Source organism: Candoia aspera, chromosome 6 (genome assembly GCF_035149785.1).
Source record: "Candoia aspera isolate rCanAsp1 chromosome 6, rCanAsp1.hap2, whole genome shotgun sequence".
NCBI lineage: Eukaryota > Metazoa > Chordata > Lepidosauria > Squamata > Boidae > Candoia > Candoia aspera.
This window is the reverse complement of record NC_086158.1, coordinates 72,082,320-72,318,405: the sequence shown is the minus strand read 5'-3', so window position 1 is coordinate 72,318,405 and position 236,086 is coordinate 72,082,320. Positions and strand designations below refer to the sequence as shown.

Genomic DNA, 236,086 nt, shown 5'->3' with positions numbered 1-236,086 from the left:
CCTTTATATGTATGCTGACAAGTGAGAAATAATAAATCACAAATATATTAAGGGTTGCTAGGATGTAACTAATATTAGTTTTAATAATAAATAAACCTCATGATCTGTGTTTGAATATGGAAAGTTCAAGTACTGTATGATGGAAATTGGCGATCTTAATTAAACAATAGTGAATTTTCTTTATGTCCCAGATAATCTTTTATTTTTTGTAATATATCTCCCTTTTCACAAGAAGATACTTATAGTGTGTATTATATATGGAAAATGTGTATTTGAATTCCATATGGAAAAAAATAATATTTAGCTTTTGTCATCTTTTAAAGGCTGGAAGTCATAAGATTCTCACTTAAATTTTGCAATCATCTGTTTTTTTCCTATTTTCATTCTAAAAAGAAATACTAAAATACTCTATGACAAAGAACAACAACGAGATAATTCTTTAATACAAAGTATGTTGAAAGTATGGAAACAGATAAAATCTTTACGTAAAAAACAAGGCTTTATCAGTACAACTATAAAGCTGCAATTTCAAAGGTAAATGCATAAGGCACTCATAATGCAATTACTATTTGTCTGTTAATTCTCTATAAAAATTACTATCACAGCAATGGCAACATCTAAGCAACATTGAATTATCTTGAGAAAAGTATGTTTTGAGTTGGTTAGTAGTTGGATGGGAGACCACCAGGATGTTTCAAGGCTGTAGATGAGAGTGAGAAGTAGGGGAAAACAGCCCAGAACAATGTATTGGCAAATCATTTTCCTATCCTTGTAAAGAAAATAACATAAATGTATCAAGGGAGTCGCTAAGAACTGAACTCAACCTGAGGAAGGCTACCTTTATAGTATTTATTGTTGAGTTGCCTCTGCTTCATGTAAGGTAAAGGTAAAGGTTTCCCTTGACATTAAGTCCAGTCGTGTCCGACTCTAGGGGGTGGTGCTCATCTCCGTTTCAAATCCGAAGAGCCGGTGTTTGTCCGTAGACACTTCCGTAGTCATGTGGCCGGCATGACTAAACGGAACGCTGTTACCTGCCCGCTGAAGCGGTACCTATTAATCTACTCACATTTGCATGTTTTCGAACTGCTAGGTTGGCAGGAGCTGGGACTAGCAACAGGAGCTCACCCCGTTACACGGATTCAAACTGCCAACCTTCCGATCGGCAAGCTCAGCAGCTCAGCAGTTTAACCCACAGCACCACCGCGTCCCTCATGTACATAAGCATATTATATAAAACATAATTGCATAATTATAACACATAGTGGTTTAAGATATATTAAGTAGTGGAGGTTTCAAACTATTTCAGGTTTGAAATGTTCTGACTCTGAAATGACCTCTTCTGATCACTAGCAGCTTACCAAAAGCATTTCAGTTTCAAAAGTGATTGTTCTGACCTAACCAGAAGTGGTCCACCCGAAAACTGGCCATTCCAACCTTTATTTTGCAGTCTCCTTTCCGCTGAGATTGATGATGGAACAACCTTTAACATGCTTTGCACACCTCCATTAAACAGCGCTGACATAATCCTTAACATTAACAAATAAGCTTAGAAGGAGTGAAAACTGCATGTAGCAGAGCACAGTAAACAGAGAAATTCCTGGAAAGCTCAATAGAAACAATATAAATAGCTACTATTTTTTTTCACATGGTATGTGAATATTGAAGGTGTTTCTGAATATTATGGTTTAGTCCACATATATGGATTGTTAGGGTTTTTCTTAATATCGTACTGAACAAAGACAGTATTTGTTTTTCCCACACAAAACTGTTTTATGGTACAAATGGAACTCCTACCTTGTTCTACTCTCTTCCTATTACTATAAGTTTACAACTATTTCTGTCCTAACAGGAAACCACACTGAGACAAGGAATAGGTCTCTAGTGTTTTATTACTGCTACATAAGACAGAAAATCCTAACAAACTGAAGAAGCGTGGGAAAAACTCAGACAAATAAACCCCAAAAGTCAAGGCGGGTCTGATCTGTGTCTCTTTGAATGGCTGCTTAACTCCTCAGTACTACGCACGCGTTTTCCCCCCTGGATAGGGGCCCCTTCCTGCTCACCATCAGTACTCATGACAATTTCTATTCTTATTTAATCTATACATTTCTATCTCTATGTTCTATTTCTATATTCCTATTCCTATGTTTGCAGCAGTACCTTTTCTTATCCCAACTATTTCTTAGCTCTTTAAAACTTTCCCCCCAGGTCTTCAGCTCTTGTAGCGAATCTCAGTCCGTTTGTATGGGAAAACACTTGCAAATGGGCTTTTCTCCCTTGCCCCCCAGCACTCACAGTCCTCTGTTTCCAGAGCTCTGGCCCTGGGCTGCAGTGGGCTTGGTTTGGTTTGCAGGCTTCTTTGGGTCTGCAGGCTAGTTGGGCTCTTTTCCTCCCTGTCTCTCAGCTCTGCCTCTCAGCAGTCTTCCAGCTCCACGAATTGAAGCCTTCTTTTGTTGTCTGAAGACTGCTGCTGAGGTGCTTGCCTTTTGTCAGAGGGTGGTTTTTCCCAAGTCTCTGCTGTCTTCCTAGCTTTCTTGACACACCACCCACATGCTTGCTCTCAGTTTCCTTTTTATAAAACAAACTCTCCAATTAAGGGGCTACCTTCATCCCAGGTAGCCCCAAAACTCTGGATCCCAGGCGGGGAAAAAAATTCCTGCTCACTCCAGGTGGTGAGCTCACTCTTCCACAGGCTTGTTTCATAATTTAATTAATTTCATAAGCCATAACTAATGGCAATCGTAGTATGTTGATTTAGATGAAATAGCAAGCCACTTTTAAGCAGATGCTTCTGTTGCAACCAATGGATTGATTGGTTGATCCAAAATAAGCAGACCCTGTACTTGTGGGAAAAATGCTAGGAAGGGGGGAAAAAGGCTTCTGACCTTCAATTGCCCTTCCCCAATACATAGTAGAAAGACTAAGAGAACTGATAGAGCCAAAGTGGTGATACTTAACATGTTGGACGAGGAGTAGGGAGAGTCATATTCTTGTCCAGCTAATTGGGTTGCTTTTGGCTACTCACCCTCACAGGGGTGTTGGGAGGGAAAATCGTCATGTAAAATACTAAAATTAAAAATGCTATTAAACACTAGATTGGGAAAGGTGGAGGGTTCAGGTTTCTTCCTCTTGCATTAGATCAGTGTTTCTCAACCTTGGCAACTTTAAGAAGTGTGGACTTCAACTCCCAGATTTCCCTAGCTAGGCTGGCTGGGGAATTCTGGGAGTTGAAGTCCCCACTTCTTAAAGTTGCCAGGGTTGAGAAATACTGCATTAAATTATTGTTTGGGGCTCTGAAAGCAAACATTAGGGGAAAATACAATTTGTTTATTGCTAGAGATCTGATGTGGCACAGAGAATTTTGTAGGAGCAGACAGGCTGTGTGCCACCATCAAATGCCATAATCTCCCAGATATTTCTGTCCAAAGGAAACTAAGGCAAACTTGTGGCCTTGAAATTATTTAGAGCTTGGGGTGACTGTAGCAATATGTTAATTATATACTTCTGCTTTCCAGACTATAATTTAGTGATAATTTATTTAATACTAATAATTTATCAAGATTATATTTTACCTTGGACTATGTTGGGTGCTTATTTTTCTTGATAGCTGGCATTTTTAAATGCAAAATCATCAGTAGAAGCTGCAGTTGATTACACTGTGTATGAAGGGCAGTTAAAGGAATAAGCACTGCTCTCCACTGTCCCCATTTTTCCATCCTTAATTGCATTCTCTTCCCTTACCAAAAAGGAGGGAAGGAAATAATGTATAATTTGAACCTCAGGGTTGACTGTGCACTACTGAAAGTATATTGTTTGTTTTTCATATATGAACAAGGCAAACACTTAATTCTGAACTGGATGAATATGAGGCCAAAATATCAGAAGATGATGAAAAAGAGGTAAGAAAATAAACAATAAAATTAAATGAAAATAATATTGTTTCCTTTTTATGTATGTGTGATTAGAATCTAATATCTATTCTAGGAACCTAGATGTCTTGATGAATATTGTGAGGTCAGCAAACCAGTGTAGAATTTTGTATAAAATGTGGGGTTTTTTTGTTTCTTTGAAAAAAAAAGCCAATACGAATGCAGAAATTATCGTTTGAGAGAATATCAGTTATAAACAAAATATTAATAATGATTTCTAGGATTCTTTGGACTCGATTTGTGCCTCTCAACCTATAACAGACCTTGGAGAAGGAAAGAAAAATTTTTTCATTCCACATCTGACTTTTATACCAAAAATAACAGCAGGAAAATTATGCCCACTGTGAGTTCCACATTTTCTTTCTACTTTGTTTTACTTTTCAGCAGCTAAGTTTTTTTTTTTTTTATTTGCAGATATATCCTTTGGCATCTGTGAGTGAAATGGCTTCTTCTTCCTCCCTCTACCCCAGCCTCCTTTGCAGTGTAATTTTCTGTAGAATAGATCTCTCCTTGTATCACCTTCTGGGTAGCACCCAAAGCAGCCCAACTGAACTGAAGTTCATTCAAGCTTCCTAGAAGAATACTGTGGTTAATAGTACAGTATCAAAACCTATAGGAAGATCAAGGAATATTAACAAAATCACCCTCCCCTTTCTCTGTCCTGGTACAGATAATCCAGCAGGAGGACCACAGGCTCCCTGTGCCAAAATTGGGTTGAAATCCAGACTGAAAATTTAAACCCTAACTATAATCTAATCTTTGTTTATTTGGAATAGATTGTACCATTAACATTCAATACATTTTTATGTTCAGAACCTCAGTCTAGCAAATGTATAAATGCATGCTTCATTTATTTTTCTGCAGAAATTTGCCTGTAGTTCTTTTGTGTGATGGTATGTTTAAATAAAATATTAAATTTAATTTGTTTATTTTTAGAGAAGAACAGAAGAGAAGAGAAAAGGTCAAAATTAAGAAATATTTTATTAAAATATATTACAATAATAAATTGGTCTCTTTCACTCCAGAGTTTTCTCTTTGTGATGACTTTAAAGTAATATTTCAACAACATTTTAGAATTCAAATTTTAAACTGGTCTGAATCCCTTCAGTTAGAGGTATGACTATGCAGATGCAAATGGTTCAGTAGAGTGTTGGTACTGAAATCTAATGATGTTCTCTTTACAAAACTTCCATCTTAATGAAAGTTGATTTGTTCCTATTATTTTGAGGGGACTTTTTATATTTAAAAATTACATCTTGGAATGAGCATGTAGTTGACATGCTTGTTGAATGAACTTACTGTGTGTTCCATAATGTTTGAAAAGGTAACATGCTGTGATTACTAACCTATACATACTAACCTATACATTAGGCCAGTTGTTGTTCCTTTGCAAAATGTACATTGGAGATTGACATTACAGTGTCCGTGGTCTCCTTACATGGTATCCACTGACCTCCAAAATTAAAAATAACCCTGAAGAAAGGGCAGAATTTCATGTGATAGCCAAGTCCTGTACATTTTCTGTGTAACACATGAATTCAAAACTTTGTGTTTACTTTACATTTTGCTTTTTTTAGTATTTACAAAAATATTGTGTGTGTGCCTTCACTATAGTGCAAAATAATGCAATGCTGCCCTCTGTTTGAAAAACTGGTTGGCTCTAGATATGATTTATTTATTATTTATTACATTTTCTCTGGGTTTTTTTTTTTTTGAGAACTTAAGTCAGTGTACATAGGAACCTTTTCTAATTTTATTTTTCGCAACAATAACCCTATGAGATAGGTTGGAGTAAGGGAAAACAAATGTCCCAAAGCCACTCAGCAAACTGCACGGCCAGATGGACATGGGAACCTTGATCTTTCCAAGAACCTAATCATTATGCTACATTATCCCTGCTTATGTAGTAGCAACCCATGAAAAGTAACCTTCTTGGTACTAGATACATACAGTATATTTATGATATTAACTTTACAGGTTATCTATATAGAATTTTGGGGCATTCTTTGATTATGTCTTTTTTTTCTTTTACTTTGGTTAACTAGTTTGAATTCTTCTTTGGCACAGATTGCAATTCCTTTCTTTTATGTTATATGATATATTACATTTTAGATTATGGAATCAAATAAAAAAGCAAAGTTGCTGGCCAAAGTGTACTTACCTCTTCCCAATAATTGTATATTGAAAAGCAAGGATGTTTTGGATGAAGTAGAGTTTAGCTGTGAGCAGCAAGTTAAACCTTCAGATGGAGCTGTGGGAAGCAGTAAGTTAACCATATTTCTTCAAATTATATGGACAACTGCTGTTTTCTGCAGATGCTTTATGTGGATTGGTGTAAATCCACTCTGTTTTACTGCATGTTTTGCAAGGCAGATTTTCGGTTTCACTTTTTTTTCTCATCCAGATTTTAAATACAATATAAAACAAAATAAAACAAAGAAGTGTTTGGTATTACATTTAGAGGCAGAGAGGGTTTAGGTGTAGTTTTGAAAACTATGTTTCTGAATTTTTCCTTTTCTTCCTTTTATCAGTAAAAATAACTTGCTCATTCATAGCAGCTCTGGGCTCCCTACAGAGATTGCTGCTGCTTAGCACTGTTTCCTAGAATGACCATGTCATGCCATGCAGAGCTGTAAGAAAGAAGCGGCTTCCATGAAAGGCTGGCACTGCTGTAAATGTACTAAGGCTGAAAACTCTCCCAAACTATCTTTGGGTTCAGATTAAAAAAAAAACACCTTGCAACCCCTTTTCTAATCTAACATTTTTTTTTCTAAATTATTTAAAACTTTTCAGACCTTGTATTTAAAAGCAGGCTCTTATATACCTATTTTTATTGGTCAGATCCATTTTATTGTGACTAATTTGGCCCTAACATTAAGCTCCAAAGGTTTGTCATTAGAAAATGAGCAGTGTTTTTTTGTTAGTCCCAAAAGGTAGCACATAAATGTTACATACACCAATGACTATGTTGTGGCATTTGAAGTGAAATAATAGTAAAAAATGTTGCTTTTGGTTATGCTTATATTATAGATGTGACTTTTTTTCTTGGTGAAAATGAAACAGAAGAGTTACATCTTCTGACATCAGGAAAATTAATGTATTCTCTATCTTGGGCAGTTAATGACAAAGGAATTCCTTTGGCACCTATTTTTCAACATGCACACAGGTAGTAATATTTATATATTAGATTCACTGTTAGTTATTTGCTTGACAGATTTTCAAGCTTTTATTTTCATTTTTAATTTGCTTTTGCAAAAATTTGTCTATTCAATTTAAATTTTCTTCTTTTTCTGCAATGTATGAACTGCCATGCCATGTATCTCTTTTCTTTGTCTTGCAAGGAATCTATGAATTCTAATTCAAGCTAGATTGTGTATTTTCATAAATTGAGGAAATAGCTGTTTTTGCTTTTGTCCCAGTAATCTTGTGAGTTATACCTTGAAACCAGGCTGACAGAATGAGATTAATCTAGTTGTGTATATCTACATTACTTCTTCTACACTTCGGTTTGAAGCAGATATAAATTGCAGGCTTTGGGATAGCAAGATCACGCCTAGCTATTTCTACAGGGTCCTTGCCCCACACTCCAGAAGCATTTTTTAATTATTATTTATTCATTTATTCATTTATTTTCTGGAATTCTGGAAAACTCATACAGTTTCTCATGACTTATTCCAGTTAAATAGGGAGTGAAATGGATATAAATCTAGGTAGTCTTCACTCACCAATCACAATAGGGACTGGCAACTTTGTTACTAAGTGGTGGAGTTAAGTGCAAAGTTATGTGACTATGACAATACAATGCCAGTTTCAGTTGTGGTTGTTAAGCAAATCACTGCAGGTTGTTAAGTATGATGTCACATAACTGTGACTTTCAACTTCCTGCTGGCTTCCCTGTTGACTTTGCAAATGACAATCATATGACCATGGGATGCTGCGACAGTCGTAAATGTGCATCATTTGCTAAGCGCCTGAATTGTGATCACATGACTGTGGGGACACAGCGATGGCTGCAACTTCGAGGACTGGTTATCCATCTCTATTTTCAGTGCCACTGTAAGTTTGAACTGTCACTGAATGAGTGGTTGGTAAGCAAAGACTACGTGTAATACACTTGAGGATTTGCTCAGAAAATGGAAAAATGTTACCATTACGTTTTGGTACAGCATAGATCCTGGATACAGATGTCATATATTGCCAGTCCTCTTGCTGATGGCATAACCTGTCTCCAGCTAACTGGCTAGGAATCTATCACGGATGGCCAGTTGTAAGCATACCATATGTTAATTTGTTGCATGCTTAATAGCCATCATTGGAGGGACACTTGTCCTTGAGCCCTAAGCTGGACCTAAATGAAATTTCCCTGCTTTGGGCCTATACCAGATGCCCTCATTCTAGATCACAACTCTTTACCACCTACTTAACCTCAGGATCAGACCAATACTGCAAATGCCATGTATGTGTTCAGCTTATTGTCCTAGCTATTACTGCTACTAATACAAAGTTATTGTAAAACCACTCATAAATATAGATCTTGCCCAAAGCTAAGAGGTACGCACTGTTATTCCCAGAAATGACTACTTTCTTAAATATTTTTGGGTGCAGCACAATCTTGCTCCCACTAGCCAACATTTCAGGTATATAACCCTGTTGACTTCCTTTCAGGATCTTTTCCACATTCTTATGATTTAGGCCCCCTTTCTAAATCGTTATATTAGTAGCTCTGACCATATGATTTAAAGTCCTGGAATACGTCTTGTTGCTCATATACAGTGACTATTTTAAAGTGCTGAAAAGTCCATAATCTTTGACAGAGGCCCCTCTTTTTCCATTATGGCATCATAATGAGATTTTTGTTGTTGTTGTTGTTCTTTTAGTGTACCAAGGAATACCAGTTCAGGAAAAGGAACTGGAATTTGGTGGCATTCTGATATCCAGAAACTTATTGACTGGGCAAAAGACATCAATATTGACCCGAATGACCCTTCCTACTCAGATTTGTTTGAGTTAATTATGGTAATGATGAAGTTTTTGTAATTAAGTTTCAGCTTCTTTGAAGAAAAACAGTGTAATAATAGTATCTTCTTTATTCTAAATAATAATTTAAGGTCAAAGAAACACTGGCCAAGAAACTAAATCAGGATTTTCTAATAATTTTTGATAACTAGAAAGTTAGTTGTTCCTTATTAATTCTTAATGATTCTATATCATATGTATTATTATATAAGAACCAAGTTTACAGCTGTTTTTAATCCTTTTATCCAACTTGTTGCATTGTAGCTTTGATTCCTCCTTAACAAATAGGAGGGTACAAATAGGGTATACATATTTGGCAGAACAAAACCTTACAGCATGAGCAGATATAGAAGGAGAGCTTTTTCTTCTCTCATAATATAGGACATGTTGGTTACCAAATGAAATTGGTTGGCAATAGACACAGGACTGGTGAGGAAGCATTTCTTCATATAATGTGACTTAGGGACTTGACTGCCAAAATACATTGTAGTGATTAGCCCATAGCTTAGGTTTCTATAAATTATATTAAATAGGAGGATAAATACATATTTGAAATATAGATGTCCATTAACTATGATAGTAAAATGGTTCTCCAGAAAGAAACAGTATACTTCTGAAATATGTAGCAGATGTTCGAAACAAAACATCTTGCTTTGAATTCCCAGATGCATCTGCTTGACTACTATTAGAAACTGACTTTTGTTTGCCAACAAAAGTTTTCATGCATTTTAGCAACAGTTCTACTGTTTCAATACATATACATCCAAAAGAATACAGAACACATTTTTCAAAAACTGATTCTAACTGGAATTAGTCTCTAGTTTACATGCATTTTTATTTTTGTCTCAAGAGCTGTAAGGATTGCCTATCCTAAAACACCATCAGACTCATGAGCAGGATCACAAAGATATCTGATTTATTAAAGAACAGTATGCAGGATCACAAAGAAAGCTGAGAATGGAAAAAGCGCGCCAAATGCAAACTAAAAAACCCTCAGTACAAACGAGATCCCTCCCCCTGTAGAATCTTCCCAGGCTCACAATCCCAGGTGCTCCTAACGGCTCCTGATGGTCCGCGGGAAAAGTCCTTGAACAGAGAACATAACCCAAACACATTCCATTGAAATGAACACAGATACAGAGCTTGGCACAAGGTTTCACAGCAGCTCCCTCCCAAACAGAAATGTGCATCAGCGCCATGGCATGTGAAATGTTACGATGTACAGTGCACATTGAAACAGTGAACATGACAAGAGCACTATTTTTTTTAGGAAATTAAAAACCAATCATTTTCTGAATAATTTTGTCTTTCCAAAATAATTTAGCCCTCTTTATTCTCATTCAGTGGCAAATAATTATACAATAACATGTATGATGCCTATTATAAAATTCTGACATTAGCTTTAGAATCAAGTATCAAGTTCAGTTAAGATATCTAGAGGCACCAGTTTTCATCAAATTAGAAACTTTCTAAAAAAAAGTTAACCATGTCTGACAGAGATTTTAGAAATCAGATGAATTAGATCCATAAGATCTGTGCATCTCTTCTTTCTGAAAGGCAAAAGCTTTGCAGATTTAGTTACATTTTCTCCTCTTCAGCATATGAACACAGTGTTCAGAGCAGTAAAGTTTTTGTATTTATTCGTTGTACTTAGCAAAATTGTCCCAACTTACCTTTATTATTCTCTAATAGTATGCACAATCTCAGGAAAAAAGTGATTCAAAACACTTTCACCTGGAACAACTGCAAGAAGAGTTTAACTTTGTTACTGAAGAAGATATTCAAAATTGCAAACGTTTCCAGCTGTTGCAGCTTAGGAACTTAGGACAGTTGGGCTTCTACAGTTTTCAGCAAATTCCTCTCTTTGACAAAGAAATTCCAGACACAATTTTTCAGGTATTTTAGTTTAACAACAAATACTGAAGTTTAATTTTACACAATCTGGCATTAGTCTTGTTTATCTGTGATGGCATAAGAACTGGCTCTAACAAAAGGCCTGCATGGTATGGCATTGGGATAATAAGGGATTACCTTATTAAATATAATTTTGCCCATCCTGTCCTGACATCTAGAGACGGCCTACTCAAGATCCCAACTTGCATGGGAGGTAAAAGTGTGGGTTAGAAAGCAGGCCTTCTCACATTGAGAAACATGCTGCACCTAGAAGTATGCCTGGGTTTGGCCTTCTGTTTTGTTTCAGAGGACTTTTGGTCTTTGGGAGGAACCATAGGAAGTCATCTAATTCATATTATGATTACTTAGAGTATTAACGGTTTTCAATATTTATGTACACTGCCCCAAATTGTTTAGACTGGGGCAATATATACATGCTGTTAAAAAAAATGGAAATATCCCCCCTTCCTGTGATCTTCAGGCAGGAGGAGGGAGTGGTAGAGAAGCCTGGAAGAAGGAAGAGTTTTTCACTTCTACCATCATAGAAATAAAAATGGAAGCAGGGACACAGTGCCCTTTGGCACCCAGTTTGTGCACCTTTGGAGTTGGTTGTTTGCTTGCAGACTTTTTATTACCCAACTTGGTAACATCATCAGGCACTGACATTCCTGACATAATGAAATGTCTGCAAGCAAACAACCAAACTCAGAGAGGACCAAGAACTCCACAGGTCAAACTGACCTACATATATTCTCTTCTATTGTGTGCCTTCATTCTGATACAGCTTATTAAGTCCTAATAGCCAAGCCCTTTGAGCTATCTGTATTTTCTGATTTGCATCTGTATTCTCATAGTTTCCTGGTGGCCATCAGTACAGCTTGTAGGCTTAGTGAGCTCTGAAGTGAACCTATAGTTCTATCCTGAAAAGGCCAGATGTTACCTTCCTCCTGAAAATAATTTCAGAATTTCACATTAATCAACTCTACTTTTTACTAACTTTCTAGCAAACCCTGTCCTCAGAATGTTCCCTGTCACCTCTTAGAACTTCTCTCAGTAAATAGTGCAAACCATACATGTCTCCTACCACTTCAGAATCATAATTTATCATGGAACATCAAATGTAAGTAAATAACTGTGACTCATGCCAAGGAATTGTTCTGTGGGCAGGGAGGTTCTTCCTTCCAGATCTTTTTAAAACAGCTATTTCATTTGTCCTTGTCCATCTATTGACATCCAGAGTTAGCAATTAGATATGAATGAGAGTTAATATCTGCTTTCGTTGGGCAGTGCTAACATTTTTACTGTCTTGATAAACAGCAGCTCCTATTGGTGTGATAGAATGCAGATCTAACTCTGGGAATGGGGAGGAGTTTCAGAAAATATTACTTGGTCCTGGAAAAGAAGAAAGCATGAGAAACAAACTCAAAATAACCCTACCTTGTTTTTTTTAGGAATAAGTGAAGTAGAGAGAAACTTTGATAGGCTTTCAAGATTCTGTTATAATACCCTAACAACAATAAAAAGCATTCTTGAAATCCCAGCTGTTCCTATTTCTTGGCCTGGTCAAGACTGACAGTTGGGCCTCTGGGTAGGTGTTCATCAACACCTCCCTTCATGGGTATTTGGTTACTAGGGCAATTGCCTGTACATGTAATGCAAAGCTATACCTTACAAAGCAGAAAGACAAGTTCCTTACTTGTAACTTCGGCTGTTTGTGGGCTTTGTACATTCACACAACCTTCCCACTTTCACCTCTGCCAGTGCCTATGCTAGCTGATGTTGGCCTGGTTCTCAGTGATGCTGCAGCAGTGAGGGGAAGTTGGGAGCCACACCCAGGCACATTGCATGCTTCTTTGGAAGTTTTCTGATGATGGCTTTGTACAGGTGCATCAATCACATACAGAGTTGAGCACTTAAAGAATCACAATGATAAGTAAGCAAATAGATTGGGAAGTTGAAAAAACAGAAGAAGGTAATGGCAGAACACTTCCATATGGTGCCAAGAAAATTCCATGGAGTGACTCTGTAGTCACTGGACTTTGGGCTTAGCTTTTTAATAAAGAGATTGCCCAATCACAATTTTACAAATTCAGCTTTTCTCATGGATCAACATAGGTCCCTTTTGTTTTTTCTACATCTTGGATAAGTTAGTTAAACTATTTATTCATTCTATATTCAATCCTCACATTAAGAAGTGTCATAAGAATTACATGATAAATAAGTGGTGGGACATTTTCAAACACTTAAATTATATGTCAGCAAAAAATGAGATACTAAAAAATTAGATTTCTATAGGAAAATGTAGATATAACTGTACTAAAATGAATAGAAAGTACCATTCTAAATGCCAAGTACTTGTTACTTAAGACTACAAGAGTCTGTATCTTACAAGAAAGTAGAATATAATTATAGTTACTTTGATACTATCTTTTGTTTGGCTGAACAGTCTAATGTTACTTTTAATGGATAAAAACAACTTATTTCTTCTTTCAGGAACATGGAAGCCAATTAGAAAAGGATATGTTTATGACAGATATGGATCCTATTTCTGCACAAAGAAGTAGTTCTGCCAACTTTGTTAGGATGGTATGATAGTTTTAATATGATATTAGAAAATAAATGGTTGTAAACTACTTACTGCATTGAAAATGAAACAATGCATTGTTCCATTTGTATCAAGCTCAAGGATAACTATGTTATATATGTATATTTTTCTGTATTATATGCTCCCCAGGATATAATTGCTCTAACAGCATCAACAACACAATACAGACTGTTTCCCAGAGAGACATGGTCTAGATCCAAACTTAAATCATGTGGAACATAAATAAAATAACACTGATATACTAACATAAAAATTGTTTATCTGCTTTAATCCAAAGAATAGAGTGCTAGTAATGCATTGTAGTTATACTGTTAATACAAAAGCAGGATATTGAACAATACAAAACACATTTGTTCAAACCTTGTGCACCAAGGAAGAATTAGTCCCTATTCATATAAAGACTCACATTTTTCTTTAATTTAGTACAATACAGTACAACTTTATTATGTCAACCATTGATCATAAACAATGGATTGCACAAAACCATAATAGAAAATATATTTTCATAAATATATTTTAAAAAATTAATTTAAATAATTAGTTTTAACATTGTACATTTATTTTTTACCTAAAAAGTAACAGGATATTGAGAATACATACTATTATATTTTGTTTAAAGTTAACATGTGTTTAATGGCAGCTCATGCAAAACCTGTAAACTTCATCGCTATCACCTACAAAGGAAAGCTATTAAAAACCCAAACAGTCAGGATTAAGGGAAATGTACATTATCATTGCAACAAAGTTATATGCTATTTTCAAAAATCATCCATCAAGAACAGCAGAGGGCATTTGCTGCATTCTTAATCTACCCAAAGCAGCTTGAAGAATTGAGCTAAATTTATTTTCCAAATATATTTATTTTTTTATGTTGCATACTAGGGGCCAATTTTATTATTGGCAAATATACTCAGATCCACTTGTGGAGATATGCCATACATTCAGATTTTTAAAAAATGTTTATTAGTCAAATTATTCAGTAACTGAAAGTAATCTGTAAAAATTCAATAAAACTATATATTTAACAAGTTTAAAAAGCCAAAAAGAAAACAAGGAGATCCTAGTATCTGTTTCTTCCTTTAAACTTAGTTTAAATTACAGAAAGGAGGGAAATCCCATTACCTTAGTCCAGTTATTTAAAACTCTAATAATATTTTTTTAACTGGAATCAAATTAGTTTCTGCTCATAAGACTGGAACAGAAGTACCAGTTGGCCACTTGGAAGTGTTCTCAGCACTTTATTCTGAAAAAAATCCGTATCATATAAGTCAGTATCCCCACATTCCAGCTCCATAATTGATTTTAAAGAAACACTATGCAGATGAAATTGGTGTGTATTTTTTAAAAAAAAAATATCTGATCAGTCTTTTCTTTTTGTCCTTTCTAATGGATAAGCCAACTCCCTCACATGTAATTAACTTCTCACAGTTAATTATTAAAGAATATTTAAAACAGCATTGGGTCAAAGCTGATGGAACTCTACTCAGACATTCCTGAGTACTTGAAATAAAGATCGTATCATCAGTATAAATTAAAACCAATGGATTTCTTTCTCCTGCTTTGAAAATTTGTATAATGAATATACAAATAAAAAACAAGTAGGGAAAGGACACGGCCTTTCTTAACCATACAAAATGCTGCTACACTGTCTGTTAAATATGCTACTGGGTAGAATCTCACTTGAACTTGGGTATTTTCATATAATCACAAACCTTCCATGGAACTGCATGTTCCCGTTAGGGCTAGATACAGGCTTATTATATCTTATAATAAGGTGTTTTGACTTCTTTAGCTCAAGCAATTTGTTTTGCACATTAAAATTAATCCAGCTATGCTGGCACAGCACAACAATTCCTCCATTCCTGTTATTCTCTAAATTTCAGTACAAATTATATTGTGCTTTAATTTTTATTTCTTACCTTGCTTTGTTTTGTTTAACATTCAGCCTAGAAGTGGAATGTTCTAGAAATTGTGGCAAATTATTGCTCCTAATAATTTACCTTACTACTTTAATTTTTAGTGACTTTCATTTTAAATATAAAGCCTAATTTAAGATCTACATTTAAGAGGGTGCATAAGTGAATTGCACAAAATCCCACTTGCAGGTTTATTCTTGTTCACAAACTTGTTTCATTTCTGATGTAGTTTAATACTGAGGGGAGGAATTTGGCTACCAAGTATAATGAAATAAAATTTCAGAGGTTTTTTTGTATGCATGTTACCTCTCTCTCCTCTTGAAAGCAAACACTTTTTTCTTCTAAAAATCTGTATCTGTTTCCTTATATAGGATCTGGTCAGACTTGGACAAAAATTAATAACTCTGATGCCATTGTATTCAGCAGTCTATTTCCGACATAAGACAGCATGAAGATGGGTTCCTCTTCTGTAGATTTTTCTTTTACAGTATCTACTATGAAGGCTCCAATCTGGATAGAGAATAGGGTTGATAAATTGCTTTGAGCCTGCCTACTATTGAGTTCTAGGTTATCCTTACTTACCATTTTTAAAGGAGAGAAGTTCCCCATCTAAGCAAATACCTCCAAATGAGGACTGTAATAGGGAACAGAATCAAAGCCTCCTACTCCCATACACATAATGCCCCAGTACATATGTATATTGTACAGATATGTAAAAGGTATCTGTTGCTGTGGGGATCAAACCACACAGTACATGAAGTGTAAGATTTTTCCTTCTCAGCTAGCAAATGGGGACAGAAGAGAAGGAAAAAACTTACGTTTCATGTAGTGTGTGGTTTGATCCCCACAGGCAACAGATACCTTTTACATATCTGTACAATGTTTACTCAACCTACTAACTGCTTCAAGCAATGCCAGGACTAGATAATTTCCTCTAAATGTGGTGGTTTCTGTTGGCATTAACAACATCTAAATAAATTTTGTTTCTGTGCTTTAACTTTTGTTGATTATATTTTAAACTGAATTTATGTACTATTCTTTTTTTAGATGAGAAATCAAGTTGCAAAACAAATTGTGACCATTAGGCACAAATTTAATTTATCAGATCTTGTGAGTGACTATGAAGAAATTATATCAATGAGGTAAATAATTGTAAATAACTTATTTTCAGTTGGCCTGAGGTGGGTACAAATGCTTAGTATGAAACAATATAAAACTACATAACATTTTACTACATGAAACTGGAAGGTAAAAAAAGTCTGAAAGATGTCTTTTACTATTGAAATACTAGAACAAATACAGCTTTACAACACAGATGATATGTTTTGTAGTGTCTTATTTTCAAAATACTTCAGAATGATTACATAGTAAGCAGTATAAAATATATGAAATAAAATTGTTCAAGACTGCATTTTTATAAAACCAATTAAACTCAGTACACACCTTTGTGCATATATTTCAAAATCTGAGAAGTGCCAAGCGCCATTCCCTGCTACAGTATAATTTGCACTGTGACGTCAATGAACAGCCAGTTATCAGCAAGTAAATTGCAATAATCAGTATTAGAAAGCCGTTATGTACATATAAGGGCTTCCATGTGAGCTGGAACCAGCACTATCCACTGGGTGTGTGTGTGAAAAAAGTCAAGACAGTTGCAGCAGGGTGCTTGAAGCACCAGCCCTTTGTATGTGCATGTGGAGTCAACACATGTACAAAAGGGGTGGGGCTTCGATTACAGTGCTGCCACTACCAGCTTGACTTTTTTGACACCCTCTCCCCCTCCCCCTGCATGGATGCTGCTTGCTGGAACACTGCACAATCAATGTGCTTTAGAGAGGGGTTCCTCATAGTTCCTACTACTTTTTGCATAACACAGTCTAATAAACTCTAATTTATTTGTTTAGTAAATGTATTATAGTTGCCCGCTCCAGAAAGCTCTGGGCTGGAATCATCTATTATCCATTGCAATTTTATTGAATAGCACTAACAGAACTGAAAAGAGAAAAAAGGAAAAGAACTGTTAGTGCTTAACGATACTAGTTTGTACAGGTATTGATTTTACTATATGTCACAAGCCTTTTAGACTAGAGCAGGGTTTCTTAACCTTAGCAACTTAAGAAGTGTGGACTTCAACTCTCAGAATTCCCCAGCCAGCACTGGCTGGGGAATTCTGGGAGTTGAAGTCCACATATCGTAAAGTTGCTAAGATTGAGAAACACTGGACTAGAAGCTCTTTGTTTTATCTTGTGATTTTACACTTGTTTTTAATATAATATTGCTGTTTTCATCCTATGTGTGTACTGCATTTAGCTATAGGTACTGTACATGATAAATAAGTTTACTGCTATTAGGGTTTCAGTCTGATCAAAGTAACTTCTTTATTTCTTCATTTATTCTAGTCAATTGAGTAATGCAATTTTCAAGCTAGGTGAACGCAGAAGACATTTGAAACCACAAAGGAAAGAGAGACGAAAGGTTGCAGCCCAGGCAGTCTTGGATGGGGATGTTAAACTGCTTATCAGAATATTGAGAGCGTATAATATTCCTGCAAGAAAGGCACCAGCATCTAAGTAGGTGTAACATTCAATGAATGGAAAGAGGTTTTTTTTTTAAGTAATCTGTCTAGAGTTTGTCATGCACACTAAAAGGTAATTTGCAGAAATTTTCAAGATTTTATCATTTAGTTCTTTTCACTGTGAGGTTTTCAGATAAACATAGAACGTAACTATTAAGAATAGATTCTACAATACTGTTAAAGCAACTTAAATATCACCAAATGAAAGCAGATTGAGACAGACACATCATTTATGCTAATGGAAAAAATATTTATAAGCAAGTTTAATGAAAATCAAATATTAGTACAATTCTACAATATTGTGTTAGCTCTTAAAATTTAGGTCTCTGATTTTCAATATGGTAGTACCATTTTGTTATGTTTTTATCAAAAGTTCTACTCTGCTCTAGTTTAGTGTCCAGATACCATATCTAGAAAAGTCTGCTGAAATTATTCATGGTAGCATAAAAGTCACCAAATCTAAACCCATTCTTTTGCGAAATGAAATGTCTGGTAGAGTTTGAAATGAAGAAAGAAACCCATTTTCTTGAAATAATGTTTCACTTGAAAAGCATAGCTGTCTTTCAGATTTACTATTCCGGAAATAATTGGAATTACTAGAATATTGTACTATAATGAAAACAGAGCTTCCTGTCAGAGATTTTAAATAATATATAGCAACAATAATAGGCATTGGGGCACATTTCAAGATGTTTTCTCTGGATCACTCTCATTGACTTTAGCAGAATTCCATTTGCTAACCATATACATGAACAGAAGCAGTATTATTTCCCAAGCAGTCAAACATAAATAATTACCAATTTTGAGAACACTGACTTGGATAAACTTTTCTTTTTATTTCCCACAGTGCTACTGCCCCATATTTTGTTCATACCCACATTATTCAACAGATTCCTCATTTACTTTCCCCTGAATTACTCATTATCACCCAATTTCTCTAAAGTTGTAGGATGCAAATTGTCATCTCAGGACTACTACACATGGCCTTCATACCCCTTTTCTGCAACCTCCACAGCCCTCTCTGAGTATGAAACTTAATTTCAGCAGTTTCCTGCTATTTTGAAATGAGAAACACATACAAAACAGAACAATAGCACCTATTACACTGCTGTCCAGTTGCCAGTTGCCTTGCATTGAAAGAGGAATGAATGAATGAATGATGAATGAATGAACAAATGGATTTCTGTTTATTCCTCTTTCCCATATTGTCTGCATTATTTTGGGCGATATGTCTGACTGCACCCAGCTGTCTCCTATAAACAATATTCTTCAAAGTCTTTGTGTTGTCCCACATGCAGGTTCTGTGCTAGTGCAGAAAAAACATCTATAATTTGGGCAGGAACCCTATCTGCACACTCAAGGAGAATACTCCTTTTTTTCCCCCTAGATTAGAAAGAAAACTTGTATTAGATGACTTAGACATGAATGCATTTATCAACCCTGGATAATGATCCTTATGAAATCCCTAATCTTGAGAAAATATATGAAACTGAAGCATAAGAAAGTACATCACATTACTATAAATGAACATTTCTCCTGAATGAGTTATGAATGAATATGTGGCATTTTTCAGTTGCCTTATGTTTACAAGGGGAGTATCTAGGTAATAGTTTGCATTTATATAACTCTCCTGTATTTTCTGCGACTTCTATATGATTTATTGCTATAATGTTTTAAGAGAGAAATAAGTTATAGTGGAAAAATAACATTTTATTGATAGCAATAGATGCAATCTATCAGCAATATCCATGTTTAGCAACAAAATGAAGTTTTCTGAGGTGCCTCTTCTGATTAGACTTTTCCAAAGTAATGTCATGCCAACTCATATTTTATCATGGCCGTATAGCCTTGTACCAGCAAATCTGAGTTACAACTTTTACTCACATTTTCTTTATATCAACAGTTTACCTATCGTTATATATAAATAGACAGGATGTTGTGGTGCATTTTAATGAGAAAAACTGGCTGAAACATATGTAATACTCTTATTTAATATCCTAAGGGTTGCAGTTGCTTATTCACCATCTTACTTATCAAATCGTATGTCCCGAGGCAGACATATTCTATTAGGTAATTCAGCCTATAGTGCTGATCTTCTCTCTGAGGTAATTATGAATTTTTTTTGCTCTTAAAATGAATTTCCAATTTTTCCTGTATGTTATATAAGCATTTATGTAAGCCTTGAAGAAATCAATAATACATCTGTATGGCAGTAGGTTTAAAAATGTTGTTTTGATTGAATAAAAAAAATCCTTTAATTTATCATAACTTTTTTCTGTTTATTCTGCTAATGTGTATGTAATTCAGTAGATGGATTTTAATGTTTCATTATGGGGCATAGGGTTTGGAAAGCATCCAGCAAAAATATAACAACAAGGAACATAAAGGAAAATCCATAATTGGGTAGTATTTATTAGGGCCATCTCACAAGAAGATGTGCAGTCAATTCCTTTACATGTCTTAAGGAAGTATAAAATCTAGAAGACTGCAGAAGAAAATAAAATTGTGGTTATGAAATTTGCAGTTTGGACCTGGATTAAATATTGATGTTTTAACGAAATGATTAGTGAGCTTTTAAAAATGTATTTTTAGTGTGGATAAAGTAACAATGTTTCCGTGCTTTTACAGCAGACTAGGGTGATCCTTTTTCTAATATCATTTTTTATATAAAAGCTTATGGCTGTAACATTTACTCAAGTTTGGATATCAGACTCCTAGGCTGCCTACGAAGCACTTTTATGAGAATTTTTAAAGTATGTTTAAATTTTTCCATTTTGTTATAAACATATTGTTATTTGCATACAGGTTTTAATGATTGTTGAAATGTTATGGGCCTTTCAGATTACTTTCTAGTTTTCACCTAAATAAATAAATTTAGGTGAAAAGGGGAATGCCACTTGAACTCATATGATTTTAACTTGGATTGTAGTGAATTGTTTTATTTTTGATGTTGTATTTTATTGTTTTGTACTGCATCTAATTATAGGTGCATGAAAAATGAAATTACTACAACTAATAATAATAATTTATGGGGAAAAGTACTGAAAAGATCTTGAGATTGTGATCTGGCCAGACCAAAACAGCAAGGAAATCCGGGCACTGATCCCTGTATTAACAGAGAAATTATTCACTTTATCATTGGAATGTAAGAATATGAAGAAAGGAGAACTTGAAACTGTTGAAGTGAAAATGAATATGAGGACTCAGAAATAAATAAATTTAGGTGAAAAGGGGAAGGCCACTTGAACTCATATGAAGACATGATATACTACTTGGAGCATGACTGGATTAGAAACCGGAGACTGTGGTTCTCATCCTCCCTTAGGCATCAAAGCCAACTGGATGATGTTGGGCCAATCACTCTCTCTCAGTCTAACCCCCCTCAAAGAGTTATTATGGTGGGGAGAATAGGAGACAGGAACATTATGTGACTTCCAGAAGCCAGCTTTGTGTGCTTTCCCTACCTTCTTAAACAACATAACCCACTGCAGTGTTTAAATTAGGTAAAGGGGCTCAAGTTTCTTTATGTCTTGTCTCTCTGTTCACACAACAATTCTCTGAAAACAGAACTGGACTGAATTTGTGTGTGTATGTGGTGGGGAAAGCCAGCAAAAGAAATTCTGAGTTCAAAAATGGGCAGATCAGGGCCAGGGTTATGGAGACACCCCCCCCACCCCACCCCCAGTGCATCCCTATATGAGAGGCAGTGGCCTGGAACACTGATGACTGCTTCATTGTAATCCCCTCTCCCTTCTCCTTCCCAGTCACTTCACTGAGAGTGAACTATGTTTAAGAGGTTGGAAAGAACACTGGAAGCCACACTTTGCATGCTTTCTCTACCTTACTGTATTTTGTGTATCCTTGCAGCATAAGTAGAAATAGAAGAATAGCATTGTGTTAAAGTAAGAACTGGAGTGCATTATGTTCTGTCCACACTGAGAAGAGAAAGAGGTTGTTTAGATTTCATATCTGTTCTTCCCTTCCATTTTAATATGGTGAAACATTTGCTGCATGTCTGTATTTTAGGTGACTGTGCATCCTTTTGTAGAAGTTACATTTCAGAAAACAGTTTATCAGACTAGTACAGCAGATGGCTCTCATCCATGCTGGAATGAAGAACTTCAAGTTGATTTTAAGTGAGTTAACATTTCAATTTTAATAAAATTTCTGTTTTGATAAAATGAATGTGGTATTTAAATTACTCAGTAAAGATTCCATGTCTTCTGTGTCCACATACTTCTTGCACTGCAGTCTGTTCCATTTTCTTAGACATTGGACCTCAGTTGTATACAGGCTACATTCAATGGATGATGATTCCAAAGCAATGATTTCTTATTATTTATTGCCTGAACGTTAAGATGGGTTTGCTGTACAAAGAAAACAGAGGAATACAGTAAAACCTCAGTTTAACAGATCTTTCAGGGAAGGGTATGTCTGCTACATCTGAATGTCTGGATCAATCCAAACTTTTATCATTTGCATCAGTTCATGTCATTTACCTAATTAGGTAATTGTGCTATATCCTTTAAACTGAGAGTCCTGTAAATCCATGGGTCATTGAATCAAGGATGTTTTCATTAAATTGATTTTTACTGCAATGATGTCATTTAATCAACTTTATAATTGTGCAAATGATTTAAATTCACACAAAAGCAAGTTCAAAATTAACAGATGTGAATGGTCCATTAAATCAAGATTTTATGTATCAGATTTCATATTTCCTAAATCTAGGCTTGATTTCAGAGTTTCACTGATGGAAGCATATGTATGCAGTAGTAGGGAGGATTCACAGATTCTCTTCCATCTGCAGATACATAACCCCCAATTGCTTCAAGCAGGAATTCTTGAACATGCCCTAAAATATTGCACAAAGGTATAGGTAGTAGGTAAATGGTTAATGGATGGAATTGGTATCCCCATGCTTAAATGGAATCTTTAATCCAAGCACAGTATATAGTTTAAATAGCATTACTATTAAAATGAATATTTGAATATTATTTTTTAATTTGAATATGTTTAAAATAGAAAAAGTATAATTCTTAATTTCATTTAAAATATTTTTTCTTTGTTTCAGCTCTCCAGGACATGATTACACTTTTTCAGGCCTATCTAAAATAAAAGACAACATAAATATTAACATTTTTGATGAATTTTTGATTGAAAAGCATGAGGTAAATTGTGTTATTAAAAAAAAAATCATTTTAAATAAATGAAGAAATAAGACTGATTTGTAAATGTTTACAAGAAATCAGAATCAATAATATATTTTTTTTTTCATTTTGATGGAAGAATGGAAGGTCTACTAACTCCAGCATATAATTGTTGTAATAGTTCATATTATATTATTTAAGAAAGAGGATTTTATGCATAAGCGCTGTTTGGTATGCTCCTCAATCTAATTTTGTTCCTTGATGTATTTCTTCAGCTGTGATTGGTATACCAACTGACTGTTAGTGGAGCATGCTGAGTTGGCCAGTATGACCCACACTCTTGTCACTTCTCAGTTAGATTATTTTAATATTATTCATGGGACTACTCTTGAAGACCATTATATATGACACTTTTGAATGGCTTCAATTGCAGTTGGGTTTGGGTGCAATTCAAAGTGGTGGTCATGATTTTGGAAGTATAAATAGTTTAGGACATTTAAATATCTGTCTGCCCCTGCATGTTTCAGCCCAGCTTGTAAGGAATATGTTTTCTCCATGTTTGCCCCACATATCTGAAGATAAGCTAGTATACTAAAAAAGTGGACTTTTTCAGTGGCTTCCATTTTGTAGAATTATTGCCTGAAGTTTGCCTAACTCAAGCTGTTCTCAGTTGCAGGGCTGAGCTGACCTTCAGCCAGACCTCCAGACTTGTGCCTTCATTATTCACAATATGATGCCCCTTTCTATCATACCTTTCTTTTAGTAACTGTTCTTTATCTAGTCTCAGTAAATCTAAAACAACCTCCTATTACACATTAGTGGTGCTGGTGGGAATCTTTTCTCCTTATTAGGTATATGGTATTTGAAATATAAAAGTATCTGATGTTGAAAGACGTGTGTCAATATCCATTGGGATTTTCACTATTAAATGTTACCTCCTTTTTCTATTTACTGCATCAAGTCTTCACTGTTTTAGAACTATGGCTTAATTAATATTATAAATCAAATTAGATATTTTAGCTGGGGAGAATGAAGTGAATATTTTTGGAACCAAAAGTGTAGATCTTGTGTATATACAGTGATATACAGTATGTCCAGTGATTTCTGTTTTACCATGTTGTAACTAAGAAAACATTTTTGGTCAGTTAAGCATTTCAAATATGTAAATCAGCAATATTTCATTTGAATATGTTGCCATGGCACAATCTGAAACATATATGCAAGATAGATTTTGCATAATTGTGGAAACACTGTTGTTTTAAAATGCACGTGCAGTCTCTTGCTCTCTCTCTCTTGCACATAGATACACACATTAATCTAAAATACAAAAGATTAATCCAAGTTATGTATTTAATTAGGATGCCTGCCCAAATAGTTGCAGTGGTCATTCTTACATAAGAAAAAACTGGCTTGGATCAATTGTGTTTCCTTTCTCTGCTCTACTCGAACAATCTAAGGTAATAAGGGACAAGAAATATGCTTTTAAACATGTTGTACTGTCAGTACAATCCCTGTAATGCAGCCATCCCATCAGATGTTTACTTTGATTGTATTATGTGTATTTTTAAAATGTATGTGTTCACAGATCTGTGGTACATTTCAAATAAGTATGCCACCTGTTGTACTTGGATATACTTGGAGTAAGACATATGTACCCCCTAAAGAAGAATGTTTTGGGCAGAACCTGAAAGAATATAGCTTTTTAACCATCTTTGCCACTATTGAACCTCAATTATCCTCTGCTGAAAATAATTTAGAACTAGATACGGTAGGCATTTGTAATTATCTCATTTGATATATAAGATAATTTTAAAATAATCTTTCTTCTAATTACAAAATGCAATATAATTTGTTTGAAATTGTTAAATATTGTATTAGTTTTGAGTATATATTTAGTTTGCAGATCATGAAGCAGAAACACTATTGCAAAGAGCATATATTTTTAAGCAAACGTGGAAAGCGGTGTTTCCAAAGAGAAGAATAATGACCTCGGTTTTTAACAGTCAGGGAAGGAATATTTTAGTAACTAAGTATATTACCTCTTTGAATCCACCACAACTATTGTTAGATATGTATCCAGAAGATCCTAATTTAACTTCGGTAAGTATCAATTATTAATATTGAATGAAAACTTTCTGATTTGATTAAATATTTGTTTGATACATTTCAAATTATTTTTTCTTTTTAGATTTTCTGGTGTGCCAGTGGAACTTTTTCTTTACATTTCTTAATGAATATAAAATGTAAATGTAAAATGTAAAATCTCCCCCGTTGGGGGAGATGGGCAGTGATATAAATTTAAATAATAATAATAATTGAATAAAAAATATAATACAATGAATAGTTGTTTGATGCATATTATAATTCCAAATATAACAAGTCAGTTGTATTTGCTGTTTTGATTTCCTACTGATGAGATTTCTTATTTATTTTGTAGGACCTTATATCACGATTTGTATCTTTAATTCCTTGCATAGCTGATACAGTGGATGAAAATAATGATGTTGATGTATGGATGACATCAGAGGTAATAACCAAATTTTATAGTAATACTACTCTGCTGATTTCTAAAAATTGGCTTTATTTTTATGTAAATTGCATTGTTAGCCATCTAAAGTATTTATATGGAAGTATGGTATAAATCAGTGTTTCTTAAATTCTTTTTTCTCAGGATCCCTTCCCGCTTTTAAAAATTATGGAGGACCCCAAAAGAGCTTTTCTTTGTATGGGTTATATTTATCAATATTTACCATATTAAAAATTAAAACTGGTGCTTTCACTGCTACTATCTGATGGGATTTTAATATTGTATTATTTTTCATCATAGGCTGACAAATAATTTTGATGTTGTGGACCCCTGAGAGGGGGACCCCCAGGGGTCCTGGGACCACACTTTAAGAAACACTGGTATAAATAATAACTAAAAATAAAATGTTAATTCTAATTCTGTTTGTTCTTTTCTGAATTTAACTCTGAGTCTAAGAAATCTATTGAATTATAGAGAAAGTTTGTTATGGCTAGAGTGGAACCAAGAAAAGAAAAAGATCATTGACTGATGTGATATTTGTGAACTGGTGAAAGACTTAAATGTCATACTGCTTATCAGTTTACAAAAAAAATAATTAACTTGAATTATAAAATACTGTAGATATGATTTCCTGCAGTGGAGAGGATATTCTTAGAAATTGTCCTCACTTGCTCTGATAGGTCATAGTACACAAAAAGAAGTAGAAATTGACTCCCTAACAGAGGCAATCAATTTCCAGATTTGTTTTTGTCTTGTTCTGAGACAGGATATCATATCACCATTAGCTCGCTAGCTTTTCCTCTCATACTTCATGCAGTTCCCACCTACCTCCATCTCGTTAGTTTACTTTTTGTGCTAAGAATGAGCAGGAAAGCCCAGCGTTTCTTGCAGCTTTCTCAAAAGGTTCTCAGAAAAGGAAGAATCCAGCCAAAACCAGAAAAGTGGAGAGGCAAATAATTGGCTATGGAACCAAGTCCTCCCAATGTGGGGGCAATTTTGCCATCTGAATGTATAAAGTCAAAAGGCTCTGCTTCTCTCTTTTCTCTGCTGGTAAGGCTTAATAGCAGAGAGCCATCATCCCTCCCCACCAGCAGTATAGAAGTTTCTGGAAATAAATATGACAGAGGTAATCATCCGTACTTCACCCATCATTATAGGGAGCATATTAGAGTTACTCGTCTCTGAACTTTAGATTAGAAAAAATATAATTAAGAACAAGGCTTCAAATTACTCCCTCAGAGATCAGAAAATATTATTATATCTTGTTCTAGCAATTGCTTTCTCACTGTCTGAATAGCTTTCTTCCAACACAAAATTCCTATCGGGTATTTTATTTCAGAGAAGATGGCCAGAGTGGACCCAAGAAAAGAAAAAGATAATTGACTGATGTGATATTTGGGATCTGGTGAAAGACTTAAATGTCATACTGCTTATCAGTTTACAAAAAAAAATAATTAACTTGAATTATAAAATACTGTAGATATGATTTCCTGCAGTGGAGAGGATATTCTTAGAAATTGTCCTCACTTGCCCTTTTAATTGAACCTTCATTTTAGATATACAGATCACACGTTAGAGATTTGCCCAATTTTTCCATAGATAAAAGCAAGGGAAAAGAACAAGAAAGGAAGGGAGAGATTCTGGACTGAGTCTCTTATGATGAAATGCTAGGAAAAACTGAATCAATTCTGAGGAGGATTCTCTGTCTCTTTTCATGTGTTAAGGTGAGAGGGAGGAAGATCTTTCTGAGGCGGATATTCAGATGCAAAAGCATCATTTTATTGGACTTTTAAGTCTGAGGAATTACCATTTTTCTCTGAAAGCCATTCAGAATTCTTGCCCTCTATATTCCAGTGATCCTTAGAATGCTTTTCATCAAATCCTGTACTTTTTTTCAGGGACAATTACGGTTATGGCTGGAGGAATGGAGTTTTTCAAGACCTCCCATGGCTGCCCTTTTTTTAGATACAGTGTTTCCCAAAAAAAATTTGGAGAACAGGAAAGAGAGGCTGTTCTTATAAAAGTATATGAGGCTTCTGTTCTGGTTATAAGGATTTTCTCAATAATGTCCATAATAGCAAGAGCTGTGATAAATGTGGCCAAAAAACTAAGAAAATAAAAGGTCTTGGAGCACTTACAGCTTTAACAATGGATAGCCAAGATTGCAGCTTTTGTGGCTGATGCTAGTTCAAACATTATTCAGTTTTGTACTGAATGTGGCTTTTAGTTCAAAATCTTATTCCTTTCTTTGGTAGATTTTTAATATATTTATTTATCTTTGGTGGATGGCCTGGATATAGCTCTTTCAGAAATGCAGGGTTTAGGCCTTTATGGTGTTGGCAAAGAACATAATATAAGCAGCAGTAAAATGGAGGTTTTCAATAGAGACCCAGTATCTGCCTCACTGAAAGGATAATGTAAGTGTAGGATGAAACACAACAGGCATAATGCCAGCTATCTACCAAAATAGATAATTTATGCATCAGTGGGAGTGCTCAGTAATAGATCAGGAAGTGCTTGCAACCAACAGGAAAGTTATACACTAAATTTGGTCTCCCCAGCAGTGTTTCCAACGTTTTCTTCAAGGTCTTTCTGGAAAGAAAGTTATCTTTTAGTCCCACTGGCAATATGATATCTGTTGCAGGCTACCAAGGAAATTCTATCATCTCAAGTATCTTTAGGATCCTGCTAAATATTCTTCATTGTTCCCAAGAAGAATAGAGATTGGAGAGCAGTATTGGACTTGGAAAAAAATGAATCAAGATATCAGATAAAGTTAGTTTAGGATTAAGCTCTCTGTACATTCCAGGCAGCCCACACACCAAAGATTTCCTAACATCTTACAGTCTTCTGGATGAATTCACATGCCAATTCAACTTCTTCATTATCATTTTTTGCATATTAAAAGGAATATTGCCAATTCAAAGCCCTCTCCCTTGAGTTTTTTCCTCCATGCTTAAATTATTCACCAATGTTTTAGTAATGTTATAAATAATAAGTTTGGGTAAATATTGGAAACAGTAATCTCCGTCTCATACCAGAATTAGGGGAAGTACTCAATATGCAATATGTTGGAACAGCAAGATGAAGTCAGATCCAATTCTAGAAAAAGCCTAGAATTTAAACTTGGAGAATTCACATATATTGGGCTTTATATCTCAATTGTGTAGTAGGCCTGTCCCCTGTGTATATGTGGTTTGTTGTTTGTCTGCAAGCAGGCAACTAATGCAACTTAGTCTGTGAGTTCTGTTGTTAGTAACTTCCAGAACATGGGATTAAGTGCCTGGAATGCAGGGGTTTATTGCTGTGCTTGATGTGAAGTCTGACATGCACTTACCATTAAATTCCTTTCTTTTTTCTATAATGTACGGAGGATATCCAGGACCCATCCTCTCTTTAGTGAAGCTGAGTTTTTTACTGAGCAGAAATTACCCTTATGGTACTTAGCTTTATACCTTATGTTAGGGAGCTTTTTCTAATGCTGACTGTCAGTTTGTTAATAGGTTGGGAGATTGCTTCTATTTAAGTACAAAAAGTAGTATGTTACAGCATTGAAAAAAATCTTAGATTGAACACAGAGTAGTGTTCATTTGGAAAAATATCTCATAATGGTGAAACCAGCAAAGGATATTTACTTCTCTCCCATCATCCTATATATACAGACTATGATATCATTGCTTTTCCCTATTTTGCAGCACCTTCTTTACTAGGATGCCAGGAAGGTTGCTAGAATACTTGAAGGGTCATCCATTCTTTGCAGATACTTCAGCTCCTGCTGATGTGATCTCAGCAATTGCTTGTCATGTTACCTATTCTGGGCTCCTTTCAACTTCTGAACCTCAGAAATATAGTAGATGAACCAACTAACTTATTGAATCTGGGGAGAGGGGTATAAATCTTGTTACTTTTTGAATAATATATGGCTACCTGAAATATCTTGCTGCTTCCAAACTTCTTTATGATAATGACACTCTGCTATTCATAATGACATTTTATTGTTATTATGTATGAAGATGAACTATACACCTACTTTTTTTAAAGTAACTTTTTTTTTTTTGTAGCATTGCATCGAACTGGGTGTTGGTAATAAAGAAGAACATGCAGTACTTCTGTGCAATTATCTTCTGTATATTGGGAAAAAAGCATGGGTATTATTGGGAACATCTGTGTTAGAAGTAAGCCTAGCAAAATAATTAAAACTGTGTTTCTATGCTTCCCCAATAGTATAAACTACATAATGAGGGAATTATAAAGCAGATTGAGATTGTTATATGAAGAAAAGCATTAGCACATATTTTAAATTAAACAACTTAAGCTAAGGCGGCTTTTCAAGAATCTTTTATGGGTTTCTTTTCAAACAAAATGATCTGATCTTCCACAACTGAATTGGTCATGAGTTAAAATGGTACCTCCTTCTCAGTATTCATTAGTTTTCACCAGCACAACTTGAAATGTTTCTTGCTCATAAATAGTATACAGAATAAGTTGTACTGGAAATGGTTGCATAGAAAAAAGCATATATTTGTGAAGTTGTATAACAATTACATATTTATTGCAGTTTTAAAAAATAATTTGCCCAGAATGGTTCATGGAACAATTACTTGCATGCATACTGTACCAACATGATTTCATTTACAGTGATTTGCATGTCTGTACTAATTTATTTAATTTCCAGATTTAAAAAACTGTAGATATTAAGGATTTGTATCAGAACAAGTTATTTCAAATGTCTGTTATTTGGAGGGTTGCTTAATTTAAAATTAGGTAATTGTGAATTATCCTTAATATTTAATTGCTTCAATAGAACCCATGACAAAAACTTTCCAAATTTTATTTTTCTTTTGAATGTATATGATTTAATACTGAGAAATCATTACATACAGTAATGTCCTTTATATTACTATCTTGAACTAGTATGACCAAGGATGGTGAATCTGAAATGAAACTGGACTATGATGGCTGGACTGTTGGGTGTTGGAATTAACATTTAAAGAGCCACAGGTTTCCCATTTCTGCCTTAAATTTATCAGTGTTCTCTAAAACTTAAACCAGATATTTATATTAATGTATGTAACAATGGTTTTTCAAAAGAATGCTAAATTAATAATTTACTAATTAGAAAACATAAGTAAATGTAAAATTATTTATTTTGTATTTGGAACGGAACACAACATTTTGCTAACATAGGGGAAAGTAGCTTATGTCGCAACACAAGAAAACGGAGAATATTTTCTGTGGAATCCACTGAGTGGCAACTGCTATAAGCAGTTTGATGCATTTTGTCCCCTACAGAGTGTTGATTGCTTAATCAGTTGGGAAAATGTAAGTATTTATAATAAAATGGATTGAGAATGTATGTATAATCCTAACTGATCTAGTTGGACATTCCATGGTTATAGTATTAGAATTAATGGGGGAGGGGGAGAGATGAGAGAGACATCGAACCTTTATGATGCCTGTGATTTTTATAAATCTAATGTAAGCAAACAGACTGATACAAAATGTATCCTTGAAAGGAGCTTGTGCAACATTGCACAGCCCACTGCTACCCCATCATTTCTAACTAATAATTTCAGCTAGAAAGTGTTTAGACAGCTCTCTCTCTAGTTCAACTTTCAAACTTTCAGTGTTCTCTTGCTTTAGCTGGAGAAGTTTCATTTCTCTAAACTCGTAGCAAGTGTGAAGATTTGTAGCACAATTATAAATAATTGCTTGCTTTTTGGTTGTCACCAAAAATCATGTAAATTTATGTCAGACATAAAATGTATTTTGCAATCTTAAAAGCTTTGTAATTCATGACTGCACTGCTATAATATAATGGAAATCTGAGAATCAGAACTACTATTGGTTAAGAAGATCCTGCCTTCTAATGTTAGAAGTTAGTTTACGTTACACTGACAAATATTGTAAAGTAAATTATATCAAAACGTCTTACAAACATTTAATTTTTTTTGAGAAAGTAGCTGCCCATATTCCAACTGGAAGTGAATTAAGTGTTTTTCCACAGCACTATTCTCGTAGTGCCAAACCTCCACAGTCAATATTACTACAAATAGAAATTTCTGAAACAAATTTTCAGTGAGAAAATGGGGAGGAAAGGATTAACCCCTTTCCTGTACTTCCAGTCAAAATGTGGGCTCTACAATTACCATTTTTCAGAGGAAAGAGATTGAACAAGTTGAAGCATACATTTTAATTATCTATTTTATATGACATCTAGTTTAATTCTCAGCAGAAGAAACTTACAGAGGACTAAAAAACAAATATTTGTGTATATGAGAGGAATTAGTAATATGCGTGAGCAGATAAACATTTTCTAATATAGGTAAAATCTGTAAATTACTACTTTTTTAAAAACATATAAGTGACTACTTTCTAAGTATGATGTCTTTGAGCTGGAACTTGATTCTTTTCCTATTTTATTTCTATATATTTTGCTGATTATATTATAAAATGTATATGTCTAAATTATAAATTACAACTGCATTTATGTGCAAGCAAAAATACTGAGTGAGAAGACACTGAAAAGTTTGTGCCTTGTCAGGGAATAAGTTCACTACGTAAGTGAAAGACAGTATAATGAATATTAATTTAGGTAGGATAAATAAGAAATCTGTGGTAGTTTTTTAGACCTCTGACAAAGATATGAACTCAAATTACAACTTTCTTGATACTTAATTTCTTATGATACTTAAACTCAAAAATGTGATACATCAAAAAAATCTTTTAAAGATTTTAAAGTCAAGATTTAACATATTAAACTTAGTTTTTTAGACTGAGTTAGATTTATAAAATAATGTTTTGTAGGTCATTTAAAAAATAATATTTTATAGGTCTGGTTTAACACACAACAAAACAATTCTCCAATGTGCACCAATTTTGACATTTCAAAGGAAGGCCTTTGGAAACAATTGCTTCCATACAATTTCCAGAATTCAAAAGCACAAACGGTGCAGGTAGGAAGCATTTCAGTGTGTATCTACAAGTTATAATTTACAATTGAAGGAAGAAATTGGTTTGAAAATTTTAACATTGGGGGGAATTATTTCCTTAAAAAAGGGATCTCTGGAAAGAGGTAGATATAAGGAAAGTAGACTAAGGGCCCAGTGGAACTAGTATTGAGCAATTCCCAGCCACTCTGATTCAGGATAAGATGAGATAAATTTGTTTAATGTTTAATGAAATATTCTAGCAGCATCTACCCTAACAGTAATGTGTTCTCTATAATTGTGTGAATCATACTGCTACTTCTAGAAATACAAATGGCAGGCATGGACAGCTACAGTATGTGGTTTTTTAGCACTTTGGATTATGGGCTATATGCATTCTTGACAAGAGAAATATGGTAAATATAGCAAAAGAAGCACTGGCCACCTGATGTCTGGGACCAAGATAATGTGAGCCATGTGTCCATAATCAAAATTTAAGGAGCTGGAGCATACAGGCAGCATTGGGAACAGTTTTTCTGACTTGGGAAGGACACAGTACAGCTATCTAATGATATCCAAGGTTTTCTTAGCAGTTTTACTGCCACCCTCAGTTCTTCTTTATCAGACACTCTAGGCCACATGTGGAACATTTTTGCTGCTTATCCTCTGAAACAGTAAAACAAGGTCAAGAGCAAGAAGTCATGGGGAAAGCCTGTAAGATAGGAATGAACCTACAACGTGCTCTAATATTAAAATGGGGCTTCTTTATTTGTTGATGAAAGGGGTAAGGTTACAGATTGAAAATGGGAAAATGTCAAGAAACCTAGGAAAAAAATATAAAATCAGTCCTCAGTGAAATAAACTCTCTTACTATTTCTTACCATTTCTATTGGAGACAAAGTATATGACTCTGAGATCACTTAAGGGACATGTCCATCAGGTGATAATGCAAATGGAAAACCACCTTTTTTCCAAGTCAAGCTGGTTCTCAGCTGCCAGGAGAGCTCTTTCTACCTTCCTTCTGTTTGGGGAGAGGTCTCGCTCCTAGCAGCAACTCCTCATACTGCAACTGCAAGGGTATTTGGCTACATTACTGACTCAAATGACCTCTGATAGATAGGCGGGTTTAATAGCAGTAGCCCAGAAAGACAATTTTCCATACCCCTCAAACACTTTCAGAGCAGTGGAGAAGACACAGCTGATTTTCACTTCAGAGAGAGAGACTATTTTTGAATGGAATGTTAAGATTTGGGATGTCTGTTCCTGTATCACAGCATCAGCCTTGGCTGTCAGGAACATAAACCTTGGCAATTAACTGAATAAAATTCAATTTCCTTTCTCTATGTGAGGGAAGAGATACAGTATTAAGGAAAAAGAAATATGAAGTCTTTGCAGTCTTCAGAGTAAAACAGTAGTTTTTCATGTTAGGAAAACAATTGTGAGAGTTTCAGTTACTGGGACAAGTTTTTGTCTGTAATGTTACTAAATACTAAATAGTATCATTTTCCAAGCATATCTTTTTCAGTATTGAGAAATTATGAGTTCAGAATATCTTTTAAAATCCTGGTTCACTTGCATCTGAATGTTCCATGGTTGTGCAATTTCTTTTTATTCTGTTTCAGCCAGAAAAAATGTTTTATGTCTCTACTGATGAAAGTTTGGTAGATGAGTTACAAAATAGGTAATTACTCTTATTAATAATAATCTTTAAAATTGAGGGACTCAGTGCCAAACTATATATTAGTTTGATCACTTTAAAGAATGTTTTGGAAAAAAAATGCTACTGGGGTTGGATCAGGCCCCTTCCTTATTATAGTTTAGGAAAAGCTTCAAATTATGTATTTACCCAGGCCTTCTAATGCTACCATTTAGCTTTGTGGTTATATTTGTAATGTTTTTAATGTTATTTTTCCTGGATTCTTTTTATTGTACTTTTGTAATGAACACAAGGCTGTTAAGGTTATTCCAATTCTTTATTCTGGAGTTCTTGCAAACTATATCAACTTTAGTGTCACTTTCATTATTTATATAAAAAAATAATCTTAGAATTATGCAAAACAGCTTCTAATACTAACAGTAATTTGGGAGTTTTAGATGCTGCTAATGCATCTGGACGAACTTAATAGAAATAACTAGAAATAATTAATGAAATTTTTAGATGTCTTAATTGAATATACCACCACTTTGTGATTTTAGGCAATCCCCAAAATGTTAAAAATTGCCAAGTTTAAAGAGCGCCAGTTTGGTCTAGTGGTTAAGGTTCTGGGCTAGAAACCAGGAGTCTGTGAGTTCTAGTCCCGCCTTAGGCATGAAAGCTGGCTGAGTGACCTTGGGCCAGTCGCTTTCTCTCAGCCCAACTTGGTGCAATGTAGACTAGCCTCCTCGTGGTGCACCCCAGGCAACATGACTTGTCACGGCTAAATAGTCTACACATCTGGCTACTGAACCTCACAAGGATTTCCCAGCAAGAAAAAGCAGCATGAACACTGAACTGCTATGCCATACGATTTAAAAAAAAAAAATCAAGTTTAAAAATGTAAAAACTTGGTTGGTAATAATTGATCTAATACATTAATACTCTACTTGATCTAATATATTAATATTCTACTTTACTTTCCCCAAAAAAGTTTACCTGCAGTTTTGAAACACATTGTCCCAAAGAATACGAATAAGGGTCGAAAGTATATTTCCCTCTTAAGTTCTTTCAAATATGCCTTGCAGCCTTTAATGCCAGAAGGATAATAGAATTCTTGCTAAAATTAGAATCAGTCCCCTGCCGTAATATTAGAGGGGACTGATTTCTAATTGTGCCATAGAAGTTATTTATCTTGTCTCTTGTATTCCACAGAAGAATTGAAGAAAAAATATATGCCCCATGATAAAATTGAAAGCCATGAAAGGTAGACTCCCCATCATCATATGACAACTGTAATTTAGATAAAGAAAATCTAAGCCTTTTCCTTCCCATTGAATATATATATCTACCTGCTTAAAATTACATAAAATTATTAAGAAATGAAAACATATAGGTAAATATATCAGTCTTGTAATGTTCATTTTTACATTTGTCTCTCCCCACAGTTCAATGGGGTTTAAAAATATCTATGTCATTTTCAGGTGAGATAAATTATATATATATATATATATATATATATATATATATATACACACACACATACATATATATAACCATCCACAAATAAAATTGTCTTGGAATAATTATTATTGTTATATATTTAAAATAATTTAGACAAGTAAAATCCCAATTTTTACAGATAACCATGAAAACATTAGAGTTTATAGGAAGTATATGAGGCTTACTCCAATTAATTGAACAACCTGATATATTACCAAATTGCACAAAATCAGTACATTTTATATAGAAAATATATAATTATGAGGACATATCAACATATTATAACCATTTATGCTCAGCTCCACCCCGTTTACTTAAAAAATATTTCATCTATCTAATAATTCCTTTACTTCAGGCCAGACCTTTTCCATAGACAGATAAGAAATTCTTGCAGCTATTTTATATTGATATATCAAATTTATTCACCGCCCATCTCAGAGAGCGACTTTGGGCGGTGTCATCAATACTTAACTCCCAGATCTGTCAATGGGCTTCTTTGCAAATATCTTACATGTTGATGAAGGAAGGAGAGTCCTTTTGCCACTCTGCATATGTATGAGTCATTCAAATTAGTTTCAAATTTATCCAGTATCGCTTGTTCTTCTTCTGTAACTTCACTAACATACCATCTGTCTATCATACCAAGTAATTTTGAAGACAAATATTCAAAAATATCTATCAGAGTATGTTACTCATTCTGTACTGATGAGACAAATTTATTATCCTCTAGCTCCTAATATCAAATCTTCAAAGTTCCATTAACATGTTTTTTCTAAAAGAAACTCAAACAATCACCATTTCCCACCAGAAGGATTCTTCTACTTAATTTGAAATCCAGGGTGAGAATTTTTCTAATATTTTCAAAATTAAAATTCCAAATCCATCTGGACCCTTAATTTGTTGTTAACTTTCCAAAATCAATATTCTAAGCACTCTTTTGCTGTTTAATTAAAAAAACAATATTTTTCCAAAACTTTAAAATCTTATTTAAAAATTCTTTCTCCCAGGAGAAGGCAACTCATCCAGTGACTACTGTATAACTTGTCATTCCAAAAGGTCTTAATATTTCCAAGGCAGTGAAAAAAAAGAAATCCAAAGTGATTAAGAAATGAGGCTCAGTTGAGCTTTATGTCCTTTTTAATGGCTGTGTTGACTGTGAGCAAAGATGGTTCCTCCCTCTACTCCCAGCTGCTCAACTCATAAGCAGACCGCGAAACATCGATTCCTGCAGTCTACTCACGAGGAGTGGCTGTGTGGAGTCACGTGGGCTATCTCAACATCTCCCCTTACCAGGGAGATAACAGCAGCCAGGATCCTGCATCCAGCTGCCGATCTCTGTCAAAAACACTGTCCCGCCATGAGAGGGGCTTCTAGCTTGCCATGGCACTCATAGAAGTGTCCCAACAAAACTGACATCTGATGTCCCTTCACAAGTTGTACCTTGTTTTCAAAATATAATTACATCGGGAAATGGACACAGAATAGTTCAAAAGTTTTGTGATCATAAAGATCCTTCATACAAAACAGTATTTTTTTGACTAGTGGATAAATTAACAGTATAATGACTATAATGATAATAAAAATCCTATCTTTTTTTGAAAAACAGAATTGAAAGAACATTAAAAAATAAAATAATGGAATGGCGATCGCATCTTCCAACTCGATGGCATCGACACTGTACTAGTGTTTTAAGACAAATTCTTCCCAAGCTTGAGTTTAGAAATGAACATATAACCAGAGAAAAAGAAGAAAGTTATTTGGAGACTTTTCAAGAGCATTACTGGGTTAGTGTTTTGTTACTGTTTTACTGAAATGTTTACTTGGGGAGAGGGGCATCTGTCAAACAATGTTTCATAAGATATGAAGGGCTGCCATTGGAAGAAATATTACCTGTTCTATGCACATGGAAACATATTTTGCTTGCACATAGCAAGTAGAATTTGGATCCTGATTGTCAGTGGTCAGGCATTAACAAAAATTTATTAGTGGCTAAACTCAGAGATTTCAACTTGGGGGAATCAAACCTAAGAAACAGAAGATCTAGGAGGTAAAGCCAGGTACCAAACTACTGTATGAGATAAACCAGAGGAGTAAAACAAGAATAAGCCAGAGCCAGAAAAATTATAATTATCCAAAGTCCTCAACTTGGGTAGGTACCTTTATAACTTTTCTTATTGAGAAAAGCCAAGGATAAGCTTCAGGCAATTCCTTAGAGTACTTTGCTGCCCAAAGAGTTGTACCAATATTTTTATTTTTATTTCGTGTCCAGATCAAACTTTGTTGTTGTTGTTGTTTATTCGTTTAGTCGCTTCCGACTCTTCGTGACTTCATGGACCAGCCCACGCCAGAGCTTCCTGTCGGTCGTCAACACCCCCAGCTCCCCCAGGGACGAGTCCGTCACCTCTAGAATATCATCCATCCATCTTGCCCTTGGTCGGCCCCTCTTCCTTTTGCCTTCCACTCTCCCTAGCATCAGCATCTTCTCCAGGGTGTCCTGTCTTCTCATTATGTGGCCAAAGTATTTCAGTTTTGCCTTTAATATCATTCCCTCAAGTGAGCAGTCTGGCTTTATTTCCTGGAGGATGGACTGGTTGGATCTTCTTGCAGTCCAAGGCACTCTCAGAATTTTCCTCCAACACCACAGTTCAAAAGCATCGATCTTCCTTCGCTCAGCCTTCCTTATGGTCCAGCTCTCGCAGCCATATGTTACTACAGGGAACACCATTGCTTTAACTATGCGGGCCTTTGTTGTCAGTGTGATGTCTCTGCTCTTAACTATTTTATCGAGATTTGTCATTGCTCTTCTTCCAAGATCAAACTTTGCTTTGCCAAAATGTAGCCACCGCCATAGCTCTGTCATTAGCTTGCTGTAGGTCATTGACAGTACAAGGCCCCGGCAATAATTGGCACACCATCAGATGCGCCGGATCTTGGATTTCTCCACATTCACATAATATATTGCCGTCAGCCAGCAACCCCCACTTAAATAAATTTGTCTTACACTTTGGTACCCCCACCCTCATCCTCTTCATTGTCCTCCAAACTGTATACAGGAGAGTGCTTCCTGCAGCCATTTCTTCCTTCGGTAGAATTCTTAAACTGGTGAGCTCATTCCTCCATTTACTTATTCGACTCTGTTCTTTGGGCCCCTCTAGGGTTTTAGTTCTTGCCATAAAGCTCTTTTTAGATTTAAGTCGATGAATTGGAGGAGCGTATCCATTTAAAGGGTGATGAGAGTCAGTCTCTTGCTTGGTTCTTTCCAATATGAACACTGGTTAATCCCTACAGGACATGGCACAACTTTACACAGAGATATGGTTCCCAGTGCCTGACAGAATTCTTTATCTATCCTTGTATCAATAGTAGTGGTAGAAAGCATGGATTTACAGTTTTATAATAGATATGCTGGTTTAATTCTCCTAAGCAGTTTTCAAACTCACCCCTTCCAGGCCATTAGAAGAATAACTTAATATAAATGATTGTCGCTATCTGTTCTTTTGTACTATCATCAACTCTCCACACCATCTTCTTTCCCTCTGGAGAATTTGTCAGGTATATGATATCAAACCCCTTTAGAAAAAAATGTGGCATAAAAATTACTATTATCTCATGGTTTCTCCTTGTGTTTCATTTATGTGAAAGAGGAACATTTAGTGGAAACTTGTCTACACCGCTAGCACTTCATAAAACAGGCATGAAGAAATAATTTATTCCAACTCTGGATGGTTTTATAAGAAAATGCTTTCTTTTCAGCCCTGACTTAGTTATTTAAGATTATTTCAGGTGATACCAATTCTCTCAGGTTCAACTATTTGAAAACTGTTACTTTCCGTGGTCTTTAAATTACAACAGCATCATCCTTATTAAGTCATCCCCCTATCTTCCAGGTGCTTCTGGTAACATAAGGGAAATCGGTTGTCATTCTTTCTTCCAGATAGAATGAAAAAAAAATCTAACTATTATTCCTTGAAATACTCCCAAAGGGAGAAGTCTCCCAAAGGGAGAAGTCTCCCAAAAAGAGAGAACAATGCCACATAGCATTTCTACTTAGATTCCTGTTATTCCAAAGGAAGTGCCATCCCTTTTGATTCTGTTGACATCATAATCACAACTTCTTGAGTCTAATGAACTGACTCTTCCTTCACCTAAACAAACAAGAGCCAACACAATTGTGTTTCTTGGATAGTGAGCTTATACTGTAGAACCATTGCCTTTGATTTCTCAGCCAGTGACTTCTTCAATCTTTTCTCAGTCCTATTATCTTTAGGAGTGATCCCACCGCCTTATTAGGGGATCAACATCATTGCCAGCCTCCTACTGCATCCAACTACCCTACTGGGGAAACAGGTGCTAGGATGATTGCTCTTACAGGCCTTCTTGCTTTCTTTCATGGGATATGAATTTTTATTATTCGTTACAGAGAAGTATTACACTGTGAGATAACATTATATAGATGATCAGCATCATAACTTATATCCATTTTTCCATGGGTCTGAACTACACTAGACATTCTACTCTCATATATCTGCTGAGCCAGTAAGCATCCTCTGCCATGATATCAAGATTTTCAGATCCACCTGCAGTTTCAGAGTGTGAGCTGGCACAACAAATACTATTAATTTCTTTTCCTCTAGTATCTGTTCCTCTGGTACCAACAAGAGCTATGTCTTTATTTGTTTCACTAGTGTTAGTTCCAACACCACCAATGTCAGATTCTTGGTCATGCAATAAGAGTTCTTTGCCACTCCCTGTCCTTGTCCACCCTCCATTCTGAAGTCTCCAAACTCCTGAAGAAGCATATGATCAAACCAATTTTTATAAAATCTGTTCCATATGCATTCTATTCTCAGTATTTCCTTGTGAGAAGACAGAGGGTTGAGGCCAATATTAGATCTCCATGATCTAGACCTCTGTTCAGAATGAGAAGATTCCAGATGTTACTCTGTTCAGCATCCTTTCCTTGCTTTGTCAAGGAGACTGGTTCACTTAATTTTATCTACTTGCATTTATGTTGCAATCCATCCTTAGCATTAGGGTTTTTTCCCATTCCCTTGGCCAGATCTTCTAGTATCAGATGCTCCTTTTCAGCCTTTTCACTATACTGAGGATTTTCACTAAACACCTACCACCAGGCACTGCGCACCCTCTACCTTAAGTGAATCCTAATATACCTTATGGAGATGATTGGCTGATCATAGCTCAGTCACATTTTTGCTTTAAATTCACATTCAAAAGATACTTTCCATCAACCAGAAGAAATCTTAATTGCAGCCAACCCTGTCCATCCTCTTGGAATAATTTTGGATTTTTGTCAGACCAGAACTTTCTTTTCTTATAACAAAGCATTGAGCTACTCTTGGCTTGCAGCTGAGCTGAGACTCAATCTTGGAATTTCATCTCTGTTTTCTATACTCAGAAGCTTCTTGATTGCTGGCAGTGTCTTCATCACTAAAGCAATGTTCCAGACTTCCCATTAGATTATTTCAGCAGGGGGTCTTGTTTTCATCCACACACTATTTTCTCTATGCATGTCTACTATGACCTAGTTGGTAAATCAGTTTATTTTATGGGATTAGTATTAAGGATTTTGATGACGGGATTTTCCTTATGTATTACTCACCATCAATTCTTCTATGATGAGAGATTTTTAGGCTGGCCATTTCAGGATGGGTGAGTTTAGTCTTTACCTGAGCATACCAATCATATCAGCTATCTGGAACTATTTATAGTGTTAGAAATGGTGAGGTTCCTCAATCATCCCCTTCAGCACAAAGTAGTATTGCAAATAGCTTCTGAGTGTTGCTGAATATCAAGCAAATGGTAGCATATCCCACGCATCTTACTGTCCAGTTCTAGAATTAGTGCATCTACCATCACTTAGTGCCTGTGGACATCTGTTTCTCAGGCACAGATAAGGTAGATGCTTTCAGCAATTCAATCATGGATGCTAAATCCTACAGTTGCTCATAATCTTCACCAAATGGAATAATGCTATCTATTAGCCTGTTTGCTGCAAAAATGTAAATTTTGTAAATTGAACTGAGTTTGGGAAGCCCAAAACATTTTTGATAGGATGGAATGAAGAATGTTTCCTTGGTACCAGGAGTTGGAAGCCCCCAAAACGGTCAATATTTCCTCTTTAATGTGAAATTGCCCAAATTTGAAATAATTTTTTAAATGAATCGTGATCTCCCAGGGAACCCCTAGTGACCTCTTGCGGAACCCTGGGTGAGAAACCCTGCATTAGTGTACTTACTGAAAGGGTGTCCAAATATGCATCTGCTATATTAGCTGTTATTTTGAATCTGAAACAGCATTTCCTGGCTTGGCTGTGTTTTAAATGATACTTTATTGCAACAAGATTTTTTTTAAATACAATTGGTATATTGAAAATGGTAATTTGTAATTAAAAATTATATCTAGAATAATATGTTTATTTTATTTATGTAGGCTATCTTAGTTTGTACTATTTTGGATTTAACAGTACTGTTATAAGCAGATGTGTAACTTTTGGATTTGATGTCATATTTATTTTAAACAAAATTCTTTTTTTGTTGCTGCTGTTGTAGGTTACAGGATTTCCTTTACAGATGCCATACCGAGATATCCAGTCAATAATTGAGACTGTTTATCAGACAGGAATTCATTCTTCAGAAATTCCCTATACAGAATTTGCTCTTGCTGTGTATATTCATCCTTATCCAAATAAGATTTTATCTGTTTGGATCTACTTAGTATCTTTGGTCTGTCATCAGTAAGTAGTAGTAAGTAACTGACAAACTTCTTCAGGAATTATTCAATGTATCCATGAGTTTGATATTAGCGATCTCTGAATTTTTGTTCTTGTACATAAGAAACTAGTCAAAAACATTGCCAGAAGAACCCATTTGCTTTTTCATTCTTTTAAAGTAATAACTTTGATTTCTGTTTCCATAAATACAATAAAGAAAAATCTAATAAAATATATTTCAAGTTTAAACATCTAAAAGTATTCTGTCTTTTTGTAAATTCACAACTACATGGACACATCCATGTAGGGATCTTGGGAACAGTCTACAAGAAGTTTGCCATTGCCGTATTCTAGGATATTTTTTAACTTCCCAATCTTCAGCCTTGGATTTTCTCATGGTCTGTCACCCAACTATTGACTGGGCCTAACTTTGCTTAACTTCTGGATCCAGACAAACTCACGGCTCATTTCTGTATAGGATAATACATGTACCTTTTACGAAATTTTCATTGATTTAAACTGGCTGCCTGCTTGTTATACAATTCTGGGCAGCAAACAGCAAGTTAAAAACAATAACACATCAACAAAAATTGAAACCCATCACACCTGTGGCAACATGTGTGCCCACATCAAGAATCCCCTAAAAATGGGCTCAGCTATTTACCTCGTCCATTGCTTGGGGGAAAAGCCAATTTTTAAATGCCTTATGAAAGGCCATCAGGGTTGGAGCCATCAGGATGAGTATGGGAATATGATGTATCCTGAGGTTTATCTTAGTAACAATAAAATAAAACCTGTATCTTGAGATTTAATTTTGTAAGGTAAACATTCATATACACATTGCCTGTATTCTTATAATAAGCTCTATAAAGAGCTGGTTAAAAGATAAACCATGAGTGTCCCACCATCCTACCTTCCCTTTTGTCTGGGGCTCTTTAATCAAGATTTGTGGCTTACTATGCAGTCTGGACCCTAAATGGCTATTTTAGATTTCTGAAAGCCAAAGATGTTTAACCTACGACAATATTGCTTTACAAGTTCCAGTTTCAGGAAATCTCTAATTGCAGCCATTTTAGATTTGATTGACACAGTCATAAAGTTTGATTATAGGGCCATATGTGGGAGGGGATAAAATGCATGCATGTGCTCAGTAACCAAATGTTTCAGCTTAAGCTTTAAAATATTAAAATAGATGCATTACATAAAAGAGGTATCAGATGTAGAAACTCATGAAGCATGCATAATACAGAATATTGATGGTGTATGTCAAAGTGGTCTTACATTAGTGGAGATCCTAGGTCAAATGTAAGGAGTTGGAATCTAGCTTTATTTCATTAAATATTTCCCCTAGCAATCTACTGTACTTAATCTAACACATAATTTCAGTATCCATAATCTTGTTCAAATGCAGTGCTAAACTGGTTTAATATTTATGCTAAACCATTAAGTTTATGAGCATTCCTTTTCCTTTTGTTTAAATTTACTGGATAAATTCACACCCTTGGCAAACTATGGTTAATCTTAGCTTAGATTTATAATGCAATTTGGTTCATTTTCCCAAACTATAATTACTAACTACAGTTAAGGCCCCAGATCATCAGCGTAGAACATGGTCCAAGGTGCATTTCGCTGCAGGTATTGTGTGATGGTATCCATGACTAATGGCGACAGCTCGGAGCCTTGGAGTACTCCAACTGTCACCAGAAAACTGTCAGAGAGGCCAGCTGAGCATTGCACACGGCTATTTTTTTGTTGCCAAAATAGTTTACCATCTTAAAATCGATGGCTGGTAACCACGTTGGTGACCAAAACAGAGATGGCAAGACACCATCAATAAGGACATGCAAATTGAGGGTCTGTGCCCTGAGGATGTGGACAATTGGGCAAAGTGGCGTTTCAGGATACGAAAAGCAGACCCTGCGAGAGCAGGAAAATGCTAGGACGAAGAAGTTAAGGCCCCAGATATAACACTAGATCCTTGTCAATTGAAAATGGCAGCAAAGCCTCTGAACACCTCCTTTGAGCAGAGCTGAGGAAGTGGAAACTCAAAGCTTGCACACAATTTAATATACCCAAACTAGATAATTAATACCATGAATGCTGAACATTTCTGTATTGATCTCCATATTTATGTTCTTCATAATACACTGAAATGTGCTTATATTTAATGTCAAGGAATTCTGAAATATAAAAATCAGTCATTGTTTGGTAGAAAAAGTGCAGCTACCCAATGTGCTTCCAAGATGATTCAATAATCTACATTTCTGAATCCTTCCAAAAAAGCTTATCGATGATATAAAATTGACAAGTTACTGCAATTTCTGCATCAACCATTTTAATTATGGTTTATTAGTAACGTCAAGAATGCTTCATACTGCTTGAACCCACCCATTCAAAGCATGGTTTATTTCTTAGTGTTAATGAAGTGCCAGGATTGATTTTTCTGTATATAGTTAATCAAGCGTCTGTCTGATGACATTCCAGAAAATCTTTTTAGAGCAAATATTGCTCAGATGCCTCGGTACTGCAGAAAAAAGAAGCCTTTTTTGTAAAGGACATCTTGGCACTGCTAACAAGCATATGGTAGTTTTAAGTTGCAAAGGGGCTAAAATTATGACCTTGTGATCTTGAGGATCACCACATTGTCAGAGACTGTTGGGCCAGTCAGATACACAATTACGGAACATGGCCTGTTGATTTTGAGAGGGCTGCTTGCTGTATCGTGAGAGGCAGGCCTTTTAAAGGGAACTGAAGTTACACAATCTTCTGAGTTGCAATGAAGAGGCACTGACAAAAGGAGAGTTGCTGATTCTTTATGGCTGTTTTGCCTTACAGTCCTTCCCCTGTAGCATAATCTGGGTCAGAATTACAAGGATGAGTTTTAGAAATAAATTCAGAATTCACATTTAGTGTTTTATATATTGGTTATTGTATGAATTACTACTGTTGTTGTTATAGGTATGGCTCCTTGCCTTGTATGATGTAAATGTTCTCTTCTCTGCAATTACTGACAAATGGCAATGGTTGCGATACAACTAATAGCCAAATATTTTGGATTTTTTTCTCTGAAATTATGAACACTACATGCTACTCATACTACCCAATGGTGCTACACAATAGGGCTGTGCAATGTTTCAAATTCAGTTCCAAAAAGGTGCTTTGAAGCCCATGAGAGTATGAATATAGTATCGGTCTGCAACTGCAGATAGATACATTCTAGACTCACTATGTGCTGGATTGTACTACCTTTTGAGATGGACATAAACCATAGCAAATAAACCTTCTGAAACATTGCAGTCCCATCACATAAGCATCTTCAAAATTGGACCTCTATGACTGGAAGGTAGTTGGGTACGTATGCCACCACAATTCAGATATACATGGTGGCTGAGATTCATGCAGTTCAAAAACAGAAACAAAGTTTGTTGCAAACTCAGATATGGCCATCTAGTAGCATATAAACCTTACCTAGAAGTTCTATTTAAGTGGAGCATTTAGGTTTTTTTTTTTAACTAATGCTGCTAAATACCCACTTGGAGGCCACCAACTAGGGCGAATTAGCTATAAAATGTTATCAGCAGCACACTTTTGACTGGATGGCCAATACTAGTTGGAGGTTGAGAGACTTAACATCTTTCTTGCATCTAGGTTTTCAACACCAAATGACACAATGCCAACATTACTGAACATTCTTCACAGACCTGTGCAAATCCTTTGAAAGTGGCGCTTTGGAAATTGCTGGAGCAAAGATGAAGCACATACTTTTCATACCCTAATGATTCCTTTTCAGATACATACTATTCTGTGTCTGCATTTATCTATAGCAAATTTAATTTAGGGTAATGTCTAAGATGGCATGCACCAACTAGGAAATTGATTTTTGGATACTATTTTCTGTTCAGTAATGTCCTCTGTGCACAACCAGATACGGACTTTGCTCAAAAAGAGGAATGGGGTTTTCTGTAACTGCATTTTCTTGCATGCAGTAGTGCAAATAGCATTGCCTGGTAGAATTAAAATACAACTAAGCAATTTTTCAATAAGGTTGTTCTTTCAAGAGTATTCTAGCAGAAAGTATATGTGGATTCAGTATCATTCATAGTTATGATCATTTTCTATTGCTTTCACTTTGTGTCTTTTCCAGACAAGGAAGATTAGTGAGGAAGTACAAGAGTTCAGGCTTTTTGATAGATAATTAAAAAGAACACCCTTCCTGTTTCCTTTCATGTCTGTTGTGTGATTATAGTCGAAAATAAACCTGGAATGCATTGCAATATCACTATAATTATGAATGTAACTTTATTCAAGCACACACACAAGTTACGCAAAACTAATTTTATTTTTAAAAAGAGTGCATGGCACTCACCTGTTTTTTTCTTTCTCAACGTGTATTTCTTTCATCATGACACACATTTTAATTCCTGCAGCAGGAACTTCAGTAGTGTGTGGATTCAGTGAAGGTTGACCAAATACTTACAAGAAAGTAATAAGAAATGTTGCACAGTGCATATTCGATTGCCAATATCAATCTATAACATCAAACTCAAAAGGCTAAGTAATAAATTAAATAAGTAGTGAACCACAAATCTAGTAACATGTAGTGGATCCATTTTTAGCACGGAAGTCTAATGACTTAAATACCTTAAATAAGATACTCTGTTTTCTGTGAGCTTTGCTGGCTTAACTATACAAATTACCTCTCCCGCCACAATTCCAGTGTTAATTATTAGCTAATGTTTGAGTGTAAAGGCCTGAAAGATAATTTTCAGATGTATTAGGTGTCTGCTCTGCTGTCTCACATGTGGAGGATGAACCTGAAGGCAACGTAAGAATTTTAGAAACAATGTGCTATTATTTCAAGTTGTGGATCTCCACAAAATTGTACATTCAAAGTATTATTGAGGTAGTTAAAGTATGGAGAGTTTTATGAATAGTATTGCAAGCTGAAACAAGTATAATTCCTTTTCTGAAGTATTTTGCAGTCCTTCATCCCCACATAAAATGAAATCATGAGAAATCACATCATGTAAGAAGACACCTCAGACACTCAATTCTGTTAGCTCATCAATTTTTCCCCTCTTAGACATGTAAAGGGAAAGACAGTAACAATAAAATAGGCTTCGGAAAGAAGTAGCATGGCATTCCCCAGCACATAAAATGCATGTTTTCAGAATGCTTTACTTCTTTCTCTCAAAATTCCCCATTTTTATAAGGAGACATGCACAAAATATATTATGGCATAAAATAATTACCACCACAGAGGATAGCCTCTCCTCCAAATTAAAGAATATTTTCTCATAGAACAGTCAGCTCTAGGAGAGCCATTTTAAGGCTATTTTCCTTTAAATGAGAACTATTTAGGATGGTCCCTTTTTCACTGGGGAAGGTCTGTATTATTAATGTCTATCTTCAGGTTCTCTTATCACCTCCATTCTCAGCATCTCTTAAAACTTGAATCACAGACCACTGGATATAAGTACATCAAATTATTTGTTCCTTAATATTGAATGGTAGTGAGAAGATGCTCCGAATTCTTTACTGCCTATTTACTCAAGTAATTCTGCTTTGGGTAAGGACAGAATGAAAGAACTTAAAAAGACACTTCTGATGGTCATAGGTAGCACCCTTATTGTGACTGCTTAGCTCACACTATAAAAATACCTGAATTGCAGCTGATGTGGCAGAGGAAATAGAAATACAGTTGTCCTGGAAGAGTCTTAGAACTTCCATTTCTCATCTGCTCTGTGGCCATCATAAATAAGGCTTTATTTCTTGCAAGCATTTCAACTGAACCTTGAAGCCAGGAATCGATACAATGAAAAAAGAAACAGAACTTTTTGGACACAAATAGTTGCATAAAGTAGGATAAACTGCAAACAATAATCCATTGGTTATGGTACAGTACTGGCTTCATGTAAATATAACATGCCTATTCTTCTCTGTCTCATTGTAAAGCACATTTAGGTGAAGGGAGTACTTAGATGAGCATCTAAACTCCCTTTGGTATTTATTACTACAATTACCCTGAGGAACAGAACCTAAGATAACTATTTAAATGATACCTATCCTGTATCACAGTAGCTTTTGATTATTCCCTGAGTTGGTAGGATAATTTATCTCTACATAGTTTCAATGAAGACAAGAATACATGAAATAGAAGATTGAAGAACGTCAATCCAAGGCCATTGAAATACAAGTTCTCATCCATGGGCATGTCTAAAGAACTGAGCTGCTCATTAGGTGAAGAGGTTCTCTTCTCCCACTTGCCTCTCCATTTTCTGGAAAGCAATGGCACTTAGTGGACTTTAATGGTTTAGTATCTTACTCAATACTGCACAGAGCTAAGTAGAAGCAGCAGTGTCTTCAAACTCACATAGAATCTTTCATCTTCGCAGGAAAACAAACTTGAAGTCAGGACAGGTATCTCTCAACACAGTTTTAAGAGTATATTTTAAGCTGAGCATGTAGAACTACTGTGTGTCAGAAGAATTTTTTCCATCTTTCTCCATTATAACATACTGCTAGTAGGTATGTTCTTGTATTTGCAGTTTCTGCAACTGAACTACCTTTGAGAGAAAAAAATGGTGTTCCCTTTCAGCCATTTCCCATGTGTTAGGAGGACCAAAAATTGGCCTCTATTATTTATTTAACACTGGTAACACATAGAGTTCTACTGTAGTCGTCACCTCTCAAAGCATGGAGTAATACAAGGGTAACGTCCAGCAATCTGATAGGTTCGATTATAGGAGACATTTAAACATGGCTTCACCTCTATGGGGACTGCTAGTGACATTCCAGAAGACTGTATATGACCTCGAGCCTGAACACCACCTTGTAAACCAACTGGGCAAGTCTGCATTGGGTAGGCTGAGGTATGACTGTTTGACATAATTGGCTGACAGTTCTGTTGTGGGGCTGTTTGAAGATATGGTAGAGGAGTCTGATGCGCTTGAATATAATGGGGTATGTGCTGTTGTGGGGGTTGACTCGTTGTTTGAAATAAAGTGTTATGGGCAGCTTGAGAGCTATGTTGTCCTTTTTGCTTGTTGGCTTCTTTTACATCATTATCATGGGCTCTAGAATATAAAATTAAAATGATTATTTTCTGTTTTACTACAAAGGCTGAAATCTACAGTTCATCCAAGCCCATGTACAAGCAGAGGATTATGTTTTTTCATTCATGCTTGATGGGAATGGGCCAGTATTTCATCCTGATTGAACGTAAGCATTCCTGCTACAAGGAAGATCTAGGAAAACATATATACCACTATGTACAGCAAATAGACCATCAGCATTGGATCCTGGCCCTAGTTTTGATAGCCAGAACACGATATAATAGTATCAGCATTAACATCTTAGATGAAAAATTTGCATGCTTGTAAAACAATTGCATATGCTGTTTTAAAATGAACCTTTTCAGAAATATTTTATTTAGATCTCTAAAATAAGACACATTGAAAGTTTATTTACTGTAACCACCAGAAATAATATGGTTTCATAGAGAGTTAAAAGAAACTAGCTTGATCCAAAAGTCAAAGAAAAAATGGCTGATACACTGTTCAAACAAAATTCTAATGCCAATCTTCTTACAGTAACGTAATTTGGAACAGTAGCTGGAACTTACCATGAAGCACCTGTCTGGGAGGTGGTAGATGGACCTAAGAGGAAAGATCAACTGCACCTCTTCTAGCTAGAAAGCAGGTCTTAAGATTTCCTGTTGCCTGGTAGAGTAAACCCTCCCTTCAGCCACAAGCATTGACTTCAGTGGAGTGTGGTTCAACTCCTTCTTTACTGACTACATCGCTGTAACAACAAACACTTGTCACTGGCAAAAGTACAAGGGAATAGAAGATCGTGTAACATTCAGCATAAGACAGTTTTTTGATCCTTGGCTGCTTCCTTTCTCTTAACCTTCTTCCCAGAGATGTCCGCAAAGTACAGTAAAAAAAAAAAGTCAAGATGGTGGCCAGGGTGGTGCAGCTGAAGCTCTGCTCATTTTTTATGTGTGGTTTCACCATGGAGACTGCCATCTCAAACCTTTTGGCCCCATCTGCAGACACCCCTGCTTCTTTCTCTCCTAAGTACGGAGGGAATGTTGGGTACATCTTCTGGTGGCCAAAGAGGTACTTCACAGTAAGTCCAACTTTCATTCTTAGTCACTGAAGATACAGCCAACAGGAAAGGGATATACCTGACTCCTATGTAGGAAAGTAGCAAAGTAGAAGTGAGAAGTGGCACATGCTGGCTGGGGAATTCTGGGAGTTGAAGTCCACACATCTTCAAGATGCCAAGGTTGAGAAACACTAGAGTAGAGGGAGACCTTGCACCCTTGTTCTTGTTATAGCCTGGGAAGGCTGGATTCTGCCATGCTGCCTTTTCCAGCCTCTGGGTTGGATCCAATTGCTGCAGGGTCACTGCTGTTGGCCCTGCCTGATGTCTTTTCCATTACAAGGGGGTATGGGGGGGAAGTGTTCTTGTCCTGCCATACTGCTGGTGCCACCACTCACCTATTCCTCCATCTGATCACTTCTGGTTGCTGCTGCTTTCCTGTTTGGCCTTGGCCTGCCTGCTGGCCAGTTAACAGAAGAAGCAAGGGGAAAACCCACCAACCTCTGTTGGCTTTTGGATCTGCCACATAGCCCTTGCTAATAGTGCTTTTGGACATTGCTTCATTCTCTTTCCTTCCCCCCTACCCCTTGGCCCTCAAAATGTAGTCAGCAGTTCTTCCTGGAAGGCAGAGAATATGGCTGAAGGGAGAGAGTTTCTTCTATAGGAGAGAAAGACATCTTAAGCCCTGGTTTTTAGCTAGAAGAGGTAGAGTTAACATTTTCCTGTTGGCTCCATCTCTGGAAACCCAAAATGCTCAGTTATCTTAACTCAATCAAGCCATGATATTTACCCAGGATGACCTGAACTTTAAGAAACACACCCCACCCCAGTTAAAGAAAATAGAAAAACATGATGAATGCAGACAAAAATCCTTCAGTTTCCCCATTCTGTCAATTTATGATTGCTAACCCTAGCTGAACCCAGTCCTGGAGATTTCCACACTTCCCTGCCAATAAGTGTGTGCATCTGACACAGCTACATACTCATGTATGCCTGTGCTCTTGTCAGTAGCCACGCTCAAGAAACAAGGAAGGCGCGGACACAAAAATTAAGTGAATTACTTAATTGCCTATGAAATAACTTAAATTTACAATTAAACCTTATCTCTCTGTATCAACCGTTCTCTCCCACACACCAAAACATACAAATACACAGCCTCACATTCCTGTCTTCTACAGAATTGGCAAAAGAGAAAAAGGGGAAAAAATCAGGGTGGAGATGTGGTAGCAGCACCAGGAATGAAAGAGAACGGAGGAAATAAACCTGGGTGGAGATCAAACAAGGAGAAGAAATAACACAACCCTGAGGGAAAAAAAGGAAGTACACTGTTTAGGTCCTACAAAACTGTTAAATTTATCAGGTAAACAGTCATTCCTAAGTAAGAGCTGATCTTCAAAGACTTCCATACTTGGCAGCTACCAGCTCAGGCAGGTGCCTGGACTTCTTGCTCATTTCTTTGTTTTCAGCAGCATCTTTTATTTTTGTCCCCAACTGTAAGAGGACTCCCATCACAGATAATTGTGATCTGTTAAAACAATTCATTTTCCTATGGGTAAATACATTACACAAGAAGTTGGTTTTAATTTGGGACTAAAGCAGCAGTGTCTGCTGGGTATGGTTAAAAAAAACAAAGTCAAAATGGCAGCCCCAACAATGCAATTGAAGCTCTGACCATTTTTTATGGGTGATCACCCAGTAGGGGCAGTTGTCTTGAGCATACCTGCAGAAATCCCTGGATTAAGTAAAGGTAAAGGTTTCCCTTGACGTAAAGTCCAGTCGAATCCGACTCTAGGGGGTGGTGCTCATCTCCGTTTCTAAGCCTTGGAGCCGGCGTTGTCATAGACACTTCCGGGTCATGTGGCCAGCATGACGACTCGGAACGCCGTTACCTTCCCGCCGAAGCGGTACCTATTGATCTACTCACATTTGCATGTTTTCGAACTGCTAGGTGAGCAGGAGCTGGGACGAGCAACGGGAGCTCACCCCGCCACGCGGTTTCAAACCGCCGACCTTCCGATCGACAGCTCAGCGGTTTAACCCGCAGCGCCACCGCGTCCCTTTAAAGCTGCCCTTTAATCCCTGCAGAAATCCCTGGATTAAAGAATTCAACACTACCTACTATGGAGGAATGGTTGGTGAAATTGACAGGTCTTGGTGAGATGGATAAACTAACTTCTCCCATTAGAAAAAAGACACTATCTATACTTATTGGTGACTGGAAACCCCTTATGGACTTTTTGCATAAAAATAAAAAAAAAGAACTTGTGATTTATGGCTTTGATGATTAGACAGGATAGATTATAGAAAGAAGAGAGCCATGATCTAACTTTAGAAAGAGAGGCTAAAATATAATTGAACTTATAACTGCTTTTCAAGAATATTGGAAGCCATTGCTTTATATCTTTTTTCCTTTCTTTCCTTTCTATTTTTCTTTAATCTCTTTTCTTTCCTTGCACTTTTTTCTTTCTCTTTGCTTTCATTTTCTCTTTTCTTTTTTACTTTATATTAGTTCGCATTAGTATTTACCTTCTTTTTTAAAAGGTTTAACAAAAATTATATATAGAAATCCCTGGATTAAAGAGAGAAATGCAGAGTAACTGCTAGATGTAGGATGTAGGCATAATGTATACATTCAAGATTGAAATGGAACAGAATCAGGACCCTGTCATTGTTTTCCAATTTGGAAGCTCAATAGCACTGGCTGCACATAGAATGTTACTCCCAGCCATCAGATTGCACTTCATTAAAGTACACACTACATGATTAAGTGAGAAAAACCATTATGAACACTTACACCAATAGTCGTTCAATACACGGCAACAGAAAATCCCAGGAATAAGCTGTAAGGCGATGGAGTCGCACTGGCCAAGTTGGAGAAAGACGCAAGATAATTCTTGAAGACGCCACACACGCAGCAGCCACTAACGAAGGGGCATAATTTAAAAATGCATGATCTGGAGAGACAGAGGATTACAGTTACATCAAGCACAGGAACCCCCGTGCAGCTAAGTAACCATGGGGAGTTTGAACAAAGCCATAAAAATGCACCTTGCAGGGATACTTCTAGAAAGTAGTCAGCATATTTTGCCATGTACAGCTTGGTCTTCTCCAAGCAAATCATTGGCCACCCATCATGGAGGTCTGATTCGTGAACAGATATTGAGAGATAGTAGTCTATGAAGTGAGCCGCTGTGGGGAGGCACAGGTTCCACTGAAAGGTTTCTAGCAACAGCAGCTCCATGTGCAGCAAATTCTGCTTCGTGAGAACCAGGCTCATGTTCGTCATGCAACCCAAGCTGTTCAGCTGTTCTAACTTAGGCACACTGTCCTCCTTTTCTTCAAATTTGCCTTGAGTGAAACAAAATGGGTAGAATATTGTTAGAACACAAGAAATGATTTAAAAAAAAACCTATTGCTATACTTTGTAAAGGGAGAGTCGTCTCTCTAAAAAGACCCAGCGACTAATTAGCCATCAAGTATCATTGCTTTTGGCAAAAAGTGCATTACTGCAGAGGTGGCAGCACAGCTGGATGCATTTCACACTAATAAACTCTTATCATCTCTAACAACAGATCCATGGTGCCAGATTGGCGGCAACATTTCAAATCACTTTCTCATTCAAGGCTTGGCAGCTAGAATCTTTAAATGATTGGACTCTGTTTGTCAGAGCTACTCATGAAGTGGAAAGCAATTCCTCTTTTACTTAGGCTAAATGACATAGTGGAAAAAATGGTTTTGATCTCCACATTTTCAAGCCTAAAACAAAAGAGATTTCAGATTTGGGGCAGGTATGAATTTTTGAGAACTCTGTTTACAAGGGCCATTGGGCATATTGTGAAATTAATTAGTCTAATGTTTGATACAGGCAGTTTGGCATACAACACAGATGCAGAATGTAAGAAGAATGACACTGGAATAGTGCTAATTGACTGGACCTACCTATTAAGCTAAGGCATGGCTTAATTAACCTTGGTCTGTTGACTACCTACAATTGGCTGAGTTCATACATTATGCTAAGCTGCAAGGCATGATCTGCAAAGCACAATAAACATGCTAAGCCAAAACAAAGCAAATCTACTTTAGCACAATGTGCAAACCTGCTACAGTGGGGTGCAATTTCCATCACTGCCTAGGTCACTCCAGCTTACTGTGGCATCTAGGGTTGCATTCCAAAAGCTGGTGATGGCAGGCCCCATTTTGTTTCAGGAGTTTTAAGAGCTGAAATGGGTACCTGAACTTTATCACCTTAAACCTCTGGCATTCAAAAGGACAAAGAGTGTCCTTCACTTTTGGTCCCAATCATTTTGAGGGCCACAAAAGAAATGCTGGTGTGGGCTGCATGTGACCCCTGAGTTACATGTTGCACCCTTAGCTTAGCTTTTTTTTACATTCTGTGCAATCCTTCAATATACTGCAGCTTTCTGTATGGTTGCAGGCCATATAGTAGGTTTGAGAAATGAACACCTTAAACTTTGAAATCAGGGATATGGTAACCGTTACAAAATATCATAATAAGGTTATTACAATGGATCTAAAGAATAGAAGATACCATCATGTGTGAAAGACAAGATGTTCTGAGTTTGGGCAGCATCACATTTTATTTGCAAAACATATTAAGAACAAATTTTGTCTGGTATAATATACACTCTGCAAATATTTTGTCTGGTATAAAATACACTCTGCCCCCAACGTTATAGAATCAATTTTCTTCAGAAATCACTGCAGCTTAGCAAACAAACAACTTGGGTTTATGGGATCCGAGATGGGTCTCAGGATGGCTGGTTTAGTATCTAATTCCCAACATGTTAGGAAATAAACCTTTTGGTTTCTAGTTTGGGTAAGTAATTTCTACCTGTTGAGCCTGTTGCTTTGAACTTACTCGCCAAAAGCAAGCAGGAAAGAGCCACCACATGTAGCTGTTGAATGGAGATGTCATAACGGTCCATAAAGAGGTCCAGGAGGTAAACTGCAAGATGTCGGGCAGCAGGACAGAGTCGGAAGCGATTGCTCACAATGGCAATCAAGTCTGCAAAATATCTTCTCAGATTTAACTGGGGAGACTGGCCTTTATAAGAGGGTAGCTTCAGCTCCTAAGTAGAGAATAATAGGGTGGAGCGTGAAGAAGAAGAATAAGGAGGAGGAGGAGGAGGAGAAGGCAGCCACCGCTATATAGGAACTTGCATTGAGAATAATTACATCCAAATATTGATTGATTCATTCAATTTGTATAGTCACCCATCTCACAGAAGTGATTCTGGGTGGCTCACATCCATTAAAAACTTCAACAAAAACAACACAATACAAATAAGAAACAAACAAAACATATAAAACCACGTTAAAACCCATAAAACGTATTCAGCAGGAAAGTTACAAAAAACATTCACAGCATTCAGCATAACCATTGAACAGCCTCTACACTACTACTGGATCCCCCAAGCCCAATATATTTAAAATCATTTTAGAATTGAGGTCCCAAGGATTCATTGTTTAATCTCCCTAATATTCTAAAAAGAATACAGAAGAGTTTTAGAGTTCAGATCCCCAGGATTTACAGTTGAATCCCTCCTTTAAAAATACCAACAAGTGCAACACAGACATTAAAACTACACAACAGTTGAAAGGAATTGCAGCAAGATACGAACTCTGACACTCATCTTTGGGCATAGCTGTTACTGCTGCTCAAGGATACTCGAGTTTCTCTTAACTATTGTTATTACTACACTGGCAATAACTAAGACAGGAAGCCATGTGGGGTAGGCAACAGAAATGGTTGTTGTCAGCATCGGCACTTCCATCTTGCGGGGAGAAGGAGACAGAGATGCTAAGTGCATAGTAACCGTATCATCTACATATCTCAGTTCCATGGCAGGAGGCCAAGCTGCAGCAAAATGCTAACATGTTGAAATGTGAAACTGCACTGAATAATTAGAAATGGTCTGAACCAAGACATTCTAACCCAAAGGGAAAACTGGTCAAGTGTGTTGGGGGGGAGGTTCCTTGAATAAAGCATACAATTGATCTGAAGAAGATAACGTTAGGTATTTACTTTGCTATATTTGAAATACTGAGTAATCAATTGCCAATAGTTGTAGAGAGAAAGGGAGGTGATCTTGACAGAAATACGGAAGAATCATTACCCAGGCAAAGAGGACTGAAATATTCTTTAAGTCCTGGGAAGCAAGATAATATTCAAAAGCAGGCCAAGCAAACAACTCTGATTCACTGGGGTATAAGAAGGAAGGGTGTTAAAGCACAATCAGACTTGCAAGGTAACGTTATTATAGCCTAGCTCAATAAAGTATAGTCTAGTTTTGTTGTGGAGTTGATTTTCTGGTTTGTTCTACCTAGTGGGGCTGACAATCATAAGTTGTCTTTGGTGTGTCTCATAAGGATTTATTTTTGCTCGAATAAGCATATTCATCATTTTTTCTATCAGTGCTAAACCTGTTAGATTGTACGATGCAAACCCACTGCTAATAACCTATTTCAAGTTATTATAGCACAAAATACTGACGGTCAATATTTTGAGAATTATGGTTAGATTTTCCAATTTTTTAAAAAGATTCTCAAAAGGAAAAAAGGAGCAATTCCTTCAAAATGTGGAAGACAGGCACAATATTGATACCTCCCATCCCCCCTCCCCAAAGCCAATCAGAGCTAAGAGGAAACAAAAGATTGTTACTGAAGAAAAAGAGGTGGGTTAATTCTGATACCTAATTTTCCATCACAATCCTAAATTCACCCATTGCACCAAGTCATGTTTGGTTGAATAAATTGTAACAGTCAGCTTCACAGAGAACGCTAACAAGAAATCCATTTACAAATTGCAGTGGCTGAGCTCACCCATTGCACTAACTCAAAACCAAAGAAATCACACTGTGGCTTAATATATTAACACTGGAAAAAGTTGGCATGGTGAGCAATTCCTGCTCCTCCATCACCACCACCACAAACAATCTTAGAGTTCACTTTTATTCTTTATTGTAGTGCTTGGGTATAAATCAATTTACATCTTCTATTAATAATCCAGAACATAAGCAATCTATTAGGTATAGAAAGGGCAGGCTTTTCTAGTCTATTCTACATTGTTAGACAGTCTCCTACAGGGCTTTTCTACTATTATATTCATTCACACTATTTCTCTGCAATGAAAAAAGTTATGCACTTAAGTTCCACTTTACAGTTGGAAAACAGGATGGAGCAGTTTAACATGAATCACAGTAGCAGTAAATGAAACAGTGAACCGTCTTTCAATGTTGCTTGGCTTGGAGGCAATTCATGCTTCAGAGGCATCTAAATCTGTTAGACTGGAAGTATATTGGGACTACTAGCAACTGATGCCATCAGGCATCATATGTCAGTGGATCATTAATCTAGAAAGCTGCAGAAACCAAAAAGATGGACGCTGCTACAATTGCAATATGCCACAGGGAGGTTATTCCCTTCCACATATTTAGCTCTTAGTGTCACCAATAGTAAGATATTACTGAGCCATTCTGTGTCTTTTATCTTAACGTATTTTTGTTGTTGTTCTACTATGAAGAAAGAGAGAAGAAATGATGAGCAACAAGGCAGAGTTCCAAAACAGGATAACATTGTCTGGACTCCTGGTATAATTCCATGAATGAAGCCTAATGGAAACGCCTTGTAACTCCACTTCATTGGGAATCACCTGATATCCACTTGTGGCCATCATGGTTTAGGCAAAATTATTTTGAAAAGCAAGCCTGGCTTTTCGATTTGCTAAGCATACCAAACCCAACCACTGTAGTTTGCAAACCATATGGCTTAATATTTTGTGCGAACACCGGCAATTACAGTTTATTCAATCAACTGAAATAAATAACTGCTCTGATTCAGAACAGTCAACAAGACACCAATATCATGGATCTGAAGAAAAAAAATAACACGGGATAAGAAACTTCCAATGAAGAAAAGATAATTTTATAGTTAAAGAAATCAGAAACATACTATGTTCAAATAATGCTATTGATTTAACAAAGAGCAATATACAATTGTGGACTAAATTTCTCAGGTCAGAATTGTACATCAAGTTATTTACAGGCTTCTGACTGAGGTAGGGTAAGATCAACAAAGTCTTCCAAACTGATGGGAAGGCACAAAGGTAAATACTTATGAACAGGTCACAATTTGTGCTAAAAAGTTTCAGGAACATACATTGGTTTAATTTAAACAGGACTGACATTTCCACTGTCTATGGATATGTTTCTGTATGATGATTTGATTTGTAATGGAATTAACTAGATTTTCTGAACCTTAAAGCCACCACATGGACTGGGATTGCACAACATGGTGGGTAGTTAGGTTGGTAATACAAACACAGGCAAGGTGGTGGAGTGGGTTAAGTGCAAAATGTTGGGTTTTCTATTAACTGCCTTCACACAGTAAGTTAAATCATGGTTTGATAAGTCATGGCTTACTGGGAACACCAACATGGTCTTTACACAATGGTAAGTCATAAATAATGGTTTACAAGCCACAATTTCCGAGCTAACACATTAAACATCACCAAACAAAAACCATGTTATAGATTAGCACTAAGTCCCAGATTTTGAGAATGTGATCTTAAATAAAGAGACTATAAAGACTTCAAAGGTTACAGGCTTAGGTATACTGACAATTTACATCTACTGAGTTTGGGAAGATTTCATGCTGGGTTAAACAGGGTTATAGTCAAAGTGAAAGTTGAACACATTTCCTTTCTTGATGGGAACTTAAATCACACATGAATGAAAACAGTCTTCTAGAGGGATAATTACTGCAGCATATTAATGATCAGAGGCAACCACATATCAAAGAATTAACAGAGGATTCAAGCATTTACACAAGTAACAGAACTGAATCAGTATGTTATACCCAGTGGTTCTGCCATGCCTGCTCTAGAAAGATTTATGTTAAAAGCAAAAACCTAACTAATGCAGCTTTCTTTATCAGTACAACATAAAGACAAGAAGCTCCACCTGGTGAATATCCATCAAGGGCCTTTTTAAAAAGCCCCAAAGTCTCTCCAGAAACTGATAATCACACATTTATAGAGACAAGACAAAAATGACTGCTCCCAGGCCTGGTAAACACATCACTCTACATCACCTTAACCATGGTTCATTGAATAAACCATAATTGCTTGAATCCATGCAACATAGTAAGACATAAATGAACTATTATTACTTGGTTCAATGTCTGCTCTCAACCCCAGTATTTTATAAATGAAAACAGTAGGCAAAAGTTCCATAACACTTCAGTGCTGGGAAAAACCTGACCACTGCTGCAGACATCTGCAAAGCAATAAATATTATTTCAACAGATCCTTCAAATCCAGCTCTGCATGTTAACTGCAATCTGCCTGCAGGGAGAGAGACCTAAATAAGACCAGCAATTTCCAACTAAGATGCAAAGCGGCAATCAGCTGCTGATCTCCCTTCAACTGCCTCTCTGACAGTTGTTCCTGTAACCCAGCATCTATTAAATTTTCATTGTTTTTTAGGTTGCTAAGCTGTGGCCCTGGGAAACTATGTTCAACAACCCAGTCTGGGGCTGTCAATCAGCCTAGAAAACTTCAGGGATACCGACTAGAAATTTTTCCAGCCTGACCAAATGTCTCAAATAAAGAAGTCCCTCGACATATGTGTTTATGTTAGGTTGTGCTTTTATGGTGCTAGTATTATTATGACTATCTTGAACTTGCATTGGCAGTATTATTATAGCAGTGTTTCTCAACCTTGGCAACTTTAAGATGTGTGGACTTCAACTTCCAGAATTCTGGGAGTTGAAGTCCACACATCTTAAAGTTGCCAAGGCTGAGAAACACAGCATTATAGCATTCTGATAAATTTTGATTTATTGTAATGCATTGTGTTATTCTGTAAGCCACTTAGAGTCATGTGGGAGAGAAGCATTTCCAATAGACAAACAGGGGATGCAGCAGAAGTACTTAGCAGGATTTGGAAATAAGCTACCTTTTCTCACAAACCCCCAGATGGGCTACTCATTGACTAGAAGTTGCATCTGAAACTGCCCTTAAATTTAAAAAAAGATCAGGTGAAAGCAGAAAGGCTTGAATGAACTCTTTAAATCTGACCTATCCTCTTTTAATTCCACAGGTGTTGGAAAAGCAAGCAGATTCAATAATAACAACAATAATAAGTTATTACATTTACATACCATCCGACTTCCAGTGACAAGCATATACCTTAGAAGGACCATTTTACTTTATTATGCCACCCTGAACAAACTCTTGAGCGGAGGGAGAAGGACTGGATTATAAGAGAGAAGGGAAGTAGGCAGAATTGCCCTATATTACACCGACAGAGCTACATATCAGTGGGATTGGCTTCTGAGTGAGAAGATCTATTAACTTGAGGGTGATGTCTGGCCAGATCAACAATGCCGCAGCAATCACAACTCCCTGAAGCCCTGGGAAATTTCAGTAGGATCACTTCCAGGGCCTGGAGGAAGCTCCAGATGCAAGTCCTGTGGAAGAATAAGGAAACCCACCGGCTCGAATCTGGAGCTTCTGCCTCCCTTCCCCGGCCTGCGCACGCAAAGACTAATTATTTGACTCAGAAGGAGGCAGACAGGATGTATTCAAGAGCTGGGAGACTAGAAAGGCGAAGAGCCGGCCATTCTTTCCCCAGCTGATACAGACAACAGACGGAAAGAGCTGCTGCCACCCGCCTTGGCCACTTCGGCGGGGGAAGGCAGGCGGGGGCATCCGCCAAGCAAAACTTGAGCCCCGCGCGCCTATCTGCCTCCTCCGCCCGGCCGCGGACTCAGAGGATCGGGGTCGGGCGTTAAAGCGAAGCAGGGGCGCAAGGCGATCCGGCCGACTTACTTTGTAGCGAAGTGCTTGGTGGATGTCGGCAGCCAGCTGTCCTTTCCACCACTGCCCCTCCAGCTCCATGGGATGGGATGAGGCGGCCGGGGATCAGGAGCGGGGAGCCTGCGGAGCAGAAAGGGAAGCCGCGCTGGTTCTGAACAGCAGCTCATCGCCCGGGGGACGCCTCCCCAACTCCCAGGCAAGCGGCAGCGACGGGAGAAGCCAGCAGGAATTCCTCCCGCCCCAGCCGGAGTCCCAGACCTCACCGCTCGAGGGAGGGAGGCCAGCCGGGGGGCGCCCAGCTGATTCCCCTCCTTGCACCTTCAGCAGGCGGCAGGGGAGAAGGCGGGCATCGGGCGTGGGGACGGAGGCAGGGCCGGGGGCGCTGGTTGGGGACGCGGCCCCGATCACCCGAAGATCCTCCCCGGGGACAGCACAGCCCGGCTGATTCGGAGTCCCCGGGCTCTTCCCAAGTGGGAGCACGGGGCCAGCTGCGCTTGAACGGAGAGGGGGCGGCTCCTGACAGGGGCACCCAGATCGACCCGGCGAAGGAGCGCCGCCGCGACAGCCAAGCGGAGCCATCCCGCCCTTCTCCCGTCCCGCAAGAACTTCCAGCTTCTCCCGGCGGAGAAGGGAGCCCGGGCTGAAGCGAGGCCGCCACAACAAAGGGCTTGACACGCTTCCCCGTCCGGGGCTGCCCCGGACAGGCGCTGCTCCCGCTTTCCCCAGCGCCGCTCCAGCCGCCGTCGAGTTTACCGGAGTTCGCAGCTCCGCTTCTGCTCTACAGCCGCCGGGACGGGAGAGCCGCTTCCAGCATCGCCCCGGACATCTCTGTTAAAGGCGGCCGGGCAGCCACGGCATCCCTCGGGAGCTTTCGCGCTACTAGCCCCGTCCGGCGGAGCAGCTCCCTTCGCCCATTGTTAAAGAGCTCGGCGAGCGAGTCTGTATATACAAAGACGGGGAGCCAGACACATGCGCCCGCGCCTCCGCCAATCTCCTTTCGCCTTACAACTCCGCGCAAGCCGTGCTCTCCAATCAGCGCCCAGCATCCACAGGCCCTCTGCCGCTTCATTTACCCCTCTTGCTACATGCGAGGAACTTTTGGGCCAATTGAATTGCCGTAGCCGCTCAGACTTATTAAGACACACGCGCAGGGCGAAGGAAGGGGGCGTCACGTGGTCAGGTTTTGTGGGTGTAGGGCTAGGTGTGTGTTGAGAAAGGTGTCCGCCTTTCAAAAAATAACGAGGGCACGGTTTGCACCGAAGCAGCCTTTGCTTTTTCAGCCTCTGAGCTGCTGGCGGGTTAGATGGGCGAATGTGTTTTGAGCAAGTTATGTATTGTATCAGGAGTGCCTTAAAAGTTTAGGAAAGTTTCTAAAGTAAAGGTCGTGTAAAAGGCAGAGCGCGGGGATCGTGTTGATGGTTAAACATTCGGAGAGATTGTCTGCTCGCCCTGCTCCTTCAACGCCAGAAACATCATGACAATGTTCCCCCCCCCAAATGGACTTAATTGTAGAGCATTTAATATTTAACTACCTAGGGTATCCATTGTTTGACATAGTTGCTCTCTAGACATAAATTGTGCAAGACTTGTTTAATTTGCGGTATTTAATTACAGACGTAAAGCAGGGTGCATTACCTAATAAATACTGTTTTTAAAGACTACAGTGCAATAAGGATAATTGGGTTTCAATTGATGCATACCTATTGAGAGTAAATCCTGTCAAATGTAGTGGAACTTTCTCCTGTAGGTAAGCGTGTAATAATAATATAACTTTATTGATTAGTGAATTGACCATATCAAAAATTGGCGATCAGCTGCAATAAAATATAGTAACATAAGACAGATAAAATGCTGTAGGTAAGCATGTATCTGTCCCTGCTATAGGGCTGGATGCAGGAAGCATAATTCTGTGAAGATTACAAAATCTGTCTTAATGGTCTTTATTCTAAGGCAACCTTTCTCAATTTTTTGACCCTGGAGAACCCTTGAAATATTTTGCAGGCCTTGGGGAACCCTGCACATTCAGGCCCAAATATTTATTTTATTTATTTATTTTATCAAATTTCTCCACCGCCCAACTTGTATACAACTCTGGGCAGTTTACAAATAATAAAAATGACATATCACTAAAAAGATACAATATACATACAAATACAAATACATACATATATATATATATAAATAAATATAAAAATACAAATATAAATACAAGATGGCAAATCAAGATATTACTGTTGGCACCATCATGGTGCCAACCACCTCCATGAATGGCTATCCCCCCTCCCACCCCATATATAGGCCAGAAGTTACAAAATTACTATATTTGTCTTGTGTAGGCCTGTATATATGCATTAACAATGTTCTTAAATTAAAAATAAAGAATGAAGCTTAACTCTTTAAATGAAGTTTCCTGAATTTGAAATAATTTTTTAAATAAATCATGATCTCCCATGGAACATCTAGTGACCTCTAGTGGAACCCTAGGGTGCCACGGAACCCTGGTTGAGAAACCCTGCTCTAAGGTAACTGTCCACACTACTACGACAAGCTATATTGAATTCAGTGGGACTTCTCAATTAAATATTACTTGGGCACATCATCTCTAAATACAGCCTTTGGCAGTTCAGGCTGTAAGCAAGCAATGAATAAAATGGGAACCAGTGTGGAAATAATTGGTTTGCACATTTTTTTTTCAGCTGATGCAAGCAGATGGACCTTTCATGTTTTGTTCATAAAGTTGGAGGAGAAGACTTTAAGATTTCTAGTACAGGTCAGTAGATACAGGCTCATGATTCTCCCCATCCTGATCTGATCAAATACACTTACGTGGTAGTTTGATCCATTCTTTCCTTTTCACAACCTTGAATACATGTTTTCATATACAGTATATTCAGTTCTAATGAATATAGTAAGATCTGTGTGTGCAGGATCAGCCTGCTTTCCTGATGTTTTTCCATGCTACGAAAGACAGAATGGAGGCCCAAGAATCTTCAGGAATGTGTCATGTCATTGGAAATGCTAGGGTTACTGTATCTGGGCTGCAAAAATCCAGATGACCACTAGATGGCAGCATCTAGTGGTCATCTCTGAGTTCCTTGCAAGTCAGTTTTTACTTTGTAAGTCAAACTGGCATGTAGTTGCATTGATTTGGCCTTAGTCTTTTAACAGGGCCAAATCAATCAAAACTGCTTGAGAATAGTTTTCTTTAATGCTGTAAGTCTGAAACTAAAGACAGCTGAGGCCACTTAAGCTATCTCTAAAAATGTCAAACCCTGCTTATTTTATGATCTTCCAAATTACTAGGATGTATTTTAAGAAGAAGAGACAGTAAACCTTAAAGCTAAATTGGGCCAGGGATGAGAGATCTGGGTAGTTGCAATATGATTTGTGCTACAGCTTTTAAGAATCTCGGTATATTCTGGTGATATTACAGAAAAAGGGATATCCTGTGACCATGCTTCACAAGTATTGTGGATCATTTAATTCACAGAGGACATAAAAACATCTATGGGAGTAAAAGGGTAGAACACATTTTCTTTTATAGTGATGTCTCTGAAAGCACTGCTTACAGCAGTGTTTGTCAAACTTGGCAACCTTAAGAAGTGTGGACTTCAACTCCCAGAATTCCCCAGCCAGCATGCTGGCTGGGGAATTCTGGGTGTTGAAGTCCACACTTAAGGTTGCCAAGTTTAAGAAGCACCTGCTTACAGAAACAGGAGAAGCTTTCTCAAGGCTGTTCTAGCAAATGGTCTAAGACTGAAGGAATGCCTATTTTGCCAGGAAAACTTCAGTCAAGGCTCAATCAAACAGAGGTGACAACTGGGAATTAGAGTGTGTAGCTTTTCTGCATTTATTTTTCAGCCATTGTTGAAGTATGCTGCTTGTTTGGGAAGACAATTGTAGTTTTGTACTTGCATAAAAATAATGCTAATTCCATGTTGTGTTCAGTTTGAGTTGGGGTGCATAGATATTCTGCTCATGCTGCTTGGACAATATCTCATTCACAGTATGTGCACCAGCAGATGAAAGGTAGACTTCATTCAGCTTTGAACAGGACTCTGTGGAAGGAAGCCTTTCTGCCCTCCCTAAAGCTACAGTCCTGTTCTTACCTTCCTGGAGTAGGCTTTAATGAAAATTGCTTTGGGGGAGATTAATTTAGAATGGTAGTGCCTTGAACCATGTGGGGTGCTACGGTTTGAGACCTAACAATCTCTTTTCTCTTGCCAAGTTTGAGACTGTCAAAGGAAAGTTCTTAGAGGATTCTTCTCTCTTCTGTGAATCACATTATACAATATTTTACTCTCTTCAGTGACTGCTAACCTTTTGCAGCCCCAGTTCAGAGTGTGAATTTTCATTTGTAAAGTCCTAAATAACTTGGATCCAGATTACCTGAAGAAACGTATTTTCCGTTATTTACCTATATGAATCCTGAGATTTTCCTCTGAGGTTTTTTTTTTAATTTCAAGTGAAAGAGAAGATGAACAGCCAAAATAGTGGGGGTCTTTTCGGTGGTGTCACCCATAAGTGGAATTCTGTTGCATTAGCACCCCCATTATGAACCTGAAAAGTGGAAATAGGCATTTAAAAAGTATTTTAATGTTTCTGATTCTTCTTTGTGGAATTTATACATTACAGTTATTGCTGCTGACTTTATCTTTATATAAAACACAGAAAATACAATAAGATAAATTCAAAAATCTTCTATTCTTCACATCTTCAATTGATGTATACCTAGGCAAAAGAACTGCAGTTATTGTGCAGTCTAGAAATACATTAGCTTCAATCTGATCAAACCATTATGAATACAAGATAGTAACAATCTTTTTTCTTTAGGCATAGAGTAAGTACGTTCCCTATGCCAAAGAAACTGCTTTATTGGCTAGTATATTATACCTCTTGGGATTCTGCACAAGTACAGAAAAGCCGGTGCCTGATGCTAAATTTTGTTATTGAAAGTTTCAGCTTTTCTTTTATGTGTTTGCAACGTAAGATTCTATAAATTCAAAGCTTTGATCCTGAAAGGACCATTTTAACAGATTCTGTAGAACTTGCAAAAGGCAAAACTGAAAAGTTGATAGTACCGTAAATGTTAATAGAGTAAAACATGATGTAGTCATTTTGTTAAGAAGGGCAAATTGATCCAATACATCTGTATTGCCATTTTGAATTGGAGAAATCCTATTTCTTCATAGTTGGCAACCTCAGATAACAATTTAGGCTTAAGCAGATCATTGCTTAGTACTGAAATGATCTCTTTCCTGGCCTAACGTATCTCAAGGGGTTAATTCTCACTTTAAAGGGACCAACTCTCTGATTTATGCGGCTCAAAACTTTGATTTAAGGCAGATTTTGGACTAAATGAACTCTTACAATCCTTTGAGTATGCATGCTATTGAGGTCCGTTTGAGCTATCCCTTTCAGCACAACCAGACTGGTTCCACAGGTTTATTTCAGTGATTTGGGTACCCTTTGCGCAACAAGATGGTGCCGTATCTCCCTCTAGTTGAACAGTTTCTGACCTATGTTGGAAGAGAAGGGCAGAGATTAAACCTAATGATGCAGAAGGTCACCAGGAAACAAGGCAGTAGCAATTACCTTTTCCATTCAACTTGTTCTGCAGGAATAGAGTTCTGTTCACTAAGCTTCCAATGTGTAGATACATTTGACAAAGTAGTAGGGACCTCAGTAATGGTCTATTTTTTTTCATGACTTCATGGATCTCTTGACTCCTGACTTTCCACAAAAATCTAGCAGAACTGCTGCTTGGTGAAGAAGCTAGACATCCTGGTGAAAACTGCTGCTGGCTACAGACCTATAAAAGCATAATCTGAAGTAATTTTCTCATTATATAGGAATATATGTACAGTATTGACATGGTAGACATCATTAGAAATTTCAGCATCAGTATTAAATATGTGCATTGTTACCACACTTAAACATTGGCAGAAGCCAAGGAACTTTAAGAAAAGTACCTTGGAGGCATTGGAAGAGCATCAGAACATTTTTAGGAGCTGGCACCCATCTACAAAGAAAGATAAACCTGCCTTACAATCAGATTATCTTGCTTCTTGTCACATGTTTGTGTTGACTGAAGAAGAGAGTGGGTGCAAAATCTACGATCTGTATCTATGCCAGTCAAAAACTGCTTGTGTGAGCTAAGATGGCAAATGTTAGGTGGCAGGCAATGAAGACAAATGTATCATACTTGGAGGAATCGAATTATTCTTAAGTTCTAAGAACTTATCTCTTGTAGCTTTATATTCTTCCTGCTGACACTTCAGTCTTTTCAGATGGAGGCTTGTCATTCTGAAACTACTCTTTTCCAGCAGTGTGATGTTGTCAAAAGAAACAGGCAGTATTGTCCCCTACAAAACCCAGTATGTTCTGAAGACTATTATACCAATGGTATTATAGTCTTCAGAATATATTTATTTATTTATTTATATTTCAAAGTTCTGTCACTGCCCATCTCCCCCAAAAGGGGACAAAATAAACAAAACCGTAAGACATAAATTACAATACGAACCATCATTATAAATAGATAAATATAAGATTCATGTGGCGAAAAGCTCTCATTCAATAGGGAGGGCACTACAGTGCCAGCCACCCCCAGAAAGAGCTATTGCCCTTCCCATCCCAAGCAAGGCGGCAGAACCAGGTTTTCAAATTCTTCCAGACGGCCGGGAGCAAAGGTGCCTGCCTCCTTCCAGGGGCAGAATTTTTCAAAGGGCAGGTGCCACTGCAGAGAAGGCTCGCCTCCTGGATCCTGCCAGATGGAATTCCCTTGCTGACAGGGTCCGGGTTTTGTGGGGGACAATAGGTTTTTGTCATGAATTCTGACTTAAAACAATTAAGAAAAATGAGCTGCCATGTAGTGATGAATACTACAAATATGCGCTTAATGCATTGCATTCTTACCCCCAACCCTGTTTTCTCAATTTCTGCAGACATTCATGCATGTCATATTAATTTGTTTCTGCAAAACCATTAGTTATGTAGCACATTAAAGAGATTAAAAATGTATAAACTTCTCTGGGTGCAGAGAATTTGCAGAGGTGAGATGATTGATCAAGGTATGTTATTTCAACCTTGCAGCTTATTTCCCATTCATTCAATCAAAGCAGAAAAGCACCTTGAAAGTGTGCTATCAGATGTGGGGGCAAAATGGCTAATTTTCTACAATATGCTTTTTCCATGATCTTGGGTTTGTTTTTTGAGGGGTGGGTGAATGGGTGGGGAGGATGTTTTAAGGCTGAATGAAAGCACAATGCTTCTGGGGAACAAAATGCTCTCATGGCCAACCTGAAAACTTACAAGCTTCCAAAATTGGGTCATGAGATAAATTAAAACAGATATTTTTATGTAGGTAGTTTGTTTATGGGGTAGCAGTACAACTTGTTGAACCTTTCTGTGAAGATTCTGTTAATGTAGCCTTACAATAAAGTAGAATTAGCTCATCTGTCGTGTTTCCTGTCTGTTCTACTACATTCTAAAGTACAAATCTCCCACTGTCTCCTTTACAGCCTGAGAAGTGGGGGGGGGGGGGTCCCTTCTGAGCCTCTTCCATAGCTGTGGGCTATGCTCACTCTTATCTGACCGTCCCTCTTCGCCCTGTCTCTCAAGGTCTTTCTTACATACCATTACATGTACTGAATGGTGTTGCATAAACTTGTTTTAGCTATATATCTTTCTCTTTTTGTTATCTCATCCGTCAATTCCTTTGGCTTGCTCTTTCTTCTTTTCTGCACTTTGGCTCCCATAGCTCCCCTCAAGAGGATCTGTATCTGCCATTTTTATTTTATTGCTGCTAGCTGCCTTGAAACCATTGTGGAGGGAAAAGCAGAATATAAATCTAATGAATATTTTTCCCTGGCTTTCTTCAGCGTGTTCTGGTATTTCCATTCAGCTGGCAGTCTAACCTGAGGCATTGCTTTCTAAGAAGCGTTCAAGGGATCTCCTCCTCAGCAGAGTTCTTTAGTACTACAGTATAGGTAAAAATTGCTTTCTGAACAAGCACATGCCGTATTGTCTCAGCTGCTTAACATTATATTGTACACAACACAAACTCCTCCAGTACTTAATAAATTACACCACTCCTACAGTCAACTTCAACTCTCCCCCTCAGGTACATTTCTCTTCTTGAAATGTCAGGAGACTGGCTAAGAACTCAGTTGCTGAACTCTTCACTCATTAGCTGAAGACACAGAAGAGCAGAAAAAGCCTTCCTTAGAAAAGAAGTAAGAAGAATATTGGCTATTAATTTTGCTTCATCTGTCAGCTTCTAGAAGTGTCAGAGACTTGCTCTTAAAATGAAAACTAGGACTCCTGGAGATTTGGCTCACCTGAAGGGTGCCTCCCTTGTAGACATCCTTAGTAACTTTCCTAAAGCTCAAATAATTTCCTGTCTTGATCACAGACATGAGCAGTGGATGGCTACCCAGAAGCTACTGAATTTTAACTCCATGGCTCCTTGATGAGGAATGATGGAGATTCAATCCAATATTGTCTTGTGGGCCAGGTGGTGCTTAAGCCTCTGCTATTGGAATGGGGCAACTGATGTACCCGTTCACCTTTGAACCTTTCCTTCCTTTTTTCTTGTGTCTGCTTCTTTACAGGTCAGTGTTGCCCAAAACTTCATAAGGATGCCAACAGGGCAATCAGTTAAATTTCCATACATGTTATCTACTTTTTGTCTTACTTAATAATAAAAGTTGGAAGACTTGTCAGAATGGCTGAGTTTGTACAGCACCCTGATCCACAGTGGAGTTACTCAACCCATGTTTCAGTGTTTGCATGGCATCCTGCCCTGGATACCAGCCACACAGGCTGGGTTAGCACAATACCCTAGAATAAAATATGGTCAGTTAGTTCCCTGGTTGTTTTATACAGTACACTGGCTGGGTTTATACACGAGATCTTATGTTTAAAAGAACTGTTATTGGTGGCAATAAGGAACATGAAGACAGACAGTAAATCTTGGAAGAAACCTGAACCTAAATGCTAATGTTCCCCCTCTGAATATTCAGGTAAGATGCCAGCCACAACTTCAAGGGTTCATTTACCTTCCATGAACTGTGGCCCCAGGTGCTAACAATGCTCAGCTGTATTTCACACAGGCAAAAGAGTATTTAGACATAACAGAAACCAGAATGAGGACAGTTTGGCTGAGCTGAATACCCTGCTGGTGATCTTAACATTCTTGGGTAAGAGAAACTCAAAAAGACTCCATTGGGAAAATGCTGAACTGCATCTTACTGAGATGTGCTGCGACTTGAGGCCTGATCTGAGCTAATTGATTTTGATGCAATTTGGAGTGCATACTGACCAGATGATGCCAGGATGTCTCCTATAATGAACAGTGCTTTGTGGGTTGCCATGGACAGGCTTTATATACATTTAAGATTGCATGCCACTATCCTGCTATTCCTTTGCATTTAGTTTCCCTTTGACCTCATTCGTCCCATCCCCCCCTTTCTCTTTCCCACTTAGATATATATATACCTCTGTCAACTGAACTTAATGCTTCATTTATTTAATAAAGTGGACTCTGATCTAATAAGGTTTTTGAAGGTAAACCTTCCTAAGCTGGCATGGGATACTTTAAGTTTTATAAATGTCATATGATGTTGAGTTGCATTTGCTCTGTAGTGTTTTGTACTTTCTATTATATTCTTAAGCCCCCCCCCCCACCGCCTTTATTAGTAGCTCCATGAGTTACTTTAGGTTGAGCTTTAGTAACTAGCCCAAGCAATCCTGTAACTGAAAGCAGGTTTGAAAAGATGTGTGCTCATTCTTAAGCCAAGTCCTCTAATGCAGGAGTAGAAAATCCTGATTCTTAAGATAGAAGAATGCTAGCTGGCATGCCATCCCAGACATACTGGGAGTTGATCTTAAGCAGAGTATTGACACTTTTGAACTTTGGTTTTGGAAAAGGCTTCTGAGAATATCATGGACAGCCAAGAAAATGAACAAATGGATCCTAGAACAAATCAATCCAGAATTCTCACTCAAAGCACAAATGACCAGGTTTAAATTATCATACTTCGGACACATTATATGAAAGCCTAGCTCTCTAGAGAAGTCTATAATGTTGGGAAAGATGGAAGGAAAGAGACAAAGAGGACAATTAGCTGTAAGGTGGATGGACTCATGGCAGTGATGGATGACCTGAAGGACCAGGTTGGTCCCAAATCCTATGTGGTTGCTAGGAGTCAATATTGACTTGATGGCACATAATCAATCAATGAGAGGACTGCAGGCATCCCATCTCTGCTTTAACTATAATCTCAAATTATTTAACAGAGATTAGTTTATTTATTTGTCACATTTATAAGCCACTTATCCCAGCTCTAGGTGGTATCAAGTTAAAAACATTCAATTCAATAAAAAAAGTGAAATTCCAGGGAATTAAACATTAAGACAATGATAAAATCCACTCCCCACCCCACCCCCACCCCCTGGGGCACAGACTACCTAACCCTAAATGAGTCTTCAAGGCTTATTTAAAAAATGGCAGGGAGTTGGGGCTACACAAACCTCTAGGGCAGTGTTTCTCAACCTTAGCAACTTTAAGACAGGTGGACTTCAACTTACAGAATTCTCCAGCTTGCTGGCTGGGAAATTCTGGGAATTGAAGTCCACACATCTTATAAGTTGCCAAGGTTGAGAAACACTGATCTAGGGGAATGCTGTTCCAAAGGGCAGGTGCTATAACAGAGAAGGCATGTTGCCTGGGTCCCATCAGAGGACACTGTTTTAAAGATGGGACCTAGAGCTTGCTTGCTTTGCTAGATCTTATCAGATGCGCAGAAACAATGCTAGAAAGTCCCTCAAATAGCCAGGCCCTATGCCAATTATCCAAGGCAAATTGAAGGTGGTTACAGTAGTTAAAAGTATTAGAAGAGTCAATGACAGAAAATCAAGTGATTTTCTTAGTATTACACTGTGGAAGTTGTATTTTTATCTCAAATAAATTGATTTACTGAGTCACTATGAAGCTGGCATTTTGATTACGGTAAATGCCTCTTTTGGGCCAGCAATTCACTACAAAATCATCTTTGCCCTAAAGGAGGGCCCTATAATGCAAAGGTGGCAACTCTGGGGGGCAGGTGGGGGGTGAGGTCCTGAGGGCAACAATGGACAGGGACATGACATAAACTGGGCTGAAGTGGAATGTTCTATTTTCTCAGGAGTTTCTGACAGAGTTGCTATACTGTTGTTTAATTTTTAAAACTGTGTTAAGGGCATGAGAAGGTTGACTCCACAGTTTCATATACTTCCCACTCAAACTGGCAGGGCACACACCGACAGTTTTAGCAACATAGCAGTAACATCACTCTGCTCATATAGTTGGAGAGGACTCCAGAGGACATGAAATTGCTGCATTAAAGCCCTGGGGCCATGGGAGGTCACCTCTAGTGTAGGAGGAACTGACTTCCTTGACTCCTCCATGGGTATCCTCCCGTAGATCCTGTGGGTGGAATAAGTGCATGCCTTGTTAGCCTTGACAACTGCCACTGTGGCCATGTCAGCAGGGCATTTGCAGCAGTATTAAACAAGATGATCTACAGTATTTCCAGTTGATATTTATCTCAGAGAAGCCACATCCTCCCTCTTAAAAGTTATATGGAGATGATGGATTCTTCCTTTAAGCTGCAGTGACTAAATATATGGAAAAGCTGAAACATTTTCCCACCTCTAGAGGGACCACCAGGATCAATGATTAGATAGCTTCGTTCACTTTGGGAAAATCACACTGCTTTGTTAACGCCTCAGTAGCAATTTTGTTGGGAAATGCAATTCTTTCTGTATTCACTAGAACAGTGATAAAGACTTTAAAAATTAGATATGCCAACAAGGTCAAGGTTGTTTAGTTTGGCCCTCTTAATTTTTTTGGGGGGCAGTTTCTTATAGGGAGTTGTTGGGGAAGGGAAAGAAGAAATTCATGAAGGCAAAATATTACTCAGTTTACATGCACAAAATAAGCTAGAAAATAATGTCTGATGCCTTTACCCAATAAGGTTATGGCATACTTTAAGCCATGAGTGTCCAACCTTTTGGCTTCCCTGGGCCACACTGAGTGAAGAGGAATTTCTTAGGCCACACATAAAATATATAATATAGTTAATGTATATAAGTAATAAAACTTCATTTTTATATATTTTTATTATAAAATTTTTAAAAAGAGGGCAACATAAAACTAGTGGGATATTTGACCTTGTTTTTGTGAAACTAATGCATCAGTGTCTGGTTTGATGAAAGTGGTTGCAATTCTCAGTGAGTTCTCAAGGTGCTCCTCAGAAATTTTAATTCTAATTTTATTCTTCATGTGCTTCATCCTTGGGGTCGCATTACTAGCTGTTCAGGGCCACATGCAGCCCACAAGCTGTGGGTTGGACATCTGTTCTAAGCCATCATGTATTTAACCATCATTTACAGAATAAAACATAGTAGCAGAGTTCACACTGAACCATAAACCATGGTTTACAAACTGCAGTAGCTAAGTTCAGGCAACACATTAAGCTACAAGCAAGCAAACATTTTGACTGTGAACATGCTGTGCAAACCCTGTCTAAATATGTAAACCCTGTCTAAATGTGTTAATCAAATGAAGACTGTTACGAGCAAGAACCAGAAGTGGAGGAATATTACATTTACAATGATGGCTTATAGTCAACCCTCCTGTTGTTTGGATGACTGAAATGTATTGATGCTGAAAGAAAATATTAGCCTATTGCCTCTAGTCATACACTCTATTATTTGGGACAAACGTGTGTCTCCTGTGTGGATACACTGCAGTTTCACTTTAGTGCAAGTGAACACAGAATTTAATTTTAATTGCAACAGTGCGAGGTTCTAGTCCTTACACCACTTATGACAAATTCACAAGTACAATTATTGCAAATCTGTAATCCCCTGTATGTCCCAAAATACCTTTTTATCATACCTTTGGGTCATAGGACTTTCACGTGGATGTAACCTTAATCCTAGTTTAATGCTATCTAATTAAGTCTTGGGCATTAGTGCTTCTCATAGGGCAGGAGTACACAACCCATGGCCCCAAGACCAAATTCACCTATTCTTAGCCTTAGCAATTATTCTTAGCAATTTTTTGTAATTTTTAATGGAACAGAAAGAGTTAAAAATGTTAGACTTCTCTAGTCAAGCTTGACTCATGGGAACTGCATTCAGACAGGGTTTTGTGGTTTTATTTTTTCCATGACAATACTGAAGTGGTCTGCCACTGCCGCCTTCTAGGATGTTTAGTCAATTTGCCAATCCAGCTTCCCATGTTAACCATCCAAGTAAAAACCAGGGTTGATCCTCCTTAGCTTCAAGATCAGACCTGCTGAAGTTAGATATAAGGGGAAGAATCATGCAATTTAATTTTAGTCACATTTACAATCAAATCAAATGTCATTTTGTCCTGACCACCACATTGCAACATGCTAAGGAAAGCCAAATACAATTCTCAGCTGTGTACCCCTGCAAATTAAATCTGAAGCCCAATGGCAAGGATGTCTGTAAGGTGTGGTCATGGCTGACATCTTGACTTTTTAAATCACATCCTGCCCAATGGGATGCAAATCTTTATTTTTATTTAATTGGGAAAGAACCTAAGCATTTGTCTGCAGTTTATGTTGAACCTGAAAAAAACTGGCTTGCTATTTCAAAATAAGGGTTTCGTCAAACAGCACTACATGTGATAGGGTACTTCTGTTGGCTTCACTAGAGCCAGAGTTCAGAAATAAATACTATTTGGGAAGTAGTATATTGTTTGGACAATATGGAATTTTACTACAGCATGGAAACAATGTACATGTGTGTGAGATGACACAACAGTACAGATGACATTAGACAAAGTTACTGTCTGTTGAGTAGCATTATATCCATACTACTATAGAGATATACTATACTATACAGAGAGAAGAGATCTGTAAATTGATAAGAACTAGGAATGTAGCTTATTCATTTATTCATAAGATTTGTAAGGCCACTCAACCATAAAGATTATTCAGTGAACCCAAAACTGGGGCAGGAAAAGAGGATGCTTCAAGATTATGCTAAGATGGAAAAGTAGGTATAAGAATCAAACAGGCCCATTCCAGGGTATAGGTGTGAATATGAATATTGACAGGAGAAGCCAATCTAAGGGTTGATAGGAAGCAGTGTGTATGAGTACTCCAACACTAATAAAATAACAATTTTATAAAACTATAACACTTGCCTCATATTAAAATATTGTCATGTGAATTGGAAATGAACCAGCTGGTTCTGAGTGCTGGGCTTTCTAGCTGAACTGGAAAGCTCTTTACAGGAATGGATCAATTAATCAGTCAATCATCAAATGATTTAGTCCATGACTCCTTCTTCCCTCCCCTCTCTTCCTCACACATGGCTACAAGGGAACCAACCACAAACTATGATCAGCATAAATATTTGTTTATCTTGACTTGTAGAGTCTGATCATAACAGACTATTTATAACAACAACAAAAAAACATGTCTTACCGGAGCTCCCTTTCTTTTGCTGATGGGCATTTGGATTTGGGATGATGGGAGCTGCAGTTCAACCTGTATGGAGGTACCAGTGAATTGCTTTGTGGCAAAACTTTTGCCATTAAGCTTTTGTTTTTTCTGGTACATTGTTTCAGCAGATAGAAGCAGATTTTTGAAATAAATGCCTTCTTCCCTGTATGTATTAATATGTACATAAAATAGTTAAGAGCAGAGACCTCACACTGACAACAAAGGTCCGCATAGTTAAAGCAATGGTGTTCCCCGTAGTAACATATGGCTGCGAGAGCTGGACCATAAGGAAGGCTGAGAGAAGGAAGATAGATGCTTTTGAACTGTGGTGTTGGAGGAAAATTCTGAGAGTGCCTTGGACTGCAAGAAGGTCAAACCAGTCCATCCTCCAGGAAATAAAGCCAGACTGCTCACTTGAGGGAACGATATTAAAGGCAAAACTGAAATACTTTGGCCACATAATGAGAAGACAGGACACCCTGGAGAAGATGCTGATGCTAGGGAGAGTGGAGGGCAAAAGGAAGAGGGGCCGACCAAGGGCAAGGTGGATGGATGATATTCTAGAGGTGACGGACTCGTCCCTGGGGGAGCTGGGGGTGTTGACGACCGACAGGAAGCTCTGGCGTGGGCTGGTCCATGAAGTCACGAAGAGTCGGAAGTGACTGAACGAATAAACAACAACATACTAATCTATGATTACTAATGCATGTTTGTTTTAGAATGAGGATTCAAGTTGCTTTCAAGAAATAAAAGGGAAGTTACTTGCTTAAAGGGGGAATAAATAAAAGTTCCTCGATTTCTTTAACAAAAGAGATGCATGACAGTCCAACTGGATTTCCTGCCACTGCTGAATTTGTCTGGTTTAGGAGTTCTTAGGCTTAGATCCAAGGATTGTTCCCTTTGACTCACCTCCAGAAATGAGAGGAAAAGGTAGAGGATCCTTCTACCCAAATCCCAGAAAAACAACCTCATAAAACCTTTGAACATCCTGAAAATCCAAGGGGTTAACTGTGTAACCACGTTATCAAACCTCTAAATATAAAAAAGAGCTTATGGTGGAAAAGCAGGATGTAGGAAAACTAAGGGAAAGCAACATGCACCGAATTCCAAGTAAAATCAGTACAGTTTGATTAAATGAGTTACCTATTAGATGCTAGAATAAGAATTTAGATTTCAGAACACGTTCAGAGTTCATGGCAGAGGATGGCTTAAGAAAGATCATTTGGGTTTTCTGCTTCTCTTAATCCTCCTCCTCCTCCTCATCCTTCATGATCTCTAAGAAGTTACTTTGCTCAGTGGGTATTTAAGGCTATTATATTCTCCTGACTGGAAAGTTATTTCTTTTAGAGAAATTAGGCCACAAAGACAAGATGGAACATTCATTTTTTATTACTGGGGACCTTAATAGTTAGATCTCTTAAATTACTTAACAGGGACATTTGTAGCGCAACATTCAGGGTCTTTGGGTTGATATGGTGCTGAGTGGGAGGATTTCATGTATTTCCATCATATGTCCCTTGTTTTGAAGGTAAGTCGGGGGGCACCCTTTCCCCCCAATTTATTGAAAGTGAAACTGTTTCATCAGCTTCAGCATACAGTACTCTGAATATTTAAGGTGACGATGCAGTTTTTTTTCAGTATTCCTAGTAATAGGTAGATGTATTTTTTTAAAACCAAAAGAGCATGCATTAGATGAACTTCCTCTATGAGACAAAATCATTGTTCCTCTATGAGACAAAATCATTGTCATAACTTGTGGTTGTGACGTTTCAAAACACTAGCCTTTCTGAACAATCTCTGATATCATTATGACTGCAATCCTATGCATACTAACTAGGAATGGGCAACCATTTTCTGCCCAAAGCTTCACTCCTTTGGGCGTAGGGGGAAATGTGGATAATGATGACTGGAATTAAAGCAAGCTACATACAGGGTCAAGCATTCTCTGTTTCTGACTCACCTTCTGCCTCTATTTTTTCTCTCAAAACACATTCTACCCTCCTCTCCTAAGCCACAGACTGCCAGGGAACAGTAATAGATCTTTTATGAGGAATCTCAGTGGTTTGTGGAAGGCTTGGAAATCAGGCTGAGAATTGCGTATGGCTGTATGGCAGTGTTTCTCAACCTTGGCAACTTGAATACGTGTGGACTTCAGCTCCTGGAATTCCCCAGCCAGCATGTACTGTACAGTGTCAGGTTGCCCCTCACCCCAAGGGAGCAAACCGTAATTAACTTATTAAGAATGGCTTTCAAGTAAACAAGCTCAGGACTGGGCATGCCCTGTTTACCTTAAGATGATTTAAATGTGCTTAACTTTCTCTGGCTTTTGTGCAGAGTACAGTATGGCAAATCCAAGTGTCCATACCTTACCCTGAAAATAACAAATGCTTAAGTCCCATTAATTTTAATCTTTTTTTTTCATGAACAAATTTACTAAGAGATGAAAGAGTCATCCTGTATAGCTTTAGTTTCTCAATGCATTTTAAATGTCACTTGCAAGTGATACTTCTATGTACAATTATCTGTAGCACTGTGGCCTTAAAAAGGAATAAAAAGAAAAACAACCACATATATAAATATTAGTCATAAAGGATTGCCCATGGCTGGTCTAGAGGAATTTCTCTTAGAAGCTACCAGTATCTCTACATCAAAGCAGAGTATCCTCTCCCAGGTCAGTGAGTATCACACATGGTGGATGTTTTTCCTGGCAATTCTGATTAAGCAGGGAGGTCTGCATTCATCCTATGGATGTGATGCAAAATCAGATTGGGTGGACCCAGGAAGAGCATCAAGGAAGAAGAAGGGTGATGTTTCAGTAGATCCAGAACCTCATCCAAACTACTATATTGACTTTTGAGTCATTCTGGTCTAGTAAAGATACAATTTCTAGATTGAAGTGACTGGGTTTCTGAGTTTGCACACCACCACCTAGTTACATGATGTTTTGACTGATGATTATTGTTGGATTATATCCTGCCTTGCTCCAGGTCCTCTATATATAACACTGGCCTCTCCAATTTTCCTACATAATAACCTTATGAGGTAGATTGAGCCAAACCATCAGTGACTGGCCTATAGTCACCCAGTGATCTTTCCTGACTGAGGTGGATTTGAATGCAGGTTTCTAGGTCTAATCCACCACTTTACCACTACCCCACATTGACTTTCATTTAAGAGAAGAGATGAAGTAGGAAAGAACAAATCTATCAACCCTAACATTCCTTGTCCTTAACTGATATATCAAGACTCTCATTTCCTTTCTCCAAAATATGATCTTTTCTTTACCCCACATTTCTGATCCTTTCCCTCAGTTGATGACAAATTGACTTGCTGAGGAAGTGCTGGGTTTATAGAAATCCTATTAGCTCTTAGAGCCAGTTTGGTGTAGTGGTTAAGGCACCAGGCTCGAAACCGGGAGACTGTGAGTTCTAGTCCCACCTTAGGCATGAAGCCAGCTGGGTGACCTCGGGCCAGTCACTCTCTCTCAGCCCTGGGAAGGAGTCAGTGGCAAACCACTTCAGAAATCTTGCCAATAAAACTTCAGGGACTAGTCCAGGAAGTTGCCAGGAGTCAACACTGACTCAAAGGTACACACACACACACACACAAATCTCTACAGAAAAAGCTTATGTTCCAAGGATTCAGGGGTTAAATTTCATTTGCTGTAATGCTTGTGATTGAAACAAACTTAGTCCTTGATCTCCAGCTTCAGAGATGATGGTTGTCAGGACAGACTTCTTCCTATTAGGAGCTAGGCTCCAGCAGAGTTTCCACAACCATATCTAGAAAAAAAGGGGCACATACAAGCAGATGCATCTGCAGGAACTAGGTCAAGAGAGAGAAATATGATGAAAGAATGTACAGAAGGGGTGGGGTTTGCATCAGATCCCATGGATGCCTCTGCATGTAAGATTGGTAACCCCATCCTGGTATACTTCAGAAGTTGGACTGAAATTCCCCTTAGTCCAAGCTAGCCCCGAAGACACCACTTTGGAGATGAAGGAACTATTTTCCTAATGGGACACAGGATTTAAAAAAATAGATGTGTGCGTGACATCATCCCAGAGTTAACAATACACGTAAAAAGTTCTTCCCCAATGCCATAGCTTCTTATGCAAAGTAGCAACAATGTCTTGCTCATAAATGCATAGAAACCACTTTTTAAAACGGATATAATTTCATTTCCAAAATGAATCTGAAGTTATTGCTACATCAGGTTTATAACCAAGACTGGCAAAGAGAGAAAAATAAAATTGGTTCTTGCATGCAAACACCGACACAGAAAAATGAAATGCATACAGACACACAAACTGCAGCCAGATTTCCGTTGTCTGCATGCTTCTGGATGATCTATGGCAATAGAACCAATAAAATACCACCTTTTGCAAGGGGTTACAGTGGTACAAATAGGTGAGACAGGGAAAACATTGAAATAGTATCTACTTGTTTATACAACAAATGTTCCATTAATAAGGATATTCAGTACATACACATATACACCTACACATAGTATTTTAATGTGGCTTTTGCTCTTTACCTGCCAAAAAGTTTTTGCCCACCAGTAATTTTGCACACTAATTGACTACATCCGCTTATTGCAGCAGTCATTGTGATTTTCCCCAGATGGGTTAAATTTAGGGGTAGTGATTGATGGTTGACATCTGCCCCTGCAGATGTATGTACCTATGCTGTAATCGTTATAAGGATATCGCACCAACTGATTGTGTCCGTGGCAAGGAAAACCTTTCTGGATGGGAGATTTCAACACCATTGGTGGGCAAAAAAGGAACTCTTTTAACTCGATTTCCCTGCATGTTGGGACTACAAATCCCACAATGGCTAACTCATACCTGGAACTCTGGATGTTGAAAACCCAGTATGTATGGAGGGCACATAGTTGGAGAAGGTGACTCTACAAAGAAGCATGTAGATGCTCTTTCCTACCTTAGGATAATTTCCAGAATGCTGATTGACTTTGAAGTAAACTTTTTGGAAAGTGTACAAAGAGCATGTATTACCGAAAAGATTCATGGGTAAATTGGATTACATGGGCTGTTATTTTAAAGCTTGACTTTTTTTTCATTCCTATAGGTAAAACCGGTAACTTTTACAGCATGAGATACACATTGTTTATTACTTAATTACCAGCACTTCATGTTCCTATCTGTGTACTTTTAATGCAAACTAATGATTGGCATGAGTGCTTTTTCTCTGCTTACATTCAAAATACCTTGTTGGTTCCTAAATTATAAGAGTGCTTTTACTGTTCAATTATCTGGAATATGGCAAAGCAATCTGCACAGAATGTACTCTGAAAGCTAGTGGGATTGGGGAAGGATAGGCTATCAAAGATTCAGGGCTGAGCAAAAATATATGGTGTAATGCCAGTGTAATTTATCCTCTCTACTGCTGATATTTTATCACATTTCTACCACATTATTTTACTCTGTATGGCAACATTTTCTTAGTTTTCTGAGCATCAGTCAAAAGTGGGCATATTTTTAAAAGAGATGTTTTTAGCGTGCCCGTATAACAGCTAATAAAGATGAGGAGCTGCAACTGCAGTTGAAATGAAGGTGAAGTTTTAGTACTGAAGGATTTAAATTCTGCAGTGATCAATCTACAGTAATTGTATTTTTACATCACCAAGGATACACCTCATTGCGCTTAACTTCTAGGAGAGCTGGCAGTTAAGAGAAAGAGCAGCTTTGCTGTTTTGTGTTAGGGTGATTCTTTTCAATGTTTCATTTGTGGGGTGAAGTGGTTTTGGAGGTGGTATCTTTAAAGGTCCTGATTTCTCATCACCAATTGCAGCCAAAAGTTGTTATTAAGGAGACACTTTAATAGGCAAACAGGTCATGGCTGAATCAAGTATTTCACTAACTGGAGAACAAGAAGGAAGGATTCTGGAAGGCCAAAAAGTCAACTATCCTCAAATCAGTCCTTCCTTGCCAGATTCACATACTGTATGGTGAAGAGTCAAAATGTGGCTTGCTCATGATGAGTGGACCTAGTCATTGTGATTTAGTTAACACATTCACTAAAAACATAGTTTTGGCTTTGTGATTCCACCAAACCAAACGAACTATAGGAGAAGTATGCATATGACTTATGGCTTAGCATGTTTATAGCATAGCACGAGTTTACTCACCCACTGTGGCTTAATTAACAAATCATACTTAATACGATGACTTAGACACTGGCAAGGTTCACACAGCAGACTAGATCAAAACCATATTGCATGTGGGGTTACCTTATTGCAAAAACCCAGCTATCATGATTTAATGATGTTTGTTAATAATGTTTGTTAATGGCCAATCTTTCAACAACCCATGGATTAGCATGATATGTGTAGCAGATTACTTACTGCCACTTGATGATTTGACAGCTGATGATTACTAGTCTTTGACATAGCACTTTACAGGGGTGGTCTGTCCATATAAGCAAATTAGGCAGTCACCTGGATGCCACATTAAAAGGGGTGCCAAATTTCAAGACAAAAAATATCAAATCTGTTTTTTGGGGGCACTGCTTGCATAGATCTCCTGGGTGCCAGTTGCTGAATAAAGACTTTCATGGTTATATACTGTATATCCAATGCCTTGGAAATTTATTTGTAGCCTTCTCCTGACTGATACCTTCCAACAATGAGATCCCTTTGATGCTTTGTAGACTCTTTGCAGACCATGGCTTTGGCTGTAAGAGGCAACTGAGTAAATGTCAGAAAAATCCTACTAGAACAGCTGAACTTTATATGGGCTTGATCAGAGTCACTTTAACTGATGGCAGGTGTGTACTGACTATTTAACATCAGTTTGAAAGTGATTGGTTAATTCTAAACACAGCCACATCCCTACTTATAAGAGGGTGTGTACTTTATGCAACCACATTATTCTAGTTTTTTATTTTTTCGCCCTAAAAGATTTCAGTTTTTTTTCCAATTGAATTGTACAGCTTATATGTTATATTAAAGGTGGAAAAAATTCTGAAGTGATTTATCTTGGTCTGATTTTTTTACACCTCAAAAACCTGGCATTTTAACAGGGGTGTGTAGATTTTTTATATCCACTATACATAACAGCAGTATAACAGTACTATCTTTCCAAATGTCATAGGAGTTCGTTTTAATCCCTCCAGTGACAGCTAAACATTTAAAAAATACTCTTTACTTGGAGAAATATAACACTTCCCCCTTAAGAAAGTAATTTGGAAAACAAGAGTAGTGTTCCATATTCCAATATTCACCCTACTTTAAAAAAAAAAGCCTACTGCTGCTATGCATCAGATGAAAGCAAGCAAGCAAGCCAAGAGAAGAGCACTGTTTGGGCCTCAGTAATAGATTTGGATTCTGCTCTTGGTAATCTGTTTTTTTCCCCCTTTCTGTAAGGCTACATAATCTGGGCGGCAAAAATCCAGACAGCCACTAGATGGCAGCAAGGAGATACAGACAACTCTAACTCTTGGATGAATCTAGGGGTGGTCTAGATTCTGCCGCCCAATCTCCTCCACCTTTCTTCTCAACCATTGTTGTTTGGTCATTCAGTTGCTTCTAATGCTTTGACCTGATGGTCATCATTTTGCCAGGATTGTCTACCAGTAACTGTTTCTTTCATTTCTTATAAGCTCAAGCTTTTGTCATTAGTGACAGTACCCAACTACTCTGTCTTCGGTTGGCCTCTTTTTCAATTGCCTTTGATTTTTCCAAGCATCAGGATCTTCTCCAATGACTCTGGCCTTTGCATGATGTGTACTCCTATCAGTCTACCTGCAAGGAAACAAAAATTACTGAACCTCAGAAATGGCCCAATGTCATAGTGCATATCTGCACGTCTTCTTTGCAGTGTTAGTTCAGAGGACATCCCTTGTGTTCTCAGTGGCCTATCCAGTTTCCATTAGGTTCACTAGAGGACAATGGCAAGGTGAGTTCTGCATGAGTTTCAGTGCTCTTCGGATTGGAATTCGAGTTCTCAGCATTCTTGATCCATTAATCAACTCAGTAGTGGCTTACTTCTCATGAACAATTAATTTCTTAAAACACCTCTTTATTTCTTTATATTATTTATATATCAAATTTATATGGCCGCCCATCTCACAAGAAGTGACTCTGGGTGGTGTACAACAAAGATATAAAACAATAAACATGTCAAAAAACAGTCATTATTAGAAAGTTTAAAAAGCATAAGGCACACAAGAGATTAGATTAGCAAGGGAGCCACCTCAAGTTTTCACCGGTCCCCTGGGACCCCCAGGCCTGATGACATAGCCAGGTCTTGAGGGACTTCCTAAAAAGGAAGAAGGATAATTTTCTGCACCATACGTCATCTTAATTCCAATATAATAATTTATCTTATAGCCTGGAAGGCCAACTTCATCATTTTCTTCATTTTTACTTGTATCCTCTTGATTGTGCAATGTTACTTTTATTGAATAAACCACATTTGGCCAGATTTACTGTACATGACACACTAAATTATAAATTACAAACTAGAATGGCTGAGTTCACATATAGCATATTGTCTTATACCGATCATCGTTTAATTTATCATAATTCTATACATACCTATTTCAGAGTAAGCCCCATTCACTTCAACAATGTATGTAAAGACTGTAGTCTTAACTTGATGACTGATCATATTCCTCTTGCATATTTGATGTTCAAACTGGCCTGTTTTGTGAGGTTTAATTAGGTTTCTACCTTTTAAGGAACCTGTGGGTAGTTGTGCCAAACCTAAATCAAACAAAGAATTTGTGTGGGTGTGTAAAAATGTATTTACTGCATTTATATCATGCTTTTGTATCAAAATACCATCAAAGTAGCTGATATCATAACAAAAAACAAACATTCAGGTTATGATCTAAAAGGAAGAAAATGGAAAAAATAATGCTTCAGGCACTAGTTCTTTATTTCATCTTTCTATAATGAATAAGCTATGCTAATATGGTCTGTTAGGAAGCCCAGAAGCCCATCACCCCCAAATTTGTTTGTTTATTTACAGTATCCATGTAAAAAAATTACACCCATCTTATGTACCATAAGCCTTACAGACAAGTTGATAGTTCTATTCACCATCATAGGGCAATTAGTTCTGAGAGCTTCAGTAAGGAAGGGTCCTACATGGGGACAAATGGGACAGTCCATTCAGAAATGCTCTTGTGGCAAGGCTTTGAATTGTGAAACTTTGTTAACTTTTTGTTAAGCCACATAAACTTCGGCTGTGTGAGTGTATGGGCTAAAAACACAGGCAACCATAGATGATTTGCAAAACATGATTCAACCAGGTTATTCCAAATACTTATTTTGGGGAAGAATAATAAATCTTCTCTGCAGGATCAATGGAAATAGATATAAGAGCAAGCCAAATACCAGCTCTATATTAAAATACAATACAACACTATTTTACTGTTACCAGATATTGTATACATACAATCATAGAGTTAGAAGAGGGCATTTAGGTACTTTAGTTTGCATGAATCCAAACTAAAGCATGCTTGACTAATGGCTGCATAGCCTTTAGCTGAACATACACAGCAAAAGGGAGCCCATCACCCACACACCTGTATCTGTATCTATCTGTCTAAAAGTGAGTCAGATGATTTGTTGCACGAGTAAACTTTGTTAAAGGATATAAATCTCCATTAGTTCACTATACTTACATGACCACACAGAGTAGCTATCCCAAAGTGATAGTGATAAAGTTAGAGAAAATGGCTCGGAATTTCTTCTGTCTTCTTCAGCTCTTCATATACAGGTCAGCCATCTCTTTATTAAGTTCCAGCCTAGGAAAATATTACTGCATTCTGGAAAGGCTCTAATGTTTGGAAAGGTGGAAGGAAAGAGAAGAAGAAGATGACCAGCAGCAAGGTGGATGGACTCAGTTATAGTGGCGATGAGTGCACCATTGGGAGACATGAAAGAACAGGTTAGGCATAGATCATCATGGAGAAAATCTATCTATGTGATCGCTAGGAGCCAAAAACAACTTGATGGCCAATAATCAATCAATCAAGAAAAAACAATGGACCAAAAGTTCATGCTGCATCCGTACAGCACTCAGACTCCTAATTGATTCCCATTGCTGGTCCGTAACTAGTTATCAGATTTCCAGAAAGCTAGGGCTGTTGCAGATCTTCATTTTGAGAACACTGTACCTTGTGTATGAGAAACTCTAATGCCTGGGACACACCTTCATTATGAAATGTTGTTACTTTCTCAAAACATGTCCTTGCCTGTTCCAGATAATTCCAGCTTTTCACAACAGACTAGACAACCCATCCATCTCCAGTTTCATCTACATCTCTTTCCCTTGGTGTTTACTTGGCTTCTGCATAGACATGAGTTGTTTTTGGCATTTATAGTGGCTGTTCAAGGTCTTCATGAAAAGATGTTCTTGACCTTGTTTCAGCTATTTCAGAAAATTTCCACTTATTTCTTCATTCACATAGCTTAGTCTCATTTTTTTGGTATATAGTAGTATATATAAGATGTCTGTTAGTCTAGGGTGCCTAAATTCACACAAACTCCTGTTGAAGAGAGGGCTGACATCTGATAGATCTTTTCAGAAGAAACCAGGGGTTACAGCTGTTGACCTTCCTTGTGATGAACGGGTTATGATAGTCTCTTTTACATGTACTATTTTGTCATCCCTAAGAAGAAATGAGCAGAGCATTTAAGTTTGTAATTATATTCCGATATGCAATTATATATAATCACTGAAAAAAGTGCTCAGTTCAGATAACTCCATGCAACCACCTAATATGAATGTCAAGATGTCTAATTTTGCCCTCAGAAAACTTCTACATTCAAAATTCTCCAACAAACCTAATGACCTTGATGCACACTCATGCACACACATGTTCAGAGATACACACTTGCCTACAGTACACCAAACGCAGAAGCCGTGGAACAGCACCTTAAAAAGCCAGGAGGGAGAAAGATCTAAAATAACAGCCCCACACAGCCTGATTAATATGCCTCGCAGAATAACCCAGAAAATAACTTTATTTAGCCTGTTTTGAAATTACAGCCGCAAAGGAGTAATTGATCTGCTGTCATTAGGCAGAAAAATCAGAAAGCCTGGGGGCACAATTAACCAGCACGTGAGCACCTGCCGTCTCAAAGATATCCTTTGTAATCAAGAAGAGGGGCTGTGGCATTTTTGACAAGGAAATAACAATGGGATTCTAAAGTTTCATTCCTGCAGGATCTGACTTCAAATTAGCAAAGTGGGTGGGGAGTGATGTCACCCTTGTTCTACCTTGGGCAGAACAAGTATTTAATGGAGCAGTCACCTGTTTTAGTCATGGCTCCTGTTTGTGAGGATTACTTGTGTTAGGATCCTTCAAAAGAAAGGTAAAAGGCTGGTTTAGTGGTTGTGCACAAGCACAGGGAGACCCACGTACATAAAAAATACGTAAAGCAGGCCTTATTGCGTCACAATCTTTATTCGCCACTTTACAATAGTTTTAGGATTGCCACTCCAAATCTTAGAAAAATCATAGGATTCCACAGGTTCCTGGCAACCAAGGGATGGAAGGCTGGCCTGCTTTCCCTTTGTAGCTCCTCAGTGTTTAGTTGATGAGCTGAAACCATGCTTTTGTAATATCTACCACGTAAACCATCACAGGGTTTTTAAAAGTAGGAATTTAAAGTAGGAATTCATCAAGAACTCCTGCTTCCAGGGTTAAAAAACTTTAACCTGCCCCCCGTACCCTCAATTCACAATCCGAGAAGGATAAATCAAATGTTCCAATTGTGTATGAACTAGATCCATATGGATCTATGTATGATTACTGAAATTGATGTATTAAAGCTGACTTTTTAAAAAAGTCATTTTAATCATGGCAACTACAGTGGCTGAGGATTTAAGCTCCATGTGGAGGCACCAAGGGTGACATTGGATATGAAAAAGAGATGGGATCTGGAAATGTAAGACACAAATGAAGTGGCTGCATGTGCACACCTATGCAGAGACTGTCAGGAAGAACTTCTGAAACAGCCATTCAAGCCTAGAAAAAAAGGATATCTGCTTTAACAATTTGAAAAGGGGTGCTCTGCGCTCTGCCTCATTCTGAAGGACCTCATTTGAAGGATCTGCCCTAATATGTTATAATATGTACATCCATGTGCAGAATGTCCACATTTTCCACAAATCATGAGATCTGAATAGCTTGCATTCAGAACATTTGAGCAACAGTGAAATTGTTTAGTCTTTAAGGTCCATCAGATTTTAATCTCAGACACACTTCTGTAGCATTTGCAAAGACTCTCCTTTCCTAGGGACTGATTTTGAACTATGTTTTTTGAAGTCCTGTCTTCTGAAATGCCTCCTTTAATTAAGATACACCAATGGCATCCTTATTTTCTTGACTCATAAAAAAGATGTACTGGTGAAGTTCAATCAAAACTTTTAATAATTTTCATCCTACCCTTTACCTGAGCTTAGCTAGTCCATTCAACCATTTCATTCAACAAGGACAATAAGCTCAACTGAGCCCTACTTCTTAATCACTTTGGATTTGTTTTTGCTTTTTCTGATGCCTTAAAGGGATTAAGACCCTTTGAAATGGCAAGTTATACTGTATTTGCTAGGTGAGATGCCTTCTCCTTAGAAAAAGAACTTTTAAATGTGATTTTTAAAAGCTTGAGAAAAATATTACTTTTTGGATTAAACAGCAAAAGGGTGCTTAGAAAATGGACTTTAGAAAGTTTAACAATGGATTAGGGGCTCAGATGGACTTGAATTATAATTTTAAATGCACAAAAAGAGCTTTGAATTAATTAGAAGGAATTTTCCCATGGGAAAAATGGTGATTGTTTTGAGTTTTTTCATGAAAAGGGGAGCTTGAAGGTTGGACACTAGAGGGAGCTAGAGGATAAAGAAAATGGAGCAGAAATCTATACTATAAACCAGGCAATATTTGTCTGCCAAGCTTTTTGACAAATTAGATAGATTTCTTGACAAGATTGACAGAGCATATTGTAATAAAATTGCAGAACAAGAGCAAGTTGCAATGGATGATTCTGAAATTATTTTGAAGGAGGACTCAAATGTAACAAGTAATGCGAGTGATATGGAGAAAGACATGGGAACACAATTGGAACCAATGGATGACTTATTTCCAAAAGGAGATAGACGAATATTGAACCAGAAACTGACATGGATAATTTTTTTTTACTGGCTATACAAAAGAATTCTATTAAAGTTTTGAAGGACTTTATCAGAAGTGACAAACAAAAGGACAAACTTTACTCATTGGATATCCAAAAGAAATCTGCTAAAGTTCTGAAAGATTTTTGGCTTGAAGCACAGATGAACAGAAGACCAGCTCTGGGACTCTTTTTGAAGGGGTTAAAAGGTATTTTTAAAAACTCGGAAGGAATACAAGGTTGGCTTATTCGATCAGGGCTAAAGGAGAAAAATAGTTGTAGCTGGTTGCCCTTATTGGACTTTTGTTGACAAAGAAAGACTGATGAAGCATATGGATTTTTTTTATTCAATAGATGAGATATGGGATGAAGAGAGATTATGTTGTATTTAGAGATAGTGATAAGCTATTAGTATATAAGATTGTCTTTTCTTGCTGGGATGAAGGGGGAAATTACTTCTTTCTCTTTTCTTTTTTTCACAGTTTTCTTTTTCTTCTGTATTTTCCTGTTTGCATTTTTTGTAGCCTGTATGGCTTTTATTTTTTCATTTATAATTCTTAATAAAATTATTTCAAAAAAATCATTTTTGGATACTACTGTGAAAATACACAACAGAAATATAAGTGCACTTGCTGACTGCTCCATATGCTTACAACTTGTGAGCTTCCATCTAGAAAAAACAGAAAACTCCACAGTTTATATCCAGTCCTATGATACAGCTATCTTATGAAGATGTAGAAATATAGCAAGGGTGTTTAAATTAGGTATTTCTTAAACTGCAGTGCCCACTGAATCAAATGCAAAAAAGAGGAATTGGCTATGCCAGATTAGTACTAAGGAATAATATACTACCTGACCCAGATCAGAAAACAAAAGGCCACCACTTGTTAATGTTTACACTTCATGGTTAAAACTAGTGTAATGATGATCTGTGTGCTACAGTCCATCCTGGACAATGGCCATTCTTTTTTACAAGCCTTGTGTGGTAGTCCTGTACTAGCCTACAGATGCTCATCCAGCCTAAAGTAGCAACTAATCAATAGACCCTGCCAGAACAGCCCAATTTGGAGCCCATCTATTTTGGCCAATGCCTTTTTTTCGTGTCAACTTGACTCCAATGACTCTGGCTGGTCATCTCTGTGTTATTTTCTTGACTACAATATGGATGTCATTTGCCACTTCTTCCAGACCAGGATATTCTTTTTCTGCTTCCCCTTTTTAACTGACAGCGTGGCCTTTGCTGGTAGTCTCAAGTCCGAGTGCTAAGTCTGAGCAGTGGAAAGACAGACAGACAGACAGACAGACAGACAATATTAATAAGTGAATAAAAAATGGTTCAATTCCCAGGTTACTCTATCACTGACCTCAAAGTGTCAATGCTTGAAGAAATGGACTGTAACAATTGATTTTATCTCAAAGCAGAAGAACTGGAATTTAGAAAGGTTATCACTTTTTCCTTTAGTTTAAACAGAGACCAGGTTTCTTATCACACATGTTAATCAGTTCACAAATACCTTTAACGTGTTATTCTTTGTTGCTTTTCCCGGAATAGATTAATACAGTCAGCCCTCTGGCAACTATTGTCTTCCAAAGTTGCCATATGACTTCTCCAGTATTGGACTTAAGACTGGCCTTGAAGCTGAGACAGTAAACTCTTAATAAATTCATAGCCTAAATTCTGGAAGTTGAAGTCCACACATCTTAAAGTTGCCAAGCTTGAAAAACACAGATCCAGATTATTGCTTGAGAATTCCACCTTCACGACTTCTGGTGGGAATATGGCAGACTGAACAGCTGTGCCTGTGAGCTCCGCGGGCAGAACTGGCACCATGGCAGTTTTTTTGGGCTCAGGCTGGTTTCTCCTGTAGCCCAGAGCTTTTTTCCAGGGCAAGGAAAAAGCTTGGAATCGACCCATTTGTCCTCCGGACGGCAAGTTGCAGCCAGGAGATCATGGACAGCATGCGCGATTGACGGGTAAGACTTCACCAGGAGGCTGGGATTTCATCATTTCCAAGCCATGCTGCGGCCCTTAAAGGGAGAGTAAGTCCAGCCACCCCATTTCTAAAACACCCAATTTACTTTTTTCTTAAAGTTTTGTACCCTAACAGAGATTTTCTACAGTAAGAAGCAGCACACTCTCTTGGTGCTTATCGTTATTTCTGGATTACTTTTAAAAATCTTTTTAAGTTTTAGTTTGTTTTCCCGTTTAAAGATTAAGGAGGACTGAGAATAAATAATTGCCTTCCTGCTATTTTTTTTTTGGTACTGAATTTGAAGGATTGAATATTTTCCTGCACGTTGGATTTGCCTTTTTTTAACTTTCAGCTTTCTGTTCACTTTATCTGGGACCTGCCTGTCATGAGTACTGATGGCGAGCAGGAGGGGGCCTCTATCCAGGGGGGAAAACGCATGCGTAGTACTGAGGAATTAAGCAGCCATTCAAAGAGACACAGATCAGACCCGCCTTAACTTTTGGGGTTTATCTGTCTGGGTTTTCCCCACACTTCTTCAGTTTGTTAGGATTTTCTGTCTTATGTAGCAGTAACAAACACTAGAGACCTATTCCTCGTCTCAGCGTGGTTCCTGGCTGTTAGGACACTGCCTGTTAGCACATCTTCTCTTGTTTCAATTTCATTCGGATGCTTTGTATTAACTCATTAACTTCTATCCGCGTTAGTAAAGTATCTAAGGGACACCATAATCTACTGCCTGAAAGGTGGAGGATTTCAAAGAGGATTTTTCAGAGTTCCATTGGGAGCAAAAGCAGACCTTCAAAGAAATTTTATCAGAGTGCTGTCAAGCTATTCAGCAGAATATTCAGGACATTGGGGAAGAGATTATTTCTAAAATGTGTCATCTGGTTGAAAATGTTATGGAAGATGAAGATTTAGAAAAGAATGATGATCTTTCTACTGACAATGAGGCTGAAGTAATGCCAGATGAAGACTATATTTTGGTGCTGAAGAGGTTAAAGTGAAAGCTTGAGTTGCAGATTAAAATTGTTTTTCTAAGTGATTGTTATGACTTTGTGAGGAAATGTTATGGGAGAGAAGAGAATCTGCTTTGTGGGAGTTTTTTTGCTGAGAAGTCTGAATTTTTAAGGGGGGCAGTTGGGCTGTTTGATTTTTCCAAGAAAAATGCCTTGGGTCTAATTGGGAGATATGTAAATGATCTGGTTTACTTTGAAACGGGTTAAAAATTTAAGAATGTGTAAATGGATTATGAGGTTATTATGATTTTATTTCTTTTTAATGACTTGGATTAAGATTTAATGGACTTTTTAAAGGTTTGTTCGATTTGTAAGATTTATAAGGTATCTATAAGATATAATAATAATTGTTTGGTTTTTAGGTTTAATGAGGTTAAGATTGTTGTAGTATTATTAATCATAAAAGCAGACAATTTATATGTTTTTATAATTTGATTTTTATTATAGTGGATAGAAATATATAGAATAGTGGTAGGAAGGAAATAATTCAATGGATGTTGTCTTATGTGGGAGGGAAGTTGATTTAGAAATTTATATACACACAGACACATCTTTTTTTTCTTTTTATAAGGGGAAGGAGCAAGTGTATTAGTGATTTGTATATGTGCTAATGGAAGGATTTATAGAAATAATGTGATCTTGGTTTGATACAGAGTAAGGGATTGATTATGGAAATTGCTATATATTCTTGCTGTTGAAAGTTGGAAGTCACCTTTGTATGTAATCTTTAAAATTCTTTTTCCTTATGTTCCACACTTTTTTAGTTTTTTTGTAGTTTTTATCTTTTTTGTAGTTTTTTTTTGTAGTTTTTATCTTTGTCTTAAACTTAATAAAATTCTTATTAAAAAAAAGAATTCCACTTTCACTTAAGTTAATATATTCTGTGTACAGTATTCAGGCTTTCCTTGGGTTACAATAGAAGAAGTTTTTCAATAAAACTTCTTTCTGATTTGTTAAATAAGCTACAGTTGGCTGGTTTGCACAACAACAAATTATATTTATAAAATTTCACTGGGTTTCCACAATGTAAGTCAAAACCACATAAAACATATGATTTCTTAGCATGTTGTGTGAATATTAAGGAGCAGTATATTTTCCTTCCTAGTTATGCCTCACTTGTTTATGCTAAATGCTGACTCTTAACACCTTTGTATTTGGACTAAATTTACCTTTCTCTAATTTATACTTTGATGTGTTGAATAATCCATTGCTAATTGGGTTTACACATTATGCTAAGCCATAAAACATGGTCCCCCTCCCTTATATTTAGCTTCAATTCCCATAACCCCCAACCAGTCTTAGGGAAGGCGGCTGTAAATCGTGGAAGATCCTCCCTTAAGAGCAGCTTAATATTTTCTTCCTATTTTGATAAATCCATGTTTTGCCACTGCATTCAAACATAGTAAACCTTAGTTAGTGGAAGGCATAATCAGCCTGTAAACAGAGTTATATTCTGCCACAAATCTATTCTTTAATCTCTAAAGCTAATGTCCTATATTGACTAAACTGAGAATGCTATAGAACTTAAATGAGATTTAGAGTAGCACGCATAAGATGTGCTGAAAATTTGACAAGCCAGTATTTGTAGTCATAGCTGAAGCAAAGCAAGGAGCTACTAGTATAGAAACAGTTCTAAAACATCAAGGCTGATATAAATCCTTGGTTCAACCTGAACAAAATAGGAATTACATTATCTGTCTGAACATAAGCAAGAGTCTTCAGTGCTGAAGTTGACACCTACGGTATATGCCAATACAATATGTAAAAAGTAAATCCAAACATCTAGTTGCCATGTTACAGTGGTATTTTCATGTTGCCAGACAATGTCATCATGTATTATATAAATATAGACTTTTAAATATTTCCTACTTCTTCAGATATACTTTAAAAAACCATGATTTTATACTACTTAGTATGTTGGAGCACTGCTAAATTAAATATTCAGAATGTATACTGAAATAGTATTTGTCAGTGTGTTGTCTGATGAAGAGCAAAAAACATTTTTCTCATGGGGATATGGTGTTCAGATATAAAACAAATTCTGTAACCTCAAAAGTCATTTTTCAATGCTAAAGCTTGTATTAGAGATATTTTCAAGCCAATTTGAAGGGAACACTCTAATGGAGACCTATTCTGCTTAACAGAATGAATACATATTCTTGCCCAAGTGGGCATTTAGTAACAAAGCATTGTGTTTAGTTATAAATAAGCCCCATTGACTTGAATGGAATTTATTCCCAGGTATTTCCCAAATAATTACATTTTTCTGTTCTTTCTGATAAGCTGTTGAAAACAAAGGAACTGTCAGGACAGGAACAGGCAGGGGGTGCATAGGACTGTCATTATTTGCAGTGTGCAGAGACTTGGATTTGAAGATAAGATGTGATTCAGTGCATGTGTGGAAGCACACGGGGCCCCTGTTGGGAACATTGTAAAGCAGTTGCCATCTTTTCCTGGGCTCACCCAGTTCCCTTCTGTAACCGATGCGTGGTCTTGGGAAAAACGCTGTTGGTTTGGGATGTTCCCAACACATGCCATGTGTGCCCTAAATCACATCTTGCCCGTTGAATCTGGATCTCTGAGCAGCTGGAGTAGGTAGCCCTGCTGAAAAGTCTGAATGCCTCTGAGATTAACCAAAGATTAAGATTCACTTGGGAGGTGTTTGTTGCTGAACTGAACTCATTCTGTTACATCTAACAGGGCTTCCCTTCCCTTTCCAGGAACCTCTTCCTCATCTTCATCCAGTTTTATCCTCCCCTTTCCCTTCCCAGTACAATGCCTACTCCTTAACCTATCTGTGTCTTCTTTCTGCTGTTTCTCTAGAAGGAAACAGGGAGGTGTCTATGCTTCTATGTGCACAAGGGGTCTGTGTGTAGGAAAGAAAATGGTTCATGTAGGCAAAGAGAAAATGGTTCATGTAGGCAAAGAGAGGAATCAATTTCATACCTTAATTAATCGGTTTAGTTTTTGACCTGATCCTGCTTTCTTTTGGAGTGTCTGACAAGTACATTTACACACACACATTTATAAAGCAATGTGTGTGACATATGCACACACTTACTGGAGGAGGGGAAATTCCAGGCTTGGTAACCTCTAGAGTTGGCAAACCTAGGTTATCAAGGTGAGAATGAGGAATGCCGAATGTTGTACAAGATTTTTATCTATCCTTTTTCTTCCCATCTACTCTTCCTTTTGGTAGTGGTGGGGGGATCATTTTACAGTAAAGAGTTCACTGTGTCCTGTGAATGTAGCCCTATCTGCAACTACTGGGTTGGATCAAGATTTGATTCAACTGAGAAGCATACTTGAAGTCTACCCAGGGACTGAAGGAATCTATGAGAAAATCACAAGCAGGACAGGAGCACTACCTCATTCATCTTTTCAAGTTCCATCAAAGGAGATTCTGAGATGTACTATTGAGCCATTATGACTAGGAAGCAAGGATTGTCTTCATTCACTGATATAAGCCATAGATACTAGCAGTGGTATTTTGATATGAATACAGTACCCCATTTTTCAAGAAAAGAAAATCTTCATAAAGCAACCTACAATAAAATAACATGAGAATAATGTAGTAACAGTATAGAACCCTATAAAAACAAATGTACAGTACACTGTACAGATATAATTACATATATACAGAGTCGCTCTTAGTGAGATGGGCGGTGATGAAATATAAATAATAAATAAATAAATTTTAAGTTCTATCAAATTATGTAGTACAGAAGTTTAGCCGACAGACTTGTCATTCCTGTTCTTTTAGGAAGACGGAATATGGAATGAAAATAATTTTCAATTTGTATTGCACAATTTTTACTATTTTAAATATTGTGGCAGTTTTTGAACAGGTTTTATTTCACTTTAAACTCAGCTGTTGAACATATAACCAAAAGTCAAAATTACATATTGTATTTGTAAGATTTATGGTCTGTCTTTTCCCAAAGGGCAGTGTTTCTCAACCTTAGCAACTTTAAGAAGTGTGGACTTCAACTCCCAGAATTCCCCAGATGAGGATTCTGTACAAGTTCAATCCAGCCTTGGATCTATGTGAGCCCATTGTGTCAGTACTGTTCAAGGAGTAGTATTCCCAGGGATTTGAAACCACAGCAAAACTAGCATTCTCCTTGGGAATGCTGAGCTTGGAGACAGGTTTCTCCGCTGGTATGAAGTCTTGCCACATCCTACCTTCTACTCTGCAGCAGTTGGCCCTTTGCAGTAAATGGGGAAAATAAACAGAACCCTTGGAATTTCAGCCCAGTTTATGTTGTCTCTGTTGCAATAATGCTGACATTTTAGCCATTCAGTTTCAGAGTTCACACCGACTTTTAAAATAGAAACTAAAGGAATGGCATACTTGCAGCTGTGTAGTTCCCTCTGCGGCTACTTTATAATTAGAATTGTAGTCCAGATGCAGTTGAAGCAGTCAAATGTCAAAACACGTTAAGATGATCGGCAGTCAGCTGCAAAGGGTTTTGAGGGATTGTAGATTGAGAATGGTTGTGATGCAGAGTGAGGCTGTGCAATTTTGAAAATAATTTGGAAGAAATGCTTCAAAACTTGCATGAACTGCTACAACTTAGAGCAGCCCTGGTTTGTTTGTTTGTTTTCAGTTTCCACATGAAACTGAAAGAAGGTGGGCTTGGTTTAAGGAACTGACTCATGAAAACAACTCTTAAAGCAGCTGCATCTTTTTTCAAGCTCAGAGTAGCCTGGAAAAACATATGGCTGCTTTAATGACTAGCAGAAAGTTGTACTTGCATGAGGTCCAAGTACAACTTAATCATTTTCCTAGTCCTTGTGAGTCTGTCCTGTCGAGGCTGCATTAATGGAACTTATTAAAAAAATCAAATTTCAGTGGACTTGTTCTTTTAAATTATTTCTTTGATTAATCTTACTATGCAGATTTAACTGAGCTAAGACACCTCTCCAGATTTCAGAAAATGCACCAGACATGTACAGCCTTTGCTTGTCTTTTAATGTCATGTTATCCCATCCCTGCTGCTAATAACAATATTAGGTCTAAATAGCTGCTTCATTTCACACATTGTGCACAGCTAAGTTTTGATTAACCAGTTTTTTAAATAAACTATTATAGGCTGGATTTACACAATCTAAGCCAGAAACCAGGGTTTACAAACCATAAATATTGGATTTACAGAGTTCATAAACATTTAGCTGTCACAACTGTCAAGTCACAATATGTCTTATTGTTATATGTGAATCCTGTGTATTCCTCAAAACAAATCAAATGACTAGGAGTGTTATAATATATGTTACTTGCCAGGTTATGCACAATAGGTAATGAAAGCAGCTGGTTACTCAGACGTACAGTAAGTCTGAGTTTAGTAGAGATTACTCCTAAGTAAATGTGTACCCAGGATTACAACCTACACATAGCACATGCTTATATGGATGTAAGTCCCTGTGCACTTAATGGGTCTTAATGCAGAGCAAACATCCACAGGCTGGTAAGAACTACCTTTTTTCACCAGCATCTTAAGGCCCAGCAGTCATACAAAGTCCTTTTCTCACAATCTGCTCATCCAGATTTGCAGGAAAATGTAATAGAGTATTATGACATCTTAGACTAGCAAGTACATAGTGGCAAAGGATGAAGGACTACGAAGAGTTACAGGTACTCTGTGTCTACACATCATTGGAGTGGAAATGATAAACACAAGTGCAGGGAAAGATTAAATGGAGAAGTTTCATATGGTAAATATTAAGAATTTCTGCAATAAAACCACAAATATTTTGTGCCACTGTTACGTCCAACAGATTATTATGGCATTAGGGTTGTTTGGACTAGCCCAACTCACCTCACAGGGTTGTTGTGAGGAAAATAGGAGGAGGAAGGAGTATTAGGTATGTTTGCTGCCTTATTTATAAAAATAATAAAGGTGGGATAATAAATAAATAAATTCATTCATTCATTCATTCATTCCACTTCATCAGATTTGTAAAATCTACATTTGTTATTCCACAAATTTTCTTGATTTGATCAGCCTAATTTAGGAGCAAGAAGGGGTTAATTTTATTGTTGCTATACTAGCTGATAGCTACCCTTTCCTTACCCCGCTTTAATCCATTTAATTTGTACACGTTTTCTGATCCAATGCTTGTTTATTTGTAGGCCTTTTTCTATATTAAACTCACTTGGCCTATAGTCAGGTCACAGCATGATTGATTGATTGATTAATTAATTAATTAATTAATTAAAATTTGCCACCGCCCATCTCCCCCCAAAAGGGGACTCTGGGCGGTTTACAACAGAGATAAAAGCATTAAAATACCATAAATAAATATAAATACAAATATAATATTGAACATAAATACAGTATAAAATCCAGATGATGATAATAGTTGGAATATCACTCATGTGTATCTAAAGGGGCCATTTTAGGGCGCTAACCAACTCCAGGGGTGATTACTTCCCTTCCCGCCTGGAGCCAGGTGGCAAAACCAGGTTTTTAGTTGTTTTCAGAAGGCCACAAGAGATGGAATCTGTCTTATCTCTGGGGGAAGGATGTTCCAGAGGGCATGATGCTGTTATATGAATCAGTTGTTGCATCTGTAATTTTACTTTTGCTGTTCTGAGACTAGAAACCAATAGATATGTTGATATATTGTAGAAGATAGCAATTCAACAAAGGTACATGCAAATTAAATATTTTCAATGTTTATATTCTGCTTTATTCTTTTTATTCTCATATATTATGTTTATTAGAAAAACAAGTCAAGTGATCATAAGCCATACAGGACAAGTCAATAATCCTATTCTGTATAATGTTCTGTAAAATGATTGAAAGTGGAAATGGAGAAAACAACAGATTTCATAATTATTGAGCTATAACATCCAGAAGGTATGTGGAACAATGACTATTTTAGGGCTTCAGTTATATAGTGTAAACAATAATGGATTCATTTTCAGAGATGCTTCAAAGCTTATGGTGTACAAATGTAGCATTTGTTTGCAACTCTGTAGAGCACTGTGGTTTTTTAAGGTAACAGTTACTATATGATCCCAGGGAAAGACCCAGTTGCTTTAAAGAACAGCAGATGTGTGTTACATTTGTACCTTCACGAAGGTTGAAACATCTTGGAAACAAAATGCTGCAGAGCTCAATTGGGAAAAGGAGGGAAGAAATACTTGTTTCCCTCCTCTTTCGTAGTATTTCTTTCACACAGTGCATTGTTGAACTGTGAAACCTGCTACCACAAAAAGAGTGGACTGCCAGCTTGGATATAAGGGGGATTAGACAGATGCATGAAGAATAAGGTTATGAGTGGTTACTAATTACACTTTCTATATTTCATTTCTCGTATCTGAGTAACTTTGCCTTTGAATCCTAAGTCCTCGGTCTGATTCAGCGCAGCTCTTCTTAAGTTTTTATTTGTTCCTCCCACAAGGATGAATAAGCAAGGTGGGAGAAGGCATTCTTCTACCTGCTGAAGGCTGTTTATGGATGATGCAGAAGGTTTAATCAGTTATTCCACTGGTTATTGCAAAGTCAAAAAGATTGGATGGCAGTTATTCTGAATTAATGTGGAATAAAAGTTTTGTGCATGTATAACGTATTTTTAATAAGCATGCAGCTTAAAAAAGAAAAAAAAACAAGAGGAAAGAAGGCATGAAATATGTTCAACAGGTCCTGTTTGACAGACTTTGGTTTTGTTTTTGCAGCAGTTCCTCCCTTATGGGGTATGATAAAAGGCTTGCAAATGGACAAATTGAAAAATTGGTTTATGATATATATCAAGGACATTTGCTTATACAAAAGAAAGGATTAAGCAATTTTATTATTTGTGTGCAAGCCTTTGGGCTAGATTAAGATAGCTGTTTGTAACCTAGTCATGAAATAGCAATAAAACTTATGAGTTTAAATAAAAATCACAGGGGAAAAACGAACTATTTGGGGGCCGAGTTATTGAGATTTTGTGAGCAACTTTGAATAGAGACAAAGATGCCCTCTCTAGTGCAATACAAACTAACATCCTTCCTTTTATGTTGATTAGGCTGGTAGCTCAATGTTGGAGATGGGACAAGGTCTTTCACCACTCCTGAGATGAACGAAAGATAAAAGGCAGGCCATGTGGCACATAGTGTTCTAGCTTCCGAAGGAGGAAACTATGGGACATAGGAAAGGAAGTCAAGTATAGTTTAATAGATATAATAGAGACTTGGTAGATTGTTTCCCATGACTAGAATACAGAAATGGAGGGATACAATTTGTTTACAGAAAAAAAGAGGAGTTAAAAATATTCACTCAGAAATATAGGTAAATGGTGATAGTGAGGAGAACATTCAGGTTAAAACAACTAGAGGCATGAACAGAAGTAATACTTCTGTTGGTACCTCTAATGCCATCCAGCTAGGGAGAAGGTAAGAATTATACTTTCCAAAAGCAACCTGCAAATCTTTCAAAGAAGCATTAAGCTGTAGTGATTTAATTGCCTTGACATCTGCTGAGCATGCTTCTTCCAGGAAATTTCTAACATGTCCTGCTCAGAACTTTATCAGAGAATGATGGGAGGCCCAAGAGAATCAGCTATCCTTAATTTGATACTAATCAATAAGGAAAAATTAGTTGAGAAAGAGATGTATTGAGTGAAAATGACCATGCAATGCTGGACCTCTTGATTTACGTGAAGATAAAGCTAAGAGTTGAATGCATATCTCAGTTTTTATAAAAATTGATTTTATTAAAGTCTAAGGAATAATATGTAGGATTCCATGGCAGGAGAATCTAACTGAAAAGGAGCTACAGATGGGAGTTCCTAAAAATGTGATACCAAATCACATTTCCATAAGGAAACAAAATGGAAGATAGATGTCTAGGAAAGATGTGAAAACAATAACATTTGGGTTCAGATTAAAATTCAAGTTTATTATAGTCACAACCAATGTTGTATTGAAATCTAAGTTATAAAATATTAAAAAAAGTGAGAAGGGAAAAGTGTGTCAAAAGAGTTTAAGTGCAGTCTTTAAGATACTAAAAAGAGAATGAAATAACATGAGGAAATAAAATGTTAATAGCATATTGATAACATATAATTTCTTAGGTATTAAGAGGTAAATTAAGAGCCCCCCAAATAAAACTTTGTAAGCCATAACATCCCGGAATCAGAGGTAACAGTGAACTTCCATAAAATAAAAATAATTTTTAAAAAATCAGGGTTTGGTGGGGGGAACTTGAGTTAAAATTTGAAAGGCATTGGTCTCCACTTCCTTTAATGAAAACAACAAAATGCTAACAGGTAAAAAAAGAAAAGGCAGAGGTACCCCACTACTGTTTTTCTCTGTTTTCCCCAGAGAGAATATGTTTTCCACCAAGAAATTGTGAGGAGCAGAATGAATGAAAAGGAAGAATTGACATCTGAGATTGATAGAAACCTGGTCAGGGTTGGTCATATTTACTTCAAATGTATTTACATTTTCTGGATGAAATGAATTACATTGCAGGATTCTGAAGGAACTAACTGATTGCCTGGCTATACTGGTAAGTTTTATCTGTGAGAAATTCTATAGCACTTGTGAAGTATCAGATCATTGGTGGTGTCCCTATCTTTAAAAAAAGGAGGAAAGAAGGATCTAAGGAACTACAAATCAATCAGTCTTACACTGAACCTGGTAAGATTCTGGAGCAGAACTTAAAAAGATCAGTATGTAAGCACATTGAAAACAATGTCATTACTAGAAATCAGCATAGGTCTGTCAAAAACAAATCTTGCCAGATTACCTAGTCAAAAAATGTTGTTACTGTCCCTTCATAGATCGAGGGAATGCTGAAAATACGATATAGCTTGATTTCAGCAAATTATTTGATATTTGCCATGACATTTTGACTAGCAAGCCAGTTCCATGTGGGAATGGTTGACATGATAAGCAAGTAGCTACACAGCTGGCTCAAAAACCATATTGAAAGAGTGCTCAATAATTGTTCCTCATCTACCAGGAGGAGTTATGGAGTGCTTCAAGGTTCTGTCCTGAGCCCTCTGTTCTTTGATATTTTTATTAATGATTTGGACAAATGGGTGAAGAGAATGCAAGTTGTATCAACAGAAGTGCATATGGAATACTTTGGGCTGGTCAGATCCTATCTCAAGTACTATATCCAATTCTGGGCACCACACTAAGAAGGCACCAGAGAAACAAGATAACAAGGATAATTGGAGAGTAGAAAATAATTCCTATGAATAGAGTTGGAGGAATGAGGTATGCTTAGCCTTGAAAAAGAAAGGTGGAGGGGGCATATAATAGTACTTTTTCAGTACCTGAAATGATGTCACCGAGAAAAAAATCAAACTCTATTCTCTATTGTTCCTGAATTTGGGCCATGAAATAATGGATTTAAGTTACAGGAAATTTTAACAGTATAACCAATTACACACAGGAGTAGTGGTCTCCTCTTCGTGGTTATCTTCATGTAGAAGCTATACTGTATAGTCAGGGATATTTAATTTGGATTCCTGCTCTGAGCAGGGGATTGGACCTAATGGCCAGACTCTTCCAGCTGTATGAATTTGTAACACCCCATTCTCTGGGATGTTATCTGATGTGTCTACCCAGCTTTTCCTAATGAAAGGGCTGGTCATGAAAGAAAGTTTATTAGGTTAGATTCAGAGTTGCTTTATATGTGGTGATTTTATTTATCTTGAATAACACTTCTTTATTAAAAAAATGTATCAAGCATTTCTGTTCATTGCTGTTTAGATAGTGAAATAGAAACTTGCAAAAAATTTGTATCTGATGCCAACTTGTGTCAATAAAATGCATGTTGATAGGGCACTTCTTGCCAGTCAATACTGGCAAAACAATGCAAAGTGAAAATGTTCCAAAAGCTTTATTGCATTAACTGGTTTCTTGCTAGTTCTTTATGTAGTTAAAATATTTTGTTTGTACTGTAATGTACTTCTGCCAACAATTCTGAATGCTTAATAAACTAATTAGAAAGGTAGAATATAAGTATTTTAAAATAACTAACTCATCAAATAAAAATGTATGGTATTCAGATTCAGAATAATCTGCTTGCAAGTTTATATTTAATATATAAACATACTGGGTTTTTAGCATATTTAACTATATATTAAATATTAGAAAATCTTAACAACAAAAGAATTTAGTTTTAAATTAAATATGTATAGCCATATTTAAGGCAAATACTAATAATGTTCTACTTTAGATTCAGGCCACAAAAGAAGATCTTTATGATGTGAATCTAAAGTAGACTGCTATTAGCATTTGCATTAAATATGTTGCTACATGGCCAACACTTAGACATCCATTTAAGCTTGTAGGTGCCATTAAACCCAACAGAATTCCTATAAAATGTTGTTGCCTAAGTCACTGTAAAGTTTGGGAAATATGACTGTGAATTATTGAACTTTCAACTGAGTGTCTAATAGTATTATTAACTGTTAACGTAAGATTTGCTTTAAAAAAGTAGAACACAGAACTGGGATGAAAAAGAAACTGGAAGAGATGAATGTTGGTATCAGCCCCAACCTTGAATTAATGCATTGAAAAATCTGTTATTTCAGCGGACTAGAACAGCATTTCCCAATCTTGCCAACTTTAAGATGTGTGGACTTGGACTCCCAGAATTCCCCAGACAGCATGGTTGGCAAGGTTGTCAAATGCTGGACTAGAAGAAAGGCGATTTCACCATTTTGTCTGAGACACAAGTAGTCAATGGAGTTCTGACTCTCATTGCCTTTTAAGCCGCCACGTGTGCCCTGAACACCTTTCCTGTTAGCTTCCTTCCTTGTTATTCTCCCTAGCTTTATGCATTTTATTATACCTTCCAATGCAGATGTTGAATGCCACACTGAATGTACGTAAACTAGACCACAAAGCTCGGACCCTCAACGTCCTTCTGTACTTCCCAATGCTGAGTCCAGAGAACTTCCCTATTTGGATTCTCTTTTCCTTCTATGCAACCAGCTTTCAAACAAAGGTGCTCTGTTCTACCTGCAGTGCATTCTGCCCTCCTTCCTCTCCCCAAGGCAAGAGACACCGGCACATAAACGGAGGCCCCAGCCATTTTCTTTCCTTTTCCTTGCATGTAGAAAGACTGCGAACCATGAATCTCCCAGCAAGGAGAGGCTTGCAGATGAGCCGTCTCTCAACAAGAAGAGACGAGCTAGGAAGAGCCCAACAGGCCCTACTTTCTTTGCATACAAGAAGACGATCCTTTGCGCCGGAAGGACAAGCCTACGCCTAGTGCTCAGAGCTGGCTTTCAGACAATGGCTACGGATGGATGAGCAAAAGGGAAAATGGCGTTGTTCCTTGATGGAGGGAAGACCAAGCAAAGGGCGCCTTGCTTCCTTCCTCTTGGGGGGCCTTGCCTTTGTGTGCCTGCCTCGAGAGATGAAGCGCCCCAGGCCGCTTCCCCGGCGGCAGCCCGGGCGGGAGAGGCTGCAAGGGCGAAGGGTCCTTTTGTGCTGGAGTTACACCGAGCATTGTACTCCCGAGCCACCCCCGGAGCTTCGCGCGCCCGCTCTCCCTCGCGCACACACGCACATCAACAGCAGCGGGGGAAGAAGGGGAGGAGGGACGCGGTGGGGAAGGCAATGAGCGCTACTGCCTTCTTTACTTTCTACAGAAACTCTCCGCACAGCGGGCGCCACGGCCCCCCAGGCCGCTTTCCCGGCGCGGGAAAAGAGCGGAGGGCCCCGCCGCGGGGGACGAGGAAAAGGCGAGGGGCGGCAGGCCGCGGGGCAGCCCGTCGACCCGCACACTTGGTCGGGCCTCGGTCCCTCCGTCCCGTGCGCGGCGCAGATCCCTCCGCCGCCCTCACCCCACCCCTCCCTCCATTGCTGAGCTCGTCAATTCCCGCAGTCCCCGGATGGAAAGTGTAATGGCCGCCAATAGTGACTCGTCGGAGTATGGAGACGGGCGAGGTAATCGAGGCGCCCAGCGAGCGGAGCGGTTGGCGGGCGCGGGGGAGGCGCGAGTCCCTGGGCGCCCCGACGGGGAGGGGGGCCACCAACCCCCCCGCCGCCGCCGGTTGGAGCGAGAGGGGCTCTTCGCAGGACGGGCGACCTCGGTACCCGCCCTCTCGCTGGGCTGAGGCATCAAATAGTCCCACGCTCCGCCATCCCCTCCCGCGGCCGCCGTTGGGAAAGTTGGTGGCGCGCCCCCATTTCTGCCCCTGGGAAGCGGGGACGGCTCGGGACGGGCTGGCAACGCGTGGTGGGAGTTTTAGGAAGGCGGCATCGCGCTGTGACAGCCCGGGCAGCCATGGCCGCGCGGAAGACCGGGCAACAACAACGGCCGATGAACTTTGCGTGCGCGCGTGCGGTGGCGCTTCGGCGACCCCTCTCTTGGAGGGTGCATCCAGGATTAGGTCTGTTTCAGAGGGAGAACTGGGGATCCACCCTTGCTTAGGCTCACCTGCCTCTCGGCGTGTGGCATGGAAACTCTTGAAAAGCCGTCCCTTCTTCCCATTGGTATCATCCGGACATCTTTGTAGCAACTCAGGGTAGGATTTGCCTACATCCCTCGGCGTCCTTGTGCACCCCCTTATGCTGAAGGGTGCTCTTCACTTGCTGTATCGTTGACCCCCACTTTTAAAACGTCTGAGTGGGGGCTAAACACACCTAATCCCTGCAAGACAATCACTTTCATACTCTTGTTTCCAGTAGTTCAAAAGGAACCTCCCCAGCAGGTGAAGTGGTTGACTATACAGAGCATGGCACTTTAGGGTGCACAGACACATTTGTATCTAAAATGCCTCTTTTTCCAATTCTAGAAGGACCAAAGGAACTAACTTGGCAAGAATTCTTGCAGTTAGCCATTCAGAAATGTTACCAAGCTTTTCTTAGAAACTCCATTCAGTGGCAAGTCAAGTAAACTTTTCTATTAAATAGATACACCACCATTACCCTCCTCCATCTTTCAGGCTACAATGAAAGGAACAGAGACTAGAAATGTATAGAGCAGTCTTATCGATAACCAGTTAGAAGTATGTCCCTTAGTGTAGGATCGCACCTCAGGTATCATTGCAGTATTATGTCTTATTCTTATTTTACCACTCACCTAATGAACAAAGAAAGGTGGAGAGAAAAATGAGCTAAGAGAAATAGCAGGCATCTACTTTTGTCCAGTAATCAGCAGTGAGGGAAAGGCGCAAGGAGATGGAGATGGAGAGGAAGGGAAGGGAGTGTGCAGGTGACAAAACCACAGGAAAACTGAAAAGAGGAGACAAAATATTCCCTGAAAACTTTGCCACCTGGTGAACTCTGCATTGTGGTGGAGATTATTGTTGACCCTCTCTCAAAAGGAATAATGCTCTTCTTCCTTTCTCTATCTGATGGGGAGGAAAACTTTATATTGGGGTATTGGTGTGAAGCTGTTAGCTGAATGTTCCTGGATTCCCCAGTTTAAGTTCATGAGGACTGCTAGGGATGAAAGAAGCGAGTAAAAGCTATTTGATGAGAATTGAGGAATGGGCACTATTTTCACTACAACTAAGTTTTAATTTATCTAGGAAATTAAACTCGAAATGCATTATCCAAGCTGACTGAACTGCTGTCTTCTTTGTCTTCAGCATGTAAACTTTCAGTGGTAGATATCTTGAGACTGAAAGGTCAGCCTACTAGATTCCCAGTCTCAGTTGGATGTTTTAGTGGCTTATATGTTCCTGTAAAACCACTGAGAATCTTCTGGGACATGTTTTCTGAGTAGAGAGATCTTCATTTTAAATTGGAGATTTTCAGCATTTCCCTTAATTGTTAGTTGTAAGGAACAAGTTGAAAATCTTAAAAAGACTCTGTAAGGGGGTGAGTGGTTAGTAATTTAATTGTTGATACTGTTTTCTTTTATTTGGGTTAGTTTTTCACTCAAACACCATAATTATCTCTTGCTCAGAAGAGAGTAATGGCTGCTATTGTCATTCCAAAAGCAAGCATGATGTTGATGATGACCATCATCATTACAGGACAGAAGTGCAGCAGTGCATCTTGAAAGACACCATTGAAGAAATAAACCAAGGAAGTCATTGCTTATGAAAATGTCCTTAATATAATGCTTTTATAGCAAAAGAGAGGTGATGATTATTTCTGATGTCATGGGTCATTTTTATTAAATAATTGAGTTTCTAGATGTTCTGTCTTGATAATTTATAAGGTGTAGGTTTTATAGATTATTTGTATTATGTTTTAAGTCTTCCAGGCTTGCAGCCTAAATACATAGGCTTCTGTTTAAAATAATAATAAAAATATCCTTCAAAATGACATTATTATATGTAAACTCATTGTTTGGAAGATGTAGATGGCACAAATATTTTGCTGTATTTCAAAATTGTAAGACTTTTCTCCTTGCTGAATCTTGAACAGTTCCAAAATACAGGATATTTCGCACTGATAATTCATCAGTTGACTTGAATGCTTCTTTTTCATTAATTATATTACTTAGAACATTGAAATCTTAGATTTCTCTGGCAAAATTAAAATATTTTGGTATTTAAATTCTACCCTGTATAAGGATGTCAAGATTTTTCTAATTTTGTGGATTGTTTTAAAAGATAATATACTTTTGATTCTTGCAGAGTGATGCAGTCTTTGCAGTCCATTCCTTGGCTCATATTGCAGAGAACATTTTTTGTTGTTGTTCATTCTGACACATCTTGTTATGCACACTATCTCCATCCAATGTTTAAATATGCACCATTTAGAATATTCTGATTTTAAATAAAATGTTAATTTTACTAACAGTTTTAACCTTTTAAGGAAGCAGTATTATTTTAGTGGTAGTTATGTGCAGCACTAAAAAGAATATATCAGCATAACTACTTTCAGCATTCTTTGTATCTGTTTTTTTTTTGGCTACAGAGAGTGACAGCCTTTATAGTAAAATGACATCAGAATTTGTTCCAGTTAATTGAGCTTAGACACATCTGAAATACTAAAGACTTAAATTCTAATTTTTGGTACTTTTGTGTTTTAAAAATAATATTTTCTTTATTTTAGGATGTTTTGTACGTTGAATCCAACCTCTCTTGAATCTTGATTTCATGTTATTCACCTCTTGAGCAGGCTACTGGAAATGGAATCATAGTTTTTCTTAAAGAGTAAGTTTTATATCTTGGTTAAACTTTAAAAGGTTAAAATGGGATTTGGGAGATTTAGCTTAAAGTGTTGTATCTTAAATTTTTATATATGAATTTATATATCATAACTTGCCTGCTTGTTCATGGAAGGTGACAATATTTTGGTGACCAGGCAATAAAGATGAAGCATTTTCTTCATTTTAAGTTCTTACATTATTAATGTAAAATATTTCTATTAATTGACTGGGCCTACTGGCAATATTAACTATTACTTACTTAATGGCATTTTAGAAAGATGATGTTTGATAGTTCCTACCACAGATGCTCGAGGTCCCATCAGCCAAGGAGTGTTGGCTGGTGGGGACCAAGAGACGTACCTTTTCTGCCGGGTGCCTGCCCTCTGGAACATCTCCCTCCTGAGATTAGGATGTGTGGTGGAATTCTGTGCTGCTGCTGATTCCCAGGAAGGAGGGAACACATTCCAAGCTGATAAGAGGGCTCAGCTGATAAGAGGGCTCGCAGTCTAGAGAGTCTTGGCAGGGGGTCAAAGAGAGTCAGGGTAGCCCCGCCCTAGACTCTCCCAGGTTATTTCCCTGTAGGTTAGTTAGGATGGCTATAGTCTGGCAAGATTCTGTCTATACGGTGAGAACAATAAAGAACTAGAGTGCAGAATACACTGACTCAGCATTGTTCTTGGTCTGGTCCTGGACAGGTTAGCCTTTCAGAAGGCCTTGAAGATCTGGCTATGTGCCCGGGCCTGGGGTCCGAGTGTGTGAAAGTCCCTGTTTCCTGGCTGTATTGACACCGACAGATTATAATATCTCTTGGCTGCTATTTGTATTTAATTCCTTTTTTGTGTTGTGTTTTAACTGTTCTAATTGTTTTTATGATTGTTTGCTGCCCAGAGCCACTGGCTGAGATGGGCAGCTATATGAATAGATAGATAGATAGATAGATAGATAATAGATAGATAGATAGATAGATAGATAGATGATTGATAGATAGATGATTGATAGATAGATAGATAGATTGATTGATTATAGGCTAAAAATAAAGCAGACCTGAGGCCCTAAAGCTATATGTGGTCCTCAGAGACTCCAATAGCTGCTACTAAATTGTGATTTTGAATGTGACAGGGGGGTAAGTTATTAAAATGAATAAAGATAATAAAAATTTAATATTTGTACTATTCTAATGGATCTTACAATATGAGTTTTGAGAAAGGAATTCTTGAAGGGATAGCAATGACAAAAAGCAGCAGTAGGCATAATGAGTGGCAAGAAAGCAAGAGTGGAATTGTTTTAGGTGTTTTAAAGGTAGTGAAATCAAATAAATGAAAATCAGACGAAGGAAGGTAGAACAGTAAGGGGAACAAAGTAAGGCATTGCTTTTCTGTATCTTAGAACCAAAGAAGCACTCCATTCAGGATATTTAGCAAAATATACAGTATACTTGTTACATTACATCATGAAATAAAATCTCACTGAGATTTTCTGTTTAATCAGTTATTTGATTGTTTTAGTTTTTAAAGTTTTTTTAGTTAAATGAAAAAGGTCAGGGACATTGCATGAAAAAGATATTGGCAGGCCTTCTGAACTAGTTGGGGAGAGAATTACAGTAACGGCCAGAACAATGACATTTTGATGGAACTGCATCAAAAGCAGGTATATAATGAGAATAGCTGATAAGCATGAGGAACAGTTATCTAAAGGAGAATCAAAGACTCAGAGTGTAGGATGATCACCAGCAGATAAAAGTTCTTTTTGGTGTCCTGAAACTTGGCTATAAAGGCTAAAGCCAGAGAACTAAGAGCATGTTAGTAAACATGCAACACAAGTCCGGTTTTTTGTTTTTTTTAAAAAACAACTTTAATAGCCATATCCTTTTACCACTGTATTCTAACACTTATTGCCAGTATTATATGCTTCTAAAATGAGGCTTTGTTTGGGCATCTGTTTTCCTTTAAAATTTTTACAAATTAACTTGGTATTTTTATTTCAGATATGCCAAGTTAAGAAAATTGTGGAACTCTGGTAATAATTCAGCACAGTGTCTTTTAAAAGACGAAGATTGCAATAATAGTACATTACAAAAAAATGCCATCTGAACAAGAACAATTTTTTTGCATTCAAAAGACCAACTTGTTACAAGAAGATGAGTCAGATAGACTGTGTGTTCCTACATCTGATACTAGTATTGAGAAGTCTACATTTGAACCTACAATTTCAGATATTCTTGCCTATGGCCTAAAAAATGTGAAAGTAGAATTGCCCAGGGTAAATATCCCAAATGAAATAATTTTTAAACATGAAATTGACAAATATATGAAATTATTTCAGTGTAAAGGAAAACTCATGGAAGCGTCTTTCATTCAAATGGATATGAATGGAAGCAGTTTAAACTATTCTGAGATTTATACTCCACATAATAAACCAGGATTACATTATGAGGAGGGATTGAAAACATCAGCAAAAATACTGAATTTCAGTTGTACAAAATGCCAAAACAACATCAGATATAGCCCAAATGATCTACAGAAACATTTTCAGTTGTTACACCAGGGAGAATTGCCATCATACCCCTGTGAAATGTGTAATTTTTCAGCTAATGACTTTCAGTCATTCAACCAACATCGCCGAACCCATCGTAGCACCTTAGTAAAATGTGAAATCTGTAATGATGATCACAGATATACTTTATTGGACCTGACAAAACATTTCACATCTAAACATTGTGTAAATGGTCATTTTCAGTGTGAAAGATGTAGGTTTTCAACCCAAGATGTAGGCACGTTTGTTCAACACATACATAGGCATAATGAAATACAATATAATTGTGAGAAATGCCATCATGTAAGTTTTTCAAAAGAAGAGTTTCAAAAGCATGTTGTTTCACACACTGGCACATTTCCCTTCAGTTGTCAGTATTGTAACTACATGGCATCACGGAAAAACTACCTTTTAAAACATATTATTACCTTACACAGAGAACATCTCTATGCAAAAGATAAAATGGATACAGATGATAATGAAAAAAGGATGAAAACTTCAACAGGACTAAAACTTATCTTGAAAAGGTACAAAACTGGTGCATCAAGGAAAGCATTATGGAGACGCAAAAAAATGACCACTGATGGCTGTAGAACTGAAGAAGAGGATGAACACATTTTCAAAGACATGAAGGAGAGTCCATCTAAATCTGAAGAACTAGGTCAATCTGTAAAAGAACTACACTTACATGACATTCTTTTAAATGAAAAGCTTGTTAATAGTGGAGCAAAATCCTCTCCAGCAATTCAGTACAACAGATCAGAAGGTGGATTAGGTTCTGCATGGGGATTGATGAAAAAAGCAGTTCATGGTCCTACAGTGTTGATGGTTAAAAATAATAAAATATCTGTTCCTGCAAACTATAGTGCTAAATTTATGGGATTCAAAATGGTGGATGGAAAACAACATATAGTAATAAAACTGCTACCTACAGATAAACAGAATTTCCCAGAAGGAAATAAGGTTGATGGGATTAAAGATGGTACAACTGAATGCCAACAAGAGACAGCTGACAACTCTAATTTGCCTTCAGTTGCTGGATCTCATGAAATTAATAATCAAATGCCTAGGAATAATTCTGTTCACTCAATACCTCCATCGTCTAATCAGTTTTCAAGAAAAATTAAGCAAGAAGGTATGAATATGTTATGCTGCAATACATCACAGAATATTGTACCTCCTATTGTAGTGGTAGGAAAGTGTGCAACCCGTCTGCCAGTGAAACCTGAGACATCTTCAGTTCCTTGTGATTTGGTAGTCAAGAGGAGAAGTCCTGTTTCATGGAAAAATTGTATACCTCAAGACCACCTGCAGGTTTTATCCTCTTCTGGTTCACACATGCTTCATTATGATCCCATGAAAAAATCCTTTCTTCCAGAATTCAAAGTAGTAAATGGTGAAATAAACAACAATAATAAACACAATAATCTCTATTGTCCGTCAGCAGATTTTTCCAATCAGGCATCATTGCCTTTCCATAATTATTCCAAAATAGGCATTTTGGAAAAATCAAAAGAACTTACTTCCAACAAAACTTACCCTCTGCAAAGCAAGCCTATAAATGAAACTATGCCTTGTTTTTCACAATCAGTAACAGCATTAAATTTAGACAAAAAAGCATCATCACTGCCTCTTTATGGCTATGCAAATGGTGGTAATGCTTCAGTATTCTCAGCCAGCCCACCCAGTTACAGTATTGACAAACAGTGTTGGATAGAAAATCATCATGATAGACGATTGTATTTTAATACTAAGGCAAATCAAGCGTTGGAACATGTAGCTGAAAAATCCAAACAAGAAGATGATTCTAATTGTGTGAATTCGTCACTTATGCCTAAAATAACATCAGTCTTCTCACTTCAAAGTAAGCAGGCATCTGCCTATTTGTCACCTGAAGTAAACCAGTCATTACAAGATGTCTTGAAAGGACCAACCATCACTCAGTCAAACAACTGGGTTAAAACTAATCATGATCAGTCTTTTTCAAATAAATATACAAATTGTAAGACATTTACACGTTTTACAGATTCGTCAGCTTGGTGCAATTTAACTGATTTCTCGGATAAATTCAAGAGAGAGCTGAATATGAACAACACTGCAGCAAATAAAAGTGTATACCTGAGGAATGAAGGACAAATCCCTATGCCTCTTAGAACAGAAGCAATAAATTCAGCTTTGAGGAAAACAGGCATTGGTGCATTGCTTAAGACTCAGACAGATTCAATCATAACACAACAGTTGGCAAAAGACAAGGTGCGCTACAATATCCATGGCCCTAATAAAATACGACCAACTTTTCCAGAAGAGAGAACAGTACTACGGTCAACACCACCAAGATTTTTTGTACCTTTGCAGCTTGCTCGCAAGCAAGGATTACAAGTTATTTCCGGAAAGCCGCCTCCAAAAGTGAGTCCATCAGATGCTCAGGCAACCAGAACTGCAACTACATCTTTACTTTTAAACAAAGGACCTGGAATGATTTTGACGTTTGGTAGGGGATCACTTGGAACAGCTGCAATTGCCACTGAAAATAATTCTCAGGTTTCAGAGAAATTCGCATCTAAGGAGACAGTATCTTCAGAGATGGACCTGCAAACAAATGATTCTAGAAGTCTAAGAAATTCTAGTATTAATATATGTAGTCGGGCAGGAAATGCTTCATCCATTGCCATTCCACAAAATGAACAACGTAACATTACAAATTCAGAGAGCAGACTTTCTTCTGTGAAAATACTTGCTGGATTTCAAGGCAGCAAGGCTGCTTGTGTGGAGCCAGTAAAACAGCCTGAGGTTGGACAGGAACAACCTGTGTATGCACTTTTGCCCAACGGCAGACAAGCAGTTTTTCTTAAGTGTATGTCACCGAACAGGTCTCTTGTACAAAACCATAACATTTTTCAAGGTCCTGCTCATAGTCAAAGTTCTGAACCAAAGAAACATGGAGCAATGCAACAAAAGCTTTTTTTGAAAATTAAGACTTTTCCTGCTGCAGACAAATGTCAACCAGTTAGCAACCTCGCCTCATCTTTACAATTGAACAGAATGAAGTGTTGCAGTAGTCCTGCACTAAATCAGAAAAATACATCTCTCTTTTCTAGCAATGCCTTACTTTTACCAGGTAGCTTAATGCCAGCGAATGCCTGTTCAGCAAGTGATAAATCAAAAGATTCTTGCTCCTCTGTAAAACCAGTACATTCCTCTAGAGATGGAAAGACGTGGTCACAAAGGACCCCACCTGATTCAACACAAAAAGGAACTGCTAACAAAGGAAACAGTTTTGAAAATCAAGCAGCAACCACAAAAATTTCAAAAGTTAAGCGCCATTCAAAGCAAAATGATGCTAAAGTTTCTAATGCTACAGTTTCACAGAAGAGTAGGAATTTGAAACGGAAAACTAAGGATGACTTTCAGGGGCCTCCTAGAAAGAAAACATTGCATCGAAAATGTAAAGAAAAAAATCAAGTAGATGTAAATGAATTTGAATCCTTGTTTCAAGCCCCTTATAGACCAAGAGTATCGAAAGATGCTATAAGGATTCTAAATTTACTTCCTTTTAATTCCAAACAACTTGTCAAATGCCCCCGGAGAAATCAGCCAGTTGTAGTACTAAACCACCCTGATGCTGATGTTCCTGAAGTTGTAAATGTTATGAAGACTATTGCAAAATTTAAAGGACACGTTCTAAAGGTCTCTCTATCAAAGAGAACAATTGATGCTCTTCTGGAGCCAGCTGATTATAGCAACAGTTTGTACTTAATTACTAATGAACTGACTCGAAGAAAACGCAAAATGCTAAAACCTGTAAGTCCTGTAAAAGAAAGATTTGTTTTAAAATTAACACTGAAGAAGACTAGCAAAAACAATTATCAGATTGTGAAAACTACCTCTGATAATACGCTGAAAACTAAATTTAGCTGCTGGTTTTGTGGGAGGGTATTTGACAATCAGGACAATTGGGTAGGGCATGGACAACGCCATCTAATGGAAGCCACTCGAGATTGGAATTCATTAGAATAATTTATTGACGAACACAAAATGAAGTTCATCTGATTGCAAATTATTTTGGCTGATAGCATACAAGAACACATTGAAATTATGTTTTTTAAATCAAATTTCCTGGTAGCACCTAAAATGAACTTGTATGAATTTTAATTAAATAGTGCTATTGCAGTTTAATTTGTGTTTTGTTACTACTATCATGGCATATATTTGTATTTGGAGAATGAATTTCAGGGCTTTTCTGTTTTGTACATATTTAAACATCAAAGTGTGTACATATTTTTGTACTTTAGTTATTTGCTATAAAATCTTGCACAGGAATTGTATTTTCCAGCTCTGTGCATGCACTACTAAAAGGGTTTTCAGCTATACACAGCTATTGCCGTATTTTTCCTTGATCTTTTAAAGAATTTTTTTTTCCAGGGATTGATCACTGTTGTTAGCAAGTGCCTAAAAGATGTGAAGCAGTTTACTTTTTGTCAACTGTATAACCATAGGTCTATATAGGAGCAGATCTCCTAACAGTTTCTTTTAAACAAAGCCATATGTGAATGCTTTAAGCTATATTGCTATGCACATGACACTTGTACTATTTCTGTGCAGTTTGTCTACTTTCTTAGTGAAGTATTTTTCATACAAATCAATAAACTTGTTACTGTGTTTAAGCCTAATGATGATAACTGTTGAAAATATAATGTATTTCCTGTTTGTACAGCACGGTGCTGAGAATTCCAAGTGAAAATTTGTGATCCCTACAACATTGGTATTAAATTTTGTTAAGAATCTGATTCCGTAATTTTGCAATCAAATGTATGTAAAAGGCATTCTTAGGATTGTGACAATGGTTATACTAGGAAACAGAATTTGACTTCCTCTGTTGTTACATTTTTGACATTAGTGTTTCCTTTTAAAGGAACACATCAGTTGGGATATTTTAACTACTGGCATTGATGTTTCACAAACTTCTGTTGGAGCATTTGAATTCCATTGAAAAAAATCTTGTTTGGGCATACTTTCTTGCTTAGACAAAAATACTTGTCTCAGGATGATTGTAGATTTTGTTAGACTGTTTTTTTTAAACTCTTTGTACTGATAGTACAGCAGATGATTTCAGAAATCTTGTCAGGTTTTTACTGAAGCTTTTACTTGTGTGGGTACACAATCTACTGAACAAGCTCGTTTTCATAAGGCCTACAGGTGGTGAACTTTTTTTTTTTTTTGGTGGCCAATAGCATTACATAAATAAAACTTCTGGCCTGTTCAGATACTTCTACCTGGAAACAGGTCACCTTTCTCTCACCAAGGAATAGCTCGAAAAATACCTTCATTGTGCTGCATACCTGCCAAAAGAAGAGTTTTCAGCTTTGTATTATACAGCTTTCAAGTAAGAATAATATACCAAGATCAGGTGTAATGTAGACTCTTCCTCCTCTCTCAAGTGAAAATGATGGATAGGGGAATAGTATGTCTTAACCTTTTTTTTTTTTTTACCAAGTTGAGATTTTAAGTCAGGTCCAAACAGGTGCTGGGTGCTGTTAACTTGTATGTTGATAGAAATAACATATTAACCCCCCTTAAGAAAGTAAGTTGACTGATATCAAAGTGATATGTTTTGAAATGAATTACAATTCAGGATTACCTCTTAAGATTTCCCCTGCACATATTTCATGTTAATAAATTTGTTATATAGATATATTACTCTATAATTGTATTGAATAATTTAAAACTTTGAATAAAGCACAGGTATTTATTAATGTTAAGCAATTAGCTTGCTGATAAAAAATCTTGGTCTTTGATACTTGAGCTGACTTTCGGAGTACCCAACAGGTTAAATATTCTTTTAAATAGCAGCAATCATATCAAGATAATTGGAATAAAACACCTCCATGTTTTATATTCTGTATTTATAAAAAGAAAACATTCCATAAATATACAGGGCTCACCTTGAATTTAGGTTGAGTTTCAACTTGTTTGCAAAACAAAAAATTTTTTAGGTCTGTTGCCAGGCATGTAAAAATGCACATATGGAAGCTGCTAACGTGGCTTAATCACTTACATGGGGCCTAGCCTGTGCTACAGTATGGCTGCATGTCATGCTGCTTGAATATTTAAGCTGAGTAATTTTGCCACAATTTTTTTTGTAATGCCATTTTTAATTCTGTCATGGTTAATGTGACACAATCAAATTTTATTTTATTTTTTAAGATTCTGGATAAAATGTTTCAAAGTGTGGATGCAGTTAAGTAGCATTCCTTTTAAAGATTATGTTGTACTCTGCTGGAATAATGCCTAAAAACTTGCACTGAGGCCTAGGAACCAAAAACCCATTTCTTTAATTCTTTAAACAAGGCAACAGAAATGAATACTGGATAAACATGTCTTGCTAATCTAAATAGCATATTTGAGACTTTAGCTGCAAACCTGTGTCTAACAAAAATGAGACACCTGAGTTAAGCATGTGATATTGTTCAAATATGTCAAACTAATTAGAGGAAGACCAGTCTTTAGCATCTTTAAAAACAATTCTAGGTTTATTTTATCGTTTTACCGTGTACTAATTAAATCAGAAATCCAAACGCAATATTTTGTAATGTACTGATTGGAAGGAAAAAAATTATTTGTAAAACATAATTAAAACTTAGTGAAACTGGATCTAGACTTCCCATTAATGAATAGTAAAACTGTATATTACATATTGGGGAAGAAAATTCCTATCTTGACTTCAACATTCAGTATGCCCTATTACTGTAATTAAGTATTTAAATATTTTTTAAAAATAGGTATTATTTGCCTGAGATACTAAACCATTTAGTCTTTTCATCAGTTTTACAACAACAAATTGTAGAATTTGGAATGCAGTAAGTATCCTCATTATTAAAAGTAATGGGAAGCCAAACGAATATGTATACCTAAGATTTTAAAGCTTAACTATCCAGTTTACCTATACTGTACCAGGAGTCAGGGAATACAAGTTCCCATTTCTTGTAATTAAAACGTCATTAGTATCTATTGCTACCTTGCTGGATGCGGATCACAACTCTGCATTGTGACTCTAGTGGAAGAAAATAATTCCTATTCCCCAACAAACAGTGAATACATTCATGTGGCCAAGATATTTTACAACCCTGACACATTTTGCAGAAGCATGTAACAGTTGAGAAGTAGTTAAGCATTTACCAGCTCTGGATCATAACTGCATCCTGATAAATTACACAATTATTTTCATATTATATGTACACTTCATCAAAATGTAACAATAATTCCAACAAATACTGGTGGAGCAAGTACCAGTCCATTATGCTAAAGCAACATTCTGATGATTATTGTAGACTGTTGTCCCAGGAATAAAAATCCTGCTTTTAGCTTGTTACATAATGGCTCTTTGGAGTATAGACACCCTAGCTTTGAAAAATACAAATTTTAGTAGGAATTTACTTAAGGAAGAACAAATAAAGTACCACAGGTACTTTATTTGTAATGTCTTTTATAAAAAAAAGTTTTTCAAGTATACAACACTGGGCACTTCAGTGACTGGAATAGCACTTCATAAATGAATCCACTAGCTTGGTAATTGTATCAGGGTGGTTCTTGCTGGAAAAACTTCTGAAGAAAATTCTTCTAACAATTTGCATGTTTGTTCAATTGCTCTTGTTCTCAAATCCTTGGAAAATAAGGGCTAGAAGATACTCCATGATACTCCTTGATGCAGTTACGAAACTCTAGCAATATATTTTAGCCTGGTGGAGTCTTTTGTGTTGTTTTGACTGTCAATGAGAACGAGAGAAGTCCGCTGATGATTCTCTATTATTTCTGCCACACTGTCAAAGTACTGGATTGAGAAAACAAAGATGGTTTATTCAACACAAATCCTGCTGAGTCAGTCAGCAACTGTAATTTAAATTTAAATGCTTTTTTACACTCAGCTCTAAACAAAGTAATTCTGTTTGAGAATTCAGCATTTGTATGTTCTAATTTCAATAATTTCTAGCACTTTTGTATGTGAACTGTTTCCAGTGAAGAGTAAGATATGTGCTAAATGCAAGTAGTACTTCTCTCAAGGTTGGCCTCACTTAATTTTTAGAAAAAAAATCTAGTATTTTAAATGGGTTTATTCTGTTATTACCAAAATGGAATGTTAAACAGTTTAATGTCAGCATAATTTGAGACCAAACTTCAACAGATTCAAGTGGGATTTACTTCTAAATAACCAGATATGTAGGGTTTTCTCCCCTCTTGTGAAATAGTGGAACATGTGCTAAGGTATAATCCATACAGGACTCTTTCCAGGTAACCCTGGCAGAAGATAATAGGGAAAGTAAGCACTTTGCTGTTCGACTGTTGTGTAGGATTTCCTTTTCCTGTACATACTAAGTACTAATCAAAATGCTCAAATATGCACACACCTTAATTCTCCCCTAGGATTCTTACATTCTTGTCACCTCTACTCATTGTTCTTTATAAGAGTGGAGTTACTGCAATCAATAGAACTAAATTTAGCAATTACTAACTGAAATTTCATTGACTTCAGCGGGGGCACTTTAAGTGCAAGTAAATACAGATTAAATCCAAAGTAAATATTTTATTCCAAAAGTGGGCCAAGAGTTTCTTAACAGTAATTGTAACTTTCAAAATTAATACTCAGTGATCACCACTGAGCAGCATGAATAACTAAGGTATTATTCAAAAACTGCTTTACAGAACAGTAGATGAGTTTACGTAATACTAAGGGCAAGTTCTTTACTGTTTTTATCCCTTTGCATAAAATCACTTCTCCAATCTAGTGTCCCAAGTGTGTTGAACCTTCAGTGCTTTGTGGAGTTCTGGGGGCTATAGTTCCAATACATGTTGGAGGCCATCAGATTAGCAAAGGCTGGGGGTAAGAGCTTGAGAAGAAAATGGTTGGATTAAATGCCACTTTCTTGCACAAAGTCGAAAAAGACAACTGTATTTTGTTAATAAGGTCCCATTGGTAGAAATATCCCATTAGAAGCACACAGCCATAATTTGAAGTTTTAGGGTGGTTTTTTCATTCTTGTATTCAATTATGTCATGATTTGTTCCCCTAGAGAAGCTTTTTCCCTTACAATTGAACAACATCCCTTCATACAGGTAAAGTAGTCTGGTGTAGATTAAATTCTGTTCTCATTAAGAGTATCTACCACAAAGAGCTCCCAGTGAGAAATCTTTAATGAAAAATGGAGAGACCTTCACTGTTAAAGAGGATGGTAAACTGCATTGCCATTTTAATTAGGTCTCACGAGCTGAAATCTCTACCTGTAACGCTACTGTACATTTTTTATAAGCCTTTATAGATCACCACATCTCTAAGCAGTGTAACTAAATTTCCATGTATGTATGTAGAGTAAAAACCCAAAAGAAATCACCCACCTCCTCACCACTCTTCTCTCTACCCAGAGCGTATTGCCTTTTGGATTCAATAAATCGGACTGGAATGTTATATACTCTTTTGTTATAAAATACAACTAGTGTATATGGTTGCTTTAAATCCTGTCCAGAACTTTTCCTTACTAAGAAAGACCCATCCTAAAAAAGAGAGAAAAGAATGAGATTTCAAGGAGCAATTAGAACATACACAGTTAGTTCAATTTTCTTAATCCTTTTCTCTTTCTGACGTCTTAACTGATAAAAAAAAGAAAAAAACTCTCCCGTATTGGGCTGGAGTCTTTGGCTTTTACAGTCCCACAGCCTACTCTGAAGAAGTCTGGCCTGCTTCCACAAGAGATCCATACATCTTTTTGGATGTACATGGAGAATTATCTAGGAATATGAAGTGCATTCATTCTGCATTAGTTCCAGGGATTCTATTAACAAAGCTTGTTTCTATCTGGGAGAGGAAACAATTCTTTACATGAGAGCTTTAAATCAAGAAAGGGTTTTCGGAGTACGGCAGAGGTTCCCAAATTTTCTCGGTTCGGTGACCTTAGTGTCTCACTATTTTTTTCATGGAACCCTCAGGCCAAAAGAAATACCTAATGTTAAGTAGTTAGGTCCAAATTTAAAATATCCCACAGCACCCCCGTGAATTTGCTCTAGCGTCCTGAGGTGCTACGGTGGACAGGTTTGGGAACTGTAGAAGTAAGGATAATTTCTGTAGACCCCAGTTTCATAAGGACTAAAACAGTGCAGTTTAGAACAAACACCTGCCAGTCCCTTAAAAGATATGTAGTCCCAAATATTTTATGGAGCAGCCCACCAATTTAATTACATTTCTATTCCCTGTTTACTTTGTATTTCCTTTGCAGGTCACCTCCTTTGGTCTATCATCTTTTTCCTCCATACACTTAACTGATCTTACGCAACCATGCTTTTCTGGTCCATTCATTATTTATACTAGTAACATTTCAATGAATTTTTGCCATAATTGACACTCTTGATATCCTTGTCATTATTAATGAATGCATAAAATTGTTATTTTGTAACATTCAGAAATAAAGATCTAGGGTTATTCAAATTACATTGTATGAAGAAAATCAAATGCACGCCTTGGTCTGTTTGATATACTCCTTGTTTCAGATTCTTTCCTATGCTTCTGAAGAATTGTTACAAGCTGTGAGTTTCAAGGAAAAACTTTTACCTTGTTTGATTTATGTAATGCATCTTCGGCTATTTTCCGATCGCTAGAAGCCATGTACCATGCTTGACCAAGAACACCAGCATCCTGTAAAAAAAAGAGGCATTCCTATCTGTATCCCCAAAACCAAAGATTTCCTATGCTCTTTTAATAAACCTATCAATTGTATTTCACAGGATGTGAATATTTTACAAATGATGTGTAAATATGTAAATATTGAATTACCCTTTGTATAGATTTAATCACAAAATCTGTAATGTAAATGTATGATTTTCATAAACATCCTTTTGATAGAAAAAAAAATGAAACGAGCAGTTATTATTTAATTTTTTTTCCTATGAAGAACTTGAATTACCCAAAGGATAGCCATTAGATTTTGATCAACATTTGGTGGCATCTAGTCCCCTATCCCTTATTAAAAAAAACTTTATACCAGAATTATACCTGCTCTGCTGTCGTAGAACCACCTTGAAAGCTATTACTTCGTGTGCTTATGGTGTGACTCACAGGTTCTGAAGATCCTGAGAAAGAGAATATTACTTGTAGGCTTCTATCAATACAGTTGCTATCTGGACTTCTAAAAATGAGAGGACCAGTGATGCAACGTTGTCATCATATTCTTTACTTCTATTTGCTTTCTATTGAATATGTTTGCTTAGGATGGGTTGCTTCCTTCTAGATCAGTGACAAGGACCAAATAAGGAAAATCTTATTTGGAATGTCATGGAAATAATGGCCAGCAAGGTTTCTACTCAGATCAAAATGTATTAACTGGACACCAATTCTAAATTAAATTGAATTTAAGAATACTTACTTGACAAGATTGGTGGCTTCTGAGGCAACGGCCTAGGGTTAGGGTTGGAGATTAAAGAAATAAAGGATGGCATTAGATGTCACACTGCTATCTACATGCTGCATTTGCCCAGAATTAAATGATGTAAGAAAAAAAAAAAACAAGAATACAAAATATCTAATATTTATTGTAAGGGTCTCATGCTTTGTAAAAGCTCCTTATCTGCTGACTGTTAGGAAGATATATTTAAGGTTCACACAACTTGCACTGGACTCTATTATGGTTTGATTTAACCTAGGGGTGTGCATCTATTCAGTGGCAAAGTGGGAAAGATGCTTTAGATCTGGCGTAGGCAAGCTTGTTGTATTTCAGTGATTCCTTAAAGAAACCATGCCTTTTTCTCAACCTGCAGGTATTTGTGCTGTCCCAGGAAAATACATGTTTGTATTTGTATGCCATGAATTAAGGTGGCGTTAAAGAGGCAGTAATACAGGTCCTTTTCTACTTTGGAGTCTTAATTTTAGCACATTGTATAACCTGTGTTGGCTTGTAAACCATGGTTAAACAATGTTTTTGCTTGGTTGATGACCCCAGTGTGAGTTATCCAAAAGGATTTAAAGAAGAGCAGAAGGTATTCTTCCCTAAACAGCCAGCTGTTCCACGCTTTAACAATAGTTGGCAATAAAGGCTAACAGAACTTCGGGTTATGTCATGATATTTCCATCTTCCCGGCAACGTGTAACTGATTTTATGATGATATCATAGAGGAAACAAATTGTGATACTCTACGTGAGGCATAAAAGCCTAAATAACCAAGTTCCGTTTTTTTTTTTTGCAACCATACATTTGCTATAATGTTGAACTTAAGTCATTAACGTCTAAAAGCAATATGGAAGACTTCTTAGTGCCAACATACAAATGTGTCATCTCTTATCAATGTTTATATTCTTTTGAGCCCCTCCTCTTTAGAGTTAGAACCAACAAATCATGGTCTGTAAGAATAAAGCTGTTTTAAAATTAAATGACAGATGTTTACTTTTGAACGCTAGATGGGATGGGTGGAAGAGGAATATCATGACTGGAACCCCGGCGGCGTTCAGCAGGTATAGGTTTATCTGTGTTTGAAAAAGGACAGAGAAGTATAGTTAGGTAGGTTCACAAATGAGTCCAGCTTCGGTGGGACTAGTCCAACTTGTACTAGAGCAATGATTATTGCTGAGTATCAGATGTTGATCTTGCACTTGCTGATATGCCTGGGCTATAGTTGTATCCTCTACTGATTAAATAATTCCCTATATAAATAATACTTAATGCACTGACAATTAATGAACAGAATGTGATGCAAGGAGCAGTTCAGATAAGAGTACTAAAATTGGTTTACCGGTCTTTATTTCACAGTCCAAGTGATACTATGACTGGATTCACACATGTTCTATCAATACAGTTGCAAACCCAGCCAATTATGATTTATTCAGTAGACCATAGTTAAATAGTATAATGACTAACTATAATGTATGATCAGGCCATTATCTACACATGGAACAGAAATAGGCTGTTCTTTAGTAACTTTAGTAATCTTTTAGCATTATAGGCTAAAATTATAGGCAAAAGTTGCACAGTATCTTAAGGCAGGGGTGTCTGCAGCTTACTTAAATTTGGCATAATCTTCTCATCCTGTTTTTTCACGGTTACACACACACACACACACACACACAGTACATATATACATGATCAATGTATATATGTTACATTTAGAAAACAATAATGCATATACAAAGACTGCTATCTTATTTAAACAGACCATTTAGTTGAGCATTTTGCAAGGACCACAGTTCACCAATAATTGGACAGTGATACACTAATAGGTTAGACAACCTATGGCCCTCCAGATTTGGAGTCCATGTCCCACAATCTTTTGCTCTCTGAAGCTGACAAATTTGTCAAAGACATATGGAAGACATTGCTTACTCTTAATTGTTTACTGATTAATCTAGCACCCTTTTCTATAGTACAAAGGTGGAGATGAATTAAACAGTCCCAGACAATATATTTCAGATACTTCAGGGACAGATGGAAATTTTAGCAACCTGGCCTAGGTGAAAAAGTTTTCTTTGTTCTTAAATTGAGAACATGGGAATAGTCCTGTGGATCAGGCAGCATTCCATCTAGCCAGCATTCTTCTCATATGATGGCTCACAAGATGTATCTAGTGAGGCTACAAATGTAGTCCTCCTCCCCCCCTGTTGGAATTAATACCTATTTGTAGAAAGACAGTGAGATAATTTGTCTTATCTAACTCAGCCAATATAGTGCTTGCAACTTCTCTCCAAACTCAAATATACAAGTCTTTCAACTCACTGCTACTTGGCAGTAGCCAATTTCAATTCCTTGCTTTTACTAGGAAAGCAAGGAATTGGTAGAGTAATGCATATGTTCTACTACTGTTAGGATACCTTTCCCCATAGGAAATGTGGCAATCACTAATAAAATTAAAAGTGCTGAAAAGCAAAAAGCAATTTACCTTCAGTAATATTTAAGTGGTCTCTATCAGGTAAGCTTGGTTTCTACAATACAGAATTAAAGCAAATAAATGTAATAAGTTTTATTTTATTTATACATCTGCTCTTTTCTTAGACTTCTGATCAATGGAAAGAATGTCTGATACAACATACCTCAATATTAAGTCCTTCCAACAACAGAATTCAATTAGTCCTCTAATTGTTATAGATATTTACTACTTACTGTTCAACTATTAATGGAGACAGAAGAACCAAATATTTGATACAAAAATAAGTGAGCATAAATTTCTGTTGCATTCAGCAGTATCATTAAGTACTTGCTTTTCTGCAGAAGCAGAGTTATTTTTACAGGTAACCTCTTTTGCATTTATTAATAGGATACTGAAGATGATGATATTGTAGACAATCATATTGAAAAATCAGAATAACCTCTCTCAATCTGATGCCTCCAGATGTGGTGGACATCAGTGTCCATAATCCCTAGTCAGCATAGCCAATATCCAGTTGAGCAGCTGAAATGCAACCTATCCAGAGAGCACCAGTTTGGGCAAGATCGGTTTAAAATACTGTTATTTAATTTTGTGGATTGAAGGAATGTACAAGTCATTCCTGATCCAACTGGAATTATTAATTTGATTTGAAATGCTGACATATTTTCATTTGAAACATTCTGATTTGTATTTCAAAACACTTAGATTCAGTTTCAAGGTGTCAATCTAAGTCAAATTGATTGCTGAATTAACTACACAAAAAAGGCTGGGGCTTTGTTCACTTGGTCAGGGTTGCTGTCTTGACTGTTTGGACCCCCTGTGGATTTCCCTGACAAAAGCAATTGAATTGTCAAATCAATTTCTAAATTTGAATCATTCCAACAATTTGATTTCTTGAATAAATTCAATTTGTATATTTCAAGTAGTCATCTTTCAATCACATCTCCAAATCAAGACTCTGCACAGCTCTAGTAGGCTAATGCATTTAGAATGATTGTTTCTGCTTTGCACTCTTGACAGTAAGGTTAATTTTATGCTCACTGTAGCAAATTACAGCTTGGGCACTAGTAAATTGTGTTACTTAGCCACTGCATATTCATTATGTTAGCAATGGAATCCATCCTGAACCATAATTTATATTCTTCAAAACAGAATAAAAATAGAAAACAATTTAAATTAAATTTTTGGCAATACAGGTAGTCCTCAACTTACAACCATTCGTTTAGCGACCATTTGAAGTTACAATGGTGCTGAAAAAAGTGACTTGCAACTGGTCCTCACACTTATGACTGTTGCAGCTTCCCCGTGGTCATGTGATCAAACTTCAGGCGCTCGGCAACCAGCACCTATTTATGATAGCTGCAGCATCATGGGGTCATGTGATTGCCATTTGTGACCTTCCCAGCCAGTTTCCAACAAGCAAAATCAATGGGGGAAGCTGGATTTGCTTAATGACCATGTGATTCACTCAACGACCACAGCAAAAAAGGTGGTACCATTGGGCGCGGTCACGTGATGCCTCACTTAACAACTGCCTCACTTAGTGACCACTTAGTTATGGTCCCAGTTGGGGTCGTAAGTCAATGCTTATAATCTTGATATTTTACTATACTTGAAATAGTTCAAGTATATTTAACTTGAACAGAAGCTAAATATACTGAAAAAGGCTTTCGTGCTGGTAAGAGGAAAAATTTCAAAATCCATATTAAGGTAATATCGTTATTAGGCCAACACAAGGTCATAAAATAATGTGCAAGCTTTTAATAATGTGCAAGCTTTTAATAATGTGCAGGCTTAAGAACTCTGCATTAGGTAATACAGTAATAAAAATTTTCCAGTTAGGTCAGTATGTTTGAAAACAAACAACCTTGAATCACACAAATGGGAAATCAACCATTACATGCTTGTTTCTTCTTCCCAACATCAGTTGGCATAGTCCTGCTGCAACTGATCCCAGCTTAAACTAGCTGACAAGACTTAACTGACATCTCTAGAGTCTGCTCCCACATTTTATCTGAGCCTTTTGCTAAAATAGAGCCATGCCATCGCTTCCCCATTCTTTCTGCTTTATATAATTTCTTACTCACTTTGTTTCAAGTTGATAATGACTGGGCCTAATAAAGGCAATGCTTTTATATATAGATTTTGGGCATATTCTGACACCTTTGCTATGCCTGCTCTTTCCTATGCTTTAATCAACATATGTTTCAGCACTGCAATTTGGCCAGGGGCTATCACTTCACATTTTAGAACCTGCTGAAAATCCCAGATCATTTTGTAACGCTTGACACCAAATCTTGATTCCAATAATTCAAAGCGAAATTAAAGGCATAATATGATCAATTCAATCCAACAGAATACAAGGTAAAAGATATGTCTGTGTATGTTATATATGTATGTGGATAGATAGATATACAGTAGATAGTTAGATATATAGATAGTTGACAGATAAATAGACAGATAATAGCTAGATAGAACAAGGAGGTGATGATACAATTCATGAACAAATTTAGGTTGCCTTTAGAATTACTCTTCAGTGTGTGATGATTTTAAAAACACAAACTCACCAGCGGTATTGCAGGATTCATTAGTTTTTTTCTGCAGGAAAAAAAATGGATGCAAGGGTGTTATTAAGCTTCCCTTTTTTCGCAGTCTTCTTCCTAATGATCCAACCTATGAACACCCAAGTTTGGACGCCCGTATTTCTTTATACAAACACTTCTTTACACGCACTCTAAATGGAAGGCGCTCAGCACTACCTCCACGAATACTGATACAATGCATGGTAAAGGAAAGCTATATAGCTATGACAATCATACAATTTGTAAACACAGTGTATATCATTCTCATTGGTACAATCTGTGAGGAAAGCATTAGACCTGGTTTCAAGGGTCCTTCTACATAGCACCAATTCCATTTCTGAATCTCTCCAAACCATTTTCAAGTTGGCCCTGTCACCGTCTTTCCTTCTGACAACCCTAGAATCCTGGGAAGTGCCCCTTCCTGTCAGCCAGTAGTAGAGTACAACAGTCATCTAATCCTCATTCAGGAGCTGCCATCAGAGCAATAGTGGCAGTTCCTGGAGTAACAAAAATCCCCTTGCCCCTGTTTCCACAGAAGAGGAAAAACACGGCTGGCTAGCTAGCTAGCCAGTTCCATCCCTCCATGTGTTTGCCTGTTCTCCAAACAAGCCAAGTTGTTTTGGAATTGGAGCCATGCTTCTGCTGGGCTGCCCCCAAAAGATGACATTGTTCAGAGGGGTGGCCCTGATATCAGATCAGTCGAAATGCCAGATGTCAAGAAGTCTACAAACTTGTAGCAGAAAGAACTGGAATTACTGAAATTAAAAATATTAGTCATGGCGAAACTTGCTTAAAGTATGCCCAACTGGAAAGGGGTAAACAAATGCCTCCTCAGCAGAGTACTGTGGCAGATATTTTATACCAATGTGTTTTAAATAGCATTTCCTCATATTACAGTAGAAGTACAAAAGTTAACATACGCTGGGGTTATGTAGGGGTGGGTTAGTAAAGGTAAAGGTTTCCCTTGACATAAAGTCCAGTCGTGTCCGACTCTAGGGGGCGGTGCTCATCTCCGTTTCAAAGCCTTGGAGCCGGCGTTGTCCATAGGACACTTCCGGGTCATGTGGCCAGCATGACTCACGGAACGCCGTTACCTTCCCGCCGAAGCGGTACCAATTAATCTACTCACATTTGCATGTTTTCGAACTGCTTGGTGTGCAGAAGCTGGGACGAGCAACGGGAGCTCACCCCGCCGCGCGGTTTCGAACCGCCGACCTTCCGATCGACAGCTCAGCGGTTTAACCCGCAGCGCCACCGCGTCCCTAGGGGTGGGTTAAGCAGATCAAAACTCAAAGAAAGGAAAATTAGGTTGGGCTGAGGGGCTGGCTGTAATTTTAAGCATAGCTGGGCTCAAGGATATGTGGATTTGTTAAAGTTTGGTTCATGTTAGCCTTACATGGTTTTGTTATGCTTTAAAAAAAACTGCTGGGAAAAAACGCACATTATTTTCTTTTTCATGCATTTTCCCTGATATATTCTTTTAAAAAGAATACTATCTTTATATTGGAGGCAACTTTCCCAAAGATGTCCTTTTTAGGAATACAAATTTTCCAAATATATATATTTTTGATGGGAATTTTTAAATCGAAAATGACAGATGCTAACAAATTTTTTTATCACTGCAGCCAGTCTATAGTACTTTCACTCAAGGGTGTCTGGAGGGTGGAGGATGCGTCAAAAAAGTGAAGATGGCAGCTGCAACCACGTGATCAAAGCCTTGTCCCTTATTTAAATGTACATCACAGACTTTGCGCATTGCATTCTCAGGAGTCTTTAAAATAAACAAAACATTTCTTTATATCTATCTAATCTATCAGAACAGTAAGTACTTCAATAGTATTGTATATAAAATGACTGCAATCTACAATACTGCCTCTGGTAAATACTGCATTTAAGATTACAAAAACTGGAACAGTTTCTATAGTCAGAAGTAGACTATACCTATTTTTTTACAGAGTGTTATTATCACTTACGTGATCCTGGGAAATGGAGATGGAACACTAACAGGAGGAATTTTAAATTCTGGAGCACTATTGCTGCTATTATCTAAAAATGCAAATGCAGTGGTTAGTTCAAGGCACCTACTGGTTAAAAAAATGTTACATTTCTACAGTTTAGATTAGTTTGCTTCAAGGATAGGAACAAGACACTGAAAATCAGAGCTATGCAAATCCAGTGACAGAAGTGGATGGGAAAAAACAGGAGTGTGTATGAAGCACCTATTTCATACGATTTGCACAGTCCAGTTGAAAAGACCTAAACCATGTTGAATTCCAACTTAACTCTCCAACTTATTAAAGCATCTTGAAAACCTTTAGCATAACAATAAAACCTTGATTTTATAGACCAAGTGGGGAGAAGCAGTGTCTATAAAAGCCAAATGTTAGTTAAATTCCAGTTTACATAAACTGCACAAACGTTGTCTGGTGAAGCAGTTCAGATGCAATTTTTGACTGTCACATCTGAAGTCCACTGAATGGAGGCCCATAAAATCAAAGTTTTACTGTATACATCATACAGTACTTACAGGAAACCATTTGTGCATTATCAATACACAATTACAATCTTGGATAAAAAATAATGAAACTTGTGAGCATTTCATATTTTGTCAGTTGTACAATGGCTCAATATGGTGGGTTAACGCTATTGTTCCCTTAACACGGTAGGGAGAGGAATTGGGAGAGTGATTTGTCTAACGCAGTGTTTCTCAACCTTAGCAACTTTTAAGACGTGTAGACTTCAACTCCCAGAATTGGTGGCTAGGGAATTCTGGGAGTTGAAGTCCACACATCTTAAAGTTGCCAAGGCTGAGAAATACTGGTTTAAGGCTATATTTGTGGAAGAAGTGAAATTCAAAGCAGAGATTTCCCAATTGATAGATCAGGTTCTTATCTGCTATACTAACCAGCTTTATAAACTGGTGCGGAAGCTTTGGTTCTCTTGCTGTTGCTGAGTACAATTTCCATACAGTAATTCTCACCACTGATCATGCTTGTCAGGGCAGGTAGGGATTGTCGTTCAGCAACATCAGACGGCCACAGGTTCCTCACCTTTAAGAAATACTATAACAAAAATGAAAAGCTCGAACAATTCTTAGAAAAACTCAGAAAGATCTGTCACAGAAACAAATGCATTTTGAGAGACAGATGTCAGTGCTTTGTTCCTACACATTCCTAGGATCACGTGAAATTAGAAATTCGGCGTGAAACGCTGCTACTCTGAAGTAGCTTTGGTGCCTCCCAGTCATCTTGGAAGTCCCTGCACATTTGGCTTAAGGCAGAATATTCTTACTTCCATCAGAGGGTGTTCCGAGGCTCTCTGGCTCCTGAAATCAAAACATAGTTTTCAAATTATTTAACAGCTCTGGGCAATTTGTCCTCATCAAATTAATTAATTACAGTTCTAAACAAAATAAATAAAAAAAATCAATAAATGGCAGCATCAGTATTGAAGCTAACGCCTTTGAAATGTTAAGGTAGCTTATCGATCCCACCAGGCAGAAGGCTGGTTTGTGGAACGGGCCTAAGCTTTCAGATGTTCTTGCACCTATATGGGCATTCTGCATGAGCTAGATGTGTGACTTTTGCCCTGTTTTTCATAATCCTTCCATGCCCTTTGGGAACTACTTGCTTACAAACCTATAGCATCCCAGTGAGTTCAACAAATTAGTCTTCTCTTGCCAAACTCCATTTTAATGCTGCGGAATGCTGTGAGAAGCTTCTGCTGGCTCCCCATGATTCATTAGCTCATTTCTCTCTATACTGGAAGAGAGAATATATATGACTGTAATATATGTCTCTTCCTGCCCTGTACAGAGTCATCACATTACTCATCCATTTTTCATCTACCCTGTCTTCTTCCTTCTCAGCCATATACAAGTCCAAGGAAATTTCTGATTCTGATATACCTTTGGCGAGATATGATCAGAAGGCCCACAGCATTAATCTGCCAAATGACAAAATCTGGAGCCAGTAAAATTCTTCATTAAAGTACGCTACATACCACTGTATGGAATTGTACTTTCCAGAGTTATTAAGCTGAACTAAAAGGGAATCCCCCTCCGGGTAATAACTAACAATCTACAGCAGTGTATCTCAACCTCAACAACTTTAAGATGCATGGACTTCAACTCCCGGAATTCCCCAGCCAGAATGGCTGGCTGGGGAATTCTGGGAGTCGAAGTCCACACATCTTAAAGTTGCTGAGGTTGAGAAACACTGTTCTACAGAGAAGGCAATGATCAGCTTGAAAAACATGGGATTTGTTTTATTAAGCACCGTGTTCACATGGCACCAAAAGGAAAAGCCCAGTTAGTGAGCTTGGGCATAATACCATCCAATCCCTATTTTGGAACCTTTTTAAACAGAACCTCAGGTTTCTGTTTAACCCAGCGTAACTGCTGTATTAGATTTGTGAAAATCAGATTTGTAAGCATGGCTTGTTGTAGGTTTGAATTCCAGTTTCTATAAACCCTAAATGGCAGCCATTCTGGATCTGGACATAGGAATCTGATAAAGGTTTGTGTGCATATAACTGGGCATGAGCAAGTTGGAGCACTTTCATTATCCTGGCTTTTTGGCTGAACATGTCACAGCCCCAAATGTCTGCAGAACCCCACTGTTCATACTGCATTACCAACATGGGTGTCAAATACTTACAACTTTTGGTGAAGGGCGATGCCTTGGAAGTGGCAAAACGTTTCTGGAAAGCGCAGAAGATATGTTAGTCTTTCTTTTTGTCCTCTAAATAAAACTGCAATTACCTATTTTCTAATGGTTGTTTTTAAGGGTATTTGCCCAACGGGAGCTGAGCTGGGTTACCTATAAAGCAGATGTATTAAATTCAGCTCCTAAACCTGATGCCCCTCCAAGATGTACTAGAATATAACTCCCATCATCTTTAGCCACTAGGGTGCATTTCTAACTAGGGCTAACTGTAATCAAAAGATCAGGTTAAGAAAGCTGTTTTACTTTTATTGTGTTTCAGAGAGCATGCAGACATTTCTAATTTTCACAAAGCACCACTGTGCTTTCAGCTCTGGGGACCCACACTGAAGAAGTACATGGACGTTAAGCTGGATGGGTCTCCCAATCAAATGAAGAGCAGTGCAAGATCAGTCCAGCTTGTACAGCCTAGGGAATTTTGACTTCCTACAGTAAATGTGGCAGTGTCTTAGGGTAAATAATTTATTTAGATTGGCCTCATGGGATCTAGAAGTAGCCTTTTTAAAAAAAAAAATTATGTCCTATCCATTCTTGAATGAAGGCAAATTTGAATTTGGGTTCAAAGTTCCTTGAGTACATGGGTGGCTATATAAACATGATAAAACAAACCTGCATCTTCCTAGTTGAAAACCACATTAAACGCTCAACATACATTATATTCGTTAGCAGCGTCTTTAAAATCAGGAACTAACCTGTCTGATTTAAACACGTCTGGTGTAAAGGATTCTTTAGGTATGTTGCGTTCATGAGGATGTCCTCCAGCTGGCCTCAAAACTGGCTTTGGAGGAAGTGGCTTGGATATCCTTATTGAGAAAAATGCAAATTGGCTTTTCACACAGTGTGCCTACATTTCCAAATCATGTTCCCCAGAGATGTTCTGAAGTTCTGCCCCCTCCCCATGCAGTTCTCCAAAAAGATGCACAATGTGTTGACTGAGGCATAGTGGCAGCACATGGAAAAGGCTGTGCTTATCAAGTAAGGTTACAGCCATATTAGAATTCTAGCATAAATTGTCTCTTGCTTGGCCTCATACCAGCTATTTTGCTCTACATCATTCTACTAAAATTCCATTGTGTCATATTTTAAATTATATAGATTAGATTAAGAATTCTTTAAGAGAAAACAAAATTGGGCAAATAACCTCTACTATATAGCAATGTTTATTTAGAATTTCAGAGTGATTAGTAAGTTACCTGAGTAATGGAGGTGTTGACTTCTGCTGGAGAAAATGAATTGGATTAGTATTCACAAGTTGTATTAGGTTCTTAATTTTCTTAAGGAATATTTCCCCCAAAATGCCAGTTCCTATCATCTGGTAGGAGATGCTGCGACAACTACATCATATAAATAAACAAGTCAAAATTGCTGATCCAAGCTTTTATTATTTTTTTATTCTAGAATGCTAATGAGCATTGTTAAAATATTTTTCTTGCCAGTAGGTCGCTTTAAATTATTATTACAAAAAAAGTAAGATTTATTTTTTTTATTTTCGACTATATATCTATATCTATATCTGTATCTGTATCTATATATCTCTATATAAAATTCTTTAGACCTTAATGTATTTTCTGTGCTTTTAACTGACTGTACCCCACCATCCTTATGCTGGTCTTTGACTGTAATAAAGATTTGATTGAAGTAAGATTTAAACTTTGTTGATACCCTCATCTTTCCCAGGAAATGCATCTCATTGGTGCCATTTTTGGAAAGGAGATGAAAACTGCATTTGGCTTCCTTGAACACCACACATGAAATGCAATTTTGAAAATCTGCATGGTTTTCCCCTTTCCTTTGTACATGCATGCACCACATGCAGACTGATATTTCCCACTTTCTGCTCTGAATCTTTCTTCTCTTCCTAGGATCTTTCTGCACAGGTAAGACTTCAGGGTCTTCCTTGTTGTTTTTTTTAAAATGTATACAGCATCTTACCTCTTCCTCAGGAACTTCATATACATCTGAAAACAAGAGGACAGAAACAGAAATAAACCATTTCTGTGCAAAACTAGGCATATGAATGACACAAAGATTTCATTTTTATGTTAACAGTGCAATCCTTTATATAAACATAAAGTCTCCAAGTTCAGCTTTACTTCTGGTGATTTTGTGGACATGAATATGGATGTGCTTTGCTTATGCCTTCTTCCAGTTAGCTTTCTTGACTTTTGACTTCCCAGTCTAACTCATTTCCTAGTGAGCTTTCTGAGATTTGCCAAAGCTGACTAGATGCCAGGGCATTGAAAGAAATCCCAGAAGAAGACAATGGCCAACCACTTTTGCAAGCTACCAAGAAAACTCCTTCAATGCACTCCTCAGCAGAAGATGGCATCACCTATTATTTGCTCCAATCGTTGTTGAAATAAATGGTTCTACACTGCAAAATGCAACTCAAAATGGCGAAATCTAATGCTACTTACATACAGTAAATCTCTGGAGTACTTGTGGGGGAACACTCTTAAATGTACAACCCATTTCCCTTTTGAATTCCACTTTTCTCTAAGGGAACGTAACTGATTTATTTGCCTAGAATTAAAACCAAATTGATTTCACTAGCCACTGATTGTGTTTTTGCATGATTTTCATGACAAAAATGCAAACTCTTCATACTTAGCGTGGAAGGCGATGATACTGAACAGGGAGGCTTGGTCGATCTATTCACCACGGGTGCTTGAAATGATCAAAGCAAAGCATTAGAGCCCATAAAACATAGTTTAGAAACCCCCAAACTGATCAATTATCTTAAGTTTTACTTTTGCTCCATCCATTGAAAATTCAAGTTGCTTTTTCAAAAGGGTACCTGATATGCATGCTTTTCTAATTTCAAAGGCCATTTAGGGTGTGCCTTTTCCCAAATGTGTGAGGACACGGTTGGAAAAATCCACGCCTCCAGAAACAGCAGGGTCGTGCAGTACACTGGATGTGAAGGTGAAGGTGCTTTCAGGAGTGCAGACACAAACATAACATCTGTCTACAACTCCTTAAAGCAGCTGTACCTTTTCTAGGCTTTGCGCAGCTGCCTCTGCAGCTCCTGTATGATCCCAGGTACAAATGCATTTGTTTTGAAGGAGGTGCAGACAGGTGCTACGTATTTCTCCTTGTGCTTTGTGAAACACTTGTTTGCCTTTGAAGCTGAAGCTCTGTAAAACCCTAGAGCAGTGTTTTTCAAACTTGGCAACTTTAAGATGTGTGGACTTCAAATCCCAGAATTCCCTGAGGGAATTCTGGGATTTGAAGTCCACACATCTTAAAGTTGCCAAGTTTGAAAAACACTGCCCTAGGGCATAATATATATACAGTACAGTGAAACTAACAGTGTGCGCAAAGTCCCAAGAAGTTTATTTTAAAAAGCTGCCAGGAATCTAGTCCTCATTGTTTTGCAGCAATTTTCAAAATTTGTAGAAAGTATTTCTCCAGAAGCTATTTTGTTACTTGTCCCTAATTCTTTATCCAGTCTTCCATTCTTCCTTTTCAAGTCCTTACCTTCTCGTAAGAAAAGGAAAGCTTAATTTGAATACACAGTTCATAGTCCCCTCTACGTGTTTCAGTCAATGCCTTGGTCACATTCCTGGCTTTCTGAAGTTGCAACGAAAATCATCCAAAGACTTACGTTTTACAGGTTGTGAAGTGCTTTCTTCTGTGGGTTCTATATAATTATCTTCACCATCATCATCATCAACTGGCACAACATAATCTGCCTGAAAGAAAATGCAGCGATGATTTAATATTTGCATGTTTAATATAAGGCAAACAAGTAGTTTCCTCTCTGTGTTCAGTAAAGCTTTATGCATGGCCTAATGTTTTGACTTTGAAATGAATGGGACTTAAAAGCACCCATTTTCTGACTGATCCAGGTAACCAAGCGTTGACTGTGTTATTTTTTCTGTCTTGGCAAAAGTATTACCAGTTAATCTCATATGGCAGGGACCTATTTCCTGAATAAGCTGCATAGGTCTTCACCTTAAGGTCTCATAGAGAACAGCTCCTATATTAGATTTCTGTCCTTTTCTAAACATTAGCTATGTGTGATTGTTTTTAATAATGAAGTTTTTATCCTCCTGGATTTGATAAAGTGCACTGATGATTCATCTAGTCGGGTAATGAAACGTCCACAAGCAAGCAAACAAACAAGCTCAGAGAGCACCAAGGACTCCACAGTTCAACCCTGAGCTACAGATATTCTCTTCTATATAAATGTCCTCTAGAAGTGTGCTGTCTAATCTTTAATCAACAGTTTAACCCAGATTTAAGAAAGCAGTCTTTAATTACACTGAAAAGTTTTATGATGTCTGTATAAAGCTTTCTGGGAAGAAAGGTGGCAGCTTGTCACCTTCCTGGAGACAGATGCAGAAAGTACAGATCAGTAATTTATGTTAAACTCTGATGTCTGCTTCCCTGCCTGTTCTGGATCTCAGTTTAAAAAGCTGGTTTCAAATCTCAAATGGCCTTGGATGTGGTTTCCGGCAAAAAACTTGCACTGGGGAAGCTGCATTTGCTTAATGACCATGGTGATTCACGTAATGATCCATGATTCGCTTAACGACCGCTGTAAAAATGGTCGTAAAATTGGATCCGTCATGTGGTGACTCAACTTACGGCCGCAATGACTTACGATGGAAATTACGGTCCCAATTGTGGTCGTAAGTCAAGGGCTACTTTTTCAAAAGTCATGTGGAACAAAAGCAGGTGTCTTAGGACAGGCATAGGCTGCCTACTCTCGCTTTAGTTAAGCTGGTGGATTTAAGTAATTTTTCTTGCTATTTTTCCAGTTATGAGATGGGTATAATTTAGTAGCTTTGCAACTGAAACATCTATTGAGAGACAGACCGACAGACTTTTGATTCTCTGTGCCTCCTTCCTCTTGGACAGCCTTCTTTGTCCCATGCCTGTATCAGCAGCTTTAGATATGATTAAATTTACCATGCAACTGATGACAGAACGAGCAGAAAAGGGGAATATTAATGTTCTGTATTGGAACAGCAAGAGCAGATTTCTTCTGCCTTAGTTGCTCTGTCTCTCATGGAAAGTGGAGTCAGTGTAACAAAACTGGGAAGCATTACCTCATCATCTGTTGGCTTGGTTGGGAGTTTGGGCTTCTGAACAGCAGGTGGCGGTAGCGGTAAAATGGCTGGTTTCTTTGACAGAGGTGAAGATTGGTTTGGCAGAAGAGGTGGTGGCCAAGTCTTCTGTTGGTTAGATTGTTTGTCTGTGTATGGCAGAAAAAAAATTACCCATAATTAAAAAAATATTAAGTGCATCCCCTTCCATTTTCACATAGTTGTATTTCCTTGGAACCTAATCTTACTAATCTGTAACAAGTTCCATGCCCACAGCTCCCACATAACTGTTTTGGACTGCAAGGTCATGATATTTCTAGAGGGGGTCTCTATATCAAATTGAATGTTGCTTATATGCAACAACAGAGCGAATTTATTTCTGCAAAGAAACTGCACTAAAGGGCTCATACTCAATTGTGAAACTCAGTGGAGTTTGTGGATGGCTTATTCCTCCTTTTGCCAGAACACCTATTTCATAATGCCTGAACTTCCTGGCTCCTGGATTTCAGCTCTGCCGAGGGGAATGTTGGTTCAACGCCTCTAAAACTCCTGGGACTTTTGTTTGTTTCTTGGCACATGACATGCAAGATGAAGTAAAGACACAGATTGGGGTCGGGTGCGTTGAAAGCAAATGTTTTTACTTCCCTTTTGTATGGAATGGTGATGATGGGACTTTTCATACTGTATGATCTATGGCAGTTTGGAGGAAATAATTTGGCTCCTTGTTTTAACACGATGATGTTGGTGGCTTTGAAGATGATCAAGCTGTTTTTTTAGGGTCTGGGGAGTGGAAACTGTGGTCTCTGTCTCTGTACTGAATGAGATTAGTTTCCTTAGAGATGTTAAGTATACTGAGTTTCCTACTCTTTTGCACCTGCAATTTGACTTAAGAACATCAGATTATTCAAGGCTACATCTAATTATCACAAATATCACTTATTTTGCTTGATGCAGACAATGGGTAACACACTTTGTCAACCCCCCCCCCCGAAAATTTTTCAAGGACGTCTTATGATGCTATTGTACAACAAAAACACAAGTTACTTTGCTGGAATTATAATATACTACCAGCTACAGACATTATTTGGCAAGTGGATGTTGTAATGACTCTTCCAAGTAATGAAATGTGATTCATAAATATTTGACTCAGGCCAGTCAATTTTAACTAAACGGCACTGTTGAAACAATCAATTGCTTAAAATATATCCCATTAAATAAGTGGAATATATTAAATACATATCAGAATATATCTGAGTTTTTAATTATGGTTTAATTCATGTTTCATCTCTTGACAGTAAGTATAGAAAGTCCAATACACAATGACCAGCTTAAATCTACTTGTGTCATTGAAAAAGTGGTCATATCATCAGCCTATATTGAATCATTGATAGTTTGGAAGTAGAAAAAAAAAGCTGGAAAATACTGTTACTTCCTATTATGTTGTTTAAAGACAAGGTGAACAGAAAGGGCCCAAAAAGCATTCCTATTTAGTTTATTTTGCAGTAGGTATTTCCCCAGCCAATCAGTGAAGCCCACCTGAACCCATAATTCAGAATTTTAATATAACAATTTGGATAAAACAAATTCAGTCATTCAGATAAAAGCAGTTTCATTAAGAGTATTAGAGGCTCATCAGTGCTCCATCCAAAGCCATCTTAAGCATTTCAGGAAAAAAAAGAGCATAAATCATGATTACTTCTTTTTTTTTTAAAGAAGTAGTCCTCAAGGACAACTGTATCTTTGGGAACACCATATTTAGTTTGAGACTATACCTATTTGGCTGGGGCAAAACTAAAGCTTAGCACAGAAGTGGTCAATTTTTCCCAGGGTCGGGGGCCTTAACTTGCCCCCCTCAACCAGTTGGAAGGTCAGAAATGGTATCTCCAGGATGGTAGTGACACCACATCAAGGGTGGGATGTAACTTTTGGAATGCTTTTAAGTGTTTCTTGGTGAGGAGATGAAGGTGGGAATGAGAAAGAGAGCCTCTAGGGAGCAAATTGCCATCATTTCTACCCTTAAAAAATTTTATCACACCCAAACATACTGCATTCACACTGCTGAATTACAGTGATTCAATAGCCAAATTTCAGCATTGCAATTATGGGCCATGGAGATGAGAATGGAGAAAGCTTAAGGCGGAAATGGACATGATTTTCATCCCAGTTTCATTTCCACTCTTACTATTTTTAATCCAGAAGCTATGTTATTGAAAATTGGTAATTTTGCCACCTGAATTTCATGGTAAGACTTTAAGGTGCTGTGGAGAAGAATGTACATTGAGGGCTAAGGTCGGTATGCCTTAACTTAGAGGATAAGCTCCTTTTTAATGATAACAGAGAGGGCCAGTTTGGTGTTGTGGTTAAGGCACCAGGCTAGAAACTGGGAGACTGTGAGTTCTAGTCCCACTTTAGGCATGAAGACAGCCGGGTGACCTAGGGCCAGTCACTTTCTCTCAGCCCTAGGAAGGAGGCAAGGGCAAACCACTTCTGAAAAACCTTGCCAAGAAAACTGCAAGGACTTGCCCAGGCAACCTCCGAGAATTGGACATGATTGAATGGATTAAAAAAAAATGGTAACATAGTTTCCTAGTTCTTTGTAACAACAAGATCTTTGGTTCTCATCCTTTGTTTTGCTGTCCCTCAGACACCAAATAAGCTGCCAACAGAATAATGATTTCTCTTGAGATAGGATCATTAGTTACTTGTCTATCATGACAATACATATTGAACTGACAATTAATCTACTACCTTTCAGCCATGGACTGGACAGGGAGCATAAAAAGCTATATGAATAGAAACAATCTAATACAGGTAGTCCTCACTTACTGATCACTCATTCAGCAACCATTTGAAGTTACAATGGTGCTGAAAAAGGAGATGTAACTACCGGTCTTCGAAGTTGCAGCCATCACAGCATCCCTACAGTCATGTGATCGCAATTTGGGTGCTTGGCAACTAGTGCACATTTACGATGGTCGCAGTGTCCCGTGGTCACACAATCACCATTTGCAACCTTCACAGCCAGCTTCCGACAAGCAAAGTCAATTGGGAACCCAGCAGGAAGTTGCAAGTTGTGGTCATGTGACATTGCACTTTACAATCTGCACTGAATTGCTTAATGACCGCAGCCAGAACTGGTGTTGTAAATCAGTGCAATCATGTGACGTTTCACTTTACAGCTGTGTTGCTTAGCAGCCGAGTTGCCAGTTCCAACTGTGGTCGGTAAGTGAGGATTACCTGTAGACATAACTTGTTTGGCTTTCCACAATGCTTTTGACGGAGTATCTATCCAGGGGCCTGTGTGTTTGAAAAAAGTTATGGTGGTGGCCCACAGAAAAAAGGGCAGGTCTTCACCTACTCAGTTGCACCCCATCTTGATGTTTTTTATACCCCTCTACACTACAGACGCCTGTGGCTCTAACCACAGGGTCCATGGTATTATTGGAGGGAGATGATAGCTCTTCTTATTGATCTGTAACTGATCAACAGAGAATGTAAATTCCTGGGCAGTTGTCATAATTAAAGGACATTATATGAGATCGCGTGGGATTATTTAATCTGTTCATAAATAATCTGAAGCTGGGATAATCAGTGAAAAAGATTAATTTGCAGGTAATATAACAAAATGAAATTCTAATAGGATGAGAAGAGATTCAGACAAAGGCACTACTCACTGGAGCTCCCAAGTGCTAAACTGCGGGTAAGGTCTGAATGGCAGTGATTAAGTGGGAAAAAGATCATTGGAGTGAGAACCAAGAGTTGATTTAGAGCAGATTTAAAAAAGCACTCCTTCAGACATACAATGGACTTGCACTTGCATTGCACTAAGATATAGTTTTGACAACTGTGGTGATGGTCTCTAGGAGGCTGACATCATTTGAGTGACACTGGGAGGGGAGGAGCTTATCTGGAGCATTCATCTGGTGATTTTCCACAGTAGTAGAAGATTGGAAGTAGTGGTAGGATGAACCATACGTCCCAGAGGATTAAACAAATTCACAATAACTAGATGGCACCTTCTAATAGAGAAGCAATATAAATAACAGAAGCTGGGAAACCAGAGCATGATAGGACTGTTGTTTTTAAAAATGAGAACTTCCAGAAGCACCTATCGGGTCACTAAAGAAAGTAGAATGATGCAATGGGGGGACCAGCTGCATTTGATCACATGCTAACGGCAACAGAAAATACTGTAGATCATCCTGCTCACACCAGTTCTAATAAGGAGACAAAGAAGATTGGGTATGACATTTTTCAAGAGGGGGCTGATTGCCCTGGGCCTATCCACATGGAGAGAACCCCATCCAAAGTATAATTTAAAATTATCAGTATTTCTCATTCTAGGCAGTATAATTAATTTAAAAATATAAGGTCAAGAATTGTTTTTGCAACTTAGGTTTCTTCACATGCTCCTGATTATTGTGTTATTGGCTTCAATGGATCAAAAACCATGGAAAAAAATGGACTTAGGTGGAAGTATGTCTAAGGGTGAGTGTGTGTGCACGCTCACTGGAGGTTCTGCCCTTGGACCTCCCAGAATCTTAAAAAGCTCCTGCCTCCATTTGAAACTCTTCTGCTTCTTTGAATTCCTTATCACTGTTTTTGTTCTTGAGAAACAGGAGTGTGGACATTATGCACATACCTGCATATACTCCACTAGGGCATGAGAATGGTACTGGGATCTTCTTCTGCTCATGTTCACTTGGAGGAGGCTCATAACTGTCATCACAGTTGTCTTCTGTGGGAACCACATACATCTCAGAATCGGAGTGGTGATCTGGATTTTCATAATCGCTGTCCTAGAAGCAGAATATTGCTGAATTTCTTAGGAACTATCAAATGCAACTTTTAAAAATGATTCAATATATTATGAGCTCTGAAGCTCAACACCTAAAAGAATCCTTTACTTAATGACACCCAAATATGTGAGCCATTACCTAAAGTCCCATAATTTTGTGCCATACACGTATATTTATGATCTTCTGATTGTAATGTGAAATAATTATTTTCAGATATGAATAGTCTATCATAGTCTAATTGTGTGTCAGGCCAGTGCATCTATCTCCTAGATGGTGGGATGCTAGCAAAAGTCTTTGGGCTTACAAGATAATTTTTATAATAGAGATCATGGCTTGCATACAGTAGCATGAGCCTGCTAGGGATACAAGTGGGCTTTGGTTGTGCTTGTAGCATGCTGGCCAAAGTGTGTCCAAATTAGCTGACACTGTCCCTACTATTAGATGAGAATGCTGCCTGTGGCACAGTATGACTAGCCTGATGTATGCCGTCTCTATCTTACTAAAAAGCATTATGCGTAAGCCTTGATTGGCAAAAGCCATAATGGGTATCAGAGGTTAATATCTATGGGCCCATCAACCTTCATGGCATATGGAACACTGTGATTTAGAATGTAAGAGAAGTAAAGAGCCTGAATTAATGAATGAAGAAAAGAAAGAAGGTATGTTGTGGTCTGTGAAACTAAGGGGAAGAGTGTAATAGATCTGAATAAAGGTAAAGACAAAGGTTTATCTTGTAACATGGAGTTGATGAATGCATGCAGGGAAGTGAGGACGTTGGTTTAATGATGAATGAAAGGGCTAAAATGTATGTCAGAAAGTATAAATTGATATTATCTTATAGTTGCCTATGAAAGTAGGAATCTGTAAGTTGGTGATAGGTGCATGATGGTAATAGGAGCTGTGATAGTGGAAGAACCAGAGATGAGTGTGAATGAATGTGATCTGGCTAAAACAAAATTCTGCTAGGTGACATAGATTAATGGATGGGAACAAGTTCAGAAATACTGTGAGAATGATTTGGCCATCAAAAGAGCAAAGGAATGAGAATGTGACTCTTTGGGGAATATGTGCTTAGAAAAAGGTCTTCTTTCAATTCATGGTTGAAGCATGCCTATTTGTGCATCACATGGAAAAGGTGTGAATTGAAAAGCATTGATTTGATTGTTTATGAGGAAAGATGAGAGAATCCATGAAGGATACAAAAATATTAAGAAGGTCTGAATGTGGGACAGGCCATTATTTGGTAATGTCAGCAGTGGATCTTGAAAAGAATGGACATGGTAGAAGTGGAAAAAAGTGGAGAAAAAACAGTAACTGCAGGAAGAAAAATAATGAATCCCATATGAAAAAGTATTACAAGACAAATTACTCTCCCATCAAAATGAAGAGAAGGATGAAATGGAAGAGGCTATGAAGAAAAGAACTCACATAAGAGAATGACAGTATACAGATGTTAGAAGCACCAGGGCTTGATGAAATCAGACCTAGCTACATAGATACTTACTGAGCAGCTGGCAACTTACTACAGATACCCACATTAAAACAGGGCTTTGGCCTACAATGGAGTGGTTATCATCTTTCAAATTAACCCACATCACAGGACTATAAGGATTATATTGGACAGAGAAACTTCATCATCCACGTAGAGTAAAATTGGGAGATGCCTATCAGCTAATTTAGGGGCATGGGTATCAAGTCTCTGAAGCATTCTGAGCAGATCCTATATAGACAAAAAATTCTTGTTTCTAATTCATAAGCTATACAATAAAACTGGCCTTAGAGTAAGATGTTAATTGGGGAGGGGATCTTTCTGATTTTATTCAGAAGCTATTTCATGTTGCTCTGATATTCTCAGAGTAATAATGTGACCAAAAAGAAAACAGGAAGGAAGGAAGGAAGGAAGGAAGGAAGGAAGGAAGGAAGGAAGGACCTTGCTTCTCTTCCTTGATGAAACCAATAAATAAGATCAGCTGCAGACCAAGGATCTATGGCACTGAATTTACTGCAGCCATCTGGCTGTGAAACAGCATTGTAGGAGTGCCAGAGATTCATATGAGATGTTAAATGGAACCACAATTAATCACCATAAGAACATTTGATCTTCTTTTGAGTCTGGCTGAGATGGCATTTGATGCTCTGATCTCAATGCCAACTTTAGTTCCAGCTGTCTTCATTACAAGCATTTAGGTACTATATGTAAGGGTGGCTGAATACACATACAATATGGATAAGCTTTCTAAAAAAGTGTGTCTGCCCTTCAAAACAGTGTGATGTGTGGACTTTTTAGATGGATGGATGGATGGATGGATGGATGGATGAACAGACAGACAGACATGACCTAGAGCAATTTTCTTAAAGCAGCAGATGCCTGGAAATTTGGGGATCCCAACACATCCAGAAGACTCAAGTTGGGAAAAGCTAATATAGACTGAAAAATTCACACAATTTATGGCTGTGTACGTGTGATGTTTGTGGAGGAAGGGGAATCCACAACCTCACGACTGAAATCCTGCCTCTTTTTTTAATGTGTGATTAAATAGTCACTGCTGCCCTCTCTGTTTTGACTGCCCCTGCTGATGCTCTGGATATGTGTGTGATGAATAAACTTACAAAGTCATCTGACCACTGTTCTTCTTCTTCTGTATGGTCTAAAATAAAAATCAGAATTAATTTGTTAGTCAAAATATTTAAACAGTCATGTGAGCAAGATGTCATCGAAACTCCATCTACAAATGTCCCCATCTTAACTATTATACAGTTCTGTAATAAAGCTGGGATTACATAAATATTAATTCAGTATTTATATAAGTATATATGGAAAACCAGATAGATTGGGCCCAGTCGCATTTATGGACACACTAAAACATGTTCAACTTAAGCTGTATGGATTTCAACTGATTTATGGTCAGAAAGATTAATGTTGGATTCTACCCACTGAAATTAGTGAAAATAAATAACACAGTTAAATGGTTGGCAGTAAACTCTTTAAGGATTATTCTTCTTCTGGATTATATTCGTTTTTAATATAGGAGGCATACCAAAAGTCAGGCCCTATAGACAATATATTATATAAATTATATTAAATGTGTGAATTGGCTGCCATTTTCTTCTAAACACTTTGTTACTTGTTTGATGCATGACCTTTGAGCATTCCTAAGTACAGTAACATTTTCTCTGGAAAAAATTAATAAAAAATTGTATTGTGATTGGCCTGTGGGGTCTGACTTTTGATAAACCCTGTATGTTTTTGTTTTAAAATCAAAACACCAGTTAGGATAAGCAAATCAAATATTTTTTAATTATACTGAATTCTAGGATAATCTGTGTGGGGTGAGATTTGATAATCAAGTTGTACTGTATCTACAATCTTTGCATTTTATGGGAAAATATTTCCTCTTCTCTCTCATTTCTGGTCAGTTCTCATATGCCTAGTGGGATCTTTGTAGGGTTGAAAGCATTCCTGCAGATAAATTTAATGCTAGAAATTGATGTTTTATTTTGTTGCACACCAGCCTCCTAATTAACTGTTTAATTTAAAAATGTTATTTATCAAATCAGGAGCCAGGAGGAGAACTATAGTTTCCCATCCCCAGGGGAATACACAAGGAGAATTAAAAAGAAAAATCAAGATGGTAACATACAAAGAGAAAGGGTGGGGCTTAAATCATGGCTACCATCTTGACTTTTTTTGACTTGCCTTGCAGACATCCCTACTTATTCCTATTATATGCACTTAAGGATCATGGCCAAGTAGATGGGCATTTGCTCCCTGATCCATGCACAATTTGGCCTGCCGTTTAAGGAAGTAAAACAAACGAAACAAAATAAACACAACCACAACGATGAAGTAGTTACATTGATGGTTGTTCTATTATCTCAGCTACTGGTTATTATTTTGTGTTCCTTGCTGGTTTTTAAATACTGTCAGCTGCCCAGAGTTGCTTTGATGAGATAGGTGGCTATATAAATAATAAAATAAAATAAAATAAAAGGCTTTGCTGGGATATGAGCAAAGTAACTTCCCACAAGTTGAGTTCAGGAGTCTGTTCAGAAGTGTGACTAAAACTGCAGCTATAAATCTTGCCTGTGGAAATCTATTTGCCTGCCTGCCTGCCATCCATCCATCCATTGCCAGGTTGTTGTAGTGATTAAGGCATCAGGCTAGAAACCGGGAGACTGTGAATTCTAGTCCTGCCTCAGGCACAAAGCCAGCTGGGTGACCTTGGCCTGTCACCCACTCTCAGCCCTAGGAAGCAGGCAAGAGCAAACCACTTCTGAAATATTGCCAAGAAAATTGCAGGGATTAGTCCAGGCAGTCACTAGAAGTCAACACTGACTCAAAGGTGCACGCACACACCTTTGTTGGCCTTAGTCAATTACCGTTTGGAGAACAAAACTGCACATGCTCCATGGCCTGCCCTAAAGCTCTTCAACTTAGTTAGCTTCCTTTTGCAATGTGCTGAAGGAAGCTCCCCATTGTCACTCTTGTTAGGCCAGTTGGAATGAGAAGATACCTTGTCCTTCATCTTTCAAAAATGTCAAATTATTTATTAATCAAATCAAATCTTTATTATGGTCAAAGATCAGCACAATTTATTTATTTATGGTCCCAGTCCTTGTTCTTCAGAAAGGGAAGTGTGCTGGGTGACCTCAGTCACAATGGCTGTGCGCTGCTTCATCTGCAGCATGACTTCCTGGATTTAGGTTTTACAAATAATACCAAATAATGTGTGGGAAACTAAAACAAGTGTTCTTACAAGCACAAGTGACAAGTAGAGATGTTCTCTGGGCGAATATTCTTGTTATCTGCAAAGTGTTCCGTAAGACAAATGAGAACTCAGAGACAGCATCTTGCATGTTAGTTAGGAAAGCTAGAACTGAGATATAGTTAGATTATAAAGGATCTTCAGAGTGGATCTTCCTTAAATCACTCCCTACGTAGAGTAGTGCTTTTCTGCTGAGCTTCACAAATGGTGCTCTGAAGTATTCCTCCAAGATGTAGCTGAATAAAGGTTCCAGGTAATTTATTTTTATTTATTTTACCGTTTTATTTTTGTCCCGCCTTCATTATTTTTATAAATAACTCAAGGCGGCGAACATACCAAATACTTCCTCCTCCTATTTTTCCCACAACAACCACCCTGTGAGGTGGGTTGGGCTGAGAGAGAGTGGCTGGCCCAAGGTCACCCAGCCGGCTTTCAGGCCTAAGGCGGGACTAGAACTCACAGCCTCCTGGTTATCTGCTTGTTAGGACATGACCTTCAAGCTGATGCAACTTTCCATGGTTTACCCTAGTTTCTAAAAGCAGAGAAAATTATCCTGCTTTCTTTGTGGTGCTGCAGGATCTAAGTATGATCAACAGGACATTTATGACCAAGTATGCACTGAAGACACTCTTACTATATAGTATATTCTGCATTCACTGAGAGACGTTATCTTAGCAAGTGGGAAACATTTCTTTTGTGTAACTCCCATATAACTGAGAAAACATTTACACATTCTAGTCACGTAGCTCAACTGACAGGCACAACTCAGGAAAACTAGGGACTGTCTTCCACCCTAACTGATGTGATGCTTGCAGACACACACACAATCACCTTGAATCCTAGACCCATGATTAACACGCCTGCATCAAACTTAAGACCTAATAACAGTGTTAACAGTGTCAAGCTCATACCTGGAACATAATCAACTGGTGGTATGCTTGGTGGAGGTTTACTTGTTAACCTGTGGGAAAAAAATGTCATTTTTCATTTTGTATATAATGTGGGATGGCAACAGTTGGTACAAGAACTACAGCAACTACAGAAAGCCAGTAACAAAAGACCCATGCAGCTGACAAGAATTCCAGAGAGGCTAAGCAAAACAAAGATAACAATGCAAAGGAATCATGGCTTTCAGTCAGTGCTGGAAAAAAATATGTATATTCAGACATGGCTACTTCTGCAGAAAAGATGATAAACAGACAATTGCAGGTGTAAGATATGCAGGTTGCTGGTTAGTCAAGCCATAGAATGTAATATATGCAATGCAAAATAGAACATGGACCTTGTATTTTTAACAGGATGTGATAGAATTGGCTTCAGAATTTCTTGCTATTTAAAACAGGAGTGGTTCCTTCACTTCAATCAATATTTTGTAGTTGAAAAAAAGACTTATTGCCTTGTTTTCTAATTGTACTGGGCTTCAGAAAGACTGAAGGCCAAGTCTGATTCCTTTCATCATGAAAAATGCTACTGATTTATGCAAATCTGATCAGAGTAGGATCTCAGGTCATAAGCAATTTTAACTGAAATAGCCTGCTGAAGTGGATGCAACTCCTTCAAGACAAAACTCCTTCAAGATTTTGAAGGAGAAGACTGGACCCCATAACCTAGATATGCAGCATCCAAAAGTTGCAAACTCTGGTGTTTTCTTTGGGCCAGGAAACAAATGACTGGTGAGATCATGGCTTCCTAGCTATGATTGTTCCATCCCTACCCAGAAACCCTCGTTCCATGATTCTTAAATTACATTTTCAGCAGTCACCACTGTAAACAACCTTGGCTGGTCTTGAAAAGACTAAGTAGGTCCTATAGGCGTATGGGAGACCACAAGGAACTTCCAAGGTAGGTGAAACTGGGAAATTATTTCAAAGTTTAAAAAATAATAACATAACTAGTATTTGTATATTAATTTTTAATAACAATTATTATCAGAGCAGATGGCTGCTGACCTTAAAGAAAGCTAAACAGGATCAGACCTGGTCAATTTTTGGATGGGAGACATAAGAGACTTCCACGAGGAAGTCCCAAGAAAGAGCAAGAAGAATGGCTGGATTGGGAAACTGAAAAAAATATCCCAAGAGGAGAAGATGGACATGGAGTCACCGAAATTCAATCTTCCCTCAGGGGAGCTTTTACCTTGCATTTAATGTAAGCACCTTTTTTTTCTATTGACCTTATTCACTACCTTGAGCATGGTCAGCTGGAAAGAAAGGGAATGTTTCTGAAACAGATTTACTAAGTGCTTTTCAAAGTGTCCTCAGGCATGAACAAATGAGAATGATGCCAGGAGCCTAAGGCACCAGGGAACCAACAAAAAAACCTTCTCATGTTGCCCTCCTCCTGAGTTTCACTCTCCCAGAGCTGAATAGAAGCTCACTAGGAAGAATACAAGAAAGACAATTATTGGGTCAGCAAAGCATTTTTGACATTGTCTGCATCCTCCAGACTCACAGAAATCTATTCGAAAGCAGCATCTAAAGTCAAAGCCAAGAAAGAATGGGCATTTAACTAAGTCCATGCCAGTGAGGAAATTATTCTAATTAATTTACAGAACTAAAACTGCCAGAATTTGAATCCAAACTACTACATGAAAGCCCAAAATAACTCTTCTTTAAATAGGAGTCTACTGGAAAGCGCTTCTAAGATTGGGGTATGGCGATGGGGGTCATCTTTTTTTTTTTTTTTTACAATTGGGGAGAACTGCCCTTTCCAACTTTTTTTCCCAGCCTCCAGCAACTATAAGGATTGTGGCTGGTGGTCCAGAACACAGGGCCACCAAAAATCAGCATTTTTGCTGTAGTATTTCAGCAGTGAAATCTGGGAGTTCTCTGGAGGCAGCAAAAATCTGGCTGGGGAGAGCACTGTGCACTGCTTGCCCCTTTCCCACAGTGTGGTTAGTTTACTTGGTAATTCTGAATACCTCTTCTCTGGGAATAAATCCCATCAAACTCCACGAGGTTTACTTCTGTGTAGATACAGATACCATCATTGGGCTGTTAACCATGTTCAAGGAAGACAAACTTCCCAATTATTCCTTCCCCTGTCCTCTCCCCCTCTGAAAAGTTCCTGTAGAAGGTTAGAGAGTTAGGGTTGGATAATGTGCACAAATTGCTGGGAGAAATTTGATGGATGTTCACACTCAATTTCAGTCAATTCTTGCCCTATTCATTACATCCTGCACCTCGTAAGGAGGGTCTCTGACAATCTGGAGAAGTCTTTCTCAACCTTGGCAACTTTAAGATGTGTGGACTGGCTGGGGAATTCTGGGAGTTGAAGTCCATGCTTCTTAAAGCTGCCAAGGTTGAGAAATACTAATCTGGAGTGTATCACTGCAGAAATCAGACTGGTCAGAATTTGTACTTCTTCACTTACACCTTAAGGGACATAATCTTTTACCTATGGAGCTTAGCATACAGTAGAAGAATTCCTTGATCACCACATCAGATTTCTATATTAATTTGAGGCTGGCCAGTTACTTCTAGAGATGGGGTTGGCCTTTACCAAGCATTTAATGTATTTCGAGCTAATTGCTGAATTTAGAAAATACTTGCAGGTCCCCACATCTCCCCACATGCCTGGGGGAGATGTGCCCAACTGGAGTTTTCTGCAGCATGTGCTGAATCAGATCTGCTTATAAAAATAATATGTTTTTAAGCACTACATCATAAATTCCCAGCATGTATCATATAATAAGTGCTACAGGAGGTGCTCTTTTGATGAGATCAATATTCTAGACCCCTTGTTCTGCACCTGTAGGAAAAGGACACGGAGAGCTAGATGGATTAGCTGGGGCAAGAGCCTATGGATGGATCTGATGAAAAGGAAGGAAGAGAGAAAGTCATGCTTCTAATCCTTGCTCAGTAAGTGTGGGCTGGAGCCCACGCAGCAAATGCAAACATCATCACACTGAAAGCAGGCAACAGGACTTCATGCTAAACAATCAGCGCTTGTGCAATGCTAAATTGTCATACCGATCCCATGTATTTTTTCCAGTTTTGCATATTAAGGCCACTTGCTCATTTTGGAACCTAAACATTGACAGGAGAAAAAGGAATAAACAAAACAGTGTTTCTCAAGTAGACTAGGTTTGTTTGCTTATGAAGGTTTTTATCACTAATTTTATTTTTTTAATAAATGGAATTGCCTAAGACATGCATGCTACCAATTATTTTTGTAGTATTATCTCAAATACATCCAAAAGCTTAATGGTCACTTAAGGCAGCCACATTCACTTGGGATAAGTTTTTGTTGCTCTAGTTGGGAGCTGCAAAAATACTCCTTTTTAAAAACTCAAGTGACGTTTGGCAGTTGAATGAAATAAAGGGCAAACTCCTTCGAGTGTGTTTCCCTTGTACATAGGAATTTCAAGATTGCAGCCAAGGAATGCTCAGAGTCATGTACCCTTGTGACAATCGTCTACTTTCATGAGTTCTGCCATGAAGAAGAGTGTGGCTGGCTGATTAGGAAAGATAAACTTCGCTTGATTTGGTCTTTGACAGTAGCTTGTTCTTAAGAAATCAGCAGAGACATAAAAAGTTCAATGGCATCAATGCCAGCGGATAAAGAGCAGGGATAGATTATATACAAATAATGATGCCCTTCTTGCTAACCCTTATTATAAAACCCTCATCATATGCTGTATGATGTTTCCAGCTACCTGAGAGAATCTTAACCTTCGATTAGAGTTTCAGTACCATCAGGAGCTCTCTAGAGGCAGAAATTCCATGTTATATTACCAGTTCCCCTTTTGTGTTCAGCTCTGTTACAATTCATTGCCTTCCTTTTGATGCTGTTTCCTTTTTCTTCACATGCTTCCACTCATTACTCTGACTTGACTCAGCATAGGAAAGTATCTGTGCATTCTCAAGGTGCAATGTGCTGCTGGGGCTCACAGAATGGGTTGGTCAAGAAATGATGATTCATTCTCGGGATTTAAGGGGCACTTAAAAGCAAAAGTCTACCTTCCTTCTTTCCTCCTTTTCTTTCAAAAGTCAAAGTCTTTGGGTTGGGCACTGAATTGCAGTTGCTTTTGATACACCTCCTGCAGGCTTGATATCTTAACTCTGCAAATTGCTTAAGCAACTGCTGATCTTAGAGATGTCACTGTATCGAGAGAGGGCTAGTCATACAGCTTTTAAAATGTGCTCATTAACCAGCCAAACTTCTGAACCCTGAGAATGTTGCCATATTACCAGTAGGACTCTGATATTCTTTACATTTTGCCTAGGGGGGGGGAAAACATAAAATACAGCTTCTCTTATCGCTTTAGCAGAGAAGCCACTCCATCTTGTCCTTGGCTTCAGGAAGCAAAATATACTGAACTGGCCTCCTCACCCCCTCCCCAACCCACCCTTTTCTTGCAAGGCAATCCCATTAGCAAAAGACCTATACCGTATGTGACTGTGAGTTCTTGTTTCCAATATTATTTCTGGCATTGTTTCTCTGTTTTGAGTCAATATAAACTCTCTTTTGCTGTTTACCAAATGACAGGCACCTGCTTAGCCAACACCTGAACTAATAACCTTATGCATACTACACAAATAGAGAGTTGCAGAACTGCAGCAAAACTCAGGCTAAATAAATGGAGCCTCCATTGAAGAGTTAATATGCTTTTGCAGGCCAGATGTTGAAACAAAAAACGGGGGACAATTTTGACCACCTTCTTGGTCAGATTGTGAGAACCACGGGACCTCTGGCATCTTTCCACAAGGCAACAATTCCTTGAATACCTGGCCTTCTTGGAGAGGGGGGTATATGTATTGATCAAGGCCATTATATTTGGTGTGGTGAATCTTTTTTCTGCCAAGCACAACCTTCTCTCAGAGATAATTCCATTGAAGCCCACATGATAGGTCGAGTCAAAGCAAGCAGTGGATGGGCGAAGGACAAATGTAAGCATATCTTTCCTATCTCTGATTTCTCCTTTACATCCCTTCTTTGTTCACTTCCTTGCAACAGGCTGCAGGGAAGGAATAGGGTGGACCTTATCAAAAGGCTGAACTGATCTCCTTGCATCGGGAATCAGAGATTAGACTGAGTTTTGCAGATTTCCCTGCATTAAGTATACCTTTTCTTTCAAACAGCTGTGTGTTACAGATGGGCAGGACAGACAGAACCCCCCCTTACATGCAAACATTTCACAACTTGTCCTAATCCCTGCCAGGGAAAACCATTTTGGGGCTGGGTATTGCTGTCTTTGGACAGACACGAACCTTCCTTTCCTCATTAAAACCCTGGAAAAAAACTGTCCTGCTCGGCATCCGGGCTTGAAAAAAACTTCCCCTGAATTACAAGAGACACAATAGGACTGTGCAGTGCTTCATCTCCAAAAGGTGCTTTGGAGTGGGCAAAACAGAAGTTTGCACACCTCTTTCCCAAGAATGCACTTTGAAGCAGCTTTTTGGGTCAAATGTGAAGCACCACAGAATCCTAAGAAGCATTTTTAGAAAGTCCAATTACTGCAGAAGGCAGGGGAGAGTTAGACAGAAGAGGAGAGTCTGCAGAGTGCATTTAGACCACAGAAGCCCCCTTGCCCCTAAGTTAGAGTCAAGGAGAAGCAGAGGTCTTCACTAAGGGTGAGAGGAGCAGGCTTGGGCTTTGCAAAGAAAGTAGTAATTTCTGGAGGGAAGTATGAACTAATCAGAAAGGCTTCTTGTTCTGGAGTACTCCTCTGTAGATAATCTATATTTAGGCAACAGTTTCAAGGATAAATATAGACTTAAAAGTATACACAGCAGATGTGGGTGTGGAAAACGGCTGTTAGAAAAACTGCTGCAAGATCTCTGAAGGAGGGAAAACAATTGCATTTGTTTTGTTTTATTATGCCAGTTGCAAAAGAAGCAGACAAGTTGATATTATGCCAGTGGAGTAGGTAGGTGGCAGCTTAAATGCAGATGTTGAAATTTTGCCCATTAAGAGAATGTTCTGCAATAATTGAGACAGAAATGCAGACCTTCAGAGATGGTTTTGGACAGGTTTGGATATTGTAACATTTTAAAACCGAACAATCACTGGTCTGAAATGCTCACCTTCATGGGCAGTGTAGACAAGGGCTGGACTCAATTTAAAACATGGCTTGTTTAACCATGAATGACTGAATAAGCCAGAACTAAATGGGTTCAAACCATTTGCCAATTCCAAATAAACAGACTGATTTATGGCTTAATAGGTGAATAATGCCCCCTGAAAGTGGCACCTTGTATCCCAGATGGTTCCTGGTCTGTACAGGCCAGGTCACTCACAGTACAGCCGTAGTAGGTGGATTTTGCTATTCTGCCACATTGCCTCTAAAAGCAGAGAGGTGGGGTTTGCTATGGGGATGAATACCAGCCATTCCTATTTAGGGGAAAAGAGAGGAATGCATTTGGATAAATCATCTGAAAAGATGGTCAAGTCTTGCCTGTTCGTTCTTGTCACTCAGAATGTGAACATCCATGGGGAGGGGGGCAAGTGAAGAAACGTGCACCGTGACACTGCTCCTATATACCTGCCAGCAATGTCGTGACACACACAAAAAGGGCAGGACTTGTACTGTGGCATTCTGATACACGTTTCATCATTTTGGCCTCATTGTGACTAGCTGCAGACACCTGTGACTCAGACCGGAAATGTGAACTCTGTCCCACCATTCACACCGGAAGCCACTGAAGAGAGAAGCAATTATTTTCTGTACAGCAGTCTTTTTTATCCAGCTGAACTATGGGGTATGACATCTGAATGTGACAAGATCAGAAAGTAGTAGTCACATATATTAACAGTTAAAACCTGATTTATGTTATGGCTGAAAGAGCTAGAGGTGAGAGAATATATGCCTTTCCTCCATTCTCTCTCTTTCTCCCACTACAATCCTTTCCCTCAACCCCAAAGTGGGGAGGACCCTGTCTTCACTGTCAGTGAGCAGCATATATCCATGAAGGCTATATATTAAACCTATGGTGTAGATTTATGATATGTAGTCCTCCAGATGTTACTGAACTACAATTTCCAGCAGCCCCACCCAACCTAGCTAATAGTAAGGGATGATAGTCACGTGTGAAGGTTCCACCACCTAGAGGTTTGCTGAGGTTTCTCTAACAGGGTTGATGTCCTTTGGCATATGCTTTACCTTTTTCTATATAAACGAATGGCTTCCTAATGCTTGCTGACCTTATAGCTGTTAAAATGTTGGAACACAGCTTATATACATGTCACCAAAACAGATTCTAAACAGTTGGCTGGACTGAGCTTCAAGGAAAGTCTTTAGCATTTGATGTCTCTATTATTATAACCAAAAATGTTCCATATACTTGGACATAAGCCCAACTGAACACAGAGAGAACAACTATACATATATAGATATACTTGACATAATTATGGAAAATAAGCATCAAAATCAAAGAGAACAGTAATTCCATTGTGTAAATTACTCACGCGCATAACTTACTTTTTGAACTTGCTCATTATTCCACTATCATTTTTCTTGATATCATGCACTATTTTTTGAAGCTGCCTGTATGAAAGAAAATGGTAAGAATTACTACCAGATTACACAGTTAATCACATTACAATATATACTACAAGATGCTGAAATAAGTCAATGGCCAACCACTTTCATACTGTTGCCAGGAAAATGCCATAAATGTGCCCATTGAAGTTACTAGAAGTTGAGCATGACCCTGGACATCTTTATCTTTTTATACCCAACATAAAATATTAACGTTTGCCATTGTATTTTAATGTCTTTAAACTACTTATCTTTCTAGTGAATCTATTTATTGGGAGATGTCAGTAATCCTAGACACTCTGTCAGTGTCAATTCACACACTGAGGAACTTCCTAGAATGCGAATGTACAATTTCTTATTTAAGTGAATTATTATCATTATTATACAATCTCCTCCTCCTCCTCCTGCTGACCCATACGGTAGATTCTAATTTACAAGTGTACATAAAAGATTGTTTTAATAGACTGCAAGCAATAACTGATTTAATTGATAAGTTAAATATACTGAAGTCTTACATTACCATGTACTCATACATACATATGTGTATCCACTGCACTAGAAGACATGAATTGGATTATTGTCAAGGTATTAAATGCTTTCCTTAATTGGAAACAAAATGCATGTGTACTCTTTGTCTTTTATAACCAAAACAATACAAAAGACAGTTGTGGACATCCTTTTAAATATATGAAAATGCATTTTAACTCTAACATACAGACACTAAGAGTGGATAAGCTAGAAATTGATATTGTAAAAGCACTGGCAACTTCCAGAGTAGGTACAGGTAGTACTTGCTTAACGACCATTCGTTTAATGGTGGTCCAAAGCTATGACGGCTTTGGGAAAAGTGCTTTATGACCTGTACTTGCACTTATGACCGTCACACCACCCTTGTGGTCACATGATCTCAATTTGGGCACTTGGTAGCTGGCTTTCATTTACAACCAGTTGCAGCATCCTGAGGTCATGTGATCATGATTTGCAACCTTTTTTGCCGGTTTCTGGCAAAAAACATCCATTGGGGAAGCTGGATTTGCTTAATGACTATGGTGATTCACTTAATGACCCACAATTCACTTAAAGTCCATTGTAAACATGGTAATAAAATTAGGTCCGGTCACATGGTGACCCACTTAATGACCGCACCACTTAACAACCAATTTCCTGGTCCCTATTGTGGTTGTTAAGTGAGGACTACCTGTAATTCAATACAACCTACTTTTGTACTGTCTCCTGGTGGTCAATAAAGGTAAAAACAGCATACAGGATATGCACTGTGTAAAAATAGAGAAATCCCCCCCCACCAAGAGGGGGTGGAAGTCATGTATGTAAAACTTTGTAAAAGAAGAGTGTGACATAATATATTCTGTCTGAGAGCTTATGAAAAGGTGGACGGTGATTCAATATGATCAGCCTTCAGCAGCTGACTGCCTTCTACATGCCCTGGAATGTACATAACTACCAGCCACACCTGGATGGTACTAGGATGGGAAAGGACCAATTACATATAATTTAAAGATTTAATCTGCTGGTATTAGCAGATAAATTTTAGCTCCATCCCATGAAAACTTAGTATCTGCTCTGTTTCAAGCTGAAGTCCACAGCGTGGGTTGTTCCCACTCTTCCCTTGTGGAAGATTGTAGTGGTTAGGGATGATAACAGTCGTAGTCAAACGCATCTGAAGGGCACCAAGCAAAAGAAGTCTGACTGAAAATATTGGAAATAAAAAAATCTGTGGTTCCCACTAGGCCAGATGAGGACCGGGATATATCCATCAGCTTCACTGTTTGCTCCGTTACTGTGGAAAGGAGTAACTTTGCTCTCAGGTGAGAGAGAAACTGCCATGCAGCTGATATTTATTTTGGTTGGTATGTCTTTTCGTTTTGTATAAATAGGTATGCAGGTGAAACTTTTTTAAAAAAAGGATTATAGTTGATGAACAATAGGAGGAGCCTGCAGGATCCAAACAGTTCCTACAAATGCTCTAAAAGTGTATTATTACTGATTTTTTTTATTATTATGCCAAGAATAGAGATATTTGTAGAATGATACAATGTATTAATTGGAAGGGACCTTATAGGTAATCTACTCAGTGTAGGTTCTACTAAACCACCACTGGCAGGTGGCCATTCAATCCGTATCTGAAAACCTTCAGTGAAGAGAATTCATCACTGTTCTCGGCAAACTCTTCCATGTATCAGCGCTCACCATCAAGAAATTCCTGTTCATATTCAACCTGAATCTCCTTTGTTTATATGACAATTCATCAGTCCTTGTCTTGCCCTTGCTTTCTAAAGACAACAGGTCCACTCCCTCACAACAGTTTTTCAGATATTTGTAGACCACGACTGTAACTCTCCTCTTCGGGAAGCTTATCCTATCTGACTCTTTTTACCACTCCTCATAGAGGGTGGTTTCCAGAACCTATCCTACTGGTAAGATAAACAGTAATACTTTATTAAGACCTCTTTAACAAGATCCAATTTGTTGTGGTGGTTAAGGCACCAGGCTAGAAACCAGGAGACCGTGAGTTCTAGTCCCACCTTAGGCACAAAGCCAGTTGGGTGACCTTGGGCCAGTCCCTCTCTCTCAGCCCTAAGAAGGAGGCAATGGCAAACCACTTCTGAAATCTTGCCAAGAAAAATTCAGGGACTTGTCCAGACGGTTGCCAGGAGTCAACACTGATTTGAAGACACACACATACACACACACAAGATCTCTTTGGTCCAGAGGGCCTTGTGATTTTTTATGTTGAACTTCAAAAAGACAGCAATTTTGTAATTTCCAAATAATGTAAATCTGTAAGCCCAGCGATGACCAGGTGGTTAGGACTACAACTTTGATCATATCACCCACCAGTTTGAAGGGATCAGAGCAGGGAATTCAATACGCTTTTCCGAAGTACAAGTTGACTAGTTTTTCAAGCTGATAGCACTTAACCATAGAATCCTTGGAATAGTTGTGTGAATGGATGCTAGTGGCTGACCACTGAAACATGGTTTTACGTACATTACCATTGTCAGAAAGTGTTATACAGTATTATACCAGCTTTCCCCAAGTGACCACTGTGTTGGAACTGCATCTCTCAGAATATACACTTTCTGGATTCTCTTAGGAAAAAAATCAGAATATTTAAAAAGTAAATATAGAAGATTGCTCTCTTCAGGCATTTGAAGTATTCACAGTATTTACCCACAAGGAGGGCAAGTGGATGAGTGCATGAGCTCCTTTCAGCCTGGTATCAACATTGTGGCCCTTCCTATTAGAAAATAGCTAATTCTTTCTATCTGAAGTGAAAGATTCGGGTTTCGGATGTTTTCCACAAATCTAAATATGTTGGGTAGTCTCAATGGATACAGAAAGCTTACCAGTGATTCCAGTACATCTCTGCATTTCTAGAGTAGAACTCCTTCCCTTCATGGGAAGGAGTTATTGATATGTACTTTGTATACCTAAAGAGGGCTTTTCTTCATAAGGCACGTGCTTCTACCAACCTTTAGTTTCTTTGGAGTGCTACCTTCCAACATTTATCTCGTGGACTGCCTGATTTCACACAACACAGTAAGCCATTAACCACTGCTTACAAACCATAATTGCAGGGTTTGAACACCATGCTAACTTATAACAAAAGAAATCACATTTTCTGGCCTGTTATTCTTGTAATCCTGCTGTGATTTGGTTTGATCCCACCAAGTTCACGAGCAGGAATGTTCATGATGGGGGACAACAATGTCAAAATGGCAGGTGCATCCAGATAATCAAAGCCCCACCCCTTTATGTTTGTGGAATGCACATGAGGCATGTTAAAAAGGACCAGGGTTTTGATTGCCTGGTCACGCCTACCATTTTGATGTTGTTGACCCACTTATGGGTGCCTCTGTTTCCAACTTTTTCCCTTCATGGTCCTTCCCCTATTTATTAAGTTAAGTCTCACAATCAAGGAACCCTAACTATCTAAGATTGGCAAGAGTGTAAAGGGATGAACAAATGGAAACAATTATGATAATATGTATGTTTGCATGAAATATTAATCTATGGTTAAATTGAGTTTGCATGATACACTGAATATATACTAGCCATGTGGCTCCATTCACAGAGTAGACCAGGCTGAAATGGGATTGGCCAGTGTGTGGCTCAGAGTGGCTTACAAACACAGCCATTATAAAACAGATGTATTAGGAAAAGGAGAAAAAGAGAAGACAAGACAAAGAGGATAGTTGTGTTTTCTTTTTAAAAGGAGAAAAAGCTAGTGTCATCATAGATTATCTGTTTAACTGAATATTTTGATCAACTATGTGACACCAAACTGATGTCCACTCTGAGTGACCACATAGATTTTTTTCCAGGACTAATTGCATATACTTTGGTTATTATTGAGACAAATTGAGCCAATTAAAGCTCTTTTCTAATTCTAAGTGTTTAGAAACTGAATGGCCCTATTACTTTAAATAATCCTTTTAATCATGCATCTAAGAGAAAGAAGTCTTGTCAAAATAGGACTAATAGAACAATCACTTTAAAAATTAGTTCTGTCAGCTTAACTTGTGACTGAAAACTGACATTTCAAGTGATTAACTGCTTGGTTTAATTGGCAGTTGATAGATTAGAATCTGTTTTATTTTTAGTGATACACTTTTTTTGATCTGCTGTTTTACTAGAATAGGAAATTTAAAAAGATACTAGACAACCCTGTGACCCATTGGGTCATCCTTGGTAGTGCAGTCTGATTTGACCAGAACGAACATTAAGTTTTAGGCTGACCATATATTTTTATCCTAGTGCTGGACAATCCTGTGATCATCAAAGAGTATATATCATAAATAGAAAAATGATTGTAGTGGCAAACAAACTTCAATAGTGTCAATATTTACTTACCTAAACAGATAAACAGAATGACCACGGGTGGGCAAAAAAGCAGTGGGAGTGGGAGTGACTTCAGACTTCCTGCTGGCTTCCCCATGACTTTCATTGTGGGAAGCTGGCAGGGAACATCAGAAATCATGACCACATGACTGCAGGGATACTGCAATGGCCACAACTTTGCAAATAAAACTTGTCTGAACATCATGGAAATTTCAATTCCATAGGGGTAATGACTCCTGGACTTTTTACACATTCTTTAAGTTAGTGGATTTTAGGTACTTTGATTCAAAAATGGTTGCAGTATAATGCACCGTTTGGGCTAACTTGAAGGTGCAAAGAGAGAAACACAGTGAGAGTTTTAAAAAACAATGACTTCTGTACAATTATGTAAGGGGGAAAAGGATGTGATAGTGGAATCCTGTACAAATCTATTTTTGCTCATTGAGTTCAAGAGGGACAACACCTACAGAATCACATACTGCTTTGCAGCCTAAATAGAACCACCACAATAATATTTAATATTTTGATTTTGTTATTTCATTTATAAAATGTATAGACTGTGTGAGAGGCTGTGGAAAGAAGATGGGAAAGGAAGAGTTAAAATGATGTAAGAAAAGGAAACACAGCACAGATGTGGAGACCACAGGTGGATGCATTTCAAAGAGACTCAGTTTGAATTGAGTCACTATAACTCTGCCTGGGAATTTACTCTTTACATTTTTCAAGCTTATGTTTAACTTCTGACAAGCATAATAGATGCCTTTTTTGAAATCCATGTGGTTCCTGCTTCTTTGGTTTGCCAGCTATGTGGCCTTGATCAGCTGTAATTTAAACAGGCTAAGCGATTTGCGTAAGAGCAATGGTAATAGCATCAGTGCAATGACATATAATACAGCAAAACAATTATCCATAAGTTATCAAAACATCAAATAATTCATCTATCTCCCCCCTCCCCACAACACAATTCATTAGTTTTGGAAGGTCTTTGTCCTGACTAAGCAAGAACCACGCTGAGACAAGGAAGAATTCTCTAGTGCTTTATTATTGCTATAGTAGACAGAAAATCCTACCAAACTGAAGAAGCGTGGGAAAACCTAGACAGATAAACCCCCAAAAGTCAAGGCGGGTCTGTTCAGTGTCTCTTTGAATGACAGCTCAAACTCTCTAAACTACGCATGCGTTTTCGCCCCTGGATAGGGGCCCCCTCCTGCTCACCATCAGTGCTCATGACAGTCTTCTTCTGTTTCAGAACAGCTGAGTTTAACAAACTTTTATAAGAATGGGAATTACCCCTACAGAGAATGCCTGCTTCTTACTCTCTCCTGGTGTAGATGGGACTTTAGCAGGAATTATTGGGGGGTGGGCAGGGTCTGTCTGGGAAAGGTGGTCTTCTGAATACCTAGGCCTTGATCCATATTGTGATTTATAGGTGATAATCAATACCTCAAATTGCTCTCAGAAACACACTGGTGGCCCATACAACTCCTGTAACAGTGGTATTACATGACAATAATAAGACTATCCCGTAAATGTTTGGGCTGCTGCATTTTATACCCACTGAAGATTCTGGGTGATTGTCTATAATTCTAACTGAATTATAGTAATACAGACAAGAGAAGAGAAGGGCATGAGTGACTTTTAGACACTCCTGTTCTACATAAGGTCTCTACTGATATGCCAACTGAAGCTGAAACCCCTCCTGGTCACAGCCTCCACCTATTCTTCCAACAGAAATTTTGGAGGACCCTCAAGTTGCAAGCTCGCTCTCCATGGGAGAGCACAGTCACATCAAGGGCCCAGAATCATTCCAAAATCAGCAGGCTTTTGAATTAATTGCCATTCCATCTTCCTTGGGTTTGAGTCTGAATCTGTTTTCCCCCCTTAAGATCCTGATAGCCTCCAAATACCAGTTTGGGACTGCTATCACATCCTCACTTCAGCCTAGAGTGGAAATGTACAGTTGAATATAATCATCATATTGCTGAAACTTCACTCCAGATCAGCAGATGACCTTTCCCAGTAGCTTCATGTACAGTAAAAAGTTTGCACATTAAAAGACAACTGATAAATTAATCATAAGTTTAGTAATCCTAAATTTGGGATTACTAAATTTATGATGAGATATTTAATGAGGTAAAAAATAAAAACCCACCCTGGAGGAGACTAACAGTCAATAAAGCTGTTATTGATGCTGATGCAACAAAATAGAGAAAAGATTAAGCTTTACCTTTGCAATTCCTTACATATCATCCAAGTCTGCTCTGGAGGATTGGGCCCCTTCTAATCAAATATCCGGGAGGGCACCCGGGGAGGAGGCAAAAGAGAGGAAGCCTCCACTGCCTGAAACCTTGTCTCTGCATGTGGAGTTTCAATCATTATATATGTGATTCAAAGAAGGGTCTTCATCACAAAGCACGCAGTTTTCAAGATTCTGCTGTGATCAATTCCCATCTGTATTTTATATATTGTTCATAACAGAAGTTGTTTTCACTGGCACTGGTATGAATATGTATTTTATGTAGGAACCATTGGTATAATCTTTTTTCTTCAGAAAAGATGAACAATATTATGTCTAAGAAAAGTTGACATAAACTTTCTAAGAGTACTGGAGAGGATCCCCTCCCTTTCTCTCTGTATTTTCTGAGAAAAAGAGGAAATTTGGGGGTAAATATGAAATATATATAATACTTTATCTGTTTTAAATTTCCTTCTACTTCAGAGACTTAGAAAACAACTTACCTATTTTCATAAAATATACAATTAGTACATAAAAGTATACCACTTGCTATTTTTATTACATATAAAAGAATAAATGTCTTAGTTTTATTCAAACAATAACTATACATAGATCTAACATTAGATGTGGAATAGAAAGCAGCAAGGAAAAAGATCTGAGTGCAGGTGGCAGAAGACTTTCCTCAAATCTTGTTAAGACACAATAAACAGCTAATTGGAGACGTTCTGCTGTGACAGTCCACACTCAAAGGAGAAGCAATATTTCTGCACACCATCTGCAAACTTGTTCAGCTGGGGGAGAATTAACATCTGTTCCTCAACCTCTAAATTTGGAATTAGAACCTTCAGAATTCGATGCTTTCAATGAGTTATTTGTGGATAAAATTTCTTAGAATTGAGCTGACTTGGATATACTATTTTAGATTCAGAGTCAGAGATGGCCCAGGAGTTCCTCTTATATGATTGAACTGGATCAATTTCAATCAATAATTCCGATGATGTGAATGATTGCTTTGGGGTAGTGCAATCTTTGCCCAACATGGCTTATGTCCATCTCTCAGGAAGCTCTGGAAACTGGCTGGAAAGCATTATCACTGTGTCTCTCACACCAAGGAAGTTACCTTCCTGTTTAATGGAGGCACTTCTTAGATCACGTTTTAAGAAGTCCTCCCTTCCTCCCTCAGACATGAGCAATTGCAAGCCAGTTTCTAACCTTCTATGGCTGGGCAAGGCAATTGCTTGGGATGGGAGGGGGGATAGTCTGTCATGTGGATGGCTGGCACCTAGATGCAGCCCGGGGAATTTCATCAAGACTGTGATCTCACCATCTTGGGTTTTAGATCTCATATTTTATATTTTAGAGTTTTTAGTATATTTGTATATGTACATTTTATAATGTATCTTTTAAAATCGATATTTAATTTTTTACTGTTTTAAATTCGCTTATAAACCACCCAAGCCATTGTTGAGATGGGCAATTGAAAATGCAATCAATCAATCAATCAATATCAATTGAGAAGTAGGTAGCTTCTCACTTGCAGACAGACCCAGATGAAATGGATTCTCTAGATCTATTTCAAACTGGCTTTTGAGCAGGTTATGAGATTGAGGTTGACTTGGTCAGCCTGATGAATGATCTTCATTTGGAGAGAAACAAGGTAAATGTTGATTCTCCTAGATCACTCAGCAAATTTTGATACTATTGACCATGGTTTGCTTCTGGACTGGACTGTTCTGGGAATGGGGGGGGGGCACTGCTCTGCAATGGTTCTTGAGGTCCCTCAAGACTTCATTTTGTCCCTGATGCTTTTAGAGATAAACTGAAACCACTGAGAGAAATCAGGAGCTTTAGAGTTAAGTGTTATCAACATGCTAATTACATTTAAATCCATTTCTCTGTGCCAACATCGTTAGGCAATGGTGTGTATCCCCTAAATATTCGTCTAAGAATAGTTATGGGATGGATGATGGAAAATCAACTGAAACTGAATCCAGGTAAAATGGTGATACTCATTGTGGGGGATTATAATTCAAGGATTGTGTTAAATCTGACTGCTTTAGATGAAATGACACTATTCCCAAAAAGCAGGTACAGAGTTTGGGAATGATCTTTATCTCTCCCAGACCCCAGAGGTGTCCAGAAGCACTTTTTATCAGCTTTGTTTGCTAATGATCAAAAACAATGGTGCCTTTCCTGATAACCTCCAAGCTTGATTTCTATAATGCATTTCATGTAGGTCTGCCCTTTGGTGTTATTTGTATCATTCAATTCAAAATGCTCTTTATACCATTTTTGAAACCTTTATACCAGGGTTTTTCAACCAGTGTTCCATGGAACCCTAGGGTTCTGTGAGAGGTCACTAGGGATTCCCTGGGAGATAATGATTTATTTAAAAAACTATTTCAAATTTGGGCAACTTCACATTAAAGAGGTAAGTTTCGTTCTTTATGTTTAGTTTAACAATAGTGTGAATGCCTGTAATACAGGCCTACCCATGAAACGAATATAATAATTTTGTAACCTCTGGCCTATATTTGAGCCTGAATGTGCAGGAGTTCCCTGAGGCCTGGAAAAAATTTCAAGGGGTCCTCCAGGGTCAAAAAGTTGAGAAAGTCTGTTTTATACTAATAACAGTATATTCTTTATACTGTTATTCTTTTTAGAAACTTAAAACTACTATCTATTCTAGCTTTTAAGGTGGCTTTAAGATGTATCTGTAACAGCCAAATTGCTTATTTTTTAAAAACTTTTCCAAACTGAGAATTTAATTTAATTTAAATAAGATTTTATAGTATTTATATGTCTTGCATGTTATAATTATTATTAGATTTTTGGCATTTTGTGCAAAATTCAAGGACTTTGCCGGTGGGTGGCCAAAACATCAAGCCATCAAAGAAATAAATAAAGCAACATTTTTGAGTGGTTGCTATCAGTTCTGAACTCTAACCCTACTCTTTCCCCATACCCTCTGAAAAAGACGTCTGAAAGTCATTCTTCACACTGCAGTTAAAGGAACATAATGTATTAAGATTTCAACTAAAAAGAAACATCAACAGCCAAATATCATTGATAGCAATGATATTCTGCTGGTTTTAGATACATCTTCATGAAGAAGTCTAATGATAGTATTTAGACGATATAAGGAAGAACTCCAGAACAGGCAAGTCTTCTGTCTCTATTCAAACTAGTTCATTATATAAAGAAATACTTGTTTATTTCAATAACAAGTTTAAACTTGAATGGAACTACTTATGTGAAGAGAAATTACTTTGGTGATCATTCATGATATGGGGATAAGCCTATTCATTAACAAGCAATTTCCAAAACTGATTAGAAAAGGAAGCACCAAACCTAGTGTCCTTTTAAAGGCACTGACCATAGTTTGAGCTAAGATGGCCATTCCATCATCTCCCAGAGCTTTAAACCTGCTGGAGACTGGTATCTTGTGGTCTCCTCATGAGGAACAGCTGTCTGGAGCACTCGTGGGCGATCTCAAGTCCTCTCCTTTGTCTGGAGAGATTCGAAGAGCTGGTATACTCGCCAGCTCTACATTCTGCTGTGGACATTGGTGCTGTTTTTAGCAAAGTTGTCTTCAGTTCTTCCTTTCTTCCCCAGAAGTGGCATGAGTAGTTTTGTTCATCTATAATTGCAGTTACCAACTTATTCAGAGAGTATCAATTAGGAAAAGCTGATACATGGAGTAAGACTTGACCAACATGGCTGAATCAAAACAGCAAATCTAAACTTCTTCTCCATAGGCCTCTGCAGGGGGATGAAGTGATGAGACATGCATTGTGACATTGTGATGCAAACTCTATCCATTGCATACTTGCATATGATGTCACAACACAAGTGTGAAAGAGCGGAGCTTGAGTTATGACATTACAACACATTTCATTATTTTGGCATCATCATGGCTGGGAATGGATTCTAAATGAGTCCTTAGAATTGACAGAAAGGTTTTATTTAGAAATGTTGGTCAAACCTAGATGAACTATTGTTTTGTCTACTGCCTGCTTACAGTAGAGAATGAACTTGGTTTGTGGTTATACTCTTGCCTAGGGATTAATGTGGGACAAAATTTGCTAATAGTAAAAATTAATAGTGGTTAAGGTGCTGGGCTAGAAACCAGGAGACTGTGAGTTCTAGTCCCGCCTTAGGCCTGAAAGCTGGCTGGGTGACCTCGGGCCAGTCACTCACTCTCAGCCCAAGAGCCAATCAGGCATGGTATGAGAGTTCTAGTCCCGCCTTAGGCCTGAAAGCCGGCTGGGTGACCTCGAGCCAGTCACTCACTCTCAGCCCTACCCACCTCACAGGGTTGTTGTTGTAGGGAAAATAGGAGGAGGAAGGAGTATTAGGTATGTTTGCCGCCTTGAGTTATTTATAAAAATAATAAAGGCAGGATAAAAATAAAATAAATAAAATAAAATAAAACATCTATAGTCTCCTGTCCAGAGAGATTCCCCCCCAAGGCAGCAATGACATGATTGAGATTATAAAAGTTATCCTTGAAAACACTGATAACCAGACATTAAGAATATAGCAGCAATAAAAAAAACAGAGAGACAAAAACCGGTCAGTAAAAGAATGATTTAAAACCCAAAGAAAGTTTTTCCTAGTTCAAATAATGCAAGCTGTGAGCAAAATCACAGGAGACTGCAAAACCCAGGAAATGGAAATGCTCTCCCAACCAAGCCACCACACAATTAATTGTGACCTAACTGCCTTCTTCAGAGGCAAACAGTCCTTAATATTCACAATATCGTAAGCCTTGAAGGAAGGAAATATAGTTATGGCTGGGCTTGAGCATTTCTTGTGAGACTGTAGCCTAGCAAGCCTTCAGATAAGCCTAGATTTAAAAGCTTAGACTCAGTCCTAGATTGAGATAAGGTTGCTCAAGGGAACGTGCGAGTTACCTTTCTAGATGACCTCCTACCATTGAGATCCTCTAAGCAAGCTCACCAATACGGGATTCTCTGGCAGTGATTTGAGTTTAGACATCCCAATAGACGTACTGAAAAGCCTAACCACTTTATTAATTATATTTATATACCACTGTAACCTACACAGATTCCCAGCTGTTTACATCTATAAAAACACAAACGACATTATAACACAACCTTATCATAAAACTGCAGTACCGTACAGTAAAAGAAGATACATATGGCAACCGTTCATCAACCCCCAAACATCCTCCAGAACCATTCAACTTTTATTAACTTTTGGAAGGACATTAGGGACTGTAACAGACGATAACTTTCTGTGAGCTCATGTGCCCTTCACCCTTCAATACTGGAGGAATACTACTAGAAGTTGATAGGGAGTATGCATTGCATAGACTGTTTCTATGTAAGGAAGGCAGTCTTCAGTTTATCTAGGAGTCAAGTTAGGGTTGTGTTTATTATATCTTAAAACTAACAATCTGAATTGCACCTGGAAACCCAGCGCCCACAACACCAGTGCTGTATGACTATGGTAACTCTGCTTCATCAACAAGTGAGATGCTGCATTTTGAACCAGTTGCAGTTTCTGAGTAGTCTTCAAGGGAGAGTCCCATGCAAAGAGCATTGTAGTAATCCAAGCAGGTAGTGACAGAAGCATGAATCATGGCTATCACTTTGCTCATGTTCATAAGGGTCCTGAACATACAGTTCTTTAAAAAAATAGATTGTTGGTTTAAGTTGTTTAGAATGGCAGTTTTAGATAGTTTTTAACAACTCAGATTTCATTTCTGATTTCATGTTTTATTATAAACTGCCAAGAGATCTCAGTCAGCAGTATAATAAATTTTATGAATAAATGAATAAAATACAGCTTTGCTTGTGAGTGATGGGCAGTGCAACCCACTCGCTGTCAATCACACAGGTTTTTGAGTGTGTTTGAAATAAACAATAACAAAAATAAAACCCAACTTATTTCATTTCTAATATTAATGCCTGGTAATACCTATCTGGAACGATAAGCCATATTACTTATACATACTTACAATCAACTCTTTACAATTTGATCTATGACAGTAGGAAAATGTGATCCATAGGGATTATTGGATCAGCTGGTTTTCCAAAATCACCTGTAAAAGGATGATGATCCTCTGTACCTTATTTTTTATAATCTTCACCTTTCTTTGTTTTGCACCATACCTCTCCCAAGTATTTTGATTTCCTTCTATTCAGTCTGATTTAGAGAAGTTAATTTTTTGACTTTGTAGAATCACAGAATTGTAGAGTTGGAATGGACCACAGAGATCATCTAGTTCAACCTTCTGCAAAGTGCAGGAAAACCAATTAAATCTTGTACAGGCAGACTTGCTCCCTTCACTTGGGAGTTCACTTGGGCAAGCTTACAGTGAACCTTTGCAGACAAAATGTGGATCAAAGCCCAGAGCAAATTTTGAGGGATGGGTCTAATTATCCGCCAAACTATCTAACAATCCCTGCAGAGCTATTCTTGGCAAATGGTTTCTCTCCAACTGAGTGACATGTAACAGTACATCCACAGCTTTTGGAGAGTCTATAGATATGTACATGTCAAGGAAGTTTAGTATTGTTATCCTTTATTTTACATTTATAGTCTTTTAAAATGAAAAAAAAAAAAGGTTTTCATGGATGGTTAAGAGAAAACATGAAGGTGACCAATTGACTAGTAGAAAATATGTCAAAGTCCAGAAAGTATGACGAAAGTTTCATATCTCATAGTAATTTGTATATTTATTTCTGGCTCAACCCTAACCTCAATGAAATCATTAGTTTTATTCATGAGTGGACGTGCACATATTTGCTTATTGTTTTAAGGGGTTGGTATCACCCAGTCTTGGGTTACAAAACTAAATGAGGATTATGACAGATGCTTGTCATAATTTGGCAGGGGTCATCATGAAGGAGTCCAAAGGGTAAGCTCCATAATCTCTTGGTCTTTCAAACCTGCTACAGACCCTGTTAGGGTGGGAGAAGACCCTTCAGGGAAAACTGAGGAAAAAAAGAATGTCAGGTTCCTCAGACTCTTCTTCCTAGGGCATCATTCATTCACGGTAATGAATAACACTGAGGCCAATTTTGAAACCCACAGGTCAGTATCCCTCTTTTTTTGCCAACCAAACAACTCTCTCCGGTCCCCACGAAGGCCCTTGCATGTGGATGCCAGTTTCACCCCTTAAGCATCACCCTCACCTTCCCCTTCACAAACCAGCAGATGCTCCCTCCCGCCAGCCAATGGGAGAGTGCCAAACCAGGGCGGAGCTTTTTCTGACAACAGAAGGGGCGGGGACTGGAGGAAGCAAGCCAGCCATTGGCAGGACAGCAATGTTACCCCTGTGTGCAAAAGGAAGGATGAGGGAGGGAAAGGAAGGGGAGAATCTCAGATCATGGATGTCTTTGGGAAGAGGAATGACAAAACATGCATCATAATGCCAACACAGCATTGTGGTGCAAATACATATTTGTATCAGAAAGCAGGATGCATGTACTGGGATTTGTGTCATAACATCACTGCATACACATAATCATTTCTGCTACACTGTGGCTTGCTATGAATGTCACTATTTCAGAGAGACGAACGAAGAGTTCCCACCAGTGGGAAGTTGCTTTGCTGTGCAGAACAGTGCTGTGAATCTGCTGTTGCAACAAATACTGAGCCAAGGAACTTGTGGGAGTCGATTGATGGTTTCTAGGACCATCGGAAGCCCCAGCGTTGCGGGAGAATGTAAGGTGTGCACTATTCTCAGACTGGCATGTTCCTTGCGTGTAGCAGGGCTTGGGTATTTTGGGGATGCTGAAATATTTCTCGGTAACATTATTAGGAAAAACAACTTTAATGGTCCTGTACAACATACTTTTTTTTTTTTAAATGCAAATCTCACCAAATCATTGAAAACCCACAAAAATGTGAACAAAAATGAAGGACAAGAGAGCAGAATTCCCAATGGGAAGCTTTCTTACACATGCCCCATTGAATGAAAAGGAACTGCCCCAGGATGCCTCACCTTGGTGCAAGAAAGGTGAGCCACACCGGCCATAAGAAAAATGTAATCCCAAATCCATTTTAAGAAAATAACTTAGTAAGGCCAACTGAAGATGTCAGAAAAATATACATGTTTTCTTCAGGGGTTCCTGCAGTTCCCATTCATTTCGAGAGACTGTGAACAAATCCAGCAGCTGAACGCAAATGATCGCCTTATGCAGATACATGAAATGTCTTAGATCTATTTTTTAAATTTTAACCAGGTTCTACACTTTCTCTGTTTCACTTGACTTGTGATCAGTGTTTGTATTTTGCTGGGTTGACTGCACTTTTAGTGACTTCATACTCATTTCCAGAGAACTGTCAGAATGCTCTCACCCACAGCTAAATGGAGATAAAAAGTCCTCAGGTGTGGAGGAACAGATACTGAAAGACACGTGCCTGCACCAAGATTTGATGTGTTTACTGCAATAAGCATTGCCGGAAGATGCAGATGTGCGCATTACTGAGATCTGCAATGTAAAGAATGATACTATGCGAAGTCTCTTAGCTTTTGCACATCATTTGGTTTCTTTGCTGCAATCAAAAGCATCTAACGTTTTGCGATGCACGTCTGAAAGTTACCACAAACTTTGCTGAAGCGTCTAATTGGCAAATTCCGCACATCCAAGTCCTACAAGCTGCACAGCATCAGTATCAAGTATGGCCTGGTGCCAAAGCAGCAGAAGAATACCAGGTCAAAACAAATGCCACTTCTCACACAAAGGAGTCTGTCGTTTAGTGTATTAAGTGCAGGACTGTACAAGTTCTGTTACCAGCAACTCCAGGCAGTGCTGAGAAACCCCCCAAAGGGAATCTGCAGATCCACTGCCAATCGGTAAACAGGCTAGATCGACCAACAGTCTGACCCTGTGTGGTATAAGCAGGGTCCTGTGTTCTTATACAGACAGCCCTGTGCTACAGAATTAGGTTTCCTCTGTCCAAGTAGAAACCAAGGTGTCGAGGAAGTATTGCAGCCTAGTTAAACTAACACGTGACCTCAGATGGTTGTGAATATGTCCTGGCAAGCCGGGTTACAAAGAGTATATAAAGGTGCAACCGGTTTGTTGAATGTACTAGTGTGCTTTTATGGCAAGCTGCTACCCCAGGCAAAACATCTCCTTGTACTGAGAAAAGATCTATCAGGTTTAAGGTATAGAAACCCTGCCGGGGAGGGGAGGGGGAGCAATCACCCTATCTCCCGCCCCACAGAACCCATTCCTATGCAACTCGGAAAGATTCCTGTGCGATCCGAAAGCCTACCATCCTAGTCACCGCCCGGAATTCTTTGTGGATTTCTGGGCTGCTTAATTATTTTCTACCAACAAGTTCATCCCGCCTCCTTCCGTCGCCCAGACTTCTACTAGGAGACAGAGAAGGAAAGAACTTTTGGATCATACTCTCTGCGTAAGGAGAAGGGGGAAGAAACGAAGCGGGGCGGTGGGGAAGAAGGCAGCGGAGTGGCGCGGAAAGCCGTACCTGAGTTTCTGTCCCGCCGGCACGGTGATTTTATTGAGTTTCTCCATTCTCCCAGCCAACTGCCTCGCACGAACAGGCACCCGTGTCAGAAGGGCATCTGCGAGCTTCCTAGTTCCTGGAGGTCGGGTGGGGTAGAATGGGGTGCGCCGCCGCAAAGAAGAGAGACCGAAGGGGCGAACGCTCCTCCGGCGTCTCGCCCCTGCCCGGAGACCACGGCGCGCCGCGGGAGAAGCGAGTCCGCGCGTGTTCAGGAGAAGCAAAACTTGCTCGAGCGCCCGGTCGGATTTCACGTTTCGACTCTGTCATGTGACCGAGCAAGCTTGGCTAGTTATAGGATGTTGTTCAAACATGAAGAAGATCCACACCTATTGGGCGTGTGAGCCACCCCCGTCGGGGGCTGGCGTTTATCTATCCGCCTTTGGCGTTTCACTCGAATGGAGCCGTGATTGCGAGAAGGCGTCTGTCTCCTTCCTGGTGCCTGCAAGGCGACACCTTGATGCCTGGAAGAAATGGCGTTTTATCGAGAGCTTGCCAGGGCTCTCGTCTCTCGCAAACGCCACGGGGACGCAGAAGAGCCCCTTACTCCGAAAAGGCCCTCCGTATTCAGAACCTTTGACATTCCAGATACAATTGGGAGACAAACAATTGGGAAACCACCGGGATTTTCACGCTGAGGTCATTGTAGAAGATGCTCTTTTCGATGAGCCTCAGGTCCTTCCCAGCCTTAGGCCTTCCCAATCTTACTTGGATTCCCAGAGTTCCCAGACTTGCTGCAGCCACGCTTACTAGGAACTGTACACATGGTAATCCGAATCCATTTGGAAATTACTAGATTGGGGAAAGGCCAAGTGCTCAGGCCCAAAGGACTGCGATTATGTTCCTTCCCAGGGTGGGTTCATTCCAAGCACTAGTCGAGAACGCAGTGAAATCTTACGGATTTTAGCGTATGGGAGAGGGTGGAGGTGCAAAATGCCTTCTGGGTTCACAGCATTCCCTTTCTGTCCCATCTCCTCAATGCTCCACAATATGTAAATTCAACATGAAGATGATGTCTGCACCCGGGTGGTGGTGGTGGGGGGGGGGCAGCTAGGTTTTGTAACACAAGGCTTTGTTCCTCTTTAATGAGCAAGAATAGCTTTTGCACAGGAACTAGGAAACTGAGGGGGTGCGTGTGACAATGTGACAGAACAGACTAGCTAGGAATTGTAGCAGAAGCAGTAAAGGAACGTGCGGCCTGACTTCTTGTACGGATACTGAATTTCCTCCCCTCGGTGGCGCCATACTTGAAATGGGTGCATAAGCCTTGTTTCAGGATTCAACATTTCAGTAGCAGATCTGGAGCAAATGCTACACGAATCACAGTTTCAGAAAACCATGTTTGTTGTTCATAGGGACTTTGGCTGGGGAGAGAGGATTCAGCCCTTCATTTTGAAAGGCATGCACGTGTTTTATGAATTACTTCACTTGGCTTTAAGTGTGGCTTAAGTCTGCAGTTGAAGAAAGCATCCAGCTGAGTGCTGAAGTGGTAGAATGGATTATGCTATTGCAGATGACAGGAAAACAATTAGATATTTTTAAGAAATCTCCAGTCTTGAATTTTGGAGCCAGTTTGGTGCAGTTGTTAAGGCACCAGGCTAAAAATTGGGAGATTGTGAGTTCTAGTTCCACCTTAGGCATGAAGCCACCTCGGTGACCTTGGGCCAGTCCTTCTCTCTCAGCCCTAGGAAGCAGACAATGGCAAACCACTTCCAAAAAAACCTTTCCAAGAAAACTGCAGGACTTGTCCACGCAGGTGCCAGGAGTCAACACTGACTCAAAAGCACAAGAAGAAGAAATCTTGAATTTGCTTGTAAAGAATAGAATTGGCAATAAGCATGGATGACATATTTTCCTGTGTATTGTTAGCTAGATTTTTATATGACATATTTATTGTAGCATTTGAGGAAGTTTTGGGATTGGTTGTTTTAACATAAAGGGGAATTCAGGACTGGAATCCACCACCCACAGTCTGAAATGGTGAAATCCTTTATATTAACTATTTGTATACATAGTGGATATGTATACAGTCAATGTATATAGGTTAGAGCTGGGTTAAATGGGCTTAGGTTTAGCTGGGTCTTACTCTGAACAATTGAAATAATTTCTTCCACTTTCAAATGTGGCTTTAATTCAGAGGGTTCTAATTCATCATATAGAGAACATCAGATTGTGGTAGGATGGTTTAGGAGATTAGACTAAATGGCATTTATCTTAGGTTTCAGCCTACAATGAATTTGTTTTCATTGTACCTCAAATAAATACTCTTGTCTCTTCACTTTGGTTGATTATCAATGAAACTCATAACCTCTTCACTGAATTAACCTATTTCCTGGCACTCCACAATTCATTGAACCATAAGCTAACCACATGGACTGGGTTGGCAAAATATTCCAAGCCATAAAAAAGTTAATTAAGATTAAAACTAACCAAGTTTAACAAGACTTACTTTTGACCTATAAATGGGTACTGTATATAGCCATCAATGATAAATAGATAAAGCATCTGCTCCTAAGATCCTTAAATACTCTGGAAAATTTATTAATTGTTTTTGCTAGGTGATCTCTGTCTTTACACACACACACTTGCAAATATTTTTTTTCCCTTCCCTTTACTTGCTTTGGAACATCCCCTTTAAAATCAATGATGTTGTTGGAAAAAAGTAGACCAAGAATGTTGATTTCTCTCCACAAATCAATTCAGTGCATGTGATCTTATATCCTAACCCCTAAAAGAACCAGAAGTAGCTGAGATGGTCATTTGGGGGGTTTGACTGATTCTCTCAGATAACTACTCTTGTTTGTTAACTGGACTGTAGAAGTGCACTGTGTACAAATATTGCAAGCTGTAAACCACTTGCCCTATTACAGTGATGATGAGGTTCTTTGCAGGATGGCAGCCATACCGTGAGAACTATTTCTCACACATCAGAGACAAACAGCCTGATACCAGACCTGGCCAATACCAAAACGCTAAACAGACAAAAACTGTCCCTGTCTCATAAAAGAGAAAGTTGCTTGCTTTTAATCTCTTACTCAGAGTGGTCAGAAGGTACAAGAACTCTAATGCAGTATAAATAGAAGTTGCATTTGATACACAGAACTTGCTGGAATTTGTGTGTGTGTGTATGTGTGTGTGTGGGGGGGGGAAATGGCGTAGCTGTTCTACAATAAATCAGAAGGTCTTGTATCTTGTGTGCCTGTTTATCTGTTTCCAGTCCATCCTGTTGGGAAGAAACCTGCCACTTGCCACCCTATAAGAAATTAACTAATGTCAGTGGAGAACTGTGATGCCTTGCAAAGTTCTACTTTACTAAAAGGCACAGATGAAAATAGCACCTTCTTAGGCCGGATCCCTACATCTTCAAGATTCACTTAGCAACTGTTCAAATAACAGTTTGAACAGTTATTCCCCTGAGAACAAAACCTCCGAATGAAGGGACGCTTACAACTTCTGCTTTTGGTTTTGTTTTGTTTTTTTAACTATTATATGTTAATTGATATCAAAGGTAGCTTTTTATTGTTGCCTTGTTAGCTGATATGAAAGTAGGCCAGACGGTGTTGGGGCAATCAGCCTGCCTCAATTTGGCATCCCCCAATATGCTAGGATCACACATTAGAGAACTTCCAACCGCTTCTAAACTTCCATAGTGTTCTGACTGGGGCTGATAGGAACACATCTGGAAGACATCTTGTTGAGGAAAGTTGCTCTAGGTCACAGCTGGACTACAAGTAGTTCTTGAAATCTGTTCTTATTTAACCCAGGTCAGAATCAGGTAATATACATCTGTTTTATGACATTTCCCATTTCATTTATTCAGGGATTCTTTTGCTATTTTTTAAAAAAGTTATCGTTTTCCTGCAATATACAAAAGGTATAAATCTTATGTTATATAATAAAGACGTCTCTAAAATTGCTCTCTGGTATTCTTAGCTACTATATTTATATCTACAATGGAAATGTATTCTTTGTATATCAAATATTTCCAAAAAGAGAAATAATGAAAGGGCAGAATTAGAAGGATTCTTTGTTGTTTATTCGTTTAGTCGCTTCCGACTCTTCGTGACTTCATGGACCAGCCCACGCCAGAGCTTCCTGTCGGTCGTCAACACCCCCAGCTCCCCCAGGGACGAGTCCGTCACCTCTAGAATATCATCCATCCATCTTGCCCTTGGTCGGCCCCTCTTCCTTTTGCCTTCCACTCTCCCTAGCATCAGCATCTTCTCCAGGGTGTCCTGTCTTCTCATTATGTGGCCAAAGTATTTCAGTTTTGCCTTGAATATCATTCCCTCAAGTGAGCAGTCTGGCTTTATTTCCTGGAGGATGGACTGGTTGGATCTTCTTGCAGTCCAAGGCACTCTCAGAATTTTCCTCCAACACCACAGTTCAAAAGCATCGATCTTCCTTCGCTCAGCCTTCCTTATGGTCCAGCTCTCACAGCCATATGTTACTACTGGGAATACCATTGCTTTAACTATGCGGGCCTTTGTTGTCAGTGTGATGTCTCTGCTCTTAACTATTTTATCGAGATTTGTCATTGCTCTTCTCCCAAGGATTAAGCGTCTTCTGATTTCCTGACTGCAGTCAGCATCTGCAGTAATCTTTGCACCTAGGAATACAAAGTCTTTCACTGCTTCTACATTTTCTCCCTCTATTTGCCAGTTATCAATCAAGCTGGTTGCCATAATCTTGGTTTTTTTGAGGTTTAGCTGCAAGCCAGCTTTTGCACTTTCTTCTTTCACCTTCATCATAAGGCTCCTCAGTTCCTCTTCGCTTTCAGCCATCAAAGTGGTATCATCTGCATATCTGAGATTGTTAATGTTTCTTCCAGAGATTTTAACTCCAGCCTTGGATTCCTCAAGCCCAGCTTGTCGCATGATGTGTTCTGCATACAAGTTGAATAGGTAGGGTGAGAGTATACAGCCCTGCCGTACTCCTTTCCCAATCTTAAACCAGTCCGTTGTTCCGTGGTCTGTTCTTACTGTTGCTACTTGGTCGTTATACAGATAAAATTTATACCTTTTAATAAAATTTGTTCGTGGGAAAAGATGCCACCAGACCTCCTGGTTTTTGAGTGCCGTGGACTAACATGGCTCTCCTCCTACAATGTCGAGGGTAAGAAAACAAGTTTATTGTTGTAACTGTAGGTCATAACAATGTGACATAGCATTAAATACAATAAATCAAAATAAGAATAGAATAGAATAGAATAGAATAGAATAGAATAGAATAGAATAGAATAGAATAATAAAAAGAGTGCTACGTACGAAGAGGTCAAAACAAGATAAGGCCAGAGCTACAATTAAGAACTTAAAATTTTCTTTTTCTTCTTTTTCTTGTATTTTATGCTATGTTACATTGTTATGACCTATGGTTAAAACCATATAATTACTTACAATGTCTAGGGCAGAATTTGAATGTTCAAGACTGGCTAAGATTCAGTCCTTCATGACGTCCACTTTCTACATTGCAAATGAAATGGAAGATATCCTTTTCTAAAATACGTTAGAGCAATCAATAAAATAAAATAACAATTTTTAAAACATATTTTAACCAATCTGAGTGGATAGCAAAGAAATATACAAATGTTGCTGAGAAGTAAGTCTCAGTGGATTTGGGAGGGGTTACTGGGAAGCAAGGGCATAGAAGAATGGTCTAAGAGATAAAGTTTCCATATTTATGTGTTAGGAAAGTAATACCAAGTTAAAAATTAATTACAAAGAGGCTAAATAGCATTTTTCCCATTACTGATGCAGCTCTGAGAACATGGAATACACTATTTTAAGATTTCTGTGATTAGAATACTGTGAAATATCATACAGGGGAATTTATTTTATTGTATAACATTTATAATGCATCAATATGTTTTTTTCCATTTCTGTGTGTCCCTCCTCTGACACATTTTTTTTAAATTACAGGAATAGAAGGGAAGGTATTTGTATATGTATGTGTCTGTGTATTCTCTCTCTCTCTCTCTCTGTGATATTTATTTACAAATATATGTGGACAGAATGCTTTACTATGCTAAGTTATCCATATTAGTACCAGTTAACAGGACTTTTAATCATCAGATTTAATAACAGAATGGTAAAAAGAAACTTGTATTAAACACCAGAATACAGTTGTATGCTATGTCATGCCTTTTGGTTAAAAAAACATCTTTAGGATACTATTAGTCTATTTAATAGGCAGTTCAAACTTGTTCAAAGAAATTCAGAAGACTTGTATTCTTTGATTAGAGTAACTCTCAAAAGTAATTTCTGTTACACTTGTGTCCCAGAGGTCAATAACTCCAGCCTTACTAAGTAGAATAGATTTCTAAACACCTTACATGATGTCATTCTAAGTTACCTTTTAAAAAAAGCTTACAAGATCTTTGTTGGCTGATTCATGAATATAAGTCATCAAGTCAGCTGGCAGATGGTAGTGGCAAATGCCCTGGAACTGCAGCATTGAGATGTTCAGGGTTGCCTGCATGTAAAAACGGTTGCCTGCTACTGCCATCTTGACTTTTTTTCAAAAAATCTCTACTGCAATACTCTTGGAAGGGTTTAATCTTTACTGTCTGTTTAGCTGCACAGAAACAAAGGAAGAATTCATACATTTTGCATTTTTATCATGGTAGGTCAATTCTCAGAAGGGGTCAAGAATTAAGCTGATGATCAATCCTTCTCTGGTAGCTGATCTGCATCTTCCAGTTGATTCCTACGTGTAACTTGTGAAGGCGTCGGTCATGAAGAGAGGAGAATGGTGAAGAAGAAATGTCAGCCTTCCAAATATAATCATATTTGGATGCCCATAGGTACCTAGTCATGTCTGGGCAATTGGGATCTGACTAGAGATATATGAAGTGGGTAGAGGTCAGTTAGATTTAGCACAACCGATTACATCTTCATATTGAAGAAGCAATTGCATATTGAATGGGAAGTCCATTCTTTGCCCAGCGTTACATAGCCATGGTTCCCTTTTTATTGCTTGCTTGCTTGCTTATAGATTTTTTTAAAAATTAATGAACGATGAATTCATTCTCTCAAAATTGCAAAACTCTGATGGTAGTTCAGTTCTCTGTAATCATCCACCTATTTCTGGTACTTCTTATCTGCTCCCACAGGAGAAGGTTTATTTATACAATTTTTCCTGCCACTTCCTACTCCATATTGCTGACTATTGCTAAGATGCAGAACTATCCAAGACAGTTAACAGTGCAGGCCTCCTTGGTTGCCCGAATCATGTATGTTTTGTCTTCCTCTGTTCTTTGGCAGTGAGAGATAGAACAGGGGAAAGAAAAGCGGGGGGCTAGCTTGTCTCATCTCGCCTCTGGTAAAAAACGTGTGGGTCTTGTGACATAACTTTTATGATATGGAGCAAGTGCAGGAAAAGTTTGGTTACCTTTTTCCAGGGACTGGACTGGTGCACTGTCATAATAGAATGTACATAAATAACTTGAATGCTGAATGTGAAAGTGACAAGTCTTTAGATTAGTTGAAGCATCTGTTCACAGTTTCCTGTTCACGTGTTAGAGTAGCCACATCTACAGCATTTGAGATTATAAATGTACAGCTTTTCATGCTTGGGTGAGAGACGAGTTTCTTCTCACTTTTGAGACCCAGGTGCAGCATTTTCTAGTTTACAAAGCTGAAGTACTGAAAAGGAGGCATTGGCTTACAATGCAAACATTACCTATACAATTTATTGATGTTCTCTCTCCAGTAACTATGTGCTTCAGATGGGCAAGGCAGACTGGTGATTCTGCTAAGTATATTTACTTACATTAAATAATCCAAGAGGCAAATATTTTCTTCAATTGCATGACTTGAAACATGAGTGTTGTTTTTGAAGAATGCAGGTTTCTTTGGTTTGAAACTGTAATTGCCTCAAGGAAATCGATTTCTCTCTCTTGTCACGATATCATGTAGTATATTGTACAACACAAATCAATGTACATGTTGTGGCTACTGCACAAGTAATGAAAAATATCTATAAGCATAGGCATTGGGCACGTTCATCAGATGCATGAAGAATAGGCACAAATTAATAACATATACAGCAAGATCAGCTAAACACAGTTTGTAGCTTGAGAGAAGGTCAAGATGCTGTCCCAGAGGTCAACTGAACATTGACCATCTTGCTTCATCATTGGAGATGGAACTCTCTTTACCGCTGTGCTATTCACTGAAAGCAAAAGCTCAGTACAGGCCAACAGCAAGACACAAAGAACATTGTCCTTCAACACCACCTTGTTACTATTTTCAGATGCTCAGCATCTGCTTCCTGAAGTGCCTCCCTCCCCCTCCCTAATGTAAGGACCAGCCCTGATTACTTCTAACTAAATATTTACAAGATTGCTTTGTAAAAGATCCTAGGATATTGTATGAACTATTTCTTGATTTCCAAAATCAGAATGCTTTGCCATGCTTTGCAGTCTTGATTTTTTTTTTTAAGAAATAACCTGTAAGGTTACTAAATCAATTGGACAGTTGGGAGGACCCATAAACAAACAAAATATAGCCTCAGGACTCATTTTAACAGAGTTTCACAAGTTTTTTTTTACTCTGAATGCACAGTATCAGATGAACAAGACATTTCTGTTAATATCATTGGAATGATCAAACGTAAATAGGCATGCGGATCTATTTGAGTAGGTTAGTTTCATAGCAGAGTGAGTAGGACTTGGATTTGGTAGAAAGGTTTTGGAATATAGTTGATGATTATTGCCAGTACGTCACTTAAAGTTATTTTGAACTTAATGACTCTGAACACCTATATTAAGATCTTAAGATTTTATGCAGCAGCAAAGTTATGTATAACATGCCATTGGTAGTCTTCCAAGCAGTCATCTAACCTCTTGTACATTAATAAACTTTAGCAGACTATGTTTATATAGAGAGTTACTAAACAATTGCAACAAGCAAGAATTTTCAAAGATCCATTGTTTAGTATTATTTATGTTATAGTTTGTATTTATGAGGCTCTAACACAGGTGCCAAGATATCTGTTTACCTCTCATGTGTAGGTACTTCCAGCTTATAATCACATTCCAATAAAGAATATATTTTTCTAACAAGGACCCATTACATAATTTATATATCCAGAAGTTGGTAGTAATAGAGAATCTTCTTTAGGCTCTTTGCTCCACTGGTTTACTGATTGACTCAGAACTAAAGTGATTAATTTTTTGTATCCCCTTAATCCATGGTTTTGATATATTATTATTTGTGTGACCTTTATCATGGTTAGTTTAACTTTATTTCCAAACAAAATAGCATTAGTAATAGAAATAATCTACTACTCAAAACACCCATTAAGAAAAAAAGAAGAGGGAGGGGCAACATTTCCCAGGTCAGCGGGCTATGGAGCTCAAAGTTAGGGACCACAGCTTCTCCCAGCATCTCTTTGGACCACCTCAGACAGTCTTGCTTCTCCGTCTTTCCAACCCTGGAGTTCGTGGTCAGTCAATAACAGCCACAGAAATTATACGGTGACAAAGTTGGCCTACAGAAGGCTTGGTTTCCCATTCCACAGTCAGATTTCTCTCTCCATATCTAGCTTTAGTGGGCTAATAAATTATTATTTACCAGGAAAAAAGCTTGTTTTGGACTTGATGTTCAAAAGGGACAATGGTTAATAATCTAGTCTGTGAATGATTATATAAAGGAAACTTTATATAATTATTAGATAGCATTATCTACCATTCTGGAACCTTTGATCAATGGACTGAATGGTGCTTTGATTCATTCATGGAAACTTACTGGGACTCCAGACAATGTTATCATCCCTTTATGGCCTTCCACATTTTCCTAAAATGTGTTAGGGAGGAAGAAAATATGGGCCTACTATATAATGTTTTGATTTCGTTTTGAACCAGAACCTCATGATTGCATTCTTTCCTAAGTAGGTACTCTTTATTCATTCCAGGATGAAGGATATAAAAGGATTTCTTTAAATATTGAGGGTTCTAATACATTCATCCTCCAAAGCAATGGATGTCATTGAAAATGAACTATGCAATGATGCATCTCACTGATTAGAACAGAAGCTAGCAGCTTTCCCACTCTCAAGATCTTTCTTGACCTCACATAAGACTACAGAAATCAGTCCCAAAACAGATATCATAGTTTGCTTTTTGTCCTTAAAAAAGCAGCAAGTGGGCCTATTTTTTTTTAATCTGTTCAATCGTGTTCGATTCTTGGAGACGGCCTGGACAAATCCTGCAGTTTTCTTGGCAAGGTTTTTCAGAAGTGGTTTGCCATTGCCTCCTTCCTAGGGCTGAGAGAGAGTGACTGGTCCAAGTCACCCAGCTGGCTTTGTTGACTGGGGAATTCTGGGAGTTGAAGTCCACACATCTTAAAGTTGCTGAGTTTGAGAAACACTAGTTTAAACCAATTTAAAAATCATAGCATAGTGTGATGCATGAAACCAGCCAATGCAGTTAAGGTGACGACAGTGCTGACCACATGCCATTAGAATAATAATCTAAAGTCCAAACTTGATATAGGAATATACTTCGGTCACTCCATTTTTGAATGATATTGTTGTTGTTATAATTATACTACAGTGAAGTTAACAAATATTTCCTTTCACACCTGATATGTATTTTAGAAAATAACACAATTAAAATAATTAGAAGTCTGAGATGTCAGAATGGAGCATTTGTGTTAAAACAGCAATTTTTGGCACTGTCTGGCTTTTCTAAGCAGTCTGGATAAACAGGCACACACAAACTTTAGATGGGTAAAATATATGGTAAAGAATCTAAGAAGCCTAAATAGTTGCTGGAATCTCAAAAAGAATTCCAGCAATTATAGTGTATCAAATGCAACTGCTATTTATTGATTTAGACAATTTATATAGCTGTTCATCCCACCAAAATGACTCTTTATGGCATTATAGTGAAACAGCCTTCAAATTCTTACACCTCTTTCTCTAGACAGCCTTTCCTTTTGGCCAATTCCGGTATGGATAGGTCTGATACAAGTTGTTTCGTTCTGACCATATAAGAACTCCCACAAAATGCATTTTATCTTCTATCTCAGAGTTTAAAACTGGATTCTAAATAACTTACATAGCTTAAGAATATTTTGGAGAGAATACTGAGAAGACAAATAAGTCTAAAGTAATTAAAATCAGCTTTGGAGATTTTCTTATAAATAAACCTAGCTACATTTAGAGGTCTAGATATTTCCCTGGGTCAGCACAAATACAGGCAAATAGCCTAGTCAAAACTGAATGCCACTACACAGGAATAGCTTCAGAATCATATCTTCACCTCCACCGCTACAAGCTTCTTTAGAAGGCAAAGAATCCATTACATCATTAGACCGCCTTACTTCCCTTCCTAACCCCTATCATACTGCCTTAGTTTTGTTTTGTTTTTCTAAAGTTGAAATTCCCTCAATGTAGAAAGTGCCAACTTGGCATCCTGGAAGGATGAGAAAAAACCAATTTCAAATTTCTTTCTCAGAAGGACCTATCTCTAATCATGGAGATGGGAAACTAGATTTCAGCATAACAAAGGCAAAATTTCTACAATGGCTTATGCATCATAATCATTTCTATGATAGATGATAGATAGATAGAGGGGGGGAAGGGGGGAGGAAGTAAATGTTTGGAGTCAAATAGGAAGTATCAAAGAAGATCCTAAAGAGCAAAGTGCTTAGCACTCCACCCAATAGCCCCAGCATCTTACCAAATTGCTCTGTGCTATTCTTTATGTCCACAGTTCTTTAAAAAAGTGGGTTAACATGAGATTCAAAAATTTTAGAAAGAGCCTGACAAATGTTGCTCCATGCCAAACAAGTTAAAATACTTGGAATATTTTACCCCCAAACCCTTCTTTTTCACCCTTGAGCCACAAGAGTCGGTGGGGGTAGCAGTTCATAGTAACTGCAACCTGCTACTCAGCTGTGGAAAAATGGCTGAAATGTTTTTCAAAAGTAATTCCCTTGGCCCATTTTTCTGCAGGTTGGATGGTAGTTAGCAGTCAGCATTGAATATCACCCTACCAGTTTAGGAAATTCATGCTGTCTTTATTTTTTTACTATTAATTTGTTACCTGCTTGTCTGAAAGGCACAAACCAGCAAAGTGCTCTTGTTCTTTGCTGGACCAGGGTGTGTGTGTGCATTGCACACACACAGACACACACATGCAAGACTGCCACTGCTGCTTAACTCTTGTATGTATAACTGTAATATTACAGCAGAAAAAAACCACTATTTCTGGAGTTGCCAGGCTTTATAAACTGGAAAAAACCTGCAAAGAAAGCTCAACCTTAACAAGACAAATTTTCAGAAACCCCAACACTCATACCCATAAACACCCAGAAAATCCAACCAAAAACATAGAGTTTTAGCATTTTTAAATGTTCCATGATGACAAAAATATACAAGAGCATTTGCAAAATGGGAAACATTACAAACTTGGAACATTTTGAATACCCTTAGTGCATACCTAAAAAGAGCAGGCAAATAAATTGTTTTTTTTAAAAAAGAAAGTTCTTTTACATCCTCGCCAGATTTATAAATGAGTATATACATCTCTAAATTCATATCCATCACTTTATTACATTAGAGATCAACATTCTACAAAAGAGACTCAAGGAAAGTAATAGAATCAGAATTTGGAGATGAGACTGGTCAAGTCTGGGATATCCAAATATCAAGAAACTTTATGAGGTTTTCATGTATTTGCAACATTTCAAACATATGGGTATGAAATAAGAAGCACAAGAGCTCATCCCAATTGTTCCAGACACAATTCATCTGTACCTACTAAGCATTGCAAAAGAGACTAAATTCTAGTACGTTGTGTGCTGCAAAGAACTGGCACCAATCTTAGAGATAATTGAATGGCTTCTGCTGGTAATTTAGAACACATCTCCAAAAGGTGATATAATTATAGGGCGCTTGCTGTGTCAAAGATAGACAGTTCTTAGCTTGTAAATTAGATGTTTACAAAGAAATGTTATTTTCCAGTATTTTTTAGTTACTCATGATCATGTTCTGGGGCTGATGGAACTTTAGGAGTTCCCTGAATAGAACATTTCTTGACCACCAAGCTCTCAATTGTTACTAGTCACGATGGTCTAACTATACAGTAAATCCTTGAGTAACAGACTAACGGGGGAAGGAATTTTCAGACTAAATGTCTATTAAATAGCATGAGGTTTTTTTCAGCCCCCAAACACTCTTGTACATGAGGAAGTCCACTTTATTGATAAGAGTGATGGCCAATTTTGAGAGGAAGTTACAAATACTGTTCAGACTGATTTAAATAAAGAATGTTCATTTTGCATTGATGAAGAAAAGGCAGAGAGAGCTGCTGTCTCTCTGAAGTGAAAGGAAGGTATGATGAAAAGTCTATAAAGCGATGTAGATGTGGAGAAATGGATTTTGAATAGTATTTTGAAGTTACTCTGGTCCTGATGATACAGAGTTTCAATAAATCCATCAATGAGAATAAGGCTAATGCAATGAGGTGTGTATCCATACATACTTTGACCAAGAAGCATGAGAGTTGGCCTATATTGCTTCCCATTACTAAATATATTCCAGATAGTTCTTTAATGAAAATTCTTATTTCCCTCCTGGTCTCCAACCATTATTCCTTCCATGCCTTGTCTTAGTCTTGCTACTTCATGTTGGAGTCCTCAGCTGGCCACGACTTAGACCAGATAAAACCCACAGACAGTATAGAATTGATGATGGAAATACTTTCCCACGGTTCAAAGAAAAACAGGCAATGAATTGATAATGAGGTCCTCAGTCAAAGTAGAATGAATGAATGAACTATAATGGCAGTGTTACATCTAAGTCAAATTTCTTTAACCAGCAGCAACAAGACTGTAGTTCTGAGCCAGAGACCATGCTCTCTGGGATTATTAGGACACACAGTCCTGACACACAATCCCAACATGTTTGGAGATGACCAGACTGGGGAAGAAGATCAGTCCTATTTTGTCCCATTGAAACCATCATCTTCTTAGATTTAATGTCTAAAATAAGGTTCCCCTGACATTTTCTTATTTAGTTAGTTAATAATTACAATTCTGATTTGGAAGCAGTCTTATCTAAATAAGTGCAACAGGATATCGTAAAAATAATATGATGACTGGAAAGAGAGATTTTAGACAGCTGCATTCATGTCAAATGTAGAAATTTACATAAGTATGACATTATAGCAGTGTTTCTCAACCTTCGCCACTGTAAGATGTATGGACTTCAAGTCCCAGAATTCCGCAGCCACCATGGCTGGCTGGAGAATTCTGGAAGTTGAAATCCACACATTTTGCAGTGGCCAAGGTTGAGAAACACTGCATTAGATATACAATATTATTTTTTCTTAACTTTTGAGAGAAAACCATGGTATGCCGATTTACGCTAAATTATAGCTTATAAAAGTGGTTTAGTTTCACAAGAAGGCACTGATTTGTAGGCAATGAACTATAGATTCTCATATCATCAGAATATGATGCAGTCACCTATGTCTCTCTTTTGCTATCTGTTTGTCCTACTTAGTATTTGGATGGGAACTCTCCAGGAAATCTAGCTGAAGACTACCCTGGGAATTTAGAAAAAGCCTCTTGGAAGAAAGCAATAGCCCATCACCTCCAAATTTTTGCCAAGAAAACAATATGGACATAGGAAGTCATAGGAAATCATGAGAATAAGCTTGAATTGAAGGAAACATTTGCTTTTTAAATATTCAAATAGACAACCATAATATCCCAGTGAACAAACATATAGTGGGAGGTTTTAAAAAGATACAATGCAGGAGGTTTAAAACATTATATGGGCACATTAAAAAAGATGTGCAGTGGCTGAACTAAATTGATGTCTCTATGACTAGAACTAGTCTAGACAAACATTCTGTTCTGGAAATGGAATGTTCTAGAGAACTCCGAGTTCTGTTCCAGGGGTCACTTGGCTTTTAACCATTTGGGGGCCAAAACAATGACTGGAACACCACAAACTATTTGTTAGAGAAGGTTTATTTCCATAAAAGTGCCAGACCATCCCAGGACTGAAATGGACCAGAAGAACAAGGTGGAATGTTCCAGAATTTTCCATAATGTTCTATATTCAGAATGGAATATTTTGCACATATACTTTGAACATTAATTTGAAAAGGTGATTCTGGATATATTATAAAAACAACTATTCAAATTAGACATAGAAACAAATATTCATCAAGGACTTCTTTTACATACAGCATTATACACACACACACACAAACATAAACACTATTTGCAGAAAAGGACTTGTACATTTCCTGAAGAAATGCATTTGGGAAGTAAAAACTTACGGCTGGTCCATTATACTGAATCTGTGTCTCTCATATTCTGATAAATGCTGAAAGAGAGAGAGAGAGAGAGAATAAAAATGGTGCTTCTGAAGAAAAAAGCTAAATTAAATGAAGAGTTAACTGAAATCAACTTTTATTTCAGCTGGAGCACAGTTTGCTTACTACATAGCATTAAGCAGGCATATTCTTTTAACACCACCTTAAGTTTATAATATAGTGCAACATAATTAAATCCAGGTTACTTATTAACATTTTATTACTAAAATGCCCAGTGGAAGACAAGTAGCACAAAGTGTACAGTGCAAAATCTTCTCAGGAATATCATGTGAAAAATACAGAGGTTAATGAATAATGACACAAATGACCAGCAAGGGGTTATATTTTGTGCTTTTGGGGCTGCCGCTTGTCCGCTGAGGTTCTTTTTCTAGGGGCTTTGTAATCCTTTCTAACCTTGGTGAAAGGAAGATGGGCCGGGAGATTGTCTCACTCAGAAATGAAGCTACCTGGCCAATTTATCCGGAATGGCTTTTCAACATTTCAGATCTTCCATTGCTTTGAACCCTGGTCAAGTCAGGTTAGAGACAAACTGGGAGATTAGAGAATGGCACTTCTGGACTTTAGTTCATATCATCCTTATAATGAAAGCTACAGACCAGTGCTACATCATCACCTTAGGGCAGAGTTACTCAACCTTGGCAACTCTAAAATGTGAGAGTTGCCAAGGTTGAGAAACACTGACTTAGGGAATGGCATTTTCCCATACCAGCTTGCCTTTACTCTTCTGTATGTCCCAGCTCTGGTGGAGGCCGAGTTGATGGGAACTAGAGAAAAGAATTATTTAATAGTTCCACCTAAATTGTGGAGCAATCTGTCTTGGAAAGTGTGCACAATAGGCATTCACTGCTTGGTGGAGATCTCATTCACTCATTCATTCATTCAATTTATATAATCGCCCATCTCATATCTGTAAGTCTGGGCAGCTCACCTAATTAAAATGACAACAAGAAACAGTAAACGAAGTACCAGTAAAACAACGAAAGCATATAAAACCATTAAAACCAAATGAAAACCCAAAACTTCTATAGGAAGGCATTTGTAAATATTATAATTCTCTATTTCAGCCTATATCTCTGCCCATTTTTATCATATTCTCCTTTTGCCTTTGAAAAAAAATCTTCCTTTTTAAAAATCTACAAGATGTTGGGTACAAGATGTGTTGCAGTTGAAGCCTTGCCACTGTCGCATGCGCGGCAACATTACTTGAAAGAAACGGATGAGATTTTAACTGTAACACTGTGTCCGCCATCTTACACTTTTTGACCATCTTTGTATGGTAGCTGTCTTGAGTGGGTGTGAACAGTAGTGGGGTAGAATATACATCTTTACATCAATGATAAATGTTAAACAATTGTTTGAGGGCTTAAATATCAGATTGTTTTTTAACTTAAAACTTTTTTTGCTTTTATTAATTAAATACAATAAAAAGGAAGAATGGCTTGATGGATTGACTCTCTATTGTTGTTTGTCATGTGTGAATCAACCATTACTCACCAAATATCACAGGAAGAAATTATACTGGCTGCTTGTTAGCTTGACCATTTCTACTGCGTTCCAAAAGGAAATAAATGTTTCTGCCTATTGCTAGCAAAATATAAGGAGATATATGTAGTGCGTCAGCATAACTGCAGACTATTTTCCAATTCCAGCGTATCTCTGTTTCTTTTTAAGATTCTGATCTAAATTGGGAAAATATGGCATTTCAGACACCAGAAAACCATCTATATTTAATACTAATCCTGTAATTACACTGTATCACAAAATAGAAACCCAGTTTTACATGCTATATGCCATAATTAGGAGATGCATTACTCAGTTGGAAATCAGCAAATTCCAGTGGAACATTAAAGCATAAAAACAAAACCTAATCATTCTGTTATTGATGTCATGGTTTGCAACTTTGGGCTATGTTACAATAAATATCAATATAATTGCTGCATATTGATTTAAGATTTATTTTGTATCTTAAATATGGTCAAACAAAAAAGGGAGGAGAGAATAGAGCATTAAGCTTTTAATGGCAAAAGTCTCATGTGATTAAGAGCAGAAATTAATCCGGTCAAACTTTTCTGAATTTCCTGAATCTTAGTACAAAACAGTTACTTAAAGAATAGGAATCCCTATTTATTTCCAAAAGGAGAAATCAACAGGTTATCATTTCATTATTAGGAGTGAGACTGCAAAATTATTTATTAATCCCCAAATCTGGCTTTGACACAATGTTCTTCTATAAGGTAAGCTTGGAGGGAAGTTTTAAAGCTTTCACAAAGATTCCCTGTGAATCTTTCTATCATAGGAGAAGATGTACCCTAACTCTGGAGCTTTCATACTTACTATTTTCCCCCTTGAATCACCCAGGGGAGGGAGGAGAGAGGAAGGAAGGAAGGAAGGAAGGAAGGAAGGAAGGAAGGAAGGAAGGAAGGAAGGAAGGAAGGAAGGAAGGAAAAAAAAAATCTGGGGTAGTGCTCTTTTGTCCTGTCTGCATGAATCTTCTGAGGGTTTTGAACTTAATAAAGACTCTTATTTCAGAATTCATCTCCCTCCATAGTAGGATTGCTCTGGTTAACTACTGGAAAATATGAAACAATTTTTTCAAATGTTAACGGTAATTTTAGAGGGAGTTTTGATTCATCTACTGTACTTGATTAAATTCAAAGGGTCTCACAGATAGTCCTAGGAATTGGACATACAATTGGATCTTACAATTTTAAAAAAGAGAAGGAGTTATTATAATTGTGTACTTCAGAATCTCCTTTATGCCTTTCACCCCAGCGCACATACAATGCTTGGCCAGAAAAGATGCATTCTTAGGGCTACCAGTTATGGGTATAAAACCTGATGAGATGTCAGCAACATGTTGGCAGATTCTGTATCTATTTGCTGCAATCTTGCGGTCATCCAGATTTTTGCAGCCCAGAGTGGGCAGCTCTTTATGTTCCCTAAAAGGGTGACTTTTCCCTGCCCCTCAGTTTTTCTTCTAACCATGCCTGCTGCTTGAATACCAGTTATCCTACACACACACACACACACACACACACACACACACACACACACACACACACAATCTTTTGTCTCGAAGGAAACAGACTGTGTACTTCCTTAAAATAAACACTTTCCTCTTTAACATCGGTTAAAGCATAATTTCCTAAAGCAAAATACCTTAGTGAACATGCAAAGGCCCTCTTCCCCTCTCCTCCCCTTTTTTGTCAAGAGACTATATTAAAGATTTCATAAATGAATAAATGATATCCATTCTTTGGTAGCATAACATTTAAGTGTGTATTTGGACTTAGTTTGTGATCTACAATCTACATAATCCTCAGATGGAAAATTTTGTACATATACAACTTAAAAACAAGTATTTCAGTATTTGTAAGCCAACTGATGCTTCTACAAACTCTAGCAATTAGCTTGGACAGCCAGACAGTAAATTTATACTTGGATTATCCTTTTTCTGTTGCTTTGATCTCTATCAACTGCTTTCCAAAGTTTTTCTGAAAAACATGGAGCTAATTTCCAGCATATTCTGTAGCCAGAAACAAAAGACAAAACAAATATAGAACTAATAACATATTGGACCATCATAACTGAAAAGAGTTTATGAAACCCATAGCAGTACATTAGCTAATTCTGAGGTTTGTGCCTTTATTCAAAATCATTTGAAGATGTTATAAATATATTTATTAACACAATACTGGAAAGTGACAGATACTGTATCATACATTATAGGTAGTCCTTGCTTAACAACCACAATTGGGATGGGAGTTTTGGTTGCTAAGCAAAGCGGTCATTAAGTAAATCTGACCTGATTTTACAACCTTTTTTGCAGCAATTGTTAAGTGAATCACCACGGGAGTTAAGCAAACCACATAGTCATCAAGTGAATCACGTGGTTCCCCAGTGATTTTGCTTGTCAAAAGCCAGCCAGGAAGGTTGAAAATGGTGATCATGTGACCACAGGATGCTGTGATGGTCATAAATGCAAACCAGTTGCCAAGAGCCCAAATCGTGATCACGTGACCGCAAGGACGCTGCAATGGTCATAAGTGTGAAGGCAGATTGTAAGTCAGTTTTTCCAGCACCTTTGTAAGTCCGAACCATCACTAAATGAATGGTTGTTAAGTGAGGACGACCTGTACTATACAAGGTATCCAGGAAACTAGTTATTGACTTCATTTGAAAATTTCCTGTTTCACTTCTAAGATCCAAGACCTTAAATGAAAAATATCATGACCCACATTTTGGCCAGTTTCTGAGAAATTGATATACCACATCTCATTACTATGCTTTGCATAGAAAGGGGAAGTCTCCATATGTGCTAAAGTTCACCTGGCGCTAGGAGAGAAGGAGAGAGTTCACATTGTTTCTTCGAAGGGAAAGTCAGTGGGAGAAAGATCATTTCCAAGTGAATAATGAGAAGATCAACTTGGGCAGAGGAGTAATATGTGCAGATGTAATTCACCTATCAATCCCATATGGATTATACAGCATGCTACATAAGGGCACCACACAATCAGGGACATATGAAAAATCTTGTGGAAGAAGAAGGAGAGGGAGGAGGAAAGGGAGGAGGAGGAATGAATCCATTGCAGAATACACATACACATAGACACACATGCATATGCATATGCACGAATGTGGGCAGTGAAAATAATTCAAGACGAAAAGTTGTATGGATTGCAGCAGGAGGATAATCGGGCAGAAGAAAGAATTAAGAAAATTCTGCCATCTAGTGGTCTTAACATGAACCTCATTTAAAACTAGCTTCCTCAAAGCAATTTGATCTGAGGTCAAATAAATCAGGATTCGGTTCAAATCAAGGAAAAAAGATTTTAAGCAGAAAAGTGATGTGTGTACCTGGGTGTACAGAGTAGTGAATATAAGTTATTATTATTTAATTCACTGTCTGTGAACTCAGATACATTGATCTACTTGGGGTGTTTTTAAACTAACTAAAGGTGGAATGTGTTTCTCTAACTAGCTTTGTCTCTGATTTGGCATTTCTTGTGAGATTCCATCTCCTATATGTGGTCCAGAAACTCAGCTGCAATTAAAGGAACCCCCTGCCCCCAAAAGGATGAATGAATATTTTTGAAAGTACAGAACAAATGAATTATCGGAATAATTGGGGAAGTAAAGCCAATTGTTGTTAAAGCCAAAAGTATCATCATGTTCATGATGTCAATAAATTAAATTACCTAAATTAATATAACTTGCACGAATTAGATTAGATTAAATTAAATTGTCACAGATTAAATTCAATGAGCATTTAATTCCCTCATCTCTGGAATACTTCAGTTGCAACAGATTTATTATTTGGGGTGGATGTCCTGACAAAAATGTTCTCTGCTGCATCTGAAGTCTGCTAAATGATGGGACCATTAAATCAAAGTTTTACTGTATTATTGTAGGTGTTTGTTAATGTTCTAAAATCTGGTTGGAAATAAGTAGAGTATTGGGTTCAGTGGCTGACAGATCTGCCCTCCAATCAGAGGGAACCTTATGATCAGAGGACTATGTGAGATTGAAGCAGGAGAGCGCATGAGACAGTTCAACCATTGGGTTACCTTAATTTCTTAAAAGTTAAGAAATGGTTTCATGGCTGCCTTACAGTACTTGGTTTAAAGATACGTTCCTTTTCTGTGAATGAGTTAATCCGTTGAACTTCGCCTCTTTGTTTATCCCTAATGGTAATCTCTAATCTTTTCATTAAAAGACACTATTATCACTCATGCCAACCTTTCCCTTTGTTCCAAAGCCCTCAAATCATCTGCTTGAAATTTGCCACGGACACATCTCACTGTAAGATGCAGTGTCACCACAAATGACATCAGTAGCAAGCAAGCAAAGAAACCAAACATTTATGGGCACTTTAAAACGATACTTTAAAGATTTCTAACACAAAAACTCTTGTGCTAATTTCTATAACACTTGGTGAGCTTTTCCTACTTACTCCAAATTTCCTGGAAAAAAAAGCCAGAGAGAGAGAGAGAGAGAGAGAGAGAGAGAGAGAGAGAGAGAGAGAGAGAGAGAGAGACTGTAATCATTTATTCATGCCTTCCCCAGAATAAAGGAAGAATTGGACTCTAAATAAAGCTTGAGAATTTAGAGGTGTTGGGATAAACTACTTTCCTCAGTAAAGGATAAGCTCACTGTGCTACTTTGCTATTTACCAAACTTTCAATCTGGCACAGTCTGAAGTCTATTCAATAAGTTCTCAGTAGGACTGTAAAAAGGAGTCGTTTTTGCCTAATTACAGGTAGTTAGCATTCAGAATGGGAATGTCTTTGCTGAGGCATCTTGTTTGCATCCCCCACTGGGGAAAAGTGAGTTGCATTTGAGGATTAAGAAGGTCTAATGCATCCTGCTGATATGTCAGTGGGAAGGGTCAGGAAGTTGGTTAGCTATTTATCTCGTGGTGTTTACTTCTTATGAAAGCAAAATAGCTGTACAAACTGCATCCATAACAAAAGAGAGAGATAGAAGAGAACGCCAGCTTACCAAATGATTTCGCTAATACCTCACCCAGGTTTTGCTGAAGATCTTACAACTATACCTGGAGAGAGAAGTCCCAAATAAACAGGCAGGGTTTTTTTTTAAAGACATAAAAATAAAATATAACGGATAAAGAAGTTTGGGAAACAGAATGACTCAGAGTAGAGATTGGAGCTCGACGAGGATACATATTGTTCTCCTACCTGTTCAATGTACACAGCAAATATCTTACAAGAATGACATGATTGTGAGAGATAACAGCTGAAGTCAAAAGGAGAAGCTGAAACACTAAATGCAAACAATACCCCTTTTTAACTTACTGGAGTTCATTCCAAAAAGTAAAAATGGAAAGGAAAACATCTGAGTTAATGTTAGATATTAAAAAGATAAAGGTAATGCCAATCAGCTTGTTTAGTGAACTCACAATTGATGCCAAGAGGTGGCAGTGCTTTGTTTTTTGGGGGTTTGGGGAGAGATAAAAACATACAGCCCTCTGGAGAAGTAAAAAAGGTGATGAATCCTAGGAAGGATAGCAATATCACAAACTTTGACAAGATAATAGGGCCTTTGTATGACAACAAAGAGCAGAATAACTAAAGCAATGGTTTTTCCTGTGGTAATGTATAGTTGTGAAAGCTGGACACTGAGAAAGAGTGAGAGAAAGAAGATGGATGCCTTCAAATTATGAATTTGGAGCCAGTTCCTAAGTGTACCGTGGACTGTAAGAATAAATAATCAATTGTTCCTGGGCAAAATAAAGACTGATTGTTCCCTTGTGGCAATGATCAGCAAGCAGAAACTCATATATTTGGGTTATGTGATGCCAATGGATGATGGATTAGAAAAAACTACTATATTAGGTAAGATTGAGAGCAGTTGTATACCTAGCATATTTGACACCCAGAGCAGATGGTTTTTTAACACACACACCCCTCCTTCACCATCAAGAGCCAGTCTGGTGTAGTGGTTAAGGTAGTGTTTCTCAACCTTGGCAACTTGAAGATCCGTGGACTTCAACTCCCAGAATTCTCCAGCCAGTAAGCAATGAATTGAATGAATGAATCAATAATAATAATAATAATAATAAAAAAGAATTCTGGGAGTTGTCCACATATCTTCAAGTTGCCAAGGCTGAGAAACACTGGGTAAAGGCATCAGACCAGAAATTGGGAGATCTTGAATTCTAGTCCCACCTTATGCACAAAGCCAGCTGGGTGATCTTGGCCCAGTCTCTTGTTTCAGCCTAGGAAGAAGGCACTGGAAAGCCACTTCTGAAAGAATGCTGCCAAAAATATGCAAGGGGCAGTTGCTGGGGGTCCAGACTGACTTACAAAGGTTTTCCTCATCGTGCCTGCACTGCACCTACTACTAAAGGGGCTGATCACTGCACGAACAGCAGCAGCCTGACTCTGCACTTACCACTAGCCTCCTTGTCTTCAGTAGCACTCCTCTTACTGCAGCCTTTCTCAACTTTTTGACCCTGGAGGAACCCTTGAAATATTTTCCAGGCCTTGGGGAATCGCTGCACATTCAGGCTCAAATATAGGCCAGGAGTTACAAAATTATTTTATTTGTTTCATGTGTAGGCCTTTATATGTGCATTAACAGTGTTTTTAATCTAAAAATAAAGAATGAAACATACCTCTCTAATGTGAAGTTGCCTGAATTTGAAATAATTTAAAAAATAAACCGTGATCTCCCGGGGAACCCCATGTGACCTCTCGCGGAAACTAGGGTGCCACGGAACCCTGGTTGAGAAACCCTGTCTTATTGCCTGCATCCAGGGTGGACTATCCCCCAGCCCCTGGTACACCACTGATGAAGAGAAATAGAAGATGTGAAGGACATTAAATAAATTGGATTAACAAGATCGAGGAAAACGGGAATGTCCTTGGAAATATTATGGAGCTATGGATTATTACTGGGGTCAGGTTGAGATAGTGGGCATTTGTCCATACAATTGTAGGGAAGGAGGTAGGGCTGGCTTGATGGCACTTAATTAATTTCATATGTGTTTCATATTTTTTTTTGTCTTTGACCAAAATTACCTATATTTTAGTAGAACATTTCAAGTTAGAATCTTGAATGGTTACTCTATTTTTTTTAAATCCAGCTTGTTGCAAACAGAGTAAAAAAGCCACAGTGTGACATATTTCTTTATTAACTGTGGAAAGAGATAAAACAATTGAAATCAGCGAGCAATCCAGTTTTACCTCTGAGAGAAAGACAGGTGGAGAAATGTAATAAACTAGATATGAATGGGCAGTATTGTTCAGGCAAGGAAGTAACAGTAAAATTGGTTAGTAGAATGTCTCAGATTTCAGTATCTTTAAATTAGGATAAATCAGGCCTTTGTTTTTCATTAAAAAAATAATAGGTGCAAGATATTTTGCCACAGTGAGGAATTGTAAGTATGTTTGTTACTATGTAATATCATATAAGAAATATTTGTAATTTCAGCAGAAAAAGGCTGGCATTTATTTTGATTCCTTAATTTAAAAAGAGAAAAATGAACTTTACAAAATGGAGATACAAAGCAGAACTTTAATGGGGAATTTTTTCACAAAGGACTTGCAATGAAGAGAAGAATCCTAACATTATATTATGCAACATGACCTAGGATAGTCTAAAAAAGAAGCATTTGCATAGTGAATCTTATATTTGCATACACTTACTGGACTGCATCTGGTAGAAGCAGGACTGTACTAAATTAAAAGTTTAAAAAGTGTTCATATATTTGCATCTGTGCAACCAAGGATCTTCATGGTGCATACAACAGGAAATGACTGAAAGGCAGCTGTGCATGGCAAACCAGAAGTGTTGGCAATACTCAGCTCATATCTTCTTTAGAGCATAACAAATAATCTAACACACTATATAAAAGTGATGTACAACATTTACTCACTTTTGCAACAAATCACTGCCTGGTATGAATAAATCATGATTATTCCCATTTTAATGATAGGAGGAGGAAGATCAGCATAGAGATGACAGCTGCAAATCATAGTGTTCAAACCTGATCCTGCCTTGAAATGGGATGTGTTTGTCTGTTTTGAAATGAAAAGCAGTGCATGGTTGAGGGGTGGTGAGTGCCTCCCCTTCCTTCCTTTTTCCTTCCTGGAACCTCTGAAACTTTTTTCTGTTTCTACATGCCTGGCTCAAAAATAAAAATAAATAAAAGCTGAGGACATAGACCAGAAGATACTCTATTTTCAAAGAAAGGCTTAGCATCCCCCCTCCATTGCTCTTTAGGGCATTACCAGACATGGCTTCAGTTCCATGGGGGAACTTCTTTATCATAGCAAAGAAGATGGAAAGTTTCCAATGACAGCTTCAACTGGTTAGTTGGGACCTCACTTTCCTTCCAGGGGGATCTGAAGCCATGTGTGCTCCCTGAAATTTAGATTTGTATACTGTAACATTTTTATTATTTTACTGTCCCCAACTCCCGAGATTTATATTCTTTCTTCTACGACCTCAGGGTACCATACGTAGCACACCTCCCACTTTTCTTCATAATAGTAATCCTGTGGGGTAGTTTTGGCTTCCATGGTGGATGCTAGGTTTGAACTTGGTTCATTATAGTCCTAGCCTGGCACCTTAATTAGCACACCATCCTGGTTTAATTTGAATGCTTCTTTCCTGTGGAGTGTTGTGAGTGAAAGAGATATTGACTCCCCAGTTCCATGCAATAGTGAGACTAGATCAATTTAACTCAAGCTGATATGTTTGCATGCAATTTGGCAGCCATTAGAATACTTTGCGGGGGTGGGGGAAGGGATTTTTAATGGTTTTTCAAACTATAACCCAACCACTCAATAAAGATTAATTTATATATATTTAGTACTGAGTTTTAAAATATTATGTGAGCATTTTTAGAGAAAATCAATGTAATAATATTTGTAAGTGGTACCTCATAATTGTTTATTTACATTGATAGGCAAGGAATTGATCAATGTTGCTATTGTGAAGGAGGAACAGCTGACACAGAAAAAAAAGAGAATCAAATTAACATTGGTTATGACTTTCTGCTATACTCAATTGTTACCTATTTAAGATATGTGAAGGAGGTAGTAGTAGATAAAGTCTTGGGGTCATTCTGAAGATTATTTATAGGAGCCAAAACTGTTACCCAACAAATGGAATGAGGTAAAAACTGATACCCAACAAATGTGGTAAAGTTATTGAAAATATAGGGAATAGTGAGAATGGTAGAATTAAAAGAATATGTACAAATAAGAAATGGGCTGTCAGAGAAGACTCCTGAGAATACCATGGCTAGCCAAAAAGGAAACCAATGGATCATTAAACAAATCATCCCAGAGTTCTCACTGGAGACAGAAATGACCAGGCTCAAATTATCCTACTTCGGACACATTATATGAAGATCTAACTCTCCAGAGAAGGCGCTGATGCTGGGAAAGGTGGAAGGAAATAGAAGAAGAGGATGCAGCAGCAAGGTGGATGGATTCAGTTGCAGTGGCAATGCGTGCACCATTGAAAGACCTGAAGAACCAGGTTAGAGACAGATTGTCATGATGAAAATCTTTCAATGTGGCCACTAAGAATTGATATTGACTTGATGGCACATAATCAATCAATCAATCAAGAAATGGGCAACAAAAGAGTTTCCCCCCCTAAATAATTAGATTTTTTTAAAAAAATTATCACCCAAATTTCTGATGAATTAAAGCAAACTCCAATCTGATTTTCCCAAGCTGTTTGGGACTACAAGTACTAGAATCCTTAACTGGCATGAATTTTGGATCCATAATCAATGCAGGATTAAATTTATGCATCAATGAAAAATGTAAGAATGTTAGAACAACTCTGCTAGATCAAGTCAAGGCTTAGCCCATCAATTTGTTTCTCAGGCAGCCAATCCAATGCCGGAGGTATTTTGCAAGCAGGAGGTAGACACAGTTTTATTTATTTACCCAATATATACCATGCTGTTCTGGCCACCTTTTCTCCTGACATTTTTCTGCAATGAGGTCCCCAACCAAGTGGCAAGACGGAGTCTTCAAGATTAGTAACCCTTGACAGACCCGTCCTCCAAGAACATTTCAATTCATTTCTAAAGTTATCCAGTTACTTTATCACATATTTTGGTTAATTACACACTCTGTGGGTTAATTAACCCACAAAGGTTAATTACACACTCTGTGAAGAACCACTTTCTTTGTTCTAAATCTCCTTCTGAATGGCTTCATTAATGCCCCCTGCTCCTAATGTTCTGAAGTACAGAGAAAAACCTCTTCCTCCTTTCTCTGTGCCATGCATGGCATTATGTACCTTCATTTTATCATCCCTGAATTGCCTTTCTTCCAAGATAAAGAGTCCCAAATATTTTAGCATTTTCTCCTAGGGAAAGTGTTCAAGCCCCTGCATCGCTTTGGTTGCCCTCTTCAGTATTTTTTCCAGCTCGATTATCCTTTTTCAAATGTGGTGTTCAAGTTGCAGGCATATTACTGATTTGTGTGAGGACATTACACTGCTGGTAGTTTTATTATCAAAGCCTTCCTAACGATCCCTTGCATGAGAATTTGCCTTTTTCACAGCTGTTGATACTGCATTGACATCTTCACTGAGCTATCCAATATGCCCCCCAAGACTTTTTCCTGGTTAGTTGCAGATAGCTCAGACCACATCAGTGTGAAGTTAGCCCTGGTGTTTATCACTTGCCACTTACTTAAACATAGCTTTGATAGGATTACCATCAATATCTGTAATTACAATACATATACAATTTTCTGTATTGAAAGAATACAGAAGACTACAGTAAGATTATACCTTACTGTATGTATAATTAAAATAAGAAAGATGAATCTACTCTATTCTTGCATGATATCCAGTAAATAGACTGATACAATTTTTCTGAGTAAAAAATTCACAGCTGCAAACATGTGTGCCTGCAGAGGAGAGGCAGGTAGAGGCAAATGACATAACATGTGTTGGGACTTTGTGACACAAACTTCCTTCCCTACTTGTGTTCTGATGTTGCACAAAGTGCATATGGAAAGGAGTTTGGGTTGTGAGGTCATGACACACTGTAAATGCTCAAGACTGGAAACTGAGAGAGCTGCTCCTTCTAGCAGAACCTCTGCTATAAGTCCAAAAAGATGGAATTCTGGTACTCTTGACCCTCAGCTTGACTGAAGGGAATTAGTACCAGTTAATTTCCTTCGAGCTTTCTTATTTTCCTATATGGCCACCCATCAATCCAAGAAACTCTGGACGGCAAACAAATAAAAACAGAGAATTACATTAAAGGAAAAACCAGCTAAAACTGCAGTGAGGCTTGATAAAAACACAAACCACTAGACAGATACACCCATGCTAGAGCTCCCTAATAAACATCTGAATTTGGCTGTGGTGAGATTTAAAAGGCGGATACAAATGCAGTTGGGCAGCTGAGAAGAGCAGCTGAGACATTTCTCTTTTGCCAAGTTTTTCATTGTCAATTAACCTGAGTATTGATTTGAATTGAACTCTTAAATTGATCCACAGTGATCCATCTTGAGTGGTCAAGGAATATAAACTGAACAAGCAAACAAATAAGTAATACAACATCCCATACTGCTATGGCTGAATTTCTCCTCTCCCTTACCCAAGTATACAAGAATCTTTCTTCAAGTTCTGCTTCCCACATTAGAATGTCCATCAAGAACCTTCTGGAATCACCTATTTGTCACTTTCCCAGGTATATAAACTCTTCCCTTCATGTACTCTCTTAGCAATCAAATTGAGGTGAGCTGAGTGCTGAGTTCAGAGCAAAATTTAACTTCCCACTCTGAGAGGGAAGGGCACACTCTAGCCAAGGCAGTACCTTGTGTACATCTTGAAGCTGTGTCATCGTATGGTGACTTTTCCTTGGACACCATTAGCAAATACATGGACACCGAAGAGTTTAGGCAGAAAGAGCTAGCACATTTCTGTAGTTTAACTCAGATGATCCCCTTCTAGCAAAGGGCCTGGGAACTGTGCAGAAATACTCCCTGGCTGGCCCAAGCAGCTGTTTTTCTCTACTCTTCTGCATTTGTATGAAAATAAGAAGAAAACTAGTGTGGGAAATAGCTCAATAGAATGATATTCCACACAAAAGAGCAGTAGGTGACGAACATGAAAATGGTTTTCAATCAGATTCTGTGTTAATGCCATGTGTTGAGCACGTTGTACAGATCCTATTTATTTATTTGTTAGATCTGGTACCCAAGTTTTCTTCAAGGAGCTCAAGGTGATATCAGGAGTCCTCTTGCCTCCATTTTTCCCCACAACACTAGCCTATGATTTAAGTTGGGCTTAGAGATGGTGAGTTATCCAGTGAGCTTTGACTGCTAAGAATAGATCTGAACCTGGGTCTCCTTAGTTCTAGTCCAATACTTTAACCACTAGGCATTGTGAAGCCTCTGAACCCCCCTTCCCTTTCTTATTAATGAATACCATATTAATATCTCCACTATTTCTCTCCATTGATATCAATGGTTCAGTAACTAGAAGTGCAGAGATAACCCCAGTGATGGAAAATAGGATTATATTTTAATTGATTAGATTTGCTTCCCTGAGCAAAAAGTATTGATCCATTGGGTCAGTTCAAATGGTGAAGCCTATTTTCAATGGGGTCTCCCCTATGTGTTGGGCCTCATTTCCCATTTCCCCCCAACCAAAAGTTCTGGCTGTTATAGCTGTAATTTTACAATTAGCTTAATGAAGTTCCTTCAATTTAAATATTTCTTCTCCACAGCAAAAGCCTAAATATGGGATTATCTAACTTAACTGTTATATTTATTGTCATTTTTGTTTTCCCCAGGTGCTGTTGGCTATCATTGCTCCCACAATGATAGATGCCAGGGTTATATTTTCAGAGCAGATTGTTTTATAATAATATTTTTTAAAATCTTGTGTCATCTAAATTACCAGGAAACGAATGGTAAATATGATTCTGCAGTATCTCTGTTAAAGAATTAAAAGCATTGGGTTTAATGGGCTTTGGATTTTAGCTCAGATGGGCACACAGATATTTAAATGGTAAAAGAGAGAGGCTTAACAGGATTTACAGTGCAATCCTAAACATATCTACTCAGACATAAGTAATACCAACTTTAGTATGACTTATTCTTTAGTCTTGCTTGCAGTAGCAGCTTAATTGATTAATTAATTGATGTCCTGACATTCTCCATTAATGTCATGATCGCCGTTGCAATGTTTGTGACATCACAACGGCTCGCATGACAATACAAGGATATGGGTCCCTGGCTGATAAGGCAAGGGCAATAGAGAAACACAAAAAGCAGTAATGGGTTTAAAGAAACTATGTAACGACTGAGTCCGGTAGCCCAGGAAGCAACAATAAAAGGTAACTGACATGAAATTGAATAACAACCGAACAGGCGAGGTTCGGAAGGGCGAGGTTCGGAAGGGCGCGCCCAGGCTTTCGAGGAATTAGAAGCCTGATCTCCCGGCAATGGATCATCACCGCACAGGAAGGCGATTGAGGCAATGCCCGGGGCGCAGGGGGCTGGACGACCTCTCACCTGGCAAGGATGAACTGTTGGGACTCATGGGGCGCACCTGGGGTAAGGTGGGGTGGAGCGCTGACCAGCGCGGGCTATTTAAATCCCGTTCCGGTGCGCTCCCCTCACTCTCAGCTTTCTAAGGGCATGCATTCTATTCCCAAATAAAACCAGAACCTAAAGTCTACTCTAGCGTCTGTGTTTTTATTGGGTCTCAGGCAGAGCCTGACAATTAATCAGAAACACATCTGAATTTCAGTTGGAATAAGATAAAACCAGTAAAGTTGAAAGCTAAAACATTCAACTAAATAACATTAAACCTGTTAATTTATAACTAACTAAGAGTTAGTTAAGGCATTTCAGGCTTTCTGCATTGTATCATTATGATTACAATTTTCTGAAAGTATCATCGTTGTTACAGAGACTGAAAAATCTTAATGAATCACTGATAAAAAAAAAACCTGGTGATTATAATTCATTAAAAAATTAAATCATTTTACCTCATCATTTGATTGAGGGGCAGATTTGGATTAAAATTCTGGAAAAGAATGACTGAATTAATGAAAGACAAGTAATATATACATTTGAGGGTTCGTTCTAGTGCTCTTGAATCATCTTAGCAATGTCCATTTGGTTTATTAAATGTGATTACAATGTTGGACTCATTCCAAACAGGAACAGAACATTATTGGGCAATCCATGAATTACAGAAACAATGTAGGGATATTAAAATGTGGCCTACTCCATCGGATTAATGTAAGGATTGCTGAGATATGGGCCTCATTCAAACGTAGTATAAATCATACAGCAGTTACTTTGTTCCTGATTTAGAGTGACAGTATAATTATTGCTGCATGGCATTGCGGTATGTATGAATCAGGCCTCCATGGCTTGTTCAACAAACCATTATTTTAAATTCCTGGCCTGTTAGATATGAACCTAGCCAACATGTGTGGTGTATTTTCAGCATGTAAATTATAGTGAAAATACTAAATCATGAGCCCCCAAAGAGACATTTGCAATCCAGGAATGCCTCTTGCAATCCTGTCCCTAGGAAATTATAGAACATATGTAATAAAAATATGAAAAATCCAGTTTAAGAACATTTTAATATTTTTTCTCATCCTCCAAAAATAGATATAAATGGAAATGATGTTAAAATGTATTATTATTTATAATTCACATTTCTATCACCGCCCATCTCCCTCAAAAAGGGGGACTCTGGGTGGTTTACAATAAAATTCACCTTAAAACCTGACATCATAAAATCACCAATATTAAAATAATAAAAATATAAATATAAAATCCAAGTGGGAGATTTCCATTCCGTCGGGAGAACTCTACATCAGCAGCCACCCCCAGGAAGAGCTATTGCCCTTCCCATCCCAGGCGAGGCGGCAAAACCAGGTCCTCAAGCCCCTCCGGAAGGTCGGGAGTGAAGGGGCATGCCTCACCTCGGGGGGTAGAATGTTCCACAGGGCGGGCGCCACTGCAGAGAAGGCCCGCCTCCTGGACCCCGCCAGATGAAATTCTCTTACAGACGGGGTCCGCAACATGCCCTCTCTGCATGATCGGGTGGGACGGGTCGATGTTATAGGGATGAGACGGTCCCTCAGGTAGCCTGGCCCCATGCCATGTAGGGCTTTAAAGGTGATAACCAACACCTTCAATTGGACCCAGAAGCAAACTGGAACCCAATGCAGCTCACGCAGTAGAGGTGTTACATGTGCTGATCTTGGAGCACTCTTTGCGCAGCCGCATTTTGGACCAACTGAAGCTTCCGGATACTCTTCAAGGGTAGCCCCATGTAGAGCGCATTGCAGTAGTCTATATGGGAGATGACCAGGGCATGAGTGACTGTCCAGAGGGCATCTCGACCCAGGAAAGGGCATGACTGGCACACAACCTGAAGTTGTGCAAAGGCCCTCCTAGCCACAACTGCCACCTGCTCTTCGAGCAGGAGTCATGAGTCCAGGAGGACCCCCAAGTTACACATGGGTTCTGAATGGGGCAGTGCAACCCCATCCAGAACTAAAGATGACAACTTCCCGGATACTGAGGAGCCATCAATCCACAGCCACTCTGTCTTACCAGGGTTCAGCTGAAGCCTGTTGCTCCCCATCCAGGTCCCCACAGCCCCCAGGCACTGAGAAAGGGCATTGACCGCATCACTTACTTCACCCGGGATGGAGATATATATCTGAGTATCATCAGCATACTGATGGTACCTCATCTCGTGGTGACGGATGACCTCACCCAGCGGTTTCATATAGATGTTAAATAGGAGAGGGGAGAGAACCGAACCCTGCAGCACTCCGCAAAGCAGGGGTCGAGGGTTGGATCTCTCATCTCCTATCACCACCGACTGGGACCGGCCCTGGAGGAAGGAGGTGAACCAGCGCAGAACCATGCCACCCACCCACAACTCTCTGAGTCATCCCAGAAGAATGCCATGGTCGATGGTATCGAAAGCTGCTGAGAGATCAAGGAGAGCGAGGATGGATGCACTGCCTCCATCCCGCTCCCGCCAGAGATCATCCATAAGCGTGACCAATGCAGTCTCTGTCCCATATCCCAGCCTGAAACCTGACTGAAAGGGGCCTAGATAATCCGTTTCATCCAGAATCCTCTGAAGTTGTAACGCCACTACTTTCTCAACCACCTTCCCCAAAAAGGGGAGGTGGGAGACTGGATGAAAGTTGTCCAGGACAGTAGGGTCCAGCAATGGCTTTTTGAGGAGGGGGTGTACCCGTGCCTCTTTAAAGGCAACCGGAACCACTCCCTCCCTCAAAGATGCATTAACCATCGCCTGGACCCAACTACATTTCACCTCCCGGGCTGCTTTCACAAGCCAGGAAGGGCATGGGTCTAGATGACACGTGATGGCGTTTACAATCCGGAGGATCCTGTCCACTTCCTCAGGCCCAACAGGATCAAACTGTTCCCAGATAACCGAGTAAGTACGTTCCCTCAGCATCTCCCCAGACTCTGCCCCACGCTTAGAGTCCAACTTGGACCGAATCTGAGCAATTTTACCCTGCAGATGCTCAGCAAATTCCTCCGCACGGCCCTGTAGGTGGGAGACAGAGCCCCCCCTACCTAATAACGATCACGTAATTTTAAACAGGGCTGTTGGGCAGCATTCTGCGGATGCAATAAGAGCGGAGAAATATTGACGTTTCGCCGCTCTTACCACCACAAGGTAGGCCTTAATAGCGGCTCTACCTTGTGTTCGGTCAGATTCAGTCTTTGTCTTCCTCCAGCAGTGCTCTAGGTGTCTCTTCACCCTCTTCAAAACCTGCAGTTCCTCCATAACCACGGGGAGTGCCGGGTTTGAGTGGACAAGAGAGGCCGCACAGGTGCGATCCTGTCCAAGGCCCTGGCCGCTTCTCTATTCCAGGTTGTGGCCAGGACCTCCGCTGGACTGTGCAGTAGATCCCCAGGTATAACCCCCAGCTCCTTCTGAAACCTCACTGGGTCCATCAGTCGCCGGGGGTGGACCAATTGAATGGGTCCTGCCTCCCTGCGGAGGGGGGCAGCACAAGAGAATCTCAAGGCCACCAGGGCGTGGTCTGACCATGACAATGGGGACAGATCTACCTCTCCCCTCAGATCACATTGCCACTGCTCCGAGAAGAAAACCAAGTCCGGAGTGAGGCCACTGTCTCAAGTTGGGTCCCGAATGATCTGAGACAGGCCCATGGCTGCCATGGTAGCCATGAACTCCTGAGCCGCATCCAAGGCACACCCCAGGGAAGGTAGGTTGAAGTCCCCCAAGACCATAAGCCTGGGGAACTCCACCACTAACCCTGAGACAGCCTCAAGCAGCTCAGGCAGGGAGGTTGCCATGCAGCATGGAGGCTGGTACAGCAGCAACACTCCCAACTGTTCTCGGGTGCCCAACTTGAGAAACAGGGTCTCACAACCGGCTACCTGTGGAGCAGTGCCCCTGAAGACTACTAGAGATTCTTGGATGACAACTGCCACCCCACCTCCCCTGCCCCGTTGTCACGGCTGGTGCCACACCTGAAACCCAGCTGGGCACATTTCTGAAAGGGCTACCCCCTCTTCCTGACCCAGCCAGGTCTCGGTGATACACGCCAGGTCTGCCGCCTCCTCTGCGATCAAGTCATTTATAAGGGGGGCTTTGTTGTTGACTGACCTGGTGTTCAGAAGCAGTAGCCGGAGACCAGGGCCCTCAGGGATCTGCTGACCAGGACCTGGGTATGAACCTGGAGGGCCGGAACACACTACTGGTAACAGACACCAGGAGCGTCTTCCCCGGAAATGGCCTGCCCTCCAGTTCCTGTCGTAACATCCCCAGCCCGTCACCACCTCAATAGTGAAACCTGCCCTACAACCCCCAGAGTCGCCAGGCCCAGTTGCCTCCACTCCCAAACCACCGGCCACCCTGGGATAATGCAAGGGTCCCCTCCCCCATGCACACATCCTCCCACCCTCAGTCAACCGCAGGTGGAGGCAGGCCCTCCAGCGCACCAGCTCCTGCTCTCGGCGCTGTTGGAGCCTATCCCCCCGTCCACCCCGCCACCACTCTCACTGGTCACGGGGGGGCACCCCACCCATTCCTACCCACCTCCTGTCTCTCACTCAGGGGTGGGTACTCTTACACACCCCATTCAATCTTGGGCTCCCTCCATGTACTCTCACCCCCGGAGGTAAGCCCACACTCACTCTGAGGGGCCCACCAAACCACTCTACCGCTTCTAACAAATGGGCATTCCCCAGACTCCCAGACACAGAGCCCGAGAACCCCGACAATCCCCAGTCCAACGATGTCTATAAGTGTTCCACCAGAGTCCTGCCAGAGATCACAAGGTCCACCCAGGGGCCCGTGGTCCTCTGGTCCACACCATGGGACTCCACCTCCAAGGCCTCCAGTCTTCTGCCACCTTGTGGAGGCTGTCCAGATCTGCCAGGGTCTCTTGGGTCTGGCAGGGTCCACCCAGGCCCACCGAAGATCTCCTGCGGTCAACCTGGGTCCATTGCTGTCCCAAGGAAGCCGTGTCCACCGTTTCCCATGAAGGGAAACCGCCCCAGGGCCTGCCGCATTCTCTCCAGAATCTTACACACACTGCTGCATTCTATCAGGCATCTGCCAGGGCCTCCAAGTCCAACCAGGCATCCAGGGTCCACCCGGGTCCGCAGAGGTCTCCCTGAATCCACGGGAGGCTCCATCATCCACAGAGGCTCCACAGAGTCAGCGGCTGCCCCAAGGGTCCGCCGCATTCCTCCGCTCTGCTCCGCTGCACTCTGCTGCTCCACCCAGGGGGGGCTCCCGCTGCCTCCAATGCTGGCTGCAGGCGTCAAGGCCAGAGAACAGTCGCCCCAAGTGTCCGCCACATTCTACAGCCACCCCAAAGGTCCACTGCTCTGCTCCGCTCCGCCGCACTCTGCTGCTCCACCCAGGGGGGGGGGGGCCTCCCGCTGCCTCCAATGCTGACTGCAGGCGTCAAGGCCAGAGAACCCAAAATTTCAACCGGGGTCTGTCTGTCCTCCCCAAGCCCCCCACGAGGGAAGGGGCTGGTAACAAGGCCCGCGGGGCTCTCAGCGACCCGAATCCTCCCCCCCAGGAGCTGCGATCAGCGTCTGCTCCCAGTCACCATCTTGGATTTTTTATAAATGGAAATGATGTTAAAATATATCCTTTAACTTTCTACACTCTGTTGGAAACAGTAACAAAAGAATACCTCCTGAAAAATATCTATCTATCTATCTATCTATCTATCTATCTATCTATCTATCTATCTATCTATCTATCTGTCACAGATGGATGGATGGATATTTCCTCTTGTTTTTCCAGTTGCAATCCTAGATGGAATATATACAGCAGAGGATGAACTGACTTATAACATGAATTTCAAAAACAAGTGGGAAGACACAAGCTTGAGAAAAGCTTATTTAAGGGTATCTGAAAAAAAAAATTAAAAACCTTGCCAATATTCTTTTCCCTACATTAGAATACAGGTTAGGGCTAATTAAATTATATAGTGTTTAGGATTCAGGATTATCTTCATTCAACTTTTTTTGTTAATAATAGTCGGGGGAGGAGGATGGACTTTGAATGAGTTCCAGTTGCATATTACATAGGTTACTACGAAGTTGCAACTCTTGGTTACTAAGAAGATGTGTAGCAACCAAGTATATGGTGCGTTTATTTCAGGCTATTGGGGAATGTGCATGATCCCCAATGCATGCAGTTCCTTGGCCTCACCTTCCTTCGACAACACTGAAATTTTACCCCTGCTTATTGCAGAGACTAGAAAGCATGGCATGAATTTTCAGGCTAGACCGTGGCTATTCAATTTCAATCACTATGTTAAAAAAAAAATCTTAAGTAACAGTTTTATTAGGAAATTTGTCAGTGGGGATCCAATCTCCTTTAAGCAAGAAGAATCCAAACACAATGTTAACTAGGGGATTTCAATCAATTTTAATTAAAGCAATTTTGTTACCAAACTACTTAATGGCTTACTAAATATTACTAAGCACTACTTGCCAGAATAGTTTTTGTTTTTCATTAGTGGCTCCTCGCCATCGCTAATGATCTCATCCCCTCAGATATAGAGTTTCCTTTTCCTTAGAGCTTAACTACAAATGTCAGCTTTTCTTGTGCAATTAAATTGCCAACTCTCAGAAGAGCCATAAAAAGACATACTTTCTTTACTGGCACAACTTCTCAAATCAGGAAGTAGAAAAACCAATTTTTGAAATGAGCTCCAAATGAGCACAGGGGCAGTTATAGGGAAATTACGTTAATGCAGATTTACTGTTCTTTCTTTTCAAAGTTTTTCTAAAGGGCGAAAAACCCCACAATTCTTGTTTCACAGATGCTGATTTGGGAAATAAAAAAACTCTGTTCAAATGCTTCACTGCAAAGTTCACGGAATGGCTTTCTCTTCTGTTTCAGACAGCCAGCGGCCCCAGTTTTGGGAAGAAGGAAATGGTATGGGGACTCTGCACAAATAACATTCACAAACGCATCTCTTTTCTGAGGTCACATTTGTTAGCAGATTGCTAGGAAAGCCTTTGGCTCAGGAGAGATCAGAAAAGTCACACACCAGGCATTTCTATAAAAATAATTTTATTTACAGAAAGCAAAACATATTTAAAAGCTTCTGCATTCTTACACGCTCTCAGTGAGAGCTGCTTAACTCTCTACAGGCCTACATAGAAGGGAAACTGAAACTAAAACAAGTCCAGGCGAGTTCTTCCCCCCAGGTGCAAAAATTAACATCCGAAAAGGGGACAATTAAATTCAACCTCTTCACCCGGCCAAAATGATTAGTTACCATAGTAGCCTTAATCTGTAGTAGAAAACATTAACAACATTGTTGGGGCTCAGGGAGTTGCCAAACCAGCATTCCAAGAGTTTACTGGGAGTTGTTTATTTATTTTTATTTATAACTTGTCTTTCCAAGGGAATCTGCAAGGGAGGTCAAGAAAATCAAAATGGTGGCAGTGACTGTGATTGATGGCTACAAGGAGGCTTTTAGGAAGGTGTTTGGACTGTGCAATTGAAGCCCTGCCCCCTTTTAATGTGACACATGCAAAAAAGGGTTAGGGCTTTGATCAGGTCTGCCTACCATCTTGACTTTTTTTTACTTCCTTTGCATGTTTCTATCCATACAGCACTCTAAAATAACAGCAACTCCATTAAAAAGTGACAAAAATTGCTAACATTCTTATTATGACTGAAAAGGGCCTGGCTTTTAATTCTTGTCCTGAAAGCACAGGAATGAAAGGCAATGCTGACTGATGACTTGGAACCCTGGTTTTTGAATAGTAAATGCCATAATGAGTGGGTGATATTGGAACATGTGGAGGTGGGGGGGATCTCAGAAGACATGGTTGGGGAATTCTGGGAGTTGAAGTCCACACACCTTAAAGTTGCTAAGATTGAGAAACACTGCACTGGAGTATTAGAAGGGGAACGAGGTACAGCACAATCAGACTTGCAAGACTGTTATTGTAGCCATTCTCAATAAAAGTAATTTTAGCCTTCCTATGGAGTCAATTTCCTGGTCTGGTCTGCCTGGCAATACCTCAGAAGAAGGTAATAGCAAACCGCTTACATATTACTCGCAAGAAAACTAAATGTTTGTGTCCATGAAGTTCAACTCAAGGGACACTTCTAGATCTTATCAAAAGAAGAATGTTGGATTTCCACCATCTGTTATTGCTGGAGAATTTTAGTTGCTGGAATGTGAAGATAAAGGGCATTGGATGTGACTGACCCAAAGAGCCTTCACCTTACCACAGATCCTGGAGGACTTCATTGTTTACCAAGGAGCTCCAGGAAATGAAGTAACCAAAAAGATACGTAGCGTGGTAGATAGCAAAGAATGGATACGACCAAAGACAGGTATGAACCCATAATCAGGTTTATATTGTGGGTATGAAAGCATCAGCACTTTTCTGCTGTTACTGTGTCAGCGGTTGGTTACCTGGCCCCCTGTTTAAGGTAACCTAGACCCTATTGGTGAAGGATGAGTCAGATTATCATCCTTCAGGCTGCTGTGACATCTTTGCATGGTATTGTGCTGCCAAATCACATATATTTGTCTGGGTCTATACTCTACAGTGACAGCATCTAATGAGGTACTCGAAGCAATGCCTTGCAGGGTTATCTGGGATTCTTTCTATTGTGTGGACTCTGAGGAAGTGGACAGAGCTCTTAGCAGGACAAATTGCCTGATCTGGCTTCTTCTGGCAGCCAAAGCCAAAGGTGGAGTGAATTATTGGGTTTGAGAGGTGATTATTATCTCTGAGGGAAGTGACTGTTCCTTCAGTCTTGATGGAACTGAAGAGAGCATATTTTGACCCAACTGTTTTAGACAACTGTTGCTTGGCCTCCTTTTTCAGGGAAGACTTTGGAGAAAGGAGAACAACCCTGTATCCCTTTTACTTGGAGCTGAGATCTGGGTGTGAGACAGACACTAGATTGGTTGCTGTTGTGGATGACCTCCATTAGACCAGGTTTATGTTTTCCTGATCCTACTAATCTCTCAGAAGTGTTTGATACCACTGACCATGGTATCCCCCTGGATCACCTGTTAATGTTGGGAACTACTGTGTTGCAATGATTCAACTCCTTCCTCAATAAGCAGTTCCAGTCAGTTGTATTGGATAGAATGCCAGCTAGAGAGGGGTACTATCTGTTCAGAGATCAATTCATGGGCAGTTGATCCCATCACTGGCTCTGGAGGGGAGTCATGGTTCTCCTGAAGGATTAGTCCCATGACATGGTGGTCTTTTTGGATTCAAAGCTCATACTGGATCAGCAAATGGAAGAGGGGCCTTTTGGAGTAGGAGACCCTAGAGGTAGTCATGCCTTAGGTTACTACAACATACTGTATCTGGAGTCGCTCTTGAAGATTATCCAGAGACTGCAGTTAGTACAGAATGCAGTGACCACATGCTGATGCATGACACCTACAGTGGTTGCTATACAATGTTTATAATATAGGTGCTGCACTGGTTGCTGACAAGTCAAGGTACTGGATTTCAGTTTATAAAATTCTATAACTGCTTAGGTCCAGATGTTCTACAGTCAGTCTCTTTCAAATATAATCTGTCCATCCTGTCACATGCAGATGAGAAACATGAGGTTGGCTTCCTCAGTGGTGGCCTTATTGTTAGCCCTGTGAGATAGTCCAGACAAGACAAGACAAGAAGCACAACCAGGAGCATCAGCACTATCTTTATTGTAAGATTACATTAACAGAATCTTGCAAGGCTGAAAGTATTTCTCCCCTCATTTCCTTTTACTCTCCGGAAAGCTAGGGAGGGTCCCTTCTGAAGCACTTCCCATGCCCTCCCTCCTTCTGTGGGCTGAGGCACCTTTTACATGCTGGTTGTCCTGTCTGCACTTCCCTTCCTGTCTCCCAAGGTCATTCCCACATACCATTACACTTATATACTTCCATAGTAATTTACTACCTGAGATTGGGATAACCCCCAACATTGTTAACATTTCAGACAATGGTAAAAATCTGGATTTTCCAGCAAGATATAAGGGCCTGAGATGATTCCTGTGCAGGTTACTTTATTTTTTTGATATTTTAAATTACATTTAATTGGGAGGTTCTTAATATATAGTTTTAATGATTTTTAACTATATGAACTGCCTTGAGTTTGTCAAAGGAGGCAGGATATAATGGATAATATAAATTATATCACAAGATAACATTTCTTTCTCCCCAGCAGCTTAAAATCAACAAAAGAGCTATAGTTTTTCTGCCATGCCCTGGATTGGAAGTTTTGAATTTTTTTTTTCCAAGTCCACTTCTGTTCACAGCATATACTGTATTTTTTTTACCCACAAAGTCATATTCAGATTATAATTACATGATGTTGATGTTAAGTTAAATTCTGAGAAGCCAAACCAGGCTAGCAGGTAAAAAAAGAAACATCAGAATATTGTCTTTGGTTTCCCTTGAATGTCTTCATGATCAGTTTTTAAAATATGGAACAGCTGATTAATACTTCAGTAGCCTCCTCCAGTTCATTCAGAATTCCAGCTAGGTTTTAGTCCTCTGCAGGGAATGCTGACAATGGACAGATTGCTAGAGTTTAGAAGTTCCCAAGCCCAGGAGGGCTGCTGGGCCTTTAAGGACTTCCTGTGAAAAACGTGTTTTGTAGAATCTCTAGCAGTGGCTTTCAAATTAGTCCCTTAAAGGAATAGTTGTCCCCTTTCGGAGGCTGTAGATAAGTCTTAACAATTCCGATGCTTTCCCCTTTTAAGTTCATGACAATTGAAGGTTGATGCTAATTGGGAATGAGAGTTTGTGCAGATTTCTCACATATTCCTGGCTGCTGTGTAAATGTGCGTCTGCTTGTTTGGCTTCAATCTTATTCATAGCAGATGGTGTAATTTAGGAGATGACAGAATGCATTCATTTTGATGGAGGTAAATCTCAAATGTTCTGGTTAGTATTTCTCTGTGAGGCATACTGAATAAGTTTCCTTTCCCCCTTATGGCTGGAAAGAATTTTTAATGGCATTTGGAAGGATCAAACATGTTTTGTGTGGTTGTAAGGATGTGATAAACTGTCAATTAAATATATAGATCTTCAAGCCATTTGTGTATCTGGGTATGTGTGGGCAGGGGAACTAACATTTGGAATGAATGCAGTAACAGCAGACTTAATTGACTTCTATCTCCTGGTGTTGGCCAAGTGAACCCACACACCCATTTGGTTTTTTTGTGCTTGCAAAAACAAAACCTTTCTTACCCTTGTTTGCTAATGTCTTAAAGCATCACAGAATGATTCTGTTTACATAGAGTGCTAAATGAAATTGGTTCAACCATAGCTTATTGAATAAACCATAACTGGGGGAACTCACACAAAGCCACAAAATACCATTCAAAGCACAATGCCTGGATTTGTGCAATAAAATATACAAGTCAGAATTGTGAATACACAATTCACAACAAAAATATACAATGGCTTAGCCCAATGGGTGAATCCAATCACTATGTTTACTTTTTGCAGGTAGGTAATTTTATCGTGCATTCCTATGCCTGTTAATCAGGAAGAAATCCCATGGCATTCCATGAGACTGAACTGAACTGTAGTATTTTTATTTTTTATTAATTTTTTGTGCCTTTGAGTCAGTCTTGACTCCTGGTGACTGTCTGGACTAGTCCCTGCAGTTTTCTTGGCAAGATTTCAGAAGTGGTTGGCTATTGCCTCCTTCCTAGGGATGAGAGAGTGGGACTGGCTCAAATTCACCCAGGTGGCTGCACATGTCTAATGAAAATTGTTGGAACTTTTCTTATGAAAGTTAAAAGCATGAATAAAATTCTTTGTGTTGCCTGTTCCCCTATGCAAAGGGAAGAAAGAGACCAAGCTGGACCGTGCAGAAAACACCACCATCACCACCACAATGCAGAGCTCTATGCATTTTTCAAGATCCACATGATGGTTCTGTTTTCCAGCTGCTCCATTTGCTTCAGTTGAAGCTGTAGCCTCCATCTGGATAAAGAGATGCTCTAGTGCACTGTCCTTTACATAGCAGGAATAAACATCCTTTGCAGGTTTTATGCAATTATTTCCTTCTTTCAGTGGCCAACTGTTGCCCATTAGACAATTCTCCTTGATCCCACTAAAATCAACAGTTGGGAGATTTACTGTCTGAATATGTGAGAAAAAAGTTTTACATATACTGTTTTAAAAAAACCCTCCAGTCTATCTCTTAAATATGAGATTAAGTCCTGAGAATCATTGTTCAGTTGTTCAGTTGCTTTCAACTTTTCCTGACCTGATGGATGTCATTTTGCCAGGCCTGCCAGTAAGTCTTCCTTTTTTTTGTATGCTGATGCTTCAGTCCATCACTGATAGCATCTAGCCACTTTATCTTCTGTCAGCCTCTTTTCTAGTTGCCTTCAAGTTTTCTAACAATCAGGGTCTTCTCCAATGACTCTGGCCTTCGTATTATATGTCCATAATATTTAAGCTTTGATTTCTTTATTAGACTTTTTTATCTCTGAGAAATCTGGTTTTCTTTCATCTAATATTCTGGTCCAAGATATTCTCAGCATATTCTTCAGCACTACAGAGGGATCCATTTTTCTAAATTTAGTCTTTCTGGTAATCCAGCCTTTACAGCCATACTATAGCTGGGAAAATCATGGTCTTGGCCACATACACTATTTTGTTGAGATCTGTCAGAGTCTTTCTATTGGATGACAGCTTAATAGTGGATAATTGCTATATATGATTAATAATAAGGAAAGCTATGATACCATGGCTCAGTGTATTCCTCAGAGCAACATAAAAGCCTGTTCTATCTCCCTTGAATTCATAGCTATAATCTTTCAGAACAAAAGAGTTAGACTTCAAAGGAAGTTTCTCTTTTAATCCATATTTAATGTTAAATAGGAGTTGCTTATATTTTTTTGTGTTTATTTTGACACATCTCGTCATTCTATAATAAATCAGAATTCAGTTCTGAAAAGTTTAATTTCAGTAGAGTTGTTTTATATCAGGAGCATTTTAACAATAGGAGTGTAAATTTCCTTATAGTTTTGGTCCTCTGCACAAATAGGGTGGGTCTAAGCCATATTACAACAGCAAGCATGGAACCCCCTGACCTCTTGGGCTTCTGTAATGCCAATAAGGTCAGCTGTGCCACCCATGTGGATGTAGCACCCAGCTTTTAGTGGTGGCATAATAGATAAAATGAGAAATTGCTGCTGAATGGGGCAGCAAGCCCAGGGCTGTTTCTAGTGGGAGTAGAACTCGGATTGTGCTTCAGGCAGCAAAATCCAAACTCTTTGCTGGTTTAGGGTTGTCATAAAATCCCATTTTGCTTTTATTTTATTTTTACTGCCAGAAATCAAGGGAGGTGTATATGGGATTTTCTGCCTTGCATGTGCTTTAGGTACTATGCATCTTGGCTTGAATGGCAAAATGGGGGATGAACAGGAAATGCAGACCAATGTAACTAAACATGAGGGGAAAACACTATCTTCCAATATATACTAATGTGATTTGGGGTGACAGTGATTGACCAGGAAGTTGATCTTGGACTTGAGACAGAGAGTTTTATGAAAACATTGACCTGTTCTGTATAATAATCTTGGGAAACAATGAATTTCATGTAAGGGAACTCTATGGAGACCCACTTGGATGCAGCAATTTGAATCAAATAGTGGCAAAATGCTTTGCAGCTTCAATAGTTTTTCTGTTGTTTCTGAGGTTGTCGCAGACAATATGCAGCGTTAACATTTTATGTCTGTATTTGAAGAACATCAAGAGGGAAGTTGAAAAGTATGGTGGGCTCTAATGCCTATTGACATGAGTAGACAATAAACATAAATGCAATTCATTAAACTCTGTGTCTGTCAGAACTCTTGTGGGACGGCAAGGCTAACAGTGGTTTGGGCTCCATTCACTTTATCAGCTCTCAACTTCTCTAACTTGGCAAGCTACAAGTTTTCATGTTGCTCTCTCTTGCACTGATGAAACATTTCATTTCTGTGCTGTTCCTGCTATCGCAAGTTGGCCTTCAACTCAGCTTAGTTCTCTGCGTTCCAAATATGCAGCACTTTGGAGCTAAACTTTACTTGTAAATTCTACATGATTTGGAAAGGTTGAAGTCTTTCAACAATGATTGTATGTCTGCCAGGCTAACACTTACAGGCGTTGGCCTAAATATTTACTATTTTAAGAAGAGGTTGTAGCAAAGCTAGAAATACTAACTTTCTGTGTACCAGCATCTTTCTCTGTGTTTGCCTGTCTCTGCAACACAGTATCTCAATGTGCAAGCCTGCTTCTGCAACCTCTACTAACTAAGCAATTATCTTAAGAGTACTACCAGCAGGCCACAACCTTGAGGCAATCATGCCTTTCCACAAAGAGGCCAAGCTTTGCTAATGTGCCCTGTCAGGTGTGATAATGATGGGAGAGGAACCTTCCTGAGGGTGAGGGAGGAGGGCAAACTTGCCAACCAACTATTGTCAAGGCCCTTATGGTGCCTTACAATCATGAAAACACAGTCCTCACAGAATCTGAGTAAATAAATTTATTGCAGAATCTTGGAAACTGAATTTGTGTAGCTTGGCCCTCATTTGCCAATGAGTACATTAGGGCAGGGCCTTCCCACCACTCTTGATCCCTTTTCTAGATGCATCTTGTTTTAATGGGGAAGATGCCAGTTACTTCGATACCACAAAAATGTCCATGTATTCTGCAATATTTTGGCAATGCCCACTTTCTTTTCCAGTCTCACAGCTATATCAAAAATGGACACCCTAGAAAAAGTAGTATTCTAAGGCAGAAAAGCGTCATTACTTCCTAAGGGCAACTCAGTGGTCACTCTTCTAGTTGAACAGTCACTTTTCCAAGTACACTTCAAGCACTGTCCAGAAACAGGAACTTGGCTAGGCTGACAGGCTTTTGGTCTGAATTCTTCCTAGGTTTGCATACCTATTTTATTATTCTTAATTGAATGACAGTCAATGACTAGCATGATAAAACAGAGAAGCAGTGACCAAATAAAACAGAAACAGTGAACCAGTCACATGAGACCTAAAAAAACTGGTCCCCTCCCCATATTACTTCTCTATTAAAATTTATATAGTCAAGTCCTCTGGTTATATAACTCTATAGAGCAACATGTATAGTATGTGTGTATATCTACTGTATATCTATATCTATACTGTATATCTCTGAAAATCTACATCCAAAGTTGGAAAGATTGCTGGCAAACTTCCATCCCTCACAACTTGTAAACTGTGTTTTGTTGAAAGATTAATGTATAGTTCTGTCAATTGTATAGCTCAGGTTTAGGTAATCTGGTGCCTCCTAGTTATCTTGGATTTCAGTTCCCTTTAACTTCAGACAATATAACTAATGGTAAAGGATTGTGGGAATTAGTTCAAAACACCTGGGCACCTGATTGGTTATCCTGGTCTATTGGTTGGCATATTACCCATTCTAGGCATCTTTTCTTCCTTGCCCTGATTACAGTTCAGCAATAGCTAGTCACAGAGAATACATGTGTATCAGTGAGTAACCCTCTTTGTCTGCCAATTAGTAACAAATAAGTGTTCTATTTTTATCCTTTTGCACTGTATACCTTAGTGTCTTTAACTAGTTATTGCTGAGGAACACAAACATCTTCAACTACAAAAGAAAATTCAGCTTTATAATATGTCTTGCTGCGCTCCATTCTCTCAAAAGCATGCTGAATCACTTGTTATTGACTTTGCTTGTTAGCTTTTGTCTATGACTTTCTTAGGAAAAAGAAAAAAAAGGGGGTGGGGTTGTGAGAGATGACATTTTTGCCTGAAAGCTTTATAAAAAATTCCATAATGGATAATAATGCTTCAAATAATCTGGAAAGCTTTCAAATAAAAGAATAGTGCTTAGATGAATGCTAGCCATTCATCAATCATCTCTAAGCATGTATTGAAATAACTTGGGATCAGACAGAATTGCCTTTCTTTTTCAGCAGCAACTACCCTGCTTAGAGTTCATTAATGAGGCCACAGTTGACACTGCTAACATCCAGCAAGCATTAACAGTGTAGCTTCCTCCTAGGCTAAAAATATTACTGATGCTGAATACTTCTATAGAAGGAGCACTGAAGGAACAGCTTGATAACTCACACATATATGCATTATTGCAGCAAGGCAATAATTAAACATACGGTTTCTTTATGTTTTGCATTTCCTCTTTTTCAACCATAGTTGCAGAAGATGGGGGGAATCCCTACCATTCATTCAATGAATGTTTTAACCTCATTTGCCAAGTCAGAAGACTGAAAAAAGGTCCCTCTTGACTTTTTCCTTCCCTTTGCAATCTTAGTTCTAGAAGCTCTTAAGAACAACTCAGGATTCAGCTTTTATATCTATCTATCTACAGTATCCATCCATCCATCCATCCATCCATCCATCCTTTATTTAAACAGAACAAAGGAAAAAAATCAATAAGAATAAGAAAATAGAGCAAAGCAACAGTACAAATAAGGGCTTCTCATACATTTATATATGTATCTAAAAGTTTTACACAACTGTTGGAATAAAGAATCCAATCACCCATGGATAATTTATGACCATAAGCAACAGGTTCTTGAGTCCCATCAGAATGACCCCTAGTTTGGGTTCTACCTGGGAACAGATAGTGTCCTGCCAGCCATACATTTCTCCTGATACTCCCTTCCCCTGTTTTCTCTATTTCCAATAATCCATTACTGTAATATTTTACACCTCACTGATCATAATTGGTCTTCACTGCTTTCATGGGTGTCCCCATTTTTTCCTGTTTTGGGGGGAGTTTTTCTTTTTTGTGATTTTCTACCATCATCTCAGCAATGGGCCAGAGCTCTACAAGGGTCTCCCCTCGTCTCTTCAGTCACCGTGAAGTCTCCTTCCCTGACTGAGTAGAGGAGAAAGAGGAGATAAGCTGCATTGCAATGTTGCTGCTGACTGAAGCAGTGGCTGATCTGGGAGCAGTAGTGGAAAAGGAGGTGGTGTAGCAGCCACAGTGGCATTTCTCTCATTTGCTGCCTTGGTGGTTGTGTGCTTATGGCCTGAGATTCATATCTTGGCTGCCTGCACATTCCTGAATATCAGAGAAAGGAATGGTCTCCTCATAGGTTTACAGAGAAGCTGTTAGTTAAAAATGAAAGCAGTCTGTGTCTTAACAAGCTAAGATATAAATTTGCTTCTAAAGTGCAAGTAACCCAGTTGCTGAGATTTCTTCAATCTTATTCCATTCCCTTTCAATAAATCTTGCCAAAGAAGACTCTGAGAAATCTCTGGTGGAATGTTGGCTGCCACGGACTTGATACCTGTCAGAACCCACAATCAAAGAATAGTTAAATTGTTCAATTGTGTTCTCTGCCATTGAAGCAATGCATGTCAGGCTCCGGATGAGAGGGGGAGAGATGCTGAGAGTGAGAAAGAATTATGTTTCGTCTGATGGTGGGGTCCAAGATTGTATCAAACGGAGTTGGGCAGAGTTGGAATGCTGAACTGTTGAGGGAAAGGGGGGATGGAATGTGAAGGGGGTTCTGATGTGTCTGTGTGCTTTTTATTTGATAGCCTGTGTGAGAATTTTTTTAGTCGTGGCTTTTTCCTTTAGTCTGTACACATGATCAATAAATCTGAAAACTGCATTTCATCTGGATGCGTGAGTCAGAAACTTATTGAGTCAACTGTCTCAGAACTTTACAATACCCTCCTTTCCTTCTTTCCTGTTAATCCTCCTCTACAGGGTGACCAAGTGTTGTTGTTGTTGTTGTTGTACTGTGGAAAGCATGGGGCAAGAGGGAGGCTAGGGGTCCCTTTGCCTGCAGACCCCAATGCATCTATCTTTATTGCCTTCACTATTTCCTGGTTTTGTTTCAGTCGCACACTTGGACAGTAAGCTCATTACAGAATTTTGAAAACAACTCTGTTTTGGCATCTTGATTCCTGTTGCCTTTGGGAATCATTTTAGATTCACGTGAGAGCTTCCTCTAGTTTTTTTTCCTATTCAGAAAGAGAATAAGCTTGACAGCCTGTCAAATTAGCTGCAGGCTGCAAATAAGAAAGATCGGGTTGTTGTGCAAAGCTCTCCTGGAACTGATGTTAAGAGATGCTTTAATAAATGGAGGTGGAAAATAACAGTAATCTTAAAACTGCTAGAAGGAAGATAAAAATGATCTAAATGAGCCTTCTCCAATTTGGGTCAGCATTATGGATGTGCAGATTGATGTAAATCAGATCTGTTTCACTATTCACTTTTAAAGGGCAGATTTCTGCTTCAGCAGATAGGATGTTTAGTGAAAAAAACAAAACAAAACCCAGAGATAAATTTGCTTGTCCGTTTAGGACATAGGGAAGATTCTTGCATGGTCATATGGACCTTCTATGAGAAAAGAGAAACACTCTGCAAATAGCTCAGTTTTGGTAGCTTTTACTGTGAAAATTAAGAAAAAGCCAATAGCTTCCACTGGCTTTCAAAAGCACTCAGCTTTTTTTGGGTGGTGGTGGGAATGAGGGAGAAATAAAAATGTTAACTAGATTTTGTTGCCAGATCCCAGTCATGGATCTGCTGGAAGCAAAATCAATCAATCAATCAATCAATCAATTCCCAACAGAATCCTTGTTAAAGGTCTTTTACAAGCTGGAGAAGGCTATTTTAAATAGTTTCATTTGTCAGATGCTCTAATGCTGGAGTGATTGCTCTATGGAAGGTAGTTACATTGTCATGTAGAAAACTGAATATCACGTGAATCCTTAACTCCTGCAAGGGGACAGAACTTGACAAGTGGCTCTCATTCTCATGGCTGGCTGGGGAATTCTGGGTGTTGAAGTCCACACATCTTAAAGTTGCCAAGGTTGAGAAACCCTGTTATAGGCTCTTGGGTATCCTCCCCATATGAGAAACAAACAAACAAAAAATGCCACCACAAGAATTGGTGACTGATGGAAAGATGGAATCTTTTCAAGCATATAACCAAGCTGCCCAAGAGCATCTGCAGGGAGAGATCAAAAGGTCAGGATAGCAGATGCCATCACACAATTGAAGCTCTGCCCCTTTTCACCTCCAACACGTATCTGGAGCATGCAAAAAGGGGCAGGGCTTCAATCATGCAGTAATGACTGCCATCTTGACTTTTTCGGCCTCCCCCTTGTAGACTCCCCTGAAGGTGGCATATAACAAGCCAGATAAAAGTAATAGTATATGACAATCTAAAACTCAATAATAAAACCACATTAATTCATTAAAGCAACTAAATCTAAGAAGTCAAATTGTGTCTTGATTCCATAATGCACTCTGCTTTTGCACCTCAAATAGTCCAAAAAATAAATCTTCACCATTTTTCAGTTCCAGATTTTCTAGAATCCAGATTTTTGATCCTTCCCTTTGTGGTTGTGGCTAGTCCCGTTCAAACATATTGCTAAGCCAGGATGTTTTAAAGCATGCTTTTTAAACAAACCATAGTTCACACATAACACTTAGCAATAGCATGTACATTCACTTATCATGCAATATTTATTTATCCACATGTGTATACTGCTTAGTCCTGTGATTCTAAATACAAGCCCATTTGTGACAGAGTTGTATGAACAGCCCTTTGTCTCATTCTCTCTCTCAAGTATAACTTCTTTCCTTCACATCGACATGTCACCTTCACATCACCACTGAGTTCAGCTAAGCTAAACAGATCAAGAATTACAGTCTTAAAGAATATTGTCCAACTATTAACTCCAATGGCTGTAAGCCACCAAGAATATCCTGGCTTTTGACAAAAAAATTCTATCAAATCTAAAAGTCAGGCTAACCAGAAATTGCTTTAAGGCAACCTCCATATCCTTCAAACGTGGTAGGATCGAAACTCCCAGAATCCCAACATGGCCAGACACATTTCTCACTAATGCTCTTTCTCCTGATACCATTCTGGCTGCAGACCCCATTTTAACATGAATACTGTTCTACTGATCAGGAAGCAGGTAGCAATAATAGAACTGCCACAACAGCAATCAGGCTAATTTTTAAGATTAAAAAAAGGCTGATGAACATGGAAAGAAACTTTGTAAACCACCGTGGCATGTGGTTTTTAGTGGCCTGGTATGGCTGCTGTTGTGCTGGCGTGAGTCAGCAAATGGAGAGAGAAAAGGGGAGAAGAAGCTCAGTTCTGGCCTTGATGGGCAGCTTTGCTGTCACAAGGGCTGATGAGCTGAGCGGGCTGCTAGCCAGGGCTGTTGTGGGGAGATGTAGAGAATGCAGCCCCATTGGTACAGCATGGTATATAGGTGTGGGGACTATAGCCTGGGAGGTGGTGGGAACACCCACCTCCTCAGTTGCTGGGGGACATGCTGCCAATCTGACTCAAAAGTGGAGAGAGAGAGAAGGCAAGGAGAAAACAAGAAGAGAAAAGGATTGTATAAAATGAAGTAGCTGGAGAGAAAAGTTGGAGAATAGAGCCATTCATTCATTCATTCATTCCTCACATTTCTTCACTCCCATCTCGCCAAAGTGTCTCTGGGCGGTTTACAATCAGAATTATATGAGAGTGCAGAGCAGTTGTCAATTCCTGGTCAGAGAGGGAGAAGAAAGGTCCAGGTACGGCTTCCCTGAAAGAAGAGAAATGAAGTCCTAGAGAGGCAACATCTTTGTCCAAGACAGGAAAGGAGGGAGTCTACTGGCTATGGACAGCATCTTCACGCAAACCCAAGGTGGGAAGGAGGGAGACAGCAGTCTTTGGGGAAGCCCTGGTCTCTCAGGAAGGACTGGGCAGAAGACCCTGAGAGAGGTTCTTCCCGCAACAGAGAAGATGCAGATGGTGATTGGCTGAGCAGATCCAAGAAAAGGGGATGAGTGGTGTGAAATACACTCCAGTCCTCCAGCATGTTCCTTCCTTTTCACTCTCTTTGATAGGCCCAGGAATGGAGGTGGGGGGAGATGGAGTGAAGAGGGAGGAAGTAAAGCAGTTAGCAGGAGAGCTAGAGGGCAGAGTCTCTGGGAGGGAAACTTAAGTGAAAGCTGATACCAGGTAAAAGCCAGGATCGTGTTTTATATACCTGTTGTAAATACCTGTTGTAAATAGTTTCACTTTCTATAGTGGTGTTTTTCAACCTTGGCAGCTTGAAGATGTGTGGACTTCAACTTCCAGAATTACCCAGTCAGCATGGCTGGCTGGGGAATTCTGAGAGTTGAAATCCACACATCTTCAAGCTGCCAAGGCTGAGAAACACTGGTCTATAGTAAAAAAAAAAAAAAAAAAAAAGCATACAAGTCTCCACTCTCTTGGTTTCTGTATGACAATTGCCATCCTTGAAAGCCAGAATATACCTCCAGTTTTAAAAGAACCCAGTCACACTGTGATAAAGACAGTGAGTGTCAGCATGATGATTTAATTATTTTTGAAGCCTGGAATCCTGAAGATACTTGGTCTGTTTTAAGGCACATTGTGTCTCTTTTATGGCTTATACATTATAGAATCAAAAAGCCCTGACTCATTTTCAGTTGACATCCAGGGTTTGACACATGATGGGACACTCAACCACTGCAGTTGTTTGTAATATCATTGTTCAGTTACTGAGCTCCCTTCCTTCAACAATGTTGGCTTAGTATAGCATTTTAAAGATCAATGTGCTCCAAGAAAAATGAAATTTGGCATTTCAAATAATTGCAATCTAACCTGGAACATGCTTTTGGAATGAAGATCTACCTAATGTAGATTATGTTTTTTAAATTTAAATGTTAATGGCAGATAGTTTGTATTCACATTCATCATGGAAATGCAATACACAGTTGCTCAAACTCTTAGTCTGCAAAATTGTTTTAAGTCCAGTGTTTGGGACTGCAACCTACTGAATACTTGTGTAAGAAAAGGAACTACAGAGGGCAAAGAGGACAGGAGGTATGGTTGATGGAGACTCATAGGGCCACTGTTGCGCAGAACATTAATTCAGGGAACCAGCTGGAATCAAATATGACTGCATCTCTTCTTGTAGGGAGAGCAGGAGATAGCTTGGAAGAATGGTGAAAGGTGGAGAAATAGTTACCATGCCTATTTGCACCCTTTTCAGTCTGTAGTAGAGTAGAGAAAGTGGTGCAGTAGAAAGCCAATGAATTAATTATCTGTCATGGACTCTAATATATTGATGGTGTACTTACTGTGATCAGGACCTCTCTACTCTGCCATGGCATTAGGGCATTACTAGCTACACCTGGTCCAGTGAAAGTGAGAACAGTCCTGATAGCAACACATTGGTGTAATAATTATCAGACTTGCCTAGTCTCTGGCAACAATCTGCAGCTCAATTTAAGGTCAACATATGATATATTAATCTATCTATATAAGAAATTACCAGAGCATGGATAACTGTACTAAAGCTGACTCTGTCTGCATAAGATTGAGGTTATAATCAAAGAATTGAGGACTCTGTGGCTTCCAGATGTTGACCTGGTGACTCCCATGATGACTCCCAGCCATTCTCACCACTGGACATGCTTCACTGGGGCTGTTGAAAGTTGCAATCAGCAGTTCTAGAGGACCCCTTCCTACCTTAAGCTTCAAAAAGTTACTTGATACTTTTGCTTATATTGATCTCATATGAATATTTTGCCTTTGTCATATTGACATATCTGAGCCTATTAGATATAGTGCAGAAATTTGCCCATTGTATGTATGTATGTGTGTGTGTGTATGTATATATAGCTATTATACATATGTATGATATAGATTCATTAAAATAGAAACATTAAAATAACTTACCAAAAATCGAGCTCCATCTATATTTAATTTTTCCACTATCCTGGCGCAGTCATGCATCCCAGACTGGAAAGAGGGAAGAGGAGAAGGTGATACTACATTCAGTAATGTGTACATTTACATTTTTAAATGAAGCATTTGAGACAATGATACAGCCTTGCATGGACATCCACAGGATGGGGTAGGGGGAACCAACAGGTCCAGTGTTGAAAAATGCATCATGAAGTTAACCTCTTGATGCTGGTGTAAGACATGGCATTTGCATGATGATGTCACATGGGTATGCTACCATTTTGGAATCATCACAGTTTGCTGCAAGTGCTGTTGCTGCATTAGCAGTCTGTTCATAGCTTGAAATTTTAGAAGTCTCTGTATAATAATTCTGCATATCTTCTAATCTTTCTATCTATGTGGTTGCTAGGAGTCAAAAAACAACTTGAAGGCATATAATCAATCAATCAATCAATCTTCTAGACTCACATAGCACATTTAGCAGTTGTTTGCTTAATCGTGGCTTATGGACTAAATCCCAGTGGACTGAATTCACATATAAAACACCACACATACCACATTTGGGCTTTGAGTCTGAAATGCCCATGTGGCACACCTGGGTCCACAAACATCTCCCCTGGTGCCTGCCAGCCTCTATAACTCACCTGATTTAAATAAAACAATATTTTTAAAAAGCAAGGGAGCAAGGAAGTGTAGCATAATGCAAAGTGGCAGCTGTAACATCATCTCTACTGAAAGACATAGACCCCCATAGATATTCTTAGAACATAAAAAGGCTTCCTGGCTTCAGGCAAGTGTTTTCTTTGGAAGTGCCCCATCCCTGTCTAAAGAAGAGCGAGGTGAAAGGATCAATAGTGTTTTGGAGTGGAGAGGGTGGAGGGAAAGGGAGGTAGCAACCTAACTAATTTATATTCTGGTAAATGGGTTGCTATGGCAGCATTTTTTCAACATGCCCATAATGTGTTCTCCTAATTTCCAATGTGTCTACTGGCCAAAAGGATTAGGGACCAGTGCCTTAAGGAGTAGTCTTAGTCCTTGTCTCAGTCAAGCTTCTGGGCAAGTCGTTCATCCAACCTACTACTAACTCCTATTCACGTGGGTACTGAAGCTGGACTTCAAGTTCTCATATGGACATCCTGTTGCACCAAAAGACGCTATGGCTTGCATTGCATGTGTTAAGGGATTAGAGAAGGATACGCCTGCAGTTACACATTTAGCACAAGGTTCTCCGTGTGGTGGCAGGGCAGTTCAGAATTTCCTTCAAAGCTTTGTGACATGTTAGTGTTTTCCTACGTAACTATTTGGTGTGTGTATCCCCCACAACCTTGCCTTGCATGGCTAGCTTTTATAGAGGAAGTTAGTAGTCATGGAAAATTCAGTAGTGCAGCAAACTGGACAAAAGCAAAATTAGAATAAATGTATCAGTACTGTAAATGTTTTTTAAATAGAGACATACAATGGATTATATATATAGAGAAAATAAGCATCCTTTACACATACAGTAGACATACTCAGGATTACTCACACATACATAAACATGAAGCCATATTTCAGATTACTTTTACACTCATTATCCAGATAGCAAATGATACTGAATGGGGAAAAGAAATGGCACTGAGCAGCTAACAGGACAATCTACTGGCTGTGTGTTTTCTCTTTCTCTCTCTTACCTATTTAATCCATCCTCTATTTTATATTATTCCACTAGTCAATTTGTTTTAATCATATTTATTGAATGAGTCAGAATGCAGGTTTTCCATAAAAAGCACATTCAGATGATTGCAACATCCTTAGAAGAAGAGAACTTACATGATTGTGACCAGTTTATTAATACTGCACACTTCTGATGCAGAAACTAATTCAGAGCAACCTACTACAGAGTATTGCAGAGTATAAAACTAAATACTAAAGAGTATAAAACCTCACTATAGAACACACCGACAGAAAAGAACGTTCATCAGTATGCCTAGAGCAGTGTTTCTCAACCTCAGCAACTTCAAGATGTGTGGACTTCAACTCCCAAGAATTCCCCAACTAGCATGGGAGTTGAAGTCCACACATCTTGAAGTTGCTGAGGTTGAGAAACACTGCTCTAGAGAAAGGACTGGTCACTTAGGGCTCTTGGGTTAAAGCAGGACCCCTTCATGTGGATAGAAAGTTAGATTGGTTAGATTGCCTTGATGCACTCCTACAATATACTTTAATACGGACATACATACATACATACATATGTGTGTGTGTGTATGTGTGTATACAACAAACGTATCTATATATATGTGTGTGTGTGTGTGTTGTAAGGATTATACATTGAACAAGTTCAATTCAGGACAGAGTGGTTAGAAGGGAGGGAAATGCCACTAGAAGGCAGCATATCTATCTTGGAAGGGACAACCCTCAATTATATGGTTTGTTCTGTCCAGTAATGTGTATCTGATTATTTTATTGTTTAATTAGCTATCATATGGTTGGTATATTTTGATTACACTGGAAGAGCTTGAAATGGAGTGAAACTTTCAATGAAGAGTCAGCATCCATAAAAACCTATATATGTCTAGATGTGAAACTGATGCAAGACCTTATAGAGATTATATCAAGAGGCATCTCCCTGGTAGCAATGGGTTGCACATATGAAACCATATAGCATATAGATTTTCTTGGAGCTAAGCTAGCTTTTTCACAAAAGCTGCTTCGGAAAGAAGTTGCCTGAAATGATGCAATATGACCACTTCCATCCCTATGGACCATTAAAATGAGACATGAACTATGGTCTGTGTCTTCTTGATTTGTGTGGTGCCCATATGCATGCCATCTTGACTTTCTACTTCAGACACAAAAATGCTGGTTAGTGGAAAATGTGCGCAATATCATTTCTGCTTCTTGCTGAAATTTGTGTCGGGCTCTTTCTTATAAATTATAATTTGGGATCATGAGATTCCTGCTGCAAATATAGGCCATGTCTCTTGCGAAAACCTTAAGGGTAGTGTGCAGAAAGAAAACAGGCCTGAATTAAAGGAAGAGGAACAGAGAAAGTTGATGGTATAGGCAGAATGTGATTCATACTTGTGAGGAATATAATAGTGGGGTTCTCATGAGCTTTGCAATTTCCTTTTTGAAGTGTGGCAACCAGACAGGCCCATTATCTAAGGGCAGCCACACCCTAGATTTCTATAAATACCTTATAATATTGACAAATCAAGGTTAAGAAGATGGAAGGGAGGATTTAACTATCTAACCTGAAATGGATTTGGTGTTGGCCTTCTTAAGAGTCGCAATCATAGTTAATGACTAATCAGGCAAGTGATTAGGATTCTGGGAGTTGAAGTCCACACATCTTAAAGTTCCCAAGGTTGAGAAACACTGATTTAAGCTATAATCTATGGAATTCAGTGCCACAAGTTTTACAAATGGTCACAAGGAATTAATGGAGGGTACAGCTATCAATTTTTACTTTCAGTGGAAGCTGTTATCATCTCCAGCATCAAAGCAACTGCATCTCAGTGCTAGTTGCTAGGCAATGAACTGGATTTCATTCATATCCTGCTTAAGGGCTTCCCCATTAGCTTCTGGTTTTCACTGCTGGGACAGAATTAGATGGACCTTATGTAAGGAAGTACACAATTTTTCAATTTCAAGCTTTTGGAACTACTGGGAGAACTATTCTGAAGCTGAAGTTATTGTTTGGAGCTCAAAATGCTTTGAATTCCTAATGTTTTACACATCCTTAGACTTTTGTTTGATCCAGTTTGATCTTCTGTTCAAACATATCATTTGAATTTACTAACAACAGTATTGCTGTGAGGCTGTTGTTTTAAATAACTAAGTTTCTGCAAAGACAGTTCTGTTGTTTACATATTAAAAGAGCAATACAGAGGAATATCTGCTGTATAGGGCATGTCAAAATATAATGTAACTAATCTATTTTTTTTAAAATCCATTCAATCATGTCCGATTGTTGGGGACTGCCTAAGCAAGTTCCTGCAGTTTTCTTGGCAAGGTTTCCTGGAGTGGTTTGCCCTTGCCTGCTTCCTAGGGCTGAGAGAGAGTAACTGGCCCAAAGTCACCCAGCTGGCTTTGTGCCTAAGGTGGGACTAGAACTCACTAGTCTCCTGGTTTCTAGCCTGATGCCTTAACCACTACATCAGACTGGCTCTCAAATTAATCTGTGGCCACATGCTACTGAATATCACATTAAAATATTAATTATGCTATTCTTTGAGTAACCAGTGGAAGGTTAGTATTTATTAGAACGTATAGTTAGAAGAAAACTAAATAAAATGACAGTGTATGCACAAAGATGCCTTTAATTCATATTTGGAACAGATAAGTAGATCATATGCTGTATGTAGGCTTAGTCATGTTTAATAGCTTTGAAATAAAGAAAACGTAAGTTTATTTAGTCAGGACTGAATTAGTCCCATTGATTTCAGTGGCTCTACTGTAGTGTGACTGGATTCAATCCAATATATTTGCAAATGGTTCAGCTACAGGCAGTAAAATAACATGCACCATAAGGGCTTTTAATTGCTTGTATATATTTAATTTTATTGATAAATGAATGTTTATTAGTTTAGAGACCTCCCTAAACAGGTTCTGTTAGCTGCCTATTAACCTTCAGACAACTTTCAGTAGCGGTTAAAGATATGTCTCTCTGTTTTTTTATTGATTTGTTTTACTTTGCTCTTGATTTTAATCTATCCAATATAACTTTGTTTTATCATATGTGATTTTTAAAAATATGATCAAACGTAATATAATTTTAAGGAAACTATACATTATCAGGCATGAATACTACTCTTTTGATAGCATTTCTCAACTCCTGGCAAGAAGACCTCACCAAAAATTTATTAATCCAACAGTTAACTTCATTTATTTAATTGAATTTATAAGATGCCCAGTTCCAGTAGACTCTGATGCTTAGTGAGGAAGACTGAAACTGATTTCTGCCCATAGAGATCCCAAACTGAAAAGTACAGTTGGTTTATTTGTTGATCCATCCTAATATTTCAGATGCTTTGGGTTAAGCTTGTCCAGGGTTCCCCAGAATTCCTTAATTCCCAATGACTATGGACATTGGCTGTGCTGGCTGGGAATTTTGGGAATTGTAGTCCCAATACATTTGAGGAGTACTTTGGGTCAAGAAAGTTGAACTTGTGTTTCCCAAATTACAGCCAGACTTGAATGCCAAGGAGGCTTCTAGGATAAAAATTACAGGACTGCTCACAGCTGCAATATGGTTATCAGGACTGTGGGATTATGGGCAAGAAATCTTTCAGGAATCCATGAGAAGGTCCCTGGATGTTCCAACTTCTCAGACCCATTCAGCTCTGATCTCTTTTTTCCCCCTTTCCTCATTCCCCCCCCCCCTCTATTTCTTTCCCCTCACATCCTGCTTTCCCCAGAACCAGCACTGGCCGTTTTTCTTTCTTTCCTACTTTTAAAGAGTTTAATTCTGGTGCAGAAAGCACCCTACTTGAAGGAAAAAAAGTGTCTAACTGAATCAATCCCAACTAGCTGAATTCATGTTCCCTTCATTTCAGTGAACGCAATTAAGTCTGGATACAATATATACCCTTATGCCCCGTAGTGAATTCTTGGAAGATGCCTAACTTCCCAAGACTAATAAATAGATTATAAATTTATTAAAAGATTAATAAAAGATTAATGTTACTGGCATTTCCTGCTCCTCGGTTTGCATCTAAGAGATTGCCTCCCATTACTTCTTGGAGTGAAACCAGCAGTAAAAAGGAATAAACACACTTGATCTATTCTGGACTGTCAGTTGACTAGAATCTTAGAGCAGCTCAGTACCTCTCTTAGAAGATCAGCCACCTGGAGAGACGTCCAGGTCTCACATTCTTCTCGCAAGGGCAGCTTCGTAGTCATGCTGGGCCCCTGCCAGGAAGAACTGAGATACTTCTGGTAATGCTAGAATTTGTTCGGTTTACTAAACATAAATGACTGAATTCTGGAAGTCATTAGAGGAAGTTCCTCTGCAGATCCCCCCCTCCCCCGTGGCCATCGTTGCTTAAAGTCACACCACCCTTTAAAGTGGCTTGGAGATGATCAGCAACGTCATGTCATAATTTTGAATGAGATGGAGTGACTGTCATTTCATTTACAAGCTGAGATGAACTTCCATTTCCTTAACATAGCCTGCTGAGTAGACAAAGTTCTTACTATTAAACTGAAATTTAAAACAGTTTGAGGAATATCTCTAACCAACAGGTTAATTATGCCAATCTTTTTTTCCAGTAATGTAAGGCTTTTTTGAGATGAAGGGTCACATTGTGCAATGTAGGGAGGGCAGTATACGAAGTCTGATTGGGACCAAAGGGAAAAGTGAACAGAGATACAGCTTAAAAAAGAAAATGAAATTAAAAAATTAAAAAAATGCTTTTTAACTCCTCCAATCAATTCTGATAGTCCTTTAAATCCAACAGAAGAGAATATACATAGTTTAGGATTGAACTGTGCAGTTCACAGTCTTTTAAATATACCTCCTTATTGTTCATGTCTTAATACAGTTTTTAATTTAATTGATTCATTGTTTTCCATGCTTCAACATATTTCAGCCGTATTAATTATTACATTGTTCCTTAATAAGGATGTGCAAAATGTTCTGGGCTTGAAATGTACTGAGCTTAGAATAGCTGCTTTGAATGTTCAGAGTTCTTCTGAAGTTCCACAGTTTGATGCCAAAAATGGTCTTTTGTTATGTTGTTTGGAGTCCTCCAGCATCCTGCAAATTGGGTTTTTTTCTTTCTCAGTCCTTCAAGCCATGGAGACTGCATTAGCCAAAAAGCAGTAGGCGTATATTTAGTCTCTGTTTCCATAAGCTGATGCTAGTTGAAGGGATGAGGAGCAACGCAGCACTACAGAGTCAGAAGGATCGGGAGGCTGAGATTCAGTGTCAAGCCAACTGTTGCCTAATCAGGCAGCCTCCTCTGTCATTACACTCTGTAGAGTTAGTACTGTAAAATGATGTGTTTTACTAGCTACTTAAGAAGTATGGGGCATACAGTTCATGGGTTCAGATGTAATGTTGTGTGTTTTTAATGTGTTGTATTTTCTTTTTCCAGCAGATCGCCAAATGCAGAAATGTGCCCTGCACACAATCAATGGTTGCTTGCCACTGAGAACCAGTGTATATAGTGATTAAGGTGTTGGATTAGGACTGGGAAGACAGGTTCATGTCCACCCTCAGCCACAGAAGCTCACTGGGCGAATTTGGGCCCGTCACTATCTCTCAGCCCAATCCATCTCGCAAGGTGGTTACCATGGGGAAAAATTGAAGGAAGTGAGTACTATGTACATCAACTTGAGGCAGGATATGAATGAACGAATGAACAAATGAATGCTTGGTTGCAAAACGATGTTGCTTTTGTTTCTTGAGCTTTGCAACAGGTTGCCAACTGCAAAGTTTGCACTATGCTTGTACCTTAACAGAACCTCTTAGTATGCTGATTTTTTTTTAAGTGCATAAAAGGATACAGAAGAATGACCTGTACCAGCTTTCTCTTGTGGCCAGCTTATACATTGGAAAAATGGGTTTATGCTAATTGTTGAGAATTGCTTTCTTTGCAGGCTGATTACCAAATGCAAACATGTGCACTGTGCATGTGCATTCAAACGAAGCCAACTAAGTATTTTTGCTGTTGTGGTGTTGTACATGGGCTGTACTGAAATGAGTCGATTACTGTTGCTTCTTTGTTTGGATCAATTCTGTGCCTATTTGTTCAGGCAGGCTGGAAAAATCTTACTCTTGGTGGGTCACCATCAATTTCTCTCCATCCTTATAAGCGATTGCCATGCTGATTTTCTGTACTGAAGGAGATTATATGCTACTTGTATAGAGTACCTTATTTATATGTGGGAATTGTTATTCTGTTTCATATGACCGAGGACATACTGTAAATATGCTGCATTCAAATATCAACATTCCTTGACAATTTTTATGAATGTCAAGGAATTAAGAGACACCCAAAATACCTCATATTATAATTCCCAACATTCATGTAGAATTCTAAATGTTTATACTCAGTGATTTCTATGCGAAAATGAATCTTTTCCCTAGGCTCCATTCTCTGGAAGATATAAGCTCTTATAATAACAGGGTCATTTTAATTGTGTCCTTGGAGTTTGAAGATACACTGACTGGTTCATACATTCTTCTATGATTGACTCATACATCTGTTTTTACTTACAGGTGGTCCTTGTTCAGCAATCATTCAAACTTGTGATGGCACTGAATGAGTGGTAGTTACAACTGGTCCTCGAACTTATGGCCTTCTCAGTGTTCTGCGGTCACGTGATTGCGATTTGTGATGTTCCCTGCCAGCTTCCAACAAGTAAAGTCAATGGGGAAGCTGGCAGGAAGTTGCAAGTCGCAGTCACATGAGGCCCTCACTTAATAATGGCAACCAGGACTGCCAGAACTGCCGTTGCTAAGTGGTAAGGTCACGTGGTTTTTCGACTTATGACTGTGTTGCTTAACAACAGTTTCTGGTCCCAAATCACATCATTAAGTGAGGACTACCTGTATTACAATGGCTAGGTTCACACAGAATCAGTTTGGTGTAATGGTTAAAGGCATCAGGCTAGAAACCAGGAGATTGTGAGCTCTGGTCCTGCCTTAGGCACAAAGCCAGCTGGGTGACCTTGGGTCAGTCACTCTCTCTCTGCCCTGGGAAGCAGACAAGGGCAAACCACTTCTGAAAAACTTTGCCAAGAAAACTGCAGACCCAAAGGCACACACACACACACAATTCACACACATTCAGCCACAAACAAGCAAATCTTATTCTGATATAGGATGATGCATGAATACAACCTCAGCTTTAGAAATCATTGATACTTCTCTCTGGTTTTAGTTGGCAGCCATGTGAAAACTTTTTGACTTTGTCAAATAATAGGCGTATTATGTCTTTATTGTTACTATCATCATCATCATCATCACCATCTTCATCATCATCTACAGATTTGCTTAAGACCGTCTGTGTTCAAAGGCATGTTGAAATGTTGTTAGTAAACAAACAAACAAAACAAGCTTTCCAAACTTGAAAAGCTATTTGTTGTAACATGCACACGCAAACACATACCTGGGACCTGTGGGAAAGTGTGATTGAAGGGGAGAAGGCAGAACAGACCTCAGAATTATGTGTCTTGAAGCCAACAGCCCTACCCAGCTGGCAAAAGGGGGACTTGAAGCAGAGAAGGTGCTCTGAACTTCAAAGCTGCTACTTAGAACTCTTCATGATTGGGGGGAAAAAAGGCTGAGAAGTTAAGAAGTATATGGTGATAGAATAATTTGGCAACCACTTATTCTTGCCCCATAGCAAATGTAGCTGGTACTGTGGTTTATACTCATCACCTGTAACTTTGCATTTGCTATTCCAATATTATTAGTACTGGATATTATTCCAGTGCTAATAATATCCATTTCTATATGTCCAGGGTGCATAGCCTGAGGCCCAGGGTATATATGGTGCCTGAAATCCTTGAATGTGGCACCCATAATCCCTCCAGATATGGCCATCAAATTGTCATTTTTAATGAGTCAGAAAGAGAAAATGATTAAGTAGTTGGCACTTATCATATGAACTGCAATTAATTAAACATCATTGTAATGAAAGGGTTGTTTTTATCTTAGCCCCCACTTTCTTCTCTAATCCCAACCCCATCTATATTTTGAAGTGCTTTTCCTGCAGGGTAAAAGCCAATGTGGCCCAGGGCCTAAAGGTGGATATTTCTGCATAATATCTTCAATTTTTAGGCAATGTAGGTCTCACTTTAGAATGGAGCAATGGAGCAATTCAGTGGAAGAAAAGGAGAAGCCAAGGTTGAGGGTTGATTTGTACAACCTGGTCTGAGAGAGTATCCAACCCTAGGGTCTTTCATCTTTAAGAGCAACACAACTCCTCTCTCTTAAGGAGCACTCAGAACAAATGCATCACAGTAAAGGTAAAGAAGAAAGAAGATTCAATGAAACCTTACCATTTCAAAATAAAGCTGCAGCAATTACATTAAGCATTTTGACAAAGTCAGCTTGTTGGGTCTGGGAACCCTGAGTCACTGTGACACAACGAATGTAAAATTTTCCATAAAGATTGGAGTGAGGATATTCTATTCCACATCCTGCTTCTCTTCTTCCTGTTTAACCTTTTCCCCCCTCTGTGCTAATTTATTTTTAAGAACTACAGTTGAGTGTAATTACATCAAAGTCTGTTTTTCATCTACTAGTCCTAACTTCGTAGTTTCTGTACTCAAAGTGAGTGATGCAGGCCAAGTACTGAAAACCAACTATTTAAAACTCTTTTTCCACTTACAGGAAGCAAATTCCTTATTCTTGTTTACATGGGTTGACTACTTTAGTCATTAAAGCAATGTCTTACTGTATCCATTAAAGCAGCACTTAATTGGAAATTATACTGCTTCTTGCTAAATTGTAGCCAAGTTGTTCCCATGGCTATTATCCTTTAACATATGAAATATACAACAGCCTTTAAAATCCATATTGACATTACACAAGTGGCAACTGTGATGAACACACTGTTTTTATCTTCCTATATCCAACATACAATGTATTTCATTAGAGACTCCCAAAACAAAACAATCACATAGGATACACAGTATTAAAGAGCAACTCACTCATTATCTTGATTGTTCCTCTGAAAGCCATTTTTTCTATATGTGTTTGGAGAATGATTGATGAGTGAACAGTGCCTTGCAGCAAAGGAAGGAAGAGGAAGAGGAAGAGGAACAGGAAGAAACAGCAGCCTTACAATCATCAACATATTCACATTGTACAAAATTCTCTGCCAAGTCCCCTGGAAGAATTGTTCACCATTTTCTTTGTATCAATGGATTTCCTTGGTGCTTCAGTAAAGCCAAACATTCTGTTTTAAAGTCCAATTTCCCATTCTGTAATGATCATTAATTAAGGCAATTTGCTTAACTTTACTTATTGTGCGCACTTCATTCTGACCCACAGAAATAAGCATTTGATTTTATTGGGAATGGAAGGGAACGTTACAGTAGATAAGGAAGTAAAATAGGACTACAATAAAACTTTGTATGCCACATACAAAAACCTACTATTACCCTCCAGGACAGGATGGGCAAAATCTGGCCTGCCAGATACTGTTGATTTCCAGTTTCCTTCTGCCCTAGCCAATGGTTGAGAACGTTGGATGTATATATTAATGTAGTGATGAATCACAGGGCTACTTAGGAGATTACGGCACTGTAATCTTGCCAAGTTTGCACATGATGATTCTGTAAATGTTGTGGCAAATGCCACTGCTTGCTCAACAATTTGAATGGGATAAAAGATGATGTTGACTGAAATCCACTGGAAATGGTAGATAGTCCAAAGAAGGATGTGCTTAGATCAGTAATATCTTGGTGAAGCTGGTGGGCTTTGCACAGGATTCCAGTTG

At 38.5% G+C, this 236,086-nt stretch overlaps 4 protein-coding genes across 6 annotated transcripts; 2 read left to right on the top strand and 2 right to left on the bottom strand.

Moving 5' to 3' along the window:
• The first annotated feature begins 19,942 nt into the window (after positions 1 to 19,942).
• CC2D2B (coiled-coil and C2 domain containing 2B) lies at positions 19,943 to 42,562 on the top strand. The gene is made up of 12 exons (XM_063306163.1): positions 19,943 to 20,039; positions 21,961 to 22,070; positions 23,009 to 23,105; positions 24,443 to 24,541; positions 24,981 to 25,184; positions 25,522 to 25,611; positions 29,673 to 29,786; positions 30,799 to 30,933; positions 32,445 to 32,567; positions 34,163 to 34,221; positions 37,283 to 37,460; positions 42,246 to 42,562. The coding sequence occupies exons 1-12, from the start codon at positions 19,977 to 19,979 to the stop codon at positions 42,432 to 42,434; spliced, it is 1,461 nt and encodes a 486-aa protein (XP_063162233.1). The 5' UTR covers positions 19,943 to 19,976; the 3' UTR covers positions 42,435 to 42,562.
• A 4,124-nt stretch (positions 42,563 to 46,686) lies between these two features.
• On the bottom strand, positions 46,687 to 62,231 carry CCNJ (cyclin J). Of its 2 annotated transcripts, XM_063307373.1 has the most exons (6): positions 62,109 to 62,231; positions 61,368 to 61,475; positions 55,395 to 55,605; positions 53,564 to 53,863; positions 53,310 to 53,469; positions 46,687 to 49,482 (listed from the first exon to the last, which is right to left on the bottom strand). In XM_063307373.1, the coding sequence occupies exons 2-6, from the start codon at positions 61,434 to 61,436 to the stop codon at positions 49,089 to 49,091; spliced, it is 1,134 nt and encodes a 377-aa protein (XP_063163443.1). In that variant the 5' UTR covers positions 61,437 to 61,475; positions 62,109 to 62,231; the 3' UTR covers positions 46,687 to 49,088. The 2 variants fall into 2 exon arrangements, with proteins under 2 accessions (XP_063163443.1, XP_063163442.1); XM_063307372.1 differs by lacking the exon at positions 62,109 to 62,231 and having other exon boundaries at positions 61,368 to 61,567.
• A 42,487-nt stretch (positions 62,232 to 104,718) lies between these two features.
• On the top strand, positions 104,719 to 116,313 carry ZNF518A (zinc finger protein 518A). 2 transcript variants are annotated; one of them, XM_063307370.1, is made up of 3 exons: positions 104,719 to 104,923; positions 107,993 to 108,093; positions 110,074 to 116,313. In XM_063307370.1, the coding sequence occupies exon 3, from the start codon at positions 110,169 to 110,171 to the stop codon at positions 114,636 to 114,638; it is 4,470 nt and encodes a 1,489-aa protein (XP_063163440.1). In that variant the 5' UTR covers positions 104,719 to 104,923; positions 107,993 to 108,093; positions 110,074 to 110,168; the 3' UTR covers positions 114,639 to 116,313. The 2 variants fall into 2 exon arrangements, with proteins under 2 accessions (XP_063163440.1, XP_063163441.1); XM_063307371.1 differs by lacking the exon at positions 104,719 to 104,923 and adding an exon at positions 106,699 to 107,070.
• Positions 116,314 to 118,097: 1,784 nt separating this feature from the next.
• Positions 118,098 to 230,552, bottom strand: BLNK (B cell linker). The gene is made up of 25 exons (XM_063307376.1): positions 230,457 to 230,552; positions 224,640 to 224,702; positions 186,832 to 186,878; positions 154,862 to 154,927; positions 150,411 to 150,467; positions 147,351 to 147,400; positions 144,284 to 144,321; positions 141,517 to 141,673; positions 136,878 to 137,023; positions 135,428 to 135,515; positions 134,428 to 134,487; positions 133,753 to 133,778; positions 133,014 to 133,039; positions 132,513 to 132,623; positions 131,755 to 131,797; positions 130,388 to 130,421; positions 129,070 to 129,142; positions 127,082 to 127,112; positions 124,527 to 124,569; positions 123,042 to 123,120; positions 122,027 to 122,058; positions 121,657 to 121,733; positions 121,216 to 121,299; positions 120,009 to 120,164; positions 118,098 to 118,449 (listed from the first exon to the last, which is right to left on the bottom strand). Exons 1-25 carry the CDS (start codon positions 230,529 to 230,531, stop codon positions 118,330 to 118,332), a joined length of 1,782 nt encoding a protein of 593 aa, XP_063163446.1. The 5' UTR covers positions 230,532 to 230,552; the 3' UTR covers positions 118,098 to 118,329.
• Positions 230,553 to 236,086: the final 5,534 nt, after the last annotated feature.

What these genes read in the sequence shown, in the direction of transcription:
- BLNK (XM_063307376.1), bottom strand. Translation starts at nt 230,531, where the DNA reads ATGACTACGAAGCTGCCCTTGCGAGAAGAATGTGAGACCTGGACGTCT. An exon ending in ATAATGAGCAAGTTCAAAAA is followed by an intron (nt 150,468 to 154,861) that starts GTAAGTTATGCG and finishes GTCAATGTTTAG; the next exon opens with GTTCCAAAATGAGCAAGTGG. An exon ending in CCCTAGTGGAGTATATGCAG is followed by an intron (nt 137,024 to 141,516) that starts GTATGTGCATAA and finishes TGCCATACACAG; the next exon opens with ACAAACAATCTAACCAACAG.
- CCNJ (XM_063307373.1), bottom strand. Translation starts at nt 61,436, where the DNA reads ATGGAGCTGGAGGGGCAGTGGTGGAAAGGACAGCTGGCTGCCGACATC. An exon ending in TCTAGAAGTATCCCTGCAAG is followed by an intron (nt 53,470 to 53,563) that starts GTGCATTTTTAT and finishes CTGTCTCTCCAG; the next exon opens with ATCATGCATTTTTAAATTAT. An exon ending in TGTATTGAACGACTATTGGT is followed by an intron (nt 49,483 to 53,309) that starts GTAAGTGTTCAT and finishes TTTATATTCTAG; the next exon opens with AGCCCATGATAATGATGTAA.
- CC2D2B (XM_063306163.1), top strand. Translation starts at nt 19,977, where the DNA reads ATGTCCCGAGGCAGACATATTCTATTAGGTAATTCAGCCTATAGTGCT. An exon ending in AAGATCCTAATTTAACTTCG is followed by an intron (nt 25,185 to 25,521) that starts GTAAGTATCAAT and finishes TTTATTTTGTAG; the next exon opens with GACCTTATATCACGATTTGT. An exon ending in ATGTATGGATGACATCAGAG is followed by an intron (nt 25,612 to 29,672) that starts GTAATAACCAAA and finishes TTTTTTTTGTAG; the next exon opens with CATTGCATCGAACTGGGTGT.
- ZNF518A (XM_063307370.1), top strand. Translation starts at nt 110,169, where the DNA reads ATGCCATCTGAACAAGAACAATTTTTTTGCATTCAAAAGACCAACTTG.